The sequence below is a fragment of the Agelaius phoeniceus genome, chromosome 9 (assembly GCF_051311805.1).
Source record: "Agelaius phoeniceus isolate bAgePho1 chromosome 9, bAgePho1.hap1, whole genome shotgun sequence".
Taxonomy (NCBI): domain Eukaryota; kingdom Metazoa; phylum Chordata; class Aves; order Passeriformes; family Icteridae; genus Agelaius; species Agelaius phoeniceus.
In genome coordinates, this window is record NC_135273.1 from 9,555,461 (window position 1) to 9,768,877 (window position 213,417).

Below are 213,417 nucleotides of genomic sequence, written 5' to 3' on the forward strand. Positions count from 1 at the left end.
TATCGACCCACTCTTCCAGATGAGGAAAAATAAGATAAGTAGACTAAGTCAGTTGCTGGAAATATGAAGGAAATCCTGTGCCAGTGCAGTGAATAGATTCTTTCCTTGAAGCCAGGCACGTTTCTTGACAGCAGAGTTTCCTTGTCTGGCATGCTGAGAGCAGGGGCTCAGCAGAGACAGGGAGCAGCGTCATGTTGGGGCTCCCAGCTCCTTTCCTTGGCTCTTTAGGTGCTGGCTGGACACTCTTCACCTGCTTTTGTAGCTCCTGTGGGGAGCTGTATGGTTCATGCTGGAGGGAAGATGTGACCAGGACTTAACTCCTGAAAAGTTTTTCTTCAACAGAATTATAACAGGAGATATTTGGGGATGTTTGAGAAATAATGGACTGTCCAAACATTCTTCAGTCAATAAGTCTAAGAAGTAATTGGAAATTTTGGTTTCACTGGATATAGGTTTCACCTTCTGCTTTTGGTTTGATTAGTAGAGCAGAACTTCTCTGCTGCTTTGTCTGCATCCCTTTCTTGCTCTACCTCCTGCCCATTTCCCTTTTGAGCCCTTTGCCATTGTCTTATTGCCCTTGATTTTTCTCTGCTTCTCTTTACCACAAAGTAAATTAATCCTCATTAGAACCCTATCTTCTGGGTTTTTTGTACCCAGATTCAGAATGTCCCACAAAATATCACCTAAAGTGTTGTTGTCTGGGAAAAGCAACTATTTTCTTATTGATATTTTCTGCAATACACGTAGGAATAGTTTCTTGCTTGCTGTATTCAGTGGTAACTGAGTGGAAAGAACATTGAGCTAGATTTAAGATCTGAGAATATATTGGTTACAATAAAATGGAGGAGTCTCTGCATTTTTTTTTTCTCTCAAGTACTTTCTGATTTATTTCTTCCCACACAGAGCAAAGGGCAAAAGTCTACAATTTGATACAAAGGGAATTTCAGTGAAACTCTTCATCTGCTCCAAGCACTTTTTTTGCTGGGTTATTAGTTTTTAATACTTATCCTTTACAATGCCTCCTTCTGTACTTTGACATTTAACTTTAATCTTTGTGTAGCCATAAACACCACTTCTATGCTTAGATTGGGGTCTGCCCCAGTGCCCTTGAATGAGCTCACAGAGGTGAAGAATATCAGAGGAACATGGCAACCATGTCATAAGAACAGATTATAAAAATCAAACGCCATCACAAGTTGTTTTTTTAGATATTAAGATCTAACACAAAATCCCCTGAATATGAATCCAAGAGAGGTTTAAACCAGAAAGAAATTAAATTCATACAAATATCTTTTCATTGCAATTAGGCAGGGAGAGACCTACATAAATGTCAAGAGTCTGTTTGGCTTTTCATTTCCAGGGGTTTGTGATGAACACCAGAGAATTATTTGAATTTCATACTGATCAGCTAACTTACATCCTGATTTTCTTTACTAGACAAAAACTGGAAAAGTTGAACTAGAATAGATCTCAAAAGCTCAGCTATTGCAAGCCACCTTGCCATCAAACAGGATCAGATGTGTCTGTGCAGGAAATAGCATTGGGCTTGAGGGAGTGGTGTTTTTGAGAGGAAAGGAATGTCATATTTCCATGGCCAGAAGCTGTGTTCACATACAGTGTCAGAAACATTTTCCCTCAAAATATTATGCACTTTGTCCCGGGTAATGGGATGTTTCACCGGGATGTGGCCATCATGGTGCTTTTAATACTGCCTTCAGAACACTGTCAAGCTCCTTGCAGTCTGTCTGTGAAGAGAGCAGGCAAGCCCTCTGTACAGCTGTACTCATGTTACTCACAATCAAAACTGCTGATGCCTGGGTGGTTTTCTGGAGGATTCCCTCCTGCAGAGATCAGCTGTACTGCCCAAGGCAAGGGAGAGAAAAGATGGACTGTTAGGCTGACAAATGCTTTTGTCATATTTAATTGGGATTATCCATTTAGCCCCCTCCATTTTCCCTGCAGAGGTTAATCACTAACACACACACAAAAAAGGCCTAAGCCAGGATCTGAACAGGAAATGCAAAATATTTCAGAATCACAGCAGTTAATGAGCAGCCTGATTTACCATCTACATTCTCTCCACAGTGCTCAAAGGACTTTGCCTTAAAATTATGTTAAACAAAAGCAGCCAGTGAGCATCTTATTCAACATGTATAATTAAGGCTCTATTCAGGGTTTGCTTTGGTTTTTGTTGTTAGCTTTTTCTTCTTTGTTCCTTGGTGTTTTTAATCCGTTTTTTCCTTGAAGAATGTTTCCTGCACTGTAAGGCAACTTCTGCTCCACCACATTGCACGTGATTAAGAAAACATTTATTTCCCTCCAAAATGGGAAGAACTAGGAATAATCTTTTGATGTGTTTTTATTTCCAAGCTATGCAATACCCCTACTGTTTTCCCTCCTACTATTATCTAATACCTCATTTGCATCCTAAGCACAGATTGTTTTCTGTTGTTCAGATCTCCATGATGGTATACAGACATCTAATATTTTGTTGGTTTGGGCTTAGATTTTATTTCTAGGACAAAAGACATAGATAACAGGTTTCTTTAGAATATGATTGAGTGCTGGGCTATGCTAAGTTTTGGGCACCACAATATATGAAAGGTATAAAGCTATTAGAAGGCATCCAAAGGAGAGTTAAGAAGGTGATGAAGGGTCTGGAGAAGAAACCATACAAGGAACAGCTGAGGTCACTTGGCTTGTTCAGCCTAAACTAGAGACTGGGGTGAGACCTTGTAGCACCCTGCAGCTTCTTCATGATGGGGAGAGTCAGATACTGCTTGCTCTGGTGTCTGGGTGTGAAGCTGTGTCAGGGGAGGTTTAGGTTGGATAACAGGGAAAGGTTTTTCCCCCAGAGGGTGTTTGGGTACTGGAGCAGCTCCCCAGGGCAGTGATCACAGGAGTGCTGTGATCAGCACAGAGCTCCAGAAGAGTTTGGACACTGCTCTCAGGCACATGGTGTGACTCTGGGGGATGATCCTGTGCAGGGCTGGCACTTGAGCTCTGTGACCCTTGTGGGCCCCTTCCAAATTAGGAAATTCTCTGATTTTAAGAATCTTTTGTGATTTCCCCAGCTAGACCAGATTCAGACTCAACAGTCCTGCACAGTAATTTTTATTCTAATCACATCAGAAGTAGCTGTTCCTTTTGCAATTTTTCATTAAGCCCAGGTCACAAAATACACTTTTCCACTAGCAACACCATGTGGTCAACATACAATACACCTGTCTGTTATGTCCCAAAAGACATTAACCTGCCTCTCAGTTAGCCTTTTATGCTTAGGGTGGAACAGGGTATCCTTCCTGTGTTGGAGACCTGTAATTGCTATGCCTGTGCAGATCTTCCAGCCTGTGCCCAGTCCCAGTGTTTAACCCAGCCAATGGGATGCTTCCACCATATTTTTATGGCAGATGTTGATGTGTCTTCATATGTTTGGATACCTCTATGTGTGTTTCTGTGTTTTTGGGTTGGAATCACTGGTGTTTTTGGGTTAGAATCACTGAAGTCTCTGGCTGTGAGTGTTGTTGCAGCTCAGAATCAACCTGTTGAAGGAGTTGTGGATTGTGGTCCAGGATGTGCAGAACCTGTAGTGAGGCTCAGTGCATTGCTTTGGCAACCGTGTTCCCTGTGCTTTGCCTTCTAGGAAACCTCAGAGCATGGTGTCATTTCCACAACCTCTTCTCCAAACCTTACAGCCCTTTCTGAAATACTTGTTCTGTCCATGGTCAACCCATGTTGATAAGCATTGAAGCCTTTCATCATTCACTTCATGTGTTCCAGAACATCTCCTGAGGAGATGGCATCTGGCAATATGTCCCTTTGCAGCACAGATGCCATCTCTCTTCAACAATTCTGCTATCCTGTCTGCTGCTGTGATTTATTGCTTATTGCTCTTGGTTCTGATGTAGTCAGATGCTATTTGTTTGTTGAATAGTAAACAAAGATTTCATAACAAAACAGTATTTTCAAAGTAGCATGAAAGATATATGACATTCCTGATATGCAGTAAGTTTATTACCAGTGTGCTTTCTGAGTGAAATTATTGAAAATTTCCCCCATGGCCCACTGTTGAGCGTTGGTGACCTCATGGATCTTTGTACACAGAGCTTGATCTGGACACCTGCCACATCAGGACTGCATTGCCTTGATCACTTCCATAATTCATTTGCTTTTATGGATGAGAGGTCCCTGCTTTGCTGCCAAAGGAACTGAGTGATGTATCTGGAGTTGATGTTTAATATTTTTAAGTTCTGAAGTCTTCCTATCCAACAGATAACCTATTTCCTGTGCTGGCTCTCATAGAACTTTCTAATATTAAAATATTGGGCTTCTTCTTTTTGGTATTAAGCTGATTTCTTAAAGCTTTCATTGTGTTATCAGCTGCATTATGTTATCAGAGAGCTTGCAGTGAATTATCTGAAATGCAAGAGTATTCCCTGTATAATAAATACTTTCAAAGGTCAAGATGAAGCAAATTAGCTAAAGGAAGCTCTTAATTACGCACAGATCAATTTTTGGTAATGCAGTGTGAAGTCAAGAATACAGTGATGGAACTTTTCTAGTTTTGTTTCTCATAGTAATTTTTTTTTTTATGGGCGGGGCATCTTCTATTATAGATGGCAGTTTTTTTCAGAAAGTTTGTCACCTACTTACTTAGGGGAAAATGAAGCATAAAATTCATTACAAGTGCTGATGAATTCAACCTCAAGAGTACAGGTGCTTTTTATTTTAAGTGGGAAACTGATCTTTCCCATCTGCTCCACAGATCAATCATGTTTCAGTTTTTCAGAAGGGTTCTTAGGGGGCTTGGTAGCGTGGAGTGTTCTGTACTCTGGGCTTTCTGTGGACCTACAGGGTCTGATCTCATTCACAGCTGAATCAAATGCAGGGGCTCAACCCTATAAATGACAAAATCCCTTGGAATTCCCCGTCCCATCTGAGTCAAATGCTTCAATACCAGCCTTTGGATTATATCTGTTGGTGAGGACTGACCTGTCCTCTAATTAGTAACTAAAGGAAGTGTTTATTCTCAGTCCTGTAGTGAGGTGAGTCCATAATTTGATTTTTTTTTTTTTTGTCCTTTTTCCTTGGCTTTGTTTGCAAACACTTCACATCTCAATGCACAGAGTACTGGGGTTTGCTAGACAAGTAGGAATTCTGCATTAACTTGCAAAGTTGTAGAAATAATACTGCTATCCAGAATTCAAGCTTTGGGATATTTACCATTGTGCTTGAAGTCATAAGCTACTTATCTCCAGGGGACAGAAAATAACATTTTCTTCTGAGTCATTACACTTAATAATTGAAGATCTACATGCTAAGTAAAATTTCTTTCCCTGGAAGGAAAAGCAATTCCTGCAAGCAATATATAAGGCTAAATAGGCAATGTGTCTCATTCCACTTACTCTAATGGTTCTCTGACTGAATTTTCTTAGATTTTGCCATATGGTGAGTGGATTATGAATGTAGTTAGAACTGTGGAGTAGAAAATGTTGAGCAAGACCAGCAAGTCAATTTAAAAAAACTTAAATCATTGTTGGGAAATTATGTATGTTTTTCATATAAAATCTTTTTTCAAAATCTACACTATACAATTTAGAATATCAAGTCAGAAAAAAATGAAAAATTCCATCTCAGAGTTTAGAGATTGGTTACACTGGGGAAAGTGTTTAGTTGGCTATGATTATTGTCCTGTATCAGCCCATGCAAGATTAGGACTGATTTTTTTTTTTTTTTTTTTGGTTTTTTTGTTAAAGTTTAGGAAGCTTCCTGAAAGAGTTGCTGTAAAGACTTTACAAATACAAGAACAGAGGAGAGATCTTTGTAGAGTATGAAGCTTCCTATCCATTTTTTCAAGGCAGAGTCCTCAAGTGAAACAAACTCAGGCCAAAACCAGCATTCAGTAAGATTTCAATTCAAAACTCAGTGTTTAAAAGATCTAAATTCCTATTAGGCAATAATTCTAAAACAGAAACAAATGAACTGGAGCAAGGGGGTTAGAGGAAGAGCTATATAATGCCCAGCACAGTTGTCAGTCCAGATATGTGTGAAGGCACCTGTGTGCCACCTGTGGAAATAATGTCCACCAAAGCAAAATTTTTTCCATAGGGGAAAAGAAATCGCAGCCACCAAAAACTCTGTGCCTGCTCGGACAGAGATCCTGACCATGTTTTTGTGTAGAAATTGTGACAAAACCTTTCCAAACTTAGCTGTGTGCCTGACATAAGAATGAGCAGCAATGTACATTTGTGAGCAAAACCTCTGCTCTACAGGTGTTTGGTTTTGTTTTTTTTCCTGTCCTCATAAAAACTGTGTATTCGGAGCCTGAATGACATCTTTCTTTCTGAGTGATAGATTGACCATATTCATTCTGGTCTTGCCTTGTGCAGTGCAAATCAAGGTCTGGACAGCCTTGAAAAGACTTCAGACCTCAGAGGGGAAATGGAACAAAAGCAGGCTGCTTTTCTGGAAATGTTCCTCCTTTATCTGACACCGAGATATGCCCAAGCACACCACAGTGAAAAAGTGCAGTTATTCAAACTATACCTCTCTAAACCCGGCTGGCTCACAGCCACAGGACCTGATTTTATTTTCAATGCCACTCCAAGCTGAGCAAGATGCCCCAAGATGCAGAGTGATAATGTTTAGGGCTGGATTACAAATCTTGTGCTGAACTTCATTTTGTCTTATCTGAGTGCTGTCATCACCCATGTACCTGTACCTTCTTGTGGATGAGATAGAAATGAGCATTGCCTGGGATAAAAAAAAAAAAAAAAAAAAATCTTTTCTGAGAGAAAGAAAAGGAAACCAACCTTTCAGGGTGCTTTTCTATTGATATAAGCACAAACAAAACCATTCCAAATCTGGATTTAGGGTGAAATGTCCACTTTTCTGTAGACATTTAATGCTCAGAAGTAGCCTCATTTCCATCTTATTTTTGATCCATTCATTTCTCTTCCTTGTGTCCTGCAAGCAATTTCGCAACAAGCCAGCAGCCAAATACTTTCTTACATAAACTGTGTGGGTTTGAAGCCAGCACCTACCAGAGTCAGTGGAGAAACTCCACTTCCATGGTCATTGAATCAGATATTGATAAGAGTGGCATTTAAAAAACAACAAAGGAATTAAAAACCTCTAAGCTAATTAAACAAGCTGGCACATGTAGTGTTTCCTCCATCTGCCATCCCTCAGACAGCTATGTGGCTAAGAACAATATTTCTTGACATTCTCATGGCAGATACCATATGGCTGCAGAAAAATTCTCTGGCCATGACTCCAGTGGGCTGTGAGTTTAAACTTGTTCCAATCTTGTTGTTACATCTGACTTTGCCTTAACTAGTTTGTCCTAACTGTGATTGTGGTTACTTTCCAAATTCAGCAGTAGGCTGACTTTCATTAGCTTGTGCATTTCAGAGTAGCCAGACAAAAAGCTGTGAGTCCAATGTCTGAATTAATTCCTCAGGGAAGGGGGAAAAAGTGGAGGATATGATGGCAGCATCAGTAATGTAACTTAGGCCTTAGCTACTTCAGATTCTTACCTTCCTTTCCCCTTTAAATATCTAGTTCACTTAGAAACCACTGCATTTGTTTACTTGGTTTCAGCTTGCATAATTAGAATCACCTGTATCATAGGATAGTTCATATTAATTATTTAAATATACCCATTAGGAAAATAAGAATAGCAGGGTCTGAACATGGATATTCATTAATTTGGTCAGGAGTTGCTTTTAAGACCTCTCTTATCAACTTTTTTCTGTAAGCAAGGTTTGTAACAGACAAAAATACAAGCAACTAACAGAAAAACTTGTAATATTACAGTATCAAAACTCTTAGCAAAATCACACTCTGATTAGGTTAATTCATCAGTGCTAAAGAAACAAACTCAGACAGTAGTCTGATTAAATGGGATTCTTACAGTGATTAAAAGCATTTTTAATTCCTTTTTTGGCTTTGATTAAGAAAAAAACAAACACTAAGCCAAATATCTTCTTGGAAGAAATCCAACTTAAGTGTAAGTTGATTCAAGGGAGGCTTCTTCTCACAGCTCTGCATGAGCCACCTGCAATTACTACAAATTATCTGTGCATCTTTGCTGAGACACTTTCTCAAGTCTCAGATGCCATATTGAGCTTTGTCTGAGAGTGAGTGATGCTGAGCTCAAGGCTTTTGTTCTAGAAGCATCTAGAAATACATTGACCTTGATTTTTCAGTACAGGTCGGGCAGCCCAGAGAGTTTCTCACTGCTTGGTTTTGATGACTTTTTTTTTTTTTTCAGTGATTAGCCAGATTGCAGTTCTACAAAATCATTTATCTTCAGCTGAGCTATGTCATGTCAGGTAATACCAAGGCTTACGGGCATCTTTAAGGAAATCTGCAGCTTCCTAGAAATGCAACTGCAGCCCTGCCATGGAGTGTGGTACTTCAGGAGTTTCATTAGGGTTTTGGGGTGGTTGTTTCTGGCATGCTAGTGGTGGTGTAAAAGCCTGCTAGATGAAGGTCAGGTGCTTGGGATGGGAAGGGGAGGCTCTCAGCTGTTGTTCCCCCCTTGAAGAGGCCAGAAGGAGGGGATGGGGATGGGGAATGAGCGGCTTTGTGTGAGCTTGTGAAGAGGTGTGGTGAGAGAACAGACACAGGCCTCAAGGCATGAAAGAGACACTTTGGTTCCTTGCCATCAGGATGAGATCTTGTTCTCTCAGCATTGCTGTGTCCATGTGGGACAGCTGAGGGCTCTTCCAGAGGGAAAGGAGTTCAGCAGCTCCGTGGTTAGCTGGGAGCAGCAATGTGAGCCTGCTTTTGTCAACTCCCTCTGTGGGAGGTTGCTGATGGAGACAACTTTGGAAGGTTCCTGCAGCCTTCCCAGGCTTCAGGAACTCTTCTGAACAGGCTTTATCAGCACTAGGAGCTCAAAAGGAAAACAAAACTGACCTTTGTTTTATTCTGCTGAATTGCCCAGGCAAGGAAGCTGTCCAGGGGCTTGAGCTCTCCTGAACATCATTTAAACATATCTTGCTGTCCATGGAGACTTTTCCATTGAGACCCCTCAGGAAAGGGTCTATGTCACACACACCAAGTAGAGTCCTAAATGATTGCTGCTCTCTGTGAAGGTGTTGAGGATGCTGGCTGCAGTTCTTGTGGAGGATCATTTGCCAGAGAGAAGGAAAATTCAGTCCTTTTTTTATTGTGCAGGGAGCAGACTGCCTTGCAAACAAGTGCCCATGCTAGTCTAACCCATGCTGTAAGACTGATCCAGGCAGGGACTGAGTTTTATTTTAATATTAATTTTATTTTAGCTTGGAAGAACTAGTAAAAGTTAGAGGCAAACTAGCATGGTGGTGATCACCAGCTTTCCATGGGGTCCTGCAATGCCTCTTATGACAGAGAGCTTCCATAAAGTAAATTGTACTGTCAGGGAAAGTTGCATGGGTATTGCCCCACAAAAATAATAGAGGTTGTAGTGGGGTGGATCTTGGGTTAAATCTTAACCATGCACTTCTTGACAGACATACTGCTTGCACTAAAGGATGCAATACCCTGATTTTCTCTCTGCCTCAGGTCCAGATCTCTTTTTATTTTGTTCCTTCCTATTCCTCCCCCATTTTATGAGCAGGGCTTTCTAGACAGTAATGTATTTGGGCTGCTGCCTCTCAAAGAGGTAAACAGAAGGAAGAAATTGCCCTTAGGCCAGCTAGCAGAGCTTTTTCTCTCTAAGTCAGAGGGCTTTAGAAGACTTTTCCTACTGAGATGATAGGCTTTTAAATGGAAACCAAGGGTCATTTATGGATAGACTTCTCTGGTGATTACACAGGCAGAAGGAACTGTCATGTAGAGAGCCTCATTCACTTCACTGTCAGTTTATTGGCTGAAATTTGCTCAGTGGAATAACTTCCACCCTCTGCATCATTCAAAAATAGAAGAAAAATAGCAGAAAAGAAGGCAAAATTAAATGCTTCCTCTTGAGTCATGGATGCTAGCAGGGATTATTAATAGATGCAGAGCCTTTTCCCTTAAAAAATACGCATTTCTTTTAATCAGGGATTAAAATCTCTTGGTTTTGTTTTACTCATCAGTAAATCAAGCTTTCTGAAATGCTCAGTCTCTGAACAATAAAGATGCAATGTAACAATTATTTCCTGTGACTGGTAATTCACATCTTGGAGGTCAGATAATGAATCATAGCAAACTCTCTTAAGGGGAGTTTTCTGTTGCTTTGGGCTTTCCAGTTTGTTTTGTTTGGTAGCTTATTTTGGTTTTTTACTCAGAATTCCAAGTGCTTGTCAAAAATACACAATACATTTTCTAGTTGTGAGGTGGACAACCAAAGGCAAAAATACATGGTAATAATTTGTCCAAAATGAGTGCAATGGAGAGTGGAAAGGCATAGAAATGCAGTCCAGTGGACTGCTGGCCTGAACAGCAAGAATAAATTATATGTCCTTGGGAATAGCCAGGGGTATTGAAACTTTTACCACCTTGCTTGCTTAGCTTCCAGTAAAGGCAGAGTGGCCAATGTCTGCTGCAGAAGAACAGATTTACACAAGTGACAAAAGAAACCAGGGGACTGAGGGAAAGGGTTGCTTTTAAGTAATTCTGCCTGTGAAGATTCTGTGAATATAATTCCAGAAATCAAACAACTGCTTATGAACCCTAATGAAATCCTTAATCCTTGCAGCTTGTAATCTCTTTCTTCTATAAGGGGAAAAAATACCCCCTGAATTCTCTCTTTTTCAGTCCTTCACCTGAACCAGAGGCAACAGCACAAATCAAAGGTCAGAAAGGACCTGCAGAACATAGAGTTTGGATGTCTGAAAAAAGGGCCATCATTTTTGTCCTGTTTCTCTTTTATTGAGATAAAGAGATTTAATTTGGCAAAAAGCTTGTCATCTTAAATGATATGTAGTCCTCAGAGGAGGATTTCAGAGATAAACAATCAAGTCATAGGAGATTTTCTTTATCAGTGTGTTAATCTGATTTTAAGAACATATGTTTCAGGTTTCATATTACATATATATTTCAAATTCAAGTATTTCTGATAGCTCCTTCTGCATTTCAGCTTCCACATTCAAAACACTTATTTCAGCTACTGAGCCAATGTAACTTTTCAAGTTTCATATCAATATGTCTAAGGACATCTGAACCTCTTTTTTTTTGGCAGTCTTGCAATTATTATCATTTAATCTCACTGGAAGAGATGCTGAGATTTTTCTCTTCCAGGTGTGGCTTTTACACCTGGTTATGTCCTCAATAAAAAAACAACAAAAAAAACCCAACAAAACAAACAAATAAAAAAAGGCAAGCCAATTTTGATGACTCAATTAACTTTAAACTACTTACTCATCTTTCTGTCAATCTCTGTATAAAATTATCATGGATCATACTAAATTTTTTTCTTACAAGTTCCCCTATGATTATAGCAAAAGATGGATTTTTAATATCTCCCCATCTGAATATATTATTTTCTTAATTTCTGTTATTGATTTCATTTTTATTACCAACACAAAAAATAAATCACCAAGTTTTGTCTTTGGCTTCCATGAGACTAGATGTTTGCTCTGCACTTCAGGAATAGAAATAACAAATGGAACAGAAAAACAAAACAAGGCAGATGTAAATGGTCCTGGCTAGAATTGTCAGGAGAGCCATGCAATCTATATATCTCTCAAGCATGGTTTTATATTAATTTGAGTTCAGCAATACTATAAAGGTTTGCTGTATGATGGCTGTTTGGATGTTATATTTTAAAATATGGCACTGATCTCATTCCATTGTTTGTTATATTGTGTATTGGTCTACAGCACAGATCACCCTTAATTGACACATATTCCATTGTGAACTTAATATTTATAGGGCAATGCAGAGAGTATTGTTACTGCTGTCTTGGCTGTATTTGTTCTATTTGAGCCAATTCTTTTTTAAAAAGACTTTAAAGCTGGTATCACATCTCTAGAGACCCTCTCAGATATGACCTATGAAATGAAAAATGCTTGTGCAGCCTCAAGGAGAAGTCAAAAATACTTTTAGCTAATTATGTGTTCTAAGGGGAGACTGATCAGGATGCACAAGGGTCTGGTACACTGTCCATTCAATCTGGTTTTCCCTGGGAATTTATTAGTACTTATGCTATTTGGCAACATTCTGAAACAACAGAGACATCAATCAGTAGAAACAACCTTGAAGGCCTGATCTACTGAAACTGATGAATTTTGGCACTCTTGTAACTGAGACTAGCTTTAGATCAGACACTCAATCATTTTTCTTCATCAGTCCTCTGTTTCCAGGATTGTGATAGAAATTTGATAATTTTTATTGATTGTTCTTCCATGGAGGGAAACAGGATACAGGTACTTCTGTCCTCTGTGTCCTGGGCTGAGTCTCAGTCTCTAGCTCTGGATGGTCAGCCTGCCAAGGACTCAGACATTAGTTTTCTGACTGTTCAGCACAGCTAATCCATAGCAGTTTCTTTAATGTTAACTTATTTTATCCTATTTTCTCAGAAAAAGGATTTCTGTCTGTCCTATAGGCATTATACTCTTACTCTGTGCTCTTCCAGTCTCACACCTGTTCTTAACAGGCTTCTGAAAATCAAATTATTTTGAACACTTTAAAGCAATGATTAAACAATTCCAAACCTAAATCAGTGCTTTAGATAGGCAAGGTTATCTGTAGTTTCAGCAGTTATGTCCTAGACCCAATTAAATGGGAATTAAAATAACAAAAGCTGTTGTGTGAGGAGCTATGATAGAAGTCGGAAAATTCAAGAACCAGGAATTGTTCTCAAACCAGACACAATTTCCTTCTAGTATGTGTGTAAATGTGTGTGTGTATATATATGTATATATAAATTTGGCAAAATTCTGTATTTCACTACAGATAGAAAGTTCTTCCTGAAAAGGCAGACCAGCTCTTGTCTGTCCCCAGCAGAAGCTGATTGTGTTGGCACTCTTACAGGAGCCTTGGCGAAGTGCAGAGGGCAGCTGGAGTTGAGAGCCAAGTTAGAAGTGTTTAACTCCATGAGCTCACAATTGTCAAGTGGTGATAAAAACACTGCTTAGTGCTGAGAGCTGTGCAGCTCAGCAGGAAGCTGTGAGGTGTCAGACTTGGGACTGTGCAGAAGGAAGAGCAATTTTTCTTAAGCTTAAAGCATCCCAGGGACATGAAAAGTTTTTGTTTGTGAGTGTATCTCTACCTCTGTTGTTTTGCTTGTGTGTGTGCCACTTCAGAGCCCAGGGGAGGTGCTGATTTGACAGCCACAATGCCAGAACACTCTGATTACCTGCTGAACATGCCCAGAGCTGACAGCAACAGGACAAGTTTCAATGTGCCTGGAAGGGCCATTCTCTAGCTCAGTCTCTCTGCCCAACAGGAGCCAGACTTTCACAGGCTCTTTGCTCCCTTTCAGGCACTCAACAGCTTTGCCTCCAATGTGCCAAAAGCTTCTGAGAATGTGGCTACTGACTCTGGCAAACTGAAACCTGCCCATGACATCTGGGAGTCCTGCTATTGGATATCTTACTGACATGGTCAACTAATGCCAGTCTTGGTTTGTGGTTTCACTGGTGTGAGCATTTGCTCACTAAAAGCAAAACTGAGAGGTGTGTTTAATTAAAGCTACAGTGCAGCCAAAGTAGCCTCCTGAGTGTGGTTGTGTTAAGGCAGAGATGACTGAAAACTGGATCTCAACAGCTCTTGTCAGAAGAATATCAATTTCAATTTCCTTTTCATTATCCAGTTTCAACTGGAGGGCAAAAAGCTGCTGCTCTTTCATAGACAGTGTGCACTGGATGCTTTTTCATAGACAATATTAATTCCATCATACACTACCCCTACTCCCAAGAGATTTCTAGGCTCTATTTCCATTTCTTGTTAGTAGAAAAGGACTAAACCAGTGAAAAACCAAGCACATTGTGGAAAACATTTCTGGAACTTTTGCTTCTTGTAGATTGTGTCAGTAACTGGTAAAATGTCTTTAACACTTGTTTATAAGAGAAAGCAAGACTTTTCACAGAACTATGAAGGGAGGTCAAATCTGATAAATGCATGGGTTTCCTCTTTGTGGGTGTGAAAAGCAAAGCTTATTGCATCTGCTAATGCAGATTCATTCTCTGAAGTCAGTCGTACATTTTTTTTCATGAGATCAATTTTGGATTTGCTTTTTTTACAAACTCTAACCACAGACTGTAAACTCTACCTCCTAAGAAAATTCCAATAGTTTTATTTAAACAACTTGAAAAGTGTCTGATCCTGAAGAATTACATGTTCCCAAAGCTGCACAGAGGAGGCTGTAAGAGGGCTGACCCTAAATCTTGAAGAATCCAACTTGCCTCAGTGCTTATGAGCATCCAAGAAAAGCCCTGCTGGCAGAAATATATTTGAATTTAAAAGATTAATTCATATTTCCTGGGTATTATTTTACTTTCCTAGCCTGCATTTGTTATGGGACAGAGACAGAACCTTGTTATCTTGATGACACAATCACTGCCAGGTTGTGGCATTACAGTGAGCAATGGATGTGAAGTATATGAAGAAGGGTCAGACAAATCCAGACAGATTGCACTCTAACCCATTTTGCAGAATAGGATCTCATGAAAGTAAAAATTAAGATGAAAATGAAACATAAGTGGCTGAGCTTGTGCATTATAAAAAGTTCTTCCTTAAAAAGGCAGTTAATAATTACTTTTGTATATAGTCCATGAAAACACAAATTTTACAAATTATGTAATTAAAATATTTGTAAGGAGAATCACAAATAACAATGAACATAAATTTTCATAGGCTACATTCTTAGTTAGAAGGCTGCAGGTTTTTGACTCCCCACAGTCTTGTGATGATCTGCTGAGTTCCTCAGGGTGGTGGAAAGAACTGAATTGTCCTGACAGAAGCCTTCTGTGGCATGAAGGCTGGACCAGAAAAGTCACAGGAAAACTTGCTTTGGTACAGAAATGTGTAAAGCAAGCCTCTTGCAGAACATGGAGCTGGATTTTGCTATGTTCTGTCTGATAGAATCCTTTCCTAATACAATGTACTTGTGTCTGGTAATTGTTGGTCCAGAGATTTATGGGTTGCCATTTTCCTATTTGGAGAGAAGTGACTTGGATTTATTATTTGATAAATCTGGCAGCTACTTGTGGATATGAAAGGGACTTTTCAGATGTGGAGATATTTCAACAATATTTACTTTTCTCCTCTATAGTTAAATGTCACTAGTTTCAGCAGGAGAAACAAATGTTATTTTTGGCATGGCTTAGGTGACTTAATATTTTCCAAATTACTCATGGGAATTTGCAATGTGCTGGGGGCAAGGGAAGCCACTCACCCTGCAGTCACTCCAGCTGGTTCATCCTTACCATGTCACACTGTCTGCCAGGCTTCTGGCACTCAGAATTAAGCACAGATTTTCCATGGAAAGGTTATCCTGGCAGGCAGTTTGTTGTCAAGACGTATAGCACCTGCTGACCTTGCAGGAGTGCTGTACAGGTAATTGCATTAAGATAGCCAGATATGCAAAGGAAAGGGCATTTTTTCTCTTGAAGTTCAACCCAAGCTGATGGCTGCAATACCCATTCCCTCTCATACTGAATCTTGCTGCTCTGTCTCCAGTAGTATCAGCAGTTCAAAAGTAACTCAGCTGTGGCTTCCCAAGCTGCAACCATGCCAGCATAGCCTTTCCCCATCTATTAAACTTTATTTCTGAGATTCAGGGCAGTACAAGGAGACCACAAAAGTTTGGATGGAAATGCAGCTCCTGATTCCTCTCATTCTGAGTGATGTCTTCCTTTGAAACAAACAGGAGAGAGACATCATTTATTGACATACACAGCCTACAAATTTAATTCTTGGAGTCACATGTTCAAAGAGTCTCATGGAATTCCAAATATGATCCAAAAGCTTCTAAACACAATTTAGCTCTTCTAAGAGTACTCGTATATGAATGATTCAAACCACAGCTCAGGCTGAAAATTCAGACATGAAAATAAAGCTCAGTCATAGTGACAGATGTTTTAGAAAGTACTTGAGCTAGGTTCTTCAGCATTTTCATATTGCATTTGTTCAGAAAAGCCTCCAAGAAATACTTCCAGTATTACAAGAAGGGGGAAAAAATAGGAACACTTGACAGAGAATTATAATGATACATTATATGTCATTAATGTTAATTTACTCAGCTGCTGTGAGTGTGCATGCATGAACAGCAAATGTTGACTTTGTTCTGAAGGAAATCAATGGGCAATGAAGTTGTCAGCAGCCACATGGAAGTCCATCTCTGTCTACCTTGGAGACAGAAGAGCAGAGGAGCAGAAAAAGTGTTATCTGCTGTTTAAATACATTTTCCGTCTCTGATGACAGCTGTGACTCTTAATTAATAATATATTCCTTAGAAATTTCTGTAAAGGCTTGTCTGGGAGGTATGTTTGTGGAATTCGCAACATTTCTGGGCTCAGCAGGTTCTTACAACCCTGAGAAGTCCTATTAACTTAACTGTATTGTGAATTACTGGCCAGAAATTATGGTTGCTGAATTAGTAGCAGTATTACTATTGCTGTTATTTTTATAATTAATATAATTTCATAGAACTATGAAAAATTTCTCTGGTTTCCTTATTCACTTCATACCACTCCAATTTTTTTCTGAAAGAAGCCTTGTCTGTATAACTGAGAAATAGAGAAAAAAGGCTGATTATCTCCTATACATCTAATGACAGCATTTTACAGTAGAAAAGAGAAGAAATCTGAAGAAATCTTCTCAGTAAAATTATTTTTATTGTTACAGAATGGTGCCAATTCCATTCTCTCAAAGATGAGTATTGGACTGGCCCATAAATGTGATGCATGCCCAAACCACAAACGCACCATGTACTCAGAAATTACCATCCCACAGTAATTGTGGATGTTTCTCAAAATTGCACTTCCATCTTGGAGATAGCCTCCAGAGTATATCAAATATACACTATCAGCCTTTTTATGCCTTTTATGATGACTTCCAAGAGTAATTGGTGCTCATTAACATTAAATTTGCTATAAAAATGTACTTAGAGTGCATCATGAACTGGTAGGAGAGTTTGCTGAGTTTTTATTCTTTTATGGTTCCTACATGGCATGAAAAGATAGTGGAAGAGAAAATAATAGAAGGGTCAAGAGGCCTGAGTATTGTTTTATTTCATAAGCTTGCAGAGCACATCCAAAGAGAGAGCTATTGATGGCAGCAGTATGGAATTAAAAAGAAAAAAAAGCAAAAACTTTTTATGACTCCTTGCACTGTCTCAGGCAAGAAGCCATAAATCAGAAGCAAGGTCATAGCAGTAGATCACAAAACAGGTGACCCCAACACAGGCTGGATTGAATTCTGGTGTGGCCAGGGGAAGCTTTTGATACTCCTGCTTGCTTTTCCTCAGTGTGGAGTGAAGTACTCAGGGAATCAGTGGCAGAGAGGGAGAACACACAACAGCAGCACCCCTGTACCCCTTGGAGGTACAGTTTCTCCCTCTTTCTCTCTCCCTTCTTGTTTCCTTGCTTCTGGCTGGTTCATGATCATCCACTACTGACAGAAAAAAAAGAAAGGAAGGCATAGGTCTGGTGAGGATGAGTCTCTTATGCTTTGCTTATTTCTCTTTTCTCTTTCTTCCTTACTTTCCTTATATATTTTCTTCTTTCTCCCTTCTCCCCCCTTCTTTTGTTTCAAATCAAAGGATAAAATCATAACAAATTGCAACTGCATTTGGCCCAACTGGACCTAACACCCACCATTTCTCAGTTGTATTTCATCTGAGTCCCTCAGTACCACCTGAGACCTCTGATCTTTATTTGAGGTCTCTTTATAGCTTCTGAACTGCATAGTTTCCTAACTCTCACCAGAAAAACATGCTACCCCCTCCTTTCCCTTTTGCAGTAAGTTAACATGACCTGAGTTATTCTATCTCCTTCCTAATGCTGTTTTTATGGGGTACTACTATTATTTTGCTTTCATAGTGTTAATTAATGTCATGTATTTTGTAAAGAGTTCTAAGTCTCCTTAACCTGTCTAGCTTGTGTCAACTTGTTATTGATTCAAGCCCTTTGTTTGACCTTGAGAAAATACTGAACAATTAGTGAGGGGAGTATGGCCTTTCTAAAAGCCATTTGCTTCAAAGGCCTTAAAGGGTCTTATTGCTTTTCTGCATTTCTCAATCTGTACCTGCTAAGGAGAAAAAAAAAAGTGTATTAAAATTACATATTCCAATTTTTACCACTGAGAAGAAATATAGTGTTGTCATAGGACAAAAAAGAGGTGGAACTCTGCACAGGCTGCCCAGCAGCAGTCTGTGGGAGAGACATCAGGGGAGCTCCACCTGATGGCAAACACTGCTCCCCCAAACTCCTCAGGGAGGGTCATGCAGAGTCATAGAGCAGAGCTGTCCTGGCTTCTTGACTTCTGCTTGGGTCCCCACCAGTGAGAAGCACAAAGTTCACACTGGGCTTGGTTTTATGTCTAGGACTTTGTCTATATCTTACAGGTCACGTTTATTTAAACAAATTTCTCTATTTCCCTAGTGAGTGACATCTTCCCCAAGGACACTGCATGGATGCAGTTGTCTGTAAAAGTGACAAAATACATCTACCAAATTATGTTGGTACCATCCTGAGCCCATAAAAGTGTCATTCCCTGATGTGGCCGTGTCTGAGCTGTTTTCATATCTGTAACAAATTTCTAGATGTAGAACAGGTAGAATTTCATACCATCTTTCCATAATGCCCAATGCTCAGCAAATGGCCTTTTGCATCTTGGCAGGCTGCAGAGAGAAAATACAGTTGATTTAAACCATAGTGAAATCCATTTATTTTATCTTGTTTTACTCTTCTCCAAGCCATAATAGAAGTGTTCACCTTACTCAATAAAACCCATGGGTGCCTGGAAAATAATGAACAAACAAATAAAAAAAAATGACACAAAAAGCAACAGACTGAAAGTAGATGCTCATCTGCTAGTTGGCATTCCAGGCCAAACATTGGTTAATTCAGTCTCAGATCTTTCTGCCTTATACTGGTGTAATCAGCCCAGCCTAAAACATCCTTAGCATTAAGTGAAATTATTTTGTTTGACTTTTTGGTGATAGCACTTGTGCAGCCAGCCACATCTGAGAAACTGGTGAGGAAGTTTTCCCCTGGTGCCTGGAAGTTGTTCAGGACAGGTTTCTACCTGGGTCTCCAGGAGTGTCTGTGCATCCTTCACTGTGCTCAGAGTTCCACAAAGCCTTGCTGAAAAGGGTTTTAACTTTTTAAATTCATTGTTTGACTTTGTGGTGGAGGGGTCAGGACCTTCACACTTTAGGCTGAGGTGTGAGGGGGTTTGACAGCGTTGCTTCCCTGCTGCAATGTTTTATCTGCCCTAAACCAAAACTCTGCCTCGAGAGCAAAGATAGGCTTCCCACATGCTGATGTCTCAGCTGAGACTGTACATTTCTGGTGGCAGGGATGCCATGCAAGAGCCCAGCCAGCCTGGAGTGCCTTAGCAGCTGGCATGGCAGTGTGGAATGGTTCCCACCCAGGAGAGAGGAACAGAGGGAGACTGGGCTGCTGGTAAGGCACACAAAGAGATGAAGGATAAGATGAGAGAATCTGCATGAAAGAGGCTACAATATGAGAGAAAAATGATGCTGTCACAATAAATTGTTATCCCTGGGTATCTGAGTTAACACATCATTGGAACAAATGATACAGTTCATTCATAGAGCTCCTGCCCAGCCCTTTGCAGACACACAAGAAACATTGCAACTTTTATCTTCAGCGCCCACTGAGAGGCTCATCTTCACCATGGTTACTCTCTAGACAGTTTTGTTGGTTTTTTTAAGAAAAGAGAGAGTCAATAATGGGGTTTCAAAAAAGTTGTATCAGCACAGCATTGTAGGTTCATCAACAGCCCTGCCTTGCTTACACGTGTCAGTGGACAGCAGAGAGCAGAGTTTTTCCTGATAGATGAGAAATCAGGTAAATGCCTGCACTAGATGTCAGAGTACAATTCCTCATGACTGCCTAGAATGTCAATAAAAATTTTCACATCCATCCCCCGGGATACAGAGCAATGCAATCATGAATTATTGATATTCAGCCTGCTACAATACTCTGGCTCAGTATCAGCCTTTGAAATAGGTTAAATAAAATAACCACATTTCAACATTTCAAAAGCAGTCAGGCCAGGGAATTTTTTTTTTTTTTTTTTTTTTTTTTTTTTTTTTTTTTTTTTGCTTGTTGTGGTGTTGTCATTGGTTTTTGATAAAGCAGGTGGGGCACATGGTAAAAGCCAGTGCATATCATGCTTACACCTACAACTCTGTGTGCTTCAGATTTTAATTTGCTTTGATGATCAAAGAGTATAATAAATTAGTGCTCTTAAGAAATGGATCCATTTGATAATACACACTTACATGCATACTTAACATGGAATCAACAATGCCCTCACCACTTTCCTGTGCTGTGGCTCTGTCAAAAAGAAAAAATAAAGGACACATTTGTGGTGATGGTTGAGTTGTTGTTCAGAAAGATGAATCCATGGTAAAAGAGGCAGAGAGAGCTATTTCTGAAAATAGGAAAACAGAGGCTCTGTCTTGGGGATCTGTAAAAGTTTGGCTTGTTTGGTTGAGCAAATGGAGATGGGGGACAGTTACGTGGTTGTGAGAGATTGAAGAGAATACCAAGGACAGGAGCTGCTAAAGTTTAGAAAAACTACAATGCAAGATGAGTGTGTGGGAAGTGATGAGTGGGAGGAATAAGTTGTCCATGAATGTATATTGGAAGTTAATAAACTGTGTTCCATTGACCAAAGATGTGCTTTTCTGGAGAAACCTTCCAAGTAGGTCGCACAACTGTTCTTCATGCTTGAATTTTGGACTGAGATCCCATGGAATGGTTTCTTGGCATTAGAAGTAGACTGGATTCTTGACAATTCTAGGTAGATGAAAAAAAATAAAGTTATAAATTATCAACAGTCTAGATATTAAGCTGTTTTAATGAACCAAGAATTATGCTGCAGTCATTTCAGAATTTGTGATCCAAGCCCACTGTGTTTTGACCTTTGTGCCAAGGCACCATGTAAAAGGCACATAAAGTTGGGTGTAGACACTTATGTTTGTTGAGGAGATGCTGGGCTTGTATTAGACAAGTATGAAGGAAAGCAGTGGTATCTGCAGCTTTTTGGCTAGACTCTTAGATGTGGTGGAAAGTTTGATTGTAGTCAGTGGTGTTTTGATTTGGAAAACTGGTTGGAAAATTACTTCTTCTTCTGAAAAATATTCTATAATCAGTTTCTGTGATAGTTTTGCATATTTCTTTGTCTTTTTCCTTCTAACTTCTCATAAAAAGCAGGAACCAAGCAGGTAACATTTGAAATTTAAAATTAAACCAAACCACATTCCATTGAGCAGAGATTTTATTAATTTTTATGAAAATGCCTATGGTATTTAAAGTCAAATTTTAATGAAAGGGCAGGTTCAAAGGACGTTTTTTATCCCTTCCAATCAAGTCATATTTGGGAGAAAGTTGTTGCCAAAGGTTGGCAGTCTGTATCCTGTGAGTTTTCATTATTTAATGTATAGTGTCAGAGGGACATCTGACCAGTTCAAAACACACAGATGCACTGTGCCTATGCTGAAATACATGAAAAAGTGAAAATACAGACTACACTCTGATTCTGCTCCATTCATTCATCATTTTACTTATAAGCTACAGCACCTGGAATTGCTTTTAAACAAAATACTGTGCTTATTCCTTTCCCTGAATCAGTTGATTACAAAAGCTTCCTCGCTTTTCCTGTCCTTTTTTTTTTCTTTTCTGCCTGACTCTGTCCAAATAATTTTTTCTTGAAATTAACAGTCGGACGCATTTCTTGCCTCCTAAGAGTCAGATATGCCAAACAATGGATTGCCACGAGGGCACCTAACACAGGAGAGGGTATTCTGACAGTGCCCTTCATTTGCAGAGTGCAAGCCCTTTTGGGATTGTTTGGTACAGTGTTTTTTTAAGAATAGTTTAGGATTCAAGCAATAATTGAATATGAAGCCATCCTGAATTCCCTGAATGCACCAAAGGACAAGGTTCAGGGAAATCTGAGATAGTACGGGGGAACAAAGATGAACAATTGCAAGGACAGAGGAATTATCTTTCCTGCTCACTGCTTTACTAAGCAAATCTTTTTAAACTTTTCTTGAATGAATGAAACCACAGGGTCACTTGACTTGTGATTATAAGGATGATTTATGAAAAGTGTTGTGGTAGATGAGAGTTTTGTGTGAATCATTGCAGTCTTTTTAGGAAAGGAAATGGGTCACAGAAAAGGATATTTCTGAAATATGTTTGTTTTCCTTTTCTTTCCGTGGAACCAGGAAGGGTCTCAGACACAGCTGGACCTTTGTGCTGCTGTAGAAAATTGGAAAATATATTACCTATCAATTGGGTGTTTTAATTCATTCCTGCCTCTGCTTCAGCCATCACTGAGAATTCAATTGATAGCCAAAAGGCAGAAATTCTTCAGCTGACTTTCAGGAGTGAACTTTATACAATTAATAATTTTTTTTCCTCCTTAGCTGCTCTATGACACTGCTGCATACCTATTTACATGAAGAAAACTTTGGGTGTCTATAAAAGGAACTCTAGTCTTGCATCTAGGAATAATTTAATCTGAGGTACTGGGCTAATGTTTTTGGAAACAGTGTCAAATATTATGGGATATTTACTTGTGGAAAGAAAGCCAGGAAAGAGGTCAAATGGTACTTTGTCAGGGCAGCCAGACTGTTCCAGAAATAGGTGAGCAAGTATCCTGTATTATAAATGCATAACTGTGCTCTTTGGAAAGAAAAAATAAAAAAATCCAAGAAAGGTTATTCAATCATACCTTCCATTTTTGATAAAAGTCCTACACTGTCTGGCTCTAATACCCAAATTATTTAGCATCAAATCCCTTGGGGATTTATCCAACAATATTCTCTGAGTAAAACAGCTGGTTTTGACAACTAGGTTTGAAAAGTGTCAGCAAAACCCAGACAGGTGTCTTGATACAATCTCATTTTAATGAATCCAACCCAAAGAGCTTTGTATCATATAAATTTCCTATCTGATGCCAGAAAATGCATATTTCTGTGCTTTCAAATTAACAAAGACAGTTCTTACCTTATTTTTGATTGGAGACAATAACTACAACATTAAAAATCAAGTGGTGACTTTCTGCAGGATAGGGCTGGTGAGAGGAAATATCTCTGATTTTAGCCACTGCCTTTGTCCTCACCATAAAGCCGCTGATTCTCCTATCCTAGTGCCCAAGTTCTGCCAGAAAAGTTGCCATCAGCAGAAGCATGTAGCTATCAGCAGCAGCAAACTTCTCTCACTGTTACTGCAGTCAAGCACAAAACCATTTGATCACCTGTCTTTGTGCCATTTGTTATCTCTGGGCAGCTCACTGCAGCGTATTGACACAGTCACCATTTGTACAAATCACACGTGTGAGTAAAGCATCCTGTAGATCACTTTGCAAAAGTGATGAGGTACCAGAATTAGCTCGAGGCAGCAGAAAAATCAGGCAACAGTTCTGCCTGTGCTGGCAGATCCAGCTGCTTCAGACAGAGGCAATGATCTCTCCCAGGTCAGAGACACCTCTCTGGCCTCCCTTCCTCTCCCACACCCGACCTCCACCAAAACCCTTGTGGCTCCTCCCAGTTTTTCTCAAGTCTCTGAAAATGCCTAGAGCTTGCTTTGAGGGCTCATTTGACAGATAATTATGTAAGAACAAAGTGAGCATCTATTCTTAAGCTAAAGTGGGCTTGTAAATGCATCTTTGCCCTTGCCAAGTGTTTCCTCCTGGGATTGATTATATTAAAGCAATGAATTATTTCTACTTCTTTTTAGGTAACACTTTAGAATGAATTTGATGTCTCTTTCTTGCATCAGTAACAGTCATTAAATTGGACAGTACCTTTTAGTTGTTGAATAGTCTGCTTTCAGCTCAGTCATGTTTTAGGACATCTGCCAGGAGCATTCACAGACAAAGTTAAGCAGGTGCTTAAGTGCTTTTCCTGATGAGAACCTGTGATTAGACTTTCATAGCACTGATGCATTAGGATCCTAACACATCATTGGAGAGAAAGACTTAATAGAACAATTGTTTTTTAGATAAGATTCCTTGCCATTCATAATTACTTTTTCCCATATTTTAAATCTGTGTCAACTAAGCTTTGTTAGCTCTTGTTTTCTCTATCTGCCTCCCTCACCATCAGGGGAAATGAAGAAATAAAAATTAGAGGCTGAATCTGAAGATATTAGTTCTAGTCTAAACAACTCTGAATTTGATGGAAAATGTCTCTTGACTTCAAGGATGATTATATTGGGCTGTACTATATAAATTATCTGTGATGGTCTGGGTAATTAACCAACTTTCACATAGAACTCCATTCCATTTCTTAAGTACTGTTGTAAAATAATTAAAACAGTACCACTATTACATATCTTCATTAAAATGATTGAGATGAACAACTATTGTGGTCATAACAGAGTAAAAGATTTCCCATCTAAAAATAAAATTCCTTACAAGACAGGCCCTGGGTGCTTGCAGTTTTGACTTCTTTGCCTTCAGTCCTTAGGCACTGATGAGCCAAGATTCTCTTTTTCTATGAAGTCACTTAACTCAGTGTCAGTTTTGTGTAAACAGAACATGACTTTCATTAATCCTGCAGTAACAGCTACTGTGCTACCCTGGGTTCTTCAGAAACACACAAACATTTGACAAAAGACTGACTATGACAATTAAAACAGCATCCTTCACTGAATGGGAAATGGCTGCAAAAAGCTGTTTCTCTGTAGTGTTGATATCAATCAGGCACAGCTGAATGTGAGCTAATAAACGTGTCACTTTCTTTATGCTGCCTGCATGGAGGAACAATAACAGCTGAGAAGCAGGAATGGAACACCTGGAGCAGATGATTGTGTGCTGCTTTCTGGTTTCTCTGGCTCTACTTTGAAGCTTGGTACAATAATAAGGAATAATTCAGTGAATGTACAGTCTAGGGGAAAGGAGGATTAGCAGGACAGGTTATTTTTCCTTCTTCCAAGTCCATCTGTTAAATCTTCATATTTTGAACTGCACTGAAACATCCCAAGAACCAGAGAAGCAGCAGAAAGATGCAATCAGAACTGTGACTTGTCTTACCCTTTGTGTCCTACAATCAAACACTTTTGTAGGAAAAGAACTCTAAGATCAAGTCCAGCCATTAACCCACCACTGCTGTGTTCACCACTAAACCATGTCCCCAAACAGGCCACATCCATGCATTTTCTGAAAACTTCCAGAGAAGAGGATTTCATTTCAATCCCGTCACTTTCCTGGGCAGTCCATTCCAATGCCTTGGGAGAGAGCTTGAGAGAAGGTAGGGCAGTACAAGGCTGAGATCCCATGGCACACCTGCAGTGAGTGACATGATACAGGGCCAGCACAGGGACTGGCACACAATCAGCAGCTTAAGATCCAAAAGTGTGAAGAAATAAGGGAGCAGACACTGCTGGAGTTGGCAGGGCACTCACTTCAGGGCAGTATCCATGGCAATACCCCCACACACAGGGCAAGGCCATAAAACCTTGATGGCTTCCCATCACTCAGGCTTTATCTCCCATTCCTCCAGCCAGCTTTACTGCACCTCTGAGTCCCAGCAGCCCAGAGAGAGGTGTAGTTTTTTTCAAGTTCTCCCAATGCAGACTCAATTGTACCCTTCTGACTTGTTCCTGGAGAGGGGGCAGGACCCCAAATATTCCACACCCCCATCGTACTCACACTTCTTACTTCTTCCCTGACTAAAAATGCCCAAGGACTTTTCAGTCAATTAAGTGTTTACTTCCTACCTATCTCTAGTTTTTCTCTGATGGACATAATGCTGTGATATGTAATATACACCTTGGTCTGTCAGGCTGAAACCTGTATGACTCTAAAAACCCTGGAAATATTTTTTTTAAATAAGCTGGTAGAAACGTTACCTTCATTGCAGTAATTGAGATGATAATGAGATTGTGACAAATTGATCATCTCTCTAGTAGGTGAGGCAATCATAGATGAGAAAACTAGGAAAAAAGAAAAAAAAAAGCCAAAAAGTGCAACAAAAAAGCAGATTCACCAGCCTTTCATGAGAGCAAATAGCAAGGTATTTGGCATGCTGATTGACTCTCTATCAATCTGTTTTCTGTGTGCCTTCCAAATTACTACAAATATTTGCCTCCTGCTAACAGGCAAACAGCAGGTCAATGCTGAAAAACAGATTATGTTTGGTTTGAAGTCAAAATTGAATATCTTTTTTTTTCTGGATGCAAAAACTAGCAAAAGGGTAACAGAGGTCAAACAGCAATTACCACAGTACTTTTGGCAGCTGAGATTGGAGGAAAGGTGTGGGGGAGCTAGTTGATACTGATGCAAAGCTGGGTTGGTTCTGAATGCTAACACAATAAATAAGCACACCTTGATGTTGAGGAAATTTGAGTTATGCCAGACAGGCAGTTTCTGCCTGAAGAGCAGCTCAACACAGTCTATCCAGCTATCTCATTTATAATCTCAATGGGAGGAAGGAGCAGTGGTACAGTGGTTTGTTGAAAAATAAAAAATGAGAAGAGCTTCACTCACATGGGGAAGAGGCCTTCCAGCTCCTTCTCTCTCTCCCTCCTTCCTTGAGCATATTCATATTTTATCATTTCACTTTTACTGGGTGACCTGGCTCATATGTTTTTGACACACTAGATATGAAACTTTCCTCAGTGCAAGGGGAACAGTTTTAGAGGAGTTTGCTGAGGCCAGGAGAGGAGCTTTAGTCTGTGATGGGGGAGGTATGACAGGGGTGAACAAAAACAGTGTGAATAATTCATGCAGCACATTCAGATGCCATGTGGATCCTGAACCAGCCTGAACACACTATTTGCTTTGCATTCATAATGTTTCATTAGCTGCTGTAGAGATGAACAAGGCAAAGTCATTAAATTTAGTGTAATGTTGTTATAGTACCACTTGTTGGTTGTATTACTGTGCAAAGACAGTGACTACAAAGGACTTTGGTTTCTTCCCTGAGAGTTTTGTCTCAAAATCACTCCTGACCTGGAGAGCAACTTCAGCCTCCCATCCCACAGCTCATAAAATGTGAAAAAGCCAACTGAGATTTCAGTGCAGGTAAGTGCGTGAATTCCTACAGGAGAGAGCTCAAGAAAAAGAAATCTTTCCAGTAAATGTTAAATAATGCTCTCTCAGTGTATGCCACAACAGTTGTTCCATTCTTTAGTTGAGTTAGAGAGTTCTACTCACCATAACTGATGCCTGAAAAAGGAGTTTTTACTGAACAATGCAATTCAGCCAAGTCCAAGCCAGGACCCCACTGTGCAAATGTACCTTGCCTGGCCATGAGGAGTTGAACCTTCTCAGGCCCTAGTGGTTCCTGCTACTGAAAATGAAAATTTGGAAGGCAGATTTTGGATTTAAAAAATTCAGTTGAATTCTGGACAAAAATCTCCCCCCACAGGATTGACTCACTCATCCTAGCTGAGACTACTTTGAATGGTGAAAAATTTAATCTGGAGTGTTTTGTGACCTTTGCAAGGAATATGTTTGTAAATAACCGTGGGGTTTTAGCATTCCTGCAGAGCTTACCCCACATCTGCTTAGCTGCTAGCAGATCTCTCAGGTTTTATGTGACTTTTAATATTCAGCTGACACAAGACCCTTATCACAGGATCCTTTAGTCCCTGTTCTGTCTCTCACTGTCTGTGAAATGAAAAACATTGTTTAGTTTTGATTTAGAGATAAATCACACAGGTTTGCATGAGCTGTAGACAAGGGTGAAGGAATCTTCAAGAAATCAGGTGCACTTTTTGAAAAGGTTTTCTGATTTTCTGATGCTGACTGTACAGTAAAATGGACAGGTTAGGCTTACACATTTGCCAAAACAGATCCAGGGCTTTTTCTGCCCTGGGTTACACTTGGTTTTTTCTTCCTTCCCATTGGCTGGAGTGCAGAGGAGATTGATAAGGTTCTTGCTATCTCTGAGGCAATGAACCTGGTAGTTTAGCCCCAGTCATAGAAAATTATAACTGCAGTCACAGAGGTTGTGAGTTCAGGCTCTGTGGATGATTCAGCCCAGAGCAAGTTGTCATGTGAGCCAACCTTGTAACCTGAGTGGGTTGTAAAAGGGACTGGAAGAGAGCCTGGTTATTTGCTCTGTGCACAGTGTGCCACTAAATAGGAAAGTTTCCTGAAATGTCATGCCAGTTCCTGTGACTATTTTAGATCAGCTGTGCAAAATTCATGGCAATTGTGTTCAAAAGATACAAACATAAAATAATCCATGTTTTTCAAGAGGAGAAGTTAACAATTTGTCCAGATCCATACTCAGCTCTGATTCAACACTAAATAGCATAGCTCAAAGGTAGACCAAGGGTTTGGAGGTCTCTGACCTGATCCAGACTTGTGGTTGTAAGAGAGGAATTTGCTGCCCTGAGCACAGAAAGGGCAAACAGTTGTACAGAGAGAAAGGAAGAATGGGTGAGACACACCCAAAGGAAAGGTCTGTTTTTCCTGTTAGGAAAAAAGAAAAATCAAACCAAAAGTCATGTTGAATTTAAAGCAATTTATCTGTGTATGTGCTTGAGTGGCTCATGTGCTGAAGCAAGAGGCAGTGAGATCTTTTGGAAAGAGAAGGTTTGTTTTCCCAATTTTGCATTTACAATCAGAATAGGATCTTAATGGAAACCATGCACCAGGAGTAACCATACTTTATTTACATTTAGAAATGAAAAGCAGTGATGCATGTCAAGTGCCCCTTCAAACAATGATGCTGTCCAAAATGTGGAGTTTTTGTTATGTATGGTAGAAGTTCACTGGAAGGATTTGTGTGGCATGTGAGAAGGAAAACAATGGGTGAATGGAAAAAAATGCAAAACACAAACAGTGTAGAAATTTTATGGACGAAGTCTGTTGTCTGCTCTTCATTATCTGGGGCTTTTTCCGAGATTATTTGACTGTTTGAGCGTTCTTAAATGTATGAATTTTTATTTACTGTTATTGTCATGAGCACTGCTAAAGGAACAACTCCATTTCATCCCAGATAGCTTAGCTGATATTGGGTTTGTAGGTTTAAAATTTGATCAGGGACTGTGGACTCCATGAAAATTGCAGGAGGGCAGGAGGGGTCAAATACAATCATATACATATATATATAAATTCATGTATATGTATGTTCATACTGTTCTCAATGTCCTGTAATTCCATATCCACCTGGCTTCTGGCACCCCATGTGGGTAAAATAAATAAAACTAGTTTCAAAATCTGTTCTCTGAAAACACCTGTGATTATCCATACAGAAACAGATCTTAAATCTCTTGTCCATGGACAAATTGTTCAGCCATTCTCCTGAGGGATGTCTTCCTGCCTCGTGGATCTTCCCTATTGTTCCACATCTCTTGGAAAACTCTTTCTTTCTGGCTGTGTCTGGGATTGCTGTATCAGAGACTAAAAGCCACAGAAGTCTCCTTTCCCTTCCCAAAGTGGCAGGTTCTGCTTCCTTAGCACAGGTGGGCACTGTCTGCAGCAATGACTACAGAGAAAAACTGAACTGGCTCTTCCTCTAAACCATAGTGATGGTTTATCTAACACTACAGATCCAACAAAATCAGAAAATCTGAGATTGTGTTTCCCATAATTGAGCAATCCAGGGAAGTCTTCAAGTAACAGGAGTGGTTTAACAGAAAACCCCAGTTTAGTAAGGTAGCCAAACCAGCTGTGTATGAATGAGCTGAGTACTAGAATAATTCTAATCACTAATGCTGATACTTGACAAGTTTATTTAGATCTTCAGCAATTACACATTGCTCTTGTGAAAGCTGTGAGAGAAGACTTTTCCCAACAAGGTGCTCAGTAAGGGTCTCATCAGCTTCACTGAGTGAGATCAGTGGTTCTGATTTCCTTGATGCATCCACCTAGTGCAGCCCCTCCTGTCAAGCAGTGGCCAACAGCAGATGCCTCTTGCAAAACATAAAACAAAATGACTGTATGATGATCCTTTTCCCAAAATGCTCTCATAACCCTCAGGAAATTGTGGTTGAGAGATTTCCTGTGCCAGAGGTATATTTCTGCATTTAATAGCTCTCCATGGGCTTGTCAGCACTGCCAGAGTTTACTTACTGACTCCCAAGAAGACTTAAAATATATTCTCACGTGGGTATTTTGAGACATAACCACTCAGTACACTCAATTGACTGTAATAATAAGTTAGTGCCCTTCAGGGACTGTACTTTCTACTACCAACAAAACAAGACAAGGAAGGAAATCTTGCCTGAATTTGCTACATCCATCATCCATGGGTACTCTGTGTTGTTCTCAGCAGCAGGGATGGCAATCAGGTTGTTATTTGGCTGGTTTCCCAAAAGGCCTGGCTGGTTCTGCTGTGCTGTCACCTGTCCCTGTCAGGGCTGTGACAAATCCCACTGCATGAGCACCATGGTGTTTGGCCAAAAAAGATGTTTCTTAGATGGGGCCTGTGAGACAAATACAGGGCCAGCCTCACCCAGAGGAGAGCAATGCAAATGTCCTGGCTTTGTCCTGGAGCCAGCAAGGGCTGGAATGAGGTGAGTGTAACTAAGCATCATTCTGCAAAGGAACACTGTAATCTCTCTGAATATGTAGTTAACTAATTTAGTAACTGAGTAGAGCTGGAATTTTAAACAAATCATACATAAAGTTATTTTTTAAAGTCGACCACAAGGTCTGAAAGAAAGTTGTATGTTCATGAGGCAGCACAAAATCAGCATTAGCAAATAAGTAATGACAATTAGGAAATGTAGGGGGTAAGTCATGCAAAAGTGACAAAAGAAAAATAAAGTATTGATGATTCTCTGTTGACATTTATCAGCACTTCATTTTCTCTCTAACATCTGTTTCCAAGTGAGACATCATTTCAAAGCCATTCATTCAGAGTAGATGAAATATTTAGCTATTATAGGACTTGTTTTTCTTACTCTTCAGTGATAGCTTTCATCCATTGAGATCTGCCTATCTATACTCTTTTTATTCATTAGTGAGAGATAGCTGAATTACTGCAAGGATATTCACTGAAGATATAACAAGATAATTTATTTGTGCTATATATTAACTTGACAGTTATTCCAAGAGTCGGACAAGCTTTCTCAGGGGTAAGAGAAGCAGACTTTGTCCAGTCTTTCTATGCCTGTGTTACAACACTCCTTTCAGAAAGCCACTCATGCCACCAAAGATGCAGATCCTTAGATAATCCTGCTTTTGCAGCTAAAGAGATGAAAGAGAGAAGATTCTTGAACAAAGACCAATACAGCCAGAGGGAACCCTATAATTCACCCAGAGCAGCTTCCTTCTTCTTTGATTCCAAGTTAGTTCTGTTATTTTAGGAAGTTGGGGGTGTAAGTCTTCTTTTCCCTGGTATTTTGATATAATTCTGTGATACTTCTTCAACATAATTATGCCATATGCATCTGCTATAGGATTTTCATCCACTTAACTTTCTGTAATTCTCATACTTTTTTTCATATTTGAATGATATGCAATATAGTTGTATTCATTATAACTTTCATAATAGTAATGAGCATGTTTTGAATGAAAGAGGGATTGCAAGCTTTTTTAAAAAAACAGATGTAGTCATATGCTTTAGGAAAAACTTGATTTCTTTAGTCCAATTCAAAATTAGAAACAAAAAACCCAGAATATTTTATCTTTTTTTTTTTGAGCTTTTTGGAGTTTAATTGAAATGGAAAATTCAGAGTGAAGCACAAAGAACAGGATGAACAGTTCAATAGCAATCTGCAATTTAAATTTTACTTGTGTCTAAATAATATAAAACAATTTTAATTAGTTTAGATAGAAATGTGCCTCTACAAGAATAATTTTTGCCTTGCAGAGAGGTCTATCCATGATTCCTATCTTTGTTTAGCAAATACGTCTTCCTTTTTATGCTTGTAGTTTAGACTATGCAAAAAAAGCTAAGGGCTGAGGGCTAACCATAAGCACAACCAAAATATGCACATGTCCAGGTCAGCAGTTTATCAGGATGTGTTGGAACCATGGTCTCTGCTTTGTGGTTTGCAGTGTGGTGGCAGAGCTATCTGCAGCTCAGGGAGGGATTTGGGTATTGTATTTTGGGTGCACAGGTGACAGCAGCTGCTGCTCACTCTGGCTGGTAAGGACGGCAGGTGCAGCTTTACCCCTTGCAGCCAGACCCAAGTGCCTCCATCTGTTCTGCTTCCTCTGCATGGCAGCCCTGTCCCAGCCAGGATTTGCATCCTCAGGGTAGCAAATTTCAGCCCTAGAGCCTTGAGCTGGTGGTGGTGAATCCTGCCCACTGCAGGAATTGCTCTGCAGATGCTGTGTGTGAATTGTACTTTGGACAAACATTTAGATGCTATTTTCATCAGGCTACCAGATGAAATATTTTCCCTTCCATTTAGCAGCCTGAACAAGTGCATTTACCATGAGTATTACCACACATGCAACTGCAAATCACCTACCTGTTAATTGTGAAATGCACACAGCAGGGACTGCTGCACACCCAGCTCCCTGGGCAGAGCTTCAAGGGTCCTTGTCCTGCGACACAAAGAGAGTCACACCCTCAAATGAGAACCCCAGCTAAGCAAATACCAATTCCCCAAGTAGAAAACACTGCAATTACCAAGCCTACACTCCTCCCAGCCAGCTGAAAAAGCTCTGTTAGAAAAATTATATTGATTGCTTCACAGCCTAAAGTTGTAAGGAGCTATGGATTCAGTAATAAACTTGTAGCATTTTTGGCAATTGCTTTTTGTCCTTCACCCCCTCTCCTCCACGGGATGACTTATGCTACCTAAGCATATCAAACCAAGGTTAGACAGACTCATTTTCAAGTAGCAAAGAAAAACATGAAACAAAAATCAAGAAGAGTATAAAAGGAGCTACCAAAAAATTGCCCTCTCAAAAAACCATGTTTTTTTTCCTTCAAATAAGCTTATTTTACTTGCTGCTCTTCTATGGCATATGACACATTGATCTTCAAATCCCCATATGAAAGATGAAAATGGGCAATAATACTTTAGATGTTAGTCACTTTAGGGGCTTGGAGGCTAATTTTCTTTTAAACTGTTCAGGATCTGATCAAATAGACGCATTTTGGAAGCAAGCAAATACACAAAACATTAGTAAAGGTCTCTCCTTTGTAATATGGCATGTTTACAACACAACACGGGTAATAAACAGTGAGGACTAAAAAATAGTATTGGGGGGTGTTTGGCCTTTCACACAAAGATGTTTTCCTAAGGTTTATTCTGAAGTAATACAAGAAAAGTTCTGAGGCTGTCCAGTGTCCTTAGGATATATATATCTCTAAGAAACAGAACTTGCACCATGAAAACAAGATCTGAGGTGCACAGTTGTCTCTTAGATCCTTTTTATCTGATGCTTTTTAGTCTGAGGCTTTGGTCTTCTTACCAGCAAACTTTGCTTTCTGCTCATGTCTGTCTCTACAGCTGCCAAGGGTGTTTTGTAGGCTGTTACTCTAAGAGGGAATCTAATTCTCCAATTTTGTCTTGGCATTTGAATATGAAGAGATAACTGTTGTCAGCTTTTCCAGGTCTTATTTTGTCCCAGTAGAATGAAATTCACCCATTTGGAACTTCTCTTCAGGTCCAGCAGCTGACAATTGTTTCAACATTTTAAAAAGTAGGGAAGACCTGGCTTATTAAATAATTGCAAATACTCCTGCTGGCTTTAATGATCTTTGAATCAAGCTGTAATTATGGCTAAAGATTAAAAGCCTGATCATATCTAGTTGGAAGGAGATGCAATTTCTTGCAATTTCTTGCAGTGCAGAGTGAAGATTCTTCATTTCTTCTTTTGAAAAGAGGTTCAAACATGAGCACTTCAAATGACAAGATACTTTTTAAAATGTAATGGGTAGGGAAGAAAAATATTTGCTGTCAATCAATATTGCTCTGTGGAAAAGGGGTCTTGTAACACAAAACCTAATTTGTTCTTTAACAAGAATGCACAACTGGATGATGAAGGTACCTCTCAAGATGTAGCATTCTTAGAATGAGGTGTTGTACAGCTGATCCTCTCTGGTGGGTGTGGGAAAGAATTCATCATCCCTTTAAAGATGATGGATGAAAAATGTTGGGGTTTTTTTTAGCTATCATCAAAAAATTTCAAAATTTTGCAAAGCCAAAAAATTCCAAGTATGAATTTAAGTGAGGGAAAAGTGACTATCTTTTCCTCTCTCCCATAGAAGAAAAGTAACTAAATTTAAGATAAAGAAACCAAACACTCCACACAAAAAATTGCCAAGCAACCTGTTTATCAGTTCTGAACTTGTTTTTAAAGGAAAATATGTAATAACTTTCTCATGAATTTAGAGGAACTATGAACAGAATTTTTCAACCATCAGAAGAAAATAGCAATAAAGGCAAACTGATGTAAGAGTAGGGGTTTTTTTTCTCTCCATGTCTGCTTCTGTATGTCCAAAGGAAGGCATGCATACAGTTTTTATGCAAGCAATGTGTTTATATTCAGACAGCTCTTCTCAGGGCCTGCATGGATGCTCCTGTGAAGTTCCAGAGGCTTTAGGATGTGTTCAGGAGAAGCTCTTCTTCACACATAAAAATCCAGGTGCTGTCACTCCTGTGCTTGAGAGCGGTGCAGCCTTTTAGTAGCAATGTTAAACACAATACAGGCAGATATGGTACTTCTGCTATGAGAGAGAGCTTTATTTCATCTGCAAGCTGTTGGCTGATGGCCACGCTCACTGACACTGAATCGTCCTTTCACCTCTGTGAGATGTTACAGCAGGCAGAAGTCGTCAGACAGAAGGCATCTCTAGCAAAGTTTGCATGTATTTGGCATCATCCAATGGCCTTAAATGTCTGTGAGGCTTTTTCATTTCATCTGCAAATGCGTGGCAAGATAAATCCAGCTATGTTCCTTCCTTTAATGGGAATGGTATTTTGCCATGCTGTGGTACCCCCTCTCATGTTGCCTCACATGTGCTGAGAAATCCTACAGATTCCACAGCAGTTTTGTAATTTGTCTTCTGCAAATGTCATCTAGAACTGGTGGGATCAGTCACGCTTAAAATGAAAGGCACACTCAACATCATGGAAATAGCTAGAAGCTAAAATTTCTTTTTTATGGCTTGACCCTAAAAAATCCTGACCTCCTGCATCTGTCCATTTTTGACTGAAAAATAAGTGGCCAATTGGGATAAAGCCCAAAGTTCTGAATGAACAAGTGTATTGGCAGGAACATCCATGGAAAATAGTTTATTTAAGTATTAAAAAAAGAAAAAGAAACAATTGTCAGGAGGGACTCTTAGCTATATTGTCCTCATAATCTGGATTTTATTCAATCAAATAATGAGTAGATACATACTGTATAACTTGAATGAGCAATGAAATTTCCTTTCAATATTCTAGCAGTTTTTATAAAGGGATACATTGAGCAGAAATTATTTACATGGATAAATCTGAGAAATCAAACATCTTAAGGATGTAAAAAAAAATTGCTACAAAAAGCACAGATACTTTTGTCTGTATTAGAGCATTATTCAGCCTCCAAAGGTGTATTTGTTCTTATTGCTCTGGATGATGGTACAAATATACTTCTGGCAAATTAATTTGTTTCTTAGTCTTCATTTGATAGATTCTGGTAGTGATGGAAGATACCTGGGATCTTGCAGGTCTGCAGAGAGCTTTTATTGCTACAGTCACAAAATTTTATCTCTTATGGGTAAGAGAATTAATTCCTGAATTTAGAAACTACACAGTCAGGGAGGGCTCAAACATAACTGTTGTGGCTGTAACATGGGCAGCCAGATTTGTTACTAACAGCCAACTCAAATATTAATTGAAAAATGTCCCCTGTTTTGGTCTAGAAAAGGAATGGAATTTGAGGTGTAACAAGCAAGCTGCTAAACATGTTTGCCACAGTTTCCCATTGGTAATTCTCATATGGCTCAATAGAAGGCAGAAAAATTGGCTCAACCAGGACAAAGACACAACAGGCTGATTTCTGCTGATTTCTGCATTGAAAGTGAGGGGAAAACCCAGTTCACACACACTGTTGCAGAGCTCTCGTGGGTGTCAGCACTGCCTTACACAGCAGCAGGCTGTGCAGGAGGAATTTTCTTCAAACCTACACTCCCCTAAGCCCCATGTATTTTAGGGCTCTGTCAAGAGAGTCTTGGTGGGAACAGCTCTGATTTTTCATCCAGGTAGAGAGAGAGAGGCATAAATTAGCCTGGGTGGGATGCTCCCACTTTTGATAAACCTGACGTGTCTACTGGTCAGAGAAGGGAGCCTGACAAAACCTCATGGCTCCAAAATGGGTCTGGCAGGATTTGTGATGAATTGGGGCAAAATTAAGAACAGTCATCACTTGGTCTCCTGGGTAAGCAACCACCTGCCTCTTCAACTAACTGTGCCTTGGCATCTGGGCTTCCTGTTCAAGATGTTATTGTAACTCTGAGCATTGTCCCAGGTGAAGGCCTGGGAGTAAATGAACTTCAGCTGCAAAATTAGAAGGTGCAGAAATAGTTCTTTGTGCCTCACAGACCTCTTGTACCTTGTTCTTCCTTTATTCCCACTGGCTCTGAGCCTGTTTTGCTTTCCTGTGATGGACAGAAAGAATTGGCAGCTTTTTCCTCCAGCTCTTCTCTTCTGCATGAAAGCCATGTTGGGGCTGTCTAAAAGCCCTGACTTCATTTTGTTTATTTTTCCAATCTTTTCACATATTGCCTGTAGATTCTTGCACACACAGAGACGTGGCATCCTCTGCAAGGGGCTCTGCACCTCATCACTCAATTGTTCCACACCTGCCAAATTTCCTCCAATTTTCACCTTCTCTTCCCACACATCCCTAGTGGGCCATGACCAACAAATGGTGCTGCTTACCTTGCTGTGACTGCAGCCATCCTTCAGGCTGTGCTGGGTGCTGGGGTGGTGCTCTAATTAACAAAGACAAACAAGGAGCATGTTGCAGTGTGAAGATGTGCAAGACCAAGTTAGATCCAAGAGAACAACCTTACAACCTTTTTTTTTTTTTTTTTTGGCCAAAAACCTTATAAGAACTGCCAAGAACTGTGCAGCCTTGAAACTTTACTGCCTTTCTCTCTCCCTGTGAGGAGCATTGGCTTTGACCTGCTTTTTTCAATATAAACAGAGTTGTGTATGGGATTAAAATGCACAACCATAGGAATTGCTTCACTGCCCATTGTCCCTTGCTGGGGAGGAACAAATTGAACAATCCAATGGCATATGTTAGTCACACTGCTTCACACACTGCTGGAATGTTTTCAAATGCTCTGATGCCTTCAATTAGGATCTCTGTAGAAATGATTTTTTTGGACAGAACTGTGACATGTAAAATTAAGTATGAATTACATCAAGCCAAGCAAATGTGACAGCCATTAGAATAAGCATGTGCCAGCCTTCCACAAATGTATGTGTTCTGTGGAATGCTTTCATCCAGCTAAACTGCAGATGACTGGCTAAGGTATGCTTTGGTTTTTGATAGCAGTGCTATTCATATTATCTGAGTGCCATAATTTTGAAGTGGCTTTTTTAGGGATAATGCACACTCTCCTCTCACACAAATGGCCCATGTAATACTCTTAAATGGTCTTCCTGAAATTGGGCTGAGTGCTGACAACTGACAAGATGAATAGAAGTGTCTGAGACCGCTCAAAATCTGCAGGCAGCTTTGTGAGAAAAAAAAAATTCCAATTTCAAAGTTCTTTCCCTTTTGAAGGATTTGTACCTATTTCACTTAAAAAAAATTAACTGTCCATTCTTCTTGCTTTCATGAATGCTTTACATAATGGTTAAAGGGCACTTTCCAACACTGCCAATAGCATCAAATGAAGTATTTAATTTAAAAGATTTCTTTTATTTCTTTCTTGTCAGACGTCATTCCTACATTCTGACTAAAAAAAAAAAAAAAATAAAAAAGGAAAAATACCCAAACCCATCCTTTTGCTTCAAAACTCTCCAATGAGCATTATGACATCTTGAAAACCTCTCATTTGCTGCAGGGGAATTAGGATCAGGACCAGCATTTTTACACTTGATTTCCTCAATATGCCACATTTAAACACTTGTTATCCTTACCAAAACCGGAAGGTGGCAAGCACTCTTAAAGTATGAGCTGGATTGAAACAAGACAGGCTCCCTTCCCAGAAAACCTCAGCCTCCATTGTCTTCATCTCAGCCATGGGTTTCCCAGCCAGAAATTTGTGGTTTACAGCATCCAGTAAATCACAGCAGGACAGGACTAAAAAGGAAAGTGTGGAAGAGATTTAAACGTGTCTTCTTAGTTTTAATTTAAGTAAAGAACTCTGAGACTGAAGTAAAAAAGAATTGCCTAGAAAATAAAGCTGACTGGAAACAATGACATTTCCACCCCACAGCAGCCCTGGCCAAGTCAGGGCCTCAGAGAGGTTGGGCTGGCTGCCAAGCGTGGCCAAAGAGGAGCCACAGAGCACCTGGAGCTAAACCTGCCCTGCAGCCTGTACACAAAGGTAGATTATTGTTACAAAATACTAAATAATGCTTTGCATGGATTTTCCCAGAAAGAAACTAACCCCAAATCTTACTTAATGATTTCCACTGTTTTTCAGCAAAAGCTTCGTGCTTTGTCTGCTAATCTGTCAGACTTGGAAAATGGAGCAATTTGTGTGTGAAAACAACAATAGTGGGATGCTAATGTGTTCTGGGGTGCTGAGTTGGAGGCATTGGTTGGAAATTGCCTCCCCTGCATGTTCTTTTCAAGCATTTTAGTTAAATGCAACTTAGCTGGGGGAAGAGGCCAGCCAGGGCATACTAGAGAGGAGTGTCTGAATGGTGAATTAATACACCTAGATAAGTCTGTTATGCAAGGAAACCAATACACTCTCCAGTTCAGAATTGCTCACGTCATGACTTAATTTTAGCACTTGGCCTGAAGACTTCATGTCAGTGGGATTATTTTCCTGACAGCCTTTTTTAAAAACACATAATTTTTAATGTATTGGTGGATAAGAAGGATTTTGAATAAAGGACGTAATTTCTGAGCTTCTTCCCCAAATCCTGAAGGTCTCAAAGCATGAGGAAGCAACAAAGCCTCAAGATGCCCATGAGAGCTGACAGGGGCTGATGGCTTGAAAGCAGTGAGGATACAATCCTCTCTGACATTAATCCTGAGCTGGGAGCAAGAGACAGCTGCTGACAGTGTTCCTGTCTTTAATTAAACATTGCCACAGCACAGGTGGCTGCAGTGCTGAGGAATCAAATCCATCCATACCAACCCATGACAGGTACTTGGTGTAAAGGTGATCTCTGCCTCTCCCACTTCCCCATGACAACATGAGCTAAAAAAAGGTGCCAAAGAGCAGGGGGGACAACACCACCATCCTCATGGTAGTTCCTCTATCCTAAGCTTTCTCTTGACCACATTAAATACTGGAGCAAAGGTGTTGTTTGGGGTTTTTCAAAGGTAGGACAATAAAGATACAAATTCCATCACAGCAGACTAAATGGATGCGAGAAAGAGCAGTGATTCCTTATGCATTCAAGCTGTACTCAGAACTCACACAGAACTCCATGTGGTACTTGCCATGTCTGGGGTAGGCCCATCTTGTGCCTCTAACCACCAAACACATTCAGAAATACATGCTGCCCCCTCCATCCTGCATGTTTCACATGAAGTGCCCCACTGCAAGTGGCTGCATAGCCCTAGGCACCTTCTGCTCACAGCTCTGCCATGGAGCAGAATAATGACAGGATATTTCACCCCTCATCCTCAGTTACCCTGCCCCAAACTGCAAGCCCAGTGCTGTTTGCACTGGACACCCCAGGCTCCCCAGGGAAAACCCCAGTGCCCCTCAGACAAGTCCCTGGTCCTGCTGCTCCCTGTAAAATTCACAGTGACCTACTGAGCTGGTAACAGATCCAGCAGCAGCAGAGGGAACGGGGAGGGATAACATCTGAGATAATGGCAAGGCATAAATAGCAGGCACAGAGGAAAGCACAGAGAAGTTTGAGGCAAATAGGTTGTAATTAGAGTAGCATTCAGCCCTTTGGATATTTGCTGAATACTGAGTCAGATGTAACAAGGCAGTTCCTTGCCAGCCATCACATACATTAAACATTGCACAGAATGGAGAAAGATCCTGTGGAAATCCGAAGCAGAAGAGATCTAAATCAGAGTTTAAAAGGTCAGCTGTATCTTTCACCCTCCTTACAAGTATCCACCAGGGCAGAAGAATGTTATTGCCCAGTCACTGTAGTTTCTGCTCACTTCTGCCAGCTCATCTTTTTATTCCATTTTTAAGAGGGGTCACTGCAAAATAGCACATGTGAGTAAGTGCTGCCTTCTGAGTTGGACTAAAAGTAAGGACCAGAAAATACAAGAAACAGCAAGGAGCTATTTAAATTACAGCTGTAAGTGACAGGTCCTGCAAACATGAAGCTGAAAAGTGAAATCTGCAATGGTTTCCTGATGCCTTTAGGGAACAATATCCTACCTTTTCTTCTGGCAGTGATATCCATCGTGTTCCTACAAAAATGGACTAATACCCAGTTTCTGGTCCCTTTATTTTAGAAGTGTGTATTACACAGCTCAGTGCTCTGTGGGTACCAGACAAAGCAAAACCTGGCCAAACAAAGGACACTAACTTTTCCTTTGGAGGGGTGGGAAGGCACTGGCAATGCACTGGAGAACTTGCCCATGTCATGGGAAGCTTGCTGTCTAGAAGAATGGAGCAGAACTGTACATCCAATACCAGATTTGGGTGACCCAGGCAAGCCCTCTCAGATGAATAGAAATTTTTGCCTAAAAATTGATTTCTAGAGCAGCTGAAGGTGTTTGACTGAATGTGTCATGTGGCATATCTTGGGGGCGAGGAAGAGGCAGGAAAGAACTGGCAGGGACACGATAACATCTTATGTCAGCTTTCTCAAACTGGAACTTTTCTGGTTTATTTCTTTGCCATCTAAATGGTAATTTTACCCTATGAAAAATTAAGCTAGATTTTGGTATTAAAATAACTGCTAAAAATGTGAAAAGAGAGTAAGTTTACCCACATTAAAAATACATACATGCACTTTTTTCCTCCTTTATTCCATTTCTCTAAATTCTTCCAGATCAGCACAAACAAAATTCCTCCCCACACCCTGCAGTTCATTCTTTACAAGAGCTCTACTTATGTAGCCAATGTTTATGCTTAAAGATACATCTGACTCTTTTTCCAACTGTTAGTGTTGTGTAATCTTTATACTTCCAGGCATCTTGCAGCTTTGATTTTTCAAAGAATAAAGAGATATCTGTTGTTAGGTTATGAAGTCAAAACCAGTCCATCTAGACCTCTGTGAAAGCTGACTATATTCCATCCTGGACTATTGTGTTCTATTGAAAACCATAAACTTTGCTTGATATTTTCAAGTAAGAGATTGCAAAGTAAAAGAAAGGGGAGAGGAATATGAACCTTAATGTGCATAAAAATGTGACAGGGAAGGAATAAAAGGGAAATTCACACCCAGGTGGCCTCTCCTCCTCTGTAGCCCAGGCTGGAATCACCCCTGTGACTTTGGCAGCTGTTCAGTGGATCGCAGCTGAAGATGCTCTTGTGAACCTGTGGGAATCAAACCTGCCAAGTTTCTCATAGCTCTGCTTGATCCACTCTCATCTTTATTTAATGCTCTTTTCCCCCATCTGTGGCTTGGTGCAGCTCTCCTCTGTAATTGTCATTAAGATCTGCAGGCGAGAAGCGTTGTTTAGGCAGGAGAAGAGCAAACCTCCCCAGTCCCTGTCACCCTGGTGAGATGTGAGATCTGGGCTGGAAAGAAGTCACAAGCAGACAGTCAGAAGTGGCCTGAGATCCTGCTGAGAAGGGAAGGACTGCAGCAGAGGAGGCAGTTACTTCTTATTTCTAGTTCTTGCCCCAAGAGAAGGCACAATTCAACCACTGCACTGGGAAGTCAGTGAGAGCTATTGAGTTTGCAAATCCCAATGAAATCCTAAGGTACAAGACAGCAACCTGTCTGTCAGGGAGTTTTCCAGATCAAAGGTGCCCAAAGCCATGGTCTCTCCAGACTCTGGGCCCAAGCTTTCCCCCAACAGCCCATCTCTCTTTGGAAAATTTGTGCAATGTCTCATTGTAATACCAGCTTACCACTGGAACTGGTGCTCAGGCAGAATCAATATTGCATTGAGTTCTCATTAACTTTTGGGTGAAATGTGCATGCTTCTGGCTCCAGTAAGAAAATGGCTGCTATTTCCCTGTTGTACAGATATCCCCATTTGTCACTACATTCTCAAGCGTGACCCTGGAAGTTGGACTTCATTACAGCAACAATCCCCAGTCCAGGGGGAAATGAACTAAAAAAAGGATTTATTTCCTTTTTCAACAGCAAACAAGCAAACAACAATAAAATGCATCTTGGCAACATAATTGAAAGAAACTCATCACTTTTAATGAAACTTAAAATGATTGTATTCTAAGCAAGTTAATTATATCACTGTATTATTGTTGCCTGACAGATTAATTTCATTTGTAGTCAGTGGGGAGGTAACCCACACTAGAAGCCTATGCCAAAGCTTTTCATTGATTTTTAATGGGCTTTGAGTTGGATCTTTGGCCAATTTTGACTTTATGCCTCTATAGTGCTGAGCTATGAAAGAAACACAGGGATTAGTCTAATGCTTGGTGCATTTTTTCCAGAAGAAAAATGATTTGCAGTGGGGGGTAATAATACTGCAAACTGAATAAGTTCCCCTCCTGACAAGTCTAAAATGTAATTTTACTAATAAGAGGTGTAATAATGACTTGATGAAATGAGATTTTTATAGGAAAAAGGGGTTTTTCTTCTTGCTTAGGACAGTATTTAATACTCTCATTTGCAAAGGTCATTTTTATCCTATTTTTTCCACTTAAAAATCATTATAAAATCTTTGACAGAATAGGTAAGAGTAGGACCTTCTAAGGTAAGTGCTGCTTTTCACTTTTAAAGTAGCATTCCCTCCACTGGTGTTATGTAAAAGTGATGATGTTACTTTCAAAAGAAAACATTTTGTCCATCAATTTCTGATGATTTTTCAGCTTTTTTTCCTAATAGGGTATTGTTCTACAATTTAAAAATGTAGAAAAATTTCAACTTTTTCATTTTTTCCCCAAGGAAAAATAAACAGTCCTGCTTTCTACAGAAAAGGTTGGAATGGAGATCTTTTTTTTCTCAAATCTTTTTTGGGAAACTTTTTCTTCTCTGCTGGGTATTAGATGCAAACTTTCTCAGCTTCTTCTAATCAAACCATTTCTCATGGTCCTCATGATGTCTGTAATCCAGGGTGTAGTCTTGAGTCAGCCAGCTCCATCTGCACCTTCCTGGACATATTTTCAGTTCTTCAGTTGCTCAGCAAGACCTGAGATGTTTTCAGAGTAAATCAGTGCTGTTTAATCCACAGGGTTTTACAAAAACATTGCTCTGAGTCATAGATGAGACCTGTAGATCCAGAGACCACCTCCTACGAAATTATGTGAAGTAGGAATGAACACCAGAGTGATTCTTATCCATATACTGAGGTGGGATTTGCAGAAGAGCTGCCCTCAGATAGCCAAAACAGTAAAAGTGCCTTTCAAAGTCCATTGGGGATTTCTTTCAGGCATGGGAATTTTTCTGACCATCTCTCCTTTTCATGGCAAGTGTAAAAAGCAGAAAGTTTCCTGTTTGTGTTCATGTAGCTGTTGAAAGTGTAAAAAAGTAAAATTCTGCAGCTCCTGTAACAATGGGCAGTAGCTCATAGAACTGATCCTCTGGTGTAAACCCCTCAGAATTTTAGGCTCCAGCCTCAAAATCATCTGTTTGACTCAGTGGGTGTTGAGAAAAAGTAATGTCAAATATCACACAGCTTAAATGTTCACTGACTCAATTTGTTCACTGATGCACAGGCTCAGTAAGGTTTAAAGTTCTCTGTGCTGCTATAAAAACTTCTGTCTTATTGTTTCCATTCAAACTTTCTATTCCACCTCTATCCTGCTCTGGCAGGTTGCTCCCTGTCCCAGAAGTGGCTGCAACTCAGCAACAGGTATTTAAGTGCAAAATACACAGCTACAAGGAGTATCTTCTTACTGGGATCTCAAATCCATCCATTCCACACTTTGGTTTGATATTTTTATCTTATGCTGAAGAGAGTCAGAGTTGAATCCACTTGTTGTTGCAAGATGTTAGCTCAGAGACAGAGGAGTATCTGCTTTCTTGTGCTGGATCTGCTGGAAGAGAAGTGAATAGGTACTTCAGGAGGGTGAGAAATTCAAAGGCAGAATTGAAACTCGTCTGTAGATTGACAGGCACCAAAACACCCTGGAGGTGTTAAGAGACATCTGGCTCTGGTGCTTTGTGATGCGGTTTAAGGGTTACAGTGGCAGTGCTGGACCGACAGCTGGACTTGATGATCTTAAAAGATCTCTTCCAAGCTTGATGGTTCTCTGATTCTACAGAGAGCTCAAATGGAGTAGTCCATTTAAAGGAATTTTGTTCAGCTTCTGATGGGGCCAGGAAGGCTTCTGTAGGCTCTGTGAGACAAGGACCTGGGAGGACCTGAACCCAAGCCACTCCCATGGCCCGTGGGCTCTGGAGAAGCAGACAAGTCACGAATGTTGACTGAGAGCCACCAGGCTGTGTGTCTTGCACAAGCTGTGGATTTCCTCCCTGTGGCTAAAATCATCTCACCCCCAGTTCCCATGGGAGCATAAAGCTGCCCATGGTTTAATCCCCCAGCCTGGCAGCCACAGGAGCTCTGAGGCAGTCAGAAGGCAGAGGAGAGTCACAGTGAACTGTGCAGTAGCTCCTCTAGAACATATTCATTTTCTTATCCATCTTGCTCGTAAGACGTGGCTAATTGTTCACATGGGAGCAAAGAAAATGTGTTAGTTTATAACATTTATCAGGTTTTCTGGATGTGTTCCATATTCAATACTTTTTATGTCTGAACTCGCCCTCACCTGGGTAATTTCACAGGATTTCAGTGCTTTTATGATGGTGTAGAGTAGTTTGACATAAAAAAGGATTACATCAGTTTGGTGCCTAGTCTGGAAATGAGATGGATGGGGGGAAGGAGGTGCTGCAGGAGAGAGGTCTATTAAATCTTGTGTGGCATATGAAAGGTTTGCCTCCAGCAAAACACAGACTAGGAGGTGTTTATAGTTTTTTAACAGGAAGTTGGTTTAAAACAAAGCAAAAATATACTTCACACAATGCAGAGTTATGAATGTCTGTGCTGCAGGATAAGCTTTAGTGGGTGTTAAAATTTTATTACTTCAAACTGGAGAAAAGCATAGAAGAAACATAACATCCCTCTTAGGTTATGGTCATTCCCTCCCACCCCACAAATATGCATTTAAGACTTCTGAAAGTTGGAAAAGCAGCCTTCCCAAAGGTGTGGAAATACACATTTGCCTTTCTATTATACATTTCCACAAAACCAGGTTCCTGGGTGGGGGAAAGTTACCTTTACCTTGTGGGACTTTATGTTCTATATTTATTGAGCATCGCAAGTGTGAAATTTTTAGAGAAATTTACTTCTATAAATCAAGTTGTAAAACTAGGTTCTCAGCAAACATGTGGCATTCATTGTCAGTTGTGAGGTTAATTTGCCAAAATCCAATAGCCCTCTCTCCAATGCCAACCATTATTTTCAGATAACAAGCATGATATCAGCAATTTTGATGGCCTTTTAATGTGTTTTCTTTTAAGACAAAGCTAAGTGGAAAATTGCTTAATGATCCAAATTGCAACAAATTTTAACTAACAAAAATGATCTTATAGTGCTTCCTAAAGCATTTGATACATTATCTCTTGCCAGGACCATGCCACACAGGCAGAGAAAGCAAGACACCATATTTCTTTACCCTTCTAACCCAAGGCAAAAGAGAGCAGTACTTGATAATCTATGATCTTTCTTGCTCCTTCCAGTACCTGTTTCCTTATGGGCACACGTTGACTTTTGTTTATTGGATCTTTTTGGAAAGTCTCTTGCCCCATTATTTTAAAGTGCCCAGAAGGAAGACTAACTTGACTTTCTATACATTACAGTCCTTCTCCTTCCTTAACTTGAATCAAATGGATGAACTAATGAGTTTATCCTATGCTGCAGTATTCTGAAAGAAAACAGGTAGTTAACCAAAACCCTGACTAAAAAGTGCACTGCAAAGTATGAAAGTGTCTGTGATGTCCCAAGTAATCTGCAGTCAAAATGGGCATATATTTCACTTAGACATTTAGAAGTAAGGTGACTCTCTAGCCAGCTGTCTGCAGGTTGAATATCTAGCCTGGTTTTGTCCCTGACTACCTCTATGGTCCACAGAAAGAGAAACCTCTGAAAAGTCAAGGATTGTCCTCTGGAAGTTTTTTCCATTTGATTATGACATATTTGTACAATATCTTGCCCACCATTCCACATTGGAGCAGATGCCCAGCTTGTAGATTACCAACAAGAGGCAAGTACCTAAAGGGAGCATTTAGAGACAACTCTAAGGATAACCAGTGAAAAATCCCTGTTTGACTGTCAGGGGCTTCCCCTTTGTCAGCCATTGTCACTTAACACTGTGCTGTGGTGGTGGTGCTTGACAGCTGTGGCAGCACAGGGCTGATCAGGAAGGGATTTCTGTCCCCAGTAAATATTAGCAAGATCTCTGCTGTGCTGAGCAGCACAGGACCAGTGGCACACACACAGAGAGCTCTGGTTCAGACCAGAGCAAAGAAGTGGAACACACTGATATCAGCACAACCACTACATGCTGTATTTCCTAAGGTAGAATCAGTGCTGGATGAAGCAGCAATTGTTGAACTCAATTTCTGAGAATACTTAATCCATATACTTATAAAAAAGACTTAAACTCTTAAATTCAGCCTTTTACTATGTTTTGAGAACTCTCCCTTTTTAGATTGTAAAGTCACTGCTGCAGAAAGTTTATTTGATTCTGTTATCTACAACTGTTTGAATATTTGGATGCCTGATGCCTGTCCAGCACTGTGAGGCCGAGTACCCATGTGACCTGCTTCTAATAGTCATGTAATCAAATGAATTTTTTAGCCCTGTTTGTGATTTCAAAACTTGGCAGAGTGGCCTCAGCCTAAAAGAGAAATAAGCTGCTTGTTTGCAAGGCACTTTTCCTTTTGCTGCATTCACTTGGAAAATCCTGTGTCACTCAAAATTATCAATCCCTATGGACAAGCTCTCCACAGGCATTCACACTCACTAACCTTTCCCTGCTCGTGGGAATGATTCCAGCTATGCTTTATGAGCAGTAGTTTGTCATCCTTGATCTGAGTTGTCCAAGGGGATTTCTGCTTTCATAATCCTCCTGCTGCATTGTGTTTTTGTGGTAGAAGGGGAGGCAAGGAGGGAACAATGACTGTTGAGTAACGGGTGGAGAAGCAACAAAACCTCTGGGAGCCATTGTGCCCAAGGAGGAGATGCCACTCTTTATGTTCAGGAAAAGATAAGGAATTTCATCACATATTTTCTCTAGTAGTGTTTGCATTTTGGGACAGATCCTCCTCTACTGTGATTTGACCAGTTTAAAACATGAACAGTTGTGGTCTGAAAAGAGTGGGATGTGCTTGTCTCCTTTACTACTTTCCTAAAGGAAAATTGTTTCCCTTTTCAGAATCAAACCCTAAGAAAGAGCCTGGGAAAATGAACCTGGGGTAGAAAAACAGAGCAGCAGGCTAGAAAGATATAAAACCATTGTAAAAAGTCATTTCTAGTTAGGAAAAAGTGACTTACAAGACCAATTTGAGAATATATCTGTCATGAGCCAGATAAAATGAGCCAAGAGTCCTAAATCTGTCTATCCCTCCTTTCTTTGGCTGTTAGCAAAGGAAAAGAAATTTTGTGCACAGCAGGAAGAATATGCTGCTGAGCTGATCAATGTGTGTGCAGAGGGAGCAGCAGATGACAAGGATGGGGTTGGCAGGATGTCACCAGATTTTTTGATTAGCAATGGGATGGTTCAAAAACTCCCCATCCTACCAGGGACTTGGCACAGGACTCAGTCCTCAAGTTGTTGTTCACAGCAATACTGTTTGGGAAATGGTTCTGCTTCTCTGAAAACAGAAAGTGAATTAACAAAAACAAAAACAAGGATAAGAAGGAAAGGCTACAAGACTTTGTCTAGAAATCTTAGACTCTGGCCCTTCCTTCTTGTAATACCGTACAAACTTCAGGTGAAATGAGATATTTGAGATGGGATAAACATTGGATGGTTTGAAATTAAATCTAGAAAGAGTAATATCAGGGAGCATTGATGAGTGGGTGCTTTCTTTCCCCTACCATCAATATCCACCTTATTGCTTTTCTCTGTGTGTTTGTTTAGACCCAACAACCACAGAAATAGGAAAAAAAAATTATATTCGATGGTTATTTAAGGTTTTGGGTTAGAGTTTTTTTTCTGTGGAAGAAATGTTAATGAAAGCAACAGCACTATCTTCTGATGCACCAAATTTGCATCTGCTCTGGTGGAGCTAAGGAAAAAAGCTGATTTTAGCCATGTATATACAGGGATGTGGAGAAAGTCCCAAACACCAAACCTACCTAGAGAACTAGCTTGAATTACAAAATAACCACCTAGATATCTTATAAACAAGATACACTTTGATCTTAATTTTATATATTTAATACAACACATAATCAGCTGACATGAATTTGGATATCTCTGTTAAAGTCAACAGTATAGAACAAGTTTTTATCTTGTGAGATCTAATCTAGAGCATACACAAGACATATATAACAATCCTGTAGGTATATGGAGAAATATTCTGATACAGCCAGAAGTCTATAATGGGATTTCCTACGCCTGGATACTTCTTTCCAAACTCTACATGTAACTATGATCCTGTCAGCTTTCCAGCATGTTCAGATGGAGAGAGAACTTCTCTCGAACATGTCAGTTCTCTGACTAACCTGTCACAACAACCTATGATGCCATTCTCTGACAGCTCACCACTGCTTCACATAAAATATGAGGGCTTTCCTTCAATCACAAGTTGGATTCATATTCCATAAAAAGAGTGGGTGGGAGGTATGTGTAAGTATAGATAGAAGTGTACGCATGTTTAAATAGACACACAAATCCAAAAGCATCTGCCTGTGAATAGTTAGAATTACAAATAGAAAAAAAGTAAACATTGTCAAGTTGCACATTTCTCCTAAGCTGAGCATCCATTGTTTTCTAACTTTGTGGAAGACTTTGTAGTCCATGACTACCTAAGTCTGTGCACCACCAGTGGAGTAACACCATTGCTGAGAAATCAGCTCCTTGCCTGAAGAAACTTAGCACTTGTTCTAGAGAGAGCTGTCTTCAGTTTCAGTCACAGTCATTAATTTACTTTATGATTTTCAAATGACTCATATTCCTTTCAATAAAACAGGCTAAAGAACATAACACCAAATCCCCAAATAGGTACCTTTTTTTTTTTTTTGCTCCAAGTCCCTCTGGAAAGTCTGGAAACACAAGAACTGTTCAAAATACTGTCATCTTTTCATAGAAATGAGGGTTCTCTGTTCTGCACCACACATTCAGACCTGTCAAGTGTTTGCTGGATTTTCCTGATGATCGAACTCATTTCTATCATATTTGCGTAGTTTAAATTCACAAGACCATGACCTTAGCCTGCAGATACCTGCTGACAGTGATGCCCACTCTCAGTTGTTTCCACTAGAAACAGTTTCCATCTAGTTATTTCCACTAGAGGAGTGTGACTGATTTGTCAGAATGGTGGAGCTGTGAAAACTCATGGGGGGAAAAAAAAGACAAATTAAAATCCAAAATATAACTTTTAAAGTTAACTTTTGTTAAAAAGGAAAAGGTGCCTGCTTCTTGCAAAGCACAGCTGTTAACTCTCCTGCTGTTGGTTTTCTCAAAGGGCTGGCAAGAAATTCAGCATCATCTAAACTAAACTCTCTGGGCTTCAGCCACCCTCTGGAGCTAAGGATGGTCACAGTGCTGTGGTGACTTAGTCTATTAAATGATTAATTAAACTCTCCAATATATCAACTGGCAGATGCACAGTTACACCACTCCCTCAGCTGTGAACACAGAGCCACAGAGACCCCAGCCCTTTCCCTGGAACATGAGGAGCACTTTTGCTGTCTCCCTGCTGTGCTCCACAGACTCACAAAATCAAATCTTATGTTCTCCATGGTTAAAACATACCAAATGCTCCCCATCAGCCTACAGAGAGGGCAATATCTTCCTTTTGGGTGCTCATGGACATCAAAGCTACATCTTCCTGCCTGCAGAAGAAACAGACAGCAGTGTCCTTGCAAACAGGAGGGAAAATTTTAGTGACTTGGGAGAGACCACATCCCCCATACAAAGAAAAACAAACACTCCACATTTCCCAGGGCCCTATTTCTTTTCCCTTCTTACATTTCCAAATGAAAACAGTCCCTCCTGCTCTCTGTGGGGGAATCTTTCCTCACAGGCAGATAAACCTTGAGTTGAAACTGAAAGCAAACAGATCCCTGCAAAGCTTTTCTGTATGACTGAGAACACCAGTGTTCCCAACTCATGTCTTACTAGCTGAAACTAATCTTGGGTCTTTCAGGTGTAGAAAAGTAGCTGAGAAACTAAGTTGTGTACAAAAAGGGTTTAAAATGTGTTACTGACTTTTCCATTTATTTAAGGTACCATCTCAAAATCTTTCCTGTGTTTCTGAGTATTTTCTTCAATCCTTGTAATCCCAGAAAATGCCTCTTAGACAACCTCCCCCCTCCCTGACCTATTTCTAACAGTGATTGCACTAAAGACTTCACTGTATTTGTGGCTGTTAAATCATTCATCACCCAGCAGCCTGGAAAATGCCACTGCTCTCTAACTCTGGCACTAAAGTCTGCCTGAACTGAAGAATGGGTCACTGTGAACTGCCTGAGATCCTGCATTTACAGGTACATCAAATTCAGAAACCTCTTTTACTTTGGGACCCATTGACATCAGTTGAGAGATCTGATCTCGGTGGGTTTTAAATCACACTCTGTAGTTGGGACTTCCAGAGCAGCCTGTGGGATTCAGGCATATATCTTGCATTACAATCAGTGTGTTAAAGCAAATGGAAGATACATGTCTGAAATCTCCCAGAGTGGTTTGAAAACCAAGCTACTGTGCAAGATGCACAGCTTTCTCCATAAAAAATAGCTTCCAGCTCTTGCTTTGGTAAAAGTAATGGAATTGTGTGAAAAGATCCACACTGAGGCCTGAACCTCTCATCCTTCAGTAAAATAGGGAGAAATATGGCTGGAGTGCTTTCTTTACACTGTTAAACCCTCCCCAGTTCAAAGCCATTTAGAAGAGCAATTGGTTTGCTCTGGATCTGCAGGACTGTCCTGACAGATGAGGCTTCAGCCCTGCACAGATAAGGTTTCCATTCCAATTGCAGGAATTCCTGCTTGTCCCAGGCTCTCTGGGAGGTTAAATCACAGCAGTTTTGTCAGGGGAAGGATGATATGGAGCAAGGAGCAGACATGTCCAAATGCCATTTTCTGTCATTTCAGACTCAGCAACGAGGAGCTCTGGTTTTCTTAAGGGAAAAAGAAAAGAAAAAAAAAAGAAAAAGAAAAGAAAAAAAAAAAAAAGAAAAGATAGCTAAGACACAGGGCTTGGTAAGGACATGGTTCTGTACAGCTGAGAAAAGCTGTCTTCATTTTCTGAGAGATGGTAAGAAACGCCTTCCTATAGCCCACAACAACAGTGTGCTTATTATTCAGCCAGCCTTTCCTAATTGCATTATTACCTTGTAGCAGGCTGGGACAAGGCAACATCATTAAGTGAAGTTCCTCCATTTTAGCAGCCCACTGCCTTCACACCTGATTTAGAAGGCAGTGGGAGAAGAGCACATTCATTTACACACTACCCATGCAGCTGAGATCACCATCTACTCACACACCAGAGTCATTTGCCTTCATTTCTTGCATTTTAGGAGTTCTGAGAATAGGTGATGTTCTGTGACAATGCCAAAGAGTAATTGCATTTTAATTGCTATTTCATGATGGCAGAGATAGTTCAAACCTCAGGTTAATTCCAGGTGTCAGGTGGAGAAAGCTGGAGATGGTCAGCTCAGCATTTTCAAACTTACTGCAAGACTCAGACTGGGCAAATGTTAAGCAGAGTCCAGAGATCTGCCCATAATTAATTTTTTTTTAATGCATGATAAATCAACTCAAATGGAAAACTACTGTAAAGGAAAATTCAATCAAGATGATGCCAGAGTAACTTTTGCTCTGCTGAGATGTTACAAACTGTACAAGGCAATTTCTGAAACAGATAATGAGCATTTGAAGAAGAGTGGTTAATCACACTTAAGATAACAACATCAATGAGCCAGCTGTCAGCAAAATGATGGATTCAGCTTCTATCCTATGTTTACCTGTAGAAAACTCTGCTGAGAATAAGTAGGATGCTCACAGCTCTCTCTAGACAGAAAATTCATGATAACAGAGAATTTGAATAGACAGAAGATTGATTTTCATGAAAAGTGAACTAGTCATACTTCTTTTTATTTTTATCACATAACTGAAGAGTTTAACTCATAAGGAAAGTAAATAAATTAATGTAAAATGTTAAATAATAATTTTATTTATTTTATCAACTCTTTTTATCAATTTCTTTTTCTTTCTCTTTTTAATAAATTTAGTTTGCATTGAGATGTTCATAAAGGCCATTCAAGCAGGAGTCACAGAGAAAATTACAGATACTGTAACCTTTGAACAGAAGTGCTGAAAAGGAATGCAAAGGGAGTTTGGAAACCAAAATTTCCACATTTGCCTGAGGGACTTAAGGGGTAAAAGTACCTCACATGGGACTCATGTCTCCCTCCATATTTATGGTAGAGCTGGCACAGAGGAATGCATACAGCCACAATGGTGTTACCAATAAATCACTGGCAAAAAAATGCTCCAGAGTGACCTCTGAGGGCTCACATGCAGCACTATAAGGCAAAACCCAAAATGAGAGCTGCATGCTCAGTGCCTGCAATGGCATAGAGAGCAAAATGGGGCCTGATTTTTTTAATCCAAAAGAAAAAGAAATTATTAGTATGTTTATTATTCAATATACAGCTTATCTCCTTTGAATTTATAAAAGCAGCACTAAGCTACTATACAGAGACCCATTAAAGAAAAAAGAAAACCACGCCCACATTTTTACTCTCTTGTACCAAGATGAAACTTAGGCCTTTACCTTTCACTAACAAGAGTAGAAACAGAATATTTTTGAGACTTGGCATCAATCTCTGTTTTGAAACATTGATGAGATGCAGAATCCTACACAGCTGATTTGGATCTGCTCAGTGTTGTCAGCTATCAGCTGGTTTCTTACACCCCTCCTATATTGTCCTCCTCATGCCTTCAAAGGTTGTTCAATGCCTCACAAGTGGATCACAGAATCACCAAATGCCTGGGTGGAAGGGACCTTAAAGCTCATCTCATTGCAGCCTCCTGCAGTGGGCAGGGACACCTTCCACTGGCCAGGCTGCTCAGAGCCCCATCCAGCTCATGGATGATGACACCTCTATCCTTCTTCTCGCACTTAAGGCTGATTATCAGCGTGCCATGCCAAAAATAATCCACATGTGTTTTTCTTCTCCTCAGCCAGCAGAGTCCCAGTGGCAGGGGGAAGAAGCCAGCCCAGCCCTGTCACCAGCCCATCATGCGTCAGCGCCGTGCGTCATCCGGTGGCAGCGTCACCCACACATGGAATAACAACAGCCCAGCAGAGGTGAGAGCCACTGCCTTCCTCCAGTGCTCTTGGGAGACACACTAACAACACACAGGAGCAGATTTGTAAGGAAATAGTTTTGGCAAAGTTTCTTCAGAGAACTAGATGGGGACCAAAAAGGATTGTGTGGCTTTTTTGTTTGATATCATTTTGTTTGGCTTTTTAAACACTTGTTTTTCTGTTTTTAGGAGTGTTCGTGACAACATTTATGATTTGCATTTCAGCTACTATCAATAAATCTGTGCTGGGCTCATAAGTACTTCTAAAAACATCACAGATTTCTCATTAAACTCTTCCCCTTCTAAGGAAGGCAGTGCATTTGCCTCTTCCAGACAGTCCCTCTGCTTTGTTGTTATGATAGCTTTGTGCCATGCAACTTTCTTCAGCTAAAAGAAAAATATTCTCTTCATCTTTTTCACTCACAAGGACATGTCCACAGTCAGGAGCAAAGCCATGGATGCCAAAACACAATGGAGAGACGTTGACACTAGCTGTGACTAATAATAAGAGACATTCACTGTTGGCTTAAGGCTGTGCTTTATTCAATGTTCCCTAAAACACTTTAAGACTGCCCTGGTTACTTCTAATTTGGAAAGTAAGCCTCATAAAAAATCTTCTTTATAGCAACCTATTCAGAGATTTTTATTTCTTAGAATATTGACATTTTGGGATGACATTTGTCTTTATAGGAGATGTTGGACATTAGAAGAGGTATTTTAATCATGAAACAAGAAGTTCACAGTCACACAGTGCCAATCCAGCCCATGATGAGCTCCAGAACTGTACTTTGAACATATGTGATCCCAAGAAATTCACTCAATGTCTGTGCCTCATTTTTCTCCTACAGGGAAAAAATATTGACGGAGTAGTTCTTGCCCACACAATTTGTTGTCTGGTTTAAGAACAAGAGCATGTATTTTTAAGGTATGTATGCCAATCTGTATTTACATATGTTGTTATCCAAAGTTTTTGTTACTTTCCTGAGCTCTGCTCATGCTCTGCTTTGACTGACTGGTGCTGCTCACTCCCATGCCACACTTTTGTCCATGCCTCACATCAGGACAGCACCTAAGAGAAAATATTTGACTTAGTGATGGGGTAATGAAGCATGTGATGATATCTGTATGTGTGTGTATAAATGTATACAAGTCAGGGTGTGTTTCTCCTGAACCTGTTGCAGCTCTAGGCCAGATTGCTCAAAGCTGCAGTGCAAACCAGTGGCAGATTGAAATAAAACCCCCAACACTCCTGTCTGCCTGAAGACCACTGCCCATTCTCCTGGGCTGTATTTTAGCCAAGGAAAATCAATTCTGCAGAACACAAGCAAAATTTATTGTGAAACAAGGCACAGGAGTATAAAGATACACTCTCCAAGTGACAGCAGACTCCCTGGACCCTCTCTGGGTTGTCTTTGCTGTCATAGAGACAAGAAGTTACTTGTAGCCCTTGCACAAGGTATTGGAAACACCAAAATCTTCTGTCTCCTGCATTAACAGGGACAAATTAACACTATCTCAGCTGTTCATAGTTCCTCTGGGTGAAACGAGTGTGCCACAGTGATTCACTCACCATTGTTGAACCAATCACTCACCCTGCCCATCCAGCAGGGCTCTAAAACCTAACCTGGGTGTGCAATCAAAGCTGCTGCTCCTCACCCCCATGCAACCATCACATTCCCCTGGGCTCTGTGCAATGCTCTTTCTAATGAGGTGGCTACATCAGCCTTTGGCTGGGGGGGAGTCTGCCTAAAAATATAAAATAGCACCTCAAGGTTAACAGGCAGAAGCAGCCCAGCCCCTTGAGTTCAACTGCCAGCTCCTGTGACATCTTTGCCTGTCCTGAGAGGCAGAGCACAGATATTGCCTTCTGCAGAATTATGTGTACCCTTGTGGCCATGGCAATGCGTGGGGAAAAGTCATAAACAGGGCTGCAGGACCTGATCAAGTTAGGGCCTTGGTGAATGATGAGTGCTGCTAATGTGTGTGGATCTGCCCAGCATCTCCAGAGACAATCAGGAGCTGTCCACTGAAACACAGTCCTGGTGCTTCCTGAAAAACAATCCCAGGAGATGCTCTAGGATATCAGCAAGGCTTTATTGCAAAAGGTTTGCAAGGTAGGTCATTGTGTATCACATAAAATGGTATCTCTAATAAACCCCTGGCAACTTTAATTTTGTCTCCATCTTACAGAATAAGCACCAGCATGTATCAACACTTTCAGAGGAGTTTACAGGCACTCTGTGAGCTGGAAACCAGCCAGCAGGGCTATTCTGAGATTGGTGATGCCAGAAGGGAAATAACTCAGCTGGGCCTTTCTGAGGAGAGTTTCAGTATATATTGTGGCCTGGCTCAGATCCAGGGGCCACAGTGCTGCACCAAGGCTGAGCAGTGAGACAATTCATCCGTTTGACACTCCAGAGAGATGTGTTTGAGGGTGGAAAACTTCATTTATATTTTACAGTGAAAGAGTTTCTCCTTCCCATTACTCAACTATGCAGCAGCAGAGACTTTTTAAACTCTATGTCAGAGAGATTACTCTAAAGTTATGCATTGTTTTTCCCCATAATAGCTGCCAAATTGTTTCTCGAGGGATGAAATCACTTTAGACATCATGTATTTCTCTGTATTTGTTCATACAGACTTCCACGTTGCCATGACCCGACAACCACGGCATGTGTGGTACCACAGAGGTGACAGCAGGTGAATTCCTTGAAATTCAGACAGTGTGTTAGGCCCTGAGGCTGGGGAGCACATTCTGTGCTGCCAGCTGCCAAGCAGATCTCAGTCTGCAGCACATCCCATCATTGTCATGTATGGAATTTCTGCCTAGGCATGTCTGGCGTCACCTGCCCCACTGAGCCCTGAAGGTCAACTAAAAACACTGAACAAATTCAGAATTAGGACTCTAGAGCATCCTTACTAGATCATACTTGTGTAAGCCCCCAAGGGATGATCTTCTGGGAGGAGACCACAGTCTATTTTCACCCCCAGGGAAGAGCAGTAAAGAGAATATTGCTCACAAATCTCCACTTCTGTAGCACCAAAGCATTCATGAACTCTGAAGTTACCTCTTTATCTATCATCTACATCCAGTTCTCATAAATAGTTCTCTGCAATATCCCATCTTGCTCCATTAGCTCCATGGAAGCCTATTACTGCTAAAATCTTCATTTAGGTGCCTCATTTACAAGGTGATATTCGATGGTATGAATAGACTCCCTTACCATTCCTTATCACAGCAAGTGTCAGTGTCCTTTTTCAGGTTAGTCAAAATACATCCAATAGAACAATTTTCCAGTGGAAATCTGCTTTGAAAGCTCCCAGCACATAAAAATTTTAATGGAAAAAAATTATTTCCAAGAGATAATTTTATGAAAAGTGAAACAACTCTTTATAATTTATTAAGGACAAGAAAGGTAAATTTTAAAGCTCAGAAAGGGCCCAGACTGCTAAAAGCAAGCCTGGAGAGAAAGTTCTATATGTTTTCTTAGAAAACTCCAGATACAAGAACTGACATCCTTCAAGACTGGAAGGGTTTTCACTCTCTCTGTACTTTGAGCCAAATGGAATGCTGAAGGCAGGGCAGAAAAAGAAAAATTTTATGCAATCCTCAGTAGAAAACATTACCTTCAAGAGACATATTTTTCTTTCACTACATATTTTCTTAACCCACAGTACATAGAAATCTTTTTTCATGTTAGTTCTTTGCAATATTTCAGACAAGGACAGAGATTTTTAGGCAGTTTTACCAGAGCATCAAAATCAAATGTGTCACTGGATAAACACACACTTAAAAGTGAACATTCTGTAAATACATAAAAAAAAAAAAAAAAAAAAAAAACACCATATATATGTACATGCAAAAACCAGAGAAAGACGGTTAAAAAACATGAGATTAAAACCTGCACTTCTGTACTCTGCTCTTGTGGTTTAAGTTAAATAAATTTTATGAAATTGGCTGGACCTTAAGAACACTACTTTCTAAGAGTGATTTGTTTTCAATGGTAATGCAATTACTCCTTTTCCTCTAAGCAAAGTCTTCTGCAGTATTGGAAAAAAAGAAAGATGAAACCCATAAAATCAGTCCCAGCTGCCCAATCTAGCCCATAATTGCAATGTGTAGATTCCTTTGGCAGAGAAGGAAAAAGGAAGCATCTATAGGAAGAAGAGTCAGCCTCCACCGACTCATTTCCAGAGTCCTTCTCTTAGCAGAGGTGCTGTTTATAGATTAATGACAAGTCCCCATCATTCACCTCAATGCTTCCCCACCCAGAACCCTGCCTGTTTCTCAGCTTGACAGTCAGGATGTGAATTAGCATTTCTTGCATTTGGAACTTGTTTAAAAGATGTGATGTGGAGTCAGCAGAAGGTGGATTCAGGTTCTTCCTCAGCTGTTGATTTACACTCTCTGTGACTCAGTTTATCACATTTTCTCAATGGTATTTGAGATACTCATTTCAGAGGCAGAACCCATGGCTGCACGGTCCTTTTGGCTACGTCTTCACCAACAGATGGTAAAAAAAGCAACCCCCAAACCCTCAGGGAAGTTATGAATTACTTTTTGTGAGCAGTGCCATTTGGAAAATGTCACTTTAACAGAGGATAAAGTTCTGCTCTTACATAGCTTATGCTCCTGCATGTGCTTCAGAGCCAACAGCAACATCAAATGTCTACTTCTGAAAGAGCAATTTTTTTCCCTAAACACATTTTTCCATAGGCCTAGACTTTTCATCCATTTTAGGACTAAAAAGGCAGTATTCAATAGATGCAGAGTCACTTTTTGTTATGCAAATGACAGTATTGTCTTCATCAGTATTAAAATCTTAGCCAAAAAAAATGCCACAGGTCAATGCTTAAACCATGGGAAATGATCGATTTTTTAATTACAACAGCATTGCAATTATGCACTTATCTAAGACTCTTATTACTAGATACATTCTTGTAAAGGAGACAACTGCCTCCAGGCTGAAATTCACAGCTAAACTCCAGCTACATCCCTTTCCATCAGATTTGCAAAAGTCTCTGACCTTCACTGAACAGACAGAGCAGGGACCTCTTCTGAAAATTTTGCTACTAACAGATCTCTTTCCCTAAAGAAGGAATAGTGAAGGGTTTTAGAAGAACCTTCTAATAATGTTTCCTTAAACAGCATTTGGAAACAATAATAGGAAATACACTAAACTTGCAGCCAAAGATCTTTAATGGAGAGTGTTGACAGATACAGAGGGAAGAGGAGACAGGACACCTGTGAATCTTTACAGCTGATGCTGCTGAAAGAGCAGCTGATTTATATAAAGGGTAAGGCAAGAATCATGCTAGAATGGTAGTTGGGAATAGGAATGTGGAAGAGGGTATTGCTTTTCCTCTGGTTTTTCCAGTGCTTTAGCTATAGTATGAGGATAAATTTTGAGGCAAGAACTCATTTCTGAAATTATAGTAGCTGTCTTCTAAAAGGGATCTTTGTTTCTATTTTGAACTTTTCTCTTACTGGGAGTAAGAAGCTCAAAGGCGGGAAAGGAAAAGATGTTTCAAAAGCAGAAGTGATGCAACTGATGCTGTCTCAAGATTTGTCACTGCAAAAGGGAAGGGAATGCTGGAGACCCAGCAAAGGTAATGTTTACATCTGACTCTCAGTGTTTTGATGTTTTTATTAGAAGTGAATGAATTGAGATGCTTTCTTGCATCTAAAAGAGGTAACTGGCACGTGCTTTGGTTTGACTCTTCATTGGTAACTTTGTACCACGCCTCTCTTGAAACTCCTGCTGGCTTTCACCAAGGCAGCTCAAAGGAGTTGTCAGATGCTTCTTCTGAGGGCAGCTACAAACCCTGCTGGCTCCCCCAGCTCCCAATCTCATCACTGCACGTGTACCTGAGGGGCTCAGATTCTATACTGCAGAATTCTGTGTAGATTCTGTGTAGCATTATGCTTTCACATATGGACACCTTCCTGAGGCTCTGGCTGAAGTCCTTGATTTGGCTCTCTTGGATTGGCTTTTGTAGGGAAGCAGTGATGCTGCTTAGGCACACGTGGGTGCAGCAAGCATTGGGGTCAGGAGCTGGTTAGAGTTGGAATGTTTGGAATGGTTGGCTTGGAATGTTTGCTGTGTCATCTGCCAGTTACCTTCTGCAGCAGCCCCTTGGTTTCTGTTGTGCTTGATGTGATCTGTGTGGTCATATAGGGGTTTGAGGCTGCAATGGCTCTAAAATAGCAAGAAGACCTTAAAAACCCTGTGAAAATTGTGAGAAAATACAGATAGCATCCAGTTGCTGAAGGTCCCCAAATTTTACCTGTTCAGGCCAGGAAAAAGGCTGCTCCAGACTGGCCATTTTAGCCCTCAAACACAGATTTACAGAATTATTACTTAATTGCCTTCACAACAGTGCCACCATGGTGTTGATTTTATCCTGATTTACACTGACCTTCCCTTCTGTCCAGAGCCCCAGGAACACAGCCAAAGTGCCATGCACTCTCTAGTTGACCTCACATCCACTGCATTGACCTGGAGGCTTTTAATCTGTGGTACAAAACCTCTCCATAGTCAGGTTCAACTCCTTCTCAAACAAGTTGTTTTCTCTTCCCCCGTCGTTATGCCTTCTCTTGATATATCCAACGTGTGCTACTTGTGATCTATTTGAGGTAACACATGATGTTCTCTTTATAAAATACTGTTTTTCACCCAGAAGCAGACTGATTATTTTACTGTGGGCATTGAAGGTGACATAGCCAGGAGGACACTTTTTTACCCCCCCATCTTCAGAACACAGTGATCTCAGTTTCATCCATCCCAGGGTGGGAAAAGTTTCCTTCTGGTTCTGACACCTTTCATGCTCATGGTAAAATAATCATTCTATTCCTAGGCATATTGCACAGTTTACAAGAGGCATTTATTATAAATATAAGGGGGTTGATTTATTTCTTGTAGCTTTTGGAAGATCTAGAGCAAACAGGACAGGGGTTAGTCTCTTTAAGTGGTTGCATATATATAATTTAATAAAGCACACTTGCCAGCAGATGTTCTTGGAGTTAACATTCATTCTCTGTGATGTCCTGAGCAATACCTGGCAGTTAATTTGAGGCTACTGAAAAATTTGCATGTTTGGACAGGGACTGTTTAGTACATAATGCTTATGGCCGGGATTTACTTTTTTTTCCGCTCACCTGTTGCAATTTCTAGTAGCCTTAAAACTAAAACTTAGTGTGTTATCTAGATGCCACTGTTCTCATGCATTGCTAAGCTTAGCTGTAGGCCACATCTAACTCTGACTGGTGGCTCACTAGTTCTGGGGTTTTATTTAACCTCAATGTGTTTTTTTTCATCCATTTCTCCAAGTTGTCCTGCATGTTGCAGTAAATAAAACTAACATTGCTAACAAGGTTACCATCCTTACTCCTCTCAATCAGGGCAGCAACCAGCCCCTCAAGAAGACAGTCTTGAAACTTCTGTAGCTCACACCCTCCCACAACAAAGCAAATGTTTCTCTTCAATTTCTCTTTGTCTCTTTCCCTTGTGCTTATTTTTACAAAACTTTTGTACCTGTCCTTGTCTGCTGTGCTTGGCATGGGTACTGTGTCACAAGGTTCCCAGTGTTTGAAGATTTTTAGCTAATGGTTTTCAAGGTTGAATGCCTAAGGCTTAGTTCCTGAATTCAGCAGAGGCAGGTAAATAATTGAGTTGCCTGAGGTTTTCTTGCTGTTAGTCATTGTCCTCCCTAATGGAGGTGAGAAAATCGGATTCCTCTGAACAAACCAGACTTACCAAAGTCTGACTTCTTCAACAACACTTTAAATCCTAGAGAGATGTGGTGCCTGGAAACATGTCACAGCCTTCAGCAGATTCTATCGAGGGCTTCAACAGTTACATTTAGATAGAAGAACTTGCTTGTTAGAGTGTTTTCAAGTGATACAAAAGCACTCTCAAAATCAGCTGCAATCAGTGGGAGGTGCAGGTTGTGCAGCACATGTGGATTTTCAGCCTGCTTGAATATTTCAGAGTGGTGGGGGTCTCAAATCTTAGCTTCAGTCACTAAAAAAGAGCATGTTAAACTACTTGCATGAGTGAGGTTCTCAACTTCATGGGTCCCTTGTCCCTATGATCTGGAGGGACACAGAGGGGCAGGCATGATATACATGTGTGATTTACTTACATGTGGCTCATCATGAGGTGTATAGACAAATTCCTGTGAACTTGAGTAGTGAATTTGTTCTGAGTACTGGAAACTGAAGCAGGAAATGTAACATTAAATGGCTGTTCACAGGGGGAAAAGAGGAGAGGTAGATTTGGGCATAATGACATCAGAGAAGAGCTGCAAATGAGACATTATCTCTGAAAATTGTTTGAGCTGACAAAGCAAAGAGCATCTTGCCAGGCTAGTGAGGAAACATCCGAGTGAGTAAAGTAGGACTGTGAGAGTATGAACATGCTACAGAAAGGCTGCTTATCATGGCTAAGAAATGGGAACCAGCCTGGTTTTACACTCAATGAACAGAACCTCACAGTCTCACTGGTAAACAAAGAGAGTGCAAGTGAGGTTTCAGGTCACCAGGGGCTCTTCAAAATAAACAGAACTTGCCAAATCCCTCTTAAAGCAGAACGACAAGAGGACATTTTCACCTGAAGCCACCTTCTTTGGCAACAATCCAAACTCAAGGTCATTTTGTAGCCATTTTATTGCTAGAGACTGATTTTCCTCTTTCAAAGGAAAGCATGGCTTTTTTTATTATTTATCATTTCAACAAATGCATTAGGAGGCTAGCCAAGCAAAGTAAGTTCACTCTAGCTCACATGTAGCACCTGGAGTTGGCTTCTCATGTCCTGTACGACTCCACTAGAAATTCTGCAGTTTCCATAGTTTCCATTGTAGGTGAATGACCGTGTGATGTTATTCCTGGGCTCACAGAAACACTCAGTAGCAACCACTCTGCCTCTAACATTGACACCCCCAGTGGAGCTCTACAGAGTCACTGAAAGCTTGTGTCAAAGTGCATCATAAATTCCATGCTCCCTTTTACAGATACTCTTTGCAATCCTATCCACTTCTCCTATTGCTGCGTACATAAAGCACAGCGGTCTTTTTCCTGACCCTGACTGTCTTGGCGCAGTTGATTTGCATTTAAGGCTTGCAAAAAAATTGTTGAACAGCTATTCGTTCACTTGCTTTCATCAACACTCCTCCTCTTTCCTCTTTTCTGTGGGTAGCAAAACCCAAGGCTGAACTCAGGTTGCCTTTAAGCAGTGTTTTGGTATCCAGTATTAGTTTATTTCATCCAGCAAGGCCTTTCCTGGAAGCTCCATGTGCATGAACCAGCCAGGCCTGACCTTGCTCTGCCTGAGACATCTGATGAGATCACAGCTGGAGGTGATATAGCTATGAACATGGTAGTTATGGGAAAGTCTGGGGAGATATTTTTACCAAATAAAAATGGAAAGCTTGCAAAAAACATGACGTGAGCAATGTTTTCAGTACTTTGAGTTCCCTTCTCATAAACATGTGGAAACTCTTTAGGCGTCTGGTATCAAGATCTTAGTTAATTTATTTTTCCAGACTGCTCGTTCAAAGATTTGTTCTATATGAGAAGCTAAATGCTGCAGTCCAAGGTCACGGAAAGCAACGGTGAAAGAGTTTTGTGGATACACTTAAGTGTTTCATTTTTAGATTTTGTTTTCTTCTCCTGCAGCCAGTATTCAGTATCAAAGAAGGAGAAAGCTGATACAGGAATTGTGTTGAGTAACAAACTTTCAGGCTTTTCTCTGTAGAAACTTCTGAAATGATTGTAAACACATGTTAATATGTGGTGATCAGTAGAGGGGAAAGAAAAGCTATGGGGCTGTATCCAGCTGACTAAGTGTATCCCTTTGAAAGAATGAAGGCATCCTGCAATTTCCAGAAAAGTGGGAGAAAATTAGAGTGCAACTATAAAGACAGCACATGGACCTTATTAATATCTGCTAGGAGGGGGAGCATAAGAAAAGTGACTACAGGTATCCTCCTGTCACAGGGGATCATGGCCTGATGTCCTTCACCCTGCAGAAAGGAACTTAGTGTGCTCTAAACCTGATGGAGGCTTAGGGCTTTCCACAGCAATTAAAACTTTTACATGTGCTAGTCAGAACAAGATACTTTGTGCAATTGCTAAAAACACCCAGAAAAAGCCCTCTGGGAAACCAACTGATGCTTTGAATTAAAAGTTTACAATGTGCAGACTGTCTGTAAGTGGAATGGCGCTGAGGGACTCTGGAGTCACTCTCTCCTCAGCATTTGGCAGAGCTGGCATGTAACCCAGAGCCAAGTCCAGAACTGGAACGTTGTACAAGACAAATTAATTCTCAAAAGAAAGGAAAGAAAACTATCCAGTTTTAGATGAAATATTGGCTGAAGTTGCCAGAAAAACTTCTCAGACTGAAAAACTACAGAAAGTGATGGAGGACACAAGAACAGGGTGAACTGAACATTGTCCTCACACACAGCTTCAGCCCTTAGCATCAACTTGCAAGGGAGATCTCAGTCCTGGGTCGTGTCTTGTGTCAAGATTTTCTTTAAAGAGTGCATGATGATTAATAAAACTCTCAGGAAACAATTTCATTTACTAGAATTTACATAGTGAAAATTGTTAAAATCAGAGATGCAGAAATATGAGGTTATTGTCCCACTGTCAGTCAGTGAACTTCAATACCTTCTGTACATTGCAAAAGGGTCAGAACTTCTGAGATTTTTTCACAAAAACTTGGAGGCTAATGTAGTTTTGTGCGACTGTGCACGCTAATTTTATTTTTTTTCTGATAAAAAGTAGCTATTGTATTCTTATTATATTTTTCCATTTTATCTACATGGAACTGTGAGTAATTTTCAGATAAAAAGCATCCTTAACTCTTGCTAAGTCACAACCAGAAAACCCGAAAGCGTTGTTCTTTTTTTATGTTATTCCTGAGAAGAAAATAAAAATCCCAGATTTGTGTTACAAAATAGTACCAAAAAGTGGGGGATCTCCTGATACTTGAAATATGTATTCTGTACCAGTGAATGGCACTGGTAAATGTAGTCAAAACCAGTGTAGGTCAGACAGAGGCAGTCCATGATTCAGAAAGGCATTAGAGTTGTTTGAAGTATCCTGCTTGCATGTTGTTCCTGAGTGAAGTTTAAATAGTCACCACAAATATCCTTTATTTAGGGGTGTGTTTCTGCTTCCTTTCTTAAATCAGTTAATTAGCCCATATGTCAGCTTTCAGTCTGTGTCATGTATTCATGGGAGCTGGCTCAACATTCTCAGTAGAGCTGCAGTTAGTATGCAATGCCTACAGATTAACAGAATGGATATTTAAGTGTCCAGCTGCCTGACTAAAATCATTATCTCTGAAGGATGGGGGGAAGCTCAACATTCACATTAAAATTATGAAGTTATATCTTGTTATTACCCATCACTTGTAAAGCCAGCTGTCTCACAGCTCCTTATTGCAGTCACATTGCATTGTCTCAGTTTGGAGAAATCTTGTTTCCACCCTGGAAAGGAGGAAGGAAATTCATGGTTCTTCACATCTGTTGTTAGATCTGCAATTTCATGTTTAGGTGCTCTATCCTAGAGGCTGGACTGGGAGCTGATGATGAGGAGCATTTGGGATCAATGGCCTTTCTAACATTACTTTTAACTAACCATTGGGATAAAGCAAGGATTTTAGGAAAACCCAGCAATGTTTCATTGCAGTTCTGACTGTGCTTTACAAGTGAAATTAGAGCAGCTTTCCTCATAAGCTACAAAAATAAAACCAGATTCTGTGTTTTTAGGACCCCTAGTCCTGCTGTTTCAGGAATCTTTTTGGTGTGTGAGGAGCCAGAGTGGGAGAGAAACTGTTTTTATTCGTTTATTTGTTTGAACCCAGTTACCATATGGCTCATAGCATGGAAGGAGAATCTTCCTCTCCTCTCAGGAGGGTTTGTTTTTGTTGGCCATGGCTCTAGGGGAATGCATCTCTGTCTGCCACAGTGCTGAGCAGATAATTCCCTTCAGGAGATAAATCCCTTGTAACTCTCCTCCTAAGAGTGTACTGAAATCACCTTGTCCATGCACAGCCCAGAACATTTCTAAAAATCAGGAGAACCAATGGGTTTATCTATGGCCCACAAAGTCAATAATGTTACCCAGCCTGCTTCCTTTTTTCACACTGTTTGAGAATAATTTGTTTTAATAAATTAGATGTGGATTTTTTCCTCATACATTGTGCTTTTCATTGGGGAATATCTATAGAATTAAAGGTTTCCAAGTGCAACGAACCCACAGCACAGAATTTGGTTTATTATTTGGTTGATAAACTGATGCTGATTACTTTAGTGACAGCAGAATTAAGTATTATTCTTCCAATGGGCTGCATATTATAAAAAAATGGCTCTGGATCTTTCTATCTGATGCCAAGCTTCTACTTTCAGTCCTTCCCCTTGGGTACCATGGAGACATAGCATGAGAAAGAAATGAGAACAGTTTGATGCTTCTGGTAATGTTTCTTTAGCAAAATTTTGTCAGGTTATTCTTCTCTTTGGAATATCAAATCATATGTTATCAAGTAACTTGATATTCCTTGAGGCTACACAAGATTCATAGCATCTGGCTGTTGCAGACATATATAAAACAGTTGTTATTTTTCTGAATGTCAGGTGGAGTTTTTGACTTTTACATTCAAGAGTTGGAGCACTGGTTGTTACTTTCCTGCTGAATCTCAGCAGAAATCACTATTTCTGTGAGACCTCAAAGCAGTTGTTTTATCACTGACTGTCATAGTCATATATTTTCCCAGTTAGAGGGACCTTCTCAACCTTTTCTTGAAAGAATGAACTTCAGTAGTTGTGTGTGAGACTGTTGTTGTCAGACAGACATGAAAACTAGGAGAGCTGGTCCCCAGGCTGTGATTCAAACTATCTCAGTTAGGGATTTCAGTTTTGCCACTGATTCAAGACCTTGCCTCAAGGCAAAAATCAAAGTTTATTTTCTAGGGCTCAGTTTTATTAAGATCCTCCCTCATGCTTAAAGAGATCTTTTGTCTTTGCTCACATTGAATTTGAGCCTGAAAAAACCATCCCCTATGCAGGAAGGGGCTTTACTCGTACCATAGAGTACCATAGGTTTAATTAAACCTTCCTTTGTTCGTGTTTGGGTTTGTTGGGTTTTTTTTGGCCTCATCTGTTTCCTCAGGTGGTGGCTGGTGTCTTCCTCTGTGTCTGAGCCCCAGCAGAGGTGGGGCTGATTAGGGCTTCCAAAAGCCTGGCCCACGTGTCCTCATGGTTTTATACTGCCGAGGGTCACAGCCTGACCAACACAAGTACAGACAGGTATTTAACTCAAACAAAAATGCCAGTCCACAGTGTCCTGGTGTCTCATTCTTGGCTGACACAGAGCCAAGAGCACCTCCAGACAGGCAATTAAGAGAGGAAGAGAATGTGGGTAGTTTTATCTGTGCCCTCAAACCCTGATGATTCTGTGCTTGCTGTTACATTTTGTTACCCAAAGCCATCTTGGAAAGTGTTACGATAAAGCAGCTGTAATGCCATAGAGTTCATATTTTTATATTACGGGGCTATGATGTGGTTCTACCAGCAGTTCTCTTGGGAACTCTTTGGCTGCTTTCCCAATTTAGCTGTTACATGGATGATTCATTTAAAGGGACACGAACACCCTGTTCTCAGGCGTGCCTGTGGAGATGCTCCCCTGAAGACATGTCCAATGGCTTCCCCAACCTGTGGGTGCATTGGATTTATTACAGAAAATTAAAAGAACAGAGGAACAGTGGTGTTTGTTCTGCTGTGAGAACGTTGAGTGCTCCAGAGCTGCAGAGAAAAAGAAAATGTAAAGGACGTTTCAGGTGTGTGTCAGATGTATTTGTGGCTGAAATATCATGGCAAAAAAGGTTGAGATAGCTCAGGTTTAACCAAAGGAATAATTCTAAGTAGCCAAATTTCTAAATAATCTTTTCTTTCAAGGATCTTTGGGGGGATTTTGCTTGGGCTCTTTTTCTCCATATGAAACCACCTGTGTCAGTTATAGCCACTCTCTCTCTTTGGACACACAGATATCTAACATCACTGATCTGAAATCTTTGAGAGAGTTTTTATTGGGCTTTTTCTTCTTTGGACACTGCACTCAAAAAGATGTAGATTCAGGATCTTCAAACCCTCTGCCTGCCTGTCAGTCAAATTATCTTTATCAGCTAATGAGGGAACCAGCAACATAAATCAGTTCTGCATTTAGGCTAAACCCTGAAATGGTAACATCTGTGATTTATTATTTGCATTGTGGTCAGTCTGAACTGGGATGATAAATATTCTTCACTAGAGACCACAGGCAAAAATCCAGGTAATAACAGAGCTGTCCTCAGGTTACATGATTAAAAGCTCTTCACTCACCTGGGAAAGGGAAAAGAGAGTTATGTATGAACAGATTGTTACACTCAGGCTCCACACGCACAAAAAGAGATTATTAGCCCACTACTGGCATTTGCAATTGGTGAAAAACACTTTCTAAAAATCTGTATGATCATTTTGTTCCCTCTCAAAGATGCTGCAAACCCATTTTGTCAGGTTATGCTCTTAAGAGAGTGCAGACAGGGCAGGACTCTCTCCTGACCAAATGACTACTGCTCAGCAAGACTGTCCCAGTGAGTGCCTGCACAAAGAGCTTGTCTGCTCAGTGAGGGCTTCAGCCTGTACCCTCCAGTCTCTCATCTCAGAGGCAATCACAGCATAGGAGGAGCAAGCAGCTGGTTCTGCATTGTCATCCAAGCAATGTGGTGCAAGTAATGCTGTGCCAGTCTTGCACAAAATCCCAAAACAGAATGTTAATAAGTGGAGCAGCAGACTATGGAGACAGCTAGAAAATCAGTATGATGTGGGGGAAAGTGCTTTTGGTAAGAAAAAGCATGCTATACACCTTTTCTATTTTTGTTCTTACTCTCTGAAAACTGTAAAAGCCTCCCAAAACACAAGTATTTTATTTTCTTGGCCTTGAGATGGTGTGCACATAAACACAACAACATTCAAATTGCCACAGCACTCCTCAGTGGTGTGCTCCCCAGCTTCCTGCTCCACAGGATCCCTAAATATCTGAGGTGGACCCTCATCTACTGAAGTTTGGGCTGATGCTGTCATATTATGACAGTGTCCAGAGGATCCAACAGGAGGCCAGAGTCACAATGTCCTGAGTGCAGTGTAGGTTCTGGTTTCAGAGTGAAGTAATTGTTCAGCAGGGGTTGCCTTCAACAGGATCCATAGGCTAAAAACCAACAGTAAACACACTTTCTGTACTTGTCCAAGTGAGAAAAAAGCAAGCAAAAAGTGCTTATGCTTAACCATTTCTTCAATGGAGCTTGGGTAGGGAGAGACAAGTCTGTAAAGTGCTGAGTGAAACCACTTCAGTGAAACCACTTCAGTGGGGGACTTAACAGAGGCAATATAAGAAGCAGTAATTAACTCAGGACACAGAGTCTCTCTCATGCAGTAGTTGTTGCCAAGATTTTTCTCACTGTAGTTTGTTTAGTGTCAAGAAGCTGTTTGAAATCTACTGGCTCTCATAGGTGTTTGTTGTCAGACATAAATATAAAAGTGTAAAGCCATTACTGTTAAAGTCCTGGAAGCACTTGCACTCATCTCTTTTGCAAGGAGACACTGCAAGGTGCAGTCTGTTATGCTGGGAAAGCATTAAGGGGTTTTGGTTTGTCCCAGTGCCCCCATTCCATATGAAGTGATTGTAAAGTACAGAACATTGAAATTGAATGAGCAAAGTGTAGAACTCAGATTTGTAGATAATTTATCATTCTGAGGAGGAAATTAAATGGTAGAAGTGACTCATTAATATCAAGTCTTTTTAATGAGAGTTTAATGAAAATGGGCATGTCCTCAATGTAGCATAGAGAGGAAAGCCCTTCAGGCTGTATCTTAATGACTTTCTTAGACTGCATGCCTTTAAAACTTAAGGTTTCAAATAATTCTATGCCATGAACAGGATTTACTCTGTCTTTGACAGCTTCCTAAATGTTTGTGAAGTTGAGGCAAGACCTAAAAAATGCTTCAAGCTTAAACAGAGCATCATCAAATGTCCTCTGCTGCTTATGTGCTGTACCACGTTTGTATCCTCTGTTACATCCCAAGTTTTACATGACTTTACCTTGTGATTTTTCTTATTAAGACAAAAAAAAAAAGACAAAAAAAAACCAACAAAAAAACCCACAAAACTCAAACTATCAGTGCCAGAAAGGAGGATCCTTTCTGTAGTTCATTGCCTTTGTGCAAAGAGCTTGTCTTTTAATCCTCCCTATTGAACAGGAGTTGACCTGAGTGAATGTAAACCATTTAAGTTGAGGGAAATTTTCTTTTAATCCTTTTCCAGCTCTCAGCTTGACTACTTAAAATGTCCTTGTGGTTCTGCTGCAAAATTCTTTATTTTGCCCTAAAGAATTGGTTATTCTCTAACAGACAAATACTTTTAATAAAATAAAGACATTTAAGACAGATTGTTCTATAGCACTAAGTCATATCAGAAAATCTTAACAATAAATGATATGTCATATTTTTTTCCCAGATACACAGATGTTTTTCAGGCTCTATAGCAGGAAAGAAAATAAAAAACTATTTTCCCTTTACAGCTAAAGCAGTAGTCCAATTTGGATCAGGAGAAGAAATTAGTCTGGAATTAAATATCCCTGCAGCCATCTGTCTTGTCAAAGAAAGCACAAATTTCTGCTTTCATGATCACAACAGAACAATCAAAGAGGCTTTTTCCTCCAAACCAAATCCATTTTCAAGTGACACTTAAGGTCTAAATTTTTGTGACATGGTTTTTACAGGTTAAAATACCAAAACTTCTCAGCTGTGAGAACATCAGCAGTTACTGATTCTGTCACATTCCTTTGTCAGCATCTTTCAGTTTTACCCCCAGTCCCTCAGTCCATCTGACACACAGATCATAAGGAACCAGCTTCACTGTAGCAAGTGGGATCTTCTTTTGACAGATGATTTCACATGACCAACAAGGGCCATCATCCATTAACAAGATAAAAATGTCATTTTCAGAGTTACTTTGTAAAAACCATTGGGACATGCCAACATCCATCAAATACTATTTACAAAATACTCTCCTTGCAGATTAATGAATTGCTTCATAGCCTGTCAACAATGCTAGCTAACAAAATAACATCAAATGAGAATTCTGTACGATGAATAAAGCTATTTACAGGCATCAACGGTATTGCAAAAAATAATAAGCCTGGATTTCTTCTTTTGCATGTCTTGGAGAGCAAGGTCTCCTGCTGCTCCCTGAATCAGTCAACATCTGGGCTCTCCAGAGAGCCCTATGCATGAAGTTCAGCAACATCAACTTGCAAACTGGCAAGCCTTTTCACTATGCTGCAACCACTGCTATATTTTCCTTCTGGTTTGTTTTGGGTTTTTTTTTAATATCAAACCTTTGATCACACTATCCAAGGCTATTTTATTCTACATCTTATATTGTTGTTTATGATAATTTAAACCAAGTCTAAAATGCTGTCACTCTTGATTGATATGTTTGCTATTTGGCATAGAAATTGATGCAGCTTTTAACATTACTGGAAGTGTTTGTTCTGGGTTTCCAATGGGGAAGTTTTATGTCCTTTAGAATGGGATATTTCCTTGTAATATTGATCTGTCAAAACTATCAAAGAGCTTTCAAGTTGTAAGCAGATCTGACCTTGAGTGTCTGTAAAGTCCGTATATGCAACTCTAGCAGAGTCTCTTGAGAGACAGTGAAATCTCTATCCTTAAAAATTCCCAGAATTCAGCATTAAAAAGCCTGAACCACCTGGTCTAACTTTGAAGTTAGCTCTGCTTTGGGCAGGAGGTTGGACTAGTGATCTTCCAAGGCTTCTTCCAGCCTCTATTTTTCCCTGTCATTTTATAATACCTACTGTTCTTCAGCCTCTCAGATCAGTTCATGTTTGTTTCTATTCCCTTTGAACAGGGAGTGCCCTTTAGTCATAACTGTTTTTCCATACTCTTTCTATTTTCCCCGTATATCTCTTTTCATGTCCTACTTTAATCAGTGTATTTCCTTCTGGTTTGCCATCCAGTTTCAGGGCAATAAGATTCTTAAATTGGTTTATCTTAACTCATTCCATTTCTCTATCAGGATAAGTCCTTCTTTGGACTTTAGACTTGTCCAGAACTGCTTTCCTGGTTTTCTATATGCTGATATTCTTCTGTTGTTACATTCTTCACTTTTTTTTTAAGTTTTGAAGAAAATCCTGAAAGTTTTCCTTCCCCTCCAGAGGAAGTGAGTGGGAGCTTCTCCTGAACACCAGTGGAGTCCACCAACAGTAGTAATTTCCCTCTGAATATCTTCCACTGATCAGAAGTTTTAAAACTTCAGAACACAAAATATGGAGCTACATGCTGATATTCATGACCTTTCCATGCCTTTTTTAGAGACTGGGAAAACATCCAGTACCATCCTGTTAGGACTACAGGTTTGTGGTGAATTCCTTTCTATTTGCAGGTTATACTTCCTTTTCCACCATGACTATTCAATATACTCCTCTGCCATCTATAATTCTTCTGGCTGAGCATTGTTGTTCATCTCTCACACTCTGTTGTTTGGGGCATTTTTTGCCCTGGTCTCTCTGTTTCTTGATACCAATTTCTTGCTCTTTTCTGTTGTCACTTTTCACCAAATGAAAATTCTGTTTGTGGCAGCAGCATTTGCTTAAATGCAGAAATTATATTACCAGAAAAAGGAGTGGGAAAAATCACCAAAACCCAAGCCCACAATACTAATAATTTCTGTTTCTTTAATGAAAACATATGCAGTGGTGGTGTAGTACACCAAAAACAACACAAAACTTAAACCAATTTGAAAACATTGATCTGTACTCCTGACATAACTGGAGCAGAGTCTCCTCAGGGAAAGCTGTATATATTGATGCTTTTACTGTCTGTGCCCTGCAAAACTCTGGATACTTTTAGTATTTTAGTTTTCATGGTATTCCCTGACTCCTGTTAGTAAAACAAATCAAACTTTACTTATGTCCTGTCAAAGTGTTGCAAGAAGTAGCCACAAACTGAACCACAATTCCACCTTTTGGGGTAGTTACAATTTTGGATTGGATTTCAACTGAAAGTTGTATCTTGTTCTTGGGGGGGTTGTTCTTTCCTAAACAGTTACAGGATTTATTCTCAGCAGTGAAGCCAAAGCAATCCTTTGCCAGGAAACAGAGTTGTTGATGAGCAGTCAGGCAGGACAATACAAACTAGAGTGGCCACAGAGAGTAGTCTGGTGTGATTTCTTGAGAAGGTAAGTGGCATCGCAGTTTTAATTTTGATATCAGGGGAAAATTCCAGATTGGGTGATGAGTGTTGTGTCTATCCAACCTCATAACATAGCCAAAAAGCTTGTACTCATCTTCCTCCCCAGTGCTGGTCTCATGGTATGTCCATCACCAGCTGAATAGTCTCCATCTCCCTCCTGCACCAGAGAACCCAGCTGCACTTTGATCTTCAATAAAGTAACTCCAGAGTTTTTAAATACATAAGACTAACATAAACAGCATCTGTAACCATACATTGTGGATATACATGTGATATATATCAGCCTTCCAGGACCTAAAGGGGCTGGCTACAAGAGAGCTGGAGAGGGGCTTTTCATGAGGGCCTGTAGTGTTAGGAAGAGGGGGAATGCCTTTAAGCTGATAGAGGGTAAGTTGAGATTAGATATTAGGGGAAAATTCTTTACTATGAGGGTGTTGGGACACTGGAATATATTTTCCAGAGAAGCTGTGGATTCCCCAGCCCTGGAATTGTACAAGGACAGGTTGGATGAGGCTTTGAGCAATCTGGTCTAGTAGAAGGTATCCCTGCCCAATTGAGATATTTTTTCATGTCCTTTCCAGCTCCAAAAAATCTAACATTGTGGGTCATTTACAGGACATCCTCAGTAGATGCTTTATGGGAAGCCTGTTAATTTCTTGAATTCTGTGATAAAAACTCTTAAAAAACCTTTACCCTTTAGGAACATTCTCAAACATCTTGCTGTATAACGTGTTAATTTAACAGACTATGGTTTGTGTTGATAGTAGTGCAAGAAATTCACAGGAAATCATTGAGTTATATTTTTGATCATACTGGAATTTCCCTCAGGAAATACAATGAAAATCCCCTGGCTGCTGCTTAGGGAAACTAGGACAAATGTGAGAGAGGTGGCCAAACCGTGGTCAGCAAGCCAAATGCAGAAGCTGAATGATTGAATTGCATGAGTCTTAAACTGGATATGAGGGCTGTGCTGCCACAGGAATTGCTGGTTAATTCAAGTGACTGTTGTGAGGGTGAAATAAAGCAGCAGGTAATACTGAAGCTGATATCCCTGTGCCCCCCTGGGCCAAGCTGCCCCTCCAACCTCTGCAGCTCTTGGAACAGTGGGGCAGCAGTGGAGCAGCTACTCTCCAGCTCCCTGATTCTTGGATCTCAGTGTTTAGATCTTCTTGGCTCCAAGCAGCCTGCTTTCTTTTGCCTCTATGAGGTGGTCAAGGAGCCATGTCTCCCAACACATACAGCTCAATGTATCCTGTGCTGTGACCTCTCTGAGGCATTTCTCTTTTCTGTGCTGTGTGTGACATGTAGTGACTGCTGGTGGTTCAGACTAAACAAGCACTTGCAGCCCATCCATCCTCATTTAGGGGTTGACTCTTCTGTGCAGCTCATCAGAGCAGGCTATCAAACAAGGTTGTGTTTGAGAGAGGCTGGAAGCCCATGTGTGCCTGCCAACCACCTTCCAGCTGGCAGGAGACCTGACAATTCCACAGACTAAATCAGATGGGTTCAGAATATATTTCCTGCTGCTGTGCCTCTGAAAGGGGAAGGAGCTGTTCTGTCATTCAGGTGCTGCATGCTATTCCAGGGGTGAAGGATGGCGTGAATGTCCAGGTGGAATTGTGTGGGGCACTGCAAAGGCTTTTACATGCTTGTGTAGCCATGTGGCCTCACGCAGGCAACCCAGCTGCAGCAAATTAAAGGCAGATAAACAAGTTGTATCCTAACAGTAACTTATGGTCCTAGCTGATCTCTCAGGCTTTTTACCAACATATGCTGTCAATTTCTAAAGTCCCAAAAGTACAAGATCTATGATATCTGGGTTAAAGGGCTCGTTCACATTCCTTTCCTTCCCTCAGATTCATGCCGCTCGAAGACAATGCCAAGCGCTGCTAGGCCAGGAGTTGAATTTCAAGTGGAGCCTAGAAACTTGGTGAAATGCCTCCATCAGCATTTGCAATCTCTTTTCCCATCTCAGTTTCCCATCATGCTTCCAAAAACAGCTTAATGAAATGCAGAAGCTTTTCTTCCTGTGTTTGAAATGCTCCATATTTTGAACTGTCAAAGAATTTGGATGCTGCCCCAACCAACACCTTCAATCAGAAGCAAGAACCTAGAACATTGTCAAGTTAATGGCTGTGACAGGCACACCACTGGAGCAGGATGAAGGTCAATTTATTTGCCCTAGGTTTTTATTTTCTCTTTTGCCTCAGGAAAATCACATTTTGACCAAGCAGGGAAGGCCTTCCCATATCTCAGCTTTCCTTCCACTGTCTTAGAAAACTCACTAGCTTTTTTCCCATGTTTTGGACACGTTCACAGTATTTAGAAAAAATGTCCTAAGTCTCATCACCACAAATTTTTCTCTTCTCTTCCCTTCTCTCTAAAGGTCTCAGAACTCAGAATAAAAAGGATTTATTACTATAAGCCTCAGGAAATAGTTTATTCTGCATAACCTCCATTTTTGGGACACTTGCAAATAAAAATGTAAACTTGAGCTTCAGATCACCAACAGAGGCCAAACAGAGAATGATTCACCTCTTTAAATCTGGAATATCTTTTTTGAAAACTCTTTAAACACAAGTTACAGGAGACCCTGGATGCTGTTCCTATCGAGGTGGTGGAACACTTCCTTCTGGCCTTTAAAATCTGCTTATCTGCAAGAATCATTGAACATCTTTATAGCTCACTGTTAGTGAGCTAAAATGGACCTTTCTGCTATAGTTTCTGTGAATTTTCCATGTGCCCAGGTCTTATGATGTAGGGTTACTAAACAAGCTGCTTTTTTGGATAAATCAATACTTTGAGAGTGTCTTCCTAACTTCCCTAACAGATGGTTTTCTCGATGTTTTTTTCATCCCTTCGCCCCAGCTGCAGTCTGTATACAACAATTTGTTGGAATGCTTTTCCTTTAATGAACACCAAAAAATATCCTTCTACATAAACATGATGGGATTCCTGTGACAATATAAGCAAAAACACAAAAACAGTAGGCACCATTGCTATTTTGAATAGCATGAAATCCAACCCACTTTGTTTGGAATGGTGTGAAAATATAAGTGGACTTTGTTTTTTCAACAGAGCACATTATGCATGAGAGCTGCCATGAATGAGGAAAATATGTACTTAAACTTCAATAAACATCACAATGTTCCCACTATACAAGTTTCCTCTTAGGAGCTGCTTTGTAATACTAGGGCATCCATCCTACCATGAAGTTCAAACCCCACTCCTGTAATTGTGTGAGTCTATCTTCATTTGTGAAAACATCTTCACTTATGAAAACCGCTGCTGCAGAAAGCTCTGAAATGCTGTTGTAAATTTCATGTGCTCAGCTGAAACCACAGAACATTTTTTTCTTCTGTTTTGTGGGAAGCCGTGCCTTAGAATGGTTTTTCATATTGTCATACAGGCAGTACCCTTTCTATTTCAACCAGATGGCAATATCCTTAGAGTGTTCTTTTTCATTTGAGTGCAACACTGTGTGTTTAAGGAGGTATCAGCCATACCCACAGCTTGCAGAAAGAAACAACAAAGATGGATTTTTTATTATTTCTGTCACAATAGGGCACAACTGTGATGCTGGTTCTCTAATATTGTAGATGCTGGACAAATACTGACAAAGCTTGAAAAAAGAATTTTTAATGACCAATACCAGCAGTGTGGGAGGTGATGACAAAAACAGAGATATAGTTAAAAGGAAGCTAAAGAAAAGCTTTTAAAATAGTGCAAGACATATGAAATACAATCAGGACCTCATAGTGGTGTGGAGTGTTGAGCTCTCACTGAAATCTGCATGTTTTTTTATACAGGTAAACTGTATTAATGTCATAGGAAGGTCTGTGGTGGGTCAGGTGTCTACTACGCACATGATAGAAATATTAAGGTAAAAACTATAGCCTCAGTGAAGAATGAAATTCAATAAAGTACACATTTCAGGAAATTGTTTTACTTCATAATATTGCTTAAGCAGAAAACCAAGTTAAATTTATTGCATTCTGTGGGTAATGACTCATCCTCTTCTGAAAGAATGCAAGCAGACTTGTAATGCACTCAAACATGACACTGAAAATATCCCATTACCATCCATAGTTTGTCATACTGAAGTATTTCTTGAGAGGTTTTCAAAACCAGGACTTACATATTCCAGTTCAGTTCATCCAATAAGCTGGCCCTGACTACTTTCCAAACAGCCTCATTGAGATCTTTAGAATTAATTCTTAAATCCTTAAGCAACCAAAATTCCTGCTAATTGGGTTTTAATTGTTTTCTGTGTAATGTATTTAACCTGATACTTTTGCTTGTGTATAGAAAGACAGCATGGGGATGGAGCATATTAATTTAGATGTACAGCTGTAGAAGCAAAACATCCGTGCTTCCTGTAGTGGTAAATGCCTGTATTGCAGAATTTGTACCCAAAACCATTTTGATGTCGTGATATGCTTTTTGTTTCTTTAACCCATTCTGGCCATCTTTTCCCAGTAACTCTGGAATGATGTAGTTGTCTATGGGGTTTGAAGAAATATAGTTTTCTCAAAATTACAGAATTCCTGCTGGATTTGTGGAAAGAGCAGAGGGTGAGAAAAGAAAGGTTTCAAGTCCACCAAGGTGGTCATTTGGGACACAAATCAATAAAAAGCCAGACACTCTTAATTCTACTGCTCATGGTGTTCTTTTAAACTGTGACAGACACAGGTTTCTTAAAGCCTTGTCTTATGAAAACCTTTTCCATTCTGGTTTTTGTCAAAGAAATGCCCAGCTAATGAAAACTAAAACATTTTGCTAAAGCCTTCATAGCCCATCTCTCTAAATGTTAGATGACCCATGGCATTTTCTCTTATCCAGGTTGGATACTTCTGCTGAGAAAGTCTGGATAGTTAAAATCCAGGTCTGTTCTGTTCTATGGATTGCTTTGTGTCTGAGCAGTTCAGGTCCTTTGCTATCTCTTCTCTGAGCTAAGATCATGAGGGAGAAGAAGCCTAAAAGCCTGAACCTAAAAGGAATCAGATGACCCAGATATTTTGGGCCTGGGTTTAAGAAATAATTCTGATCGGGATGCTGGAAAACAACATGTTTGAATTATGCTTATTTAAAAGACTGGCAATTAATTGGTATTTCAAAGAATCAGAATTTTTTTGTTTACATTCCAACATTATTTTTCCTTTCAAAATATTCGCCACCATTGCTCTACAGGGGTTATAATAAACCAGATCTTTCAGGGAAGTATAATATTTTATTTTTTGATTACTGCTGGGAAAAGTCTAAATGTGTCCTTAAACTAGATTCTATTTGCACAAAAACATTAATTTCTTCTCATGGTGTTTTGCAAACAGGAAATACAGGGCCTGTTTATGGTTTTGATGTGTATTTTAAACTCAATATTGCCATTATAGAAGAAGCCAAAGACCTGATAAGGACCTCTTTATGCTACCATGTTTGGTCAAATGATAGTTCTATGTATACTACATGTGAACATTACAAACTTATTTTTAGATGACCAGTGAGACCTGTGTAGTTTAAAATTAGCCAGGCATTGGGACTATACTGTAATTTTAAAGGACAAAGCACAGCTGCTGCATGAGTAAACACAAACCAGAAAAACAAAATTTTATAAATATGTCATCAAGGTCAGAAAAACAAATGTACTGGATAAGAAACATTATTCTGATTTAAGTATGGGTGTCAACAAGTTCACCGCCTGCTCTATATTCAGATTGGTACTGGTAGGAAAAGAAAGACATTTGGCAGCAATGTTGGCTGGTTGCAGTTTTGTTTGGCAGAGTGAGAGCAGGAAAGCAGGAATACAGAAAGGAACAGTGGCAAGGACAGGTCCAGAACAGAGCCAGACACTTGTAGGAGAGTTGTGCAGTGCTGGAAGGTCTAGCAGAGGAGACTGGCCTGTTTCTGTGTCTCTGATGAATGCACAGCTGGTAACATATCATAGAACCACAGAATCAATTAGGCTGGAAAAACCTTTAAGATGGAGTCCAACCTATGACCAAACATCAATCAGACCATGGTACCAAGTGCCATATCCAGTTTTTCCTGAAATACGTCCAAGCATGATGACTCCACCGCCTCCTTGGGCAGCCCATTCCAATGTGCTTTTTGTTTCTCTACCCTATTCTGGCCATCTTTTCCCAGTAACTCTGGAATGATGTAGCTGTCTATGGAGTTTGAAGAAATGCAGTTTTCTCAAAATTACAGAATTCTTCCTCTCTGAAGAATTTCTTCCTTATGTCCAACCTACACCTTCCCTGACTTAAGACTGTGTCCTTTCCTCCTGTCACTGGCTGTCCAGGAGAAGAGCCTGACCCCCACCTTGCTACAACCTTCTTCCAGAGAGTTTCAGAGAGCAGTAACATCACCCCTGAGCCTCCTTTTCTCCAGGCTAACAAACCCCAGCTCCCTCAGTTGCTCCTCACAGGACTTGTGCTCCAGACTTTTCACCAGCTTCTTTGCCAGTCTGGTTTTGCTCCAGCACCTTGTTGTCCTTCTTAAATTGAGGGCCCCAGAACTGGACCCAGGATTTGAGACATATCACCTGAGTCACAGAGTCACAAAGTAGTGAACAAGAAATTACGTAAGTTTTAACTGTCTCTTCTGCGATATGGAAAGAGCAAAAAGAAATAGGCTTTTTAAAGACATTCCACGAATGAAGAGGTCATCTTCATTCTTGTTCTTTGTGAAATGTAAGGGTTGTTAGTTGTGAGAGAATTTGTTTCTTTTAGGAAATTACTTCTTGAATTTCAGCCCTAAGATTAGTGAAGTTATTGGAGGGGAAAGGGAGGCACATGCAGAGGCACAATTCTAGAGTAATTCAGTTTGGAGCTTTTTAGAGGAACAAATGAAATCTTGCTGAAACATTCATCAGAAACTTAGCCAAGCTACTAAAAGGAATGAAACAGGTGATAATCTGAAAAGCAGTATAGGAAAAATGTCAAAAGTAATAGGATGCTGAGTAGAATTGAGAAAAGCAGGACTGTTTTTCTGACACAAAGTTATCCCTCTCAAAGGTAATTTCCATTATAAACCTACATCCAGCCAAAGGAAATCCATCCCAAAGCAGACCATAAACTGCCAGAAGAATGCTGATGCTCAAAAAAAGGACTTATTTTCTCAGAAACACTGGATGCTGAGATATTTCTATCCACATTTTTCCTTGTATTAAAACCATGAGTACTGTTTTTTAGGGTGTGAGGAGGAATGAAATGCTCTTTAAAAAAATAAGTAAACCATTTTTCACTTCCAAACTGCAGATTCTCATGTAGCCCATGAAGCTGGCATTGAACAAGTGTCTTCTGACTGATGACCACTCATAGCCAAGTTCATTGTGCTTCTCAACTATAGAAATTACTTGTGAGATCTACAGACAGTTTTAGTGAGTGAATCTAGGCCAAACCAAATTGGAGGAAGGAAACCACAGGTAGGCTTGAATTCTTTGGAAATGGCTTAGACAGAGGAGAAAAGCTCATATGTACAGCATAAGAGAGAGTGTGTTGCTCTTCAGGTCTAACAGGGTGGTTTTTTTCATAGACTCTAATTCATCGTTGCTATGAAAGAGTTTTCAATACTAAGTGATTCTTTTGGTGTTGCCCGAGTGTCTCAGTGTCTCTTATCTGTCTCTTGGGAATAATATATTTTTAATAAACATACTTTCCTGGAAGCAACATCAGTAGTTGCACTTGTAATGCAAAGCAAATTCCAGCTTTAATTAAGAGCCCAATTCCTCCATGTCTTTATTTGACAGTCCACAGTAGTGGTTGCACTTGCAGTTGTCATGTTCATTACGAATCTGCAAAATGAGCACTCACAAGATAAATGAGAGTAAAATACTCATAGGGTACATGTAATTAGCACATGACTTATTATAAATTGTGATGATCTACTTGATAATTAATCTGACTTGCGTTTGATCTTTGGAGGCAGTCTGGATAGAAGATACTTCAACGAGTAAGAATAAATTCCTCTGGGGCATGGGAAAACACAGTGAGAAGTGGGGAAGAAAAAATTCATAGGTCTAAAAGAAATGTTATTTCATAGTTGCAAACTAAGTCCCTAGCTAAGGCTAGAATTTTTTCTAAGGGCTGGAATTCTTTATCTCAGGTTTACACAGAAAGGACAGTAATGAGCATCTTGGCTCATTAAGGATCGAAAAGATGTGCAAAAGAACAGTTCTGGTGGATTGATTTGCCTTCAGAAGAAAATGGTTGCACAGGGACGGGGGCACTTGCTATGAGAAGGAATGAGAGTGCCATGCCACAGTAAGGGTTTGGGTCTTGCTTCCAAGGGCCACAGTAGGAACAGGACCTGGACCCAGGTGTGTGGGGATTTAGTCATGCTACAGAAAGGGATCTCAGGGAGCCAGAGCAGTGGGAGGCCTGGGATCACCTGTTTGTACACAGGCAAAGGAAAGCATTGAGAGCAAAGCTCATTATTAACATACCTCCTTAGCCCCAAGCCTGAACTTTTATGATAGCCCTGAGCTTCTCCCAAGAAGAGAGAAAATCTCCTTTGTTTTTTATTTCCAAATTCCTACCATGTGTCACTAGCAAATATCCAAACCTTATCCAATACGCAATTATTCATCAGTTATTCCTATTCCATTTACTCTGTATAATATATTTTTAACATGTAGTTTGCAGTGCAATGCTGAGACAGGAGAAGCCAGCCTACATTTTTCTTTTTCCTCAGGGAATAGATTAACATTTCTCTCTGTTATGGCTTATTTCCTGTAATTGCTGTGTAAACGTGTGGCCAGTAATGAAGGGCTTATCTCAGACTTGATAGAAAAGTAGACTTCTACTGACCTATTTCTCCCCTTTTACAGTCATGGAGACAAGATGTCATCTTCAATATTTCACTGGTAAATTTGCAGTCTGCCTCAGTTTGTTACTTTTCAGTGTGCTAACAACACACCGTAATTTCCATTGAAGCTGCACAGAAAAATGGATGCAAGAGGTTGCACATTGTTGCACTAATGAAGCTTTTACATCTCGGTAGAGATAAATGGTCAAATTTGATTAAAATTCTATTAGCTGCTATGGCCACATCAAACTGTTGAGCACTTCAGACATATTCAGAGCACATTAATTTGCCAAAGCTTGGTACAGCCACACTGCTGGAAAAATGCTAATGCTTGTCTGCACCTCATCTGGTGTAAGTCAGGGTGACAGAACACCTCTGCTTACTTGAAAATTTTGTTTTACCTCTTCGTAAAGGAGCAGGGAGGACCTTTTGGCTTGATGTCAGACTTGAGGTCATGCCTCTGGCTGCTGCAAAAGCACCTGATGATCTGTTGGTCAGCCAATAGATGAATTCAATAAAGCATAAATGAGCTCACCCAACAAAATATTACTCTGCCTCTTGTCAGAGTTGTTTGTGTGTTTAATGTACTCATATTGGAGAGATTTCTCTTCAGTACTGCTGGGGAAAAAGCAACTTCTCAGGGCAACAGAAGCTTGGCAGTGAGTACAATATTTAAATTATTATGCTCCAGGCCTGAGAGGACAACAGCTTACCACACGGGCTGGTAACCTGACACCTAATAGTAGAAGTATAATTTTTATTTTTTTTTAAGTTTACACCAATTATTTCACTCCACAAGGAAAAATGAATTAGAACTGTTGGCATTAGTGAAGATCAAAAAAAAACGAGCGGTAGATTTGGCTTTTTACCAATTAGTTAACAATTTTTTTCTTTAAAATTTATTATTTATACTCCACCTTTGGTTGCAACTGGACATTTCAGTGTTTTGCCTTATTGCTTTCCTTGTTACTTTCCCCAAGCAGTAAAAAAAGAGCAGAATGCATGGTTGAGAGAGAATTGCTGTTCCTTGGAACCATTAGTAATTTCAAAAATTTAAGCTAACTTTGAAAATCCTCACTTATGGTGCAAGTTAGTAGTTCTGATGTTTGAAATAGTACAAAGGCTTTGCAAATGTACAGAGCAACAGAAGGGTTAGAAAACCTAAAGGGGAAGAAGATGAGCAACAGAAAAATCACAGGAAAAGTAATTTATTCAATTTCATCATCTAAAATAATTTGCTTTTTAATATTTTAAACAAAGTGAGTGTTTCTTCCATCTCTTCCACCCTGACCCATTCTTTAATTTGGAGTGGAGGAAAGTAAAAAAAAAACACAGGAGTGTTACAAAGAGTCTGACTGCCCCCAGTAAGTGCCATGCCAGCTTACCAGCTCCCACACTGGTGCTTTTCCATGGATCTGGGTCACACTTTTTCACACCAGTGGAGTAATTGGCACAGTAATCACTTGTTTCCTCTCTTCTGCTGAGTCCACTATTGTTTTTTTAAAGTTGGTTATAGATTATGGATTGAGCTCAACATTACTTCTCAGTATTAATAACTTCCTTTGTTACAAGCTGATAATCCAGAAACAATTCTACTACCAGCATCAAATATTGTATTGAAGAAATTGTCCTTCTTTTCCTCTGGGGATAACTAATGGGGCTGTGTTCTCACACATTTCTCTTTACAGCTGAAAGGGACATGAAAAGCCATGTTTGATAAAGAGCTTTATTGTATACTCCATAGCAGTTCATCTTGGTCGCTGAAAATGCCAGGGCACTGTATAAATCATTTTATGGTACCAGTTTCTTTATCCTTCAAAGGGTACTTACATCAAATTCTGTCTTGGCTTGTGTCTAGCACTGCAGAAAACACTTCTCCCCAGGTGATATGAGAGCAGATCAGGGCAATGGCAACGCCGCACATGCAGCAAAACAACATTAATTCATTGTAGCACACACAGCCATGAGCCTGAGCAGTGAGAGGTGCTGCCTCAGGGAAAGCTTTGTAAGAACAGAAGGCTCGTGGTTCAGCAGTCAAAGTAGGACAGGAGTGGAAGTTTGGGATAGACAGCAAGTAGATGGTATTTCTCCATATGCTCCTCTCCTGCATCTGATCTGCTCTGGACCCTGCCACCCTGAACTCTGTCACAGGGGCCGTGGCCAACCCATGAGACTTCTCTGGGAGCTCAAGTCCTCATACAGCAAACTAGAAACCATCTGCTACAAATTTGCATTTAATACTATCAATTACCATTACCAGTTACCATAAGGTTAAGACAATATTATATTAATGATGAGGTAACAAAATAGGGAAAAATATTTTGGAAGAATCCTTCCTCCGGCATTCAACCTGCACTCATTCATAGTTGCCTCTGTGCAGTTGCTCTATAATTTTTGTGAAATTTATTCTCTGAATTTTGTTAAGTTAGGCAGATTCCCTCCTTACTAAAGTGTCCCCTTGTTAGGGATCTTTCAGGAGAAGATTTAAATTCTGAGTCAGAAATTGAATCATAGGAAAATATTTTTCTCATTCTTTGCATGTGATCATCATGTTCATCAGCTTCATATTGTCACATAGAAAGTCATCATGTCTCATCTGTCTTTATTTACTCATTTTCACTAGGCTTATAAATATGATATTTTTAATCCATAATTTCAGGTGCCTACACTCTCTGGCATAAGTACCTCAATTTCTCATGATTCCCAAATCGTGTTTGGATATCTCAATAGAGCAGGTAACTGCAAAACCAAACACCTTTATTTCCTGTGCAAGAATATGTAAAATCCTTTGCCTTCCCTACACTTCAATTCTTAGCATGGAAATTGGCACCAGGAAATCCCTTTTCTTTCTAGTGGTAGGGAAGCTAGCTCGCTTCTAAAAAGCTCCTGTAGTATATTCCATGACCTGTCAGATTCTTTTCATTACAACACTTCTCACTTAAGAAAAAAATTGTGTTTGTTCATTTCAAGTGGCAAAGCAGATCATGTCTAGTGGCTGTGGAAAAGTCATGATGGACTAGGACAGTGTGTGAGGACTGTGTTCTGTCTTTCAGAACAAATGTTCTCTCTCCATTCCTGTCCTGCTCCTCAGCCAGCCCATTCACCTCTCTGCTATCAATGGTTGCTCAAGCCAGAGCCTCTCATTTACTGTAGCAAATGAGCCAATAAATCTAACATGTCATAATCCCAAAGCCAAGCAAAAACCATGCAGCTGAATTTTCCACCAGAGTACATCTGCATGGCCAGGGTAAACCCTCGGTTCAGTTTTAATTAGGATCAACTGAGGACATGACCAGCTTATTCTAGCTTGTAAGACCAAATTTGTATTGTGGAATTTCCATGGATTTAATTCATGCATGTTGATAGTTTAGAAGAGTTGGCCATAAAGTATGTTGAAACTGGGATCTCTTTACGATGACACCCTCTTTTCTATCTATGAATATCAAATGGGAGCCCTTGTGTCTCCTGTTTTGATGTATCCTTGAGACAAATCTAAGGATCATTTCCAGGCCTGGGACAATCCACTCTTCAGCCAGCACCAGATTTAAGTTAACTGAGGGGAAGAGGGGAAAGAAGAGAGTACCTGTCTTGATAAATAACTTTCTTGCTTTGCATAAACAGGGAAATATAGTTTTTTAGATAAGGGCAGATCTAACCACCATACCCTTGGCCAATGTGTTGTTCCAATGATTTGGAAATAGTGTCCCAAAATATTCATCACCCTCTGCTTGCATCTCTGCCTGGGGGCAAGAGAAGCACAGCACCAGACATCACAGCTGGACAAAGGACTCCACAGCCTCTTTCTGCCTATTTATAATCAAACTCTAATTGATGCAGCCAGGAGATTCTTGGACTGAATATGATAAAGATTGTAATACTTACCCAGAGTGGGGTGGAATAATTTCCTTCAAAGACTTCCTCCTCTGTTTAAGGTTGCAGAATCATGATCCTGTCCTTCTTCCTATGATTCAGATACTGAAAGTTTTTTCCATCCTGCAGCTACATTGTCAGCATTTCCAAATAAGCTGGCAATCTCTTCCTAAGACTTTGCTATAGCTGTTTCTTGCCTTCATGCCAGCTACTATATGCAATCAAGCTGCATTGAGAATAAAAGGTATTTTTAAAGATGGAGAACCTAAAAATCTATTGAAAGTCTCTACTAATCTCCTCCGCACTTGTGCTACAGCTGTGCAATAATTTTCTGGACTCGTGCTTGGGGAAGTATTTTGTGTAATAATTTCCTGGACAATGCTTGTGGAAGCATTTTGTGGCCATATTATGCAGTCCAGTAGTTACAAGTCTTGAGTTGTCATTTACTTGTAAATGACAGATTATTTTCTCAGGCCTAAGTGATTCCATTAACACCATTACACTTTTGATGTTTCTGAAGTAAGGCTGTCACAGCATCTGCTCATCCCACAAAAAGAAAAAAAAACACTGTATGCTTGTCCCTCCTTTTTTCACTAATGTAATTATTTTAAGTCCATTGATTTTTTTTTTCCTATTACCCTGAAGGGAGAATTGTGTAGAGGAGGAATGAGATTATGAGAACTGTAGAAGGTCCAGCACCTCATCAGAGTCACTCCAGTCAGCATCCTGCAGATGAGTCTGGTAACAGAAACACAGGGCAGGAGCAGAAAGGATATCCACAGGGATTCCTTTCCTCTCTTAAACTGTTTCAGCTTCTGATGGAGACTTGGAGATGTTGTTTTGGAAGATGCATTCATCTGGTTGGGTTTGCTAGCTGTAGTTAGACTGTTCTTTCTCTGAGCCTGTTCAATCTCCTTTTGAAGCAGTCTCTCCATCATGGTGCTGATGGTTTGCTTTTTCCATAAACTCTCACTCATTAGCGTTGAATTCAGCTTCTTTCTCAGACCATTTAGAAACACGTTGACAAGCACAGATGTAGTAGGACTCCCCTGATGGCCTCTCCATGAGAAAGCAGTCCATTTATTCCTTCATTTGGTCTCTTATCTTTTGACAGTTAATTCAGGAGAGGACATCCACATTTATTCCATGACAGCTTAGTTACTGTAGAAGTCCTTGGAGATGTCTCATCAAAAAGTTTTCTTAACTGAACTGCACTATTTCACCTGGGTCACAGTTAAAGCTGTACTCATTTACTCCTCTGTGAGACTTAATTTCTCTCAGAGAAAGCTGTTTTAATCCTTTCTCATGTACCTAATTTACCCATGTCTCTATAATTCTATTATTTTTGCAAAACTTTATGCAATTTTCCTGCTACAAACTGTGAATACCCATTTATAGCTTTCCTAGGACAAAGACACAGTCCTGGATTATTTTTTAGTGACTTAAAAGATACTTTTTACTGTATCTTGGTTTTTTAAAATAAATTTTCTGAGAAAATAACATGTAGAAATTATAAGTTTGATTTTTTTTTAACATTAAAATATCTAATTCAGTAACGGGAAAGAAGTGGCACACTTACCACACTTGGAGAATGGACATAGGGTAAGATTTTGAAAATTTACTGTATTGATATCTTTTGGTATGACTAACAGTGAGAACTCTACCTCTCCAGCATTCAGTTACATCAATATTTACTGAGGGGAAAGTCAAATAGTTTAGAGAATGGAAATAAGGAAGAGAACGAAATATCAGCTCTTTGGGGTTTTCTCCTTAAGAGCTTCACTCCTAGCATATCTTCTGTTCCTACACAGGAAATTCCCAAAGCTTTATAGAATGGAGGTGGCTACTAGAAACAGGAAAGACATATTAGGGTTGTAGAAACTGAAATAGGATGTTGTGATGTCCTTGAAATATCAAATATTCCAAACTTTGGAAACTGTTCAGAAACCATCTCTAATGGGAAAGCAAATAGAAACTTGATTCCTTTTTCTTAATTCTGTGCTCTGAGAAAGTGGACGAGGAGAGCAGGAGGAGTCCCAGGAGGGTCCCACAGTAACACTGAGCACGGGGCTGTGTGAGATCCAGACTCCTGAGCCTTGCACACACCAATGGTTTGCAGGGTCACTGATCTCCAGATATGGGGTGGCTCCAAGGCAAACACTTCATTTTCACTATTTGTCTTGTAAACTATAAAAGAGCAAAACAGGTTTAGGTGAGGGCAATTCAAACTTCAATATTGCTCTGCTTCAGAACTGCTTTTATTCTTTTTTGTCCCTCTCATTCTCCTCTCTCCAACTGCTGCTGTTTTTTCCCTCAGCCACAGCCTGAGTATCTCATTTTGACCATTCCCTGAAGCTAAAATGCAAGCCCTGCTATCCTGTTCCTGTTCAACTCCCTCCCTGAGGTTTTTTTTTCCTCCAACCTATACAAATAATTGATGTTCCATCTATGTATTCCTTCAAGTCAATCTCAGTGCCCTGCAATCTCTCCACTCATAAATGTCACAAATGGCTCCTCTTCATTTACTGTCTTTTTGCTGCTTTTAATCCTCAAGGACTCTCTGATCTCTTCTTCCCTCTTACTCACTGTTGTAATTATATTTTTCTAGTCTATCAGTTATGCCACTTTCACTTGTTAGTTTGCTATGCTAACAAACACCAACTGCTTCTTCCCTGTGTCCTTTATAAAACCACTCAGAAGAGACACACAGCAATCCCTGAAAATTGCATAAATCATAAAGTAGGAATCTTGGAATAGTCAATAATAATTGGAGTTTAAAAATACTCATTGAATTATTCATTATAATGATAGAGTCAGGGGGAATGTGGGCAGCAAAAGACAAACAGTTGAGAATAAAGACAGAGACTGATTTAACAGGGTGTGAATGAGGTAATGAATGTCAGATTTGACCTCCTTTCCCTGGCAGTCATGCTGTCAGATAACAGCTTTCTGTAATCCACATAACTCTGGTCAGTGCTCTGTTCATTCCTGTCTCCATATTCTCTGCAGTTCACTCGGGATGCAGACCTTGGTGATCCATGCACAAAAAAAACAGGTTTGGAGCTATCAGGAAAACATTTCCTGTGGTTGGAAGCTGTAGTTTGAAAATTTTTTGTACAAACATATGTCATTCAGGTTGTGTCATGGTGGCCAAAATCCCCCTAAACTCTATTCCGTAAGCTTAATTTCTGACCAGCTGAAAGTACTGTGGAAAAGAGAAAAACACAAAGACTTGCAAGAGGTTTTCATCTACAATTGCAATCATGAGAAAGGAAATCTGGATGGAGACTTGTCCGAGAGTTGTTATGTCTAATGGGGTCTGGGGCAAGCCTTCATATATTCACTGTGGTTACACTGGTTCCTTTTCTTAGAGCTTAAATTGTTAAGACATTGAATCACGCTGATCATCATTTAGGACTCCATTCAGTCTTGAGGGAGTTGGACCTTCAGAGACTTTAAACACAGGCAGCACAACTCCCAAAAGACTGCCACACAAAAAGAACATTCTTTCAAATCTGCAAGGACTTTTTTCCTTAGAGTAGGCAACAGTGATAAAATCAATATTAATTTTGCATTGCTCAATTTCATTCTCAGGAGAAATGTCCCAGTGCATTCCAGCGTGAAGCCATTTTCATTTTATCATGTTTTAATATCTGTCAGAAAGTTGTAAATAAAAAAAGAAGCCCTACATTTCTTTTCTAGTTAGGAAAAGAGAGTTAATAACTCACAGAAACTTAACAGAGACTATTCCACCTAGCATATTAAATGAAATAAGGTGAGGCATTCTAACCATCTCAATATTATCCTGGATTTACTGGTTTCTAAAAGATGCTTAAACAATCCTAAAAATAGTGGAACAGGAACATTTCTGAATCTGTGTATAGAAATTTCAGATAATTGCACCACAAGAAGATAAAGAAGATGAGATCTACTCTGCCCCTCTTCTCCCTCTGAGTTTTGCAAAAAGACACTTGGCTACATGGGCCAGACAGCAGCACTGTTCTCAAGCCATTTGACCAGTGCAGAGCAGCTCTGGTTTGAGTCTTCCCCTCCTCCCCAGGGCTGCTCAGTGCAGAGGAGCATCTGCTCTGATTCTCTCCTGGCTGCTGACAAACACACCCTGGAGCACTGCAGCATCTGCTCTGCACTCCTCCACTACTGTCTCACTGGGAAACGGGGCTGACTCAGCAGCAAACTTTATTATTAGGATTATTATGGCTGGGAGTTACCAAGTCTGGCAAAGCCCTAGGAAAATAACACACAGCTGTGCTGCTTCTGTATATCTGGTATTAAATGAAAATGGGTTGGTTTACCCCTTTTAATTGAATGCCAACCTTCCACAGTAGATATTGCAAACACCTGTATTAATGATTTTCTCTTCTGTAAACTGACAACAGAACTTTGAGGGATTCTGGAGAGGCCAGAGATGAATACTGTCCAAGCCTGGAAGTAAAATGGGTTTTTCAAGGTGATTTTTCAAAGATCTGGTTCTATTTCACTCCCACACCCTGCCATACCACAATGAAGTTACTGAAGACACTCAGAGCCAAGAAAGAGACATTATTTTATTTAAAGAAAAAAGTATCTGTAGTTGTCCTCTTGCAACATTATCTCTAGTCTGGGGTACAGCTGCTAATAATAAACTCTGCAAAGCAAGTATCAGGGTTTAAAAGAGAAGTTAAAAGAAAGGGAATGAAAGGAATGGAGCCTTCAATGGTTACTTGCTCCCCAAGTGATTTCCATTTGTTTTCAGCGCAGGGAACAGTCAGTAAAATCCAGTAAAGTCACCAAATACTTGTAACCCCTGTGTCTAGTTTCCATGGAGAATATTAAAGTTTAGCTTTGGGGCTTTTTCAGTTTCAGCTTCCTAGTACTAGATGTTTTCATCACTGTCTTCTCTTTTTGAGGCTGGAATTTTATTTTTTTTTTTGTTTTTCTAGATGACCTTTAATTTCTAAGCAATTCCCTGAATAACAGTCATAATTATTGCAAAACCCTGGTTCCTCATTTGACAGGTAGTACAAAACAAAGCTGGACACGTGCAGATCAGCACATTGACCAGCACACTGAACACTGTTGAAACTTTAATCTCAGCAACTCTCAAAAGCTTTAGTTAATATACAGTTGCTATGTGACCACAGTTTTTCAGACTCCCTGCAGCAAATCCACAGCCTATAGACAAGGAAATACACATCTGTTAAACAAAATGCAGCCACCTACTTTCACAGCTAAAGCATGCCTGCAAGTGTCCAATTTCTTTTAAAGGGATTTTAGAAGAGATGTAAGCATGTATTTTAGGATAAAAATCTAGTTTGGCTGAAAGGGAATAAAGAACAAAATTTCCCTTGGGCAAGGTACTCTGTAATGTGTCAGCATCTTGCAAGTTTGCATGGTTATGGTCCAGTTCTGGATGCTTTGGGGAGAAAGATTGATCCTGCTGCTCCAGCAGCTCTAACCTCAGGGTAAGGAGGAAGGGAAGGAATTATTGACAACAGTGGGGGAGAAAAGAAACCCTTCAGCTCTTGCTGAAGGCACCTTGAAGAGAGTGGGATGAGAAAGATTCTCTGTCCCTTGTGCTCTCCAGGAGGAGCCTCCTGACATTCTCCAGATCACTGCAGACTTTTCACATGTGAAAGGGGGGCAGCCTTTTTTACCTCCCCATCTGTCAAAGACTGTTGTGGAAGCTGAAACAGAAAGCTTTTCTCTTTCAGCTGCACGGAGGAATCCCCAGGGAGTCTGCCACATCGTCCCTGCCTCAGCCCTTGGCCCTGGTGGTGGCATTTAGAAGGAGCTTTCACAGTCCAAGGACACTGCCATGGTGTCTCCTCCCTCACAGACAACCACAGTCTTACTTAAACTGATAATACTCATGTTTCTAATCCCCAAGGCTCCCAGCATCCAGAGGAACACTCTTAATGGAAAAGGCTCTGACTTCAGTAGGGTAAAACCTACTGTCCCAGCTGTGCAAGAGACTTCTGTGCCAACCTCTGCTGGGTGCCAGGGAACACCACAGCAAAGAGCACCTACACTTTAGAGGTACTTGATCCAGGCAGGCAAAACACACTGAACGAGAGGGAGGGAAAACCAGAATGCAAACACTGTCATTCTGTCTCCTCTCACTCTTCCTCTATTCTAGCCTGATCATCTTTCAGGATGTTGCATTATAGAAGCAAAATACCTGGAAGCTCATCATGAAACACATCTCCTTTCTGGTGTACGTGATCATTAGCACAGCACCAGAGCTTGTTGCTGAAATTGATGTTTTCTCTCACAGACCTCCTGGACTGCTTTACACACTTTTTTTTTTTCCTAAAGAATCATACCCCCATGTTTTAGGTTTTAATTGTCCCCCAAAGAACTGTTTTCTGGTCCAAACTTGGTCTTTCTGCTCTCAGGTTTTTACCACTCTTTCAAATATGTTCCACTGAGCACCGTGAAGAGAAGTATAATGGACTACTCTTAGTCTTCATCTAGAGATTAACAAAAAAAAAAACAACAAAAAAGGAACGTACCAAAGAGAACAACCTTGAATTGTCTGAATTTGCCACAATACCAAAAAGCCATTTTTAGGAAAGTCTGTCATTCAAGGTCCAGCTGAGTTCACATACTGCAATTCACAGAACTACAGTCATTAAGGGAAAGAATTCCTGCTCTTCTCCTGCTCTAGTGAAGAGGCCCTTTGCCATCCCTATGAGCTCACAAGGGACACATTGCAGGCAACCACTCTGGGGGGTTTTATTAGACTTCTGATCTGAAATAGAATGACAGTGATAAATAATTTACAGCTATTTGGTGCTGGATTTTTTTTTTATCGTTCAAACAATTTCTCTGCTTGTAGCTTACACAGGATGAAATGCTGTTTCCAATTCCTATTGTAATTCTTACCAAGTGTTGACATCAAATTTGAACTATTTAAAATAGAAACTCCATTATATGACCCCCCAAAAAATACTACATTAAGATTTGTCTTCTAACTTCAATGGTTTCTATTTGACTTAAATTTCAGTGTGTTCATTTATAATGCATAAATCTCTCTACGTGATTAGTTTAGCTTCACCAAGAGAAACTGCAATTTAGGAGGACACAGACAAATGCAGAGAAGGAATTTTAAAAATCTTTTATTCTCTATCAAAATACATATTTCTAAGATGTTGGATGGTTTTGCTTTTTGTCTTTTTTTTTATTTTTTAATGGGATTGAGTCATGATTTTTTAAAACTCCAAATTCAAGAGGAAATTCAGGTTAGCTCTTCGAAAACGCGTGACAAGATTGAAAACAACTGCTCACTGAAGCTCACTGTGCTGCCAAAATGCTGTCTTATGATAAATGCATCGTCTTCTAAAACCATTAATCTGCCTTATATAAAAATACTCTCCAACACTTCTTTACAGGCTCAGAAATGAACTTCACTGTTTTTTGCAGGGAGGGAATTTAGGAACCTACAAGGAAGCCATAAAATAAGGCAATCAAGCCCAAATTTCTTAAAGTTAGAAAAATGACTAAATTGTTTTCAAGAGTTGAAAGCTTCTGAGGTAATGGAGGGAATGCAGTAAAAAATGCTCACAGGGCAAAAAGGCAAAGGACTAGAGAATAAAGGCTTCTTTGACAGCCCCTACTTACCTTTCCTTCCTTGAGGGCTGTCACATGTGTGGAGCCAAGAGACAGATTTTTATCCATTCCTGACACAGAGCAGAGCAGAGGTGTGTTGTCCCAGAAAACCCAATTTACAATTCATGCTGTTGCTGGGCCTAAGAGAGATGGCCATAGCTGGCCCTGCACATCCAAAAACTACCTCAGCCAAAATAGAAACATCCTGTGGGAAGAGGGTACACTGAACAGTTTGTCACTGCCCCTAACAGCTCCCAGATTTTCTCAGCATGGGAATGCACACACTCCAGCACTTCTATTTGGTTTCTCTCATCCAAGCAGAAAGACATGCTGCAACTTCCCTGTCTCACATTTCTACTCCATGTGAAGCCAGCAGCAAGTTCCTGACACACATTCCCCTTCCCAAACTGACAACAGCTTCCCCCAGTGATGGGAGCACACTGCTCCTATGTGCACTGCTACAGTGAGAGATGGTCTTATTCACCCTCCATCCTTTTCCTAAAAATCTCTTAACAAAAGTCCAGCAGAGTTCCCATTCCCCTTCTGTATCCAAAGGAGTGGCATGCCCTTCTTTGCTCTCAGATTGTTTATGGTGAAAGCAAAGACTCCTTTCCTCTGAGTTTCCTCAATGAACTCCTTCCCCTGGGACCCTGGAAGAAATTTTGCAGCCATTGCAAAATGCAGAAAATGCCAGCAATGATTTTGCAGCCATTGCAAACTGCAGAAAATGCCAGCAATGATTCCCTGGGGTACAGTATGATCCTAGAAAATTCTTCCAGGTGCCTCTGTGAGATCCAGCATTGAGGTTTATCAGTTAATAAATTACTGCCTTAAAATTTGAGGTATAATAACCATTCTACCTTTCCAAGGACTTTACAAGTAAGGAGTAAGTCACAGTATTGAGCAAAGAGGGTTAAACTAATATATTTCACTTCATATTTGCTGTGGAAATTTCCTATCTCAGAACTGCTGAAGACAGTAACTCACCAAACTACAGGCTCAGTCACGCATTTAAGTCTGAAGTGTGGTGGGATTTGATCTTCTCAGTCCACATGAGAAAACAACACCCACCGAAAAACCCGTCATCAACCCTGGAGCAGGTCCTGCACAGCATCTTGCCTCTCATGTGTGGAAGCAATCCCTACCACCTAACACATGCTTTGAGGCACATCTGAGGTAGAACTTACTGTTTCATAGAATCATAGAATTATTAAGGTTGGAAAAGACCTCTAAGATCATTGAGTCTAACATAGCACCACCATGTTACCATTAAGCCACGTCTCTCCAAGGGCCACATCCACACATCATTTGAACACTTCCAGGAATTGTGCTTCCATCATTTTGCCTGTTCCTATGTCCAACTACTCTTTCACAGAATAAATTTTTCTCAGTATCCAATCTAAGTCCCCCCTGTTGAAACTTGAGATAGTTTTCTCTAGTTCTGTTACTTGTTATCTGAAGGAAGAGACCAAACACACTCACTCATGCTGCACCTCAAGGCATGTGACCATGAACTGCACCTGCCAGGCAAAACCTTGGTGTCTGCCCTGAATCAGACCTCTCCTGTACATCAGTGCCAACAGGGGATTGTTCATTTCATCCTCTGATTTCATCATCACTGATAGCAACAGATCTCAGAAAATTATGTGTGATTTAGACAGCCAGTCCTAAAACTGTACCTCTTCAACCTTTCAGCTACTGAGCCTTTTGGAACAACTCGAGCTGTAATTAAGTGTTCAATGCTTTTGCATTTTTTTATTATATGCTGATGCTGGTTTTTCATGTCTCATTAATTTGCCAATGAAACATGGCACAGAATTCATGTGTTTTGCTGGGAACAAAATGGTTAGAAGATATGTCAGGAAGCAACACATTAAAATGTTTCCTACTCAAAATCCTAAGAATTTAATGTAAAGAGACTCTATAATCTGTTGTTCTCAGAGGTGCTGCTGATAAAACAGGTTTGACTTTATTTGCGCTGAAGCTAGTAAAAGGAGAAAAGTTTGATATTGTAGAATCTTGTGATTAAGGGAAATTTGTATCTTTGAAAAGGAAACTACTCCTGTAAGTTCAGGTTCTTGGAGTAGGCCTTCAACAATAGAATAGCAAGTTGGTCATTTCTTCAGGTACATAACCATCTGTTAGTACAGTGGCTTTTTCTAAAAATTGAGTTTTTCTTTTTTTTTTTTTCATTTCAACCTCCATCTGCTCTTCTTTGGAATGGCACATCTTCAATCTAAGGGCTTCAAGGCACTGAATAAAAACTGCCTTATTTGCAAAGTCCGTGGAGGGATGTAACCACATGACAATAGCAGTCAAATCTACCTAGGTCTGCTCTGCCTGATGTTTCTACTAGCTCATTTTTGTTAGTCTTTTCTAAAGGTTCATATTTTCTTTTTATCAAATTACAAAGCATAATTCTCGCTTCTTTTTTTTTTTTTTTTTTTTTTTTTTTTTTTTTTTTTTTTTTTTTTTTACTTTTCCAAACACAGTGATGCTTTTGGTGAAGAAATCTTACTTGGTGGAGATTTTTCCCCAACACAGTGTTTATAATGTGACCCTGCATTCAATCAGCTGCCATTGGTTCTCCTTAGATATTTCCCAGCAGTCCCATGCCAGACCCCAAAATGGCTCAGGGCTGGAGTTAATATTCTCCCACTTGTTTGACAAAGAGCAGAGGCATTGAATGAATATTCCAAAACAGTTGGCCTAACTGAGGAAACAAAACAACCCATTCCTCATCCCCAGAGTCAAGTGTTTTTCCCAGGAGGGTTTTAATTTTGGCTTTAAAAAATAACAAGAGATTTTTTGGGTTAGTTTTTTCAGGACAAGGATATTCACTCCAACAAAAATAGATAAGGAACTAGAATGCTGTCTACCTCCTTAAGAAGTCTACAATCCCGTGAAAATGTATGGCTTACTCAGCTCTTGGTTAATGCCAAGAGAAGCTCGTGGCTCCATAATTGAGAGCTCTGGGCAAAAGCAGGAACCATCTTGCCAGGAGTGCTGTAAATGCTAGGAAAAATGCCATTTTTCCAGAGGAGGCTGCTGCACGTTTTCTGGTCATGTGAGTGCTTACAGTTCAGATCTGTCTATTTATGTTGCCCTGTGACTAACTGCATTATGCACACCTTGTGGGGACCAGCCAGAAGCCCCACAGCCTGTCATCTCTCTAGTAAATCACACTAATCAAAACTGAAATGCCCTTTTCTTTCTTTCTTTTCTTGAATGTTCTTTTTTGAAGTAAGAACAAAATACCAAGAGAGAGAACTGTTGTAAAGGAGAAATGGTCTTGAGTCACACATGCAGCCAGTTTATAGCAGCAGAGGGCTGCTGCACACAGATCAGAAAATGCCAGTTTGCACAGGCAAAAGAACCTAGTTCTCAAAGGTCACACAATTCAGGTGATGTTCCAGTACCATCAAAAAGCTAATGGCTTTTGGATCAAAGTTCACATTCAAAGATGAAGTTTGGGATGGCTGTTCTGGGACTCTCCCCATCACAACTGATTGACTCGCTGAGGTTTTAGTCTCTCTACCTTTACAAAATACTCCAGTTTTGGAAAAGGTTCAGAAAGACAATGAGCAAAAATGCAAATGAGGAGAAAAAGGTAGCTTCTCTTTTTTTTATCAGGCTATTATTTACTTAGCCATTTTCAGCACTGTCTCAGGGCTATGGGAATAAACAGGGTTCTGAGCTGATGACTTTTTTGGGCTTTGTCCTAGAAGCCTCTTCTTTTCTGAAAACAAGCCAGTGGGCCTTTTTGTGTTCAGCACTACTCAGTAAGGATGATTCTCAATTCCAACCCTCTCTTTCTGCCCCTGGTGCCATGTTATTTCACCATGTAGAAGGCAAAGTCCGGGCCATCCCCTGCCTGGGTGTGATAGGAAGGCAGCGGACAAAGAAACACAATAAGGGACGTACAAACTCCAAGTTCACTTTTTCACTCAAGCAAAACTAGAGCAAGACCCTCCCAGAACCACCAGCAGTAACAGTGTCCAATTATTTCTGCTGATTCAGAGCCTGATCCCTCTGACCCTGTCTTGTAGACAGCAGGAATGTTCCAGGTTAGACATGAAAAAAAATACCTCAGAGTATTGGGAGAGGCTTCTGTGTTATTTCCCATAGTGAAAACCAGCAGTCAGCTTTGGCTGCTTTCTACTTGTGAACTGTCTCCCAGTTGTCTTCACCCTTTTTTCCATGTCTGTGGTCTTTTTCCCCCATGGATAAAAAGGACATTATTTCTTTGCACAAAACATTAATGATTCATATCTGTAAGGGCTGAACTGGAAAATTTCTGAGATTATACACCTGCCTCCTGTAGAAGGACTAAATGTACCAGCAGTAGGTGGACTTACTCAGACTCCTATTAAGCAAGATCTGTGGGTGGTTCTTCAGTCCAGCTGTCAACATGTGACTTATTCTGCACTTAGATCAACTATGTCAATGGAAAGAGTAGGCTTCAAGCCTGCTACTGAATGGAAGGATTATAATAATTACTGTCACTATTAAATATCTTGGAAATGCCAGTGGACAGGCTTAGAGCCCTACATGTCAGCTTAATAAATAAGAGCTTGCTACTCACAGGATGAGAGGTCAAATGCTGCAAAGTGTTTTAGGGCAGTCATTCATGGACAGGAAATGCCTACTGAGATATCAGCCACAATCACAACTACCTCCTGGCTCTTTTGTGGATTTCCACCTCTAAAGGAGACCAGCAGCTGCTGCTGCTTTCCTAGCTTCTTGTCACACAAGGAACTAGGAAAGTCAAGTTGTAGAGCTGGCAGTTGGAGTCTCCCCCACAACAGAGTACAAAACATCTTTGCACCTTGTCATACTAATATAATGCATCAATTTAAAGAGTCAAGGGTTAGTTTGTCCCTAAAAGAAACAGGTACTCAATGCCCTGACAAAAGATAAAAGGTCAGCAGCCCAGCCCTCCCAGTGCTGAGCTGCTGACTTCACTCTGGCTGCTAATTCAAGCACCCTGGAAGAGGAGGGGCAGGCAAACCTCTCTTGGTAACCTCTTACACCTTTGCACTTGGGATGCACAAGGCACAGCTGACAGTGCCATCCTATCCACCCAAAGCACACACTCCTCTCTAAAGGGAGATGAGAACTAACTGCCTAAATGTGGTCAGTAACTACTTAAAGCTAAAATTTAGGAAGATTTGCAGTTATCAGGCAAAAAAAAAATTAATGACAGCAAACTCATTAAAGACTTAAAAATTTACTACATTTTAATAAATAGATGTTACTTCTAATTTATCAATTAATCTAATTATAACAGTATAGGTTATGTATATGTAACTAATTGTCAATCAGTTAATCTTCCATTAACTTGGTTTTAGTTACTTCCTGTTTAATTAATAGATTTTTACTTCGTTTGCCCGTGACAGTAGTGTACTCCATGACCCAGGAGATCACTCCTTATCCCCATCCCCCAATCTCATTTTTCCTGCTCTGCTTTTCATAGACTTGACATTAAACTTGACTTCTTTCCCTCCTGTTCACCAACTCCTCTTCTGCTGTACGCAGCAGCCAAGGGTTTCATACCACAGGCAGTGGGAGAGTCCTCCCTCAGCCACAGGAGTGTGACAGGTGGAACAGCAGCAGGGAGCAAATGCACCAGCTCAAGCAGAAGAGTGAGGGGCTTTCCCTGTTATCCTGGAGCACAGAGCAGGGACAAGGTGGCTGTAAATAGCTGGGATTGACTGTGACTCTGTCTCTCACTCCTCCCAAGCCCAGCTGCATGGGATGATCACCTTCCCTGTTGGAGCACCAAAAAGCTCCCTTGGAGAGGCCCAGAAGAGGACCACAGCCAAAGGGCTCACACCAAGGGGCAGCACTGGGCCCTGTTGTGGAGTGTGATGGACAGGAGGGGAGGGAAACAGGGAGGCAGTGCTGTAAGAATCTCATTTTCCCTGCAAGCTGGGGAGGCACTGCATGGTGATGACATGCCAGTCTGGATTATTGGGCAGGTAGTCAGGGTCATATTTGGAGCAGAAGCAGAAATGCTCTTCGGAAGTGTACTCAGGAATGCTAATTCTCCCTCTCACATCTCTTACACATGGAATAAATGAAGCCCAGTCACACAACCCACAAAAAGCTCTTCTTACCTCTTTGCTCTCTTTCATCTCCTCTCAAGGTCCTCTTGCTCCCATGTTGCTCAGGGTTGATGCCATGTTAACTGATTCCCTTCTGCTCTTCTCACCAGGCAAAATGCTTAACTGCTGCTTAGGAGGCAGATTCAGGTTTGCAGATGTTTCTTTGTTATGCTCACTTATTTTCTACTTATTCAAAACAAAGTACTGCATTTGCCCATCAAATCTTTGCTCTGACCAGGTATTTCCTTCACTTCCCAGAGCTCTGTGGGCTCACACAGTGCAACAGACACTAGAAATTTGGTAACAGGCTGTTCACAGTTTCTGCAGTTCTGATGCTGTGTTGAGTCATCTCAGCAAATAAAATGATACCAACACTGTGAACACAAAAGTGCCCTCTCAAGAGCCTTGTATTAATCATTTCTGCTGTCAGGAATACCATTTTAATCTTTTCTATCCCTACAGAGATGCCAGACTTGCAAGTCCCTTAAAAAAAAAAGAGGTAATATCACAGTTTAAACATCTTATTAAAGTTAAATGAAGGGTGATGAGTATAAACAACTCATTTAGTGAAAAGACCAGCATAAAAAGTTGACAAGCTGAAAAAGGAATTGAAAAGATTAATTTGTCAGGATGCAAGTCTGGTGATAAGTCCTTGAGATGCAGCATCTTGTATTCAGGATGCCTCAAAAAGTGGTTTGGCTCTAGGAATATTAAATGTTACTCAAATTGTACACGAAAGACTTACACTGCTTAAATTAATACCATAACACTCTAAGAATCTCTATCCACTTCTTAGTTCTTCTGGCAACGCTCATACTTCTGCATTCAGTAGAGGACATTGAAATGTAGGGACAACCAGGAGAATCAATTTGAATAAATATTTAAAGTGAAGTTTTTGAGCTGTAATAAAATCCTGAGTGGACACTCCTGGAAGCCGAATGTCTGAATTTCACTTTAGCTTATTTTTTTTGTAAAAAGTTGTTTGTGAAGGTTTTTTATTGACGGGTTTGGATATTTGGTTAAGGGTAAATCAGAAAATGTGCAAAGGAAACTTACTAGAGGAAATCCCTATTTCTCATTCCTAATTTTGGGGTTTTTTTTAATCAAACTTTATGATTTGGTCTCAGGTTATCTGTCAAAGTTCTGGGGTTTGTTCAGAACAAGTTCACAAACAGAGTTCTTTATCAGTAATATACTGTTGCATAATTCATACCTATTTTGAAATTCACCAGTTTCCAGATGGATGGTCAGCACCACCCTGCTCTGAACAAATTGTGCTATTCCATTGCAAGCACTCCTCTGCTGCATTGATTCTAGTTTGATTTGGACCGAGAATTTCCTAATGGAAACTAAATATGTAATAACACAATCTTGCTGTAGTAATTTTTCTGATAAAAATCTCTCCTTCCAGAAGCAGCAAAGAAAACTAAGTACTGCAGCAAATGAACCATGCAAAATTATTTCTCCTCCATAGTGATGACAGGAAGCATTTAAAATAGCTTTAAATTGTTTATTGTATGGGCATAATGGCACATGGGGCACTTACTCCAGTCTGAGATGCCCTTTGAGGCTGTATTATTTATTATTATTTAAAGATTTGGGGAGCATCTCTTTCTGTGGTGGTTGGGTGCTTATTTGCTCATTAAAGTTAATAAATTACATTCACTTTTAGAAATAACTGCCCGCAATGCTTGCAATTATAGACACAAGACATTTCATCAGATTGAACAGAAAAACACATCAAGCCAATAATCAGGCTAAACCTTAAACTCAGCATCCTATCTACAGCCCAAGGTGTTGATAGACTCAAATGTTGTCAGAGAACTTGAGAACACAAAGCTGCAGTTCACTGGCTGCTGTACTCAGCATTTCATGCTGGCTGGGATAGCAAGCCTAGAGCTGAACTAGCAGGGACAGTGTTATGCCTTAAAGAACAAGTCTAGGCCCAGTCTAAAAGGCTTTTTTCTTACATAACAACTTGGCAGGGACCCCCACTGGGTCTAGGGTGGTTTTGTGCAGGAAACCAGATATCCTCCAATCTGAAGCTCTTTGCAGGTTACAGACTTTGCTCTATATAAATGGATCAAACCATAGAACATCCTTAACTTCTGTTGCCTACAGCCCTAAAAGCCTCGGCAGAGATGTTGAGGCCCTTCTGAGAATCTGAACCAATGTTCTCACCCACCAAAAATGTGGATTTAACAGAAATGGGAAGCCAGATCAAGCACAGAAGCCCTGAGGCGCTTCTGAGAGGCAGGTAAAGGGTCCTTTGAGAACATCCTAAGGAATAAGCTAAAATCAAAGTCTTCCTCCTTGGAAATCCAGTTGAGCAGTCCCAGAACCAACCCAGAAGGCCACGCAGCAGACAAGTGATGGATTTGGCCTCAGGCCACACAACCACTCTTGCATGACAGGCTGTGCCGAGATGTTATCTCCTCCTCTCATTTTGAGAAGGAAAGCTCTTAAAAATTCATTAAGCTATAAAGTGAGCTATAAAGAAGAGACAGGCTAGTGATCAGGAAACTCACCTGGGAGTGAAAAATCCTGGGTAGCACACCGTGCTTTAAGGTCCTTGGAAGGAAAAGTGTTTAAGGGAAATCCTTAGACAACTGCATCTAAGGCTGTCCAGGGTCTTCAGGTCTATGAAAGATTTATTAATGCAAAAGCTGTCAAAACATCACGATGAAAATGAACGCTAGCTAAATAATTCACCACATATATTTTCCTACTAATTAAAGATTATAATCAAAAGTGGTAATGATTTTTGCAATCATGAGTTAAGTGTGTGGAAGGAAAAAGAACTCTCAAAGGATTTTTATTGGAATCAGTTCTGAGGTGTTGAAATAAGGTTGAAAGAAACAGAACATAAACAAGTGTTAATTAATCAGGCATGCTGATAGCTCAGTATCTGCATTTTCATAAAATTCCAGGCAGCTCTGTCATTCCCTGTGCAAAAGCTCCTTCATACACCATATGACCCCAAGTAAATTTTGTCTTATTTTATGAGTTTCCAAAGCTGGGAAAGGATCTGATCATAAATCAAGACATTCAAGGCTAGTAATACTTTTTAACAGCAATCCAGTTTAAAATGATTTAATTAGACATACCATCACAATACAAAATAGCCTTGTAAGAGAAAGGTGAGGTCAGAGGAAGCCTGAAAAGAAAAGGTATGTCTCTCCTGATCTTTGGCAGAGTCTGTTGGGGTAATTGTGTCCAGCAGCCATGAAGAAAACAATGGGGCTGTTAATAATTGCAGTGATTCAGCCTTGAATTCCTCCTAAGATATAAGCTGGCAATAGCACAAAGTATCTGTAGGTACCAGGTGTAACCCATGATGAAATCCTGCATTCTCCACAGAAGGAGGTAGAATATTCTCTCTCCTTTCCATCTGTAAGCAAGGCCATTGTGAAAGGCAGCACCGCAATTCAGTTCACTTAAGAATGTGTCAAATGGATCCTGATGCACTTGATGTGTTATGATAGTTAATGATTTTAGGCTTTAAAAAATGAGTGAAATGTATTTTATCTGTCTATATCTATATGCTTGATGCAAGGTAAAGTTTTCCATGCAGGAGAGAGAGATAACATCAGTTCACATTCATAGGGCGAATCAGAAGTCCCCTGAGGGATCCAAACTCATATCCCCTCGTGGTTCCTTAGTCCACCCCATGTCCCTGGGGTCCTGCCTGGCAATGCACACAGCTCCTTGTCTGTGGAGAACCTGACCCTGAAGGACAGCCACGCTCCGCACAAGACAGAGTTTTCCAAAACTCTCGTACCTACAGCTGAGAGGGAATTGTGTGCCTCCAGAGCAGTTACCCAAATGGTCCTTGGAACATAAACCCAAACAGTGGTTCCTGCCTCCTATGCTTGCAAACATCTTCTGGCCTCTCCAGACCCAAGGGCATAAGTCCCTATACAGAAGGGAAGTGTCATACAGAGAAAAACAAAAAAGAAGCTAGATAACTTGCTTTGTTGTACTGTTTTCTATGCTATTTTTTTCCTACTGTTTACAAATAGAGATACTTAGAAGAGTACTTAAGGTTAGTTTATATGTGATTAAAAGATTACAAAGAACTTGTATACAACAAGTTATGTAAAGTCCTGATGAAAGTAAATTCAAAAATTCATCATGTCAGAAAGAATATGGAAAAAAACCCCAGATATCTTCTCTGGCTTTTTGCTTGGTTTGTGTTTGATTAAGAAAAGAAAATTGGCTTTACATGAAGGAAATGATAATTTACACTTCTGACAAAGTATTTCCTTCTAAGTCATTCAAGATGAACTGCAATTGAAATGCTAAATAAAGTGGAAGAAGAAAGAATTAAAATGAGCAGAATGAAAAAAATGTTGAACTACAGGAGGAATATTTTACTGTATGTTTTAAGCTTACTTATCAATTAGTACTTTAGAACCAGAATATATCAAATAGGAATTTTTTCTTGCTAAATATCAACAAAATGGCATGCATTATGTCAAAGTGAGATATTTTTCAGGTGTTTGAATATCTCAATGTCTTAAAGTTAAAAATGGACCTGATCTGAATGTGTTAGAGATTGACTTCCCTATTTCAAGAAGCTAGTGTCCTCATCTCTACCCATGTGAAATGAATACAAATCACTGCTGAGAAAACAGATTTTCAAAATGCTTTGGGAGAAAAACTGTTCTGGAAAGGATCTCAAGATTTCACTAGGTCATTAAGGCAAGATCAACTCTACTTGAATTATGCCTTACTGATATTTGTCCTACTTAAAAATGTTCTCAGTAAAGTTTCAGTAATGGAATTAATCAATAATAATGGCAGAAGGATAGAGAAAGTTTACTAATTTTCATTATGACTTAATTGTTTTGGAACATTAATAATTTTATTGCCTATAATCTTGATGGAAAGATGTGCACAGGGAATTTCTAGAAGATATTAATTGTGTTTTCATTGCATCGTTGCACTGATTTGCAGAGGTGAAACAGTCTCTCAGTCACAATGATGAAAACCTGATTTATTTCCTGATTAGTCCTGATTCCTCTCACTGTGATATTAAAGGCACAGTGTGGTGGCTGGCAGGCCATTCCTTCCCAAGGCACAATCTCCTTGCATCAGCCTCGAGTCAAAGGAGCAGGAAAGGACCCTGCTGACCCACAAAGGTCTGAGTCATGGAACCTGCAACAGGAATATCCCACAAATGCCACAAAAGAGAGTAACAGCAATTCTTCCCTGCACAGCCTGCCTCATCTCTGCATCCCTTGTACACAGGGGCAGTCCTATTCACACTGGCTGAGCTGTAGAATCAATGCCACAAAGAAAAAAAAAGCTTTTTAAGGCATTTTGTGAGCAAGGAAGAAATGCCTAACCCTTCACTCATTCCACAGGAAAAGGCAGCAAGTATTTTCCTTCATGTGATTCATTTGGGGTGTTCAAGGTGAGACATTTCCAGGGTCAGATTATTTTATCTTAACTAAGGATCAGTATTTGCAGGTTAAAAGAGATTTACTGTCACCTAGTAAAAATAGAAGGTTGAAGGAAAAAAATCTCAGCGTGGAGGCTGATTGCACGGATGCAGTTGGTAGTTAGGGTGTGCTCAAACCTACTACAGAGATGCAGTTACACATTTCCATTTAATAATCTTTAAAAATACTACCTGGTGTGTGTGTGTGTGGAGCACTGATGCCTGCACAGACATTGTTCTGCTGCTATTCACCTTCACATAGGTAAATTTAATTCAAAGGGGGTGTTTTGTATTTTTAATGATTGGGTGACGGGTTTTTTTTCCCCTGGGCTTTTAGGAAGTTGCAAATTGCCCAGTTCCTTGACTGAATAGTAAATGTTTTCCCACTTCAGAGAACAATTTTCTGCCTTCTCTGCTGCTTGCCATTGGAGCACTGTCCTTGACAATAATGGCTGGGACTTACTCTCTTCCTGACACCAGCAGCATTTTTTGCTTTCTAAAAAGGAAGGTGCTGATCAAATTCCATTGTCCAAGACTTTCCCTGCCTTACCCCTTTTCACCTTCAGTGCATCCTCCCAGCATCCCTCAGATCTTTAACTCAAAGGAATCTACCTCTTTCAGGGAAGAGGGATTCTTTTGTTCCACTGTTGTACCAGAAGAAAGTTGAGGGCTGGTCTTTGAGGATGACATAGGGGGAGTAAAGTTGTTGGAGAGGAGTGAGTTAAGGAAATTCCTAACATTTCATGGATGTTTCTACATGGTCTAATATAAGTGTCTTTCCTCCTTCTCAAGCAGAAGCAGGCTGTGGTGGGACCTTCAGAAAGGAGGTCTCACTCCCCCATCTGTAACTGGGTCACTGTAGTGATGCACAGAAAGACATGGAGCTGGCTTTCATGGCCTGAAACAGTTTATCTGAAATGCTTTTACTCTAATGCATAATGTCTTACTTAAAGCAGTTGTCCAGTCTTTTAATTACTTCTTTCATTACTTCCTAGGGAACTAACTGCAAGCCAAATCACATTCATTGAATTTAAATTGCTTGGATCTGAGAGGCCTTCTCTTCTGGGCTTTTCAGAGGTCTGGTACTGGCTGTGGAATTTATCTAGTAAAAACAAATTGGGTGTGTTTCCCAAGAGCCATACCTTCAGATTGTTGTGGCTCTTTTACACTTGATCATTAGATGAAGGAGGCAGAATCAAATGTAGAATTCAGCTTGACACTTGTGTGTAAGCAAGGTCTTCAATACTGAGTCTGTCCATTGTAAAGGGACGTTTCCTTTTGTTTTCATGAAGTCTCCCGTACCTTCATTCTCTCCTCAGCTACAGTCTCCACTCCAAATTGCTGTTGATCTCAAATCTCATCAGTGTGCATGGTTCCTCCCCCTGAATAGCAAATGGTTGAACAGTTTATGGATGCTGAGTTTGAATTCAGTGACTGCAAAACGTGGATAGAGATCTCTTGCCTGAAGACAAAGTTTGGAGGGCACTTCAGTCTCTTGTTGCTGAAGTGATGGAATCTGGAGTGTCTAGAAACACATCAGCTTTTCAGTCATTCTACCACTCCAGATGCCTACACACAACACTTGTGTTAAACACAGCAACTGTTCAAGGGGACACCATGTCTCAGAAAGGAGGAACAGCTTCTAATTTCCTTCATTCTCCTTGTTTTGCACTGATTTCCTTTTTGGCTTCATGCAAGGGAGCAGCAAAGAGAGTTTATAATCTGATTGAGGTATGACCAGCGTTTCTTGCTTGACTTTCAAGCCAGAACTGTTCTCTTGCCAGAACAGTTCAGTCTGACCCCAGAGCTGGTCTGTTCAAACTCTACATTCAGAGCATTATTGACAGAAAAGCATGTTTCTCATATAGGCAGCTATTACTACCCAGTGCTATTACTACAGGCAATGCTTAATCCAGCAAAAATCCCAGTGAGAAGATGGTTTAAAATAGCCAGTTCCTTTGCAAAGGTATAAATCTCCAACAATCAGTGGAGACATAAATTCATAAACATATACCCACAGACAAATAAAAAATAAAATTTAAAAGAAGACAAAGAGACTTCACTATTTACCTGCACAAAGAGTGAAAAAGGTGCCTGAAGGAAAGGACTTGCACTCATGTGATGTGATTGCAGAGAAGGAGCAGGAGGGTCAGAGGAGGCAGCAGGAGGTATCAACTCCTCCTCCTCCTCCTCATAAAAGAAGGCAAAGCTGAAGTTCTCAGGAACAGTGAAAAGATTCTTGATGATTTTATAAGAAAAGTGGAAGAATAAATAAATAAAAGTGTCGGTGTCTTGAAAGGTTCTCAGGCAGCAGCCCCTGCTGCTTAGCCTCATGTTATGCCATTAATGTGGAAAGCTTGCAACACATCCTGTGGCACTCCACTGGCAGAAGGCAACCTCCCAGCAGCCAGCCTCGTGCAGCCAAGGATCAGCTCTGTGATTCTGGGGAGCTGACAAACATCCCCAGCCCAGCAGGAGTCCCTTTCTGAAGGAAGGGAGAGCAGCAGGGAGTGCAGGCTGCAGCAAGGCTGCCATCAGGAAGCACATGCCATCAGCTGCTGGCACGTGATGTCTGTAAGTGAGATGGGATGCTCACTGGCAATGGATGTTTTTGTATCTCACAGCCAGCAAAATAAGTGGGGTTTGGAGTAGAGCTGAATCTCCTTGCGTGAGGCACAGTGATTTAGGCAATTTTATTGAATTTTTGAGGTATCCCACTCACAAGCAAAATTTGTGCCTTAAATACAGTTTGTTTCTCAGCCACGTGCAGTTCTTGCAGATTTCAAGACTGCAATTCTGAGTGCTGGTGAAAAAGAAAAACATAGCTTACAGAACAATAACACCATCACTATTCAGTGGTAAATCATTACAAGAGGCTGACATGACCCTTCACTGGGTCATGGGTCATTTCTCACTGTTCACTCAAATTAACAAAAGAAAGGGAGAATGTAGAGGCTGAAGTTAAAAACAGCTGAAATCATTCTTAGTTGTGTAGACCCAAATCCACAGTAATGCAGGCACTTGGCTCTGACGAAATCATCTCTATGATATGAGTGTGATGGACCAATCTGTAGAGTTATCCTATCATGTCTGACATGAATTCTTACACCTCTCCATGTGCAAACTGAAAGCCATGCTAGGGAAATAAAAAGTTTCCCTGGAGACTATAATGATAACAAAGAAAAGAGATTGGCCCTAAGGCACTTGCCCCTCCAAATGATTGCTCATTTGAAGTACTGTATTGACAGAGTTCCCCCATTCCTCATTTAGAAATCTCAGGTCAGACCTTATTTTAGAAGGTGAATTGGAGGTTGCTTTAAAAGGTGAGCTCTGACATGACTTTATTTTCTGAAGCCAGAGAAAAGACAGGTTTGCAAACACTGCCATAGTGCTTTCTTAAGCAGAGACAGCTCTTTTGTTTCCCAAAAGCATAATGTGGTTGGTCTCCCTAAATGCAAGTTAAAACAGAAATCTAAACTAGCTCTGAGAGAAGAAATTGCATTAGTGTAATTAGAAGTGTTCAGAGATCCTTTTCTAGTTCTCTAGGTACATGAGAGGACAGAGCAGGAAACAGAAAGCAGAAAAATTCTTGCGTGCATGACACCGCAGATAGGAGTGTTCAGCTCCTGGGTAATATGGTACCCTGTTCCCTGAATAAGACAAAGGTGGAAGATGCTGTTCCTTTGCAAGGCAGCAGAGGAAAGCAGTGGCATGAATTTCCCTCCCTCCCTCCCTCCCTCTTTTAAATATAAAGATATTTAATTGCATGCCAGCAAGAACCAACTCAGTCAGACAGTTCTCAAAACAGCACAACTCCAAAGACTTACATACAGAGAGCATCTATCTCCTCAATATCACACCCTTGGAGATGGAAATGATTTGATTATTTTTCATTTAAATTCCTTTCAAGGGAAATGCTGCCAGCTCCCATAGACCTAGCGTTTACTGAGAAATTAAAGTTGTCATTTTTAGTCTCTCAAATGTCAGTGAGAGTTAAGGAAAAGGCTGGTTTGTTTACAAATAGAATAGCCAGCATTAAAAAGTTCTTGAAGAATAGCCAGCATTAAAAAGTTCATCTTTCCTACTTTTTCTCACATTGCATGATGAAAATTGAAATAAAATAGATTTATCTCCAGGAAGATATGTAAGATTTTGTCAAATGAGCACAGTATCCAGGTCATTAAGATGCCCTCAGTGACTGCTGGTGACAGCAAAAATTCATGAAGAATGCATGTGCTTCGAGAATGTCCACAGAGATGAGTCCATCCATTTAGTAATTGTGCTTTTCTGTCTGCTGGAGCATGAACTGCCTTTTGCAGTGCCACAGAGACAAAATCCCTGCATAACCTCAACTGGATTATGCCAAGACATCTGAACACTGGAAACCCCAGTACAGATCATCAGCTCTCAATGACTGCCATAAGGGAAGGCCTCTCTGAGCCTCAGAGACTGGCTAAATGCAGCCCTGCAACCCAAAGAAGCACCTGCCCATCCTTTTTGCAATCTGTGTCATCTGCATGCTGGGCTCCAGCTTAGATAATTTGACTAGATAAATATTTCATCAGCCATTTTTCTTAGAGGAGGGGCGACCTGTCCCAGTTCACAGTGACATATGACACTAATCTAAGCAATGCAATTCTCTAGAAGTTGGGGTGGGAGAGGGCACTAGCAGATAGATTAAGAAGCTCATTAAGTCCTTATTCAGAATTTCACTCCCTTTTACAAAAATACCCTCAGAAGCTGCTTTTTAAGTCACTTAAAGGAAGAAATTGCAAAAGAAAAGCAAGACTGAAAGTGTTGTAATTTTCTGAAGGAATATTAGTAAATTTTGGTTCATTGATGCCTTAAATTTTGAAGGACTACTATGAGAGTTTGAGATAGTGGAGATACAACCTGTGCACCAGAATCCTTTCACCTGCCAACCCAATGCAACAGTTTGACTGCATTCATCTACTACAAATGAGGCTTTAGGTTTAAAAGTAAGGAAAATTATTATCCATTATGGAAACTCCAATCTGGAGTCCATGGACACAATCCCCTGCATTGATGGCTCTTATAGCAATTCAAAGACACCCAGGTGTGAGACATTACTGTTCTATGTCCAGAAATTACTAAGAAACTACAGAATCCGTCAGAAAAAAAAAAAAAGAAATGCTGCTTGCTGAACTATAACAATTCAGGCTGCTTAACTTCCATCCTGAATCTTTCTTGGAGACCTGCCAGAATCTCTTGGTATCACAGTTACTCAAAATGTTTGTGTAGAGGAAAAGATACTGGAGAATGATGCACATAGCCCTTGCTTACAATACAAGCAATATATGTTTTGTAAGCAAGCTTTCCTCATGATGATTGAATGATTAAACTAAGAAAAGAAGCAGATGCAACAGATACAAACATTTTAGAGGCTGAGATGTCCTGCGTTCACCCTGCCTTGTGCACTGGAGTCACTGTGATGAGACTGAAGGGTTTTCTTTTGCAAAGAAGAGATCCTGATCCAAGCAGTGAAGAAGCTGAAGGCTGAAGCAGCAATTATCTTCAGGGGTAGTAGGTTTTTAGTTGTCTGGCAGATTGCAACATTCTTCCATCAAAGTGCATCCACGGGGAGAGATTTTCATGCAGTGCTTTCACATTCTACCTGCATTGTCCCTGTCTTTCTTTACCAGTAACTCCTGAATTATCTATTTTTAGGGAACTCACAGAAATTCCACTTTATACGGGACTCTGATTTGTCTTTACTCCCCCCTCCCATTTTGCTTCTGGATTCTGAGATGATTTGTCTGGATATTGACAAACAGTTTTGGATGCAACACATTTCTCCTTTTCATAAATAAGGATTTCCACAGATCTGGAAAGAGTTAGCTAATCAAAACTCTTATCATGCATGCTTCAAGTTTCTCTTGAACTGTATGTTGGGTACTTGGTGGTATACCTTGCATGCATATATATACTGATACCTTTGCAGTCTTGGTCCCATGATGATCCTCCCCAGTTCTGCTGGTTGACCCCATTGTGAAATAGAGAAAACCATGGCAGAAGGAACTCTCTTCTGCAGGAAGAGAACAGGACAGAAAAACAGAGAAGGTTACAGCTGCATCAGCAAAACTGAATACTAAATTTCCAAAACTTTTTCACTATGGCCATTTACACAGGACTGATCCTTGCATCAAACATGAAGCTATCCTTACAACAGACTTCATAACATGGATATAGACAAAAACAAACTTATCTCCTTGATCACTAGCAGAGTTTAGTTTCAGCACAAAGACTGAAAGAATGCAGATCTCTTCACTGGGATCAGTGGGTTGGTTTTATTAACAACAGCGGTTTAAAAACTTGTATTTCACTGTAAGCAACTTATGTTATTATACATTATAATATATAGAACATATAAATAATATTTAATAATCTCTATTAATAATGTATTGTAATATATATTATTATTGGTTTCTTTATATTATATTATATTATATTATATTATATTATATTATATTATATTATATTATTTATATTATTAGTTATATGCAACCTTGTTGTTGTTGTTACCATTATTAGTGGTGTTGGTGGTTGGTTTGGTTTCTTTTCTCCTTTTTAAGTTCTTCAGTTGGTTTCTTTTCTCCTTTTTAAGTGAAAAGGCATCAGGAAAAAGCAAAGGTATGGAAAGACACAAAACAAGGGTTTGGTGAATGTTCTGCCTTCTTCCACCCATGATAAACAGGCAAGTTGACTGGACAGGGCTTTGCTGAGTGAGAACCAAAAAGCTTTGGAGTCCTGGGTCATGTGTGTAATTAAGTGGTTCATCCAGACTGTGGTGATCTGTACAGGCTCATGTTGCCTTGTCGAGTTTGGGATTTGTACTTCACACCAGTGTTGCACCAAGACTCTTTGGCAACTCTGCCTATACAAGGAATGCAGAGCAACAGTCCCTGTCCCTGGTTCTAGATCCTCTGGGAGGACTTTGGGAACATTGCTGCTGATGTCTGTGGGAGCAGGATCGTGTCCTGTGACCTTACCAAGTTTCCTATGTTTCTCATTCTCGCCTCATTTAAAAGCCACTTATGAGACTTAACTCAAACTTTCCAAATAATTTTGTTTTTAAATATAACCAAGCCTGGGAAAATTTCTTTTCACAATGGGAAATTTGGGAAAGTTTTATCTCTGCAGAAAAAAATACTGAAACAAGTATAATGCAAGCTGTTATAAACCTTCACTCTTGTGTTTCTGTTAGCAACTGTTGTAATGACAAAAAACAAACCCAAGGAGTTATTGGAAAGGAATACTTCCAGATACAAAGGGGGGACATTACAAGGAAGTAATTTCTATTTTTCACGGGTTGGGATTTGTGAAGCAAGAATATACATTTGTTAGACTGGTGGGAAAGGACTTACACTGGCTGTGATGAGATGTATGCCCAGCACACAGGTACCTAGGAACAGGGGAAACATGAGGGGTTTTTTCCATTGCTATGCATCTTGCTTGAATAGGCAGCTGGCAGCACGCTGGGCAATTTCCAGGGCCATTGGTTTGGCACAAGGTAAAATTAAAGCCCCATTTTTGATCTCCAAACACTAAGATGTTCAGGTTCTTAGGGCACAACACTTTGACTAACATAAATAGCCTTGGAGATAACTGTCAGTGTTTCATCTCCACCTGGGGAAATTCAATGCTTATTTGAAGAGCTGTTTTTCATTTTCCTTTGTTCTACTTTCAGGAGAAGGACCCAATCCTGCTGTAGCATTTATTTAATATACCTCTTTTAAAGTGACTTCTTGCAGTTTTCATGTTTGTTTGAGATTTTAAAATGTTAAAGAAAACAGTGTAGAGCTTTTATTCTCTTTGTCAGCATGAGAAAAAAAAATCATTAGATTTAGAATTCTAAATGAGAAGATATATCAAAGAGAAAATAGGCCACTAGTTTAAAGAAAAAGGATGTGATACTTACGCTCTTGGAAGGACTGTGGAAAAAACTAAAAACATTCCTCATACACAAACCCTTTAAGGCATTATGAATAGATCTTTAAAAATTCATCTGAATTGAATTCAGACTTTCAAATTCCAGCCTGAGGTGACTTGGATTTCTTTGTTAAGTACATTTAAACAAAACTCTTTTAATGTTCTCCTAAACTAACAAGAATGAGAAAAAATATTAGAAATGTGAAATCACGAATTTTTTTGACCCTAAAGGTCTTCAAATCTGTTTTTAAAGAAACTCTAGCTATTACTCTCCTCCAAAATTGAAAATTGTGAGAATGACAGGAGTTACAAGAACAGTCGCCTTGTACAAATGGATGACCTTTTCATCATTACTTTTTGTCTTTCTGACTTGGACTATCTTTTCCTCCAGGACCAAATAGACTGAAAGGAACTGAAGGTGTTATTCTGGCCCTGTGAGTTCTCTTTCCCTGGGCTCCCAGAGCACCTAGAGGGAATTTTGCACACTGGCTGCAGGTCACTGCATAGTCCTGGGGCCCCCCAGGCAGTCAGGGTACCCCTTCCTGCTCCACACAGCTGTGGTGGGATGGGGACTGGGGTGACAATCACAAACTCCTGCTCTCACATTTCCAAGCTACCAATGCAGGCACTGAGTTCTGCCCCCTCTGTCCCATCAAAGCTGCAAGCCTTCCCCTCTCCAAATAACCAGCAGAACACTTTGACACACTGCAGCAATGTGTGAAAAGCAAATTCTCCAAAGGGCTCAAAGGCCTGTTCATCATCTCAATGTGATTGCTGCAGTCTAATCTCAACCTGCATTCTTCTGTCCAGGAGGAAAGCTTTATGATGGGATTTCCTGACCAGAGAAGTTATGTCACCTAATTTAAATGTCAAAGATTGTTTGTTGCTCCAGTCCTGTACTTCATCACAATGTCATACCCAAAATCAAGAGCTCAGAGATAAAGAAAGGAGACACAGTGTCTGAAGAAGGTGATTTTTATCAAATCCTTCTCTGCCTGCATCTCTCCATTAGCTACTGGATCATACCCATCTGATGGACAGACCCAAACCAGAGCAGATCTGCTTCAGAATTAGAAGCCAACGGCTCAAGGGTCTCCACAAAGCACATTCCCAGAGGAAACTGGAAATCTAGGAGCAATTGGCCTTCTGGTTCAAACTGAGGACGAATGGTGACTTTGATGGGATTACAGCTGGATTCAATTAAAATGTTTTCTCTGTTATCTGAATCTGGTATTGTCCCTCCTTTTGCTACATACCAAAATGCCCACTGAATCCCACTAGTCCTGGATCCTTTCTGGACAGTTTTCTCAGCTGGAATCAAGGCCTGGCAGTAGAATGCAAGAGAATTTGTTTAATTACCTTTGCCAGTATATTGCAATACTTTACGTAACTGACAAATTATTTTTTTAGAAAAACTTATTATAATTTAAAATGATATCTCATAACATTTTTACTTTGATTTCAACTAATGGATATGATTAGTTGAATTGATTGTTGTTATTATAGGACTTTCTGTTATTTACTGAAAGTATTTGACTTGAAATCCTAGAATATTACTGAGGGGCCTTTTATCAGTCCTTTTGTATCCTAGTTCTTAAAAGCTTTCTAAGGATTTTGCTTTTCAGACAACTCAGAAAAAAATTCGCTTTCTCCTAACAGATGTATGAAAAAAGCATCTTATGTAGTCCTTTTTCTGTGTTTAACTGTATTATTTTTATTTATTTTCCTAAGATTAAAATAAAGAGTGTTTTTAAAAATATATATTAATATAAGTGGTTTTAGCATGGAGATAGAACCTAAAACCAAACAAGATTTAGCAACCCAAAACTCAAGATTTAGCAATCCAAAACTCTTTTTCCTGCTATTTTCTACGTGACAGTTATGAATCCTTGATGAAAGACCATAAGAAACTAGAAATAGAGACAGTGAGAGTCTCTCTGGCATCTCATCCCCAGAGTTGGTGTTACAGCTTTCTGTGGGAATATATACCAGCGAGATGAACAAATCTGTGCTTCATTCTGTCACCATCCATTGGGAAACCTCTGCACTAATTTAAGAGCCTCAGAGAGGTTCAGAAGACTGGAAGGAAATCTTTGGAGGGATTTTCTGAGATGCACAGCAAAGCTATTTTATCATACCAAGAACTGCACACTGCTTTATATTTGATGTCTTGAATATTAAAGATACACACCTTACAGGTTTGTTCATAGTGTGACAGTGTGACCACACACACGTAGACACATTTTTCCTGCTTCAGCAGAAGACCTATTTTTATATTAAAGATGTGTTTGGATTACAAGCAAAATTTACACTCTCTTAATCATAAAGTATAAATTGAAGTTGAAATGTTTTAAAACTTGACAAGTTTCAAAAGTACTAATGAAGAAACAGAGCCAAAAAAATGAAAAGTAGTAATTATTTAAACCACATACTGCACAAAAATTCTAAGCTAAACTACAACAAAAAAGAACTAATTCAAAGTAAAGAAATTGCTGGTCTTAAGGTGAAAGTTAATATAAAAAGGACTATTGTGATATTACTTCAATATATAATAATCAATCCATATTTATGGATGGACTAATTAAGACACTGAAAGAAGATGTCTGATATAAAATAGAAAAATAGATAAGGGAAAGTGCCTAAGAAAAGATTTCTGAATAATTAACTGATTTGAGATTGACCCAAAATGCCTCTTATTTTGTCAGTATTGTTGTTCTTATTTCTTCTTGTTGTTGATGCTTTTTTTTTTTTAGCGCTTTCTACTTAAATTGTGCTAAACCCATACACGAAGACTTCTGAGAGGAAGGGTTACTGGTCCATTTTAGAATGGGAGGAATAAAGCCACAGAGATGCCATTTTGGGAACCTGAGAAGACTAGCAGTTATTTCTCCCTAAATGTTCATGGTAGTTTAGGTGTCCCAGTCCTTTGAGAGATACCTGTGGAAGAGCAGCATTCCCATCATGTGCATAAGCCCTGCACACACAGGTAACCAAGAGCAAAGCAGCATCTGCCAGTTCCAAATGGTTTGCAAGTGTGAGGATGTTATTTGTCTGGGTAAGTGCAATTGAGGGAGTGCAGGTGCACTTTATGTTCATTTAGATTCATGCAGTACATTTGCACAACACCAGGGACCCCGTCTCATTACAGTAGCGAAGTTATTACATTTGAGAACAGTTGTTGAGCAAAGTGTGTGACCTAAGACCAGATGTACAGACAAATATAAGTACTCAGATCCTCCAAGACATCTCTGAGGTGCTGCCTAACACAGAGATTTCTCATTCCTGTTTGTTCAAAAATCTTCAGAAGTGAAGCTCTGAAGCTTCTCTCAATGCTGGTTCAGGACATATGAGCTGCTGAACACATGAGCAGAACCAACACATTCCCCCCCAACCCAGGGGACTGACTCAGAGCAAGACTCCCATCTGGGGTACTTCATCCAAGCTTTGCCATTTCTCATTGTTCTCAAGAGTCAGGCTCAAACCCTGGCTACATTCAGAGTAGGCAGGGTGAGATGCTGGATCTGGGCCTGGGTGCTTTTGAATTCCTGGACAAGGGTAGAGGGTGAGAAGAGCTCTCCTCTTTGCTCTCATTTCACCTGTGAGAAGAGATGGCATTCAGACAATTCCCTTCCGTGAGCTACACATGCTAAATAGGATGTGAGCTCCTTCTTAGCCACACATCTGACATCTGAGCTGCTGGCAGGTAAAATTAGGTCCACACTTACCTACTCAGTGCTTCTACTAGCAGTTGCCCAACAGTGTGGGTTTGTAACTCTCATTTTTTCCTTACACATTTTACAGACAATTGGGTGCCTAATTCAGGAAGCAAGAAGCATAGGAATAAGGTTAAACAAATTAATTTATGGCACCCTACTTACAGATCATTCACTGCTTTCCTGATGTTCTAGAAGCACCAGAATTGACCTGTCTGCACTGATTTTAGGGCATGAGCTCTGGAGTTCAACACCTGCCTGTAATCACAGCACTTCTCTGTGCTCATCATGCACTCATTACTAGAGCCAAAAAGTCTGCACTTGACAAGGCCCATCAGCTGGCCCTGTTAAGCCAAGACCTCTGCAGAAGACCTGTTCAAAGTGATGTCAAGTAGTGGCCTCAGAGAGAATCACAATATTCTGAGTTCTTTAATTCCTACTCCATAAAACATCATTGTGAGACAACTGCATGTCCAAGATAGCTCTCAGCCTCCTGAAAAAATGTCTTAATGAGAAAACCAAGAGTCCCTTCAGTGGAATTACATTTGAAAATGGAAACACAGCAAGGCAATTTGCTTCAATAACTAACTTCTGATGCCTGTAACTAGAAGCATCAATACTTTAGCAGCCACTGCTTTAGAAAATTGGAAATTAGGATGATTCTTTCACAGAAACTGGTGTAAAGGCTGACTCAGCCTGGATTTCCACACTGTGGGTTCATTTTTAGTGTCAAACTGCAAAGACTTGTGGAAGGATTTTCTACCCATTAATCAGAGGAAATAATTCATTATTGAGTTCAACTCAGGAAAAAATCTATCGCAAAAGCAAGAAGAGGTAGGGGACTGTGTTTAATCTGAGCAAAGGTTGCTCAAAGTTTGTTTAAAAAAGAGAAGCTTAAACTGTTCTGGCCCTTTCAACCATTAAAAGTTCATTAGCGTTGCCAAGGTAGCCTGAAAACTTCACGGTGCACAGTGTCCTAATTTGGTTATGTCTGCACACTTTTGGCAAGCTATGTTATCTCTTAGCAACCTGCTCTGTTATCATTTATTATCATTTCACAGAGTGGAAAGCACTGCACACACTGCCAATGTGTGAAGAAGTGTGAGTGATATTTTTCACTTTTATTTTTCCATCAGATTTTACTACACGGAAGCTCAAATCCTTATGCTTCCCTAGGACTTTGACAGAGAGGCTGGGAAAGCTTGTAAACCACAAACTACTTCTTTCTTAAAGAGAATTCCCTCAGTAGAATAAATCATCATTATGAATATGCAGGTAATCAGCAACATAGCCTCCAAGGAAACCACAATGTCAGACAATACTTTCAAGATACTATAAAACTGACACCCTTACTGCTCTTACCTTTCTGAGGCAGCAGAGCAGAAGTGAAGACACTAGGCTAGGTAGCAGTTTCTCTTCTTAGAAGCATTCAGAGCTCCAATAGAGTAAGTTTTTCTTCCTTGTGCAGCTTTCTTCCTTTATTCTGTGGCTGTGACAGTGCCAGCACATCTCCTGCACAGAGGGAGGCCTGGAGAAGCTGGGTCCAGAGTGTTCCCACTCACCCAAAACCAAGGCTGTGTTCCTGGGTATTTCAGTGGACTCTTGGAGCAGCCTCAACAAGGAGTGATGGAAACCATCAGTGCTGTTCCCTCTGTTCTCCCTTTTCCACTACTTTATTATTTACCTCTACCTTACACCATGATTTGCAGATTTGCAGTTTGGCCTGGGGGACTCTGTCTTGCTGCCTTGCAAGTTAATGAAATTTTGCACATTGGCAGTTTTCCTCTTTAGGCTGCTGAGATCTGTAACAAACAAACCGGGATTTACCCAGGGGGAGGAGGCAGCCAGAGGTCAGGGTCCTCCACACTCACCCTTCTTGCAGCACCATCTGCTTAAATCCCATCACAAGGAAGGGGCTGTGCAAATTAATAGTGGCTTTTGTCAATAATGAAGGGAGCCCACTCTAGCACAGGTGTCCCTATATGTATTGAGGAGCTAAAGCAAAGCATACCCTTCCAACAAGAATCTGCATGGTTCAGTTTAGGACCAGGGGTCTTTTCTTATCATCCCTATAACTCCCTGGATTTTGTTTTGCTGGCATTTCACAGAGGACACCTTGATCATCATTGGCATTTCAAATGTGAAACAAATGGTGTTGCAAAGAACTCAAGAATAAATCACTCTCCACATACAAGTGACAGAAAATTGAACAAGTCAGCTGAATAACAATTTGCACTAAAAAGAATTTTCTACTCTTTTTTAATGAGCATTATCTGCATGACTGTCTGTAGATTCACACTTAAAGTAAATATTATTAACTGATTTCTCATTTCTTTATACAGCATTATCTTTTCTATCTGCAATGAAGTCACTGTGTTTTCCTTTTATAATTTCCCCTTCTTCTCATGCTCAAGAGAGATCTGAGAGCATCTAAGAGAATTTGCTTAATTGTAGGTTTAATTCCAGCAATTTTTTAGTCTGTCTGCCTCCATTTAAATATTTATAAAACATTAACCATGGTAGACTGTAGATTCAGTTCATGTATTTTTGGACCCACATATTTCAAATTAAGGAATACAATAAACAAAAATATTATTCCTTCAACAGTTTCTTGTTCCTATAATCCCTATGATAGGGATTTTTCTAGCTGTCACAAAAGCAGTACTCCCACAGAAGCTGAAATAGGAGAAATAAGACATAATATTCCACCAAGCATAACCCAAGGGCAGTGGATTAACACTGCCAAACAGAGCAGACACTCTTTACAGAGAAATGTAGTGTCATAGGTGCTGCAGGTCCCTGATGTTGTGGTGATCAGAGCAGACCTTGCTGTAGTAATGTTAATATATACTGAGAACATCAGGAAAATGTTTTTTTCATACAGGGTGGCCTCCAGAACATCAGTGCAAGGTTTTAAAGCTCACTGAAAAGCTCTGAAATCAATGACCACTGCATCATGCTGAGGACTGGTCATTCCCAGGGCTGTTGCAGAGGAGTTTCAGTCCAACCTGGCTGATGGCTCCCATGTGGTTTCATGTACGTTATCTCCAGTGGGTCCTGGCTGCCAGGACCTGGTCTCAGGAGCAGTCCTGTCCTGTCTTCATGCACTGCTGTCTGCACTGTCCTCCAGAATCCCAGCTTTCTGGACCATTTTGTCAATGCTCTTTAGCATATAATTATTTTCCCAAAACTACGAAAGGAGATGAGCAAATCCTACTGACTTATCAGTGCTAGAACCCTGTATTTTCTGGTCTTCCTCCTAAATCATAAGGAAGAAATTCTTTATGATAAGTGTTGTAAAGCACTGGCACAGGTTGCCCCAGATACATGGTAGATGCCCCAGATCCATGGAAACATTCCAGGTCAGGATGGACAGGGCTGTGAGCAACCTGATCCGGCTGAAGACACTCCTGTTTACTGTAGGGGGGGTGAACTGGATGGCCTTTAAAGGTCCCTTCCAACCCAAAGTATTCTATGATTGTCTGGCATGCTCCTTTGGGTGTCCCAAAGGCTACATCCTCTGGTCTAAATGAGCACACATTCCATGTGCACTGCAGCATTTCATTAATCCAGTGGGGATGGAGGATGGGCCAAGCTCCATGTGGGAGTTACAAAGTCATGCTCGAGGAATCCAGATTTACATCAATGTTCTCAGTGTTCTTCAAGCTTTGCAAAAGCAGGATTCACTATTTTATTTCGTGAGGAGATGCCTAACAAAATCAGGCTTTTAGCTGAAGTTTCATATTGAAGCATCATTATTGCATCTCTACAAACAGTTCTCATTAAGTAAAAGAGTGAACGGACAGATGTCCTAATAATAGCTTGATTTGAAGTGCAAAGTGGGTTGAAGTACTCAGCATGCCATTTTCTAATCAGGAATGAAGGTTTTAATGCAAGGCTTCCTGACAATCACAATTTTGTAATGCTTACATAAATGGCTCTGTAGATGTGTGTATGTTTTTTTAATTTACTGGCCGTGGGTAAAGGAATGTATTTCCTGGTGATGCAAAATAGGGTCTGACTACAAATGGAGCAAGGGCTCTCTGCCCCTGTGAAAAAATTTAGATGATCACATCAGAAATCCCCCTCATTTACAGAAATATCTTGTAGTCTGGGGCACTTCAGGATTCCAACTTCCTGCACCCTGAAGTAACCTCCTTGCACCTTGAATTCTTAGGGACAGCTCATGTAAAAGATCCCATGAGTTAAAGTTATCTTTGGCTTTGTGTCCTCAGGAGACAGTCAGAGGCACAGAAAGGACACACAGACTAGGCAGATGTTTTTCATCTCACCTTTAAATGCAACTTTCACTTCCCCACCCCTCTCTAGATAATTGAAAGTTATCTACGAAGTTGTTGAAAGACCATAGCCAAAACAAGAAATGATTTATGGTTCTTCCCTCACACTGCTGAGCTGCACTGCCAGGCCTCTCAAACTTCTGAAAAATTAGAAAAAAGAAAAAAAATTGTTCTTCATTACATTGTGCCAATGGAACAATCAATAACAATCAGGAAAATAGGATAGATATTGTATTCCAAAGTATTTTCAAGCTCCATTTCTGATAGGTTGATCAAATACCATTCCAGAAGTCCTGTCCATCTTAATTCACTAATATTCTAGAAGTCCTCTAGAAGGATGAAAGGAGCAAGATACATGTCAGATGGTCTTACCACTAAAGTAGCTCAAGAAAAATCTGTGGCAGCTCCACAATACTTCTTCTGGTTAATGCTTAGTCAGGAGGAGAAGTCTGCCTACAGGGTCCTTGATCCATGAACATATTTGTAGTAATTGGGGTCATGGCAATTCCTGTAGCTAATGCATTTTAAAAGGTCAAAGTCAGTAACCCCTGAGTAACTGGGGCTGTTACTGGGCAAATGACACGCTTTGGAGCAATAGCATTATATCAATTACGTGGGGTGAAATCTAGAGGTGAATGTTTATAGGAACAAACAAGAGCTCAACCAAAACTTGGGATAAACCATTACAATTTTAGTCCAAAATCCTAGAATGGTCAGTTTATTGCTCACCAGTAACTTGAGTTCAGGGAGGAGAAGTCACATCTGAAGTCATTCCAAGCCACGAAGTGAAGCCACATGGCAGCAGTGGCCCCAGTTCTGCCAACACGAGAGGGGAAGGAGCCTGCTGCTAACCCAAACCTCTCCTGGAGGGGGGAAAGGCTGGTTTTGGTGAAGTCTGGAAGGAGAAGAAAAGAAGGAAGCACCACACTTTGTCCCAGACTAATGCACCAGTTCAGGATGCCCCCCCTGGGCACAGAGTTGCACTTCTACCCTTCCAAAAGAGTAACTGCAAGAGTAACCAGGACAAGTTGTACAGCACCAATATCTTACCCCCAGCTCTCTGCTGAAGGACATGCTGTATAGAAGAGCAATGAAATAATCCATAATAATCCTGCCAAGGAACAATTGTTCCCCCAAAAACATAGTTCTACAAAGAAAATAATCATGCTGTCTTTTAGAGATTAAATCAATCCAGCCCAGCAAGGCACTATCAACATGGAACAGCACATATTCCCATCATTCTCATCTGCAGACCCTGTTTTCCTAAATATTTGCAGATAGATTAAATGGTGCCAGAGCCCCTTTCTTAGATTACAAAAAAGTCACCTTTTTTCAAGGATTAATTATTAACTATACTAAGAAGAAGTTGCAGCAGCCAACCATTATCTTATTCTCCCAAGTCCTATTCACAGTAAAGATGATATTGTATGGAAATTTATCTTGTATAATTATCACCATATGCTGTCTCAAAGGGTTCCAATGCATTTTAGAAATAGGACAATATTGGCTCAGGCACGAGCCAAACCATGTCCCCTCTGCATCTGCACAGAAATCACCGAGGCTTTTCCTCACTGTTCAGATACAGCCCTGGCTGGAAGTGGTCTGGAGCACTGGCAAGGAGACAGGGCCATGTGTCCTGCAGAGGACCATTGCTCCAGGGCCCTGATGCACTTGGAGCCTGCAGAACGCTCTGCTTGCTGTGCCACAGCAGGAGAGCACACACTTCAACAAGCCATTCCCATCTCTCACCACATGACAGCTAACTCTTGCTCTGTGGGTAGCCACTCCACTACCTAGGATTTAAGGCACATGATTTAAGCTGCTCAACATTTGTTTTTTTTTCAAGGCCTGCAGCAGAACTCTATTTCTTCATCACATATTTCTAACTATCCTGGAATTTTTCAGGCAGAAGGCAGATGCCTGAGGAAATATCACTGCGTGATATGCAGTGAAGATGGAATACTGTATACATAAATACTTAGAAACATAAACACATAATGTAGGAGATGTTTCATTCCTTGTGTATAGTTCATTGACTGACAATAATTTATTGATCTATTATACTTTGAAAACAGTTTTTTACTTACATAAATTGTCCCTTTCTGACTGGGACTGAACACAACATCTATTTTCCCCAGGGAATACAGCCTGTGGTTTAAAGCAGAGGGGATCATCCTGAGCCCATCCCTGTCCTGGGCTTTTGCAATGGTTGTGTTTGGCTGTGGACCTTGCCTCAGAAAACTGGTGCCCTAATGGGGTTGGGTTCAGAGCAGCCCAAATTTTTCTCTCCCCTCCTCTTTGCTGCTAGATTGACCTGCTAGCATTGACCTAGGAAAGAGTCAGATAAAGACCCCTCACATTACAAATGAGCCCCACAAATTCCATTTCCATCTCCCTGGGTTTTGGCATCAGAGCTGAAAAAGCAATGGTGAAATTTGACTTTACACACAGAAGGACCGACCGAAGTAAGCTCATTGTTTCCTCATTTTCCTAAATGGAACTAGTTTGAAGGTAGTAAAAGAATCCCACATCTGAATACTTAATATTCATAAGAGGTTTAGTCTTATTTCAACAACCTTGAATAAATGATAGAGAATGTGATAGCACTGTGGTCGCAGCTTATTCTAACGATCAAAGCACTTCATCATTGGGGAATAAATGTTCTACCTAAGCAAAAAAAAAATGTTAATCCCCAAACAAATTTATTACTTAGAAGAAAAATTTACTTAAAATCGTCCCATTAACTCTGTAAAAAAAAGTAGGTGGCTTATATTGTATCATAGATTTTCAAACTATCCTGCAGTATATTTAGCTGAAACAGCTTGAGTGAAAACTGGGAATAAACATTAGTTTCTGCAGTTTGAATATCATTGTGGAATTTTCCCAGCTGTACAGTGCAGTACACAGTACACCCTGTTCACAGTAGTTTGCAAGCCTCTTCCCTCTGAAATGACACATATGCTGGGAAAAGAGCTGACCTTCCGTTTAATTTACGACTCAGATTCATCTGTCTTCTCCATGTCAAAACCTTTGCTTTTTTGACCTACCAACACAAACAGATTCTTTTTACATTACTCAACCCTGATATCTGCAGCTCCCGAGTGAAGTCACTACCCCTCTACCTGAGGACAGAAGGCTTGGCAGATTTTTCACATCCTGGCAGGTCCTTTAGGCTCCATTCCTAGCTTAACAAGCATTTTAAAGCTCCTTGTTCCAGAGAATCCCCTTGCCAGTGAATCCCAAGTGGTGTTCAGAAAGCATGCACTGTCCTCAGCCTTCCAAGACATATCTCCAAATCTCCTCCTAGGAGCAAGCACCTTACAGTGTTCCAGTCACACAGCCTTGGAGATTAGATTTGCTCTTCTGTTTATACAGAGGTGACATCTCCTTTGGAAATGCCCCATGAATTCCTCTATTCATTAACATGCCTGCAACACCTGGCACTGGAGTGGTTTCCCCTCCTATCTCACCTGGATTTCTGTTTTCCATAGTGAGACGGTACTCTGGATTTTTATTTTTAATTTAATAGACCATATTTAGTGAAGGGGAAAGCTTTGCTACTGGAAAAGAATGGAAGGAGGATAATGTCTGAGATGACTACTGCAAATCCGTAATCACTTGTAAGATCAAAAAGTAAAGGTACAGTTCTGAATTTTAATCCCCCTTATGTATTGGGGGATTGAATTGATCCCATCTTTTATATAAAATGAGGGAAAAAAACCCTACAGATATTTTTAATTAACAAGAGGATGGATGCATGGATTTTCCTTGAGATTTTTGCTGCAGGAAAGATGGATTAGAAAGCTATCAGAGCAGGACTCTTCCATTCTTGGTATGTAGAGCACATATAACATATGAACCTCATAGCAATATAATATGCTAGTGAAACATTCTGGAATTGAGGAAAAAAATGAAATGATTCATTGTTGAGATGTACAGGATTTCCATAGTCATAAGGCACAATGGACAGTTCTCTACTACTCTTTTCCTAATCTAACAAGCAGCTGCCATGCTATTAATTTGAATTTACATCACATATTCCAGTTGATTTTATTAGGCCTGTTGTTACTGATGATGATCTAACCTCCACTGTGTTTCTCTAGGATGAAAATATGGAAAGAGAGGAGCTGCTACCCATGAGAACAAAGATAAATTAGTGAAAATAAATTATCCAGTTTCATGTATCAAAGTTTATTGGAAATAAAAGCAAGAACATTTATCAAAAGGTCTGGAGAACACGTGATCCTTGACTGTCAGTCTGTATTCATCTACAGAAGATTTATCATTCTTAGGGGCTTAATACATTTTTACAGTCACTTGACTAGATAGTCATTAATCATTGTATATTTTCAAGATCCTAACTAAATTACAAATTCAAAAAGCAATAATTAAAATATTTTAAATTGTGTCCTTATGAGTCTTGATTCATTGGGGCACCTGCAGACATGCCATAGTTGTTAACAGGTTTGCTTATCTACCTGATTGGAGTTACTCATCTTTCTGAAAAACATCTGTACCTTTCAATTTCATTACATAAAAGAAAGCTAGATCAAAAGACTGAATGAATTCACGCCTGCCTTTTCACTGATTTTAATTGACTCTCTGGTGCTTTCAGTAAGAGCAAATAGTGTGACCACCCAACTCACGGGCTCAGCAGCAGCCCTAGAAAATTAACAGTAAAAGAGGATGATTTGTGTACTCAGAGAAAGTGAACAGCCCAGGGTCTTTCTAACTTGGAAAAGAAATAAGAATATACCTAGGGCTGCACCAGACCTTATGGGCACTGCTGTTAAAATGCTTCCCAATAATCCTTCCCTGGCTGTGATCAGAGACAGGACACAGAGCTCTGGGGACCTCACTGACTTGCCTGTCTGTAGCCATCATTCCAGAAATCCACAGTTCTGTTTCTGTACTTACCCAGGAATTAATCAAGAAATGTTCTTCTTGACAATAAGCTTCTTAACTGATTTGTAATAAATATTGAAGAATAGGAAAAGTTGCTGTGCTGATATTGTTATTTTTTAAAAGTACTTTCTGTATTCTTTCTCTATCTTTGTATTTTTTCAAAGTGTGAAACCATCCTACCAACATTTGACTTCTTTCAGTATTATCTTCCCTGATTCTCACTCCAAGCAAATAGGAAAAAATATCAGACATTATTATAAACACAATAAAAATTATTAAAAAAAGGATGCTGTTCTGGGCTACACATGAATAAAAGGCCTTTGCTATAATTAGTCTGCAGTGTAGAGAAGAAGCAAAAAATAGAAAAAGAAACTGCAACACAGGAGCTCAGAAATTAACAAGAAGACACAGCATCTAATGGTGCTATAGGCCAAAATCTTTGCAAAAGGGATTTTTTCTTTTTCCTGGGCAGAAGAATTTGTGCATTCCTGACTTTTGTGTTAGGATGGCAGCTAGAAGCCAATCCATCTGTTGTTTTTCACTCTTACTGGCACCTGAGGAGAACAGCATAGGCTTTACTAGAGTCCTCTCTGCTGAAAGATGCGGCTAATAACCTGCGCACCCAAAAAACACTAAACCTGCAGCAAATTTTAGGCCTTCCAGAAGCAGTTGTTTCATGTCCAAGTCAATTCTGGATCAATCAGCTCACAGTTCTCAAACGTTCATTGGAAATTCATGCCTGTTCTTGTCAGGCCAAGGCAAATTAGAAACACTTCATGCAGTTTGGAGAAGCCACTTCCCAGAAAACTTCTGATTGCCCTATTTGCCACACCACACCTGGCAGAGACATACTCCTGAGCCAAAGGGCAACAGTACGGAGAGAATTCCTTTCTTTTGGAGAGTTTTTTTAATTATCTAAGGCCCATAGACAGAATTCTCTGCACCCAAACTGTTCCAGATCCTGTAAGAAGGAATATATAGTGCAAATTCAATGGATTTCAACTTTGTATATGTAACTGCCCTATTTCCCAGTTTCATTGCTCTGCTTGATTGCAATTACAACACAAACACCACTTAGCTGCCTTTCTGGCATTACAGAGTGCCAGCTTTTGAGCTGACTTTTTGATTAATCACAGTTGTATGCTGAAGCCTAAAATTACTTAAAGATTTTCAAAAACATATCTTTCTGTCAGAAAATATGCCAGATTAATTGTTTTTCATGGGAACACATTTATTTCAGTAAAACTGAGTATCAAAAATGGAAACAGAGCATGGGACTTCTTGTACAATAATAAACCAAATTATGCAAATATAAATTCAGACCTAATATTGGAAAAACTGAGATACAAAGTAATAGATTTTCAAAAATGCTATTCTTGGTGATTCAAGATAACAAGTGACATTTTTTTCTGATTTTCTCAGGAAAGTAGACATCTAGTCCCTTTCAGCTCTCCTCAATGCAAAGTTTATTAAGACTCAATGATATTAAAGTCCCTACATTCATTACCATCCTCACGTTACTTGGGATTGTTTGAAAAGCAAAGGACTGCAAATTACACAGTGGTACCCTAGAGTGAGACACAAATGCACCAGACTCTTAGAAATCATTTAGCCTCAAGTGAGAAAAAAGGGAATTGCTCATATACCTTAAAAGATCCTACCAATATCTCTCCAGTTATCCATCATTTGGTCCATTTTGAAATGTATACCCAAGCTTAATAAATATTTGAGCATGTACTTTGCTTTGTGCACAAGTAATTGTGTGGAATTTTACCCATGGAGTCACAGTTATATGTAAAATTATACCTTACACATTGAGAAATTTATTCTAGAAGATCTTAACAAAGAGAGCGTTTGCAAATGTATTTCTAAAATGTCTGGTACATCCAAGTCCCCACTTCAATGGGAGGAAGAAGGAACTACAGGTAATAAATACAGTCTGCTTAAAAAAATCTTGGTTTAAACCTGTGATTCTCCTTTGTGAGGATGCAGATACTAATTTCTGTGTTTAAGGTTTGTGCTTTCCTTTTAGATTCTGCATTTGTCACTGACCTTGGGTTCAACAAGAATTATTTCTGCCTATCCAAAGTCTGTGCTTTGACAGCTTTACTGCCTAAGTTCAGTTCCTGTAGAATCTCTCTATGCTGAGCTGCTGACAGATACAAGGACGAAAAAAACCTCAGATTTGCAAAAGTCAATTATTCTATATTCTTTACATTCTCTTTTGCATAACCCTATTCCACTGCTGTCAGTTTCTTACCAGCTCTTACTATATTTTCTTTCCAAGCAAACATAATTTTCAAGGAAGACATCCAACTGACAAATGTGGAAAATGACACACACTGTCCAAAGAACAAGGTTAGCAGTGTCATGCAAAGCATCACCAGCCACCAGGACCACCTGGGCTCTCAAGGAACCCTTAGGAGCTCTTCCATTCCTAACACATTTTTCACTTGTGTTGGGTCCCTTCATCATGTGGACAGAATTTTCTTCACAACTAACCAGAGCAAAAATTCTCACAAAACACTCATCAGACAGGCAGTGATGTCTGATGGTCTAATCCTTCTGGGCTGAGCTGAGGAGGATTTCTGCTGCTGCAGGCAGTCTCTGGAGAGACCACTCAGAATCTTTTACAAGCCATTCATACCATTGCACGACTGCACGGCAACTGAATTCACATGATACTAGGACCACTCAAAATATTTGGCAATTCTCCCCAGCAGAATCCTTAACAACCAGGCTGTGATGGTGCTTAATCATCCTGCTGTGAATCTGGTTTGGCCACAAAGCATCTCTGCTTCCAGCTCAGAAAGCAAATTTTAAAAGTAATTAAAAAAAAGTGTTTGTACTTAAGGAGAAACAAAACTCTAACTACATTGCTGCCTTTCCTGTTCAGTTCTCATTATGAAAATGAGAGGTATGGAATTTAAACAGAAGGAAATATGAGAACTCAAATAGTTTGCCAAGATCTCTCTGCAAACACATTCTTCCTCATAGCAATGGCAATACAGCACAAAAACACCTTAAGGAAATGCAGGAGCATCAGCTGTCACAATATATAGAATCACAGAATTTTTTAGGTTGGAAAAGATTTTTAAGACCACTAAATCAAATTGTTTATCCAACTCCAACACTAAGCTGTGTCCCTCAGTGCCACATTTACACACCTTATAGATACCTCCAGGGATGGTCACACCACCACCTCCCTGGGTAGCCTGTTCCAGGGCTTGACAACCCTTTCAGAGAAGAAATTTTTCCTAATAGCCAATCTAAAGTTCCCCTGGTGCATCTTGTGGCAGTTTCTTTTGTTCCTACCACTTGCTATTTGGGAGAAGTGACCAACCCCCACCTCACTGCAACCTCCTTTCAGGGCAGTACCTGGGGCACCACATCAAGAAAATTTTTTATAAAAAAAGTAATTCAGGAAAAGAAAATATTCCTGCCAACATAGCAGAGAAACAGTTAAGGTACAAACAGGGTTCCTTTGCAGGTGGACCCTGGACACAGACTGAGCTCCACATTAAATCTCTTTGGCCTTGCCAGTATCCTTCTTGTGCTATCAGAATCTTTTTGGATCAGACTACTCTGCGTAGCAAAATTTGGACATTACATCAAATATTCCCAGGGAAAATGTCATTCTGTGCCCTCTCCACTGAACCTGCTCAATCATTTACACACAGCAGCCCCGGTTTCAAAGCAGGATCTTTTCAAAGCAGGATCTGAGACATTGCTTAGCCACCAGAGACAGGAGTTTTGTTTATTTTCAGTTTATTTTGGCCACAGTTTATGTGTGCTTTTTTGCATTGAAAGTTACAACCCTTGGACAAGCCATTTCATCAAATATATTAAGGATCTGACCCATCCCTTATTGAATGGTGGCAGAACTCCCACTGACACCATGAAAACAGGATTAAGCACTAATCTTTTATGCAAACCATGAATGCATTTTTTTGCAGCTCCTAAACTGCAAACACCACTGAGATCACTGCACTTTTCAGCTGTATCTTGTTTAAAATGTTGGGTTTTTAACAGCCTACTGTTGGGTTTGCTATAGCTTTTATTAGGAGAGGCGATGGAAGTGCAGCATTCACAGCTTTTTAATTATAAGAAAAATCATGAGTTCATTCTGACACTAACAGCAGAAATTATGACCAAAGAGCTTGCAGACAAAACCCCATTTTTTGCAAAAAAAATTAGAGGCCAGCATAAGGAGTATTATGGAAATTAAAGCAGAATAATATAGTGCTAAAGGGAAAATTGATTTGGATTGTACCTAAAGGAAATTATCCCAGGTTCATTTTTATTCAATGAAGTTATTGCACTTTACCTTTGGCCCATCAACTAAATGCTAAACTTATGAGTAGCAAAGAGATTTGAACATTTTATGCTTAAGTGATGTTGTTTCAAAAAGTACTGGCTGGATTTTGTAAGTCTGTAACAATTTGAAGTCATACCTATCTTATCCAAACTGCAGGCAATTTAGCATAAATACTAAATTCTGCCTGGAAAATAAGAAAAGGGATTAAAAGATCTAAATCTCTTTAGAAAGTCTCTTGAAATGATAGATACACCTTAAAAGGAAATAGGACTTGAGGTAGGACTGTGAACTCAGCTATAAATCTGGTATGATTTCTGTGAAATGATTATAAATGTTCAGCTTGAAATCTTTCCCTGGACTTTTCAATGCATTAAAAGCAAAGGTGATTTTTTTTTTTGTTTTTTGCAATTATGAAAACTTGAGAAATATAGACTGATAGCAAAGAGATAACAGAAGCTGATTTTTCATTTTAAAAGTAGTATATTCAATTACAGCTGATGTTCAAGTTACTCATCAAATCGTGGTTTATTTCATTTGCAGAAATTTATTCTGAATTTTTACTTTACCCACTAAAGCATCAACTGACTTTTCCTGGCAAAAGACAGAGACCTGCATAGCACATAAGCAACCCATCCCAGCTGCCTGGGAGCAGTACCTGCTCTACAGCATATGGGCACATCCTACAGCAGCCACAGCCTTCTCACAGTCATGACAGTGAGAAACACTCAAGGAAGCAGAATTTGCCAAGTTGTGTGATGATACTTGGAAGAGTAAAATAGTGAAAAATAGGAAAATGCCTGCCAGATGTCTGTGGCTGACAGTGTCCTGAGACTGCCCTACTGTGACTTTCACCAGAATTCTATATCACTGTTCCCTCTGACAGTCAGGTTATGGGGTTTTATTCCTGTCCTCTGATAGATTTTCCTATGCTGCCTTGTCAAGGCTGACCCTGACAGAACAGAGGGGAAGATGGAGTTAAAGAATAAAGTAGGTATTTATTAAAAGGCCTCAATAGATACACCTTGGACAGCACAAGAGCCCAGCCAGGGCTGCACCCAAGATGAACCCAAAATGGTCACAAAATGCATGACCAGTCACAGGGTCTCTCACTTTTATAAGTTCTGATCCATTAACATATTTGAGTTAATTGTCCACTTACAGCTTTAGGTTATAAAATCCCATCCTTTTTGTTTTTCTCGATTCAGTCCACATTTTTTATGCTCTTGGGCCTGAAATTTGGATCAACTGTCCTCAGTCCAAAGCTAGAAAAGGAATTGTTTTGTCTATCTAGTCTGTGAAGAGAGCTTACTGTCTCTTAATATGAAGGTCAGAACTATACACTAAAACAGCACAGAATCTGAAAAATATAAAAGCTAAAACCTAAGGCATCACCTATCTTCATCCCACTTTGCCTCATGGCTCTAATTTTCAGCTAAGCAACCTCAGGTACCCAGGTACATCCATGACTCTCTGAGGAAGGATGAAAGCTCATGTCAAAAGGCACTGAGTATCTCTGTGCAACTGCTCCTGGATTCTCAAAAACCCCAGAAGTGCGACACAGAATAAGTGTTGCGGTACTGTCACCCATCTCCCTTTTCCCAATGACCTCAGAGAAGCCATCACACCAGCATGTTTCCTTGGCATAGAGGAAAAATGAAGTCACTTTCTCATGTTCTCTCTTTTCTTTTTCACTTTACTTTTTTGATAGGTCAATACCCTTCTGTAGCTTTTGAAAAGCCTGTTTCTGGGCCTTTAATTAAGCACCTGGGTCTTTTCTAAAGGAAAATCATAAAACCTCTTCTTGAGCATCTTTTATGCCTCTTGAAAATACATATTTATATCTAGGAGTGCTCTTCCATAACTTTTTGCATCTGGACAGAAGGGAGCTTCCCTGGACAGGCTATAAATGCACAGTGAAACTCAGAGCATGTTTCTGTAAAGGCAGGTCACCAATGTTAGCACTTTGTCCACTCATTTCTGAAAAGAAAGTAAGAGAAAATACCAAGCCAGTCCTAAAATTTTCAACAATAATGTCTGATTCTGGTATAACACCTGGAAATTCACTGGTATTCCCTTAGAACAAAATCAGCAGGGAGAGTGAAAAAGCCTGCAGTGTGATTTGGAAAAGGAAAGCACAGCTTTGTTTTTGTTTGAGCCAGCAGAGTAATGAATCCCAGCTCAGAAAACACACCCATATTTAGACAAAAACAGAGAAGGTCCAACCTGTGTGTAGGAGCTGCACCTGCTCAGCTGTGGACACAGCAGACTGGGAGGCACTCGTCCACCCGAGCAAGACCAAAAGCAAGCATCCTGGCTCTCCTTCTCCTCCTGGTGTGTCCCTGAAATATCTCAGGAGCACAGATCTTCCTGGTGACCCCAGCACTTCCTCCAAGGATGAAGGCAACTGAAGCACGCGGCATGTGACCTTGGCAGCGTTGTTTGCCTTATACATCCTGTTTTGAAAGGCTTGGATTCAGTGCTGAGATCCAATGTCCTTGGGGTATTTTCTTACTGGAAGGGAAAGTTTATGCATATTTTAGGAAAATATGGTTTTGATTGGTTTGCTTGTTGTTCCTCTTTCAGGGTCTATTTTTTCCAAGTGTCAGAAAAATAGGATGCTAGGCTTCAAAGGGTCTTACAACTGCACCAAGCATGATCCAGATACCAGAGAGCAGAAAACAGTGGATCCTCAGCAGTCTTCCCCACATATAGCTCACTATGTCCTCTGCAGCAGGTGAATAAAAAGCCTGTGGGAAATGATTTGATGATAAGGCAATAGTATTTCTCCTCCTTCCAAAACGTGCTTGCCAACACAGGAAGACACTCTGACCACTGCACTCAGGTTGTTCCTGGCAAAACAAAGCAGGAGGAAACCTTTAAGGAGAAAGGGGCACAGCTGAGCAGGGCACACCCCAAGCAGAAGCAGTTGTAACCATGGAGCCAACACCAAGGACCATCACCCTGGGAACTGCCTGGCACACACTTCTGAGGGCCCTGCCCCAATGTTCCTCTGCACAGAATTAAAGAGAGGCAAGTGGGAATTAATGGCTTTGACCGCCCTTAGACACAACCACGCACAGCACGTGACAAACAGAATGCTTGGGAAAGAGGGAGACTGAGCCACATCCATGTACCAGGCTGCTCAGCAGCTGCTTCTGCATTATTAGTCTGAAAAAGTCCCAAGGTTGTTTAATTTCATCCCAAACTCCTGAAAACCTGGAGTCCTAATATCATTCACCCTGATCACTTTACAGTGCTGGATGGAAAGTGAAGTTCACTGTGTACAACTTTCCCTGCCTGGCTCTGCAGCTCTCCAGCTGCAAGCTCAGCAACACTAACTATTCAAGCACAGCAAAGCACTTTGCTGCAGCTGTGCCCAGCAACATAGGAAAGCACTTCCACTAACTTTTCCTGTCAGTCTCAGCACTTGCACTGCTGTTGCTTTTGTCCCCAGGAGAGCAGAGCTCCCACTCAACTCACAGGAGCCACCTGCTTCCCCCTCAGCAAGCCTCCCATCCCCTGCCATGCATCTTCCTTACAGACAAGGTTTGGTCCCCCAGCCCCTGCTCACCCAGGTGGGTTTGCATTGTTAGAATAACGAGCCCCACTTCAGGAGGATCGCTCCTCCAGATGGATCCAAAGCATTTCGCAAACTGTTAATTAAGCAAGCCAGACTCAGCAGAGGAAGCTCGCCTTAGAACTACCCAACAAATCCCTTTTGGATGTAAGAAAGCAGATGTCTTTCTACCACCAGCCCAGCACAAATAATGAGAGTTATTTGTAAGGAAACTCAGCCTGGGGAGGAAATATCTGAATGTATCACAGGTACTAGGTTAGATAATTTGTGGTTTCCTCTACACAAGAGGCACCAGAGCAGGGAGGATGGTTCTTTTCCTTCATTGCTCCCAGTGAGGGACTGCACCAGACCCTCACTGAGCTGCTGGAGATGCATGTCCAGGTACCTGCCTCCACGTTCTGAAGCACAGTAGTCAACAGGGAATAAGTTTTTTAAAGTTACTTGAAGATCCTTCTTGCTTTTGAACTTTTCGTGTTCCTTATGGACTGCCTTTTCCCCAGAGGTTAAAGCCTGGTTCCTAACAGTCCCTAGATTTCACAGTGGGGATGGGGGTCAAACCCCCTGAATTCTCCATAATATTTTTGAGACTGCTAGTGCTGGAAAAAAGGAAAGTATCAGCAGAAAAAAGAAATCCGTGCAGACATAAAATCCCCTCACTCTATTGGCTTTGTCACGGCATATGAGCTATACAAGCAAAGGATGGGTCTTCTGGCCCATTCTCTGACTTTGCTGGTGGTGAATAAGGCCCTTGCTTACCTCATTTAACCACCAGACAAAGCATGCTTGCATGCTTGTCCACATCCAGGAAAGCCATGGAATCCACCAGGTGGGAATCCACCACAGGCCAAAATGTGCACCTACCTCTCACATGGCCATATTTCCACTGCTAAATGTGGGTCTGTCACACTGCAGATGTTGGTCAGGAAGATTGGACTGAGGTCCCTCTTAAACATCAAATGTCAGGAGGAAAGCAAGAATACTGCAAGGCAGAGTAGAGACATTAGCTGTCATTATAACCCTGGCCCAAACTGTCCCTGCCCCAGAAGCCCAAGGGGAAGGTAGGTCAGGAAGTATGGGATGTGGCTGGGCACCAGAGGCCAGACATGGAGACAATCAAGGATATTTTACCTGTGCCATGAGGTCAAGGATAAGTGCAGGTTGCTGCAATTTCCCTGTCAGGGAGGAGTTATAAAAGTGTCCATGCCAAACTGAGACAAGACTCCTTTTATGCCAGGATTGGGCCTCACTAATCATGCTTGTATCTGATTGTGTTCCACTTCACATCTTCGAGGCAACCAAAAAGCTGTGACTAAATAGGTAACTTCAATGTGGAAATTTCCATTTTAAACTAGCATCCTTCCAAAATAGAAAAAAAAAAAAAAATTGGAATATAGACAGCTGACCAAAGGCCATCTTATTTGCATAATGAGGGCTCCCCATCAAACAGAAAAATTAAAGCCCTTTGAGTTCAGATTTAACATTAGGTACATTCTTGAAAACTGCCCCAGGGTGCAGAAATATGCATAAGTGCTTCTACTCTGGTGCCAGAAGTGATTGTACCTTCAGGAAATGCTTTTGAAACCAGTTTCTGAGTCTCGCTCAAACTGCTTAAATACTTTCTTGCAGTTCGCATGCTGAGTTTTGTTACAGATTCCATTATAAATGCTGAATCCCAAACACTTCTCAAACTACTCCCTTTTGAAAAGCATAGGAAGTCACAAAGGGATAAGGGATGCTCATTTCCAATAGGGTTTGCCACAAACCATGGGCTCCTGCCTATATGTGATGGCTTTCTGAAGTGCCCTCATTCATGTAATAAAAGCATTGATCTGCAAAGCTCGTTGATCCCTAGGAGGCTTGAAGAATGGTTAGAAGTCTTGTTCGGGAAGTTTTTTAAAGTTTCCCATTTTTCCACTGTTAAGGTTTGCATAAATGCAAGGTAAGAAAATTGTTCTTCATGTTTCATTATTGAGAAAGCAGCCACCACTGAGAAGCTACAATGAGACTCTCTCTCTCTTCAAGCAACAGCCCACTAGACAAATTGAAGTCTGTTATTTCTGCAGAGTTCCCATTCATATGGAATATTTTGAAGTGGTCTCATAAGCAGCAAATTTTAGAATACGACATTACGAAATATGGGAAAAAAAGAAAAAATGTGACTCCAGTCTAATTTCCCTGCAGCATTGAATTTGGTTTTAAAGAAAAATGAACTGGAAACACAGACAAAGGTATAGCTCTGTTTTTAAAAGGATGAAAAAGAAAACATAAAAACTTGTCATTTGACTTGCTATTTATCCAGAATTTTCTAAATTCTTTGAATATATTGAAAGCATATTAAGTAAGAAAGAAAAGTAGACAAAGTTTTCTTACTAAGCTTTTTCTGAAAACCACATAATGTTCTTATTTTTACATTGTACCTCTTTCTGAAATGTCACAGAGAAGTCTCAACACACAGTGATTACCTTTTTCATTGTCAGCTACAAGAAAATCCAAACAGAAAGAGGGTTTCAATTAGGAAAACTCCTCATTTTCCCATAAAACATCTGGTGATGTTTTATCACCAGATAATCAGCATCCTTTCCTTGGTAGAAAGGAAGGGGCTGCTTTTTACAGGCTACAAATGTTTTTCTGTTTTCTTGTGGTTCTCCATTGTCTCAGTACACAATTATGGTGACCTGGGATCAGGACAATCATCAAAGGGAGATGTCAAGATCTCTGCCTCTTCGTGACTTCTGGTTAAGACAGGAGCAGCACTAGAAGCTCTGTTTTGATGAAGACATCATCTGCTGGACTCCAAACAGGAGTAATCAGAGGAAATTCTGTGTTTAATGTTATAAATACCTCAAAGATCCATTTTGATCTTCAAATCTCAGTTGACAGCCTATGTGTTATCTTGCAACTTGAACTCATGCTCATGCTCAAGCCTGTGATCTGAAACAGACCAAGTGTCTCAGCCAAAGCTCACAGAAGCAGATGAAAGGAGTTGGCTTGAACTGATTTTGACCCATAACGAGGGTACATGGACAGTTGAGCGGAATTGGGCATCATGTTGAAGATCACAGCTTAAGAAACACAGCAGACAGGAAAATGTTTGCAAAAACTCTCAGTGTCTGCACTTTATGATCAGCTCTACTAAAGAGACACATCAGCTCTGAATAGACTCCAGTGCTAATTGCTACACCTTATCTCCATATTAAACATTTCTTTCACTTGAGTGAGGAGCAGACTTACTGTCCTGTGGACAAGCCACAGGAGTAACACCTGAGAAATTGCACAATTTAAGATCTAGCCAGTGTTTCACATATATTCCTACATTAATGTTTAGTTATGTGCAGTGAATAGACATGGAAAACAATCCTAGCCTTGGCATGGAGAATTTTTGTACAGACATAGCATTTACAAAGTATATTATTACTGACACCTAATTTAGTCTGTCAGAGCAGCACTATGAGGGACTAATTAAAGTCAAAGTAGAACAAATGCTTGTACTCAAGAAAAACACCAAGGAAAACACAGACAGATTTTACCAATCTGCACATAGCTTGTGCCTGTCAGTGTGAAGTGTGTCTGAGGTGGTATATTTGATATTACCTGCTTCAAAGTAGAGTCTGTTCCACTAAGATAGCTCTCAATTTCAAAAGAGCAGATCACTGGCACTCACTGTTTGCCCAGACTTGCTTACCTAACCAAGCTTAAGATTTTGAATTTTGAGCCTCCAATTACATTTTTACAGTTTTCTCTGGCTTTTCACGGCCCCAGAAATCTATATCCCAAATGTGATAGATCTCCCATGCCAGGAAGGAAAAACAAAAGCAAACAAACAAAAACAACGGGCAGGTTGAAGAGAGGGAGGGGGGTAAAGAGACAGTCTGGTATTTCCAGCACAACTGTTGGACCAACTCACTGCTAGTTGCTTGTATGAAGCAAGACCCCTCAACCTACCAGGGTATTTTGCAGGGCATTAAATTCATTCAGTAGGGCTGGGGCAAAGGGAGAAAGAGTGCTGAGGCTGTTATATGCCAAGCTTTGATTATTTCAGCAAATGAGGATCTTTCTTGCCAGAGGCCAGTATTTTGAAGATGCCCTGAAAAGGCTTGTTTTAAAATTCAGTGAAGCTACAGGACTTCAATTCAACTAGCCAAAGAGCAAGCTGCTCCTGAATAGGTGTTTATTGTTTACAGTACATATGCAGAGAATGAGAATTTGCAATTTCTCATTCTCAGCACCTGAAATTTCCTCTGTTTTGCTATCAGCATTTGGGACATGGAACCTACAAAGCATCAAAGAGGACCACACATTTCTGCTTAGGCTTCTGAGGTTCTGCAAACCTGGGAGACAGGACCCAAAGCTGTGCATCCCAAAATCCACCACTTTGCCACATCAATCAGCTGTGTGACATTCAGTGCTGTTCCCAGCATGGGCTCTGGCCACAGAGCAGTGCAACATGGGTGATAGCTCCAGGTGAGACTAAGCTCCATCCCTTCCTGTGGGCAGACCACTTGAATGGCAAAAAATGGGCTGTGTGTGATGGTTTAGAATATAAGAGTGACAAAGAGGTTTCATGTTTGCACAGGAAAGCTTTCAGAACTGAGCTATGAAAGACATTTCAACACATCAGCCAGGAGCTTAAAGAAGAAGGTCAGCCCAATGCTGGCTTTCTTAGCTTGGCTGCAGAGTATTTTTCAAAGTCCAACCCTTTCAAATTATTCCTTCAGGGCCACATGTACCTTCCATCAAGGCAAAGCTGGCCCCCTCTATTGCTTCATTCACAGAGTAGTTCAGAGTCTCGTTACTCCCTGTGCAGCCACTGGATCCCATTCCTCCCCCCTGTTCTGTGCTAGAGATGCTCCTCACAGCCTACACAGCATATACATCCATCAGCAGGCTTTGGCTTGTACAGCACCAGCCCTGCCTGAAAGGACAGTAGCTGGGTTTAGAGCAGCTCCTGTCTTCTTTCTTGAGATGGTTTTCAGAAGAACAGGAGCTGAGCTTTCCTAGAAGTAAATCAGAGGCTAAGATAAAATTACACTGTATTACCTTCAGTCACATAAATCACTTTTGGGAAAAGAGGTTCATAACAACTCCAGACATGCCTAATAGTTCCACTGTGAGTCTCTGGATAAAGCCAGGGACTGGAAACAAAATGAAATCATTACATGAAATTATTTGTACTACTGTAATGTTTGAGAGCCCCAGCTAAAATGAGACCTTTCTTTAGCAGGTGCTGTGCACAGCCAGACAGAGGCAGTTTCTGCCTGAATTATTTTGCCAACTCAACACAAAGGAGGAAGGCAGGGGTGCACTTGTTCGCTCTCTTCCCACAGGCATAGGCACAGAGGAGGTCTGGGGTCAGCCAAGGCTGGTGTGAATGACAGCTGGGAGAAGAGGTTTTGCAACACCACATAACCCAGGTGGCCTTATTTTTATTGTTGTTGTTATTAAATACATTATCAGAGCCTCCTCAAGCAGTGTAAACCAAGATGATTTCCTCAAGCTACGCTCCAAGAGGCATATTACACCCCCCACCAAACTTATTGAATTAAGTGGAGTGTGCATATTATCTTTGCTTATGGCTTTCAAGGCTCATGAATGCTACTGTAATTGTCTCATAACACAGATCAATAAGTAGAGTCCAAATATGCCCTGTCTGCCTCAGGGGAAAGGCATTAAGAGTAGCTGGGTAACAGCTCTTTCGAGATCTTTCTGCCCACCAGACAAAGGGAACTCACTGTAAACTCTCACTTCTCAGGAAAAGATCTTATTTGCAAGTCAGTCTGTGAATTGTTCCTTAAACAGAAGATGGCGAGAGCTTTCACTTGGAATTAAGGGATCAAGTTCACTGGCTAGGGTTATTTTAAAAAGTCCTAAATCTTCAAGCATTTTAAATTAATCCACATATTAAAGGGCCTCCCTTCATCCCATATCAGTGCTGTCAGCTTTCATATGTCACTTGCATGCAAACAGAGATCTGCTAGATATTCCAGAAAGATCACACAGGTGAAGTTTGTGTTTACTTGAGGACAACAGAAAACACAAAAAATATCAAAGGACGATAAAGTAAATGAAAAAACTCTCATTTTTTGCTATGTTGAATAAATTCTTGAGTGTGTTTTCCATTTGCTCCAAGAGGAAGTATGCCTTGCTATTTATGTAGCAAGTTAGCATATTTCTGAAGACATAAATAAAAATATCAAGGTGAAACACCGAGGAGTTTATTAGCTTAGTTATTAAGAGCTCTTTACCCTTAACAACCTAAAGCATACACAGAGCAATTTGCAATCAACACTTTTTAAGCTCTGAATAATCCATTCCTTAAGCAAGCTTTCCTGCTTCCTTGAAAACATCTTTCGTGTCTTCAAACTTTCAAAGAGGAAAGCCAAATTCATTAAAGCAACTCCTTAGTTATGCTTTCCTCTCTCCCCCTTATTCCATCGTATCTCCTGTTCTCAAGTGAGCTAATTACTCTGTAATTGGAGCTGCAGAGCCTCCTGCCAGGGCAGGACTCAGCCCAGTGAGAACGTCTCTTGTGGATGGGATCCAGCTGGATAAGGGACCAGAGGGATGTGACAACTGGCAGAGCTGTTGGCCTGGACACTTAATCCCTTTTCCTGGTTACACCTTCTCCTCTAATCAAAGATCCCTCCACATCCCTCCTTCCTCTGCCATCTCCTCTCCCATCCAGACATCATTACCCCACTGCCCTGTTCTCCCTCACACACAAACTCCCATCTTCTCCCATCTCCTTCAGCCCTTCCAATCCCTACAGTACCCAAATACCTCCTCTCCCTTCACTGGTCAGTTTTTTCTTTCATCCTCCTTCTCTCTTTTTCACTTTTCCTTATTGGTTTCATCTCTTTTCAACACAATCTACATCAGAAAAAATATTTCTGCTGCTAAATAGAATTTGTGAGATGTGCTGTGCTTATTCAAGCCTTGCTCACAACACCCAGGTTACCTTAATATATTCTCTTAATTATCTTGCTGGCTGGCTGCAATACATCATCTTAAACCAAGCTAGCAATATGTAGTGCACTTAAAGATAGCTCATGTAGTGTAAATGATCCTACAGGTCCTTGCAATGATCATGCAAGTGAGACACCTTCTGGCAAGGGTAACATGAAACAGACAGATAGTTTGCAAATAAGATCCTTATTTTTTTTAAGTAATCCATGAAAACATACCAAATACCAAGAGATGAGTGGGAATAGAGAAGCAAAATTCATGTTTCAGATATAAATCTTGAAATTCTGGCCTTGTTACAGAGTTTCTTAGAGCTGAGAATCACAGCACTTGAGCTTCTTTCCCTGATGGTTTAAATGACATTTCTCTCTTTCTCTGGACCAGAAGCCTTTAGGGATCAACTCGTAGCAATTCCTTAAATTTTCCTCAAATTCAAAAGAAGAATATAACTTTCTGCAACACCCACCTGGCAGCTTTCAGGAGAGCTACAACACCACGTGGCACAACAAGATGCTCTGTGACCTCTCCTACAGGCTTTACATTCACTTGCTCTTCGTGCAGTTACCATTAATCTGAAACAAATATTGTTAGGCAGAGAGCATATGGTGAATCTAAGAAGCTAATATAGGCAGTCAATTCAATTAGAGCTGATAGGAGAAGAGGTGGCTTTGCAAGAAGACAATAAGAAAAGGAATCAGTAAACAAATGACATAATAACTTTCTTTATCATGGGCCAGGCCAAGGATCCCACTAAAAAACATTACTAACACTATAGCAAAGAACACTCTGGGCAGCACCTCATTTGTCTTGACACAACACTAAAAAGTCATGCTGTAATACTCAGCTCTTTTGATTGTTTTTCCAATTTGTATAGTTCTTAGTCTTGTATGAACACATTTTTCTGAGGACAGGAAAAAAAGAGACCCAGGAGCTTTGTTCTGAAATAATGCATTATTTCCCAAATCTGCAATGAGTGAAAATGTTTTCATAAACTAACTTAATTAAACTTTGAAGGGAAAATCTTAAAAAATAAAACAATCCAAATATTTTGGTAAGGTGATATTGCAACAGCTGAAGTGAAAATTAATGTAAACTAATCAATGTAAACTAAAGGGAGCACTACAACAGATCCTCATTCTTACATTTCTGTTGCCAACGCTGAATTCAAATAGGATCGTGCTGGCATCAATATAAAGAAAAATAACTTCTAATCCAGAAATTGATCCTAGGCAGCCAAAATTCAGGCTACATTATTGAAACAGAAGCTGACACATACAAAGCATCATCATTGGGGTAATTTTATTTAATGTGACAGCATCTTGAATTATTAGAAAAACTATTTCAGAAGATAGGAAATTCCAAAACACACATCAGCTTCCTGAACCCTCACCACCTGCTTCTAAACTCCTGAACATTTTAGACATATACAAGAAGAGTCTATTCCACTGATTGTAAACAGGAAAAGAACAGAATCTGACACACAGCTCTGTTTGCCATTTGTGGATGTGATTGAAAACAAGACCTCCCTTGCACTGTATTTGGCTGATTGAGTCGTTCAGTCTTTGTTTGTATTATCAGGGGTTTGGAGACCATTGGATCTGAATACAGGAAATAATTTCCTCCCTGTTCAGATTCATTGCAGTTTAGTGTCAACAGAGGGAAGGACAAATTTGCATTTTTCTGCAGCACGGTAAAATGTTCTCACAATCACTTTCTATCCCTTTTGTTCCTCCCACTGTTGTTTCAAAGCATTCTTAACTTTGATGACATATCTCTTCCTCACTGGTGGTGCCTGCTAGTTTAATTAATTTCTAGTTAATAGAAGACATTACACAAAACTATCAGTGAGCAAATTAAAATGATCTAATAGTCCTTCCTGGCTTTATACCTTTTGCAACCATTAGAGAGGCAAGCATACCTGAGCCAGGAAGGGAGAAGATCCTGTAATGTTTAATCTGCTTGTGATTTCTGGGAACCTGTCCAATGATGTATGACTGGCAGGGCAAGACAGAATTGTATCCTTGGGGACTCCACTGGAGCAGGGCTTCCCGGTACCTCATTAGCCTCCACTGCAAAGTCCTTGTGCCTGTAGTGGCTTCCCTTAAAGGAAGACAGCAGTGAAGGGAGGTGGGTCCCAAGGAAGGTTGCCTGAACTTTTAAAGTCTCCAGAGATTTGACAGTTCAGCCAAAGGGTGTGTTTTAGGCTTTGCTTTAAAGGAAAAAAAAATCTATTTTCCACATTTAAAAAATGAAGAGTTTTTTGGGTTTGGTTTGTTGGCTTGGTTGGGTTTTTTTGTTTGTTTTGTTTGCTTTTTGGCTTTTTTTGTTTTGGTTTGGGTTTTTTTGTTAGAAAAGCGTTTTTTACAGATGAAACAGTAAGTTCTTGCAGCTTGGGTTTCTTCAAGAAGCTACAATATTGTCTGAAAAATCAATCAATTAATAATGGCTAGCACATGGGAACAGCTCCAGAGTAAATTCCTCCTCCTGGTATACGGCTCTTTAGAAGTTGCACAGAATATATCTCCTACTCCTACCAACAAGGGATCATTTCACTCCTGCCATTCTCGCCTTCTAGAAACACCCACGAGCTGAAAACTTCTAAACAGGGACAAATTAACCTTGGACACCCATTTTTTACCGTGCTCGGTCTGGCGAAAGGAGCAGGCTGCTCTTCGGACTGCTCTGCAACCCAGCCGGCAACACCAGAGGGCTCTGTGGCTGCGCAGAGCCGGGCCCGCCGCGGGCACTCCGCGCTGGATTTCCCCTCACCAGCTCCGCCTGAGCGGTCACCGCTGGCTGCTGGCACCCCCTTGCCACGGCTCCAGGCTGGGCAGGGACCCTCCCTGGGCAGGGACCCTCCCTGCTCCGCCTCCCGCTGCCCCCAGCTCCCGGCCCAGGCGGGCCCAGGCTCCCCGCACGGCCCCGGAGCGGAGCCGGCAGCAGGGCCGGGCCGCCCTGCCCCGGGAGGTGAGGGCAGTGCAGACAGCCCCTGATTGAAGTGCCTGGCCCCGCTTTTGTGTCTCGTTCTAGGGAAGCTCAGTCAGGCAAAGCTCTTGGTTTCATTTCAGCCCTTTCTCTTCTGAGATCATTAAAGCTCCTGCTGCAGGCAGAGCTGGCACGTGGATGGTGCCTGCAGTGCATGAGCAGAGCTGTTCCCTCTTGGGCCTGATGCCTGTTCCCATCTCATCCATCCTGGGCTTTCTCCTGGACCTGCAGTCACCGCTTTTGCTGCAGGAGCCACAGCCTGAGCTGTGAGCTGTTTTTTCATTTTTACCATTTTTGCCACCACAGCTCAGCTAGTTTTTCTCAGGAGAGCTTTCTGGAAAATTTCCCTGCTGGTCTCAAAAATCTGTGGGATTTGGTACAGTGAGAAAAATCTCCCCTTCTCGCTGATGAGCTCTGACATTTGCTGAGGGCCCTACTCAGCCCCAGGAACATCAGGTAGCTGCTGGCCCCATCACAGCTGTGGCATAGATGAGTTCCTCCCTGTTCCTGCAAAGGTGCCTCAGACATCTGGGAATGCCCTCCTCAGAAAATCCCCTGGACCACAGAGCCATGGCTCTTGCCTTGCTATCTGCCCTTGCTTTTTCCAGCCATCAGAAGTCATAGATGGCATTTTTTCCAAATTGTCTCCTTTACTCTTTTGAAATTGACACCAAAGAAAATCTCAACTTATTGATGGGGGAAAAAAAAAAAAAGCTAAATCAGGTAGAAACCAAAATTCCATGATCTCTTCAGAGTGTGGAGAGTGCTATTACAATAACTGTCACAGTTAAATAAACATCCCTGGGCTGCCCCATGTCAAGAACAGGGTAACCTGAGCTCATGTAACACCACCTCAGTTTGGACCATGCAGGTGCATCCATCCATGCAGGCAAGAGCAGCAGGAGCCTGCACTGAGGAGTTTTACAGCATTAACCAGCATTTGTTTGAAGGATGGACAGGCTATAACTACATCAGTGCAGGGCACTTACCCTTACCTGAGGCTCCTCTCAGTGTGTGCTGTCAAAACTCCTTCATCTCCATCTGCTCTCACCTGCACAACCTGCCCAAAGAAAGACATAAACACTTCTTCTGCAACAAGTTCTCCGAGGACAATAACAAAGCATTTAATTAATGTCACCCTCCTCCCCTGGACAAAGGGCAATACAGCCCACATGGACATCTCCAGCTGGGTGTCTGTACCATGGGATGGCAGTGTCAAGGGAGGGCAGGGAATCAGAGCTGGGCTGAGCCCTGCCTGCCCACCATCCCCTCCCACACATGAACAAGCCTTTTCCTCATCTGCTTCAATGAACACACTTGAATCTCTTCACTGCAGGTTTTACAAGAGGATCCCTCGAGCTTGCTGCACTGCTAGGAGCTGTGGATCTTCTTCCCAACTCATAATATCCAGTAACTGTGTCCAGCAGGTCCCACAGGAGTGGGGAAAGGGGTGTTTGCCCCCTGCCAGCAGGGTGACAGCAGAGATGGCACAGCTGGAGAAGCACAGGTCTGGCCTGCCTGCAGACACACATTCCCTGTCAGCCAAGTCTCCAGGTGGCAGATCAGAGGAGCCAGCTGCTCGGATGGAAATGAACTGTTTTCTCCCTCTCACACACAAACACCAGCCCACAGATGAAAGAAGTCATGCTGGAAGCTGTGTTATGAGGAGCAGTTTAACACAGATGACAAGTGGAAACTGAGGCTTAGCTGAGATCCCAGATAAGAGAAGCAAGGAGGAGCAGATCATTTCTAGACATAGATCTCAATGCACAATGATGAGAAAAATATTGAGGCCAGCTCAGGGCTCTCAGGAGCAGAGGCAGCTTTGAAGGGTTTACCCTCACAGCTTGAAAGCCTGCTGTGGAAACCACAAGGAGCGACTTGGGACTGCAATGGAACACAGACAGAGACAAGGAGAGAGAGGGGGACTGTGGTGAACCTGCCACCAAAAGTCCAATTTTCCTGTGCCCAAGCTCCAGCCTTCCCAAGATCCTCACAAATATTTCTAGACTACAGAAATACAAATAACGTTCTTAAACCTGATGCAAAGAGCCCAAGGAGGGGTGAATATTTGTCCAAAGCCAGAGAGGTAAAGTAAAAGGAGGTAAAAAGTAAAAATCTTCATGGAACAAGTCACTGTTCTGCCTGTGAGCTACTCTGTGCCCAGTGTCTGCCACCCCCAGACCCAGCAGGGCCCTTTCCAAGAAAAAGCCTGATTGAAGCTACTTTTCCTTGAACATGTTTGGAGAAGTGCAATGAAGTTTCCTTTCCAGAGTGACAGGACATGGAACATTCCAGCTCAAAGCCCCCACAACCTGCCCTCCACGATGGCTCAACCTCTCCCTCTCCTCTCATTCATGCTGCTGTGTCTGTCACTGAGCTCTGCCTGCAAGAGACAATTCCATTTCAGTGCAACAGATTCAAACTCTAATTGAGTTTTCCCATTTAAATCCAGGCAGGAACAGCTCTGCCAGCCTGCAATCATGAGAGCTATTTTTGAAGAGAATTTCCAAACTAGCCAGGAAGTCAAATACAACATTTTTAAAACATTTTTAAGTGTGTGTGCGTGCACACGTGAGTGCATTTCCTTCTGCAAGAAAAGGAACAATTACTCCCTGTGCATGAGAGGAGCCAGGTTGCCTTAATTGTGTGGCTGCTGATATGACTTCTCTGTGCCAGTTGAAAACAAAAAAAAAATCTTCAGTTTATGTGTGTATTCCTGCTTTTAGTGACTGACTGTAATGGAAAAAACATAATGCTGCTTCTCTTCTTTTAGCCCTGTCTCATCCCAGACACCATCTATCTTCATGCCACCCTACGGCTGCTTGCACAGTTGTGTTGCCTCCCTTATGCTGCTTAATTCAAGTGCACAGTCTAAGGATTATTTGGAATATTTTATCCCCATCTCTGTACAGCATAAGGAAGGACTGTTTTATAATGAAGATATCAGATTAGGACTCACACCCAGATTTTGCATTCAATACTGATTCAAACTTCTCATGGAACTCAGGTTTTTGTCTGCTATAAGCAAAAGTGCAAAAAAACTTTGTCTTTCCTGCTATTCTCTTCCAAGGCAAAGTCTAAGCCACTTTCTCTTCAGCAAGATTTAGCACACTGAACACCTATTAAGCTTCCATCACTAATAGTAAACCTGTATTTTCTATCACTTTCCTTGTATTATCTTCTAAATACTGTATTTTTTTTAAAGAGCTAAGTGAGCTCTTTGATAGATGCTTTGATCTCTAGTTTAATAGGCCTTTACAGTTTAAATCAGTGCTAGGAATTAAAGTCAATACTTGCATACTGAGATAGTTTCAATTTCATTGATCCTTTAGTAAGGACAAGAGTGCTTTGCAGGGTTTACCATCTTACAGCTAAATTGACTGGAATGTTTTGAAGGTTCAAATACTTTAACAAAAATGTTCTTCCTAGGATAAAAATGTTTGCACAAAAGCATACAATTTGCTGCGGAATAATTAACAATTAAATGATGATGAGCCCATCATCATTTTGTGCTATAAACAAACCCTCAGCTACAGTAAAGCCTTGCTCTGAATTTCTTTCTAAGCAGAGCCCGTTTCACTCCATGTCATTTCCATTTATCATTTCCCTACTTCATCAGATTGTATCTGAGGACCTAATGAAAAACAGTGTTGAAAGTCACTCCCTAAAATTAAGATAACCAACATCCACCTCTCTCCTCTCATCCACTAAGCCAGTCACCTCACCTATCAACATCCCCCTGTGCAGTGAGGAAGAAGGTCTGAAAGCCAAGATCATGGCATGGACAGGCCAGTTTTATTTTCCCACTGCTTGCAATTGTTTATTCCTGGGATGAGTCAATTCTGTCATGAAGAAGGTAGATGTGATTTCTTCATTTCTGTTTTACATTAGTAGATCTTGTTTAACCTCGATCTTAGATATTTAAATGCATTGCAATATTCTGGGCTTAAAATTGTGCTGTGACCTTTAGAAAAAGATCCTGAGGCTAAAATATCAGTTGTGCCATTCCAAGGACAGCTCATTTCCCCATACAGAGCTTTTTGTGTTGCTAACAAGGAGCCTGGTTTTTGTGTTGTTCTTCACAAAAACAGAAGCTCAGCCTTGGCATCATCTCTCCTTGAAGTAACTAAGAAGTGAAATTGGCCCATGTTTTATTTTTTATGACAAATGTGGTTGAAAGCTTAGTTGAAAATTGGATTTTCTTTAGAATAGAAAGCAAGGAGGACAAACGTCAATGGAAATACTCTTTTTGGCATCCCTGTGCCTTGGAGCAGCTCTCTGAAGATGGATTTTCTGGGGGAGAGAAACTGTGATGAACTAGGCCCTGAAATTACTTTCATGGTCTAACATCTTAAATATCATAAAATATTACAGAGGAAGACTCTCCCTGCCACCATTAGTCCTTCAAAGCCAGTTCTCTGCAGAGATGTGAAGGAGAAGACAACAGATACTACCAACACAGACTTATTTGGAGATCAGGAAATAAAATAGATGAATATATCAGGAAACAATATAGGTGTCTGGATGTAGCCAGCACTGCTCAGAGCTCAGACATACCTGGTGCGTCACTTGAGCTGCAGTAGCAGTCCCCACTCCCCACTGTGTGTGTGACACACATAAGGAGTACCACGTTTTCTGACGTCCTGGGGAGGGCCCAGCTGGAGGATGTCAGGCTGGGGCTGAGCACAGGCTGTGTGACGAGAGGAGGAAAGCACAGGGAATGCTCAGCCTGGCAGGGAAAAGCTTCAGGAGGAACTTGTTGCTGTCTTCTACTACCTGAATGCATTTTATAAAAAACGAGCCAGGCTCCTCTTGAAGAATCACAGGGCTAGAATGAGGGAGAAAGACCACAAGGACACAAAGAAATACATCTTCTCTGTGGATGGCAATAACCACTGAAACACAGGGCCAGTGAGTTTGTGGACTCTCCATGCTCAGCTCAAAGCCCTAAGCAACCGACCTGCCTTTGGAGTTGTCCTTGTTTTGGGATGGAGATTTGGCTGGACAACCTCCAGAGGTCTGTTCCAGCCCAAACCACTCCTTGAGCCAGCGACTAACAGGGAATTTAATATAACTTAATTATCTCAGCTTAAGGCAGGGTATCCAAACTCTTACTGAGATTTAGAGATGCACAAGAACAGTGGGAGTCCTGTCTCCATCAGAAAAGATACTGAAAACGTTGGTTAAACATTTTTTCAGCAGGCAGTGACGCTTCAGTAAGTCCAGGGGTGTTACTAATATACCTAAATATTGTGATTATATAAACATTTCAAATAAGCAGAAAATTTCAAAATTTTATGTCTACTCTTCACTTAGCTTCTCTGATAGCAGAGCTGTTCTTCCTAAATATGCAGGAATTTCTTCACAGAAGCATAGTCTAGATACGCTGGTATATTTTTCTCTTGGGAGACATTTTTTTCAAATATTCATTATGGACATAATATGATAGAAAAAGCTTATTTTTTGTCAGCAGTCTATGATATCACATGAAGCATAAAATGCTAGGAAAGCATTCTGATAACTGAACATGAAAATTATATATATATATGTGTGGTAGTGTTCACAGGGGTTCTTGGATGAGGCAAGGACGAGAATGTTGACTCTATGTTCAGAAGGCTTGATTTATTATTTTATGATATATATATTACATTATAACTATACTAAAAAGAAATAGAAGGAAAGGTTTCATCTCTCAGAAGGCTAGCTAATAATAGAATAGAAAAGAATGATAATAAAAGGCAGCTCTCTCAGACTCTGTCCAAGATAACTCAGCCTTGATTGGCCCTTAATTATAAACATTCAAGATGGGCTAATCAAAAATCTACCTGTTGCATTCCACAGCAGCAGATAACCATTGTTTACATTTTGTTGCTGAGGCCTCAGCTCCTCAGAAGGGAAAAAATCCTAAGAAAAGATTTTTAGTGAAAAGATGTTTGTGACATATATGTATGTGTGTGTGTGTGTGTATATATATATATATATATATGGGATACTTCAAAGATATCTGGTTTTAAAGTCTGTGTTGGATACAGACTACTCTTCCTACCTGCTGCTGCTTTCTCAATAATTTATCTGTAATTAATTATTGAGATACCATTTTTTTTAAATATAAGTGAAATCTTCACAGCACAAAACACAGAATCATGAATTCAGCATTGAACCGCTCAAGCAGAGACAGAGTAGAAAGGCAGAAGAATTGTTATTAGCATACAAATAGATGAGATAATGGAAAAGGGGATATACTGCTCAGGAAGCAGCTTTACAAATGTTATTTTTCAAGTGTTCTACAGGATGGAAGTCCCCATTTAATAACAGCATTTTAAAATTGTCATTAAAGCCTTAATCCCTTAATGTGCCACATGTGGGTGGCTGCTGTCCAGATGCCAAGTGAGGCTGGGGAGGAGGTGAGCTTCATGAGAAGGGGGAGTTCTTCAGATACAGATCACATTGTCCTGCAGGTTTACAGATCCTCCCTGCACCATCCCCCTGAGACCTCTGAGAAGATTTTCTGCAAAGTGCAACAAGAGAAATGAAAAAAAAAAAGAAAAAAAGAATGGGAAAAAAGCATACGAAGTGCATTCCTTTCAGCAACAAACTCATTTCTAAAGTTTCTCTATCACTCTTCAGCAAAGGTACAGTCACAAGTTCCCAAGAAATCAACAATGATTTTTAATATTAATGTACATTGATACTAATACATATTTAAAGAATTTACCTACCTTTAGCTGAACCACAGAAACTGAAAGCTACTGGGCTTCCAGCAACCTGCAATGCAATATAAAATGGATTATCTTAAACAATCTTTTCTGGAAATGGTTGGCACAAAGGTATCAGAAAATTGCATCCTCTCACCTGAGAGATGATGATTTCATTGCTTGCAACTATCTGGCCATAATTTTAAGGAATTCTTTGTGGACCTCAAAAGGAGCCTTGCATTGCACTTTTATGCCAAGGCAGTGGAGACAATCTGAACAAGAAAAATCCTCATTGGAATACTCTTTAAAAAAATAGCTGCATATTTCACCTAACATCCTGTATTGTTGGCCCAGTCTAATCAGTGTGGCCAGTATCTGAGTCTCAGGAAACTGTTTAGATATCTGTGGGTGAATGTCACATTGGCAGGCACATAGAAGAGCTAATCACTTTGTAGGATATTAGGTTACTTTTGTCTCCACATACAAGCCACTGAAGCCATTGTGATGGAGTTCAGCAAGAAGTGTTTCAGGCACACAATGGTTAAATTATAGCTATTGTTCTCAACATTACATAAAAAAGTATAAAAGGATACCTCAAGGAAATAAGCTCTTTATAACCTTTGAAGCAGCAAATCTCTGACAATACTTCATAGAGTAAGTACTGAAAGATAAACAGCTGCACCAGTACATATTATTATCAGTTAAATTATCAGATTCCAGCTGGCACAAAAGTCAAGTCAAGCAAATAATTAAAACTTCCAAGAGGAGCTATGTGCCTATGGGGTTCATCCTGAAAGTCACTGGAGTGATTCACTCACAGAAGTCCTGATGCCTAAATATCTAAGAGAAGATATTTGTAAGTAGGGTATTCGTTGCTCAGATATTGGTCAGAAGATTAAAAGAAAATTGGGACTAACAGAAAGCTCAGCAAAATAAACATCACATGTCACTGACCTGAATATTTGCAGCTGCTCTATATCTTTGATTTAGTGGGTGAAACACAAAATATCTCAGGACTCCTTGATCCTACCTCTAATGTTGATAATGTTAATTAATATCTTTGTTACAATTACCCAGGCACTGTAACGTGGACATTTTAACCAACAGTTAAAATAACTGGTGCTATTTTATATGCTAAAGCTGCTTTCCAGTTGGTGTCAATGTAAGAAATTAAACTTAGTGTAAATAGGCCAAACTGCCTGCAAAGTTACAGAAAAGGCAGCTGGGAAGCTGCTGAGAACCTGAGAGAGCAGAAGTTTTTCTTTGTTGCTGGATGATATGGCAGCATTCAAAGGAATCTCCCTTTGAGATAGATCATTGTCAATCCTGTTCCAATTCTCACCTTTTCGTTGAAATATTTCTTGAGCTTGAAACCCCTTCTAAATATAGGAGGGGGGAGTGAGGAGAATCTGAAAATCGGGGGTTTTAATCTTATGTGCTCTCTCTGTTGTCACTGGAGAGACATCCTTAGTACTTCTCCCCATGGCAACCTGGAGGTAAACTAGAAATACAATACTGAAATAATCCCTATTCCACAAATTTTCACCTACATCCAAGATGACAGGAACTGGGTAGTGGACAGATTTGGAGGCTGTAATAAATGAGGTCCCCAGGTGCAGAGCCCTGATGCCCCACAAAACAAAAATTCAGAAAGATGTCCACCAAAACCATCTGAAATTTGTGCTAAAAAGAATTGGATGTGAGAAAGAGACAGGAAGCAGAAGAAAAAGGAAAGGGGAGAAAAAGCCGAAACAAAAGGAATAGTGAAAGAGAAGAGGAGCTCAACAGAAGAACATCTGAGTCACTCTTTTATTAAAACTTTCTGTAAGGTTCAAAAACCCTACTGCATTTTATCTGTGAGCCTGTAAAGATGAAAGGAGCAAGGAGCAGAAGGCTCTAACTTTCATGTTTACACACAAATGCTTAGAAGGAACCTACCTTTGCCTTACAACCTCATTCAGTACTTGGAAGCGCAAACACAAATTAAGCAAAGGCTTTGAAGTCTTCAGCTATGCAGAAGTCCCAGCAGAACAAGGAGTTCTGAGCTGAGGCAGAAAGGTGCCTGCAGTGTTGGAGGAACATGAGTGCAAGGAGGCAGAGACAGAAGATATGTCTTTTAATCCTCTGAGTTTTGCTTGTGCCAGGAGTCTCATTGAATCCATAGGGGGACTTTGTCTTGGAATGCCAGGAAAGTTGCTGGCCTGGCCTGTCAGCATTGTCCAAAGCCTCTCTGTCAGCCAGCTCTGTTGGCCTCACTTGCTGAGCACTGCCTTGCCAGGGCTGGAAGGCTGGGAGTGAATGCAGCAGGAAGAGTGAGATCAAGCAGAAGAGGTTCTGCTCACATCCCCAGTGCTGCTGTGCACAGGAGGAAATGCTGCTGCAACCAAAACACCTCAACTGGCAGTGAAGGTACCAGATTCGTCCACATCAGCTCTTTCTGGGCAAGGTATCATCGGCTGAGAAATCCTCTACAGCCACAGGGCACCAAAAGTACCCCAAGAGAGTTCTCCAAGCAAAAAAAGCTCAAAATGCATGGTGTTCAATGCACTCTCTCCAGGCTAGACTGTCTCTATGGGCCCTCTCTACCCCTTCCCTCTGACTATATTGTTCTGTCTTTGACTGGATGGCTCTACTCAGCAGATACACTCCAGCACTGCTCTGGGCTTGCCCCATCCAGGCTTTACCCAGAAAGCTTTACTGGGCTTTCAATGACTGTTAGCACAACTAGGGAATTAGAGAGAGGAGAAATAACCAACATCACCAGGGATGTGCCATAAGTATCCAAGCTGGTATAGAACACTGAAGAGAAAATCAAATTACTTGAGTGTTGCTGTCCACATAAGAACCAAAATTCTACATTCCATATGAGAAGCTAAAGCAAAAACCTGCATAAAATTCTTCTACTTGTTCTTGGAGCCTGAGGACTCCTTGTTTTGTGTATAAAGGGAGTATTGACTTTGGCAGCACAGGGTACATCCTACAGGCCTCCAAGTCTCTTAAGCCTACTGCCTCTACTTCTTTACTCCCATAAATTCCTCTTAAGAATGAATGAACATTATTATTAAAAAATGTATATATATATGCTTAGTGAGTCTTCTCATGTATGGCCAAGATGAAAATGCAAATGTTTAGCATCTGAACTCAGGGCTAAAAGACAGCATGGCAAGCAATGAGGACCTGTTGCTCACTATTTATTTGCTTTAGAACAGTAACAATGTCACCATTTCCAGCCAGCAGTTAACACTGCTGGGTTAGCACTGAAGGTTTTTTTTTCTCACTGGAGTCAAACAGTTCGGGGCTTTTCCCTCAGGTTTACAGAATATCTCCAGAAATGCAAATCATCAAATTCCTGCTGATCAGCCAGATGTTGCTGTTAAAATACATGGTCATATATACATATATGAGTGTTTATCTATACATAAATATATAAATATATAAATTCTATTCATATAAGTTTTAAAAGTATATAAATATCCTATGTGTCCTTGAATATACACATGCAATGGAAGAAAACAGATCCTGCTATTGGATATATTGAAAAGTCATCTGGACATCATCCTGTGCAGCTGGTTCTAAGTGGACCTGCTTGAGTAAGGGGGTGGATAAGAAGATCTCAGGAGCTCTCTTCCCATTCCAGACATTCTATTCTAGAAAAATTCTATTTTTCTACTCAAAAGAAATTATTCAAGATGGCTGTCTTCTAATGGCATCCATCTCTGGAGCATAGGAACAATTTAGCAGCATGTTTATCCAGTTCCTAAGATCCCAGAAGTTTTTCTCTTCATTTTTTTGTTTTTCCTTTTGGGACCTGCTGTGAAAAGTTCATTGTTTTATTGTTAGCAGTTCAATATGCTCCAGGCTGGAACACTGAGCCCAATGACAAAAGTTAAATATCCCTACATTCAACAACTTCATGAAAGATTTTAATCTCTAAAGTAAAATGCTTCTAACTGCTTTGCCCAGAAGGACAGATTCTGCAAACATAAATTTTACAAATAAGTTTTTCTTCTACTCAGTGGTGAGCTTCTCTTCCTTACAGCTGTCTCTAGGTTAAAATTAGATGGAAGAGAAAACTTTTCCAAGCTTATAATGAGAAATGTTGTATCCCAAGTTACTGAGAAATATTAATGAGTGTACTAATGGATAGAATTAGGAGCTTTAATGACTTACATTCAGCTGCCCGGAGCCTTACAATCTATGAAGGACTGAAGGAAGGTTCCCAGAGGGTCTCATGATGTGCTGATTCTCAAATCAATCCTTGGATCGCTTTCCTGGGAGTGCTCACAGACTTAGTAGTTTCAGGCACCAATTCAAGAAAATTGTCTTATTCACTATCTGCCATTGCAGATACTCCAGTTTTCAGCACCCAGCAACTAAAACAGGGAAAGCTTCTGATTTCTGACAATTTTGCAATGTTCTTAAACGCATGCATAGGTTTTAAATCCTTGTATTAAGCCATGTTCCTAACAGCTTTCCATAGTTTGACCATTTTTGGGACTGAGTTACACAGTTCTAAATCTGGTATATTATGCCTCATAACCAAGTGAATTCCAGATTCTTGATGTTCCAGCTAGGAAGAGATTTTAGGTTGATTTGGGAGCTTTATTGCACAAAGTCTATTTTGTGCCTATTTGAAGACAATTTCAGTTTTAGTTGCTTTGTAGACCTCAAATAAGATAAATAGTTGTCATTATTTACCATTGACTTTTTCTTAATTCTATTGCCCTCTGGCAGTAAATGCATTTTGCTTAACCACAACAAAGCCCCAGGGACACTGCTGCAAGATCCCTGAAACCTCCAGCAAAGAGGAATGGCCCATCTTCTTTACATTGAGAGCAGGGTCCAGCATTAAAGTGGAGAAGAAAAAGTGACACATTGAATTTTTAGAAGATTTTCATGTTTTATCTTAGCCATTTGAAACTCCGTTGTTCTTTGCCACAACAAAAAAAAAATGCCTTGAGTTCCTACAAAAGCAGAAGCCTGATAGGATACTTAAAGAGAGAAGACCAGGTAGTCCAAATTGTGGTCTAGCAGTGAGTGTCGAGAAAGAAATCACAGAGCTGAGAGGAAAGGGAGGTAATCTTGATGTGGTTGAAAGGATAAGTCTGGCGCCGACTGCCAGAGAATAGCACAATCAATGGCACCACCAGCCTATGGAAATGGAGAAATTATTTTCATAATGCTGCATAATGATAAAAGACTGGCTGGATTTGCTGCTTGTGGTTTCTTATACTGAGAAACATAAGAAATGCCTCGACATTTTCAGCACTTCAGAGAGAAGTCCAGGTTGTGGCAGACAACAACTGAGCTAATTATGAGAAAGGTATAGGGGAAAAAGAAAAGACAGGCTCCTCCCAGCATGTCACAGCTTTTCTCATTCAGGAGTTCTTGTGAAAAGAAGAAGGTGGAAGTAGCAAATTTTTCTCCCTCAAGCCTGGTCCCTTTGTGTCCCTTAGACAGCCTGAGTTGGCAGGCCTGTTAGAGAGCTATGGTACCCCTCAGTCACATTCCACAGCTTTGCTAAGCACTTTCTGTAGCAAAACAAAGACATAATTCACTATGGGAAGCTGTCAACATGCAGCCATTACTGCAGGTTTGGTTTCTGATTCCTAAAGATCAGAGTTTCACAGCCACTAGGAGGGTCAGCAGAAAGCTCAGCCCCAACATTTCCTCTATTCCTGCTCCATATCTATAGAGATACCAGATCAATTCTCTGCAGCTTCACTCCATGGCTCCTCTGAAGTCCACCCATGCTGGAGAAGGTGGTCTCAGTTAAATTTTCAATCAGCAGTTCAAATCCCTGTACCTTTCTCCAGGCCTTGAGGTATCTGCTGCTGTATACCAGCAATAATCAAAGAAGCAACTCTGAAGGTTTGTAGTGAGGTGAAGATCTCTCTGAATTATTCTCTCTTGCCCAAGATGAAGCATTTAATATTTTCACCCTAGAGGCAGTAAAGATGAGGGAACAGTGACATGAAAAATGAAAATAAAAATACAGGAGGATGTATTACCTCCATGAGGTGGAACCTGCTTGGGTTTTTTCAGATTGCAGACTGGTGGGATCATCAACAACCACTGAGCCCCTTCATGGAGAGTCTATACAAATAATGGTCACTGCACAAAGGCTGGAGGTGCTCACTGACCAACACATCTCCCTGACTGCTATTTTGGGACTGAAGGTATGGCTGACCCTGGTTAGGCTGAGCTGCATTTCATTTCAGTGTTATGGGGTGGGGTTTGCACTATCTGTACTCAGTTCCTGATGTCACAGAAATGTCTCTAGTGGAGACCACACTCCCCCTTTGCTTCATTGCTGTGGTATTTTGTGAGGCAGAATGTAGGCAAGGTAGAAAAGCTGTGATTCAAATAATCTCACAAGTAACATTGCTCTGCCACTGAGGTGACTTTGACCCGTACCAGAGAGCTAATACAGCTCTCCACCTCCAGTATATCAGCTTTAAAGCAAGTCCTTGGGCTCCTCATTTCTTTTAAGACTATCCTGCTAGAGATGTACAAGCAAGGAATAAATACAATTTCTCAGAGTGCTTTGTTTTCACTTTGGCACAATCTGTAGATGCTGTGTTCCAAAAAACTCATAGGAATTGAATTATCCCAAGTCCTACTGTGCTGTGCCCCTTCATCTAAATTAGCTGAAATTGGCTAATATACTCAGAAGTATAAGACATAAATACAAACACACAGAGAAACTGTACAAACTACACTGAACCAAACAGCTGTTGTCCTTCTGGGCTTCCTTTTAGCGACTAAATTGTCATCTTCAAAAGTGAATTAAAAATGCCAGGGAAGTCTCTTCTAGAGAGTCAGCATCTCCCTCTGTGCTCCCTGAGGGGTGCTCAGTGCTTGCCACAACTCCCCCATCTGTGAAACATCCTGACATTTATGTGAGAAATGGGTGAGTAGGTGCTTTGGATTGAGACACAATGCAGGATGAATGTGTTTAATCCTGCTCTTAATGCTGTCATTATTAGAGTCTCTTTGCACAAATCAACTTCATCTCTCTCAATCCTTGCCAAAGTGTCACCTTCCACTGGAAGGCTCCTGTATTAATCCTATACAAGCCACCAGGAGACATAAAGTGTGATACCAAGAGGATAAAAAGAACCCTCAAAAAAAAGAAAAAAAAAGGAATAACCTTCTGAAAACTTCTGGTAAGCCTAGAAACTGTTTGGGGGCTGTGAATCCACACTGAAAAAAACTCTGCCAATAACTCTCAGTTCCATCTATCCCAGGCATACATCTTTTCCCATGGATTTTCCCACTTCTGGTAATCTTCTGGATACTATAAAATATAATTACCAGCATTATAAATATCAGCATTACTACAGATGACACCATAGTCTTTTAGTTCTTTTAAGAATTGGGCAATCTAAACTTGTTTCATACTTATTCGATTACTTGAATTTTTCACCATGGAACTAGAAAACAAATTGAGTTTAGTGTTTAATATCTCTGCAGTTGCCAAAAAGAGGGCAAGACAAAGAAAACACAATTTTATAAAGCAAAACTTCCCAGCTTCCATGTCCAATAAGCAATTTTTCAAAGGAGCTAATGGAAAAAACTTTTGTTTGCTCTTCCATAACTGCATAAAATTGACCTAGATTATCATAAAGCCTGAACTCTAGAGGAAACTGAACTTCTGACAAGGCAATCCAGATTTTAGCCCAAATAACACATACCTGGAGATACCCTTTGGACACCACTTAAACACTCTTGTCAGTCTTCATGAACTGAAGGATAAAAGACACTAAGTTGACAGTTCTGAAATCTGGGGGAAATGTGGGAGTTTAAATGACAGATGTTTTTGGTTAGAAATATATCATCATCATTCATTTCATCAGCTGCAGGGAAAATGAAAAATTCCATAGAAACCCAACAGAGATGATAGTTTAATGGTCTAGTAGGATGTGTATTACAAGACACTGACAACACAAGGATTGTTTAAACGTGGAATGATGAATATGACCTTATCTTACTCATGAAGAGTCAGAACAGCTGCATCCTGATGCCAAGTATAAACAAAGGCAAGGCAAGATGTGCTGTGAATAATCTGGATTTGCTTCTTTATTCATCAGCGTAAAGTAAAGCACAGCAGAGACATCTCAGTTTCTCACCTCTTCTGTATCAATACATAAATACAAAACAGCACAACCTGCATGTGTTTAAACAGAGACTCAAAAATGTTTGAACATCAGGGAAGCTTAAGAGATGTCCTAGAGATTCTCTCAGGGAAAGAAAACTTCAGAGCACATTTATGTTAAATTGCATAAAATTCCCAGCTTTATAGCTTCATTCAAAGCTTTTTCATCCACAGGAGGGTATAACTTGTGAGAGAGATCCACAAATTTCAGTACCCTGCCTGAGAAACATTTCTTTTTTTTTTTTTTTTTTTTTTGAGGAAGGATTCTAATTTTCTAATTTTGGAAGTTGAAGAGTGACAATAGGATTTCCACTGATTGGACATCTCTTCTACATGACAAAATATATGTTGACTCTAGAGAGTTCTTTATGAAAGAATGAGCTGAAATGCAGGAAGGCCATTGAGTACAAAATTAATTTCATGGCATTTTAAATATCATAAAGGCCACAAGAATATGAGCCTTTTTAGGAGGGAAGAAAGCAGGAGGTAACTTAGATGAATCTGAACATTCTAAGAAATCATAAAGTGAGAAGAAGAAAAAAAATCAGGGATTTCATCAAGGAATATGCTCAGGTATCAAGGAACAAACAATTTTTTGGGGGGGTGAGGGGGGGTGGTGGTTGGGGTCTAATGTCCAGACACCCTCTCAGCAGGGCTTTGAGAGAGCTCTGAATAAGACAAGAGACATAATCATTGTCATTTGAGAGACAGTTCTCTAAAAAGCCTTGACGAGAAGAGATATTGACAGGAGATACAGACAGAAATCCTGCCATCAGCAATCACTGCAAAGCAAGGATATTTCCTCATCACAATATTCAGAATAGTGCCATAAGCTATGTAAGGGAACAGATTGACAGGCAGCACAGAGTCAAGATTAATGATGAGTCTCTAACCATCTAATTGCAGCTGAATATCTGAGTGCAGCAAATCACACCAAATATAGTGAATATAATCAAATGCACTTCCCGTGCAGGGAAAATATCTCTCTGGTGCTCCTGTACATGCCTGGTTCCCAGATGAATCAGTCAAATTGCTGTTTCAAGCTTTCAAGACCCAGTCAGAGATGCAGTCTGTGTGAGGGTAGTTATTCAGAGGATAGCAAAGCCCATTTTCCTGGGGTTGGTGGGCTCCTGCTGCCGTGGCTGACCCATGGCTGCAGTGTTATGCAGGATCAGAAGCCCCAGTGTGGCCTTTTTCAGCGTTTTTCCTGCACTGTTTTCTCCAGCTGTCTGCTCACCACCATGAATTGCTCTCTCCCTCTGTGCCACCAAAACACAAGATATGGTCCTGGAAATGAACCACAAATAACCTGGAAATAACTTAATAAATGCTGCCCTTCATTTGGGAGGAGTGGGTGGCAGCACTGAAATTGCTCTGGGGAGAGACAAAGCTCACACATTCTGACTGCTGATCCATACACACTGCAGCAAATTAAACTTGACATGCACTCCTATAAATCCAGCCTGGCAGTGGAAGAGCTGGATCCAGAGCTCCTCAGGAATAAAATATAAAATAAAGAATATAATATAAAAACTTGAATATCTGGTAGCCCCCGTGGAGAAGGAGGATGGGATAGGACAGGACCTCTGCTGCCATCTTCTCCCAGAAAAAGGAAAGAAACTTTCCTATTGCACAATTGAAGGAGTATCAGAAGGGTTACAGGGATCTTTATCTCCAGGGTAGCCCTTGGTTTTGGGAGCAAAACTGCCAAGAAACCATAATTTTATTGCCACAGTTTACAACACAGTGGTGAATGCTAAATGATGCCTGTTCACATTCAGGTGCCAAGTGAGTGCTTTAGGTACATTACCTGTCTGTTCTTTTCTAGGGAGTTAAAAAAAAATAGATGTATTGGCAGTTACTTCTTTTTGTGCAAATATTCTCATTTATGTTTCCCTGACATTCAAAGCATTTTAGAGTTTTACCCTAGAGATATTCTGTCTACACTGGGTACACTCCTAAGGAGCTTCAACACTCTCTTGAACTCAAATCTTTAACAAGACTCACCATACCCAGGATGATAAAAGGAATATTATATTCAATTCTTAATGCACAGGTAAGGAGACTGTTGGCAATAATCTTTGCTTTGACCCATGTGCAGCTCCAAGGTAGCCCTAATTATTGAAGAACCATAGCCCCTCTCTTATACAAAGGAAGAGACACTGAATTCTTTTTAGTTCCTCCTTAATTCCCATTTGTCAATGCTATAGACCACCCTCAGAAAAATTATTGCAAGACAAATATACACAGATGCAGTGATTTTATTTGCTACTGCACTATTTTATGAGTGTATACTGCAGAGCCTAACTTCAAGGCAAGAAGATTTATGATGTAATTACTTTAGTATATTGTTGTACAATTTGCAACTAATGGAAAAGAAATTTACTGGCTACACTTCAGCTGTCAGAAAGTCTGTCTGCAGAATAAGAGTGGAGGGAATATGTGCTTCTCCCCATGAGTGGAAATGTTAAATGACCGGCATCACTTAACCTGATCCAACGTTTTAAACATGATCAGCTACCCATATCACAATAAGTAAATTTTCCTGCAAAGAAAATTAATTATTCTTCATAAGGAAACAGAAGCATGTGATATCAAGAAGCAAATAAAAAACTACCCAGCACACCCAATCCCAGGAGAGTCAGGCCCAGTCAATCAACTTTCTAGCCAAGTGTAAAAATTAAGAATTTCATGTCCTTTTTCAATTGCTTTAATTGGTAGTGTTTCCCAGTGGACTTTCATGTTTCACTTAGCCTATTTTCCCCCAAGTTGAAAAAAATGCATCTGATTAATAATCATGTAATTGAATTTCCAGTTCAATGTTTAATGTCTAACATCCCGTAATTAGGAAGAGCAAAAGCAGAGACTTGTCTTCACTTTTGACATAAGATCTTTTTGATGGAGAAAAAATAATTCATATCAAATGTTTTGCAACTTACATTTCTCAGCAGCTTGCCAAATCTGTTCAAGTGAGATGCCTGGTAGTCAACATCCCTTTCATTAGAAACAGAGAAATTGGAGGCATGAAATTGAATGGAGGAGGATGGAGGAGTTCAGTCACAGTTTTCACTGGCCCTAATACTCAACATAATTTAGAAGGAACCCAAACTCACATCCATTGGAAATAAAATCAAAGTTTCCTGTTGCAGCACAGATGAAAAAGCTGATGCAATCTGATGAGTATCTAAGCCTAAAGTGAATTTAGCCTATATCAAATAGCAGTGAATGTGAAGATTTTTGTTTGATCTTTGTATTTGGGACAGTTGCCTGCTCTCTGAAGCAGAGAGGCAGATGTGGCTCTGTTCCTTTCCCCATTTTCTACCCTTTGCTCATTGCAACTACCATTGTTTTGAGAATTCTGATTAATAGTTCTGGACTCCTGTTATAGAGATAGTAATATAGCATGTCTGCATTATAAAACTTCCCCTTACACAATTAGAACAAAAACTATTAAAAAAACCAAAACAAACATAATAAAATACAGAAATACCTTTTCTCCATATTGAAAATGCAATGAAATCAAGGAAAACTTGAAATGAAAATTAATCAGGCTGCCATCCAGGATCATTGTGGGCAGATCTTCATATCCTCGACTTCAGCCTATTTAATGTAATTATTAGTGTATTAAACAAAGCTTGAAATAAGGCAGGTTATGAAGCCTCATAACCATGTCCATATCAGAAGGAAACCATGCCAAAGTTTCCAGTTCTAAATACTTCAAAAAAGCCTTTCAAGACCCTTTACACAGTCAGCTACCATCAGCTGATGGGAGCTGAAAACACCAAGGTGCTGCCATATTTTGTACTCAAGTATAATGGTGATGATCTGCTCCTTGTCCTCACCCTACCCATCAGTTTTCAGTTAGGACCCTTCAAAAGTGTTTACCTTGACTTCTTACTTCTTGTTCATCACTCTCCAAGCTTCTGATCTCTTCCCACATGTGAACTATCCAACAGCAATGCTGCGACCATGCCCTGAGCTGATGGACACACCTACACAGAAACAGAGGCTCTCCAAAAGGACTCATTGAGGAATTCAGCCAGGAATTCACAGGTAAAATAAACTAATACCTGGTAATAACCATAACAATAAAAATGATAATAATAACAAAATGTCTTTTTATTGTCTCTGGGCACATATTCTATATTCCCTTAGAGCATCCTGAAGGCACATTTAATTCAGATACACAGAGGTGACTGTACTTCTCCAACTTCTTGCCTCTTCCCAGTGTGAATTCAACTTCAAGGCATATTTCTGGAGCAGAATTATAGCTCATACAGAAGAAATCAAGGCAGTACAAAGATGACTTACCCTGCAGTATGAGATGGGGATATTTAAGCATCTTTTAGTGTGCACAGCACATTGCAGGCATAGGGCAGCCTGTGACCTGAGACAGCCCAAAGCCCAAAGGACAGCCTGTTCTCTCATGCTTGGTGCTTTTCCTGTGCTCCTCTGGGACTCCAGGGTGCCCAGAACATTGGCCTCCAGGGTCACGTCTGCCAGAGTATCCTTCTCATCACTACTGTAACACAAACCAAAAGAAGTAATTGAACCTCTTCCTTGACTGGTTTTTCCTTTTGCATAAAAAAGGCAATGGTATTGATGTCTCTTCCAGAACTCCCACTCAAATGTGTATGTCAAAAAATAGGAAATATTTTTATAGGAAAATGGAAGATATTCTATAGAAAAGAAACTCTCATTATGTAAGTATAAGACAACCAAAAATTACAGGACCCTAGCGGAAAAGGCCTGAAATAGAAAAGCCAAATAATTTCTTAGCAATAACAGTCTTAACAATGGCTTAGGGAAAAGAATTTATGAACCAATTATAAATCTCCATAGCTCTATAAACCTAACTGAGATGAGCATTGACTAACATATCAAATTCCCGGTGGGGATTGGATTGTTAATATGGGCACCAAGATATGGCCACACCGTTCAGCACCCAGGCTGTGAGACTGTGGTGTGCTGCCTTTCCCTGAGTTGGCTTCCACCTGTGTGCTTGGCTGGGTTTGAGAGAGGAACTGCTTCTTTTTCATGCTCCACTGAGCTGGAGACAAAGAAATTACAAATGAAGTAAGACCCTCCCAAAGGGCTACTTTTTTAAAAACTGCAGATTGGCTGTGAGGCAGCCTTTTATATGTGCAGCCTTCTCTGCTTCCTATGAATTGAAATATAGCTTTTAAAAAATAATGTGAGTTTGGGGGTGAGTAGATCTAATAATCTTGCCCTGATGAAATTATTTACATGACATTAGTCCATTCCTGAGCATTATACTAACAAGCAGTGTGCAAAAATAGGGAATATCTATGTATGACATATTGACCTGAATGCCAAATACCTCAGATTTCTACATTAACAAGCTGATGGGTACTATTACAGCAATTATGTCAAATAAACCAAAGCTGATTTTGAAGGTCTGCCTACAAAATGAGACTCAAGAACATAATCATTGATGAGTCTGCAGCTGTGCTGAAGCTTATTCTGTATTAAACATCTCATATACTTTTATTTTGGTATGGCTTGTAGGATACCTCCAGTACCAAAAAGTTCTGTTCCTCCCATGGCTCAGAGCACTCTGGCTGGTAGAAATGTAATGGCAAGCAAGGGGGAAACTCTGTCCTTGGCTGTGGTCTTCATGCTGATGTAGCTTCTGAGCCAGATCTCAGGGGTACATGATGACCCCATTTGCCCACACCTATCATTTACAAGTTTTCACACCTACACATGAAGAGGTCCACAAAACTTCTTCATATATGCTACCTCCTGGATGAACCTGGGCTGTAAGACTCAGTGGGGGCATTTTCTGCCTCAGGAGAGGAAACAGCTGCCCTGGATTCTTCTCACGAGCAGCCTGCCTGGGGAGCCAGCACAGCCCTTGTACAAACCCTGTGAGACGAACCCTGGCGAGATGAAGAGTTAATAAATCTCCTGACCAGAATGGCTAAATCTCTTTAATGCAGCTGTACCCACCAGATAACACTGTGCTCCAGGAGGAGCAGCTTTTTTGTGCCCCATATCTGATCCAAGCTGACTTACCAGAATTGGTCTGACTCACACGTACCAACCAGCCTGCTCTCCTGCAGGAGCAAGGGATGAAGACAAAGCTTCCCTCAGAAGTGTGTTGGTGGGATTGGAGCCATTTCAAAAAAATTGGGCTGCCACAGACTGGCCATGTACTTTACCATCCTACATGCAGTTGTATTTTCATTTTCCATCAATTATTCAATCCAGTAAGCCCAGGGCAGCATACAGACTCTCTTCACAAAATTCAGCTTCCCCATTAGATTACTCTAGCTTTACAAGCAAAATCTGTCAACTAAAAATTATCACTTTAATCCCTTTTTTATTATTATTTTGCTTTCCAGATTGCAATACTGAATGCCATGCTGCTGTCTTTCTGTTTTATCTGTCAAGAGCGAGTCTGAAGTTAGCTAATGTGATGCCCATTTATAAGAAGGGTTAGAAGGAGGATTCAGGGAACTACAGACCTGTCAGTCTGACCTCAGTCCCAGGGAAGGCAAAGGAAGAGATTATCTTGTCTGTTTATACTGGATATTCAGAACACTTCTTCACCAAAGGGTTGTCAAGCATTAGAAAGGGCTGCCCAAGGAAGAGGTGGAGTCATCATCCCTGGAGGTAATGCTTTAAGTTTTAGCTTTTATATTTTTCAGATTCTGTGCTGTTTTAGTGTATAGCTCTGAGATTCATATAAAGTGTTGGTAAGCTCTCTACACAGAGTAGGTAGACAAGAGCAACGCCCAAGAGCATAAACAATGGAATTGAAGAGAGAAAAACAAGAAGGATGGGACTTCAAAACCTAAAGCTGTAATTGGACAATTGACTCCAATATGCAAATGGACCAGAACTCATAAAAGTGAGAGACCTTATGACTGGTCATGCATTTTGTGACCATTTTGTGTTCATCTTGGGTGTAGCCCTGGCTGGGCTCTTGTGCTGCCCAAGGTGGATCCATTGAGGCCTTTTAAAAAATCCCGACTTTATTCTTTAACTCTGTCTAGCCTCTGTTCTAGGTGAGCCTTCTCATGGCACCAGAGGTATTTAGAAGACGAGTAGATGTGGCACTTAAAGATGTGTTTTAGTCCTTCCCTTCTGTATATCAGGCTCTAGATTCATTTTGTGCTATTCTGCTGCTATCCAAGTGACATGAAGGCTACATTGCTTTCTACATTAGCTGTACCCCAGGAGAATCTGATACACAGAAATGTAATTTAAAATCTAGCAAGAGGAATTCTTGATTGATATTCATCCCTCCTCTTTTGTATGTACATTGCTTCAATTGCAAGCCTGGACATTGCCCAGTGTTACCAGGATCCCTGCAGATTTTCTTTGCACACCTAATTGACAGAGACCAGATTCTAACAGAAGAAACAGCAGTATGCCTGCCATTTGTCACTCCACTAAGGACTTTGGGAAAGCAGGAGATGTGAACTATATTCCCCAATAATCCAGCAAGACTGTACAATCTGTAACTTCCCGCTCTGTTTCCAACTAACTCCCTCTCATATATCTATCAACATTCATAAGGAGCTTTGTGATACTTTATATAGTGGGGGATACCATACAAAGGGCTCAGTTGCATTTAGCTAGTTTATATCTCCATCTATTTTTCTTTTTTGGTTTTTTTAAATACTGCCCTTCCCTCCCTTTTTCCCACTGCTAAAACTGGTCAATATTAACACCACCAATGGTCAATAAACCCAGAATGATCTGAATTGGCAATCTCATTCCCATGCACACAACACCGTCAAATCATTCAAGTCCCTCAAAACCCAAGCAAAAATTACATTTCCTACTGAAGTGAAGCCTATGGCTTGTTTCTGTCAAGGTAAAAAATGCCCATAAGTCACCATCTCTTGCACATCACTTCTCCCCACATCTCACCAAACCATTCCTTCACATAGCTTGAGAAATCTGTCCCAGGTTAAAAGTATCACAAAGCTGGAAGAGAAGCATTAAATTGATTTTCCATGAAAATTTAAGTGAAGGTCTGCTGTGCTATGTTTGCAGGGCACTTTGTGTAGCAGAGCCATGACCTATTTTAATACCAGATATATTGTGATCAAAAACTCAGGTAGCAAGAAACAAAATGCTTCTTGGATTCCTTAAGTTTTCCAGTCTGGTAACTTAATACTACAGGAAACCCTTTTTCCTTCTTTTGGTTCTGTTGCCAAATGACATTATACAAATTCACAAGAAAATAGGAAAGAGAATTTGCCTAATGCCTCTTTGCCCCAACCTTGTTCAGATGCTATGGTTCTCTCTGACTTCTTCTTTACCTTCATATAATACATCCCAATTGATATTAATTTGAAGTTTCTTCAAGACAAAAAGCAAAACCCATGGCTTTATTTCTGTACTAGCTACTCAGTACTACTGCTTTGCTATTCAAGCTCCAAGGAAAGATCCTCCTTCACGTTGCCCTGCCATTAATCCCTATCAATCAAAGCCCTGTCTGCACTGAGTGACCAGCACTGAATGCCTCAGAAAAGGTTACAAAACTTCCATAATTGGGTAATAATTTACCTTGGGGAAGTTTGTTCCTAGTGACAGGATGCTAGTGGGCAGCTTAAGCACTCATAGCCAGAGCTAATGGAATTAGAGGCTATCTGCAGTATTTGGGAGGCAGCAGGCAATACAGTGAAGGAGGAAACAATGAGATGATTGAAAAGGATCTTGGACCACAGACACATTTTCTTGTTTTTAAGCAGTCATTCTGTTCCTTAAAATAATTCATGCCAGAGTCCTCAGAATTTGTATAGCCAGAGATGAGGAGAGTTGTAACATGTACAATCTGAGCACCGTAGACCAAGGACATATATTTTAGGCCATTATGTCCCCATAAGAGCTCTTGCTTTGCCCTTCCTGAAGCTACCTTATGCCGCCATCACATGAGCTGACAGCCAAACTGGTTTGGAGAAATAGTCCATCTAACACAATAGGCTGCCACCAACAGCCTTGAAATGTCCCCAGCACGCCTTCACAGCCTCTGGTATTTTTGTCCTGAATGCACGTACACTTCCAAACCAACACCTTACAGCAACCAGTCCAACAGCAAAACTCCCCTGAGCTTCATCACCTTTGCTTCAGGTGATGATAGCCAACGAGGCTAAGGCTTTCAAGGGAAATTTGAAAGGCTCAGATTACACACAAACAATAAAATGAGTAATATGCACTTATGCCTCTTAATAGGACTGCCAGTGGCCAATTTGTTGCACTTTAGACCCCATGTTTCACAGGCAGCTGAATAAAAGTGCACTTCCCTGGAGTGTAATAGCAGCAAAAGGGGACTGACCAGGAATGAATCCTTTTCACCCGAGTCACTCAGTAACATGCAACTACTCTGTAAACATAACAGTAGATATTGCTTCATCAGTTCCTTCCAAGCTTATCTGCTGCAGAAAAGGTTAAGAATATTGACCAGGTCTTGCCTTTTGTGATATGTTTATTTTATTAGTGCATGTCCTTGAACTAACACTGCATTTCATGTACCTGCCAGATAAGTGACTGAAGGGACTCAGCTTCTGGGACTGAGAACTCAGGGGAGGGAGGATGGGAGGGAGAGGAGTGCATTTCAGTACAGATAAGGAGTTCCAATTCTCAGGCTCATGCAAATGGCAGGGACAGAAGTGGCTCACCTTGTAGAGGACAGATTTGCAAATATTTTCCTCTTCAAAATCGATCTTGGAGTACCAGAAATTAGATCCCATTTCAAAATTCCCATTTTTTTCCCTAATAATGCTGCCATCTACTTTATCCTGTGGGGCTGTCTCTGTTAGATGAGACATTTTGGGATAAAAAGACATACTGAGCAATCTCCCAAAGGCTTATCCATAGCCTATGACAGACAGGTGGATACCTGAGGAACTCCTTTCTGTGAACTGTCACTGAAGATACTAATCCCAGGCTGGTGGATGAGCCCTGATGGCTGAACTGTGCCATGGTCAATTCCCAGAGTAGATTGGTTTGCAGTCTGCACACACCACTTTGCATGGATTTATTGCTTCCAGAGGAGCCCTGGACTGAGCTGGGCTCAGGCATGTGCCTAGCCAAGCTTAGAGACAAAAACTACTCTAGCACAGTGAAGGCTTAATTAAGTTCTCAGTTGCTAAGTTGAACACTTAAAAAAGAGAATCAGAGCCATTGAAAAGCATGTGCTTGGCACTGACCTCTCTGTCCTGCGGTCCCACTTTGACCCCCAAGGCACTGCTGCAAAAGGAGCTCAGCATCCTCCACCAGCTGATGGGTCTGCAGGTTCAGCCTGGCAGGCAAGGACCAGGTGGGTCCAGCCCCACAGCAAGGGGCTCCCTGCAAGTCAGCTCTTTGTCCTCTTGCTCAGGACAGACTGCTTCTCTTTCACTCCAGACTTCTGCACCTTTCTTTGTTGAGGAATGCAGCTTCAGCAGCCCCATACAGCAATAATAACTGCAGCTCCCTCAGTCCTTTATTTCCTTTTGTGTGTGTGGTGCACATGGAAGCAGAGCAAGGGAAACCTTCTCCTCACAGGTGTGTCTGAACTCAAATTGCTGCTTTTTTCCAGAACTAGCAAATGCCTTTTAAGTAGCCCTTTTTTCAGATACATATTTTAGAGGCCACTACGACACTATGTGGTTTTAAATTATTTCCTTTGCACATGCCCACAGTTAGCCACCAGAGTGATTTTCTCCTTCCTATCCCTCCAGTTGCCCACAGCTACTGGCATCACACAAATTCACTCTCACTTTACTCTGAGGGCTTGGTTTCACAACTCTCCAGCAGAAACTAAAACAGAGATTGAACAGATCAGCTGGAAATATCAGGACTTCTGGTTTTGCTGCAATTCCCTTCTGTTAGAAGGTGGAGACAGAGACCAGTAGCACATCTCCTGTCCATCACTAAATGTCTCAGTAGGAAAACAACATTCCCTAATGAGTGCTATGGAATCTATGGAATGTGTTCTCAGCTCATCTGAATGCAGATGCTGAGGTTTGATGCCTGTTATAAACTCATAAACCCAGCACAGTTAGCACACAGGCATCAGGTCTGTGATCCTGCAGCATCAATAACCCCACAGCTTCTCTCTGGTGTTCCTCTCTTTTTTCTTCCTCTGCCTCCACGCCATTTTCTTTTCCTTACACTTTCTCAAGCCTTAAAAGGCCTCCAGTTTTAAGTATTTCTGTCTGCTCCGGTTTTCTTTATCAGGGATTTGCCCTCCTTCTCTCAGTTCTCTTGGCGACTCTCCATTTTCCTTGTGCTAACCAAGAAATTCCTGGCAGCTGCACTTCCCACCTTGTGCTTTGCCATCGTTGTCCCTTTGTTTGTGTGCATGCACGGAGAGCGTGAGAGGAGCCCAGCCAGCCAGTGACAGGGCTGGAATCCCCCAAGAACTGCAGGTGGAGCCAAACACTCCATCCATCCTTGCAGCAGCTGCTTCCCTGGAGAGGCAGCCCCAGCTGGGTGACAAAGACCGAGCTCAGAGCCCTGGGAGCACCTGGGGGAGCCCAGAGCTCCGTGCCTTGACACACACACTTACCACCAGATTTGTACAGCTGTACTTCCCCCTGCACGGTTCTGCTGCTGCTCTGGGCTGCTTTTTACTTTTATAGCAGACAACTGCGCTTCATGAAGAGACTGGGCAGGATTTAATCAATAAATGTTAGAAAACTGACCATTTTTTCCCTTATTCACTCTCCAGACCCTCAGCACAGCTTTCCCCGCTATGTGCACAGGCTGGTTTTTCAGTCCTGCCCTAAGACCTGCACCAGCTGGTACTGCTGCTGGGACAGGGTCAGATGTTCTCCCCACATTGACCATAAATTATAACTGACAGTGATCCTGGACAAGAAAGAAACATTGGTGATCTAGATCGATGATTTTGAATAAGGATAAGTACTGAATCCTACAAACTCCATCCATAATCCATTACCTCTGAAACATCTCTCTCTTTATGACTCAGCATCTGGTAGTCAGCTGAATCCAAACTTTTATAGTATTGCATTAAAGCCATCTTCAGAATGATTTCTTCGTGTTCCTAGAACTGTACAAAACCACAGGAGCAGTCAAGTAAAATATGCAATAATTCATAGTTATCAGAGCAACAATGTAAAATATGTGCTTCCTCCTTTTTTTTTTTTATTAAGAAAAGCATTAATGTGGCATCAGATGTTTGGAAAGAAATCCATCTTATGGTTTGTTAATCAGAATAATATACTCTAGACTACTGAGAGAGAGAACTGAGGGCTGAAAGTCTCTGCCAGTTATTTCCTATAGGAAGATGTTAAGACTCCACATGCATTTGTTAGCCTGAAATTTGATGTTGCCTATCCGAAAACATTTCCAACCTGAAAGCACTTAAACGTATGGTTAATTTTAAGCAAATAAGGAGTGACAAAAAATTCAAGCTCAGCATTTATGACCTGGAACACAAACTAGTTACTGAAAACTCTCCAAATAGCATAGTGGCCAACACATCTCAGAGATTTGGTTGGGAAGTTTTATATAGATGACTTTTTTCCTCATCCTCTAATATTACAGCAATATTTTGTCTTTATCATTAGCACATGCATGTGACATCCCCAAGCACTACAGTGTCTCTCTTGAGGAATGGCTGCATTTCAACTGTCTCTGCATAGCTTATCAATTTTGGCATTACTCTGGGGCTCCTGGTAATGCTGTTCCATAATGGTGTGATCTTGTAAATAATCCATTATAAATTATTCTTTTTCTGCACACAGGTGAGCAAATTTCTCACACCTTGCAGATGTTGTTAGCTGAGGTGAAAAATCACCAGCTGGCTGTTGGTTTTAGCAGCACAATCAGCACAAAGTACCAAAAGGTGGCTATGTCTCTGCCTTACCGTGTGGCATGATAAGCTCGAGGCTGCTGCATTTTTTAGGTATGTCCTTTGTTTAGCAAAACAAGACAGCTGAGGACAGGATGCAGTCCTAGAGGCATGATGAGCAGATCACATCTATCTTGTTCATCCATTTTTCCAGCTTCTGAGAGATCCACTGGAACACAGTATCACCAGAAAGATACGTGTTTTATAAATAAGCAATGACAGGCAAAAAGCAATTGAATTAGATCCCCAAAGCTTTACTAAGACAGATGATCCTTGAAAGCACAGCTAGGATATTAAACATAGTGAAAGTATAATTCTTAATTTCTAGGCATCTGTGAGAATAATTACCATTCTTTTGGGAGCATTGTAGTGACTGTAGCTGGTAGATGTCTAAATGAGACAATATTTCCTTTTGATATTGCATCATTAAGATAACTGATTCCTATACCCAGACAAATGTTTCATATAGCTCTTTCCTCCCTTTCCTTAATGTGTGCAATTGTGAAAGAGGAGCACTGTGGGGATTTAGTGGCTGTATCTCTTTATGAGTCTGAACTGTGACATGGAGAACTTGGTGAGTTTATTGATTTTAATTTCTTATATTTGGGATTTATCTTCTCAGCTTTTACTTAACAGCTGAGAATACTCACAATGTTGATACGGAAGGCTGGCTACCCAAGGGCAAATTTCAGATCCTCATTTCTCCACCTGTGTACTTACTTTTCTGCTCCTGGATGGATACCAGCTGCCAGGCTTTGATCAAGAGTGGCTGACAGGTACACTCTGTGAGAGAGCATTCCTCTCTCTCAGCCCCCATAACCAAGGCTGAGAGGAGCGGGGGACCCTAAGTGAATTTCCATGAGTATCAGAGGGAAAGATCAAACATTCCCTTTGAAGATACTTTGTTATTGAAATCTAGATTATGACCTCAGATTCGGCTTGAAAACCCTTAACTACAAGGCACACAGTACTTCTAGTAGGTAAAAGTGTCTGAAACACAGGGGTTGATAGCTGTAGGTGTCAAGATATTAATTTTTCCCAGGAAGACAGCCAGAATGGTCCTGAAAGCAGAGAAAGAGAAAACCTGCTGAGAAATCCCCTTTCCAGATTACATAAGAACCACTATCCTGCTTTGCAGTAGGGAGGAAAAGTTTAGAGTTTTTTGTTTAAACCAGACTCACAAATTCTCAGGCCATTTCAGTATAGGAAGGAGTGTTGAGTTAGATTGATTTCCTTACTGGACCATTTAAAGACCAAGCTAATAAGGAGCTTTATGACTGAGAACTCATGTCACAACATAGGAAAAGTAAAGATATATGAAACAATAGATGGAGCATGTCTGTCATCCTCAGAAAAGGTGTTTCTTCTTGTGGATCACTGAACTTTGGTGCCAGAAGGAGCAATGCCTATCAGTGATTTGTTGTTCCCCTTGCTCACTTAACTGTTCTTTTCCCTGTGGCACCATTTTTATCTTTTTCAAGTTCCTTGAAATCTATGAGGAAAGTATTTGTGCCCTATCTTGTCTCTGCATCCCAGCAGTCAGAGCCATAACTTGTATGTTCCTCCAACCTTAGGTATTGCTGCCAGAGAGAATTAATGGCCATAGGTTGCCAGGGGTAATGAACTCTAATGACTTCTCACTTGAGACTGTCTTGGTTCAGTAGCACAGGGATTGATGTAAGATTTTCTTTAAAGGTATTTTACTTACGTGATTCCTCGCCTTCTTTGGTCGCTCCACCCTCCCTTCCTTTCCCTTCTTTCTGCCAGTACTGCCAAGCCTGGCAGGCCATCACTGCCTTCTCCATCTTCTATTTTGAGATGGGATCACCACCAGCCAGCCACAGGGCAGGGCTCCGCCCAAAGCTTTTTCCAGTTCTCCCACGTGCAAAGAGCCAGCGCACATCAATGCCCATTATGGTGCTACAGTGGACCCATTCATGGACTCACTCCTTCCTGCTGTGAGATTGCCTTGCCCCAGCGCTGTTTTCCTTGGCACAACCCATGAGACAAGAAGGAATTTTTACATCCAAGTCGCTCCGTCTCTGGGAAACATTTCCCCATGCACACATCCTAGCAGGAGATCTACTGCATCCGTAATTGCACCCAGCACTTGGAATGTGGTGACGCCTCCACATCTCCTGACCAAACATGGTCTTTGCCCTTGCCCAAGGGTGGAATAGGCTCTACCAGCATTACCCTATGGTCCTTTATCTCCTGCTTTCGTCATGCCCATTTTTATGTGTTCGGAGGAAAGTTGTGTTGCTGCTGCTATGATGCCCGGCTGCCTGGCGAAGGAGACTTGCTGTATTTGTGGTATTTCTGCTCTTCTCCTTTCAGCTTTGTAGGCAACAGCAAGTCAGTGATCTGCTTTGTGGTTCTCTCCTTCCCAATGCTTCTGGTCTCATGAAAGACTTTTCTAAAATTAATGAATGCTCATTGCAAGCTGACCCATAAGAGGCTCAGTGCTCCAGTTTTCCTTTCTTCTGGGACAATTTAAATAAGGGTAAGCTGCTGTTTGATCTGAGGAGAGGATAATGCACAGGGGTGCAGCTCTACCACACAGTACTCAAGCCTGGATGCCACACCAGCTGAGACCAGTGGCACAGTGAGTCTATTGTCAGAGGTGCCAGAATGCACTCTTTGTACAGTAGCTTCAGAATAATCCTGGTATTAGTGAGTCCTGAAAACAACCGCAGCAGGTTTCAATCAACCAAAGCACAAACAGTTCTCACCAAAGGTGGGAGGGGAAATGATAAGGGTGATTTCATCCCTTCATGTCTAATGCAGACTATGACAGATGGGGGGAACCATGGAGCATACTAATGATTGGGATAGGAAGGAGAGCCTTCAGGGTGGGAACACCTGACCGCTGAGTTATCCTTCATCCCAGGTACCTCTTGGGTGTTTGAACAGGAGTTATTTCCTTTGCAGTCACGAGCACACACAGTTCCTCCCACAAACTGGTCGTGCACTGACTCCTGTCCAGCTCAGTGGTTCTCACACACAGTGTTTACTCCTTGGGTAAAGCTACCTCAGGTGTCCCCACACTTAAAAGTGAGATTCCTATTTCCAGCATCAGACTGGACATGCTCACTGCCAATGGCTCTCTTACACCTCTGTGCCCTCAGCAAACAGACCCTGCTGATTAACACAGGTGCAAACTGTCCTTTTAGCACTGCAAGTAGTAAAACCAGAATTAACGAGAGCTTTCACAATTTTCCTTTTTTCCCTACTCCACGAATAACATCTATGGATATAAAATATGGATGAATATATGGAGGATGTTTGGTAAAATATTAATAAATCTATGGAATTGTGGATTTATTCATGATAGTTTTTTGGTTTCTTCTGGAAAGCATAGCTCAGCTTGAGTTTTGGATGAACATATTCATTGCACGTACCAGATTAAGATTTGTCTCTGTTGATCTTCTAAAGGGGTAAATGAGCCCTTTAGCAGCCCCATGGCAGCCTGGCTAAACTGCTTATTGTGCTAACTAAATTAATTATGGTTAGTCTGATAAATCTCCACTACATTGTGCAATATAGATATAACTCAAGACAATGGAGCAGCACTACCCTTTAATAACTGCACTTGAATCAGATTGTAGGTGAGTTCATGAGCTGCAGTACTGGAGAAACTGTTTGCTCCAGGCATCTCTGCAGAGAGATGGAGGTTGAATATGAGAACAGAGGCAAATAATTCTGAAAGAGCTTTTAGAGGGGCTTCAGACAGAAGGAAGAAAAAGGTTTGGTAGCAGAGCAGATGTGCAGGTGAGGGCTGAAAAAAGAGAAAGCAACCACTGTCAGGAACATTTCCACAGCCCAGCAGTCAGCATCAAACCCCAATCTCTTTTTCCATGCTCTCAGGACACTCCTAAAAAAGCAGCAGGAGCTGTGCACTGACAGAGATGTTTCCCTGCCTGGTCCTGCTTGAGCACACCAAGGCCTGATCCCTGCACAGGACTAAGCCCTGCAGCAAGGCTGGGGCAGCCCAGAGGTCAGAGAAGAGGAAATGTCCTGCAGGGAAGGCTTTTCCCTGCATCACTAGATCAGACCAGCACTCATGCAGGAGGCATAATTAAAACACAGGGCATTGACAGATAGCTGCTTAATGAAAAAATTAACGAACCAGCTCTGGAAGATACAAATCTAAGGAAAAACAAACAACACACTGGTGCCCAGCCTGACAGTCAGGCTATCACAAAACTGGTTTCATTATTTAACCACTGTTTTGTCCTTCCCAACACTTACTGTGTGCATTTTTTCCATTTTTCAAGCAGTTTACACCCTTGAAGCCCAGCTCCATATGGTTCGGGGAGGAAAATATTCAGTTCAGGCTCCACCTGCAGTGACAAAAAAAAATGTTTCCAGGCAGAGGGGGGCAAAAGGTATACATTCCACTTTCCAGGTTACTTACCTGCATCAAAAGAAAATCTAGAAGATAATTATGTGGAAAATGAGTTAAAATTGGAGATGAGAATTAGCACCATCTCACTGAGGAAGGAGATTTCCAGCTGGCCCATGCAAACAAAGCCAGGGGTGAGTTCAACTCATTAACTCAGCATAAACCATTTACCTCTTTTCTGTTGTACTACTTTTTCTGCCAGATTAGTGAGCTGAATCAGCATAGAGAGGGTCCTACAGGTGCCAGAGCTTGGATAAATGACAGGATCTTAAATGTTGGACTGCAGAGCAAAGCAGCTTAGTGAGCAGTAGGTGTCAAGGAGATCTTACCCCATCTGAGGGTACTGTTAGTCTGTAAAATTGGTGAGACAGGCATTGCACTTCAGCACTTCTCTGCACTTTTTGATCTGTACTTCTATCTGTGGGATAGAATTTATAATACAACCAGAATAAAGTATAAGCTGTGATGAACACACCACCACCTCTACACAGGAGTATAATATAATCTCTACAATATATTTGGTAGGTGGGTATGAAAAGTGGTGATCAAGGTTATGTACAGGAGCTGCTGCTCCTGCAGAACCAGTGACACTTATGAATTGTGCATGGATTCACCCAGAAATAGATGTAGATTTATCTGCTAATCCTGACCTCCTGCCTGCCAAGGGGAATGGCAGAGTCCCCTGCAAACATCCTCCCCTAGTAACTGTACCTATTGTCAGTGGCAGAGAGATGCCTCAAAGGTGCACAGAGGAGACCAGGCTGGCTCTTCAACACCAGCTCAATGCTCTCACACTGCCAACGTGCCCTCCAGACTGGCCTGGAGTAGGTGCCAGAGCCACACATCCACTTGAATCATGAAAGCAAACAGCCTCCTTGGTGCCATTCAGGAGTGAGTCACAGCTGTGGCCATGGCTGTCCCCTGTTCCAGAGAGTCCCAGCATACACATTTGTCACTTGCTGGCCATATGCTCAGAGATTTTCTCTTTTTTCTCTTTTTTCTGTTTTTTTTCTTTTTTTTTTTTTTTACAAGATAGTGAAGCTTATGGTGTATCTGATTAGCTAACATCTTCCTGGTGCTGTGGGAATTACTATATCCAATGCTTTTAGAGAAGGTATTTGTACAGCTTTTACCTGCCACTCTCCATATCGATCAATTGCTGCTTTCAGGAATTTATTTCTACCATATTACAAAGATCACCTTACTTCAAATCCACTCTGTCTCCTGGATACATGTTAGCAGGAGAAGTATGGCTTGTGTTGCATTTTCTTAGACTATTATTCTATATTAAAAGAAGATTAATTATAATGACTTTGCTTAAAATGTCATGGTGCAGTGAGATGACTTTCAGTTCCCCAAATTTAAAGTACTTAAGGCTACTCCTCCTGTTGTGTCCTGGGTTTGCATTATTTATATTTTTTTTCTTCAGTAATTTTTCCTTCTGGTGAAGTCTGCTGGGTAGCAGCCCTGAGCCTGCAGGCTCACATCTGCAACCAGCTCTCCCTCACCAGTACTCTGAGTGTCCCCTGGGAAGGGTGACTGCCAAAGGAGCAGCCTCTAGGAGGAAAACAAGGTGCTTTCTCCAGGTCCAGGATGGGCCCCCACCCCTTCCAGCCTCGGGCAGAGACACACAGGCAACCCAGCACGAGGAGAGAAATTAAAAATGAACCCTCTGCCAGGTAAAACATTACAAAGAACAAATAATAAACAGTCTGCTCTCAAATATAAGGGAGTGAAGAATGCTCGTTTATAATCTCGTCTGGTACAGAAACTATATAATATATAGTGTAATACAGCATGATATATAGGATGTTTCAATGGGGTTTACAGCATGATATATAGGATGTTTCAATGGGGTTTCAGTGTCTGGAAACAAAACTTCAAAAGAAGAACTGGTTTCCAGCACTTTATGATGAGGTACATTCTTCCCTTACAAAATCCCCACACCTAAATTCCAAATACTGGATCAAAAAGCATGGTGACTTTAATTCAAACCTTCTGCTTCTCAGTGCATTCTCACACTGAAATTTATAAGCTTCTGCTCGTCCTTTTTGTACAAAATAATGAAAACTTGAAAGTCACCTAAGCACAGTCATTATTGCTTGGCTGCTTGCTGTTTTAGACAGAAATCTGGTCAGAAGGGAAGACTTGAGCATTGCAGTCACACTAACAGGAGATATTTGTCCATGGTGAAGACCTCCCTGAAGACAGCAGCAATACATCATAAGTAAATTTAATCTATTGCATTACTGGTTTGACACTCCCAGCAGCCACCTGCAGAGAGTTCCCAAGGACTCAGTGCTGACCCAACTTGTCTCCTGCCTTATCCATGGTAGCATGCCAATCAAGGATCAAGTGGGAAGGAAAGGTTTGGAAAATACCACCACATAAATGAAAAACAATAGAAAGTTCCTAGCTTGGGTTAATTTCAGAAATTGTCCGAGAATCTACCATCAGCAAGCTTTCAACTTGATGATGAAGTGGAAAAAAAAGCAAAATGAAAAAAAATATTCCTAGCTGAATGAAAGATAGATGATAGACAGATAGATAGATAGAGATAGATAGTTACATAGATATAGATATAGATTAAAATTCACAGAGATATAGTAGTTTCTAAGTCAGTTACTGCCAATAAAGTGAGCTCTGTTGACTGCAGAGTATCCAGGATATGTTATTTGTTTATATTAATGAAGAAAAAAAAAACTCAACAAATTGGGAGCATGGTGCAGAGAGAAACTTCCTGGGTCATAAAGTCCAGACTATGAGTATCCCAGGCACCACATAATTGACTCCTTTTCATCTGAGTTATCTCTGGTTTCACAGATTGATGTGGAAAGAATGTAAAACAGGAGATACTAGCAATCAGAAAGTAAAAAATTACTGTATCATAAGCAAAGCCACACCAGCACTGAGAACAGCCACAAACATAGCAATGTGTAAGGCTCAGACAGGAAGGCAAAGACTAAAGTGTAATGAAAAGTCTGATTGATTTTTGAGGAAATGTGTTGTGGTCTCAATACACCTGTAGCACAGGAGTGGCAGGAGTGCCTCTGGGCAGGGCACTGAAGGCAGCACCATGGATGGGGCTGTTTGGTGCCCTCTCCCACTGTGCTCTGGGGTTTCCTCCACTCCTGCCTGATGGGTGTGAACACCCTCCACTCAGAGAGTTTCAGCCCATGGTGATGAAATGCTCAGCTCAATATAACCAGAGGTTGACAGGATGGGAACACAGCTGTGTCCGGCAGGGATAAACCACAGCTCTGGCAAAAGCTGTTCAGAGCTGCTGATTCACTGCTGTTACCAAGGGGTTTACCATCACTGTAGCAGGCATCAGTGTGTGTCCTCTCTTCCCTGTCCTGCAGTGTCCACTAAGCTTCAGGGCTGTGTTTCCATTCAGTCATCTTGCCTCCACCACCTTTAATCACCTCTAATTCACCTCTGTGAAAACCGAGATTTGGGAACTCAGTTCTCCTTGGATAGAGTGGAAATTGAAGTCTTTATCTTTTGTCAAATGAAAGCCTCATGTCTTTTAGAGGAAGGGAAGGAAAGGATAAAACAATAGCAAACTGCACGAGGCAGAGGGAATTGATTGCAACCATCCATATGTAATTTCATTGGGGAGGACATTTAATATTTCAACTTGATCTTTGCTGTATCAGGAGAGCAAAGAATATCAACATATGAGGAAGGGAGAGGCTGCAATGTCTCTTGATTTGAACTGTAAATGCCCACAAGCAAAACCATGAGGTACTTTCAGACAATCTGTACTGCTGTTGACTGAATGTATGTGGCCCAGACTGCAGGCAGAACCAGAAAGCCACTGGACCTGCTTGGGGACAGCAGTGACCCTAAGCCATCATGGCAAGTCCCCAGCACAGCAGGTATTTCATCCAATTCTAGTAACCAATTTCTCTCTCCCCTTCACTCCTGGGTAGCTACAAACACACTGGCAAAGGGCTCTCAAACCCTTGCAAGAGGAAAGAGCTTTGCATCCTACGGTCTGAAATGGCCCTACCCTCAAAGCCAGAACTTATAACTCTGACTGGATCAACTTGGCTGCAGCACTTTGGCCACCTACCACAGCAATGCAGCTCCCTGAGGTGGATCAGAGCTGGCTTGAGCTACAGTTTACATCACAGAGGGAATAGTTGCCCCAAGAGTTCCATATGCTCATCCTTTCTGACAGCCTAAAGCTGCCAAACACCTCTCTGTTTGCCTTGATCACTTCCACGCTCACTCAGCCAACTGCAATCCAGCTGTACAAATTAATTATTGAAAAAGAGGGGGAGATTTACTCATTGCTCCAGATGATTAATCAGCTAGTCAGGCATAACATCACCCATGCTATTGTAATTGCAGTCAAATAATAAATAATGTTATATGTACTGCAATCATAGCCATCATCAAACACCGGAAGAGCCTGGTAATATAAGCAATGTCATCTGTTCACAATCCCACAGCCTGAAATTATCTAGAATCTGGAATCAATTCTTAAAGACAGCTCATGAGATCAAGGGCTTGGTACAGAGGAAGACTGGAAACGAACCAGTGATGGAAACCAAAACAAGAGAAGGTTTTTGGACAGATTTAGGGACAAGGATGCAAATCCCTTCCAGGTTTGGTTTTCCTGGCCTGGTGGTACACATGTGCAGACAGGAGCTGGTCAAGAGGTCAGTGCACTACAAAATGCTGTTGCAAGCACTGCCCCACTCCCTGCTGCTGGGACACATTCCTCCAGCCCCAAGCATGCTGCTCATCCCAGGGTGTGAGGGTGGAAGCCACCCCTCACCACCCAATGGAGAGGAGACAGGCAGGGCCAAGCTCACCAGCATTCCATGCATCCAATATCTTCTCTCAAGAGCAGCCACCACAAAGGTGATCTGGAGAGAGAAGACAGATTTCTTGGGTGATTACTCCCCTCAAATAAACCACAGTCTTTCTTTTGTTATCCACTCTGGTCTGCAAGCAGCCTGTGAATAGCTAAGACAGGGAATTTGTTTAACAGAATTTACCAGCTTTGCATCCTTATTTATAGCTCTTCCTGGCTGAGTAAGTACTCCAGCCATTAGGTTACCTTCTCAATAATTCTCCATGCACAATTGGTCCTCTCATCTCACTGACCTTGTCCCTAAACATACTGCAGTGAAATATCTCCATTAAATTTCTGTTCACTCATTCTCTTCATTCAGATCCTAAACCAAAACCATAAAGATAAGACTGTTTAGCCCCCAGTTCTATTGCTCAGCAGCCACAATGTGCATTTTTTCTCTGCATTCTTCATTTCACACAAGATAAATACCTCCTCCAACTTTCTAAACTAGCAAACTTCTGAGAAGGGATTGTAATCTTGGATCCTGAAACTGGGCTGCAGCAAGGAGCAGATTTCACTGCACATACATTCATATGAGTAGCCAAAGTATGTATTTACTTGGGAATGCAGGTGAGGATGCCCCAGTCCACATTCTGTATAAACAAGTGACCAAGAGTGCAGTTCCCAAAGCCATACACACACACACACATATGGTAGCAAGTGCACTGTACCCAACTATCTCAACCCCTCTCAGATTCCAAAGCTGCTTTTAAACACCTCATGTGCTTACATAAATGTCTTGAACTCATCATAAGTTTGGGCCAAGCACCTGACTTCTGTCTCACCACTCAAAATAGGCTCAACAAAGAATATTTGGCTATCTGTCAGCCTTGTAGCACTGTATCTTGCCTCTTAGCACTGAAATGAAAAGACTAGATGATGTGGCCAGAGCCTAGAAGAAAGGATATAATGAAGAAGCAGCATGAGAACTTACAGTCATCACAGCAGGTGTAAAAAAGTGTCTTCTGGGTTGTTACTTTTTTTTTTTCCAGTGTCTATTTTGCCCAAGGCTGGTGGTATTCACTTGTTGAGCAGCTTTTTGGTGGTCTGCGGGAAGCTGATCGTTCTTCTCAGTGGGGCAGTTTTAGTTTGGAACAGATAATTTAAGACAAAGGCCATCAGCCTGTTGTCTGCCTTACAAACACTGGCTGAGCCTGCTCAAGGCCTGCTTCCAGTGGAACTGACACAGGGCTCTTTTCTCGGCTAAGTAATGAGCTGTATTGATTTTCCTCAAAAAGAAAATTGGACTTTTACAAACAACACCACAAGCTGCTTGAGTCAGGATGCTCCTGAAGGGATCTTGTGACCACCACAGGCACTTGTGCTTATCATGAAAGAGAGGAAAAAAAAAACCTCAGTGGGTTTTCTCTGCAAGGGCGGGTTACACAGTCAAAAGCAAATCTCCTTGGACAGGTACCAGACCACCATGCCCTGCAGAGGCACTTGGCATTTACTCACTTGAAAAGCATCTGCATGAACAACTTTGTGCTTGTTCTAGTGAGCCAAGGCCCAAAGACTGCACCAGGAGGCCACATCTTTCTCCAGCCTTTTCCCAGTCTCTTCCCAGTCTCACAGAAATGCTCATACCCACTGCTGGCTGCTCACTCAGCAGCAAGCAGCACTGGGCCACTCCATTTATGCCACCTGGTAGATCACTGCTGTTCATCTGGGCAAAATAACTCCAAGAGTTGAGCCCCTGGCAACATCTGTCTGCTCCTCCCTGGGCTGTTGAGCATTTTGGACCTTCTGAGGAAGTCTCATGACATGGCAGAACACATGGGATTGTCCTCTTCATTTACACCAGACTATTCATGTCTGGCCAGCATAGGTTTAGTTTTTACCTCCTAAAGCTTAAAATTGCTAGCTATAATCTCCACTCCAATATCCAGACCTACAGCATGTTCCTGAAGCTGATCTGTGAGGAGAAGAGCATTCAACCAACTTCTAAAAGTCAGTGGAATCCAGCTCCTGCCCCAGTACCTCTCCAAAGGTTCTGCTGGCCTGGTACAGAGCACAGAGCTGCACACCCAGGACCTGGCTGTGTGCACCAGCTCAGGCTCACCTGGACACCTCTGTCCCCTCACTCTGCTCCTCACTTTCCAGGACAGAAAATCCATCTCTCTTGCAGAGGGTGCCACTCTCTGTGCACCCTTCCACCCAAGCCTGGGCACCCTGATGTGCAAGGATGCAAAGGCAAATCCCCTTCCTCAGCTGAAAGGGAATCATTGAAGAGTCTCTGAAGGAATAAACCTAACCATGATGTGACAAGCTGGTCTAATGAGGTCAGGCTTCCCCCAGGAACCAAACCCCAGCAGGGTTTGCATTGTGCCCCAGCCAAGCCCCTGGGGCTGCCATATCCTCACATCAACACCAGTGCCGCCTCCAGTCCCCAGCTACGTGCTTGCAGTCCCCCAGGAGGCACCACCAGCACCAAGGCAGGCAGTGAGGGCATTCCCTGGATATCCCAATCCCAAGGCTTTACCATGCAGTGAGGGCATTCCCTGGATATCCCAGTCCCAAGGCTTTGCCATGCAATGAGGGCAGTCCCTGGATATCCCAATCCCAAGGCTTTACCATGCAGTGAGGGCATTCCCTGGATATCCCAGTCCCAAGGCTTTGCCATGCAGTGCAGGCATTCCCTGGATGTCCCAATCCCAAGGCTTTGCCATGCAGTGAGGGCATTCCCTGGATGTCCCAATCCCAAGGCTTTGCCATGCAGTGAGGGCAGTCCCTGGATATCCCAATCCCAAGGCTTTGCCATGCAGTGCGGGCATTCCCTGGATGTCCCAGTCCCAAGGCTTTGCCATGCAGTGAGGGCAGTCCCTGGATGTCCCAATCCCAAGGCTTTGCCATGCAGTGAGGGCATTCCCTGTATATCCCAGTCCCAAGGCTTTGCCATGCAGTGCAGCCTCAGGCACCCACTGCTTCCAATGGCCCCAGAAGGCAGCAAAGGAGGAGGCAGCTTCAGCCTTGCTCTCATCTGTGATGAGGCAACACCCAAGAGCCTGATTGCTAAATGCCATGGCATCCAATTTTTCTTTGCAGTTTGACTCAGAGATCACATGGCTCCTAGCTCTGTCTGAAATTCTATGTCTTTGGACTCTGAAATTAAGCACTTATGGACAATAATCTCTCTGAACAGACATGGACACCTATAGAAACCTACAGAGGGAAAAAAAAAACCCTAATCAAAGTTTGCAAAATTAGAAAACTAAAGAAAAAATCAATAGCAGTAAGCTCAGCAGGGAAAAGAAGTGTTAATTTTGTGTAGGTAAATGGGAATTACAGGAAAATGGAAAATACATAAAGTGTAAATTCAAAGTCTCAAAAACACAATTAAAGGAAGTAGCTGACACACTTACCTGGGCCAGAAAGGAATGCAATTAAAACCACAAAATAGGCTTTTCTAATAGTTTCCATATCAGTAATTTCTGTGTATTATTTAGTGCATTATATAATCTGAAGAAATATTAATATCTCTCCAGTAAACCAATATTTTATTATTTCATTTTAACAGATGAGGAGAAGAAAGTTTTACAAGACCTTTGGCTCATAAAACAAGCTGTTTTCCTTCCTAAGGGGATAAATAGAGATCACAGCAGTAAGCAAACTAGAGGTAGCCATAGCTGACCTAACTTAAAACACAAGAGGTTTTGTGATGTGTGTAAAGAAGATGAGCACCACATTGTAATGATGTGCTCAGGCCCCAGCTGTCTGCCTGACCCAGCTCCTGCATGGTGCATTTTCCCCAGGAACCAGGAGCAATTTGCTGTACCCAGCCCCACTGGCAGCACACTCAAAGGAGGGGTGGAAAGGCTGATGTGATCAACAGCTCAGAGCAAGGCATAATAATCCCATTTTCCAAAGATTCCACATTTACAATCCCTCTTCCTTTTAATACAGACTGTGTTGTTTTAATGATGAATGAGCTTCTTTTGACCTGGTTTTGGGAGATCTCCAGAGCTCAGACTAGCAATGCCTTTTGCAGACAAAAAAAAAAAAAACAAAAAGGAAAAAAAATGAAAAACAGTGATAAATTTTGCTCCCTGCCTTAATATGAGATGCTGATGTCACCTAACCAGATTCACATGACACCTGCCCTCCTTCCTAAAAATATATTAAAAGCAGCAAAATATCTCCTCTCCCCTTGTTATCATCCCTTCAATAATTCTGCAGAATTAGGCTAAATGCACTGATTATTTTCCATGTGCATTAATCATGGCTAAATCATGCTAGAGAAGAAAAATCTACAGCCTGCTGTTCCTTCTCAGCATCCTCCTCTCACCCTGCTCTCAGAACAGTCTCAGCCTGGAGGGCATCCTGCCAGTGTGATTAACAGTGTGAAGTGGGGAAGGGAAAGAGGTGGGAAGATGAAGCAAAAAGACCTGTCCTTCCTTAAAACTTAGACATGCTTTTGGCTTATGAGAGCAGCAAACCCTTGAGAGCATCATGTACCTGCACCAAGAGCTTCCTCAGCCCATGAAATCCAGACATGGTGGACTGCTGTCCTCTTCTCCAGTGTCCTTCCAGTCCCTGTCCAGAGCCCTGCTCCAAGCTCACAAATCCTAACATTAGACTCAGGAGAAATGCCTACCAAGCTTTTATTTTTTTTTTTTGGCTGTGCTTATTGAAATATTCAGTAAAGGTTTAATAAGTTATGAAGAGCTGTGAATGGTCAGCCTATTGCTGTAGAGTTGGATGGAGCCCACCAAGACAAAAGGGAGAAGGAAATTGTGTTATTCCCTCCTTGACCAGATTTCTCTCTGCCAGTGCTGCAGCTCTAGAGAAAGTATTTTCCCAGAGCTGGCCAGGAGGTTCCCTTCACCATGGACCAAGAGAAAGTGAGTGCTCAGGGTGACTCAGCTTGCCCTGCTACAGACATTTAAACAATGGAGTCCTGGCCTGGCTGGTCACTGCACTGAGGAAGGTCCTAGGCTGCCTTTTGGCAAGCCTTGGAAGACAGGCTCATTCACCTGCTTGGGGTTGGTGGGTTCTGGAGTCAAAGTGAAACTGCAATTATCTAATTAGAGCTGTGAATGTCACATTTCAAGCTTGATTTGGCTACCACCTCTCCCTGCAGGGAGGCTGCTTGTGCTACCAAGCAGGGACAGAAGAGCAAGCTCTGATCCTCAGCCTGTAAACTCCTCCAAAGAGGATCCCTGCTGCTGGCTCTCCTCCACAGCAGCTGCTGCTGTGTCAGAAGAATGGGTCCTGCCAGAAAGATTTTTCCATTTTGCTTTTCTTTTGCCAAAATCCTTGAGGGCACTGTCACTTAAAAAAAATAATTGTATCCAAAAGAAAGCAGATCTGAAGTGGAGATGACCTGGCAGAAGGAATGGATGACAAGTCTAGGAAGTGAGCAGTTAGTGCTGGGCTCTTTCCAGAGGCACTGTGGTCATGCCCCACATTAATAAATTGTGACAGCCATAAAGATGGGCAAACACCTGCCTACCAAGCCAGCTGCTTGCTCCATAGATACAGTCACTAAGAAGCTCTGGAGAAGGTTTAGTCCCTGTCTTGTCAGAGCAAGGCTAGAGAGTGGGGATCCAGAACAGGGGAAAAGCAGAGTTCAATAAAGCCTCCAAAGACTGTTGATGCAGCTGGGGATGGAGAAACACACTCAAATTCCATGTACCATGGCAAAAGGATTAGGGTGCATGTCACAGCACTTAGTGCACAGTGCCTGAGTTTCTCCCAGGCAAGTGCAAAAGTCTCCTCTCCTGCAGTGTCTCAGAGAGAAAAAAGCAGGGCTTTGCAGAAGGGTTTTTGCTGCAGGATGTTCTTCTTCCTCTGGCCTGGAAATCCAAATCCTCTAAGTCTTTGCACATGAGATTCACATTCTATATTACAGCTGTTTCATGCTTATGGCATAATGTTTTGGGCTGCATCCAACACACGCTGAAAATTTTGCACTGTGAGGTGGATCAGATAGCAGAAGCCATGGAACACGACCTGAAAATTCAGATTTACAATGGTTTTGTTCTCTGGGAACAGAGACACATGCAGCAATCTGCTGTGACAGCAGGTGGCTCGAGGAGTACTTACTGAAAGATGGATTTTCCTCCCCATCATGCCCAGAGCAACACAGTTGGGCAAAACAAAGTGATCACAAAAACTACACACAGTGACAGAATCAAAACATGTCACAAGAAAAGCACCTTCTGCTGTTGTTTTGGTTTTGAGGGGGGCATCCCAGTTGGGTACCAAAAAGCTCCCAACACTGCCATCAGTCATTCAATCAATTCCAAAACAGCTCAAAGAAATATTGCAGCTTTGTCCCTGTGATAGCTCAGGCACAATTTGGCTGAAGTAGCCCCTCTCTTTAGTAGTGAGGGCTGGAAACATCCAGCTTGCAGGACAGAGGATGCTCCAGCTTGCAGGGTCTGTTTAAGTCCCATGAAGGTTAGTGTGGTTTTTGGGCAAGTCATCTTGGAGACAAGGCTACCAAGCAAGGGCAAAGAGGGTGCTCTGAGCTTGCAAGGTGGAGAGCTTGCTCACTGCCCTCAGCCCAAGGGACTTGGTGTATCCAACTCTCCAGCCCTCCCTGTGCCACCTGACAGCTCTCTTGGCCTTGGGCATCGTGCCAGAGGATTTGTCTAATGGGCTAACAAAGGTGAGAGCAGCTGAGACCACTGCAAACCCCCAGGCAAGTACAGCTGACACCTACAGACCTTTTCCATTAGATCACCTATTGCTGACTCCTGGCCTCTCAGTCCCATCATGACATCATCCACAGGCAGAGGAAGATGAATTAAACCCCTGTAAGAAGATCCAAGAGAAAGTTTTCCCTCCAGAGACAGACTCTGATTCATACTTAGGAAAGGTCCAGTGCTACCCAAAACAAACACTCCACAGGCTGGTGGTCTCACTGCCTCATCACTGTGTTCTTCACAGACACTGGTCATAAAGGAAACAGGCAGGCCTCTCCCTGGCTTACATTGCAAAGGGCAGGTGAAGCCATCAGGCAGGGCTGGAGAAATGTGCACCCTGTAAGGTGCATGTCCCTGTACCCCTGCCTGAGGTGGAGTGCTCTTTTCAGTACATTTCAAATAAAACACTCTCACATTCATCAGTTCCATAAGAAGAAAAAACTTCTTGCAAGCTTTTCATAGAAGGGCCAGAGGAGAGCTGGATCACTGCTTGGAAAGGGCAAAGTTGGAGCAGAGCTTAATATTAGACTGGTGAGAAGTCTATGAAAACACTCCAAAAGTGCTTGGATGCTGTCTGAGTTAGTACTGAAGGGGACCCTGAAGGTTTTCAACCATTTGCAAGGCTTTGGCACCAGCATCAATGTTTGCAACCTGAATTCACTTTGAACACAGTGTTCTCAGCTGTTGGCTGATGAAAAAAATCTGCTTGAGATGCTGAGGCAAAGACGTGCAAAAAGAAGAGAAACCTCCCTTGCTGCTTCCACAGGATTCTCAGGAACAGTGCACCAGGGAGGCAAGGACAGCCAGAAAGGACCTGAAATAGCTGAACAGAAAGACAGCTCTGATGTGGCCTCTCTTGCAAGGACCATTCCATCTTCTACCCCACCCTTTGATATTGCTCCTGCTTAGAAAACTAAAACCACCAGAAGGTAACAGTGGGTTACTCCTTTTCTTATGTGAATGCCACAGCTGATGTGAAAGCAAGGCCACCCACATGCCATTCTCCTGATCCTCAGAAACTCTCACATACTCTCAAAAATCTTCCCAGAGCCATGGTTGAAGATGGCTGCCAACACAGCAAACCTGCAATTCAGCAGCCTGTGGGCAAATGCTGCTCGTTCCCATCCACGTTTCCTTGCAAAGCTGTGCTTGGGATTCCTCACAGTCTGGTTTCTGCCTTGTCTCTGAGAGCCTGCAAGCACATCCCCTGCCTCCAGTGAGAGGTCTCCATCCCTCCTCCTCTGAAATGACAGGCTGCATTAGACTGTTCAGAATCACATTTGGTTCTCATTTTCGAACAGACATCCAAGATATTATTTTTAGAAGAAGCTATACTGGTATTTGCAAAAAATAGCCTTCTTTGCTTTTATCCCAAATGGGGTCTTTTCCAAGTTTCTTTTCCTACTTTAGTCATATCTCTAAAGCTGTTTGCTTTAAACAATCCAATTCCAGAAGCACATTAACCAGACTCTCTTTGGGCTCCTATTGCATGTGCCTTTCTCTGTGTCACAAGGCAAAACCACAATCAGCTCAGCTATCACCTAATTCTCTTCCCCAGCAGAGAAAGCCCCAGTTTGAGGGCCATATATGAGGGACAGCAGGTGCATTCAGCGTTAGCCTGGTGCCACTGACATCCATGCATCAAGAGGGCAGCCTCCCAAGACCTGTGCCCAGCCATGGGGAGTCAGTCCTCACCAGTTCCCTGCAGTTAACAATGCAGATCAAGAGCTGGTGCCATTCACCAAAAGGAGAGGAGAGCTGCCAGCAAGGGCTGGCTTTCCCAGGTGCTGACCTGCCTGCCTGGCTGTGGTCCTGTGGGGGCCCTCAGAAATCTGCTCTGGAAATGGTTTTCTCTGCTTGGCTCTGTTTACAGCTCTGAGAAAACCTGGCAGGATAAGTGAAAAGACATCCCTGATGGGTATTGGGGGTTCTGCTGCCTGCTGGCAATGAAACTCGAGGCAATTCAGCAGCACAGAGATAAGCCATAAAAACAAAGACAGGTTTGTTTGGGTTTTCTTCAGCAGATTCCTAGAAAAAGACCTGGACTTAATGAGGTACTGCTGCAGCATCCAGAGACAAGGCAAGCATGGAGTGCTGGTGTCTGCAAACAGACTGCCAGTCAGCCTGCAGCCACAGGAGGAGAGTGCAGGAGAGCACAGCCTGCAGGAACAGGAGCAGGAGGGCACAGTAAGGCTGGAATTCCCACACTCTGGCTGGCTCCTTCCCCAGGGGTCTGCAGGTGCCCCTCAGGTGATGCTATGAGCATTGGGGATGCACATCCCTCAAGCAAGGACCATCATCTTGGGCCTCTGTGACCTTAGAATCCAGGCTCCTTTGTCCAGCAAATTGAAGAGTTGCCTTTCCCAGGCATCATGGACAGCATGGACTCACAAGCCCACCCAGAGCAGGGATGCCCTTTCCTGGCAGGAAACCAAAAGGGACCCTAAAGACACCAAAGGACACAGAGAACAATTGCCACCACACCAAACACAAAGCTGCCATCCCCAGCCAGTCTCTGAGCACCATTGTGAGATTAGTAATGGGGTGGGCAGACATGCCCACACAGCATGAGACCCCCTCCCAGAGGTCCTCAGCATCCCTTACCTTACCAGCCAAAAAGCTGACCAGGCACTGCTTCACACCAAACTGAATGAGATCAGCTTTCTGGTCCTGTTAAGCTCCATCAGCTGGCCCATGCTGAATTATTTAGAACCATATTTTATTAATCTACCACAGCTTTTTTCACTCAACCTCTAGCAAGTCACTTAACCACTCTGAATGGTTGCACTGGCTTCATCCTCTTGCAGTGATGCTGGCAGAGGTGAGAGGGACAAACCATTACTCTGCTAAAGCTTCTGAAATATTCCAGTAGACCAAAGTGGTCTTTTGGACAACGAGAGCCCTGGATTTATCCTCACTCTTGATGGGAGGTCTTATCTAAACACACAAGTCCTTTTGTGTGGGTTATGACAATACTTTTGTTTAGAAAACTCCTGCTAGGACAGTGTACATACTTTTAAAACAAGCTCAGTGTAGCCCAAACCAAGCAAACTCTGGCTACAATACTGCCAGTGCCAGCACAGGGGCCAAACTCCAGCCCTAGAAATTGGGCACTGGAGGAAATGCATCCCCAGCCCCTCCCAGTGCCCATCATCACTTGATGGATACAATGACAGACAGGTAGGGACTGTAGCTCCAAGCCATCATTGGCTGCACCAAACCAAGGGTCATTTTTTCAGTCTCCACTCACTGGCAGGTGGATTTTGACAGCAGGACTATTTCTAGTTAAGCATTTGCCACCAAGGCCAAGCAGCTGATTCCTGACTTGGGGACAGTGGTCCCACTCCTGCTCTGGTGGGGGATACACAGCACCAGCCTGCACAACTGATGAGGAGTTAGCTGCCCTCCTTCAGGCAAGATGCTGTTTTCCCACATTTTCCTCTTCAGGAACGTAATTAATCTGTATGAATCAATGCTGTTTTCTTCTCAGTTTGTGTTCACTGCCCTGATAAATGAGAAGCATGGGAGAAAACCCTTCCCCACGAGGCCTATTTCCCCACTGAAGATGAATGTGGCAGGAGAACAGGGTGACACCTGCACTGAAGTGGCACCTGAGTCCCAGAAGGTTGTGGCTCATTAATCCCAGAGGAAGGAAGACCACGTTCCCACATGGCTGCCAAAGACAAGGACCCAAGACAAATTTAATTCATACCCACAGATGATACTCCCATGTAACTCTGATCTTTGAACACACTCTGACATTCAGAAGATGTTCTAGCTTTACTGCCCACATAAACATCCACTGGGGATGCTATCTGGGGGGAAAAGGGATCTAAATATTTCATTTCAGTCTATTTCATAAAATATTTAATCTATTTAATATTAATTAAATCTTGGTCTGAATAAACAACAGATAAAAATTCACCTCTTCCTCCAAACATCTGATAACTTGAAGATGTCAGTCTATGCAATCCCAAGTGAGATGTCAATTAATAAGAGGGGAGGGTCCTAACTTTATGTTCTCAGTTGCTGGAATTGCTGTGGTGGATTGTTTGCCTCCCATAGCATTTCAGGCTGAATCCTTTTGCAGATGGGTGTACAGTAGCATCATCTGGTTTACACCAACCATTTCCACACACAGCTTCACTGTGTCTCATTTTCCATGGACTCCATTTGTACATCCCCAAGTGTGTGCCCTCATCCCACCCCCAGTCACTGCTACATGCTCAGCAGTGGGAATCCATGAGGCTGAGGTGACAAAAACAGGTATTTGACTTAGGGCAAATAAAACCCAGGCCCCTCACAGGTGGATGTCACTGGTGTGAATTGTTTCCTAGTCCTTGACCACCTTCCTGACACGGCTGCACATCTCTCACATCACCCAGCAGCAGGGTCAGGAACAGGCATTTCTGGGAACAATGAGCAACAGCTACAATAGGAGCAGATCATTTCCAATGCAAAGGTTTAAGCCAGTTAACACCGGGCTTTAAAGGCAGTTGCCACCATTGCATCTGTTGCTACAACCATGTTATTTTACTACAGAAAACCTTGTTTGGACCAAATCCCATCCGTACCAGTCACAGCAGCCAGAACACAGTCTCTAATTAGCCCCCACAGAGCCAACAGTGATGAAAGATTGCCCTGCATCCAGCACTGCTTACCTTGCTCTCCTCGATGCGTGCCCAGCTCAGCAGAGCAGCATTTAGCTTTTCTTTTCCTCCCTGCTGCACTGTTTAAAGCCATCTCACCCAAACACTGACTGGTGTTGATGAAAGCAATTATCCTGCTCCTCAGAATGTGTCGGATGTATCTTCATTACCCTGAGACAGCAACGCCAGAGGCCCTGCATGGTAAATCTTTCAAAGTAAGCAAGTCAGGTGATTTCATTTGAATTGGACATTTTAACTCTTCTGTCCCCACTAGATTTTGAGGCTGGTTTAAAGCCACAAGATATTTGCTTTTAAATAAAAAATGCAGGATTGCTTTTAACATCTCTGAAGTATAAATCTTTGGGTTGTGCTTAGGTCAAACCCATAACCAAGAGAAAAACAGGGAGACTCCAGTCCCTTTTCATGTTGGCCATGTGGTTGACTGGGGTCGTGCCACTTCTCTGTGTTTTGGGTACTTCTGGGGGAAAGATGAGCTCAGTGCTGCATTTGGTGTCCCCTGTGCCCTGTCTGGGTAACAGCACAGCAGAGACAACGAGCATGGAGAGCTGTTTGTGCCAAGGAAAGGTTGCCTAAATTAAAAACAGGAACTTCATTCTGACAAACCCCATTCAAGGAGCCATTTCAGCTCAAGTGTCTGCATCATGGAACCAAGAACAAGCCCAGCCTTACACAGCGAGGACTCATCCCTAGATTATCCAGGAATTGTGACTGCAGGAATAAGCTGGGAAAGGAGAGCTCCAGCAGGGTATAAATCAGCATCCCAGCAGCCAAGCTGCCAGGTCTGCCACCCCAGGGTCCAACCCTGCATGGTTTAGTCTGCAAGAGGAACAGTTTGTCCAAATTCTTCTAGTGCCAAAAGTTATCCTGGTAGCAAAAGACCAGAATTCAGCTTTTCACTCTACAAAAAAGTTCAGTCAGTTCAGAAAAGAAGTTTGGGTGCAGAGTCCTTAATATTTATACATTTATTTCATTTTTTACTTGGGGAATCTTTCGGTAACACCTTAAGGTGTCAAACTTAGGATGAATACTTTGCAGCAATGCCACATGCACAGATGAAGAAAAGGCAGCCTTCACCAGAAGTTATTTTATCAGAGATATCCAGCAGTAAGAAGCTTGTTCTTTTCTTCTTTTCTGTGGGGAGCAATTGAAAAACAAACAAGAAAAAAGGCCATAAAGTCATGGTCCAGCAAAACACAACTGTTTCAAGCAGCAGCAGAGCAATCTATTCTTCCATGTAGCAGCTGACTTAAAGCAAATGTTTCTCATGTCTGGGAGTGAACCCTGCAGCAGGTCACAGAGCTCTGGGGGGCCTCAAGGCTGCTCCTGTAAATGCAATATCCTGGGCTGTGCCCAAACCAATTTGGGCCAAAGGCTGCAGGCAGTGCACGCAGTAAAGCAGGGGTGCCCAGGTCAGCTCGTCTCACCTCCTGATAAAACCCATTCACCCCTTCACTCTCACACAGACCCAACTGCTGGCTTTTGACTCAAACATGCCTCTGAAAGCCCTGCAGACCTCCTGCTGCAGAGCACTGCCGACAGGAAACACATGTCAGTGGAATTTCTCCACTAGTGCAAAAGGCACTGCTGGCCCCAGGAAATCCCAGAGCACCTAATGACCCCCGAGCCTCCTGGGAAGGGTCCTTGCTCTTCACTATTCCCTGAAATCTGCTACAGGCCACTCTCAGAGCCACAGAAGCAAAGCAGGACCTTAGATCCAAGCCAGCAGAGATGCTCTCTCTGAATTTAGCCAACATGGAATTGATGATCACATTAACAGACTAAACCAGAGCCAGCTTAAGCAGTTTTAAACTAGTTTAAGCCAACAAGTTTTTACCTGTGTTGATGACACCTGTGCTCAAGTGAGGGAGTTGTCTTCCTGCTCCCTTTAATGGTCTATCCTCATGTCTCTCTGTTGGATTTGGGTGCTGAGACCCACTTCACACCCTCATACTCCTGGATGAGATGATGTCCTCAACATTTGTGGTCCTCCTTGGGAAATGAGCTCTCCTAGGGGGCAACTGGAATGTCCAAGAAGGTGTCCCAAGATGGAAGAATGCTGAATGACCAGCTCAAACATCAGTATCTCCATCCAACACCTCTCAACAACCCCTGCTCCACAACAGCAAGCCTCCTCCTCCTCCTCTGCTTGCATGACACCTCCCTCCTGGGACTAGCCATGGTCTGACACAAAAAAGGCAATGAATTTTTGTGTCCTCCACAGCCCTGCTCACCATCCCCTCTGCTGAGCCTTGAGGAAATTTGGGATTGTGCTGTAGCCTCCCTGCACTGTGACTCCCAGATGGAATTTCACCTGGGCTTCCCAGGGCTCAGACTACAACACTTTCTGTTCCCAGAGGGGTTGGGATCTGGTCCTGAGCATTTGTGAGCTGAGGGAGAACCAGTGGCTACTGCAAGGGTTGGGCTGACACAAATTCTGCTCTCTCTTCACTCCATTCCTACAACTTGAGATAAGGCACAGAAATCACAGCTACTACAAACATTTCACAAGTCACAGAGATGTTCCTATAAACCAGCTGCAAAGAGCAGTTCATACCAGAGAAGATGAGAGCTGCAAGTGGAGCTATCTGCCAGAGCACTGGCTGTAATAATGGAGCAATCTCAACAGACTTTGAACTTTTCCAAAGAGCAGAGAATGTTAAGAAATAAGACAAAGAGTGGGGAAAGTTGCATAGGCAGCAGGGCCACCACCCAAGCCAGAGGGAGCCTTCCTCTGGGCAAGAGGATGCAGGGTGGGACTGGGGGTACTCACAGCACAGGAAGGCCAATGAACACTGCCTGAAATCCACCAAGGCTCCTCTGGGTGTGGGAAACTCATTTTGTGTGAGCAGAGTGGCTCAGGCCAAGTCCCTCCCTCACAGGAAAGAGGCTCCTCTGTGTGGCCAGCTGCTTGGCCCCCTGAGAACGTGGACCAAAACCCCATGGAAACAAATGAATACACCAGTGGTTCTGAGGGGATCAGGGACAAGCCCTGGGCAGGCAGCCACAGGTCTCTGCAAGGGCAGCCCTGCTGCTCATGCAGCTCTCCCCAGAAGCATTTCAGGACATTTGCTCCACCAGACCCACTCACCTGAGCCCTTCCTGCACACTCCTTCTCTGGCACCTTTGTGCCCTCCTCGGGGGTCCCCACACAAGGGGTGGTTTGCAGGGTCACCCCACAGAGGAAAGTGGTGGAGAAACTTCTCCCAGGGCAGAGCTGGCAGTGGAGTCTCTGCCTGGTGTTTGCTGTGCCAGCCTGGCTGGCTCCCACCCAGCTGGGCTGACAGGTCCCCCTCCCTCCCCTCACACCATTAACCTTTCAGCCCCAAAATAAAAGGTTATAAAAAACAATCAAAGTTCATTACATCCCTTAAACGCGTCATTTGCAAGGGAATGACCTGGAAGCAATGATGGGGAGGGATTCAGGGGGGAAGGGGAAGAACCTCAGTCTCCCAGCCCCAAACCCAGCAAAATATTCTACTGTCCACTCTAGAGATTTGGCAGCAAGGACATTGACAGCCAGAGGGGTGGAGCAAGTGCAATCAATGGCTCTGGATCACCTCGTGTCCCAGGAACTGACCCAGAGTCTCCCACGGGATCTGCTTTGTAAAACCCTCCCAGGCCATCAGGGTCAGCCAAGACCAGAGTGGGAGCAGGACACTCTACCAAAAACAAGTTCCCCTGACCTGCAAAGGCCACCATGAGGTGAGCCAGATGTTCATCTCTGGGCCACCATCAGGTGCCCTACACGCAGCAGAGATGCTGCCTGCACATCCTGGCCCCCTATCACCGTGCCAAGCACCTCCAGCTGCAGCCCTGGGGCACTGGCAGAGTGGGGCCAGCAGCTCCCACACGGGGCTCTGATTATTTATTTTCTCACCAGGAGTTCCACATTCAGTGGGAGAACGTTCCCCTGTGACCTCCTTTAGGGAGGGTCTTGGCAGCACTGGTGGAAGGGCAAGCAAGCTCTGGAAACAAAGGCCCACTCAGGTGGACACTCCTGCATATATCACAAAATGTTGCCTCCCAGCCTAATTGTTTCTAATCCCATTTGCAAACTGATTATTAAAAACCCTCCCAATGGCTGCAAGCACCATGCCAGGCAGGTCCCCAGCAGCAGTGCCAGGCTGCACTCCCAGGGTGCAAATCACACCCTCAAACCCTACGCTCTTTTCTTTAACAAACACATGAGTGCCCTTCCCGTGGCACAAAGAGGGGAGGGGGGGTGGAAATACCCAAGAAATATCAAGGACTCATTTGTTATTATGCCACTGCATGATGAACAGAGGCATTGTTCCTACCTGGGCTGACAATCCCTTTCAGACAACACGAGTGCTTTGCCCAGCATGTTCTTCAAAAAATGGCAAGACCAAAGCTACCGGTAGCTCCGTGAACAGTTCAGAAAATAAAATAAAATACAATACAATAAAACAGCTAACATTATTCAGAGGATTTTCACACTTGATCTGTAAACGTTTTTTTATTTAATAAAAATAATCATCCATTATAGCAACTTCTGCTCGTGGTTTGGTTTTGTTTTTGTTGTTTTTTTTTTTTTACATTAAAGCACAGTTTATTTGCTTTCCTCACCTCTTGAGGATTCAGTTCTGAAAATGCAAGTGAATGTAAACACTGCTCTCCAAGTCCCAAGATGCATCCGGGGACACTTGGAGTTAATTAGAAAGTCAAAAGAGAGAGCAAAATCAACAAAACACTTCCCAAAAGTAAAAATGTATTTTTTAAAGTCTCTTCCTGTGTACCATACAACTCAAGAGAAGGCAAATTCATTTATACATTCAATGTATACAAACTTTGCTTTCTCCAAACCGTCTCTGTGACTAGTCAGCATTTGATAAAGCTGTATTCCTAACATTAAAAGACTTGCAGATTCATTTATTTATTGTGTTAAATCAAAAGTTTTTCCTATAAATGTTCTCCAGAAATTTATTCATGGCACAAGGATGTTATATTTGTTCTGTCCATTTTTGTTTTGGATTTATTTTTTTTTTTAGCACAAAGAGCTGAAAGCCATTTCAGGAAAGAGTGTAAAAGCAGTATTAACTCTCTCTCCTGCTCCAATCTCACAATATTTACACTTGGATTAAAAAAAAAAAAAAAAAAAAAAAAAAGCTTAATTACACTATAAAATAATGGAGAAACTGGAAGTTAAGTTTCCCATTTCAGAGTTTTGCCTTGTATAAGACTGAAAGAGGGATGCTTCCCTATTTCCTAGGAAAGATGAGACTGGCAGGTTAAAAACTGAACTCTTTCTTAATTGAGAAAGAGGAATGGCCACTGTGCACAAACTCCTTCCCCCCTGCAGGAAATCCTGCAGGAGTTAAACCATCACAAATCAGCAGAGATGAGATAACATGATATGCAGAGCCCTGCTGTTTGCTTTGAAATGTTACCTATTTACAGTTGAGGTGGAGGAAGCAAGTGAGCATCGAACACATTTCAGTGCTGCAGAGTAGTGTAATATCAAACAAGATTAACTCTGGGGAGCCTGGCAGGGGGCCAAGGCTCACGTTGCAAGGGAGAGACAGTCCCTGTTGCCTGGGACATCCCTGCCTGCACAGCAAAGCCACCGCTCCGTCGGGCTCTGCTCTCACGAGTAGCGAGATGGCAGGTGCCATCTCAGCTGTGTTGTGTCACAGGCAACACAGAAACTAAACAGAAACAGGTATGACATCAAAAAAATAGCAACAAAAATAGCCAGTCTGGTGAGGTCTGTGATCCTAAGTTTATAGCCAAAAAAAAAACCAAAAAAAACAACCCAGGAATTTGGGAATTTTGGTAATATTATCAAACTGTCAGGTAGGAGGATGGCTCTAGTTGGTCAGTGGTTTTGAGGGGCTTTGCAGGGGGTAGGAAAAGAAAGACTTTTAAGGTATCAAAGATAATTAAAGCATTCACAGTTTCAAAGCTGCTTGCCTTACAAAAATTAAGACATCAAATTCAAGAATACAATACTCTATTTTACAAGGGGGTCAAAATTCATTACATATACAACAGGGGGGAAAAAGACACAACAAAATAAAAAGCCAACACCTCTGGTGTGGCATACTCCCTCTTTGTTGTTCATCTCACAGAGCTGCACGATGTTTGCCTTTAAAGAGTCAAACTAAGCAGTCATGAGAATATCCACTGAGAGATTCTGGCAAAAGAAAAAAAAAAACTAACAAAACAAACCCAGCAAGTCAAAGGCCATCCTCCCCTGGCAAGCTGAATGCCACAGCTCGGACCTCCACTTGCCTGCTGCTCCTCACTGCTGCTGCCCGGTGCTCCCACAGGCTCATCTCAGGTTTTAAAGGCTTCCTGCTCATGAGCTGAAGGAAACCATCCCATGCAAGCACAGCCCAAGAGAGACATACTTTACACTCCTACAAAGTCTTGGTTAGTCCTGCCGGTAGCAAAGGGTCCTTCAAGCACTCCTTTTCCTCTCTATCCTGCAGAGGATCCTTTTGAAAGCCCGTCTGAAGTCATGGTTGAAAATGGTGTAGATGACAGGGTTCAAGGAGCTGTTGCAGTAACCGAACCAGAAGAAGAACTTGAAGAGGGTGTCGGGCACGGAGCAGCTCTCGCAGACGGCCATCAGCGTGTAGGTGAAGAAGAAGGGGAACCAGCAGATGACAAAGACCCCGATCACCACGGCAAGCACAAAGGTGAAGCGCTTCTCCCGGTTCTGCCTGCCTCTCCAGCGGGACCCTTTGGTGTTCCTCTCCTCCTCTGTCTTCCTGGGCAAATTGTCCCCGGGCTTAATTTGGCTCAGCTTAGTCTTGGTCTTTCCTCTCGATGGTTTCTCCGACTTCTTGCACTGGTTGTTCTCCTGGTGCTCAGAGGAAGAGGTCTCCTCCATGTCTATGCCGTTGACCTCTCCCTCTTGCCCGCCACTGCCTCCTGCCGCCTTCTCCCCGTTGAGCTGTGCTGTGGCTGGCAGGTCCTCCTTGTCAGCCAAGCCATTCTGCTTCTTCTCGGGGCGCTCCGCCCGCTTGTTCGGTGGGACCCTCGTTCTCCTCTTGGCTATCTGGTAGATGCGCATGTAGACCAGGATCATGATGAGGCAGGGGGCAAAGAAGGAGCCGATGCTAGAAGAGATGATGTACCACTTCTCATCGTTGATCTTGCACCCTGCCACCCCCTGGTCAGCCTGCTGCCCGCTCTTCTTCTCGATGGAGATGAGTGGTGGGAAGGAGATGACAGCTGAGATGACCCAGACGATGAAGATGATGCACTTGATGCGTCGCGGGGTACGCTTGAGGTTGTACTCGATGGCTTGTGTGATGGACCAGTACCGGTCCAGGCTGATGGCACAGAGGTGCACAATGGAGGAGGTGCAGAACAGCACATCCAAGGCCAGGTAGATCTCACACCACACTTTACCGAAGTACCAGTAGCCCATCACCTCATTTGCCAGCGAGAAGGGGATGACCAGTGTGGCCACCAGGATGTCAGCTGAGGCTAAGGAGACCAGGAAGAGGTTCTGGGGGGCTTTGAGTGCCCGGCTGGTGAAGACAGCGATGATGACCAGAACGTTGCCAAAGACGGTGAAGAGCATGAGCAAGCTGGCCAGGCTGATGAGAGTGATGGTGGTGTGCAGAGGGTACGGCGCGTCCCAGCCCGGGCCGGCCCCGCTGTCGTTGAAGGTCCCATTAGTGCCGGGAGGGGGGTAGCCCTCCTCCTCCTCCAGCTGCCGCTGGTACTCCATGGAGGAGAAGAAGTGGCCCCTCTCCGTGAACGGGCGCTCCAGGTTAAACATCAACCCCGGCTGCGCGGACACCCCCGCCCTTCGCCCCGGCTCCACCCGCGCCGCGCCCGGCTCCGCGCGGCTGCTCCGCTCCTACAGAGCCGCGGGCCGGGGCAGAGCGGCGCGCCGGGGGCCGGGGGGCTGCGGGCGGGCACGGCGCATGCTGGGCGCTGCCCCGGGACCCCCGAGCGCGGCGGGGCGGGCGGAGCGGGGCCGAGGCTGGAGCTGCAGCCGGCCGCGGCTGCTCTGCCTCGCTCGCCGCTGAGCGGCTTTATAGCCCCGGATCGGGCCGGGGCTGCCGCGTCAGCCCCACGTGGGGAGCTGCCCCCGGTGCGCGCACACGCACACACAGACACAGGCAGAGACACACATGGACAGGCAGACACACACAGACACAGCCCGACTCGCACACCGCGCACCCTGCACCCACACGGACACCCGCGTCCCCCGCACACGCCCCTCGCTCAGCGCTCACGCCCGCTCCGCGCTCACTCCGAACCCGCTGGCACCGCCTGTATTTGCACACCCGCTCGCTCCCCGCACACACCCGCACCCACTGTCACGCTGTCCCCATCCCACGGTCTCGCCCCGCCCGGAGAGAGGAGCGGCCCCGCGGAGCGGACCCCACTGTCCCCGGGGATGGGCATGCGAGGGGCGGCTGGAGGCGACAACCGTGCGGGCTCTGCGGCCCGGCCGGGGGTGCACAAAGGGCTGTGAGGGAGGGAAAGCTGCCGCCCCGTTCCGCTTGTGCGCCGGGGAACGGACGGGCTCCGCTCCGCTCCGGTGTGCGGCCGCGCTCGCTGGGAGCCCGAGGGCAGCGCTGTCCGCACGGCCCCGCGAGTCAGCCAGGGAGAGCTGAGCTGCCGGCCCCGAGGGCAGGGACCCCGCGGGGATGGAGGCACCCGCGGGGATGGAGGCACCGGCGCACGGAGGGACCCGCGGGGATGGAGGCACCGGCGCACGGAGGCACCCGCGGGGATGGAGGCACCGGCGCACGGAGGGACCCGCGGGGATGGAGGCACCGGCGCACGGAGGCACCCGCGGGAATGGAGGCACCGGCGCACGGAGGGACTCGCGGGGCGGGCGCGGCCCCGGGCAGCGCGGCCGGGCAGTGGCACCTGGCGGCCGCGGCGCCTCACTGCACCCGGAGCGGCCGCTCCCGACGGCCGAGGGGAGGACGGGGAGGCACGGCAGCCGGGGATGGAGCAGCTCCGCACCGAGCCCAGCCCGGCTCAGCCTCGCTGCAAGGGCATCCACGGCCGCCCCACGCCACAGCACAGGCTCAGCACACTCGCTCCTGGCAGTCCCCCAGGGGCAGCAGGCCTGGGCGGGCAGCTGCCCCACACCTGGAAAGCCTCCCCTGTAGCAGCGGGGCTGCAGCAGCAGCATGGAAGCTCTGTAACAGCAAAGGAGGAATAGTGATGCTCCAGGTAGCCCACCCAGCCCTGACACTGCCACTCCCAGCACGGACAGATCACTCACCTGCAGAGCACACGGCCTCCAGCCCCGATCCCTCACTCACTGCCTCTTTTCTCTCTTTTCAGATGGTTCTAGTGATGCTCACTTGGTGCTCCAGATACAGGCTGCTCTCAATCGTCGTGCTGAATGCTCGGGCCAATGAACCGATTTCCTCTGCAAGAGGAAAAGCCTTCAGGGAGGAAAGCCTGTCATCTTTGTCCCTGTGCCACACACCGTGTTATAAACCAGGCCCAGGAGCAGTGACGCCCAAGAGAGGGAACAGGAATGGGAGAGACAGGGTCTGGGAGTCAGAGAACACAGCTTCTGGGACTGGCACAGGGCTGAGTGAGGGAAAAAGAGGGGGAATCCCATCACCTGAGCAAGTGAGTGCAGGGCCCACTGCACTGGTGTGTCTGGGAAAAGGACAAAATGCAGATAGTAACTTAAAACCTGTAAATTGAACCCAAGAAGACTGGCATTCCCACAGAAAAGATCTTTGTCTGAGAGTAAATGTGATGTACAACCACAGATTTCACTGCAAGGATGAGAGGTCTAAGTCACCTAAATCTATGGCAAGGCCGGGTGAGAGGTCAAGGATGTGCTGGACTTTGCAAACACCTCCTGCCTTCTGCTGCTTGCAGGGAACTGCTGTGCTCTGCAGATGCCTTGCTCTGCCTGGCAGAGGGTCTTCCTCTAATAAAGAGTCTTCATCACTCTTGGCAGAAGCCGCCTTGGTCACTGCTTGGGTGGAAGGACCCAGACAGGGAAGGGTGCAGGCTGTGCCCTGCCTGCATGATCAACCCCTTGTGTGATCAGTTTGATCCCAGTTCCAACAGTTCACCTTCACTAAGGCCACCAGGGACTGTCTGAGGTGCTTTGCTCAGACCTGGGATGGTGCCTTCCCCCATGCTCTCTGCATTCCCCAACACAGACAGACTGCCAATTTAAATGACAAAGCATGACCAGCTGCCTTTGGACAGATTTTCTGTCTCTTTTTGTGGCTAGACACCCTCAGTCTGCCTGAAAGCTAAACACAACCAGCAACTGTTGCTCCTGATCCACTGCATGGCAAAAGCAGCTTTGATCAATTCAGTTTGCTGGGACAAACTGGGAACATGAGGCCAAAGGCCTGAAGAAAAGGGTTTGTCCCAGAAACACCACTAGAAAGAGAGCTCTCTGCAAGTGGGGAACAGCTGGGATGACATTGTGTTCATCTCAGAGAGGGAGAAAACCTGCCTCATCAAAGGCACTTTCCTCTCATTGCCACCGTTGTTGTGCGTGTGACATCTCTGTGATTTTATCGACACCAGAAGTGCCCAGCACTGTCTGCAAAGTGACTCAGTAATGCTGTCTCCCCTTGATTTTCTCTGCATGTTATCTCATGGCTCTGCCCAAGTGTTGAGATGAAGGGTGGTCAGAAACTGCAAGGGCTGGCAAGTACCCTGAAGATCTCACATGACAACCCATGGCAACCTTGTCCTACAGGACAGCTGTCTTTACAAGTCTGTACCAAGCTTGATGATAATTTGTAATATTCATAAAGCCTTAACTCCCAGAACCCTGGGATTAGGCAAGAAACTTGAATTTTTAGCCCCTGGAACACTGTAAAGAAAAGTTCCACGGGGACAAAGAACAGCTACAAAGAACATTTTTATATCAATTCCCTGACGTTTGCATCCAGACGCTCAATTTTTGCACGCGTGCTGCTGACAGTGTTAATATGAGTAATAAGACTCTGCAGATCAAACTCAGTCGACAAGTGCCTGACAAGACAGCCCAGAAAAAACAGCCTGTTCTCTGCAGCATCCCACACCAAAGACCTGCAGGAGCCTGCCCTTTCCCCAGAAAGCAGCCTGGCTTCTCAGCAGAACCCCACAAGGAATGGGGCTCGCCAGACAAGGGGGGACGGCCTGGGTGCACACTAATGAGTGAGGCTGAAGAGAGACCCATCCCGGCCTGGGTGCACACTAATGAGTGAGGCTGAAGGCTGTCAAGGCTCCTGTGCTGGCTCCCCCTCCTCCCTCCATCCCGGGAGGGAGCTGTGCCCTTTCCGAGGCCAAGTTCGCATTCAGCACGCGTGCCTGGAGCGCGGCCCCCGCAAACAAACTGACCTTTCCAGCTGGTTTCAGGTCATTAATTAGGCATGCTGCCTCCATGTTTATGCATCTCTTCCACTCCTCGACTCCAGCATCACTTCCAGCATTGTCTACATTGCGGGGAACTGGGACCACCCTCCCCTGTTGCCTCTCGGGGAGAAGGAGCTGAGAAACGCTCATGCGGTCTGGGAGCTGCTCACGGCACGAAGCAATCCACATATGGAGAGAGAATCTCTGGGAAAGATCGCTATGGTAATAAGCTGCAAAATGTGTGTTTTGAGCAAGCAGCCCCAGGAATTGTTTGTTTCCAGAAAAGCAGTGAGATTCTGGCAGGGGAAAATTTAAAAAATACCAGCAAAGAACCGAGGCTTGCTTTTTAGACAGTCTGGTTCAGGCCTGAGAAACTGGACAAACCTAAGATAATGTCAAGGCATGGCAGACTCCTGGGGGGACCACATGAAAGGGGCAACCACTGGAACAAGGTGCAGAAATTATTGCTCAGCAGAAGCTTTCAAGAGCAACTTGACACAAGCATAAAAGAGGGAAGACCTGTAGCTGTGGGTGCTGTGCACCAGAGGTAAACAGCAGTCACAGTTTGCTTTGCATGAGGTCTGTGATTTGCACTGCTCTCAATATTTGCATATCCATGGCAGGAAGCCTTTGTTGTAGCTGTGTATTTTGATCATGCTGCTGGGCTTGCCTGAATGTATCAAAGCAGGGTGTCTTTCAGGAGGATTTGCCTTACTAACTGTTCAGTTACCCTTGGGAGTAAGGCACTGAAATCCCATGGCTCATGACCCCCTCTGGACTATGAGTAGCCCTTCACAGCACCTTCAATTTGGTCAGTTTTCCTGCAGGTCCAGGACAAGCCAGCAAAGAGGCACCCAACTCACACAAAAATATGGTTTTCCCTTTTACTGTGTTAACCCCAGGAGAAAAAACAGCATAGGAGCTATCAGGGAAGAGGCACAGACATTCTGCAGGCAAACCTGGTTTTGCCACTGCAAAGTAATACAGCAAGTACACCATTCATTTCTAGGCAGATGTTTCAAATGTTGTGATTCCTATTTTCCTTCTATTGCTAAATTAAATTCAAAAACTGTCTAGTGTGGCTGCCCTTCCAGCTGCTTTGAGATCTCAGGCACATTTCTTCCCACACACATTCAGACCCACAGCCCTTCCTATTCCCTACCCCTGCTACACATGAGAGCTTGGGGTTTGCTCTTCTCACACATCTTACAGCAATAGCTCCTGAAGAGCCAGGCATGTTTTTCAACAGAGTTTTTCTGAACTCAGCTGCTGGATGTACTTTTCCAAGTTATTTGAATAAATCAGTAGGAATTGGATACAGCAGCAGGGGTCTGTGCTAGCACCTAATCCCCTTGAGAGCAGGGATGCTGCCATGGTATCAGATGTTCAGAGGGGAAGGAAAGGAGACACATTGAATATTACCTACAGTGGCAGTTCTTTACTCCCCACATCTGCAGACAGCTGGCTCAAAACAGCAGAAGATGGATGCTGCATGACCACCTGCTCCTCAGGTGGTTTTTTTACAAACAACTTGAAAGCTCTGCTTGCCTTTCCTCTGCTGTTCGGGTTGCCTGCCCTGTTCAGCAGGATTTTAACTACCAGATTTGATTGCACAGCCCTAAACCAACAGCCAAGGGAAACATTTCCATGCTACAGATTATAGCATGGCAGAGTCAGGGGTGAGGCTGACATGGGGATAGTGCTCATGCAAGCCTCTGGTTTATTTGTTCAGTATTTTCCCTCTTGCTTCTGCCTGGTGTCACAGTGGCCTCTGGAACATAAAAGGCTCATTTCAGCACTGCAGGAGGAGTGCTGCACAAGAAACCTCCCTGGCTGCTTGCATGTAACTGGCTTGTGTCCCTCAGGCACTTCAATGCCTGTGGGAGAAGGGAGAGGGAAATGTGCATTTTCTCTCTGCAGCACCCACAAATAACACACACACACACACCCCTCTGTGCCAAGCATAAAGTGGGTGTGTTTTTATGAAGTGTTGTTTTCTTTATTCAGTTCCCTGTTTGGGACTTCTCCTTCCTCACAGCATCCTGCAACATGGCCAGAACTAAACACCAGGGGGCCATCCCTCAATGCTGGGGACCAGCTCCATTCCCCTCCCCAGGCTTCCCAGAGTGCCAGCTCGCATGATAGATCCCACTGAAATTAGCCAAGAACAGTGGAAACATGGTAAAAAATAAACCAAAAGTCTATGGACCATTCCTAATATACTACAGGGACCTTCCATACTGCTCACTGTCTCATGCAGGGGACTGAGTCATTGCCTCTCTTAAAACCCTGAACCAGACTACAGTGGGCTTTTCCACACCTAAGGACCACATAGCCAAAACACAGTGGAAACACAGCCAAATCCTTCCAGCCCTGGCCAGACCTAGGGTAAGTGATACTCCCCAGCCTCTGGCCCCACTTCTGCCTGGAGGTTGCCCACACACAGCCTTGCTCCTGTGGACACTCCCTGATCTGCTCCCATGCAAAGACTCCCCTCAGCAGCAATGCCCAGCAAGAAATAACCAAGCCAGAAGCACTTCCACACTCCTGGAACCAGGGCAAGCAGGTCAGTGTTCCAGCCAGTCACAAAGGGAATGGCTCTCCAAGCCTGCACTGCAACAGCTCACCCTGAGAGGTGGTGATTGCCCCATTCCTAAAAGTTCTCATGGTCAGGTTGGCTGGGGCACTGAGCAACCTGATCTAGTTGAAGATGGAGTTGGATTGGATTAGATGACCTTTAAAATGCCTTCCAACCCAGACCATTCTATGATTCTATGAAAAGCAAGTGATCCTGGGCATGCAGAGTGGCACCCAGGCCAGTATTCAGAGAGAAGAAAGGTTGGGCACCTTACAACCTTCCCTGAATGAAAGCAATAAAGTTTTTGCAGCTCAACAAGCTCCCCTTCATGAGCAGAGTCAGCCCGTGTTTAAGACAAAATTGAGACCGCATCCCTTTAAAGCATTTAATTTCCCAGCTGGGAGATGCTGGCATTCAGTTACTCAGCTGAGAAGTAACTCATTCCTTCAAGTTCCACTCCCCAGTGCCCAAACGTGTGCACCTGCCCTTTCCCTCCCCATTCTCCATGATCTACTTTGCTACCTCTGGGGCAGGGGCTGCCGTCACCAGCATTTGTTCAATCCCTCTTGCGAAGGCAGGAGAGCCCCAGGTGAGCTGTAACTCTCTGGTCCATCACCCGTCCCCAAACTCCTCTGCACAGCCAGAGCAAAGCTTCCAGTGAAGCAAACAGCTCTGAAAAGAGATGGCACAACAGCGAGCAGCCATGCAGGGATTGCAATTCCCACCTGCCAGGGTGTGGGTCTCACAGCAGCTTCAGGTCCTCGTGGGAAAGGGGAAGCAGATCACACACTCTTCAAAAACCAGACCAAAGTAAATTGCTACAGCAGGAGACAGCTTTCTGTACATCCCTGTGTCAGGCAGCTTTGCCATCTGTGTCTAACACAGCTTGCCGTGTCTACATCAATGCAGGGTGGCAGCACTGGAGTTAAAAAGATCAAAGAGTCAGGGTGGCAGCAGCAGTTCTTGAAGGCTGAGCTGTATAAAACGTCCAGGGAATAATTGCCTGAAATTGCTGGGTTCCCAGAAAGCAGAGCACGTCAGCGTGGCTCTACAGGGAGCGAGGCCGCCGGGGAGCACGGCGAGACTTCCCGTGCTTTCCCTCACTCCTTTCCTCACCATCTAGTGGCAAAAGCAAATAACACTGAGGAGCCATCCAGGAACTGCAGCAGCTCTGGAAGGAGAGTGTGCTTAGATCAGCTGCCTCAGCTGGGGACACAGAGGGGGACAGAGGCAGCACCCAGAGCCCTGCAAGTGCCCCAGTCCTAAATCACAGCCCTGTACAAACACTGCTCTGCACAGGCTGACTCCCCTCCCAGATGGATCACTGCCACCCTGTGCCTCTGTGTCCCCACTGTCCCCATGCTGGCTGCAGCCCTCAGGCTCCTGTAATTTCTCCCACGGGCAGCAGTTCTTCCACCCCTTCTCCTGCCCCAGCCCCTCCTCAGAAGGGCCCCAGCTCCCAAGGGGACAGAAGGCAAGGACAGCAGGGCAAACCCAGCTCTCCTGGCAATCAAACCCAGCACAGGCTGAGCCAAGCCCCCAGGAAAATGGGGAAAATGTCATGGTGAGCAGAGCCTTTCCAAGTTGAGACTTCCTTCCCCACCTCAGCTGAGTTATTAACCAGAGGTGCAGTGAGAAGGGGAAAAAAGGTGTAAAGGAACACTTACCTCCAAGGAAAAACCTTCACTGTGGACTCAGCTGGGTGTTACAAGTACCTGGGCTGCTGGCAAGTGTTTACCTTCATGAGCTTTCCAGAGCTGCTTTCTCCCTGTGCTGCACCTTTGCCATCAGGCCATGCCAAAGGGCAGAGCTCCACCAAGGCCAGGCCTCCTTTCCACATCCCAGCCACAATCCACAAAGCACTTGGCATGGCAGGAATGCTTGCACACCATCTGCTCCATGAGAGGGAAGGAGAGGGCACCTGCCTGCAGGGAGACTACCCAGAATGGGGAGGTCACAGCAGGTTCAGCCCCCAGAGCACAGCCAAGTGCTGCCCCACATTTGAATTCCAGCTGGTCCATGGTCCAACACCTTCCTGGCCTGTGTGGTGATAGCCAGGTGAGCCAAAACCACAGCAGAACAATCTTCATCTGGTGGGCAGAGGATGAAGGGTTCTTCTCTCCAGGGCCAGAGTTTCCATCCTCACAGTGGTTTGCAGATTCTGCATCCATCATCATTACTGTGCTCATTCCCACACTGCCTACAAGACAATTACCCCATGCAGATTGCACAGGGATGCTGGAGATTGCAAGGCACAATCACAAGGATATTGCAGATTGCAAGGCACAGTCACAGGATTATTGCATAGGGATATTACAGATAGCAAGGTACAACTTGTTTTTTTCCCTGAGAGGCTCAAATTAAGTTTAAACGCCAGCTTTTGATGTATTTGCTTATTCAGCACTGTCAGTTGCTTTTCAGCAATACAAACTGGCTCTCTCCCCAGGAAACATTTACCCTATCTGGGAATCAAGGGTGGTAATGTGTAATGAGGACAAAGCACTTAAAGAAAGCAGGCTGAGTAAAGCACTATATCTCCACTTGCACTTTTTCAACTCAGATTTTCCTTTTCCCTGGAAGCATCCTAGGTACCAAGGGAAATTCCTGCCATACAAAATTCAAGACCAAAATAATCCATGTCATTCCCTGAAGTGTAAGAGAAAACCAAGCACATGTCAGTAAGCATTACTCTCTGCTGCAGCAAACTCTTCCTTTTTTTTCCTGGGAACTCATTTTCAACCCTGAACAGAACAATGCCAGATTCTTCTGCCACAACTTTGTCTTTGCACTCTGATGAACAATACAGGAGGTCAATGCTCCCATCAACACAGGATGCCATCCCCATTTTCACAAGGCTCAATGTCTTTAACACCCTCTGCCATCCAAGAAAACCTGATGGGAGCCATAGCTCAGGGAAGGGAAAGGAGCAACCTCTACTCCTTCATGTATATTCTGCTGTTCAGCTTGTCAGAGCCAGTGAAATGCAAGGGCAGGAGGAGTGAGAGGTAAAGCAATCCATGAGAAACACTGGAGCTCCCCAGACAGGGAGCACTGAACCCATCCTGAACTCTCCCTTTCTACTTGTTGAGGCCAAGCCATTTGCTGGGCAGCAACCACAAAGTGGAAATTGCCATACAGCATCCAAGCACTTCCAGAGGCATAGCACCAGTGTCCTCAGACACGCACAGGAAAACAGCACAAGTGAAATCTCAGCACCCTTTCATTCTAGCTAGGCTAAAAATATTCCCCAAATCTTCAGAAAGGCAGCTCACTGCCTTTAACTGACAGCACCTCAAAACCATTCTGTTGAGGAGCCCTTCTGATCCACCCATCCAGCCACCAGGCTCATGTCCTTCCTAGGAGGGTTCCCTGTGTCCCTAAGCACTGGGACACCCTGCCAGGCCAGCAAAGTCCTCTGGAGTTGAAGTCACTGAAGATCACCATTAATTCCTCACTACAATCCAGTTTCAGTTTTCCTTAAGCAGAGCAAAAGAAAAATGGTAAAAAGCAATTGTGGCAAGTTCAACAAATATCTTTAAAATTGTAAATTTTTAAACATTTCTGGGGAATTACATGTCTGTATGAAATGAGAATGTCATTTTCTTATTAATACTTCAATAACAATTTAACTGTGGAAGCATGTGGGTTTTCCTAAAGCAGAAGTGATGAATATTATTAAGCATTACACATATTTCAGAACTCTTTACCGGACTGTTAAGCATTTTGTGTCACTTCAAAAATTAAACCATCCATCCTCATTCCTAAATGGTTTGGAGCACAGATTTGCTACAGAATTGCCATTTAATCAAAATTCATTCCTTTCTGAATCTTGACATGTAGCCCAAGCCAAATCTTTTATCTGGCAAGTACTCAGACATCAATCCCTTTACAGGGACTCTGAGACACAATAGAAAAACCTGGCTGTGTCCAAGGAGCCAACAGAGAAGCTGTACAGCAATGCACAGCTGTGTCATGTGCAGCTGCTCCATCTTTTTCATTTTACTCTCCCAGCCATCTGTTCCCAAATTCTGTTTTTCTCTTGGTGTTTCCATTCTGCAACAGAACTGGAGAAAAAGGGCTCATAACCAATACAAAGCAAGTTCAGAAGAATTGGCTGCACCAGCAGGTTCATGGGGCAGAAGTCACTGGTCCTACACCATCTTTTTGCTCTCCCTGCCTTCCTCCACTGACTTCAGCTCAGCACAGGGTGGAAGGCATGGGAGTGAGATACCTGGCTGCTGACCAAAGAGTGAAATCTGAAGTAGGAGAGTTGGCAGGTAAGAGCACAAGTGGAGAGGCTGAGAGCAGAGCTGATAGGAGTTGAAGAGCTCGCAGGGGGAAAAAGAAGCAAGGCTAGAAAAGCCCCTCCTTCTCATGGGGATTCTGCTACTTCCAGATAGAGCTCTGTTTTAAAGTGACATCAACCCTCCCCAGCTTTCAAAAGCTTCTTCAGAAAAAGCAGTGGCCTGGCCTCAGGACCATCCATCTGGTGGAGCCACAGACCCAAGAATCTTGGCTGTGCTCTCCTGCCTGCCTGGCTGTGCCTGGAGCTGCATCCTGGCCTACCAACAGCATCCATCAGGAGAGGCTGGCAGGGTACCACCCACTCTCCACTTGGCTCAATTTGCTTTTAGGGAATTGCCTCCAGTGCCTTTCAGTCTTTCCAGGCAAACTTCTGACTCCCTGGGACTCTCTTCTGGTCCCCCACATCAGAACCATGTGGCACTGTGTGATGCAGGTTTTGGGGAGACTGGAAATGCCTGGCAGGCCTAAAAAGAAGTGCTTGACATGGAGATGATTAAAAAGCCTGCAATCAGAGCTGCCTCACTGACCAGAAGCTCCATACCTAGTTAAATTTCTTGCCTGCTGCTGCTCTGGCAAGGATAGATAATTCTAAGTTAGTTATAACTTCCCACTCAGTTAACATTACTTGGCAAGGACCAAAAAAGATGAAAGGCTTCCAAAAACCTTGGGTCATACAGAGAGAAGAGTTTTACTGCACTGTCTTTACCATGGCTGTTTTCAAACATCTGAAGATTTTCAATGAAAAAATGTATTTCCATTAAAACTGACCACATGAAGTTTTGGAAATCACTTCAGGCAGTACAGCTGTAATAATGCAGGGCAAAATGCAAAGCAGCTACTACTAGGCCAAGCAAAGCTAAACACCAAACTACAGCAAATTAAGGATTCATTATGAGTCTTAACAAAAAAAAATACTAATAGAAAGGAAAAGGAGGGTGTTGTGGAAAGAGCTTTTAAAAGGGAACACTTGTCTGCAATTTTGCAGATAGCATCTTACTTGGAGGCAGTGGGGTAGATTGATCTCTAAAGACTCTTAAAAGGTTTTGCAGCAGAAAAAAATAGTTGCAAGGCACATAGATCATTAACCATGCAGCCCAGGCTGCCAGCTGCTCACTCAGAAACTCCAGATGGCTCCTCCTCTAAAACATCATCATTTGATCTTGGTAATCAAATTATCTCCCACTCTTACAATCTGAAGTGAGGCAAGGGTTGAACGAAGAGATGATGTATTTTATTTGACTGAGATGGATTGTGAAAACGAAACAAATTAGCTTTCAAGGCACTCAGCCTGTGCCAGTTGTATCAAAGTTAACCATCTCCAGCCCTCTAACACTTCTTTTTCTACCATGGCCATCACAGAGTTCACAGCACCAGCTATGCTCTACAGAGCTGCCCAGTGTTCAGATTTTATGCAGTATTTGTACACTAAACTTACAGTGGGTATCTAAAATGCTCAACTCCCAGCAGTGGAGAGCAGGACCTGTCACTGGAGAGCAGTGCTGGGACACTGGGTATCCTGAAGCACTTGGGCTGGATTAATGACACAAACATGTCATCTGTTTGTCTCACCAGAGACACACAAGACACCATCTGCATATTGCTGAGGCCTTTTGTACAGCCTTAAGGACATGGGGTGGCAGAAACAAAACACATTTTTCACTTTTCACTCAGTTAGAGCCACATTGCATGGTTCTTGAGGCCAGGCTCATCTGGGGGGTGCTCACTTCAACCATCTGAACAAAAAGCACTCACAACCAGAAAGTTCCTCCTAGTCCAGGTGGTTGCCAGGCTCTGGCTGACACCAATTGTTGGCAGGATGCTCCCTGTCATGGAAGGGTCAGGGAAGATTCCTTTTCTTCTCTATGTGAATTTCTTATGAAGCTTTCTACAAAGACTTCAAGGAAGAAAATAAAACCCAACCAGTGCAGTCTCTTTCAAAAAAAAAAAAAAAAAAAAAAGCAATACCAGAAATTTCCCAGTATTTTCAGAAAATGTTGGGCTTTGACACTTTTAAAAGGTCAGCTGAAATATTCAAAAGTTACATCTTCTAAAACAATGAACTCTTACTAGCATGAAGAGAGTATTCTAAATCCTGGCATTATTTAAATCAGCACACTATGAGAAATTTCATATTAATTCTGGTTTTTATACCTAGTTGCAAGAGATGATGGGAGACAGTTATAGCTCACCAAAGGAAATATTTAATTACAGTAGAGGTTGGCCTGCATCTGAAGTATAAATCCTAATTTAGTCCTTGCCTAGTGGGAATATTCCTCACCAGAACTTTAGTACTAAACTTTATCAGCCACTCAACTTTAATTTTCAGGACAGAACTGTACTTTTATTTCACAAAGTAGAAGTACACAAAGAACAAAAGAGGTTGCTAAAGGCTATGAACCAGGAAAAGGACTCAGAGCTGGGACTAGAAAACCACAGAGAAAGGCAGCAGAAATTATCAGAGAATAGAAGAGGTTTAGTTTGAAGAGAAGCTAAAAAACTAGAACTCCATGACTTGGAGAAAAAATGCTGCCATTTATGAAAATAAACTGTCTTGGTTTGTCTTTGGCACCCTAAGACATAAACCCAAAACCTTAAAGAGTGGTAAAAAGCAGATGAACAGGAAAAAAACTGTTCATAAATTTCTAGTTCTACAAGAACTAGGAGTTACCAAATGAAATAAGGTGGCGTGGTTCAAAACAAACAAAAGGAAGTACTTTTTCACCCAGCACATAATCATATTGTAGAATTATTGGACACAGGATGTTGCAGAGGCAAGAAATACACAGAGATGTAAAATTAAAAAAAAAAAAAAAAGAAAAAGGAAAAATAAAGCTTCTTCTGTGAATTTGCTTCATCTATCAGGGCTACTAAATGCAGTGATGCAGATGCTGTTTCCTTTCTGCCAGCCCTTCCAACAGGGGTTGGTGAGCTCTGAGCAGTGCAGCAGAGGAGCTGCACATGCTGATGTGCACATCTGCACAGCCCTGTCAGAGAGGGGGTGGCAGGAGGTCCAACAGCACAGCACAGGAGTGCCAGCTGCTGAGGAGACTGCCTTGTTTTCAGACTGTGGCATCACTTACGGTTACAGGGACTGACTCACGTCAAAGACCAAAATTTAGGTATTTTGATCAGAGTCTCTACTGATTTTAATCAGCAGGGACCTGATGAAATGACAGAAGCACTCATTATTGCACGAGTGACTGCTGCACACTATGAGAGCTGGTTCCAGCTTTTTTAAGGAACCAGCTGCAGTCCTCTGCCTCTTCCCTCATGCCCAAACTCCTGAGGGCTTTCTATT

General features: G+C 41.9%; 1 protein-coding gene and 5 long non-coding RNA genes across 21 annotated transcripts; all 6 read right to left on the bottom strand.

The window, feature by feature from the left end:
• Nucleotides 1–17,116: 17,116 nt before the first annotated feature.
• On the bottom strand, nucleotides 17,117–114,238 carry LOC143694762 (uncharacterized). Of its 15 annotated transcripts, XR_013183437.1 has the most exons (11): nucleotides 114,117–114,238; nucleotides 110,865–110,956; nucleotides 101,993–102,104; nucleotides 99,477–99,590; nucleotides 85,762–87,936; nucleotides 38,124–38,286; nucleotides 32,502–32,577; nucleotides 25,974–26,057; nucleotides 20,390–20,909; nucleotides 18,705–18,757; nucleotides 17,117–17,529 (listed from the first exon to the last, which is right to left on the bottom strand). It is a non-coding gene; the product is annotated as an uncharacterized LOC143694762 (long non-coding RNA). The 15 variants fall into 15 exon arrangements; XR_013183432.1 differs by lacking the exons at nucleotides 101,993–102,104; nucleotides 110,865–110,956; nucleotides 114,117–114,238 and adding an exon at nucleotides 36,909–36,961 and having other exon boundaries at nucleotides 99,477–100,027; XR_013183441.1 differs by lacking the exons at nucleotides 101,993–102,104; nucleotides 110,865–110,956; nucleotides 114,117–114,238 and having other exon boundaries at nucleotides 17,117–17,526; nucleotides 20,425–20,909; nucleotides 99,477–100,027.
• A 3,886-nt stretch (nucleotides 114,239–118,124) lies between these two features.
• On the bottom strand, nucleotides 118,125–132,943 carry LOC143694812 (uncharacterized). Its single transcript, XR_013183529.1, has 3 exons — nucleotides 132,318–132,943; nucleotides 121,601–121,766; nucleotides 118,125–121,011 (listed from the first exon to the last, which is right to left on the bottom strand). It is a non-coding gene; the product is annotated as an uncharacterized LOC143694812 (long non-coding RNA).
• A 16,250-nt stretch (nucleotides 132,944–149,193) lies between these two features.
• LOC143694763 (uncharacterized) lies at nucleotides 149,194–157,708 on the bottom strand. Its single transcript, XR_013183442.1, has 3 exons — nucleotides 150,472–157,708; nucleotides 150,339–150,384; nucleotides 149,194–150,127 (listed from the first exon to the last, which is right to left on the bottom strand). It is a non-coding gene; the product is annotated as an uncharacterized LOC143694763 (long non-coding RNA).
• A 4,981-nt stretch (nucleotides 157,709–162,689) lies between these two features.
• LOC143694813 (uncharacterized) lies at nucleotides 162,690–174,066 on the bottom strand. Its single transcript, XR_013183530.1, has 4 exons — nucleotides 173,022–174,066; nucleotides 171,329–171,482; nucleotides 170,399–170,509; nucleotides 162,690–162,994 (listed from the first exon to the last, which is right to left on the bottom strand). It is a non-coding gene; the product is annotated as an uncharacterized LOC143694813 (long non-coding RNA).
• Nucleotides 174,067–175,467: 1,401 nt separating this feature from the next.
• Nucleotides 175,468–203,437, bottom strand: LOC143694814 (uncharacterized). Of its 2 annotated transcripts, none has more exons than XR_013183532.1 (3): nucleotides 203,222–203,437; nucleotides 201,135–201,284; nucleotides 175,468–175,656 (listed from the first exon to the last, which is right to left on the bottom strand). It is a non-coding gene; the product is annotated as an uncharacterized LOC143694814 (long non-coding RNA). The 2 variants fall into 2 exon arrangements; XR_013183531.1 differs by lacking the exon at nucleotides 175,468–175,656 and adding an exon at nucleotides 192,858–193,039.
• On the bottom strand, nucleotides 196,367–200,441 carry ADRA2A (adrenoceptor alpha 2A). Its single transcript, XM_054637462.2, has one exon. The coding sequence runs from the start codon at nucleotides 199,662–199,664 to the stop codon at nucleotides 198,330–198,332; it is 1,335 nt and encodes a 444-aa protein (XP_054493437.1). The 5' UTR covers nucleotides 199,665–200,441; the 3' UTR covers nucleotides 196,367–198,329.
• Nucleotides 203,438–213,417: the final 9,980 nt, after the last annotated feature.

Excerpts from the sequence above, each read along its gene's own strand:
- ADRA2A (XM_054637462.2), bottom strand. The coding sequence starts at position 199,664 with ATGTTTAACCTGGAGCGCCCGTTCACGGAGAGGGGCCACTTCTTCTCC.